The 288,358-nt window shown below is 44.6% G+C and overlaps 2 protein-coding genes across 2 annotated transcripts; both read left to right on the forward strand.

Annotated features, from left to right (window-relative positions):
• The first annotated feature begins 28,075 nt into the window (after nt 1-28,075).
• Nucleotides 28,076-118,577, forward strand: LOC8035500 (neprilysin-1-like). The gene is made up of 20 exons (XM_040214774.1): nt 28,076-28,151; nt 31,314-31,376; nt 41,326-41,487; nt 49,442-49,528; nt 49,972-50,186; nt 52,388-52,582; nt 62,160-62,246; nt 63,041-63,171; nt 67,804-68,038; nt 79,538-79,636; nt 81,496-81,573; nt 82,215-82,327; nt 95,994-96,052; nt 96,919-96,970; nt 97,911-97,978; nt 101,584-101,714; nt 104,686-104,751; nt 110,683-110,784; nt 116,650-116,726; nt 118,478-118,577. Exons 1-20 carry the CDS (start codon nt 28,076-28,078, stop codon nt 118,575-118,577), a joined length of 2,196 nt encoding a protein of 731 aa, XP_040070708.1.
• A 1,083-nt stretch (nt 118,578-119,660) lies between these two features.
• Nucleotides 119,661-201,603, forward strand: LOC120848061. Its single transcript, XM_040219992.3, has 16 exons — nt 119,661-120,268; nt 122,159-122,237; nt 126,926-127,042; nt 130,990-131,160; nt 151,300-151,353; nt 156,009-156,062; nt 156,477-156,542; nt 162,253-162,408; nt 165,844-165,972; nt 171,850-172,137; nt 181,722-181,778; nt 181,844-181,924; nt 182,824-182,910; nt 192,164-192,500; nt 195,956-196,112; nt 201,099-201,603. The coding sequence occupies exons 1-16, from the start codon at nt 119,885-119,887 to the stop codon at nt 201,435-201,437; spliced, it is 2,556 nt and encodes an 851-aa protein (XP_040075926.3). The 5' UTR covers nt 119,661-119,884; the 3' UTR covers nt 201,438-201,603.
• The last annotated feature ends 86,755 nt before the right edge of the window (nt 201,604-288,358 follow it).

Consider the following 288,358-nt stretch of genomic DNA (forward strand, 5'->3'; position numbering starts at 1 on the left):
ATCCATTTGACCCGGAGAGCAGGCCCAGGATCAGAGGTGGTCGCAAGGGCAGCTGCTTACAGTCTGTAAAATGCTCCAGCCGTTTCGACCCTCGTTTGCGGTAGACCCTGGCAGACGTCCAGTTCGAGACTCGGGAGCAACGGGATGGCCGTGTGTCTCAACTCTACCGCGCTTCGTCTCTAACGTTGTCGAGTGTCATTCCAAAGAGTTTACTTGTGATTGCGCTGTGCGACGCCTGCATTTGGAGTTCGCTGTTTTCATTGCAAGTACACCGTAGAGCTCTATTTTAGCATCGCGGTCGTCCGTGTGCTGCATGATCAAGTTTCGTGCGATGTGTCGCGCCTCGAATTGACTTCTAGAAATTGTATTGATTTCTTAGTTTTGGATGCTGGTTGCAGTGGTCGTTGCATATAAAAAAGATTTCTCTGATATTTTGCCGTTTTGTTTGCCTTACTGCACTATGTCTGCATGCGTGGATGCTTCTCTGCTACGCTGTGTTTAAGAGGAATTTTCGACATTCGCAATATTATCTGAAGTGGATCATTACAGTCGGAAGGCAAATACAAGTTCTATGTTCATGTCCCTGCTAGCACTTCCTTGACATTAGTTTTTTGTTTTAACATTTCACCTAACAACGTTTCTTCATTTTCGAAACGTTAAAGAAAGAGTAATTCTATACGCACGACGTTGTTCACCTAGACTGGAAGAATCTGTGTTCTTCCAGCATTAACCGGGCGATGGTACCACTCGTTGCATGCCAGCGCCATCTCTGGCCAGTGTTTTTGACAACGTGGCCGTTCAGGCACGTTGAAGAGTGCAGAAATGTGCAGGCCTCTTAAGTTTGCCTAAGTTTTTCTATAATATTTTTTTCGTAAAAGAAGACTAGCGAATAGAGAAATCTGAAACGAATACATTTATAAACCGGTCGCAAGCCAGGCCTGATTTGCTGCGGAGTCTTATCCAAGCTAGCCGCGATCCGCACCGACGCGGGGTCGCGGGTCCGTAGTCTTTGTGCGGTCGCCTTGACGATCGCGATATTTCGGGCGCTCTTGATGAAGCGTGATCAAGGTGTGCAATTATTCAGATGGACTTTCGCTACTCATAGATTCTGATTACCAAATCCAGAGTGAGCAGAATTCATTTCCGTTTGATTAAAGTGTACAAAGGGATTATTTCCTCTTGCATTTCGTAGCCGCTAATCGGTCAATCCTTGATTGCTGGTCTCTGTCCCAGTTCGTCATTTGACTCTTCCATTTAATCGACAATTTAATATAAACTCAATTATTTAGTTTCTTTTTGAAAGGCCATAAAAATTGTTTCTAATGAACTCATACGCACAGCGTCCGAGATGTATTTACATGTGGGTGCGCCTTTCGGAAGACAGCAGCTGACGTCTCGTTTGCTATGTTCGCACTCTACTAAAAAAAAAAAAAAAAAAAAAAAACCTTGTTTAAGAATAATTTATTTTAAAGGTTTACATAAAGCAACTAACTTGAAACGCCAATAATTTATTGGAAATGCTCTAATGTGGCTGAGGCTGGAGGCTGCCCTTGGTTACGTTGGGATGTTCAACTGATCGGTTATCGAGCAATGTACATCTACACAAACGCCCTGATAAAGGTTACTCATACGGTACATAACCGTGAGACTCAAGAAAAGAATACACCAACATGTGAAACAGATGTAGAATGTATTGAAAATAAAATAAAAAAAAAACAAAAAACCTAAGAAGAGCAATCAGTCACGGGATCGGCTGGGATGTCTTCTTCGAACGGGCCAGTGATCGGTGAGTCAAAATGCCACCTTGTATTTGGACCGGTAGCTGCATAAATGGCAGGAAAAAAAACAAACACATTTTGTCAATGCACGTTCTGACGCAAACCTGCTGGTTCGCAGGCTCGCAGGTTCGCTGGAGTGCCACTGCCACTGATAAAAAAACTCAATATTTAAGAAGGGTAAACATAACACGATTTTAATCGGAAGAACCGCAACTGATTTGATAGATTACAACCTCTTGCTGGAGGCTCATCAGCCAGTAGCAACCATCTTTTAAAACTAAATGACGATCGCTACACGCTCACAGATTCCCCGTTTCCGTTAATGCGGACAAGTGGTACACCTACCATATAGCACAGATGTAAGGTTGCCCGTTTAAACGTCCTGCACCAACTTGCCAATAATAAAATTGCACTTCATCCTAGCATGCATCTAGCCAGCTTTCAACGATGTCATCCATACATAGCGCTTATAACTCCTTAACTCGGTATTTTGCGCGTACCACTATATTTAAATTTTTTTGCTTTCCATGAACTATAAGTGAGTTGAATCATTACATCTTTAGTTATTTTCTTTTCCCGATTTCTCATCATCATTACAGCACTTCATTTAGTTTTTTTTTCACAACGAGCATCTTGCATGTTTTTCAGTATGCGTGTATAGATTAGCGCCTATATAATACTGTAGTACAAGAGGAATTCGTATTACTGTTCATGCTTACGAACTGGAAAATATTGTTAGATATTCAACATTTTACATCACTATGCATGTCACGTGTTTGTGCTTGAGCGTAGCGTTAAAGTTTGCTGTCATTCTTATATGACCAGTGTTCAGGGGGCATTGACTTGTGCTTCCGTGTGACTTGCGTTGACTCTGTTTTATTGACGTGTGTCTTCCGCTGACTTCTGTTTTGTGAACTCCCTTGAATTGCAGTAGGTTTAGAATGGTTTTTCATGATAAAAACTGTTTATGTAGCATCATTCGTAATGTTTCCGCCATCCTGCTTGGACATGTAAAAATTTGAGTATAAAATAAATAAATAAATAAAAAAACATAGTCATTTCAAAACAAATTCAATTAAAAAACAACTCACTTGATTTGACGGATTGTTGCGACCCACGCGCTTTCTTCCCATTCTCGTAAGGTATTCCCGAGAATTTATAAAATTGTACAAGTCTCCTCGTGCTTCTTGTGTTCATTGGGCTATTGTAGTATCAGACAACAGAGCAATCGTGATTGGAAATCATTTTCGATACAGATTTGAAGGCGGTGAACCACACAAAAAAAATGATCGCAGCACCGCTTGGCTGGATACCTACCGCCTCAAATGCTTCCAGAAGTCACCGCAGCGCGGAGCCCCCTGTCTCACAAAACTTCAGTGCTGGAGGCTTATACGCACGACGCGAAACTACTTGTGTCTCATATAAAACGAATTGTCAAAACGGATTGGTGTAGCTATTGCGTAGCCTTGTGGTAAGGTGGTCGCTTTACACGCAGCGAGCCGAGAGTCGAATCCGGAAGTAGCGGGCATACTTTTTTATCAAACATTAGACGGTATAAAGAAATTTATTTGTCACAATTACAATAGTAAAAAAAGTCTACTAGGAGCGCACTTCCAGCCTAAGAAATGTACAAACTCCCTGTGACGCCGAATGGGAGCGCAGCTCTTGAGGAGGAGGAGGGAAGGGTATTGAGAAGAGGGTGGGCCCCTCCTCCCTCTCCTTCTCCTCCTCCTCCCCTCATTATTCAATATCCTCCGAGGGGGGGTCACGTGACCCTGGGGTGAGGGGTCGCGTGAACCTCGGGGGTCACGTGACTTCAAGGGGTCACGTGACCTTGGGGGGTCACGTCACCTCGGCGGTCACGTGGTCTGGGGGTCACGTGACCTCGGAGGATCACGTGACCTCGGGGGATCAAGTGATCTGGGGGTCACGCGACCTTGGAGGGTCACGTGACCTTGCGGTTACGCCGACGGCGACGGCGGCGGCGACGCCGCTCAGACCGGAAATGGGCCCCTAAGAGCTGCGCTCTAAAAAAAAATGCCGACGAAACGTCGATGCACGAAATTGCATCCGGCTCCCTTTTCGGAGGTGCAATGGATGATAGCGGGGCTTGGGCCGCCGGCAGGGCGGCGCGAAGGCGGCGCGTACGGGTGCACTAGGTGAGTTAATATCTTTTAATAGGCCATCCGCAGACTGTCACCGCGAATCGGTGTAAACGAGGGGGGGCAGTGTGGGTCAACACACGCCCCAGTAATACACCCGCCGTCCCCCACTGCGCCTCCGAAAAGGGCGACCCAAATGGCATGAGCTTTCCGGGTCGTGTGTATAGCCATTTCCGGTCGAGGTGCACGACGCCGTTCGTATAGCATCACTCTTAAAGAGATGTACGCTTCAAGAGCGCTCGAAAGGCACCGTTGCCAAGATGATCTTAGAAATACAGGGTATGACTGTAGGGACTAACACATGCGGCACGCGTTGCAAAATTTGAATTTCAAACGTAGATCCTTAAAATTGGGCACGCGAACGTAGTTTAGCCAGAAGTTTTATGCATATTTTTAAAGCTCAATTCTGAGGTAGTGAGGTATTCGAATGGAAGCATAATTGTAGGCCGTGTACTTCCTGTCCTATACCAGCCTGTTTGTCGCCTGCACACTGGTTTGTAAGCTTGTTTGCGATGGCTTGCGCAATGGGAAGCTAGTAGCAGAGGCCGGCCGTCAGCAGGTTAGTCCCAATAATTACTTTCAACAATATATATTAACAATCACCACCTGGAGCAAGCTCATCAATCAGTTTGCAAACGATGATCAACCGGCATAGGGAGTATTAAATGTACAGCCGCCGTTTTCGCTTCATTATTAATAATTTATCACCTATGACGTCGGACATTCATTCTATCAATTTTCTAAAGATACGTCGGATTGTTCCGCCGCATCTCTTTGCAGTATTTTGAACACAACTTTTTCAACCCGGGATAGCCTTGACAATTTCAAGGAAACGCCGACACAGCCGATTGGGTCACTGGAGAGTTGATCTTTTGGCGGCATCTGATGGGCGACGTAACGCAAAGCAAATGGCGCCATAGGTCCTCAATTGACCTGGTTTTCTTCGATTGTCATACAAATTGTCAAAGGCGTTGATGTAAGTCCTTATTGGAATGCATCTGTCTTATGCAAACGACGCCACGGGTTCTACTAAATCGATCCGGTTGACAGGAATTGTCATCCAAATTGTCAAAAGAACTGCGGTAACTTTTCATGGGAATGCATCTGTCTTGATATTTAACGTATAATTTGTCACAACTAAAGACCTTTGGTGAACGTTCAAGCATATTACAGGTAGGCATCAATTTTTCCAGCCAATGTTAGAGCGAACCCCTTCATTCGTGAAGACCTATGAATAATAATAATAGTACACTGAATGTATCCTTCCAGTCTACATAATGTGTGCTCATGGCCTACTAGGAGCGCACGGACAACATGTAATCACGGCAGCCACCAGAGATGAGCAGAAATCGCATGAGGACCTGCTCCAGCTAGTTCAGTGCCGGCTTTGCTGAAGTCGCGACCATGAACTGAAAAGCCGCAGCCGTTTATTTATGCTTGCTTTCGTCGAAGGCTCCTTGACCCCACTCACAGCTTGCCTCACCCGGCTGTTCGGACAACGCGAAAGCTCACGACGAACAGGTACTTGTATCCGGCATCAAGGCAGAGGTCCGAGACTTTGCACGCTGCTACATTCCCTGTCAGCTGGCGTAGGTACATCGAAACCCTGTACCTCCGACCAGCATCTTCCTTCCGCCTGATGTGCGATTCGACAAAGTACACCTGAACCTGATCTGCCCCGCTCCGTCATCGCAGGGACACCGGCACCTCCCCACCTGCATTAGGAGATTCACTGAATGGCCAGGAGTGACAAAACTTCCTAAATCGCTGATTCCACTTTCGCCGCAACCTTCACCTCAACCTGGTATCCAGATCCGGATGCTCTTCTGAGATTGTCAAAAAACGTTTAGGACAATTTAGTGCGTCGCTCTTTACAAAACTCAACCGGATTCTCGGAACGACCAGGTTGAGGACTACAACTTGCCATTCGGAGTTCATCGGTATTGCGGAACGTTATCACCGCCATCTAAAATTGACGGCAACAGCACACGGAAAGCGGAAAGAGGGGGTCTTTCAAGTACCCTTTGTTCTCCTTGGCATTCGCGTGCCCCCCAAAAAACACCTTGGATGTTCCACCGCCTAGCTCGTTTATGGATCTAAACTCGAATAAAAAATGCGCTCCTCTGAGGCCGACGTAGCTTCAATAAGACCTGGCGATTACGCTGAAACTGTGCGGCAGGTCTTTGAGAACCTTCGGCCCATACCAACTTGAAAACGTCTGAGCACTTATTAGACCACCAAGACCATCACATTAAACTTCTACGTCCAGAATATCAAAAGCTATTCCTTGTGATAAACTGAAGGGCGGACCTATTTGTCCTTCGCGTCAATAGGAAAGGTACCACAGTTTTCATACAGCACCTCAAACCTGCGCATCTGGAAGCCTCAACCGTCGACGAAGTCTACTGAAGAAAGAAAGTGTGGACGTTAATCGAAATTCATATAACTCCTTTCAAAGTGTGTGTGCGGGGGGGGGGGGGGGGGGGGTGCATATTGACAGCACGACCGATCGATTAAAATTAAGGGACGGTCCGCCACCTCTTGCCGGTGGGCATTGGCAAAGGCGAGATTATTCTGCTTATACTACTGGACGCGTTGGCGCTATACTAGGGGTCAACTTTCTGTGGCAATGAAGAGAAAGTTAGACGGGCAGAGGTAACGATTCCGGGATATTGCGCTAAGTAGTTCCCAACGAATCGGCTTTAGTTTTTTTGTTTGCTTTTTTTCGTCGTGAGAGGCACGTATTTGCTACAGTTCATTTTTCCGCATGAGGTTCGCGGTTGAGGGCGCTGTACCGCGGTCGCTTAGAATGCAGGCCCATCGACGTCTCCTTCCCTACGCTTCACTTGTCTCTAAACGCAAGCCAGTGCTTTAACTGAAGCACTGAGCGACTCACAAGGTTAACTATATCGTGGACGATATCGTCGCACTCTATTTGTCTTGCAAACGAGGCAAATTTAAGGCGTCAAGTTAGGATAGGCCATGAACTTCAACAGCGCTGTAGTTTTGAGGGCAGTGATATGTAAATTCTTCTGGTGCCGAAAACAGCAGCATCACAGACATGTGTAGCGTGCTGGCATGGCACGGGCGCGGTACCGAAATACGAGCACGCACACACTACGGCGCGAAGTCAAATTCCATTTGAATCACGTTCAGTCACCGGCGGCCCTAAAGTGTATAGGTGGTCTAGTGTCCTAGCGCTCCGCAGCTCGTAAGACGGTTAGCGATGCCGCACTGCATAACCCAGGGGTCCTACGCTCAATCCCCACCTCTGCCCGTTTCAGTATCCATTAGCCTCGCACGGCGTGCGGTCGTGTCTCACTATACTGCGAAGCGTAGGTTAAATATATCAGTCTAACAGTCGTACTGCACTCGCTAAATTAGTCATCTACAACATAGATATGTCTCCACCTCCAAATTGCTGACAAACGTCACGCTGTCTAAATACCGGTATCTGCACAATTACCGCTGGACCTAATGTTTAAAAATAAATGCTCGGAATCTTTCTGAAAGTTCTGTTGCATGACAGCATGCCTTTACCGTTTTTGGTGTTCGACTTCATATCCCGGGACCTCGGGCAAGGATTGAATTGATTAATTTTACAAAAACTAGGGCTGGTAGCAGGCACATATTAAGCTTTTCGAAATTTGAAAGTGAAAAACTTGCGATGCGCATTGCTTCTCCCCATTTACCAGGCCTAAATATTGCATTTTAAAAACAATTATTTAAGTCCTCCATGGACGTTTACGTATGCAATCTACCATTTGAAAGATTGAATACGTACAATTGCAATACAAACATAAACAAAACTTGAGCAAGTGTGTACAGCTGATTATTTTATGTCCAACCTAGTAATACATGTAATGTAGTACTAGGTTTCGTAGAATTACACGAGGTGTTTTGTTACTTCTCTCCTACATTCGTTTCGCGAAAGGCTGCAGCGCGGAGCTCAACCTCTGACGGAACGATACTGTTCGTTCAACAAAATAATTAAATCAGGGCGGTTGTCGGAAGCTGCGACGACGAAACTCTGGTAGTGGCCACATTGCTGAAGATGAGTTTATGAAAAGCGGGAAAATCGGATACGCGTGGAGCAAATCGTAAGTAAATCTATTCTGCCGCTGTTCACTGAAGTTCGCTTCAAAACTTTCTCGCGTCCATCCGACGCTTAGTACTGTGAGCAGTATTACAAAGTATTCATAATCAAATCTTTTATCGTTTTAGTCGAGAAGCCGAGTACACGGTTATTCCAAAAGGATTCGACCGTAGCGAGACTGTCTCGAATAATCAAAGCACTCCTGCAGTGTCGAATTATACGCGTTCACCGTGAATCGCTGACAAAATTACAGCCTAGCGTTTGATCTTCACAACCCAGCACGTGTATTTTTGTCTATTCTAAGCGAGAGCAGTGTACGCGGCATAGGCACGAACGCTGAAAAGGGCACCGACCATGATCCTTTTTCTCAATGTTTATGAGTATTGCTTAATGCAGGTACGAAATTGTAGTTCCTGCCAAAATTAAACATAAAAAATAATAAATAAAAATCGGTTTGATTTCACGTTTTAAAACAAGTTATCCTAAGGAAAGTGCCGAAGCTCTCACGTCATCTTCAGAATTGAGTGAGAAAATCTGGATCCTTTCTGTTACAAGATTACCCTAATTTTGTTTAAAAAAAAAATGAAAGCCGTTTACAACTCCCTGTAACGCCGAATTAGAGCGCAGCTCTTGAGGAGGAGGAGGGAAGGGTACTGGGGGTGGGTCAAGTGACCTCGGGGGGCGGGGGTCACGTGACCTTGGGGGTCACGTGACCTTGTGGATCACGTGACCTTGTGGGAGTCACGTGACCTTGGGGCGTCACGTGACGTCGGGGGGGTCACGTGACCTGGGGCCACGTGACGATACCGATGACGTCATCAGTAGCGTCACTGATGACGCCATCAGTGATGATGATGACGATGCGGATGCCGGTGACGTCATCAGTGACGTCACTAATGACGTCATCAGTGATGATGACGATGACGATGCGGATGCCGGTGACGTCATCAGTGACGTCACTGACGACGTCATCAGTGCCTATGACGTCAACGGGGGGTCACGTGACCTCGGGGGGTATCCCCAGGTCACGTGACCCCAGGGGGGGTCACGACCTGGGTAACCATCGTGACCCTCGTGAGGGTAACCCTAGTAACCCTTGTGAGGGCAACTCTCGTGACCCTCGTGAGGGTAACTCTCGTGACCCTCGTAAGGGTAACTCTCATAACCCTCGTGACCCTCGTGAGGGTAACTAACCCTCGTAACCCTCGTGAGGGTTACGAGGGTGAGTAACCCTCGTGAGGGTAACTCTCATAACCCTCGTGACCCTCGTGAGGGTAACCCTCGTGAAGGTTACCCTCACGAGGGTTACTAACCCTCGTAACCCTCAAAAGGGTTACCTTCACGAGGGTTACCCTCACGAGGGTTACTAACCCTCGTAACCCTCGTGAGGGTTACAAGGGTAAGTAACCCTCGTGAGGGTAACCCTCGTGAAGGTAACCCTTTTGAGGGTAACTAACCCTCGTGGCCCTCGTGATCCTCGTGAGGGTAACCCTCATGAGATTAACCCTCGTAACCCTCACGAGGGTTACGAGGGTTGCGGTTACGCCGACGCCGACGCCGACGCCGACGGCGACGCCGCTCAAGCCGGGAACGGGCCCCTAAGAGCTGCGCTCTAAAAAATGAAAGCCGCTTACAACTCCCTGTAATGCCGAATAAGAGCGCAGCTCTTGAGGAGGAGGAGGGAAGGGCACTGGGGGGGGTTAAACTAACCAGGGGGGGGTCACGTGACCGTGGGGTCACGTGACCCCCAATGCCGATGATGTCATCACTGACGTCACTGATGACGTCATCAGTGACGATGCGGGTACCGATGACGTCATTAGTGACGTCACTGATAACTTCACCAGTGATGATGACGATGACGATGCGAATGTCGGTGACGTCATCAGTGACGTCGCTGATGACGTCATCAGTGATGATGACGATGACGATGTGGATGCCGGTGACGACATCAGTGACGTCACTGATGACGTCATTAGTGATGATGACGATGACGATGCGGATGTCGGTAACGTCATCAGTGATGATGACGATGACGATGCGGATGCCGGTGACGTCATCAATGATGATGACGATGACGATGTGGATGCCGGTGACGTCATCAGTGATAATGACGATGTGGATGCCGGTGACGTCATCAGTGATGATGACGATGCGGATGCCGGGACGTCATCAGTGATGATGACGATGTGGATGCCGGTGACGTCATCAGTGATGATGACGATGACGATGTGGATGCCGTGACGTCATCAGTGATGATGACGATGACGATGTCGATGCCGGTGACGTCATCAGTGATGATGACGATGACGATGTGGATGCCGGTGACGTCATCAGTGATGATGACGATGACTATGCGGATGCCGGTGACGTCATCAGTGATGATGACGATGACGATGTGGATGCCGGTGACGTCATCAGTGATGATGACGATGTGGATGCCGGTGACGTCATCAGTGACGATGACATCATCGGGGGTCACGCGACATCGGCGGGGGTCACGTGACCTCGAGGAGGGGGTCACGTGACCTCAGGGGAGTCACGTGACTTCGGGGGTCACGTGACCTCGGGGGGGGGGGGGGTGTCACGTGATCCCCCACGAGGTCACGTGACCCCGGTGGGGGGCTCGCGCGGTGCATTATGGGACATTTCCCATGATGCACCGCGCGGTTACGCCGACGGCGACGCCGCTCAAGCCGGAAACGGGCCCCTAAGAGCTGCGCTCTAAAAATGCAGAAATATTCTGTACTGATTTTTTAGAGCGCAGCTCTTAGGGGCCCGTTTCCAGCCTGAGCGGCGTCGGCGTCGCCGTTGGCGTCGCCGTCGGCGTCGCCGTCGGCGTCGGCGTCGGCGTCGGCGTCGGCGTAACCGCGCCCTCCCCCCTCCTCCTCCCCTCCTCCTCCTCTTCCTCCCCCTCCTTCTCCTCCTCCCCTCATTGTGTAGTATGGTCCGGGCGGGTCACGTGACCTCGGGGGGGAGAAACGGGTCACATGACCCGTTTCCAGCCTGCGCGGCGTCGGCGTTGGCGTCGGCGTCGGCGTCGCCCCTCCTCCTCCTCCCCCTCCGCTCCTCCTCCTCCCCCCTCCTCCCCCGCCAAGGTCACGTGACCCCAGGGGGTGACTCCCCTCCCCCCGCCGAAGTCACGTGACGGCCCGCCCAAGGTCATGTGATCCCGTCCCCTCGAGGTCACGTGACCCCCCGGACCTCTGCCCTCCTCCTCCTCCCCCTCCTCCTGCTCCCCTCATTGTCTAGTATGGTTCGGGGGGGGGGAAAGGGTCGCGTAAGAGCACCCTTTACGGCTTGAGCGGCAAGGAGGAAAGCAGTACGAAGGTGGAGGAGGGGGGAGGAGAGACGAGGAGGCAGAGGCGAGGGGAGGGGAGGAGCTTGAAGGACGAGGAGGTGGTAAAGGAGAGGGAGGGGGAGCAGGAGGGGAGGAGGACTAGCAGGCATGATCACGAGGGAGGAGGAGGAATATACCCTCCACTCCTCCTCCTCAAGAGCTGCGCTCCAATTCGGCGTTACAGGAAGTTGTAAACGGCTTTCACTTTTTCTGTTCTTTCAAAAAAAAAACCTATATTCGAAATATGCATTTTTTTTTTCATTAGTCTCTGGCGAGCTATCAGACTATCTCAGTCATTTTCTCGTCCACTTCTTGCGCATGATTAAAAAGCACATGTTTATCAAACCATCAGAATAAAAGTGACCACCTGGATCTTAGGAGTGAGCCGTGTCATCATGTCCAATCTGAGGACACCTCATTGTCTGTTGATATTATAGCCCACTGTCAAGGTGCAAAAATAGTATGTCACGTTTCCGCCGAAGTAGGGCATGCGTTACACGTGGTATCGCAATTGTGTAAAGTTCGCCCAAAACAGGTTAAAGCGATGCGTTCTCTTCTCCAGACTACCAGAGGAGGCTTCAGACATTCAAGATGTCACATGGTAATTTCTACATCCGTTTTTTAGTGTTCACGTTTCTGATACTTATCTCGGAAATTTTCGGCGATGTCCAAGCATCACGGAAAGGTAAGCATACTATTCCCGCCTTTTTATGTTCCACTTATTAAATTCAACGATGCAAGTGCATTGGGGCGCCTGCATATCACACTCTCCACGGTCATAAAAAACTCTTAAATCTTTCACATATGACAATAATGGGCCAAGTTTGAATCTAGCTAGCTTTCGATGTACAATTATTTAATGCATACGAAACATAAGAAAGGAAAGCTTGTACCTAAGTTCATTTAAACATTATTGTATTGTTAATTTCAGTATACTTCATATAAAAGAAACAATACTGTAAACTTGAAAAGAACAGCTAACGATACAAAATTCAACGTAATTTTGAGAAAAATAGGAATTTAAATTTTTTCCCCCAATTTTTATATGAAATCTTTTGCATTAATTTTCATATACGCAATGATATTTTTTTACTTAAGTATATGATTTTGTCATATTAAGCAGTGTGTATGAAAATGAGACATGTTTGTTCTTCCATTCCATGATGCATTTATGTCATTTGCTTTTTTTGCTTAAAGATTAGTTATCTTTGTAACATAATCATAGTTTTTATCGGTTTGGAAACCAAACACAATTCAGTAAAACTGATATATTGAGAGTATTTATAGTACAATATGGTGAGGGGTTTTTCATCCCGTTCAGTTTGCTTACTTACTAAACTATATAATTCGGAACTGTTTTATAAACTGTACAAGCGTTGTCATATGAGATTAACAAACATATACAGGACGTTTGAAAAGTTTTCAGTGAGATAATACAGTTCGTGTAGGGGAAAATATTCCAAGCGACGGCCCGCCGAGCACGTCAATAAGCGTGCGTGCATTTTTTTTTCTTCAAACAACTTCCTGTACACGATAGCTATGCTAGATGTCTTGAGACCTCCCAATCTACGTTTTTACTTTTGACACTTCAATGTTTAAAAACCAAACGTACGTTCCAAGCTTCGTAGAATGATATGGGGTGAAACTATCAGTTATGATAGCATCGCGCCGCTTCGGCGCATGCTTTCGCTTTTCTGCAATGTGCGTGTCTCCCAAAATTTTCATTTTTTATATTTTGTTTTTATTTAAATATAAGTACCTTCAAGCTTCTGATAATGGGTATGGAATATTTGTTTTCGACGGAAAATAAAACGGAAAGGAAATCCACGAGCCGAGCGGGACATAGACATGCAGCCACCCTTTTGAACTCCATGAGGGTTCACACTTTCTTTTTAAATAGCTGTCGAGATTGCTCATTCAACACAGAAAGGGTCACTATAAACATTAGAAACGACCGCCATATCATGAACCATGCACGTGATAGCAAGGAAAAGCCACAGACAACCTGTGATTACCAGGAGGCGCTACCAGAGATAAAGCTCTCGTGCCGCCGCCTTTAAAAGCGGTTTCCCTTCCCTCTCGTTTTGCTTTGCTGGCAGGTTCTATTCTGTCTACATATCTGGTATCTCGTTTCAGTTTATTAGACACATATTAGTAAATCCAAGAGTGGGAGAAACTAACACTTTGCCTGGTAGCAAAATCAGACGTGGGTGGCTAAGTATTCAGCCTCGAAGATACGAGGAGACTTTGCTAGTGTGCTAACGCAACTGAGGAATGCGTTATGTTGACCTGCAAGGTGTGTCAAAAAGAAGATGGTTTAACTCTGGCATCTTTGCCAATCAAGGAGGGCAAATAAATACAGGTAGATTTGGGGAATTTCGGCGAACGACTAAAGAAAGAAATGAGAAGTAACGCATTTTGCAGTGAGCCCAGAAAGTGCGTAAAAAAGTACACCCCCATTATTTCATTCGACATGCTCAGCGGCTTGCTATAAGGTAAGAAAAGTAGCATCTCAAGGCTCCTGCCATTGTATTGCATTTGGATTTTTCGGAAAGCTGGAGCGTCGTTCTTCCGCGAGTGATACAATGCTAAAAGACCCAAATCGTGTCTATCTTCACCTGCGTCCCTACAACGGAGCACAAAATCTACAGTATGGGGGTCGTCAGTGACGATACACTGTGCACGACTCTTACATACCTCATTTAATAGATCCAAAACGGAGCCTGTGCGACAGCGGGTTCACTGGAATGTCTCCAAGATGGCAGTGTCCGAACGCTCTGCTGGTGGCTGGTGGGCGCTCCCTGCTCGTGCCAATGCGCCGGTCACCTCGTACACAACATCCCTCCCTCCTTAGACCCAGTCGCCATAACGATCGGGTGGACGTCTGGTTCTCGGCGGGTAGGCACTGCTAGGCGCTACACCCACATTGCCGGAATTTCTATTCGTTGTGGCTGCTTCAGACGGTATGTTCTGTTCTGTAGGACGACCCGGTGTGCAGTCGTGACCACCAATCGACCAGGCTGCAGGCGGAGTCAACGGATACGAGCATTTTCTTATGTGGTTTAGGTGTCGCCGGATGTTTCCCCCAGCTGTTTGAACAAGCCAAGAGCGACGGCCAGTTTTTTTTATCAACCTGCCGTGTATCCACTTGGGAGTTCCTCTGAAATTAAGGGCACCCACATGTTGTCCCTCCTTAAAAATTCTGGATGCAGGCAACTTTTCATCCACTTGTTTCTTTGCACTCACTGGAGAGGGCATCAGTCGGCTGATGTTTGTAGCGAGTTCTCGTCCAAACATCATAAAAGCGGGGGTCTTCCCGGTCGAGTTAGAAACTGTCGTGTGTTGTTTGTATAGTAGCCTCGCTATTCGCAACGAGAGATGTCCAGTCTTGTCCTTTGCTAGCCCTTGCTTGAGTTCATATACCATCCGCTCGGCTTGGCCATTCGTCGCTGGATGATATGGTGGGCTTGTCACTGAATGTATTTCATTGTCAGGATAAACATCCATCATTTCCTTTGAAACGAAAACTGTCCCGTTGTCAAACACGATCTTTCGAGGTAGTCCGAAAGTCGCAAACAGAGCACTCAGCTCTCTGATAACTCCTGCGGTCGTGGCCGTTGTCATATAGCGCACTTCAAGCCACTTTGCAAAGGCGTCTACGACGACTAAGAACATCTGCCCTTCCAAGGGACCCGCGAAGTTCAGATGAATTGTGTCCCAGGGCTTGGATGGATGATCCCACGTTGGAAGGGAGCCTTGTTGGGAATCGGTCTGGACTCCTGACAGGCAGCGCAGCTTTTTACCGCCTTCTCAATTTCCTTGTCGATGGCTGGCCACCACAGGTGACTACGGGCTGTCATTTTCATGGCTAGAATTCTTTTCTGTCCTGCGTGCAGCAGCTTCATGGCGTCAGCACGTGCAGCCTCTGGTATAACCACCCTTGATCCCCAGATCAAACATCCTCGCTGTGTCGACAGCTCGGTGTGCTTCTTCAGAAAGGGCTTGAACGTTGCCTCCTTTAGCTGATGGAGATTTCCTTGCTGCACAGCTTGAAAGAGACGTGACAGTACTGGATCTGCTTGTGTCATTTCTGTGATCCGCTCGGCTGTGAGTGATGTATCCATCGGTGTCTCCATCATGAGAACGTCTCCTGGAGGACATGGTTCGTCCTCGCTCACAGGCAAAGGTAAGCGGCTTAACGCATCCGCATTTTGGTGCTTTTTTCCTGGTCTGTAGACCAGCTGGTAGTCGTAAGCTGAGAGCTTGACACACCAGCGTCGCATTCTGGGAGACAGAACCTGGGGTACCGGTTTCTGGGAACCTAGGATCCCAAGTAAAGGTTGGTGGTCAGTGGCGATGACCACTTTGCGTCCAGCGATGTATTGATGGAATTGGACCGCTCCAAACACCACTGCCAGCCCTTCTCGGTCCAACTGGGAGTAGTTACTCTCAGCTTCACCAAGTGTTCTCGACGCGAACGCGATTTGAGCTTCTGTGCTGTTTGGGCGAGCACAGCTCCAATGCCATATGGCGAAGCGCCGCATGACAAGAGAAGCGGCTTCGATTCATCGTAGTGGACAAGAGTTGTTTGCGAAGCAAAAGCTCCTTCAGTCTTTTAGAAGCATCGGAGTGCTCTTTCTCCCATCTCCATGGTACGTTTTTCTCTAGCAGCTTGTATAGGTCACAAGCCACTGTTGCCCTGTTCTCCATGAACCGATCGTAGAAAGCCAGCATTCCAAGGAATGACTGGAGAGTGGCCTTGGAGGTTGGCTCTGGTAAATCCTTGATTGCCTTTAGCTTGTCGTCTGTGGCATGAACCCCTGCTGCGTTGATTCTGTGTCCCAAGTAGGTCACCTCTGCAACGCCAAAACGACACTTGGTCTTCTAAACACGTAGGCCAACCTCTTGGAGCCGTGTCAGGACGGCGTCTAGACGTAGCGCGTGTTCTTTCGGTGTGGCGTCGGTGACGATGATATCGTCTAGGTAGGCACTGATTCCAGGTAGTCCCGCCAACGTTGTTTTAATGCACCGCTGAAAAATGGCTGGTGCTGCTGACACCCCAAAAGGTAGGCGTTTAACCCGATAGAGCCCTTTGATAGTATTGATTGTGTGTATATCAGCTGTTCTCTCAGTTACCTTCAGTTGCTGAGAGGCTTGCGCAAGATCCAACTTTGAATATACTTTTCCTCCACGGAGCTTCGGCAGCACCTCTACAACGGTAGGTAGAGGGTACGCCGCCTTGCGTGTGACAGCGTTGATGGTACTGCGGTAGCCTCCGCAAAGTCGTATTCAACAGTCTTTTTTCGTACGAAAGCGACGGGTGTGGCCCACTCCGTGTGTTGTGTCTGCTCTAGGATGCCCTGGTCCGTGAGACGCTGCAACTCGGTTTCAACTGCTGCTTTCAGCGCAAATGGCACCTTTCGTGCTCTCAGGAACTTTGGCGCAGCCATCTCTTGAAGCTCCAGACTGACGGCCGGGCCTTTGAACTGCTTCAGGTCACCATCGAAGGGTGGAGCGTGTTTGCCGATGACATCCAGCAAGCTTTTGTCGAGCCCGATCTGATGAACGCCGTTTAGTCCAATACCAAGAGGTCCAAACCAGTTCCGTCCGAGTAGATTGCAGCCGGAACGCTTCATCACCAGGAGTGGTAACTGCGCTGTGAAGCATTTGAACTGCACCGTAACCTGGATCGTGCCCAGCGATTCTAGATTCACACCTGACCAGGTGTGCAGGGCAATATCTTCTTGCGTGAACTGGGGAGGTTGTGTGGGCCACGCCGATCGAAACGTTTCTTCACTGATAAGTGAAAACGCTGCCCCCGAGTCCACCGCGAAACGAAAAGGAACATTCTCAACTCGTAGGTTCACCATGAGTTTGTCTGTCGACTGCCATCGATTGTTCAGGGAGTTGAGGTCATGAAGTGAGCTTGCATGACTTGGTTCATGAGCAGTCGAATCGCCCGTTTGATTTGTATTGACATCGTGAACCGTGCTGCTGCCAGCAGACTTTTTTTTCTTCGAGCAGGCTTTTGCTATATGTCCCACCTTCTTGCAGTATCTGCACGTCGAACTTTTAAATTTACATGAGTTTGGACTGTGAGGCTCCTCGCAGCGGTAACAAGGCGTTACTGTTGTCACTGGGGTCTCTTCACGCCGTCGATCTGGCAGACGCTTTGTTCACTTCTTTGAAGTCTTCTTTGATTTGACGCTGATGGTCCTTGGCGTTTTCTGCTCGCACGCCTTTGTCGAAAGCCTTAGAAAACGTCAGGTCCCTTTCGGCGAAAAGACGCTGCTGCAGATGGTCGTTTCGAAGTCCGCAGACGAAGCGTTCTCGGAGCATGATGTCCATTGGCAGCATAGTCATGTTGACTATAGATGGTGTTGAACCGCTGCCAAAGGTTCCAACTGATCAATCCGAACCGGAACCGCTGGACGTTCCAACTGATCCATCCGAACCGGGGACACTGGACGTGACAGTCGTAGCGGTGGTGGTCGCGACAGGCTGAGTCGTTTCGAAATTGCAGTCCGCCGCAAGCTTTTTGAGGGCTGCGACGTATGCAGTGACAGTCTCGTCCGGTAGCTGATCTCTGCGTCGAAATCTGCACCGGCTGAAGAGTTCCGAGGGGCGCGGATCGAAATTGGCTTAAGCATGGCGACGATTTCACCGAAAGAAAACTCACTTGGCGTTTTCGGTGTTGCCAGTGCTTTCACTGTTTCGAACGTGGTCGGGCCACACCGCGTCAGCAAAACAGCGCGTTTCCTGGCATCGTCCCCGATGCTGTTGGCTTCGAAGTAATATTGTAGCCGCTCTGCCCATGACGACCAGCCCTTGCCGGAGAACTCCTCCGTGGAGCCGTGAGTAGTCATGTCTACTGAGGTAGAAGGTCCGTTGTCTTACTCGTCGCCAGTTGTTAGATACTTCATTTAATAGATCCAAAACGGAGCCTGTGCGACAGCGGGTTCACTGGAATGTCTCCAAGAGGGCAGAGTCCGAACGCTCTGTTCGTGGCTGGTGCGCGCTCCCTGCTCGTGCCAATGCGCCGGTCACCTCGTACACCACAACGACGCAGCACACGCACTGTTTACTCTGCGCGCAGTTGGAGTGGCTGGAAGGAGACATCCCGATACTTACACAATTCGTCCGCATCTCCAACGGGGTGGCTGGTTATTTTAAAAATAGGTTTCGACTGTACGAAATGGCGGAGACACAAGAGGTGACCATATTGATATTTCAGGTTACAGAACATGGCAAAAGAGCTTGTAATGGCGTGGGGGGATTCCTCAATCACCAAGCCTTTTTGCACAACCTCAGGTGGTCAGTACTTGAAATCATTGGAAAAGCCGATGATGTTGCTCGTGTGGTGGCCTAAAAAGTGCCTCGAATCGTACTCCTCACAAGTGAAGCAGCATGCCTCGCCCATTACCGCGACAAAATGAAACGAGAATGGAATTAGTTTAGCCTCGTGAAAAACTTCAAATTCCACCACTTGTAGATGCAGGCACGAAATATAGCCGGGTCTTTCTTCGCTTATGGCCAGACATCCATTGGGTCAGAACATCCATCGAGTCAAAATATCCAAAAGGTCACGTGACACCAGAGTGAGAACATCCAACGAGTCAAGACATCCATCCGAGTCGAAACAACCATCGAGTCAGAACATCCATCCGCGTCTAAACATCCATCGGGTGTCAGAACATCCATTAGAGTCGAAACATCCATCTGAGACAAAAAATCCATCGAGTCAGAACATCCATCAGAGTCAAAACATCCATCTGATTCAAAACATTATCATTTAAATTGAAAAAAAGAACACAATATTAATGAATTTTTGCCTGCTCGAGGCTGCGAATTTCGCCAAGTGCCGGTTTCGGGGATACACTTGATCAACCACCTTGGTCAGTGTCCTGGATGTAGGGTCCCTCGTTTTCGTGTTTTAATTTTGTCACCGAATATAGACCGTTCCATTAGGGTCATGGCAGAGAGGATAATAGAGAGAAAAAATGCCCTCCCCCTCTCACCCCGTTTGTCGTCTGCTCCGCCGAGTGGGCTGTACTTAGCATCCGGCTGGCGTGCAAACTCTGTTCAAAATCGCGTCATTTTGGAACTTTCAAGCGCAGATGCGTAGATTTTGGTATGTCAGTTATCGTGTAATAGTATGCTAGATAAAACGACTAACAGGGTCCAATTGCGCTGTTACCTGCGTGCAAATAAAAAAACAAATAGTGAAAACTGTGTCAGATTGGCCGGTCTCTCCGGCGAAAAGCAAATCCGGTTGCTGTACCGTTGTTAATATACAAAGTTCGTACTGGTGTAGGCCTTTAGCGACCATGAGTAGAAGTCTGAAATAATAAATAAAACGTGCTCTCCTGCCGCAATACACGCAGTAGTTGAGAGTAGTACTACCGGCTGACTCAATTGCTATTTAAGTAACGGAAAAAAAGATATGCTAGTTGATCATTTACCGAAATAGAACAACAGAGAGCTATAGGCTGATTTTCGAGTAGCCATTACTATTCTAAGAACGCGAACCACTTCACAACGGCAGCCACGAGCTAGAGTTCGATGTTCCGTACAGCCCGCAGGTACAGCCCAAAGATGGAGAATGGCAACCTCCCGGTTTGTAGTCTGCTAGCGGAGTCGGGCGCGTGCCCTCTCTGTCGTCTTACCCCGCCGAACCCGCTGAATTTCCCGGATGTATGGAGAGGGCGCTGCTGTCGAACAAAATGGTGCCGCCCAGAGAGCGCTAAATGGAATGGTCAATATTTGGCCATTCGTGGTCGAAATTCGCATTGCAAAGCAGCGTATTATTTCCTCTCCGTGATGTCAGTCTTGGGGAGTGTTGCCATCTGTGTGTTCGAAGTGCCAAAATCTTGGAAGGGTTTTGCCCGTTTAACCGTTGGTGACACCCGGCTTAACCTTCAGTCGGAGGGGGTTTCCTGAAATCCCTGGAACACTTGTTGAACCCGCTGACCCCAATCTTGAGAATATTGAGAAAAGGAAGCGACAGGGTTAAAGCATGACCTCGGTGACAGAGGAGTGTGTGGAGGACGTGGGTACATCGCTTTATGGCTAATTCGTCTGGGCCCATATAGCACCGTTGCGGTGCGGTTCGTGGTACAGAGAAGGCTAGAGCGGAAATGGGAGCTTTCTCCTCTTCCCGCCAACCTTCCGTCTGCTAAAGTGGAAAGAGTTTACTGCACTGGACGGGAGCAGTGTGCCCCAGACGAATAGGCCATTAGAAACTTATAAAATTTAGAACCGCTAACAAAGGCGAGGACAAAAAATAGAGGCGAACAGGACGAGCCCTTGTCCCTTTCTTTCGGCTTTGTTAGCGTTTCTAAATTTGATTAGTTACGTTTCTAAATTTTATTAGTTACGTTCTAAATTTTATTAAAACAAATTTTTAATCCCTTCTATCTATACTATGTAGCTCCATTTCTCAGAGGTTCTTGATTTCTACCGATACATTCCACGTGTGTAGTGAATATCTTTCTATCGCCAGAACCTGTTTTCAAATTAGCGCTATCAATCTTCAAAACGATATCCGGAATGAAAATTATTATCATACCCGTACTACAGAGTCTTGACGTGGTTTTCTGAAATGAACCTGTCGTACCACTGTGTTTTGTTTTTTCAGAAATAACATCACTCTGTCTGAACAATGTATATTAAAGGAATAAAAAATTTATTTCGCAAGTATGAGCGTATTTATTACATAGACCACTTAAGAGACAAGAAGTCGACGCTGCCGAAGCGGAGGCTTAATACAAAGATGTAATGATATGACCCACACCCCTCAAAAAGTCGTTCAAGGGGCGGAGCCCTTGCACGTAGTGTGTGCACAGAGTTACAAGCCGCTGCTGCATCTTTTTGTAGATTCTTTTTGTCCTCCTCTTTGGTGAATGTCTGACCATTTCCTGGGTCATAACCTTGGGTCATATATATATATATATATATATATATATATATATATATATATTATTGCACGATTTGAGATGAAATCACCCATAAGTAGAAGCCAAGCGGGAACCAACGAAATCGAAACTGATGAAAGGCGCATATTGGATCATATCAGTTATTATGTGATTTTCTGTGTTTTCGTGTTTATCAAACGCATTCATATATAATTTTTGCTCAGTAGAGCATTGTAATCCGCGAACCAGAGCCCGCGATGTTTGGAAAATTATTTGTTTGTTGAGGACTTGGTTTTTCAATTGAACTTTGCTAGGAATAACTGGAGGAGACGTCCCTTTGTAAAAAGCAATGCACTAAATGTATAATTATAATTTGTTGAATAAGGGTGGCGATGTGGGTTAGTTGGTTCATACTGACGAAATACCCCTTTGTTTTGTTTCCATGTGATTAAATTTCAGTTGAGAGTCAGCGCTTGTCCTGGTTGCACTTCCTCTAGTCCCCGTTTACTGCGCGCTGTTTGCCTTTTCGTCATTATAATTTGTTGTGGATTTAATGCATGTACTAAAAATGTACGTTTATCGCACTTTTATGAAGAAAAAATATACTATCCGTATACTGATGTACAAGGACCATAATAGCAGTGCACACTTTAGTATACCCAAAGTACACGTCTTGTAAACTTGAATTATACTAAGATGTATAATTTATGAGTACTTAACGTACCCTAAGAGTGTATTTTCTGTTCAAACCCCTCACCGCCGGTGAGCAGCGGCTCGCAGGCAGGCAGCGGGTAGATAGGAAAGTATACTTTTCATGCCTTTCATGTCTCGCGTGCCGGCAAGCCGCTGCGCGCTCTAAAGGGCAAGATCCCCTTAAACGCAGAACCCTTTCAGCTCAGGTCCGACTCCGGTCGCTTCTTGTCTGCCCATTCAATATGAAATGTTTATAAAGTAACAACTAGCGTGCTTTCTTTTACAGCCCAGCACGTAAGTATTCGTCGTATCGAAAAATGAAAAAAAAAACACACACACACACACACACACACACCCCATACAAAAATGGTCTATGGTTGTCTATGGAAATTTATATGGCTGTTTATCACCCCCTATGGCCCTCTATGGTCGGCCATAGAAATCCATAAAGACAGCTACAGCCAGCTATAGAAAAATCTATGGCCCTGTGTCTAAAGACTGGGAACCAATACATTTTCTTTACCCGCTTATAGACAATTCTATGGACACAAGTCTAAAGACTGAGAACCAATAAATTGTCTTTAACCCTCTATAGAAAATTTTATGGCCCAGAGTCTAAAGACTGGGAACCAATAAAATTGCTTTAGACGCCTATAGAATATTATATGGCCCCATTTCTAAAGACAGCGAACCAAGAAATGTTTTTTACCCGCCTATAAAAAATCCTTTGGCCCCGAGTTTAAATACTGGAAACCAATTATTGGTCTTTACTCGTCTATAGAAAAATTTATGACCCCGAGTCTAAAGGCCAAGAACCAATACATTTTCTTTCCACGCCTATAGAAAATCACTACCGGCGCTTACTTTTTAGTAAAAACACTCCACGTTAGAAAATTAAATCAATACTAAATTTTTGTAATGGAGGTGACAAACCATGACCCAAGATATGTTCTCTGCTGTTGCAACGAGTCGTGAAAATTAATAATATCGTTTGTTTGAAGAAGCCATTAAAATATTTGTGCCACAATTAAAATTATTTATTACCCCCCAAAGTGAAAATAAATTACAATGGCGCCGAACACTGCAACCAAGCAATAGCTTGATTGGAATCTTCAGCACCAGTGTACTGCATGTCATCACTGCATTGTCAACGTGATTCATCAAACTTATTAAAAAGATAATCAATAAATTTTAGTTAATTAGCCTAATGATCTACATTTGCTTTTTTCAGGGTGTCGAATTAAGAGATGGGGGCTATTCCAAGAGACAATTCAAATAATGTATTAAGTACGACTAATATTTGCTCCGCCTCTCTGTGTTTTTGAGACAAATGATGGGTCACCGGGAAAGTCGGATTCAAAAATTAGACTGCTATATATACAGCTAGTGCGAACATAGCATACGTTCGTACTAAATGTATAAATGGCAGTTCGGTGTTGCTGCGTTGTTGCTGTTCTGTGGGGTAGTGTTCTGCTTGTGTTGTGTGTACTCTGTGTGTTCAGATATGTATGTAGCGTTCACAAGTTTGGGGAACTTGAAGTAAATTTTTTTAGAGTTTGCTGGCTAAAGAGAGCCATAGGATAAGCCATAGAGAAGTCTTTAGCCAACCATTAGAAAAGCTAAAGAGCGCTATGGCTGGACAGCGATAAGGCCATAGACAAAGCTAAAGAGCCCCATAAAGGCGACCATAAGAAATGCTAAAGACAGCCATAGAAAATTCTTTAGCTAATTGGGCCAAATAGCTAAAGCCGACCATACAAAGAATTTTCTATAGCCGACCATAGGACATTTTTGTATGGGACACAAAGTACGCCATACACAAGAAGACAAAAAATCAAGCGCGGTCAAAGCTGCGGGCGCCCGACGTTTAATTTATCAGTACGACGCTGATAAAGCTGCTGGTGCGAACGGGTGTATTTATTTATTCTTTCAGATGCACACGCTCAAGTTAGTAGCCTTGACAGCCTTGTACACCAAGTGTGAAACATAGTATAGCTCACTTATACTCTGAATGCAGATCATTATAAGATGCACACATTCAATTCACTTCAAAAATACCGAAGTGCCTGTAACTAGGACTACATAAGGTTCGGGATCACGACTGTTTCGCATTCGTGCAACCAGCTCCCCGAAAATGAAATAAAAGCGATGCGAAGTTACGACGCGTACTAAAAAGAGGTTGCTCGCGCTTGCATCATTTCCGATATGTTAAGGAGAAGAGCTATATGAAAACGCGACGATGACGAAAAACATACAGTAAAACTTTCTGATGTCATAAGTTTGTCGACAACATTCCAGTATTTTGCCGCCGAGCTTTAAAGCTTCCGTTTCTGATACTTGCATCACGTCGCAAGTTCAAAAATCCCATCTAAATGTGCGCATACAATGTGAACTGGCTAGGAGAAAGGGTCACCATGTGAATTAATTCAAACAAAGCAACAAGTTTGACAACTACATTATCTTTACTCAAATATATTTATAATACTGAAGGATAAAAATTAGCAGACAAGCCTAGTCCGTCGTAAACAGTGAACTTTAGGTCGTGTTAACAGAAGTAGAAGGAACGACCCCAAGCGCGCTCGGCTTCTCGCCAAAAACCTCTTGCAAAGTCTGCCTACTCACGATTAAACTTATCGAACTCCAAAAACATAATCCACAAGCCAGTGCACGACACGAGGATGGAAGAAGAAGGGAAAAATTAATCGGGTTAAAAAGTGCCGCTGATAGAATTAGTCGCGACGAAACAAGAGACATACTCTTTTACGAACAAGAAACCAGAGGCTAGAAGGTTGGAGGGAAGGGGAACGCGGCATATCATTGATTGATTTGACGATTGATTTGACCAAATCAATCTTCAAATTATCTTTTTCATTTCGGTTTGTCTTGTCATGTAATGATGCCAAGCACGCACCACAGCTTGCTTGTGCGCGTCGTGAATATCGTTAGTGTACCGATATATGTGTTTACGTTGCGTCCGTGGACTAAAGTTCCTAGATAAGAAGTTCGTACAAGCAGCAACATTCTTTGAAGTGCCGACTACGCGACGGGGCAGATTTTAGGAAGCGAATGGTGGCGCACAACACAAGGGTGAAATTAGTGGCGCCATTTCGTTCCGACGGAATGCGCTTCGTCATTCGTTTGGTTGTCTCTACTTGTAAAATTAGGCATCAAGGGACTTCACCGGGGACTAGTAGCAGAGTATACTAGCATTGGTGCTTTCGCCCTGCAGCTCAAAATCAGAAACCAATACTATTGCGCTCTATACCGACCCCCGCTACTTTCTGCCTAGGTGAGCATCATACAAAATACCAGGCTAGCAGTCGCACTGTACAGAAAAGACGCTCGACGCCCCTTGGGGCAGTGACCTTTCGCCATCTAAACTTGCACACAACAATATACTCGATATTTGTGCGTGAGTTAAAGTATACCACAAGTACTTTCTTGGATAACATTGTGGAACCTGCGAAAATCGTTGTATCGTCAATGTTTAGTTTCCTTCCATTCTCATCACACTCCGCAAAAAAAAAAAAAAGCTGTCCTATGTTAATCCACAGTAGGGTCACACCGCGATAGCTGCTACACGCCACGGCGAAGTTGTTGGCCCGACTGGCTCCGCTCTCACGAGTATGCACGACCTAGTTTTCTCTCCAAGGAACGGCGAGACCCGACAGAGCACCAGAGCGCCTTTCAGCGCCTAACAAGCAAGATCGACGCTAGCAGGCGGCAACGCTGCGCCGTACTGTTGTCGAGCTCCAGCGCGTTTGCCGGTTGGGGCCGCTCAGGGATCCACTAGTGCTCCACTAACAATGACGTAATGCGCAGGCCCTTCTACTAGACGATATTGGATGGATAGATAGGGGTGAACCCTTTCAATCGGGCAGCAGCTTGTGCCACCTACCGGAAGCTTTTCATTTCATTATTTAACTCAGATTAAATTTTGAATTAACTGAGAGTGACGAAGTATTTCCTATCGGGACGTCACTGTATAGCTGTGGACATCTAGCCGGTACTACTCGAGACTCATGCAGGGAGAAATCCAGGGAGAAACAAACACAGGTTTGTTTCCCCCTAAATTTATTGGCATCTTGACAATATCGTTTGGCCTTTGATCATGATAGAGTCCCGCGCTCCTGCCGGTTTATTAAGCATGTTCAGTCATAATTTTCTGTACTAAGTTTATTACTTTAGAAGGATAGGGGAGGAATAGAGGGGACGAGTGTTGTTTAAGGCCAACCGTCCATGTTAATAATTAATTCGCACACTCGAGTTAGCACATATCACTCTTGCAGCTGAGGCGGATTGCTCAGAAAAACACATATCGGTAGAAACTGGGGAGGCGCTGACCTGCACAAGCCACCATGCAGACGGACAGAAGCAAGAGCTTACGAACGAGGCGGTGCAGTCCAGGCAGCCCTGAGCTTTGAAGCGGTCAGTTGTTGTTGCAAGGGGCTCTCGGTTTCATTGCACTCAATAAAAGCATTTTTTTTTAGTTTTAGCCGGACTTAAAACCTTTAGGCCGTCCCTTTCCCGAGTCCCCGCCACTGACGACCTGTCCTCCAGCAACCGGCAACGTTCCACATTGCCACGGCCCCCGACGGTAAACACCGCAAGGTGCCCGTCGAGGTCCGAGGTCGAGGTTCGGTCCGCTTTAAACGAATTTAAATTGAAATTAAAGCGCGCTTAAAGTTCAGTTATAGTAATAGACTAAGTATACTTGCGCACCGTCGAATACCAAAAGGTGCCTAAGTATAATAAAAAAAAGTTTTTGAATGTTGACACTTCAGTTTGCACATGGTGTTTTAAATGGATTTCGAAGATGCAAACAAACCAGCGTGTTTATAATGAAATTGGTTTAAAAATCGAATATTGAACGTAACATCGGTGTCCTGGATTGCTAACCTTGCTTTATTTTTATTTTGCGTGGCAGGATGTCCTTATAATTTCCCTTGCCATTATAAACTTTTCTGCAGTCACTTCTGTTTTGTACCTTCGCATCTTAAGCATCTCTTCTGTTCATTTTTTTTAGATAGCCAACATACTTTTCTTTAGTACGTGCGTGTGTTGTGTTCAAGACACGTAATATCCGTTAAAAAAACCGAAACCTCCTTTATTGAATGCCGCTCAGAAAATGCCCGAGAAGTACATTCTTTAACAATGGGTAATAATTATATATACTTAATTTTACCGTGGTTATCGCAGTCAGCGCTTGGTTGGAGCTTCTCTATGGCAACTGTAATGCTCATGATAACAGGGCAGCAGTAAAATGTGCAGGATACGATTTCGGGAACGCGTCTTTAACTGAAGTGTCATCTCATTTTTATTTTTTGGTTTCTTAATTTTTGGTTGGTTATGTCACAACTCTTTCAGGATACCGTCCTCAGCATTTCTGGTGGCGCCACTGCAGTGTATTTGATCCTCCACCCTCTCCTACATAAAAAAACAAGCAAAAACATATTCGCCCATACGGCACATATAATATGATACTGCGAAAAAAAAAATGAGAACATGTTTTGAAGTTAAGTAGTTTTATCAACAGACTTCATAATGTGAAGGGGTTAAAGACAATCTTTAATATGGCACGGACGGGCTATAGAAATAAGGTATATAGAATTATTGTCGCCCGTATACAACACATCTATTTAGTCAACATAGTGGTCATTGAAAAATATTTAAGAGAGGTTGAAGAACACAATGCCACCAGTGCGCTGTCGTACAGGCAAATTATGCTAGAGAACCTGGCAAAACTTTCAAATTGACTTGTGCGTTCATTACTGAGTAAAGTTCATAGAAATGTGCCATATTGTTAATCAATATGGCATCATCAAATATGAATTCTTGAGGTGTGGGGTCGTCTTCAAAACTGTCCTCCCTATGCTGCCCGGGCGCCTGTAGGCACGAAAATGTGAGCGCGTTATTTTGATATTTAGCTGCAACAAGCAAACGTGCATTTATCGAATGAGTACTATGCAAGGGAGGGTGGGGAGGGGGGGGGGGGGGCAAAGGTGCCATTTTCGATTGGAATATCAGCCTCTGTTGCGCGGTGTTTCGACCAGCATGTGTAATGTGGTTGAGAAGAGACTTGCCGAGCCGCGATGATTGCCATGTTATTAATACTGCGGATACGCAACCGTAACAAATGTTTGGCGCCCAACATAAATCTAGTCAATGGTACAAGGACAGTCAGCATTATTCGGGCTCTCTCTGCAGTGTACAAATTTTGACTGATAGAGCATAATTGTAATAGAAGAATTACGCCACAATTACTAATTCACCCAGAAGAAATGTATAGGCTCAATTAAAACAGAATTAGTTTTGAATGATACGTAAACACCTATACTGTCGGTTAGCAAACATTAAAGCGTTTGCTAACCGGCAGCATTATTTTTTTAATACTGACGGTTATTATTTTTTTAATTTATTACTTTAAATTATTATATTATATTTAATTTTCTAATTAATTAATTTATTTAATGATTTAAATTAATAAAAGTATCGATTTAATAGCGAATATTGAAAGCAACAGTGAATCTTAGCAGATCAGATAATTAGAGTTCGCATTTCAAATTAATTTGGACTCTATATTTGAATTCAAAGAAAGCCTCAGTGCACCGCATGAGTTATATTGGACGCATTGAATCTGCGTTAAAAAAACCTGTTGGCAAAACGAAATGCGGTAGCTGCATTCTTAGCTTAAAGTTGTGTACTATACATTATTAATTTGGCGCCACTCTTCAGTCTCTGCCACTGCGTCACATGCTAATAGAAAGGCCAAGCGCAGACTCGATCTCAACTTTCCGTGCAGGATGACAACATGTCGCCAACACTGTCACATCATTCAACGGACAAATCGCCTGCACGTCCACACTTCTCATGTTTGAAGTTTGAGAGACTCTGATTTTAAGGTGTGCACAGTCAACATTAATGTCTTGTTGAACTATTTTTTGCTCAGACTTATTTGACACGACAATTCAGTCACTGTCGCTGCGTCACACGCCGGTAAACAGGTCAAGCGGAAACTCGAGCTAAACTTTTCATGCGAGGTGGCGACGGGTCGCCAACACAGTCACGTCACTCACCAGAAAAACCGCCTGCGCGTGCACACTACTCAAGTTTGAACTTCAAGAGACACTGATTTCAAACTGTGATTTGCACTGTCAACTATGATGTCCTGAACAGCTCTTTCTTACTCAAACAAATGTGACACGACCTTTCAGTTTGTCGCTGCGTCACATGCTAATAAAAAGGTCAAGCGCTAGCTCTAACTGAAATTTCTGTCTAATATGACAACAGGTCGCCAGCACTCACATCTTTCACCGGACTAACTGCCTGTACGTGCGCACTGCTCAGGTTTGAACTATAAGCGACTTTCATTCCAGGGGGTGATGTGCAGTGTAAACATCATTGTCTTCTGCAACTATTTCTTCCTGAAATCACTTGTTTTTGCATTGAATCTTATCTTTAAATATTTAATTTCCTTAATGTCTGTACCGTGTATCAACAATTTTTTTATTAAGTTTATCTCACTAAGTTAGAGCAATCTTCAAGGTGTTATACTGTATTAATAAAGAGTACAAAGCATTGCGTTCTTCTGATCTTACTTTTCAAAATTTACCTAGCAGTTAGTTTTTTTTTTGTTGTTGCAGTTTAGACACCTTTACGTTAAATGAAACTTGTATGTGTACATTTGGATATTTTTTTTCCTGATGAATATCCTCCCAGCCCCAAACAGAATGTGGTTATTTGTCTCAAATGTACGTTTGTAATTGCTATCTCAGTATTTGTGAATACGCGTTAAACAATTATACCAGGGCAATCCCTTGATACAAAAAAAAGAAGAAAATTGTGCCATCAAATTATTTTCACATTTTTTTTTATGCGCTACTTGAATAGCAGACAAGGTTTTCTTATCCCCAATGAGGATATGCGTGGTCTAACAAGAAAGTTAGCATAGAGTTCACTAGCTCAATGAACAGCGTAAAACAGTGTAGATATATATTTTGAAATTCAAAAATATATTTCAGTTTTTGTCCCATTACCGTAAAGCATGCTGCCATGATTATGCCTGAAAATGACTCATAGGTAGAGCTCTTCCCACAATTTTTCACAAAGTGTCAACAGAATTCCCTGAATTTGACGGCGCCCAACATATTTGGAGGATTCAAGTCAGTGGCGTAACTTTTATGCGTCTTGTTGTTTGTTGCACTTTCCCGGGGGAGGGGGGGGGGGGGGGGGGGGAGGTCACGCCCGAGAACGTATACTGCAAAAATATTTTTACCCATGAGTCGTACAACGTACCTGTGGTTTCATTTCTGTTTTCCGATTTCATGGTTTTAATTTTTTTTTTTAGCATGACGTAAAGTAGAAAAATAAACATATTGGTGTACGGATGGGTGCGATTACGTAGCTCAACCCCTAAAAAGGTTGTGTTGTCTGTCGTCATTGGTTATTATAAGTATGGAATTTCGGCTTTCATAACTGAGCACCAACGATATTATTTCTAAATGACATATTTTGCCTCGCCCTCTAAGTGACCGGTAATAAGAAATGTATTTGTGAAATATATGTTACAAATATTGATAAAATATCAGCCAAATCACTAAAAAGCTGATTTGGGACCGACACATTGCCAATGCGTGCTCCTCTGTATAGGTGTCGTTGGGGCCTCCAGGTCGAACACTATAATTAGCCCAATCCACCGTTTCTTTTAACTCATCTAGGATATACTGTGACAGCGTTAATGCTTGCGAGCCCTTAATTTTCGCGAATTTCGCGAATTGAAAAATTCGCGAAATTCAATGCAGGCTTCAGGAATTCGCGAAATTTAATGGCCGCGATTATGTCCTCTACGACCCGTTTCCGAAAAGTAGGGGACACGAAAATAAAGGGTTTCGCAGTACGGTGAAGACCAGATTTAGAGTGTTCGTGTGTTTGGCGACCCGTACACACGACAACACGAAAGAAGAGAGCAGGAGTTTTTGTGGGGCAGAAAGGAAGAGGGGGCAGGCGAAAGGTACGCTATTGTTTCAGAAAACATATGCCATACGAATACAGTTACCGGCGGCTCAGGAAACAGAGGCGTGACGAGCCGTTGGCATCCGATTGTAACTCGGCTGTCATACGATTGCGCAATCGAGAACTTCATGGTACGATTCATCGTGAAAACAGCGTGAAAATGAGCCACGCCCTGCTCTTCTTAAACTTCTAGTGGCTATAGCTGCCAAGCCCGCATAAAGGATAAAATAAAGTTTTAGATTTATTATGTATATTTTATAGCTTAATACAAAAATATCCATCGTAAATGCCAATTCGTTTGCTTTTTTTTTTTTACAGAGACCGGGATTAATGCAGCTGCAAGTAGTAATGTTTGCAATACAACTGCTTGCCAACACAGGGGTAAGGCCTTTTATTCAACCTTTCCGCAACCCCGGCCCAGCTCTCTTCCTATCTATCTCTTTCTCTTTTGTGCGCTTGCGCCGGAGTCTTGATGCTACACACCTAGTCTAGTACGTGTTTGTAGCAATTTCTGTACAAAATTAAATAAATTACAATCTACCGAAGTTTTAAAGTATCAGAGGGTTACCTCGGCAGTCTTTACAGCAAAAGAAAAAAAAAAAGTCAGAACAACAATATCGGACAGTCTCAGAAAGTCATTTTCTTCGATAGTTCTCTTCGCAATGTATAGGATGTCGCCGAATACGCATAGCGATGTAAACTTTTCGTAAAAGCTGCAATTTGCAGGGGCGTTTTACCTTGTAAAATTACCAGGCGTGGGTCCCTTTCTGTGACCATTGGGGCCAAAAGACTTGCGAATGTCATCGGCGGACGGAGACGCACACGATCGAGTCAAATGGCGGGCAGCTTTCGGCGCACTGTTTGTAGATGGCGCGACCTTCTTGTTTAGGCTAGAGCCCCTTCATGTTTCCAAAGTAGCGCAAGGTGCGTCGATACAGGAGGCACGTGAAACGTACAGCTTTCGAGAAGATCATGGCGGCACAGCGCATCACTGAGCTGGCTTTCAGATGCCATGTTTTTCCCTGAAGCGGCGCGCCGCACGTGTTTCGAGCATTTCCTCTACAAGGAATGGCTCTACTTTTCCCAGAAGAGTGGGGTTTCAGTTCCGGCTAGAATGACTCTTACCGCTCATTCACACTAGAAGCGGATCCGCTTTCGCAAAGCGGTTGCGAACGCGGTTGTATAAAGATCCAGTACGACTGCACGCGCACTCGATGACATCGAGTGCATGCACGTGCAATTGTACTGGATCTTTATACAACCGCGCTCGCAACCGCTTTGCGAACGCGGATCCGCTTCCACTGTGAATGAGCGGTTAGGCTCCACAGGGGAGCCAGAGTTGCGTGACTTTTTCCCACGTGTTGTTGCGCCGCTATATCACCGAGATCGATTACGTGAGAAGCAGAGAATAGGGAGTTCTAGAATAGCACACGCTAAAGCTTTGCGTACGCAAAGAATAGCGTCATTGCCACTGCGCATGCGCCGAACGCTAACCACGTTTTGCGCTCCGCGTGCACTGTTTTAGCGTGCGAAATTTCTCGGAAATTGCGTGCGTACGCAAAGAGTCTGTGCTCTCCTCCAAGGAGAATTCGTGAGGATAAGTTGGCTAAAGCCAAGACGAGCACAGTTTAAAAAATGGCGGCTCCATGACCATGGCTGTGGCAGCTTTGACGGCGTCGTGAGCGCGACGTCGAGGGCGTCCTCGCGACTGCGATCTTCAATACGGGACGACATTGCACTCGGTTCGGAAAACCCAGTAAGGTGGGCAACGATCACCGTGAACTTTAGGCTTGCGACGCGCGAACATTTATCGGCGAAGGTCAGTACACGAGACCTCTCTTGCCGAGGCGACGCATTCGGACACGACCGGTCGACCGCTCGTGTCGAATTCTCCAGTTTAAACAAATCGAAAATTTTACTCCGTTCCAGAAAAAGCTTATTTTTTTCTCAAGTTACAGCATTTCATGTCTGAAATAAAAGTGGTGACCGTATCTTGATGGCGTTGCAAGCGCGAGATGCTTGGGCTTTTGTGTCGCGGCGAAGCGCTATTCTAAGACTCTCATGCGTCGTGTACGCTAACGCAAGAGCAAAATTTAGCTCTAGCGTGCGCTAAAATTACGTACGTTATGCTACAACTCAATAATTTTTTCACCGTGTAGGAAAGCTACTGTTACGGTCGCTTCGCCGGCGTTGCACGCGCCCCGGCGTATGTCCCCCTGCTTGTGCCTCCTTCTCCTCCTTTCCAGTTTTTATTGCGCGGCGGCGCGTGCGGCGCCGCTATTCGCCAAATTCAGTCACGTGACGAACAAAGAATTTCTGGCCGTGCAGGAAATGGGTGCTACGGGCACCCGCCGACGATGAACGCGCAACTTTGGCTCCAGCAGCGAGTCTATAGGGAGTATTCACTGGACGCCATATTTGTGGGTGTTGTTTAGACCGCATGCTCAGAACGAGCTGACATCAATAGGCTGCTAAGACCGGCACTCTTGATGGTGCGGAATGCACGTTGCAAAAAAACTGTGGAAGCTCGCCCTCAGCGCTCGCTCAGCATTTGCGCACACAGCTATGGCCCGCCAGTGAATACTCCCTACATAAAAAAAACTAGTTCCGGCTTGATTTAATATATATATATATATATATATATATATATATATATATATATATGAACAAATATGTGCAGATGAATGAACCGTACTTAATCCAATGAATCAAAGAATCAAAGTTTCCAGGAACCCGCCGAAAGCCAAAAATTGGCGGAGCCAGTTTTTGTTTTTCTCGATATATATATATCGAGTTTTTCTCGATATATATATATATATATCGAGACTGCCCGCGACGACCCTGGTCTCTAAAATAAACACAGTGATTTTGTAAGCTTTGGTTTAAAAACAAATACGGACAATGATAGCAAAACTCGTGGCAAAAATATAGAAGAAAACACGGTTGCACAAAGACGGCGCTCTCGCTGCCGACACATGTTGTTTGCGCGTGGTCTGCTCTTTTTCGCTGGTCGGCTACACAAGTTGCGCCATCTATCAATACATGCGCCAAACGAGACCCGCCTCTGGAGTTTGTCGTCTGCGTCGCCGTCCCCCGTTGACCCTGGGTTTTTTATTTTTGTCTATTATTTTTTGCGCAGCGTGTGTGGCAAATAGCTCGAACGCACCTGTAAAATACAGCTTAGACGAAAAGTTTATATTGCTAAGTGCAGGTGCCCATTTTGACGGCCCGTTTTAGATAGAGCCTCGGCCTTTCAAGTACTCCATATAAGATGCTTAAAATCCCCAAACACCCCATAAAACTGACCGGAAAAATTGGCGCTTACATGTAGTCGTCTCTACATTTTATCAAACTTTAGTGATCCATTCCACCTTGCATAATTTGGAAGGCGTAGCTATTCTTCATAAAAATAAAGTCAACCTCTTTGCCATGATTACCAGAGGACGACAAGGAGGAATGCCGACCTAGCGACAACGTTACTGGAGCAAGCTCAGTTTCGTGGCTCCCTATTCTCGCCTGCAGAGGCGAGTGGCCGAGGTGGCGGTCACGGGAACTAGCGGCGCTGCAGTCAGATCTTGCTTTCCTATCTCGCGCATTGTCTGCTACCACTGCGTTGAGAGCTTCCTTTTCTTTTTCTTTTCTTCCTTTTTTTTACTTCCATCTGTATAATAGCCAAAAAAAAAAAAAAGATGATGAAGATGAAGTGTAATACACCACAAAGATCAGAGTCAGCGCATTGTGAGTGTTCTTTGAGTGTTTGAAATTTTTTTATGTGTGCGTCTTTTGCCTTGCGCTGTGAAGTGTTATTATGCGTCACCAACTCGCCCAAGCTCAAGTATTGCTATTCAAACTTGGCGGGCTAGACAATCCGGAAGGAAGACTCGACTTAGGGACAGAACGAGCGGGTTGGTATGGATACTGCAGCGCTGCTAGTTCTCGTGACCGCCACTGAGCCCACGTCGCAGGCGGAGCTGTGAAACTGAGCTTGCTCGAGTAACATGGCTAGCGAAGGCTGCGCTTGTGGCGCCATTTTTATATTGGCGCAGCAATAAGACGACACTTTCAATCAAGGCGGACTACACAATTATTTGCTTTTTGTACGTTATTCTGGGAGATGGCGCCTCAACCGTAATCCTCGCTAACTCGGTTGTCTGCGTCGTCGTGCAGCGTTGATCCTGACAAGAATATTGATATCAATTCTCACAAGTGCCCTGCTTCCATTGAACAAGGAAATGTCATTGATGTGCCATATGATCAAGGAAGTATTGTAGACGGTCATGCCCAACCAAAATTTACCTCTGTGGCTTTGGCAGTGGTAGTTGTTAGGCCCCTTATAGGAAAAAAAAAAAGCATATGTATGAACGCAAGGCCGCACTCTGCAGCAGAGACACTGTTCTCCCTTTTCCCCTCGTTTCCACTCACTGTTAACCGTAGCACACTTTGCATGGTCTTTTGCATTTGTTTTTATTTAAAAATACGCATAACATTGCCTATGATTATTTCATGTGATATTGTGGGATAAGGGTCATATGGGTGAATATGATTTGCTTCAAAGGGGCCCTAAAAAGACTGCTGCCAGTGTGGACGAAACGGTGTGCACTGGATTCTGATATCTAGCTGTAAGACACCAACATTAGTCATTCCTTCAATCAGAGCTGTTTAAAATGGAACACAACGCGGGTGACGGGTGCGGCAGAATGCATAATTACAGATTGAAATCACAGCCTCCTAATTAACGTGGCACTTCTGCCGGCCTTTGTCATGGGATTGAAAATATACTTACTGGGTCATGATATATAAAGTGTTGTTGAAGCTAGGGTTACACAATAAAAATGCTGAGTCTGATCATCAAATGGTATTAATCGAGGCAATATTCAACCGGGTTAGGTGATGAGCCAAGAAACTGAGGGAGATGAGGCATAGCTAGCGCGGGAACATCAGAAACCTGAGCTCTGGTTCGAACGTTTTGAGTAGACCCTAATGCTAACTGCCTCTATTTCCACTGCCACAGCTGCCTCTATACTTACTAAGCATGGCAGTTCGACGACGGAACCTTAGAGTGCCCCGTCGCAGACTTGGAGCGCGAGGATGTGGTAGCAGAGAGCATTTCTCGGGGAACCTGGACGTCAGCGCACAGCTTTTGCAGCGTGGAGGACACGAAATATGGCATTCAAAACCCGACGAGAAAAAAAGCGGTAGCGCGAGGAACGAGAGGAGCACGGGCGGAGATTCCATCTCTCAGGAGAAGTGTGTTTCGGCGACTCGCCACAGTGGGGCGCCCGTCACGTGGCTCTCTTCTCATCCGTTGTCTGCCGCGCTACCTTTTCAATTTCGGCGGCCGCTTTTCGTGGCGATCTGCCAGGCCTTGTCAGTATATAGAAGTCTATGCCACTACACTGGGAAAACGCATTTGAGTGCGGGTGCCAAACGCAAAACGCCGGCCTTCCGGGTTCTAACGCGCTCGAATGCGAAAGCTGAACGCCGGACGCGGAGTTATGCGCTCTCACATGTTCGACAAGTGCATTAGAGACATTGGTAGCTAGCTTTAGGCTAACGCACTAAGCATTCTGACAGCTCGGCGTTCTGACGTCACTGCGCGCTTTTGCCTCCTTCTCTCTATCTCACTCGTTCAGTTACTTGGCGCATAATAGACTGCATGCTGCAAGGACAGGCATCATTATTTGAGCTCTTTCTGCAGTGCATCAATTTGGGGGTAAGAAAACTTTATAACGTTTAATAGAGCTACTACGCCAATGAAAGGCAGTTCGCTAAAGGAAAATTCGTATCAATATTTGCACCGCATATGCTCAATTAAAACGGCAAAGCTTTTAAATACTATGTTTCATAGCGACTGCGTAACCCTCCTAAAAGAGTAAAATAAATCACATATGATTCTTGGAATAGACATATCAGAACTCATGTAAATTATATAGGCACATAGCATAAGTTTTTATGTAATTTTGTGAGCTTGAATATGCTTAGTGAACCAATTCGTAAAACACTTTCACTAGGGAAACATGCTGAACATTGGAATGTAGTTACTGGTGGTGATGAAATCGGTCTTATTTGTAGCACCGATAAGGCTGAATCAATAACGTTATAAAAGCTACATTTGAATGTAGTCACGACTGTATTTTGCGATTCCAATAAACATTAGGAGCGTCTCACGCCCAATATTTGAAGGTTTTAATTTGTTTCAAAAACCCTACTTATGCTGTCAAAACAAGCTGCTAGCTGCGATTTTACGTTAAGGCTCTGCTTTATGCAGGCACATTTGACGTAATTACGGTCAATGGGAAAGCGAGCTAATATACGTTAACCATGATGATTTTAACCCAAGACTGGGACAGAAGGACGACCTTGTTTTACTATGGAAGAGAAAGTAAGAGGGACAGACGAAGTCTCTAACACAGCTAATAATTTTATTCAGCCAACCTCTTTATATACATAACTAAAAGCGCCGCAAAACCACCTAACAGCCTGTTTTTATAGTCGCGCGCTCAACCTTCAACCACATCACGAAACAAACTGAGTCCCCCTAAACCTCTCGGTTTAGACAAAAACATTCTTGACAGCTAGAGGCCACAAACATATGCAATATTTTTGAGCTAAATACCCCTCCCCCCCCCCCGCCCCCCCCCCCCCCCCACACACACACACACACAGTTATACCTTTGGTTAGTTTAGAGGTAAAGCTTGTGAACTACGTTTTCCGAAGACCCCTCTAAAAAAAAACGTTTTAACCGTGACACACAGCAAAAGTATATAGATGTGTAGATTCAGAGCTGCAGATGCTGCTTTAAGGGTGGAACCTTGGCTGCGTGCCACGGTTAAAAAGGTTCTTATTTTTTGGTAGTGTGGTCTTTTGAGATAGGAGTTTCGAAGCTTTTCGTCTGAACCAACCAAAGGTATCCCTGTGTGTGTATGTGTGTTGTAGTTCAAAAGCATTGCTTACTTTGTTTTGTGACCTTTAGCTGTCTGGAAGCTTTTCGACTAAACTTGACGGTGGTTATGCTTTGTGGGTGGCCTCACATATATTTCTTTTGTGATGTGGGGGAAGGTTATGCGAGCGACCCTAAAAACAGGATATCGATGGTTTTGTGGTGGTGGTAGTTTTCTATATAAGGCGGTTGGTTGAATAAAATATTTGCTGATTTAGAGGCATTGTACATTCCTGTTACTTTCTCTTCCACTATAAAAAGTTTCCTCCTTCTGCCCCAGACTCGGGTTAAAAACATTATGGTCTATTTAACGCGATTCTTAAGCCTACGCCACTGCTTCAGGTCTACTAAAAATGCCCCCCAAAAAACTTGAATTCAACTTCAGTGGAAAATAGCACGTTGAAAACACTCACATCTTCGACAGGACAAGCCCTTGTTAAAACTGTTCACGCAAGTTTTAATATCAAGATACATTGAATGTTTAAGGGCAGTGTGCACAATAAACATTCATGTTTTTTTTTTTAATCTGTTTCTGTTTAAGCAAATTGTCTTCGGCTTGAACGTTAGGTTTAGAAATAAAAATTCATAAATGCTTGTACTATGTAAACTACAGTCTCATAAGTTTATTGCACCCAACAGGAACAGTCCCCAGGGTGTTACCGTTTGGTGAAGAAGCTGTCACACAATACTTTTTCTTGTATTACATATACATCTACCCAGCAGCTCATTAGTTTTTTTTAAAGAACGACATTCATTATTACTATGCGGCAGTCGATTCCATAGCTGAGCACGCAAGCAGAACTCTATGCTGCTTTTTGTTTCTTTCTGCTGAATCTAATCTGAACTAGATCATAATGACGCGCCCCGCATTTTTACGTACTTACTCCTCTGTGAATACGATCTAAACACAAAGTTGAAATGGGTTCACATGAAGCAAAAACACGTTTGCAGTGGCTCGCTCCATATTTATTAGGACGATTTTTAAAGGAAGATAGGATACTAGCGCAGTTCCTAAAATAAATGAAAAATACCACCGTCCAAATGTTCTCATATTTTACCTACACATATGGCGTAGAGGATTACCTAGTTGACAAACATAGCAAGACAATAAATGAATAAATCATTTAGCTTCCCTTGCGACCACTATTGTTAGTAATAGAGAACAAGAGAAAGGCTTCATAAGCGGGGTCCTAACCATCGCTAGTAGACATATGGCAACATGCACAGATGATTATTTGAGATAGCCAGTTGATCTAAGTCTACGAAAAATTAACATCTGTCTGAAGATGTTAGTAGAGACACACGAACGCGGACTTTAAATTAGACAAGAAATATCAATTTACTGCTATGTGTGGACGCTCGAAGAACTCTGATATCTAGCAAAAACGTCCATAATGAGAAAAATTTGTTATAACAGACCGAATTCAAGTTTACAAATAATAAATTAGAGGCGTGGCCACGGCAGCTTATTTAGGAAATATTGTCTTAATTACCTCCGGCTAAGTTTACGATGTAAGTGTCCTGCATTTACTTTTACACATAAAAAGAAGGACATGACCTATGCATACTCTTCACGTTTGTCATCCGCATCCGTAACATTGTAGGAAAAGGTCTAGTAGCTCATTAGGCCTAATATTCCAGCAAAATCAAACAGTTGTGCTCAACCATATGAAATATTGAGACCCTGGGGGCTCTTTGTAGCCCAAGGGCTTCAATAAACTGCCCTTCTTTTACCCGTACCGTCACAGGGTAAGTAGATTTGGCTATTAATAGCCAAACTGGGCTATTTGTATTAGGCGTCGAAATCGTGTGATGACCGTAGCTTATGGGGTTACAGTTAAAACATTTCGAATTATTCCTTCATATCGGCAGCAAGTACACCCTAAATTAATTTAGGATAGTAAGAATATAAGGCGAAATAGTTTTAATATATGCAGATGAGTTACAGCCCCAGCCCTAAAAAACGAAAAGCAGAAAAAAAAAAGCGCGATGATCACACGACGTGATCCTTTTAGACAGCGACCAGTTTGCTGCTTATTCCACGATATGACAATGACGATCAATTGAAATTGCGCCGATCGAGCGTCATACGGTGATCTGATATCGAAATGGCGTTGCGGTGATTTAGCGTCGATACGTTGTTGATGAATAAATGATTTTAAGGTCGCGATGTGTTTCCACGCCAAGTTCAGCGGGGAAACTTAATTCATGCTTAGGTCACGTGACGTAAATTTTTCCGCTAAATGTAGCGGACAACTTAAATTTTTCTGTAGGTGTCTTGACGTGAGGTCACGTGAGATGAGTTATCCCGCGAAATCCAGCGAAGAAACTGAATTGATGCATATCTCACGCGACGTCAATTTTCCCGCTAAATTTAGCAGAAAAACTGAATTGATGCATAGTTAACGTGACGTCAATTTCCCCCCTAAATTTCGTGGATAAACTTTTTGTTCACGCTCACGCCGTCAGAAAACCGGGAAACAAACCACTAACAACTGTCACTGTAAAAAAAAAAGAAAAAAAAAAAAGGTTTAAAACTGTTTTAACAGTTTTGTGAAACCCGATAGAGCACAATCCCTCGAATGCTGCCTTCCTCATTGAGCAGTGACAGCTTAGGTAGCTGTGTCGCCGCACACAATAGCCCTGGAGCTGTCCACAGCGCGCACGTGCACTCTCTTGACGCACGCTCAACTGGCTGCTTGCGCCATGTGTCGCGCGTTCTTTCGTGGGCACTTTCGTTTCGCACGTTCTTCGGTTCTACAGTTAGTGTAGACAATAACATAGCGTCATGAACGTTGAAATTACGAGGCTGTAATTATATAATATTGATCTCTATATTTATTTCTACGACACGTCTCGTGTGTTCATGTGAACTATTTAACGCGTGTGTTTATATAGCGAAGGAATATGTATAAATCAGTATTAAGGCTCAGTAATTTTTATAGTCCATATGTTGTCACCGCGTTCTACATCGAAAAAGTTTGGTCTTTTTTCTGCAGACATATTTCTCTGTTTACATATGTCTAGGTGGATTCAATAATTTCACAATTAATAATAATAATAATAATAATAATAATAATAATAATCGTACTACTACTACTACTACTACTACTACTACTACTACTAAAAATATTAATAATAATCTTTATTTGCTCTTTGCATTTCGCATATAAAAGGAAGACAGTGGAAACTGCAAAAGATGTAGCTTGACTAGGGCTCGCCCGCTTCACACATCATGTCATACAACCGCAAAATAACTTTAACAACACAGTATAACTGTGTAATACGCATACGCAAAATATAAGCATATGACATTCGTCCCCAGACAAATCTCCTGAGTGCATAGTTGGAAAACACGTTCTTTTTCACTTTCACGTGTTTTGTTTCAGCCAAACTAATAACAAAACTCCTAAACGACGACGTTGATCCGTGCACGGATTTTTACGGCTATGTGTGCAATAACTGGATGTTTCACAACCCTATTCCGGATGTAAAGAACGTCATCGGCGGCTTGCATTCTCTCGACGACCAAGTTTTGATTGATTTGAAAGGTATGTAATGTGTAGACTAAGTAGTAACTACCTGGAGCTTTTGCGGAATGCCACAGCGAACCTCGCACAATAAGTTTTTCCCGCCAACTCAAAACGTTCGGCATTCTCCTCCCGAATGCAGGCAAAACTGGCTATTAACGGACGTTGGATTATACAATATTAATGAAAGGTGTTCAAAATATTAATAAAAAATATTAGCACAAAAGACAAAAAACAAGGGAGGACAGAACAGGACAAGCGTTACTTTTAACTGACGTTTAATGAAAAATGAAGGAAGAAAAATACGAAGATAAATCTGCATAAAAAATGAAAAAGAAACGAAAAGTGATTGCGGTAAGAAAAAAAGTTAATAGAAAAAAAATTATGACGAGGGAAAATTATTCAAAAATTAAAAACAAAAGTTATTGAAAAATGTAGGAAATAGCGGAAAGTAAAGTCATTCACACTGAAAATACACGCACACCAGAAAAAAGCGCGACGTGAGTGACCTTTTTTCTGGTGTGCGTGCATTTTCAATGTGAGTGAGTTTACTTTGGGCTATTTCCTACATTATGAATACCGAACTCGCCCAAGCATCCATTCTAGAAGAAAACTAGTTTAGAAATACAAAAGAGGCCATCGTAGTTCCCTGGGTGATACGTTCACTGATGGCGCTCTTATGTAGGATTTGCTTCTTTTTGCGATGACCTGGGCTTCGTATATTCCCCTTGTTCTTTTTGCCGTGGAACCTCCTCAATCCCCTGCGCTAGCGAACAACGGGGTGCACCCACCATCCCTTACATGTAAGGGTAGGTGACCTGACCGGGAGGATTTTAGAGAAAGTTCGCTCTCTCTGAGCCTCATATTGACGCGTTTTCAGGTCTGGCCCACATAAGCATATCCATGTGAAAACGGTATCTCATACCCAACTACGCAGTCACAGTTTACATATTTGTGGGCATGTCTCACGTTGCACCTGTGCGCTTTATCGCGCTGCGAGTTTGTTTTGGGCCAGAGCCTTGTTAGCCTGTCTGCAGCAGATAGCAGCACCCGGACATCATGTTTTGATGCGGCTCTCTTGACGTTGTGTGAGATGCGATGCATGTATGGGACGACCACAGGTTGGCGTCGGTTCTCTCAACTCTCTCCTGTTCGGGTAGTTTCGATCGTGCATTCGCCGACATCTGGTAGGATGGAAGGAGGGTAGCCTTCAGCTTTGAACCTTAATGTTCGCGGATCAAAGCTCTCCGCTGCTGATTGAGGACAGGACTCGTTAGGCCGCGCTAAAACAACTGGAAACAATTGCTCTTTTTATAAATGTTGTATGAGCCGAATCCCACTGGAGTAGACTTTTTTGGGATCTTGGCAAGTACGTCCAGCATATATGATTACCCTTGAAGCTGAACCGAAGATTTAAAAATTGAAGGGTGCTGTTGGTTGAAGCCTTGTGCGTGAACTTGATGTTCACGAACGACGCGTTTATTATGTTTAACCAATTAGGCCACCAACGTATTTCAGTACAATTTCGAGAATAATGTTTCGTGATTCACTTAGCTACGTCGAGTGTACTCATGTTCCAGCGAATTACCCGTGGCAGTTTGTATTTTATAAAGACTGTAGAAAAAGCCTTGTCTGTTCAGTCGTTGTACCGTACCGAGAAGAATCTAAGAACTTGGGCCTTACATCTCAAACCAAAAAGAAAACGACATCTTGCGCCTCCCGTTGAAAAATTGCGGATGAATTTAAGCCCTCTAAAAATCTTAAATGGCTCGCCAAAACCATAAATGTATGTTGCCTCAACAGAAACAACAACAAAAGAAAGTCGCCACTAGGTCTTGAGGGGATCTATAGACCGTGTCACTAGGAAAAGCGGAGAGCGAAAAAATGCCCTCCCTCTCTCACCCAGCGTGTCGTCTGCTCCGCCGAGTGGGCTGTACCTAACATCCGGCTGACGCTGAAACTCGGTTTAAAATCGCGTTATCTTGGAAATTTCGAGCGCAGATGCTCAAAATGTTATATGCAAGTTATCGTGTAATGCTGTAATTAATGTACCAGCGTGCAAATAAAAAAAAAGGAAAAAGAAAAGAAATAGGAAAGGTGTGTTAGAGTGGCCGGTCTCTCCGACGAAAAGTAAATCCGGTTGCTGTAGCTTTTTTACACTTTTTAGTGAGCGCGTTGGTAATGATGTAGGTTTAGAAAGTTATATACGTAAAGACAGGGGACGGGACAACACATCTTTCATAGGTTTAGAAAGAGTTATATACGTAAAGACAGGGGACGGGACAACACATCTTTCATAGGTTTAGAAAGAGTTATATGCCTAAAAGACAGGGGACGGGACAACACATCTTTCATAGGTTTAGAAAGAGTTATATACGTAAAGACAGGGGACGGGACAACACCTCTTTCACATGAAAGATGTGTTGTCCCGTCCCCTGTCTTTACGTCTATAACTCTTTCTAAACCTAGCTTTTTTACTATAAAAAGTTTGTAGTGGTGGAGGCCTTTAGCGACAATGAGTGGAAGTCTGAAATCATAAATAAAAACGTGCCCTTCTGACGCAATATACGCAGTGATTTAGGGTAGTACTGCCGGCTGACCCCACTGCTATTGAAGTAACGGAAAAAGGATACACTAGTTGATCATTTACTAAAATTAAACAACAAAGTGCTATAGGCTAATGTTGGAGCAGCCATGTATATTCTAAGAACGCGAAACACTTCACAACGGCAGCCACGAGCGAGATTTCGATGTTCGGTGCGGCCCGCCAGTACAGCCCAGAGATGTAGAACGGTAAGCTCCCGGTTCGTCATCTGCTAGCGGAATTGGGCGCGTGCCCTCTCTCTCATTTTACCCCGCCGAACCTGCTGAACTTCCCGGATGTGTGGAGAGGGCGCTGCGGTCGAACAAAATGGCTGCGCCTTGAGAGCGCTAAATGGAATAGTCTATAGGGTCTATAGAGAGTGAGATCTTAAAGAACGCAGGGCGTGCTATTCATTAAGGGATATTTATACTCCGAAGTCGACGAACAGAAAGCGCTTGGCGCAGACCGACGTCCGTCGGTCACCGCGCTACGTCACGCGGCTCTCAGAAGCACCCGAACGACCGTGTTGACAGCCCAGCGCGGTCCGGTGCGCCCCAGCGAACTGCCCCACTCTGCGCATGCGCGTCTTCTTTGAAACTGCATCGCCTCTATACCTTATGCCCACTTCCTGGTCGGTACCAAATCATGCCATCTAGCAGTCGGTCGTTCAGAGCACCGAGTTAGGTGTGGTTGTGGTTGGTCCACGATCGTTACTCCCGCCCGTTTCGATCTGGATGAGCACGGTGCCGGCGTGCGGTCTTGTACGTTAAAAACTCCAGGCTAGCAATTGCCTCCGGTGGTTGTGGTGCACTGGCGAAATTGTTCATCTACAGCCAAGAGACAAGTCGCCCGTTAAGGCAGACTAACTTCAGGCTGTATAAACATACCCACAACGCAATATGTTTGGTGGGTCGTCCATGTCGTATAGTTAAGCTTGCAGACAGCGATTCGAGACAGTGGTTAGCCGTTTGAAAGTATGCAAATGATGCGGGATAATGAGTGAGAAGCCTTTATTTCCTTCAAAACATCACACACATATTGACGGAAAACAAAAATATCACAATATTGCGTGCGACAAAGCTAGACGCTTGACAGGTCCGCCGGAGTCGTTCCAAGCGACTCCGATGATTCCGCCGACATGCTTCGACCGAACAAATGGGCTCTATATTCCACAGCGACCTCTTTCCGACAGATTGCCGACGTGTTATTATAGTAGACTTTCATGTCGAGTCAAGAAATTGACATTGAAGAGAGCGGACGATACTTAAGTTACGCATTATACGCGTTGGTAATTGTAGCACACTTCACGGAGCCCTTGCAAACGATACCCAAATAAGTCCCATTTTCATCGCGCACTTCTACATCCTTTACCAGCTGAGACAGCCAGTTGAAAATGCATGGCTGGCTAATTAGTTCAGATATTTTACTGGAACCGCCGTTCCTGTGCATTCGACGGCGCTCTTTCGATCAAAAGCAGCTGCCGATGCATGCGACTAGCACATGATAACATATAGCACAGACATAAGGTCATCGCTAATTATAAGAACTCTACATTTGGCGCGTCGAGGATCTTTCAGTTTTTGCTGGCTCACCACCACAGCGTCCACGGTGACTACTGCCCACCACCACCGGCTCGTTAGGCCTACAGGCTTAACGAGAGTTGGGGTAGCGCATCCTCGGAGCAGCCCACATCCACGCACATACTCGCCCAGTTCAGCGCACTATCGCTAAATACGCACATCGATACGGGAACAAGACAACAGCACACCATACATGACAAAAACGGCAGGCTGAGATCCCAGGAATGAACGTCTCGCACACCCCGATTGGCTGTGAGAACCATATTCCCGAGTGGGGCGCTCGTGCGAGGGCTTCTGGTGTAGTTACCGTCCTCGGCCAACACCACCTAGACAGAAGTCTTCCGCATGGTCTCTTCTTAACTTTGTTAAACGTCATCAGATTTGGATCGCACAAAATCGGCTATTGGACCCGAGCCCGACCTTCGACGTGCTTATTAGACACGAGCCCCACCCAAACACTGGCACAGCACTCGTGCCTAACCTCACGCCTCGATCAATCGAACTGTGATGACGCGTGCGGAGACCTTCTGTCTAGGTGGCGTTGCTTCGTCGACGACGCGAATAGAGCATCCTCTATTCCGTCGTAAGCTGCGCCGAGGCGCGCTGGGCTACGCTGCGCTACGTCACGTTCACTCTTAGAACAAAAGTTTCCCAACAGGGTGAAACAACCAACTTTTACATCATCCATCGGGTAAGCACGGAAGTGCCTTGCTTATTACCTCCTCGAGGGGACAAGTACTAGCGCCGCTTATTTGAAACGCGTTTTTAGACGGTAATGCTAGCCCCCACGTCACTTCCATCGTTCTCCGTTGGGTTTCGTCGGTGGTGGAACGCGTATACTTCTCGCTTTTAGGAACAATGTTTTTGGGAAAAAAACAAACGGAAAAAGCTCTTTATGTATGGCATTTTATTGGAGATGACACAATGACAGTAGCGTGATGTCTGCATACAATTTTAGTTTACAGGGTTTTGCGGCACATTTGCCATTGTTCTTATAAAAGCCTGTTTCACCTGTGACTTTCAGGTAGCGCGTCCCGACGTGGGTTCGTCCTGACTTCGTTGAATAATCGCGGCTCGCCTGCTTGGGAGACAGGGGTCGGCAGTCCTGAACCCCCTTCTGATGTACAGGTTTCGGCGCCGAAGTGGCCGATCAAAGTAAAAAAATGAGCAGTAAGAGGAGACGCTATTGTAGGCGATATCTTTCTACTGCGAGAAGGCGTCACCGGCCGTTTGATCGCAGAAGTTTAACCTTGGAGTTCGCTGGGTGGTCGCTGCAAGATACATGGCGACGATGCAATCACGTTTAGTTTGGTTTTCGAGTACTGATCGGTGCCACTTTTTGTATGCAGGCTCCCATGTAAATTTTCTAATCAGTATTCTTGTACCGTTGAGGTAGCCCCGGAGAAGATGTAAGCTGGCTGACTGTTACAGCCCCTTAGAAGAGGTGAAGTTACGCACATGAAGCATGTGCTGCCACTCCCAAAAAGGGCGAAACATTCAACCCAAAAGTATGCCATATTGCCTCTTAATGGAAGTAAAATGACACCCTCGATATAGAGGCTATTGCTGCCCATGAGAGATAAGGTTGTCTCTTCAAGAGAGCACAGGTGCACCCTGACATAAAGTGTAACAGTTGCTCCCAAGCGGAAAAGGTAACTTTGCTAACCTTTTGAGACGAACTCCAAGGACAAGCAAATTACACCCTAAAAGGTGTGAGAACGGGAACCTTTTTTTAAAGAGTGTTTCGCATGACGACGGAGTGTAGACGGCCCTTCGAAGTCGGTGTTGGTCAACGCGATCGGGCGCGTACTGCTTCTACTATTTATAAATTTTATTGTATATATGCGTTTGTGTACGCTAGCGGATTGGATATTTTTGGACTGTTTGAGTCGTTTGTATCCATTGTTTTTTGTAATTTCCTTTTGTATTGCTTTCCCAATTTTCATCCCATGCTTACTCTTTGTTATTTGCTCTACCACTTCCCTCTATGATGCTTATGCCTTGAGGGTATGAATAAATAAATAAATATACCTTAACCTGGTTCTCACTTTACTTCGCTGCGGTGGCGCTGCTGCAGGCACGGCGCGTGTTCAGACAATTCAAATCATGCGCATCACCTTTCTACATACGCTCAGTGCCCACACCTTCCACGGGTAAACATTTTTCAGCAATGATCGTGCTATGGTCATGTTTTGGGTTCTTTTCGTTCTTCGTTGTCCTTTTACGAGAAAGTGACAGAAAAAAGTACCATCTTCTATCATTTTGTGGGGTCTGAACATCTTGTGGAGTCGATGTCGGTCGATAGAAAAAAGCGGAGGGACCCTTTCGGGGCTGTCCCTGAAGTTCCGGTGAATGTTCAGAAGCGCGACCCCTATACTGCGTTCATCCTTAAGGCCCGTTGACACTCTTGCAACCGAGTAGGAGCGACCGAGACAAGACCGGTCTTGAGCCTCTTGCGTTGGCATAGAACCTGCTCCGCAGCAGCGCATTCGGTCTTACGCCGTCGCTAGAGGCTTCAAAACGGGCCTTGTCTAGGTCGGTACTACTCGGTGGCAAATGTGTGAACTAAGGTGCCTACTTGTGCCCGCCGCTCATCTAGACACCCTGGTGTGAACGGGCCTTTAAAGGCCGACATAGAACCTTGGTTTTCTGCCAAGAAGATTATCCTTTTAGCGTTCCCCCTCTCCTAAGCTGCAAAGGGAGTCAAGTTGGGGCAAGGTAAAAAGTGGAGAGGATAGAACCTCCGTTTGCAAAGTCAGAGTATTGCTATTTTGGAACTTTGTTTTGCTGCCCTAAAACTGTCGTCGAGTCCTTGCAATTCAAAGGGAAGGGGGTCATTTGTCAACCCGCCTGCATTCTCCGAGGCCAGGCCAGCTTCTTTCGAGGTCAGGATTTCGCGGTTTTTGTGACGTCGGGAGCTGAGTCATTCGCATCCGCGAGCCTGGAGCAAGGCTTCGGTTACTAACATGGCTGCGTTTGGCAACAGCTCTTCAGAGAGCCAGAGCGGGACTTGTATTTCTCACACAGTTAACGGTCGAACATCGAATGTTTAATGCATCGAGAAAACGGCAAAGCACACACAAAAAAAAGACTGACATAGGAAAGAGGAGAGCTATAAAATTTCAGGTGGTGTTTCGACCCTTGAACACCCTCCCTGGCTACGCCACTGGTGCCAAGTCCCTTAGCGTCTTAATTCGTAGCCAAAGTGATCGCGCCGTTGGCCAATAACATTGCCGATGAGCGACGAACGAAACGGAGAGCGTGCGGATAATTAGTCACGCACTAGGCTTATTTAGTCTTTTAATTACTATACGGCGAGCGAGCGTTCGAAAACGCATCTCTGGCGCATCGGAAGGCAAGGAAGGGCACGCCAGTCAAATGAAATCCATCGTAGAAAACGCCCAGGGAACGTGCAATAACGAGGCGGGCAAGTGCGCGTTGTCATGAGGCGATGTCGGGTGGGAAACAAAAGCACGTGGCAGCATCTGGCGGGTAAACTGACGCACGAGGTGCGCAAATAGCACAAGAACACGCACGCCGCATGGTTGGGGAAATTTGATATAGGTTGAAATGTGAACCACTAAATGGTAGACAGAAGCTTTGCGTCAGTGCCTCCCAAGTTGCTACTAAGCAGTCGAACGGTGCGCTGTCGCTGCGAAAATGAAATCGCTCCATGGTTGTTCTTAACCTAAAGAACGCAGATTGGCAGGATGTGACTTATTATGCCAAGATTTCTTGCCGCGTGATTTGTTCTTTTTTACTGCGACACTAAAATACTTCTGTACGTTTTGTTCTACTCGTTTCTCTTTAGATATATTGGAAAATGCTACCTACAAAACGAAGGATCAGAATGTCACGGATAAAGTTGCGGTTGCATATCGTAACTGTGTCAATACCTGTAAGTTAGGAATGTTGCTTCGGAATAGGCCTTTATAGTATAAATTGGGTGCTTGATTTGATAGTTCAAAAATTTATTGTGCGACAAAAAGGGAAGTGTCATGCACGAAGTTAACCTTCGCGTTTACATTTGAATGTATCAACTCTAGCCCATGATAAGTTTTCTAATTAACTAAGAAGTATATAGGGCCGTGGCTAGGTCTTGGTTAGAACTTACCTAACGCACCGAAAGGAAAGTGCACCCAACTAAACTTAATACACACAGCATAGCTGTATGGCGGAAAAAACAAGCTAACCAATTCGCTTCACACTAAAACAAAAGGATAACTTGCATTTTAATTATCGGTTTTATGACAAGCGACGTCAACGTATGAAAACCGTGCGAAATCGTTGTCTTCGTGTTGAACAAAATATTTAATGTAACTATGTGTTACTTTCACGCAGCCATTCCTGCAGAGGTTCAATTTCGTGCATTGCAAGATGTACTGAAGAGAGTAGTCGGTGAACACTGGCCCATTTCGCCACTTTTCGAAAATGAAAACACATTTCCCAGCTGGCACGATCTCTACATCCGGATTCACAACGAACTGAATTTATACTATTTGTTTGCGGAGTTCGTCATAAAAGATGTGACGAACACAACAAAGAATATTCTTGTGGTGAGTTTGTTCTGTGTAGCGGATGAGCACAGAAAATGCAGAATTTACTTTTCCAATGCTAGAAACGGATAGTTCTATGCCCCGTTTTACCAATCATTTACGGCGCATTATCTACAGTTGTAAACCCTCACTGGAGAACATCATGGGATACCCTATACATTTCGTTTTGCGTACTGATTATTAGTAATGTTAGTACAGCAATGCTAGTATTACAAGCACCTCATCTAGACCACTGGATTTATTAGCTAAGCAAGGACGTACCGATAGTAAACAAATACAACACTTGCGTGCGTGTGCTCTCTAGACAGAAATTACGTTACGACATCTTGACCATTTGGTTTGTTTGCGAGCTTACTAAATGACGTTTGTCGTGCGAAGTCGTCCCCGTCGAAAATAGGCGGAGAGACTGGTCTTTTTCCGAACTAAGTTTTAAGAAAAATCATATCGTCCATCTTGAGTAAGATATTTCATCTTTGTGGGAGCAAAACAGCAGCAACTTTTGGTTATTCCCCGTTAATTGTTGGAGAGTTTACTTTCGTTTAACATATTTCTAACATTGGTTTTACGCACTTGCTTAGATGTCGCGACCTAAAATTATTTCGAATAAAAAGTGCCGAATAATTTATTTATACTGCTCATTTTATAAAACTTAAATCGAGTTGAGCTTGATTGAATCTTGGGTTTTTGGAGATAGTTATATTTATTCTTAGTATTGATTCTCTTCCATCTAGACCAGGGGCGGCCAAGCTGCGGCTCGCGAGCCGCATGCGGCTCTTCGCGTCTGAAAGTGCGGCTCGCGGCTCCCTCCCCTACCCCCCCCCCCCCCCCCCCCTTCCACGCCTCCCTCCTTGTCACACAAGCACTTCCCCAAATAGAGAAATGGAACGCGTTTTAAATCGAAAGACAGGTTGCGGTTTGGTAGCCTTGTGCTACAGCTACCTTACGTAGAGTTGGGCCGCTTTTGACTCGGATAGATCGAAAGTAGTTCGAGTTTCGTTTATTGCTCTGAACAAAAGTTTGCGCCCCCTCCCCCCTTGCGGCTCTTGGAAGTTTCGTGATTTTGTTCGCGGCTCTGAGGCCGGGTCAGCGTGGCCACCCTTGATCTAGACAGTTGTACAGCTTGTCACTATCACATTATTACAATAATATCTTATTTCGGGTTGGTGTTCACTGACATTCTACTTTGTTCAAGGTAATGAACTCTTCTAGGCATTTTGTTAATAATTTTATTGCCCTGGTCTAAACGTTCATGACGTCACCGATAGCAACACCATGCGATGCAATGTTTCTCAGCTTCCGATACATTTATGTTTATTTTTGTTTTATTGCATCAGATTTTCCTTCACAAGATTTATTATCACAGGATAACGATTAAAGTAAATTGTCGTTTTTAAGTAATATATAATTTTGTAAGCTTGGGACATGACAGTGGCGCCGTGGTGTAAACCTATCAGAAGCAACTCGCTCTGAACACGGCCGGACTGTCATAATCAACCTGTGTGGCAGCCAGCCTCTGTGTCTAATGAATGTCAGGTTACTTGAGCCCAGCGATGCACACAACCTTTAGGGCCACACTTGGCTCTAACCCTTTTTACACGAGACATTTGGGAACACAGATCCCCTTCATCCGCCAACAAAACCGCCTCAATCATATCAATTGTTGTACACCTATTCGTCCCACCGGCGAGCGAAGAATAATCTCATAACAGAGGGGTGAAATATACTTCTTAAGTAAATATTATGAATTACTAGCACTGATGAATGACGTTTTGTTATGATTTCCTTAACGCCGTGCGTACTAACTCTTTGTGGAGGCAGGTTCAAGCGGAGATAAACAAAAACATGGGGGGGGGGGGGGGGACACGATGGAACCCGAGTCCCGAGTCCCGACCAACTCCTGCGGGTAGAATGACGTGCAAACACGTAAAGAAAAACGCTAATCTCAATATTTTTTTTTTAAATTTCGAAGTATTAATTCTTTACTACGGTCTTTCAATAGGGAGTGTCCTTGATGCACAAATGGGTCATTTCAATAAGAAGTATATTAAAGGAATCTCTTTCATTTGGGTAAATAAAGCGAAAAAGGAATTTGCTTATTTTGAAAATTATATTGAATAAGAAGCATGAGATCAGTGTAGTAAGCTGACACGTTTATCTGTGTTTTTTTACTCACGTTTTTACTCTGTTCCTACCGGTCACAGTTGGGTATGCCAGAGCTTGATAACGCGGTCACTCAAACAATGCGAGTTTCCGAAGGCAGTCACCTCACTCCTATGGGCATAGCTACCAAGAGGGTTATGGAGTTCAGCATGAAAATACTCTATCCGGGCATAACAGACGCTCAAACTGAAGCGACTATTCAAGATATCATCTGGTTCAGCGAAAATATTACGAAGGTGAGGATACATGCTACGCTTCATTTCGTGTCCTTGTCAATTTCCTTTAAAATTCAATAAAAAATTAGAACCGAATATATTGAAGATGACATTTTATTTTTTTCAAAAAACCTGGAAGTACTATATAACCCGGTGTTCGTTTAATTTCGAACCGATTAAAAAAGGTTGAGGGGCTGAGAGTTAGAAGAGTGCGGTTTCAACATGTATATTAGGTTCGGCGAACATTAGGGGAGGAGATAATCGTCATGATAAGTTGACTAATTATCTAATACTTCTTCATTAACTTCGTGGTTATAGGTTTTGCAGGTCATGTTGGAATGCAGTACTCATAGTAATTAATATTGAAGGCCATACCATTCTGTATATGTTGCAAAAATAGTCTGGTATTTAAGATAGAAATCACTCATGTTCGTGTTTTTACGCGCAATTGAAAAATTGAGCGCAAAAAGAAAAATAAACCTTGCCCGCAATGGCGCTTGGAAAGTTGGCAGTCGTTGAGGTTACATTGCCCTTTGTTTCGTCGGCGCACCCACCAAGGACGCGCTGGGGGTTAGGTAGAGCGTTATTAAAATGACGACCTCACTCTTCTAAGCGCCATTGTTAGCAGGGCATGCAGCCCACTCTTTGAGTGCTATCTTGAACCGTTAACATCTCGAAAATCATAATCTTCTCTCAAATTATTTCATTAGGCCTATGTTCTAACGTTGATTGCGATTCAAAGTGCTATTCCAACATAACCCCTCAAATCAATCATGTAAAAGTTGACGAAGAGATTTGAGTTCATTAGTGAAATTATCGTGACTGTTATTCTCTCGTCAAATGTCCTCCGTGGTTGATATGTACACGGTGACCACTGAGCTCGTCTACCTCTCACCCCTATTGAAAAAAGATGTTCAAGTGGGAAATCGGGGTCGACAACGCACAAATATCTAAATGTAACAGAACACCAATATTACTCAGCTTCAGACCAACCTCAGTTGTTTGTAATGAAGGAACCTTGTCGTTTTAGAGCGCAGCTCTTAGGGGCCCGTTCCCGGCTTGAGCGGCGTCGCCGTCGCCGTCGGCGTAACCAAGGTCATCCCAATGTTACGGTCTCGACATTGAAAACGGGGGCGGCCGAGAGAAGGTTAGGAAAGGACGTTTAATATACGTCAGGCAGGTATGGCTACCGAGAAAAGAACTCTAAGTCGCGCGGATCGTGGAGCGCTCTTTTGGTCTTTTGGTACTCTTCGTCGTCTTCGAGGACGGCGCTAACATTCGGCCATCCTAGCAATCAAGTGCCCTCACTTGATGTTTCTTTACAACTTTCTTCACTGTCCACATCAAATGTGTTGAGTCGTTTCAGCTTATCGACGGGAGCTGTTGAAGTGTAATAACGTTGAGTCCGCTGGTGGCCAGGTATGTCCTCGATGCGATAGGTGTCGTTTGGAAGTCGCTTCGTGAGTACGTACGGACCTTTGTATTTCTCCTGCAACTTGCGCGATTCTCCTATCGACGTCGGTTCTCGCTGAACCACAACGATATCTCCCGGTTCAAACGTTGGAGCATGTCGTCGCTTCTGGTTGTAGCGACGCTTCTGCCTCTCTTGACCAAGTCGGGTGGCTTGGATAGCTGCCTTCCTTCTATTTGACATCTCCTCGCTAGTTTTAGTAGACAGGTCGCGCAAAGCGTCATCGAGGTGATCGCCATTCAAGCTTCTTGACTCGAAGTTGAACAACAATCTGAACGGTGGGCTGTCTATTGCTTTGTGGTACGTGTTGTTCAGGATCCACTGAACAAGGTGAGCAACCTCATCCCAGATCTTCTCACCTTTGTCCTTTGTCAAAGTGGCAATCGCTGGAGTGATCGTCCTGATGAAACGCTCGACTTGACCATTCGCACGCGGTGTGGCTGTTGAAGTCAAAATGTGAATGATGCCAGAGTTTTCACGGTACTTCTTGAATGTCGTGCTAGTGTACGCCACTCCTCGGTCCGTGATTACTCGCGTCGGCGGTCCAAAAAGTCCAACGATGTGTCGCAGGCATCGTGTAGTCGCTTGGCCTCCTGCGTTCTTAACAGGTGTGAGTATCACAAACTTTGTGAACCCGTCCACAGCTACAATCAGGTACGTATTTTCGTGTCTGGATCTTGGAAACGGTCCCAAGTGGTCCAGATGGAGTGTGTGAAACGGAACACCGACCTTGTCGATGGAATGAAGCATGCCAGGCTTCTTTCCTGTTGGCGTCTTATTATAGAGGCACTCTGCGCATGAGGCGACGTATCTCCGTACATAGCGCTTCATTCCTGCGAACCAGTATTTCTCCTGGATCCGTTTGATCGTCTTTTCCGTCTCCACATGCCCCAGATCATCATGGGAACGTCGCACAACCTGCCAACGCAGTGGTTTCGGAACAAGCCACAGTAGCCTTGATGAGTCTCCATCAATGTTTCGGAAGGCAACATTCCTCTAGAGTTTATACTCGGAGTGGATGCGGCGCTCCTCGGCCGAGGACGCAGGTTTCTCCAGAACCTCTCTGATGTGTTTCACATCGGCGTCCAGTCGTTGCGCGGCAACCAACCAGTCATCCGTTTCTTCCATCGCTGTAGCGTAGATATGGAGTCCTTCGCACGCCTCCATCTCTTCCGCTGGTCCAGTCGGAGACCTACTCAACGCATCAACATGCTGCATAGACGCTGAATCTCTGTGAATAACCGTGAAGGTGAATTCTTGCAACCGGAACCACCAGCGTGCCACTCGGGGTATGAGTTCACGTTTGCTCATCGTTCCCCGTAGGGCGCTGCAGTCCGTGACAATGTTGAAATCGATTCCAAGAAGATAAGTCCTGAGTCGTTCCAACGTCCACACCACGGCGAGTGTTTCCAGCTCGTATGAATGATAACGTCCCTCAGCCTCTGACGTTTGACGACTTACGTAAATCACGGGGTGGAAGTGGCCGTCATTCTGTAGTTGAAGTAGCATGCCCCCCAACCCCTTTTTGCTTGCGTCTGTGTGAACTTCCATCGGGGCTTCATGGTTGTACAGGGCCAACACAGGGCGTTCCTGCAAGTGCAGCTTTAGGACACTGAACGCGGTGTCCTGCTCTGTGGTCCACTCCCAAGGTGCGTCTTTCTTTAGAAGCTTCGTTAATGGCTGTGCGAGAGTTGCCAAATTCTTGACAAACCGTCTGAAGTAACTGACCAGTCCAACAAACTGTCGGACTTCGTGCACTCGGGACGGTGTTGGAAAGTCAATTAGAGCCTTCACTTTGTAGTCGCTGGGTCTGAGTCCAGTCGCTCCGATCTCGAAGCCCAGATACGTGACTTTCTCTGTCATGAAGGTGCATTTGCTTTTACGAAGCGTAAGGTTCGCAGCTCGTAGAACCTGGAAGACCTGCTCGAGATGAGCTAGACCCTCATTAAAGTCGGTGGAAGGGATAAGAACGTCGTCCATGTACGCTAGGGCGACACCATATCGTAACTGTCCCAATACGGCATTCATCATACGTTGAAAGACCGCTGGAGCGTTGGTGAGACCGAACGGCATTTTTAAGAACTCGTAATGTCCGTCAGGCGTCACGAAAGCAGTCTTAGCTCGGGACTCCTCAGCCATTGGAACTTGGTAGTAGCCCGATGCCAGATCAAGCGTCGTAAAGCAGTAGTTTCCCTGGAGTCGGTCCAGCTGATCTTCGATAAGAGGTAGAGGATACTTATCCTTCTTAGTAAATCGCATTCAGCGCTCTGTAGTCAACACAAAGTCGTTCCTCTCCGGTTTTCTTTTTTACGACAAGTAGTGGGCTCGCATACTCGGATTATGAGTCGCGGACAACACCTGCTTCTTTCAGTTCTTCTACGGCCTTGTTTACTCGAGTGCGTTGGTCGTAGGACAGCCGGTATGGACGAAAAGATACTGGTTTTGCCCCAGGAACAGTCTCGATGTTCATCTCTGTCGCACTCGTAGAGCCAAGCTCGAAGACGTTGACGGCAAAGCAGTCACGGTACTCGTTAATGAGCTCTAGCAGCCTGTCAAATTCTTCAGTAGTCACCTGAGGCCCCTTTCGTACATCCTACGCCTTAATCGGTTGCAACTTATCCGTCGTCTTTCGCTGGCACGCAGTCTCAATTGTTCCTGAACACCAGGATCCTCTGGCTGCAACTTCTCCTTTCGAAATATGGAGGTCGGACTTCGATACATTCAAAATAGGCAAAACAGTGTTGCCGCCTTCCGAGACGTCGATTACGCAAGCAGGCAGGCAGTGTTCCCTGCCCTCTTGCGTTCGAAATTGTGCGTCAACGAAGACGTGTCCTGTGGCGGATTCCTTGGTCGTCAGACAAACAATTCCCACGTAGTCTGGTGGAATCACGACAGACTCCTTGGCCCAGAACGTGACAGAACGTGGCGGAAGATCAGGAACTTGAACGAATCGAAGCTGGTCATCTTCATCAGCAAAGCTGCCGTTCTCTTCAAAAATGCGAAGTGTGTTCCTTCTTCGTACGATCGTGACATGTGGTTGCTCAGTAAATGGCTGTCCAACGAGAAGCGGAATCGCTTGCGCTTCACTTGGAACAATGTAGATTGGAACGCGGGCTGTAGCTTGGTCCACTGTGACGCTTGCTTCCGTCATTCCACACGGCAGAACTTGACCGGAACCGTAGCCCGCAATCTTGCATTCCCGGGACGGCTCGTTATAGCTGATTCCCAAATCGTCGGCATCTATCTTGCGCAACGTAACGCACTGACTGCCAAGGTCAACGTAAGCTCGAATGGGCTTCCCGTCTAGCAGAGCATCTTGAAAGTGCTTCTCGTTTCGTGCATTCACTTCCTTATTATCTTCAATGTGATGACTTTTGACGTTCGTACTACCTTTGGCGCTTGCTCTGCAGTCCGCTGTTTTATGTCCTATCCGTTGACATTTGCTGCAGCGTTCTCGCTTCTGTGGTTTACTGCAGTTTGCAGATATATGTCCGTATTCGTCGCAGTTAAAACAGCGCGGCTCACCGCTAGAGTTGAAGGCCGGTTTTCGTTTAACAACACTTTGGGTGGATCGGTGATTCGATGGAACTGTCTTGACAGTCGCTGAAACGGTCGCCACATCTGACCGGTGGGACGCTTCCTCAATGACGGCGAGTCGGTCGTCCAAACATTTTAGACATTTCAGCAGAGCCTCCGGTGTCGGGAATCTGACAACGCTCAAACTTCGAACGAGAGATTCGTCATTGATGCCGGTTATGACATAATCCACGATCTGATCTTTAGGAAGTTGACAGAGTCGAGCTAGGCTGACTTTTTCATGAAAGTACTGCTCGACAGTTTCGTTTGCCAATTTCCGTCTCGCTTCCATCTTTTGGTGCCGGCGCTGTAAGCATATGACGGGTGGAAAAGCTTTCTTCAGCTCCGCCTTCCATTCAAGCCACGAGCGCTGGACACTGACGAGGCCGTCGTACCATGCTTTAGCGATTCCTTCCAGTTTCGTCAGCGCAAAACACGACGTCTGTCGCTCGTTCCATGAGTATATCACAGAGAGTTCGTCCACTTTTCTTATCCAATGTTCGATGGTCTGCGCTGGATTCGTCACGGGGTTGAACACTGGTACCAGCTTACCAGAGTCTGTCGGTGGTCTTGCGTCATTCGTGGGCTGAGCTGTGGAACGTAGCAGGTCAGCCAAGCCCGTGATCGCTCCTCGCACGGCGGCTTGTACGGCCTCCTGTACAAGAGAATTAAGTCCAGGAAGGTCGTCTGTCGGTACATTCAATCCAGTCTTAATTGCCGGAGGGACGATGGATGGGCTCGTCACCGATGTTCCTTGTCCTTGATTAGCGGTGTCGGAGAGTTCAGGATTTCCAGCTGCCACACTACCTTGGCTCGTGGTCGCGCCATTGCTACCGCCAAGGCCTGTGCTCCCTGCTCCAGTAGTAACGGTGACTGGAAGTCGGGGAGGGCCCGCTGCCGCAGTCTGTCGGGTCCGGTTCCGTTCGCTGCGCCGCTGACCTTCCTCGTTCGGTTCAGCCATGTTGAGGTTTCGTTTGGCGCCGCTGTGTCAAGTCGTAGCCGCAGGATTCGATCCGAAGTGGGCCGTGGTCGCTGGCTATCCCACTTCTGAGATGTTACGGTCTCGACATTGAAAACGGGGGCGGCCGAGAGAAGGTTAGGAAAGGACGTTTAATATACGTCAGGCAGATATGGCTACTGAGAAAAGAACTCTAAGTCACGCGGATCGTGGAGCGCTCTTTTGGTACTCTTCGTCGTCATCGAGGACGGCGCTAACACCAAGGTCACTTGACCCCCAAGGTCATCCCAAGGTCACGTGACCCCTCCCCAAGGGTCATCGGGGGTCACGCGACTCCCCAAGGTCACGTGACCCCTTCCCCAGGGTCACGTGACCCCCAAGGTCACGTGACACCCCAACTCACGTGACCCCCGATGACGTCATCAGTGACGTCACTGATAACGTCACCGGCATCCGCATCGTCATCATCACTGATGACGTCACCGGCATCCGCATCGTCATCATCGCTGATGACGTCATCAGTGACGTCACTGATGACGTCACCGGCATCCGCATCGTCATTGTCATCATCACTGATGACGTCACCGGCATCCGCACCGTCATTGTCATCATCACTGATGACGTCATCAGTGACGTCACTGATGACGTCACCGGCATCCGCATCGTCATCGTCATCATCACTGATGACGTCACCGGCATCCGCATCGTCATCGTCATCATCGCTGATGACGTCATCAGTGACGTCACTGATGCCGTCACCGGCATCCGCATCGTCATCGTCATCATCACTGATGACGTCACCGGCATCTGCATCGTCATCGTCATCATCACTGATGACGTTATCAGTGACGTCACTGATGACGTCACCGGCATCCGCATCGTCATCGTCATCATCACTGATGACGTCACCTGCATCCGCATCGTCATCGTCATCATCGCTGATGACGTCATCAGTGACGTCACTGATGACGTCACCGGCATCCTCATCGTCATCGTCATCATCACTGATGACGTCACCGGCATCCGTATCGTCATGCTCATCATCACTGATGACGTCATCGGTATCCGCATCGTCATCGTTACTGATGACGTCATCGGCATCGTCATCGTCACGTGACCCTCCTAGGTCACGTGACCCCCACCCAAGGTCACTTGACCCCCCCAGTACCCTTCCCTCCTCCTCCTCAAGAACTGCGCTCTAATTCGGCGTTACAGGGAGTTGTAAACGGCTTTCACTTTTTTACTTGCAGTTTCTAAAATGATGCGAAATGACGGGCCTAATCGAAATGTCTGTAAGACCATATACATATATATTTTGTTTTACCTTAAGTTCACACAGAGCCGACGCTATAAGCTAATGGGACAGATGAGACTGTCAAAAACGTACCGTTATGGTGTTCATGATTTTTTGCGTGTTCTGTCATCGCTGAACTAATCATAAAATGAAAATGTCGAGTGACTTGAGCTTTTGACGCTGATTGTTTGGTACCATTAGCTGATTGTTTGGTACCACAAGTACCCGTCATGGTTTTCAAGGGAGCTCAGGCGTTGCTTGCGACGTAAGCTTCATTATCATCGTCTTTTTAAAAAATCTGGACTGGATAAGTGGTACGCCAAATTTAGTGAGTGTCGTGCTTTTGCAAAAGGGCTTTTTAAACAAGACGAAAGTATGCATGCGGCTGTACTTGAGAACGATATGCACACGAATCCAAAAAAACTTTCGGAAGTATGTACCATCAAAAAAGAAGCGAAATCATAATGTCGTTCCCATAAGAGATGATTCTGGTTACACATGTGATCCAAGTAAAATTGCCAATAAGTTCGCAGTGCATTTTAAATCCTGTTTTTCGTCTGCGGCAGTCAGTGACGGCAGCACGACGTGCCAAGGCACATTAGATTTTCTTTCTTTTACCCCATTTGACGAACTTGAAATTAAGGAAAGCATTTTTAAAATGAAACCTAAGTTGTCTTGTGGTAAATATTGCATTCCTAGTTCTATTGTGAAAAGGTGTGCGGAGCTTCGGTGTCCTGTCTTATTACACATATTTAATTTATCGCTTCGTTCAGGAATATTTCCGTCTATCTGGAAAAGCGCCGTAGTTGTTCCGATACATGAATCAGGTGATCCTAGTATTGTAAACAACTACCGTCCCGTTTCATTACTGTTTAGTTTTTCCAATATTTTTTAGATGGTAATACACAAACGTCTGTACAGTTACTTCAGCCTAAAAATAAACCCCGAGCAACCCGGATTTTTGAAGGGCAAGTCAGTTCAATCTAATCTGTGCTCTTTTTTAGATTATACTGTTTCATTTGTTCGTGACCATGCACAAGTGGATGCAATTTATTTCGATATGACGAAGGCCTTCGATAAGGTTTATCACAATATTCTTCTTATCAAAATTGATAGTTATGGTTTTTGTCCAACGTACTGACATTGGTTTAAAAGTTATCTCTCATGTCATGAAAATTATGTTCGTGTGTCAGGGCTCATGTCTGATAAATTTTTGTGGCCTTCCGGTGTGCCCCAAGGAGGCAACCTTGGTCCACTCTTATTCTTGATTTTTGTGAACGACATCTCTCATAGCGTGAAAAACTGAGGTATTGCTATTTTCTGATGACATCAAACTTTTTCGCTGTGTTCGCTCGTACTCGGAGTGCAAACTTCTTCAGGACGACGCGTTGGCAATTTCAAGGTGGTGTTCTATGAACCATCTTTTGCTTAATGAGCAAAATACAAAAATAATGTAACTGTCTAGAAAACGTCAGTCACTTGTCTTCCCTTACACAATAGACAGCAGTGTCATCTCCCGAGTGTCCGTCATTCGTGATCTTGGAGTATTTTTTTAATTCATCCTTAAATTTTAATAATCATGTTTCAACTATATGTAATCTCTCTCTTAGTAATCTCGGGTGATATTTTGTTTTACGAGGCAATTTTCTTCTCCTGATTTTCTCACGCGTTCGTTTTGCTGCTTAGTGCGTACAAAGCTGGAGTTTGCTTCAATTGTTCGGAATTGTATCAACCACACTGCATCATGCTCTATTGAGCGTGTTCAAAGACGCTTCATAAGCATAATCTATGACAGGCATTTCGGGCGCAAGTGTTACTACAACTATAATGTACTACTTAAGAAACTAGGGTTGCGCACCTTGCTCGATAGAAGGCGTTTACATGATTTTATGTTTTTCCATAAGGTTGTGAACACAACTGTTGATTCATCGCTGGAATTTAACAGGCTTGACCAATTTGCTATAGACATTTTTAGTGACGTGACAACTTTTCGACGTACGCTGGAGTCAATCATTTGTGTATAAAGTTGAATCTATGTGGCTGTCTGCATTTAATTTGCAATGACGAACTGTTCATAACTATTTAGGCTATGTGCTGTTTAAGGACACAACAAAACAAAGATTATTACTTTATCGTCGGCTGAGTTTGGACTTAATCTGAAGCGTTGAAGCGAAGTATAAATCGTATCGTTGATCGCTAAAGTAACATAACTAAAATGAGAGTTAAGCTGTGTACGTACCGGAATTGAAAAAAAATTCGTATATGGAACTTTCGTACTTACCTATTTTTTATTACGCAGATTCGTGAGCATGCGGAAAGCATGTCTGAACCTGAAATCCCATTTGTCAAAACGACGATAGCACAGCTCACAAGTGTTTCGAAAGAGGTTGGTGGATTAATTATCTGAAACCTGAGAGTGCTAGTCACCTTATTTTAGGCTGTAGAATTTACAGCATTCAGTAAGTTCAATTAATACCTCTGCACTTTGTCATATTGCTTCTTATTCCTGTTGAGTTACAATGCAGTAACAAATTGGATGCTGGATGCGTTAATGATTCAATGACAAAAATAATTGAGTGGTGTACACATTTTGAGAACACCACGGGAGATAAATCTAGCCAGTCGAGATTCAGTTTCAGAACCTCGCCTATCATGGGATTTACTGTTGAATTTTTTTTTAGCCTGAAGGTAATTACCGTCAGAAGTTAGCACCCCCTTGGGTGTAATTGAAGGAAAAGGTGAGGGGGCTGTGTGCAAGATATATGTCTCTTTAACTAGGATCGACCTCCCACTATTTATCTTTGGGACACTGTATTAAGGACACCATTTGATGACTGCGTTCATAAGTGTTTCTAACCATTCTAACAATATTAAACACGCAACGCGTTTTGTAACGTTGTGTGAAAATTCTTCATAATTCTTAAAAGAATCAGTAATCTGGCTCTTACTAGATTTATCAGGCGCAAAGATTTTGATAACCAACGGCTCGTGATATGAAATATTTAATGGAATCAATGCCTTTAATAAACTAAAGTACACGATATATCCGAAAAATACGAAGACTAAATACGGTTGTAGCACTCTTCTTTATCACTTTATACACATTTACAACTTAGTCTTATTTATATAAATTGTTCTTTCAATATTTTCTGACTGAAACCTGATTTATTACTGCCGTAGCTCGACTGGGAGCTTTTCTTCGGGAAGATACTGGAGCCTGTTGGTATTAAGCTCCAACCTGAAGAGCCAATAATCCTTGCCGGCGAACTCTACGTAAGAACAATAATCGAATTCGTGAGTAAATCACGCAGGTAATTATTTCCTCGATATATAATTAGTGCGCGATTTATAATAGACTGTTCGGGTGAAAAAAATCAACGAAGCATAACGAATTTAAATTTGTCGCTGCCTGTGCGTAACCGAAACAAAAATTTCATATTCGTTTTTTTTCTTAAGTTATACAACTTGGTGTCATTAACTAAATTTATTTGTATTACTAGCAGTGGGAGACCATGAGTATGATAACTTGATAGTCGTCCAGAAACTAAAAAAGAAGCGATTCGTACCCCTAACGTATAAAGCAAAATGTGACGTCGTTCTTGGACTATATAAAAAACGAGGGTGGTGTCTATTAAAATTTTGTGCAATTTCTAAATTCTTTGTTTAGCTAAAATATAAGTATATTTTTTTGGACTCAGTGAGCTTACTGCCTGTTTCGTTCTGTATGAAATGTTTAAATGACGCAATCAACAATCAATACAGAGTTAGGTCGGATGTCTGCGTAAATAAAATATGGCACAAAATATACCGCATAAGTATACGCAGAGGATCATTCACAAAATATGAGCCATTTAATTGCACGTAGGCAGATCCTTTGGTCGGCTCCTGTGCTACGATAATCGTCTTCACCTCACGACGACTTCTAGGAATGGCTCCTACATCGCGCGAAGTAGTTCTTACAAGATTTGGTTGTCGGAGGAAGAAGTAACATTTTAGTGCCCAGCTCTTAGGCGCCCGTTTCCGGCTTGAGCGGTGTCGCAGTCGGTGTAACCGCGCGGTGCGCTATGAATAAATTTCCCCGCTAAATCTAGTGGAAAAATTTTCCCGCTAAATCTAGCGGAACAATTTCTTCGCTAAATCTAGCGGAAAAATTTCCCCGCTAAATCCAGCGGAAAAATTTCCCCGCTAAACCTTGCGGGCAAATTTCCCCGGTAAATCTAGTGGAAAAATTTCCCCGCTAAATCTAGCGGAAAAATTTCGCCGCTTAATCTGACGGTAAAATTTCCACGCTAAATTTAGCGGAACAATTTCACCGCTAAATTCAGCGGAAAAATTTCCCGCTAAATCTTGCGGGCAAATTTCCCCGGTAAATCTAGCGGAACGATTCCCCGATAAGTCTTGCGGAAAAATTTTCCAGTAAATCAGCGGAAAAATTTCCCCGCTAAATCTAGCACAAAAATTTGCCAGCTAAATCTAGCGGAAAAATTTCCCTGCTAAATTTAGCGGAAAAATTTCCCCGCTAAATCCAGCGGAAAAATTTCCCCGCTAAATCTAGCGGTAAAATTTCCCCGCTAAGTTTAGCGGAAAAATGTTCCCCTAAATCCAGCGGAAAAATTTTCCCGCTAAATCTTGCGGCCAAATTTCCCCGGTAAATCTAGCGGAAAAATTTCCCCGCTAAATCTAGCGGAAAGATGTCCCCGCTAAATCTTGCGGGCAAATTTTTCCGGTAAATCTGGCAAAAAACTTTCCCTGTTAAATCTAGCGGAAAATTTTCCCGCTAAATCTAACGAAAAATTTTCCCCGCTGAACCTAGCGGAAAAATTTCCCAGCTAAATCTAGCGGAAAAACTTCCCCGCTAAATCTAGCGGAACATTTTCCCCACTAAATCTAGCCGAAAACTTTCCCCGCTAAATCTAGCGGAAAAATTTCCCCACTAAAAATTAGCGAAAAAACTTCCCCGCTAAATCTAGCGGCTTTAGATGTTTCAAGTTTTGTAGACCAGAGTTTGTTTAAAGGGAAGCTACGGAGCTTCTTGGAAAAAATGAGTTAGAAGTGAATTCTAGTGTATTTTTACCCCGTGATCCCGAATACCCAAACCATTTGCTGCGTAAGTATTGTTAAACGCGAGAAAAACGCGAAAGACAGTCGCTGTCCGTGACGTCATCGACGGCTCTTTTGGCTGCCCAAGGCTAGGGAGGCGGGGCTTCAGTGCTATTTTGAAATTGCTCGTATGGCTCTCCGGCGCGTCGCATTGAAATACAATTGTGATATCTGTTAATCTAAAGGCCAAATGAACGCAATTTAAGCGTTTTTTCTCAAATGTAGAAGTGCCCCATCTTCCCTTTAAGTAGGCTTGATGATGCTCGAGCGGTCGCCCCACGCCACAACACGCCTGGTGGTTCTTGCATGTCCTTACACTACTTATTGCCCACTCCTTTGACGCCAAGAAAAATACTCAATGCTGTATATTTAGTCAAGAAGATATGTTCATGCCACTTATGGACGAATGCTGAAAACAAGGACAGATTGCTCAATGTTATATTATAGAAGCACGAAAACGTTGTAAACCGTTTCGGAAGGGTTATTGAAACTAAAGCAAGAGTGCAAAAAGAGCTGGTTCAATCTTGACATGGTAACCCGTCGGTGGAGCAAAAACGGCACAGACAACATCAAACGTTATTTTAGCCTTCTCGTTGTTGTGTTGTCCGTTCTGTCTTTTGTCCGCTCCTGCGTGTCCATGTCAGTATTAAAAAGATACCGCGTTAGAATTCTAGGCCAATTTTATTGTCTAAATTTACTTTATTCATTTATTCAATTTTTTATTGCAAATAATACATCAATATATGTATATTGATCAAGAAACATATCATAGCCAGTAGTTAGTGGCGGATCCATTCAAAATAAATGCAATACGAATAGACAATTCAGTTCATACACAAATTATGCAAAATAAAACACCTCAATATTTAACGGTTGACATTTTATACGCTTCATGTATTACTTACAAACATAATCTACATATTTAATAATCTACAAACATTAATGTTATTTGGTAACACAATCTGTGCTCTGTCATAAAATATATATCGTACAACCCAAACACACAAAACGACATTCTAGTTTAACACCTATACAAATAAATATCCACGTTTCAAAAATTTAACTACGTATTGAATAAGTTTACCCACTTTGAGTTTGCCGATGAAAGAAACACATTCTTAACGCTGGTAACTTTATTATGAGAATGCAAAATAGAGATGAGATTTTCATTCCACATTTTAACACGTGTGCTTTCAGCGACGTTGGCCATGTAGTCACTGTGGGATATAATTATTAAGATTTTTGTGCAAAGGAATTCGAGAGTTAATCTTGGATTTATTGTTTGCGCGGGATTGGGACGGCTCGCACGCTTCTACTTCGCGTAGATCAGGGATACAAAGTCGGGGCTGGAACGTGGAAAATCGTAAGCGCTGACATCTGTAATCGTGAGAGGAAGAACGAGAAAAAGAACGACAGAAAATCCGGAGACAGACGCAAGGTTAGGCCTGTTCATTCTGCAGCCGATGATTGTTTACCTTTTTACACCGCATTCCACCGGCGTTTTCCCGTGCAATAGAGCAAGAACAGATTAAGCAACGACCGTGCAAGTGATGGTTTGTTACCTCTGTGTTCATTAAAGTCGCACCAGAAATCTGATCTCCACCGATGGCGATCGCTATGCGTGCACCACCGCTTCGAGGCGGCCGAAAGGTATGTGACGGTGCCGAACGCGAACGTCTTCTTCGTTATTTTGGGTCCATATCACAATGACGTTATAGCGAACAGTGGCATTTGAGCGAATAACGGAGGCGGGCGTTAACCCGACCCCCGCGCTGCGCTTACGGCGCTTCGCGGCGACGGTCTATGGCGGCTCATTACAAAAAAATGTGAACCCACTTGGCCCTCCAGAAAACAACGCTTCGCCGCGTCCGACTATTCGCTAAAGTGTCATTCGGTGAAACGTGGGCGTTCGCTAAAACGTCATTCGGTCAAGTGAGTGTCTCCCGTTATTTCTGACATGGGCGCCGTGGTACGTATAATTTCGCCCGGCCTGTGTCGCATGTTATTTATGCAGCTAAGCAGTGACAGTTGTCTCTGGTCGTCGTAAAGATCAGTCGGCTGAGGCGTTGGTGGGCTTGTGAAATTCGAGCAGCGGCCATTTTGAACAGCGGAGGGGGAAGCGGGGGAGAGAGTGTGGGGGAGGTCGCTCCGAAAATGCCAGTTTATTTTCCCGTCGTCGATTCGAAGCGGCCCCACGAAGCAGAATTTTGCCTCCCTCACGGATTTTGGAAAGCGCTCCGGATCTATGAGTGGAACTCGTAGATCCGGAGCGTCTGTTGTCTGAGCGTCTGTTGGCATTTGTTTTTTTACGAGCGTCTTTCTAACAGCAATTGAAGATCCACTTTCACTGATAGTTTGATATATATACCCGTGTGCTTCCTAATATATCACTACTTCGTTTTTGGGACTAAAATGTCAAAAATTGGTGAATTTTTACGCATCTCGTTAGCATGAATCAACACTATGAAAATTTGTCACATATTCTTCGAGTCTAGGCATTGCTGTTCGTTTCCCTCCATCTGAAGTGAACCGAAGCGTTATTGTTGAAAGCGGAACAGAACTACGGGTTCGCACTTGAAACATCCCAGGAAAAATGTTCTTCCAGAGGACGACTTAATAAACTAAATTTCACAATTAAACCCTTGACAAAGCATGCAGTTCAGATCTTCTAGAATGAAATGCCTCAAAATGAGGTCCTTTTATTCATAATTGTTTCAAGCTGTGACCCGAAAATCGTATTAAAACAAAATGTGTACGCATTTTTTTTTTCTTTTGCAGTTCCATGTTTGAGGTTATCTCAGTGCTTTGCATAACCGAGTTTCACATTTGTCATTTTGATTCAGGTCTACAGTGTACAACTCCCTTATGTTGGCGGTAATACAAAAATTAGCTCCACTCGCTCTGCCGGAGTTTCAAGAGATGCTTTTTGACGTGCGAAGCATCACAACAGGAGCCAAGGAAGACGATCCTCAGTGGATGCGCTGTATGAACAACATTGTCGGGCTATCTGGCGTTATGGACCACCCCGCCGGAAGGCTTTACATCGAAAAAAAATTCAGCACGTTTGCTAGGAAAGACGTAAGTTGTGTCTAAGAATTGCAATTTTACACGCGATTTATTTAGGGGGTCTTAGTGGGCACAAATAAACATAAGTAGGCTGCCGCGGTACATCAGCAAAGCTCACTCACTCATCTTCCTCGCCATCTCCGATCAGCCGTGATGTGAGGGTGAATGAGTTCGTAAACGTCGAAAACTCATAAGTTTGAGGTTGAGTGAATCGCGTGAGTTTGGTGAGGTGCGCGAGTTTGGTAAGTCCATGATTTCGGTTAGGGGTGTGAATTTATGAGGCTGGTGAGTTCACGGTTTCGGAGAGTTAATAAGCTCAGTGAATGGCGACAGTCCATGAGTTAGGTGCGTTTATGAGTTCGTTGAATGGCGTGAGTTAATAAGGTCGGTGAGTTCATAAGTTTGGCGAGGCATGAGGTCCCTGAGGCGCCATAGGCTGGTGAATTTTAGGAGGAACATCGAGAAAAAGCGGGTCATGTAACTTCTGCAAATAATTTCTTGGAAGTCAAGTCAACGCTCGCTTCACAACAACGTTGTTAGCTGGCACGGCTGGTTTTCTACGAGTGATTGAAAAGGACGAAACGGCGCCAAAGGGTTTAGGCTCGCTTCACGGCGGCTAGCCGTGGCCTTTGCCTTCGGTCGCTGCTTCGCGACGGGGTGATGAGAGGGGATACTGGGCTCTCCTGCTCGACTCGCCTGCTCCTATGTTAAATGAGAGGCACAGACATAGGCGAGGCGTTCCGTAATTTTAAGGTGAATAACGGGGGCCACGTCGGTACGCCCAAGGGTCTAAGTTGTTATTTTGAGTGCACTCGTCTTAATCACGGTCGCTGATTTTGAAGCCCAGATTAAAATAGGAGCCGGGTGCAAACTGTGCCGATTCCCCCGTATACTCAACTCAATACTCAACTCAATTCCAGCCTAGAGCTCTGAAGAAAAAACTACGCATAGATCTTTGTGCGCCCGAAATTCAGGATTTTTTCGGAATTGTGTTTAAAGGCTGCTACGGGTATTTATTAGCATACAGCAGTTTACTTTGTTATTGATCTTTATTAAAAAATTGCAGACTATATGTTCCTATATTTCATTCAGAGAGGTATGAAATGATATTTACTTTTGTCCAATATTGATAATCACAAATCATTGGCATTTTGCCTGCTAAACCCGAATTGGTTTTGTTTTTAATTATTAGCAGTGAGAGATTAACGAAAAGCGCAGCATTCGCGCCCTCAACATGCAGCTATATTCAGTGAAATAACTAGTCCACAGCGATGTCAGAACTAGCGGCAAGAACGTGTGGTTTAATCTAGTGTCTAGTTTGTGGGACAGCACGAGTAATGGAACCGCACGATCAACACACAAGCTCACAGGAGCAGCGTTAATGAAGGTGCAGCGCATTTTATAAACAGAAATGTTTTATGATTGCCACCGATCACGCACTCTATGGTGGGTAATGCTGCCCTTCCCAAATTGGTAGTGCTCGGCTATTGGCATCACCGCAGTGATTGGTTACGAGTCACTTCCCGGAAGTCCACCAAGGCTCGACTGGTGGTCTCCACTGCCACTACATACAGTTCAAAAGGTTTGTCCACAATGTACAGGACGTTTGTCGTACACGACACAATTTCTGCTCACTGCGGTTAGTCGTTTATACGACTTCACTTGTTACATTGGCTTTCATAAAAAAAAAATCTAACTTATGTGGTCGCGCGAAGCTTGCGCGTATGTCGTCAGCCCCCAAGCGACATTTAATGATTTTGTTTCTGCTGAAGTCAACAAACCTCCATATAAACCTGCTCAGGGAACAAGAAACTGTACCATTATATCTTGCCTGCTATCTCAGGCCAGCCCCTCTCTGTGTCTTGAGATATTTCCAGATTGCGAGACATTTTCATAATCTCCTTGGCAGATAACCAATATCGAACCTCATCGTGTGCGTTAACATCCAACTCTGATCCCACCGTTGTACACACAATTAGCGCGAAAGGAGACGAACACACGAAAGAAAGAGAAGACAGGACAGAGCGCTACTTACAACTGGCGTTTTATGAGAGGAATGTTCAACCAACTAGGCCATCAAATTATTTTTTTTTGAGCCCACCCTCTGTGAACAATTTCGTCCCTGTGCATGCAGACTAGAATTCCGATTTTTAAATGGAATATTTAGTAGCTTTAATGGTAAGACAAATTGTTTTCTCTCACATTTGTACACCTGCTTTAACATTAATATTACGTTTATGCCGATGGGTGAACATCTAGGGACTTGTTCGCACACGTACTACGGATAGGCCAGCGGGCATGCCCGCAGACATTTGCGTACACAAAGAGGCATTAAGGAAGAGGTCGGTATTCTGGAGTAGGGTGGCATGAGATCTTCCGTGATCCATTTGTTGGTCATACCATGTCAGCACATTTATACTCCATCATCTAAATGTCTGCAGTAAACGTAAAGGTATGCAAGCCTAGTTTGACACAGTGCTTTTGTTTGTACGAGAACGCGTGCATAGAAGGCACTTTCCAAAGCCACGCGCTTCTGCCCATGCCTTTGTCTCCACTGCAGATGTTTGAAAGCTGGAGTATAGTTGTGTGGGAACGTTCATTTGTATATAAACATGTCATTATATGGCAATCTGAACATGTTCGAGTAGGTTTGGGCATATGTCTTTATGTATGAATATCTAAGCTTATTTATACGTGCATCGGCTCGCAGTATTTGCTCATTGTAATTGTGATTATGTGGTACGTATGTGCAAAAAAACCCCAGGGTAATGAGAACTTTATTCTGTTAGAATAGAAAATCTCCAGGGAGGATTTACTCATGAGGAGCAAAGCTCCGCCCTTATAATTAAGGGCTGCTGTACAAGGGATCCTGTGTTAAGAAACTACCGTTTAGTGGCATGTACTAATGCAATCTGAGAAATCATTATATTTAAAATGCTAAGTGCCACGCAAATTTACTGCGTTATAAAACCCCACGTCCAGTGATGACCCAGTCCGTCATGTCCCATTTAGTAATTTCAAATTCCATGGCGCGAAAAAAAAAAATTATCGGCGAAAGTAGGGGCCGATTTTCTCAATATCTTTTTTTAGCATGGCATTTAACAAAAGTAACAGTCAATGGCAAGAATACCCGACACCCCGATAGCCATTCAAGAGGTGGACGTTGAGAAGAGTCAGAATACTAGCTGCACCCGATAAACGTGTCGTGTGCTGAAAAACAGTTTTCTTACTCGCCAATAGTATTGGCATACCAGTTATTATTCTTATGTAATATTTTTTTATCAACTGACACAGCTTGCACCGGGGCGTTTCTCAGTCATTTACGAGGCGCGTTTTTTAATATTTTTAAAGCGCAGCTTTTAGGCGACCGTTTCCGGCTTGAGCGGCGTCGCCGTCGTCGTCGGCATACCCGCGGCGACGTTTCGGCATGGTGACGTTTCAGTACCGTGTCGAAACGTTCGCACGGGGTCACGTGACCTCCCTGACCCCTCCGAGGGGTGTAACGTGACTCCCCTGATTCCCCTGAAGGGGGTCACGTGACCTTCGTGAGGTCACGTGACCCCGTGACGTCACGTGTCCCCCGTGAAGTCACGTGACCCCCGTAAGGTCACGAGGGTCACGCGACGTCACGAGGGTCACTTCACCTCACGGTTACGCCGACGGCGACGGCGACGCCCACGCCGCTCGGAGGGTGGAGCGGCATGATGGGGAGGTGAGAAGGAAAGAGAGGAGGGGCATACTTTCCCCTGAGTATCCTTCCCTCCTCCTCCTCAAGCGCTGCACTCTACAGAGTGATTCAAGAAGACGCCAGGCTCTTTAAATCGACCGCGAAATTTGGTTTCTTAACCTAGAGCGCAACAACTTTGTGCATCGTTGCCCACAGATGGTCCATTTTTTTTTTGTAAAATTCGCAAAGAGCGAACTTACCTGAGGAAAAAGTAAAGAAAGGAAAAGGCTTAGCTCCTATGGAAACGCAGCGACGCCACCGGTCTTCAAACAACACGGCGCCGTTTCGCACGGGAGACAAGAGATGGCGCAACGAACGCCGCCAACGAACGAGCATACGGCGCCGAGAGCCGGCGTCTTTAGCAGACAATCTTTTCGACTCAAAAGCGGCACGCGTTCCACAGGCGGCTACAGTCGCAGAAACAAAAACAGGCGCGGTAACAACCAGACAAGGGCAGAAACAAAAACAGGGGCGGTAACAACGCCGAGAGCCAGCGTCTTTAGCAGACAAGGAACTACCGTTCCTTGTCTGCTAAAGACGCTGGCTCTCGGCGTCGTATGGTCGTTCGTTGGCGGCAGTTCGCGTCGCGACCGCTTGCGCCATCTCTTGTCTCCCGTGCGAAACGGTGCCGTGTTGTTTGAAGACCGCGCTGGCGTTTCCGTAGGAGCTGAGCTTCTTTCTTTCTTTACTTTTTCCTCGGGTAAGTTCGCTCTTTGCAAATTTTCCAAAAAAACAAAATGCACCATCTGTGGGCAACGCTGCACAAAGTCGTAACGCGATAGGTTAAGGAACCGATTTTTGCGGTCGATTTAAAGAGCCTGGCGTCTCCTTGAATCACCCTGTAATTCGGCGTTACAGGGAGTTGTAAACGGGTTTAATTTTTTTAGCAGCATTATATTTCGACCAGTAAACAAAAGGGGAGGGGGGAGAGTAAGATTCAGTATTTAAATAATTACAAATATATTAGGTGTACGTGCATGCGCGTGTGTGCTCGGAAGCAACCTTTCCCATGCGAGGAGATTAGGCGCCCCAAACGTTTTTGTCTAAAAAATGCAGGAAGAATTGTCTGCCATTTACTAAAGCTCCGTGACCGCTCCCGCCCCCTCATGAAATATTAAGTCAAAATCTTAATTAGGCTATCAGAAGTTAGCAGTGAAGTAATTTGAATGTGGAAAAAAAGAAGAAGGTGCGTTTGCACCACTCTATCGTAGTTTGTTCGTACAAATTCGTGAACACAAATTAAAAACAAGCGTTCATCAAAATCTAATAAACTATATTAATAAGAGAATACAGTTTTTTACACGTAGTTTGTAAATATTTGTATCCAACATATTGATAGTTTTGAACTCAAGAACACCTTGTCTAATCGTCATTAATACCGGAGGCATCCGACATCGATAACGATTTTATGTCAGGATCCATAAAGCAAAACATTTTATGAGGTACACAGTCGGTAGATTAGAACGGTTGAGGTTTGACTTGTATGTGCGGCGAAACAAAACTGAGAGGCGCGATAAAATTATATAAAATTGTCTACTTGGCAACGAATTGCCGAAAAAGCTATACTCTTTTATTAGGGAGAAGTTTTCAATATTATTCTATGCAGACTAAAATACGCACCTATGACGGTTCAAGTTTGCACAAAATAATAAATACCTAAACAAACAACGCAGAGGACGCTCACTCCATACTTTTACGAAGTTGTCACGAATGCATAAAACAAAAAGTACACACAATAAAAACTACTTTTTTACGAGACTCGCAATGATGCGCTTTTGTATCCCCAAAAAAGCGCCTCTTCCTCTATACTCGGCTCACCCTGAAAAGCCGACGACCAGACTCAAGGTTCTGCAAGGCAGAAAATCCTCCTCATCATGGGGTAGGAAGAAGCAGGCAACAGTGGACAGGGTAGAAGGGTTAAAGGAGGAAGCGAGGGAAAAGTGGAACGCGCGAACTGGTCGTAGGTGTTTAAGCTGTGTCTGGAAGCTCTGCCTGCAGTACGAGCTTGATGGCTTCCGGTGTGCTTTGGTTGCGTGTGCCTGCGCGTTCACGTTTGTGTTAGCAAGGCCAAAATGCTCACACTGAAGGCGGACCTTCCAGTCTACGTTTAAGGGGAAACGAAATATAGCGCTCGGAAAGCGCGCGGAATGAGTCGAAGCGAAAAAAAAAAAGTAAACATATTTCTTCACTTGGTGAGCTGACGGCTAGCGCCGGAAAGGCGAAGGACAACAATGACCAAGGCGGATTTCTAAAAGCCGTGCAACCCGTCTGCAACACGAGCGCCGGCGCCGCCACTACGGTGAGGGCGAGAGCTACTTAGTTAATGATGTTGGTGAGTGAGTGAGTTTACGATTTCGACGAGGGCGTGAGTTTGTAAGTTCGGTGAGTTCGTGAGTTTTGTGAGGGGTTTGAGTTCGTGAGTTCGGTGATTTAGGTAAGTTCGGTGGGTTCATGAGTTCAGCGAGTGGCGTGTGTCTCTGAGTTCGGCGAGTTAAATAGTTCAGTGAGGGACGTGAGTTTACGAGTTCGATGGGGGAATGAGTTGGGCGAATTAAATAGTTCGTAAGTGAGGACTTGAACATGAGTGCCATCATGAGGGTGAGGATGAGTGAGGTTTTATTTTGTAATCTGCAGCTAACTCTGAGCGAGTGAGTTAAACCAGAAATTCCGACGTTTTGCTGCCGCAGACGCTTCTTTGTGAAAAAGACAAAACAGGGGTAATATAACTTACACAAAACAAACTGTGGCTCGCCGTTGACGGTCGCCTAGGGCTTAGTATGCTGGTGTAAGTATACCTCTTTACTTTCGCTTGCGGGCTTGGTATGCTGAACGAAGTAGGAGTGGCCTTCGATGGTCACCTGCGTATTAAGTAAGATGGACTAAGTTCTTCTCACCGCGGATAGTTCCGTGCTGCCGGAGGCGCCTGTCGGCAGCAGGTCATAGTTAGTCTAGCTGCTTTCTCTATTAAGGCGAAAGCCTTAGATGTCTCATCGTTCAGTCGACCTTCAAAGTCCTTGAGCGAAAACACGTCGACGGCTTAAGAAGTACAAAAACACGTCGGCGACAGGAAAGGCACGAAAACACGTTGCCGACGCGAAATGCACCGAAACCCACGGTTCGCCACTGGACCACGAGATGGCATTACTTGTGCCAGAAACCAGCGGAGGCGCGCGCGCGGCGCAATCACAGCGGGAGAGGAGGACACTCTCGCTCGGGCTGCGCTGAAGAGCAAGCGTGCGACATGCCGTGGGATTAACGGCGCCAAAAGTGCGTCGTGAGAGAGCGCGCTGTCTTCGGAAGTTCGCTACCACTTGGATCGGCGCTTGGGCTTTCGTCTTCAAGTCGTCTTAGGGATAACATAAGATACCTTGTGAATTTTTCCCCTTCCGCCCTGGGGTGCCTTAAAAAGATAGTAACTGTACCCTATGTGTAGACGAGCAAAGATGACAGACTGTGGATCGCATGGTCCGGGCTTCGATTCCCGCTTAGCCTTTTGGTGACTGTCGCCACTTGCAAATAATTGTGCCTCTATCCGGTGACAGGTTAAGATTTCTAAGGATGATAATCTCATCTGCTTTCACTTTGGTAGAGCGAACGCTGGACGGAAGGCGATCTCTTCTCCAGCAATTGCTGTGCAAAATTGGAAGGAGCTTGGCGGAACTCTCGCCGAACTCTTAATCTGCTTCCGACTATAGTTTTGTTTTTTTAGGAATGATCGGTGTTAAGTATGCCACGTATATGCTTTGTATGCTAATGCATCGCCAGCTATAGGCTATGCATGCTTGATGTTGACATAGCGTGCACGTAGACCTTTTTTGTTACAGTCGAGCGTTGCACTATACGCATAAAATCCAGCCCATAAATATTTGCATGAAAACGGTTTAGTGTAATAGTATTTTGGGATAAAATACGACTCCAAAAGTTTAGCTTCCGAAATATAATCGATAAGATTTAGCTTTTATAACTTCATAAATCTAGATATGCAAACTGAGTGAGAATGGTACATCGCCTGTTCAGTGTTGAACCCCACGCATGTGGCTCGTCATTTACTGTGAATTTCTTTTAATCGGCGGTTACCATAGACCAAATTATTGTTCCTGAATAATCTATTAAAAGGTGATACTCAAAAGTTTTCTACAAAATGCTAGACATTTTCGGTCAGTGTCGTATTCTCCTCTCGCATAGTAAATTTGACATTATATTTATATGCAAATTCTTTAGGAAAAGAAACACACGCTTTAGCTGCTGCGTTTGAGCGCCATGCCGTGATTGTGCTGCTTAAAGTGTACAACTTCAACAAAATATATCCACGTTACAAGGCAATGGCGCCTTATCATATAGCAAACCAATTGAAACTCAACTCGCACTCTAGAACATTTAGATACGTAAGCATTGCCTTAGAGTCAACAAGTATTGACAATCACTGAAACCTAAGGAAACAGTCCAACTAATTGAACTTACGTAACCAAAAAACATAAAAACGAGAAATGGCATTGTGATGGTAATTTTCATACTGGGGTAATAATTAGGGTCACATGGCAAAGTCAATGCTTCGGCGTAGATTTTTATATAACCTCTTCATTCGCAATGCTCGCAATGTAGACACTGTAGTTAATCACTTTTAAAGGTTCTCAGGAATATAAAAGATATCGCTTTATTAAGAAAGTGCTGCTCGCGTCGCACTCGGTGCTAAGGTGAAGCTCTCAGTTTTGTTTTTAACAAATACTTTCTTGTCAATGTTTTGTGATTGCGGCGACTCACTCACAGAGATAATGTGGAGAATTTTATCTATCGCGAGATTTTAATACATGGCACTAATTACTAAAAAGCTTTAAATTTATTTCTAAAATATATGTGATAAGTAGCTATCGACAAAATTACAGGTGAATGTTCAACATATAGTATACTTAAATCATGCCTTGTAAAGGTCCTGTAGCTGCTTGCGTATCGCGTGATCTGCATGGTGCGGCCGTAAGGACTAACACACTTGGCAGGTCTTGCGAATTCCGGATTCAAAATGCAGACACCTGAAGTTGGGCACGCGAACGAAGTTTCGAAGGACGTCTTGAATACTTTTTAGAGCTTAAGTCAAAGGGGGTAAACTAATAAAAATAAAGCGAAAATTGCGGCCGTGCATTCACTATTCCCTCTACCGGATCTTCGTCGTCTGACCCCTAGTTTGTGATCTTGCTCTCGGATGATCACCATTGATGTATTTTGTTTAAAATATTATTTATCGTAACTATCTTGCTCATCGCCTGGCTATGCTATTGGCTTTCATCGTTTTTGCGTTCAGCAAGGCAGCCGGAGCGAGCTCATTAACCAGTGTGCACACGACAAACAGGCCAGTGTAGGACATTGAAAATACATGGCCCCCCGACTTTATTTTTATACCTCACTACCTCAGAACTGTGTTCTAAAAAATAGACAGAAAACTTCTGACGAAACTATTTTAGAATTCCCCTATTTTCAGATATTTGTACAATATCGGGTCAACGCCGACCGTCCGGTAGATCAGCGCCTTATCGCGGCGTGAAACAGCTAGTCAGCGAGGTTAGGCTTGTGCCTTCTGCCACACGCGTGTAACCACGCTGACCTGCCGTTGCACGCCGCAATAAGGCGCTGAGCCACCGGTCGGTCGGCGTTCGCGTGATATTGTCAAAAAAATCTGGAGGTTGTACGTTTTCAATTCCAACTTTGCTAGGAGTGCCAAATACGTTAGTTCTTGCTGTCGCACACATTACATCGTCATTTACTTGTTTGTATTAGTGTTACCAATGTAAAGCGTTTTTACAGTGAAGCTGTAGGTGACTCGTAGGTCGGGTTTTTTCGTGTCCGTCGACAGAACAGTAGTCGAGAGAATGGTCGTCAAAAAACCATCGCGCACGCTTTATCTCTGTTGGCGTGCGCCTGAATTCTTATCACGTGGTTTTGACACTTGTTTCAATAAGAAAACAACAAAACAAGTGACAAAATCACGAGATAAAGGATAAGTACGTAGCACTCCGCGCATGCGTTTCTCGATAAAAAATAGCGGTTGCATAAGCTGCTGTGGCTACGGCAGAGTACAAAGTCTTTCATATAAAAAAAAGTGTTGGTACAGTGCATTTGCTTTTTTTTTTCGTGAACCATTTGGCATAGAGTCCAAGGGTGGTCAAGCTGCGGCTCACGGCTCCCCCCCCCCCCCCACCCCCCCACACACACACAGACTCCCCCGCCTTCCTCCCGGTCACACGAGCACCTCTCCAAAAAGAGAAATGAAGCGTGTTTTAAATTGAAAGACAGGTTGTGGTTTGGTAGTCTTGTGCTACTGCTACCTTACGTACAGCTGGACTGCTTCTGACTCGGGTAGATTGAAAGTAGTTCCGGTTTAGTTTATTGCTCTAAACAAAAATCCCCCCCCCCCCCCCCCCCCCCCGCAGCTCTTGGATGTTTCGTGGTTTTGTTTGCGGCTCTTAGGCCGGGTCAGCCTGGCCGCCCCTGGATAGACCCTTTTCCTGTTAAGAAACATGAACTGCAGCTTGCGTCCCGAGCGACTTCCGGTCGCACCGTCTTTGCAAGTCTGTTTACCTTGCTTATGTCACTAGTGCTACAAAGCAAAAATGCTACATGGACAACACATTTGGAGATTTAACGAGGGTCATCCGTTGTACAATATTACTCCTTGTAGGAGGCAAGTTGGTTTACAACAATACTCAAAACATTTTAACAAATCTCGCACTCCTTCGTTATTTTGGCGTTCACCTGAAAAACTGGTGGTTAAACATTTCATATACATTTTAAGCAGCCGTGTAAGGGTGGCCTTTGTTAATTTTCTTATAAACCGCAAGTTCTGTAGATTGTCAAAGACTGCAGTACCCCCTAGTGGCGTTTTCCACGAAAAAGGTCTATAGTGGAGTAGGCACTCGTTGCAGGTGATCCCAACCGCTGTCATAGCGTAGATTGGAGCTTTTTTTTATTGTGATCTTTAATTGATGCCCGCAAATATCAAAATATAGGTCAATAGCGTTGCATGCCCGCATAAACGCTCTCATAAAGAGCTGAACACGTTGTAGGCTGGTGACCGGTACTGTTGTTTTAAAACAGTAAGGACGTTTCTAAAACCTACAGTGTAGCAGGCCGGGCTCACCATGGGGAGTAAATCAGGCCGTAATAATTTATGTTTATCTATAATCTTCATGACAAAGATGTGCAAAATTATGAATGTCGTGGTCGCAATAACTTATATAGAATAAACCTTTATTTATTTATTTATTTCAAAATACTACGACCTCAATGAGGTCATCGCAGGGGTGGAGAGATAACATACGTATACATTCAAAAAGGCCATCGATTAAAAATGTACACACCCTACGGAACAAAACATAGAAAACCGTGAAAAATGCAATATAAAAAAAGAGGACGAAACGAAACACATACACTTCAATTACAGATTCCAGGCACCATACCAGAACACCTACTGTATTTGTAACACAAACATATCAAAATCGAGACAACGAGCTGATCCATTTATGTTAATCCAATTTTCTATCGTTCGAGGAAAAAAGGATATTTAAAACAGTTAAGGTGGGCTCTGTACGGTACAAGATTAGAAAACAGTGCTAACCCTATTGCGCATGCAGTTTTAAAGTAGATTTCGGTACGTCTTTCGTGTTTTTTAGAGTAATATAATTTTAAACGATCATTTAAAACTAAAATATGAGTACTGAAGCTTTTTTGCCAATTCAAATATATAAAGTTATTAAACATGGCAGCAATACATGTTTGCTTATCTTCACATTTAGGCAAAGGGCTTGGTTACTGAGCTCATCGACTCCTTCAAGGAACGCCTTCTGAAGATAAGATGGATGGATCACAAAACAAAATTAGAGGCTTTAACGAAGGTCGGTGCGGTTTCCCATTTTGAGATCCCACTGATTAGAGGAAGAAATACTTGTATTTTTACTGTTTTAACTATCGGAGCCAAATCGTTTATGCGCGCTGCTGTTTCTCGCTGGGTTTAAGCTTTTACTTTATGCTGATCAATGCGTGCAGAAACTGAGGTAGATGAGGGGATTAGAGCGCGCGGGGGCGTCCGAGCACTGAGCTCTGGTTGGAATGATTAGTGTGTAGACTGCATTCCACTGCACACGTTGAACGCGTTAGAATGCGGAGCGCCGGCGTCCGGCGTTTGGCTGTCGGATTTGAATGCGTTCGACAAGTGCAGTAGAGAAAACGATAGCTAGCTTTCGGTCTACCCCCTAATTATTCCAACCAGAGCTCGGCGTTCGGACGTCTCCGTGCGCTCTGGTTTCATTCTTTCCCTCAGTTTCTTCCTGAATAATCAGCCGCCTAAATAAGTTACATCGCGATTTAAATCTAAGCATGTGCTTGTTAGAAACCTGTGTGATAATAGATAATAATGACATACCGTAGTGTTTACAATGTATCGAAAAGTACAAGGTATCTAGGAAGTTGATCTACAGTGTGTTTTTTTTATCACACAGATAAACTACCCTTCGTCAAAAGCTCAGTTTATACTCAATTGCAGCGTTCGCAGTACTGTCCAGGTGTTAATTTTCGAGGCTTTTTATTATATGAGTCAAATTTTTTACGCAATTTTTTTTACTTTCTCTAGTATGAAACACAACGCGTTCCCTGCACCATACACCACTCATCTCAATGGACGTGTCGGTTTGATCGGCCGCCATTTTATTATTGCAAATTTACGAAAATAGTGTATAAATTTTCGATAAGATAACGGCAAACCATAATTGTGGCACCTGGTGCGAACTGCTAGACATACACTCCAAGAAAAAAAGCTGTGCTCTGACACCGTTTGCCACATAAAGACACCCGAAAACTTCAGTTCGACGTACTGCACACCAACGACGAACTGACGGCCCCAACTTTTACGAGGGGACAGATAAGGGTGCTATATAACATACTAAACATTCAAAGCACGTATCAAAGACTACATAAAAAACACCGACAATTTGCTGTAGAGCCAGGAATATCCGGATTACTTTTATTGCAGTTAATCACACATTTATTAGCTATTTTAATAAGTTGTACAACTAAGCTATCAAGCAGGTCGCGAAAGTTGGTACCGTTGGTTCACGGTCAGTGTGCTGTATACGTTGAACTGCAGTTTTGGGGTGTAATGAATGTTACAAGCGGTGTAAGAATAGACATTTCTTTTTTCGACCAAGACTGGGTGCTTTGGCGTTAAAAAATTTAGTTTTAAAAGTAAAGTGATAAGCTTGCTTCTAAGAGCCTCGCCAGTTTAGGAATGGTCGTGACTGTAAAGATGAACTATTGATCGCAATAAAATATTTTGTCTTCAATACAATATTATTACAAAGAGTACTGGTGTCGAGTGGGCCTAAATAAACTGTAGGTAGAACTACCTGAGCAAACATAAAACTTGAATTGCTTTGCACAGGTATATTGGTTAGGCGTTATACGGAGGAGAACAATATGCTTATCTCGCTTTAAAAATAGCTGACAAGAAGTCTTGCACATCCTCCCTGCAGGACTCTAGGTGGTACAAACGTGCATGGTTGCAAAACAATTCTGTAAAATACCTGTGTTGTTTTTATTGCTTACAGTCTTAGACTTACAATATTTTCCCACCTATCTGCGCAATTGGCGGTGAAATTGTGTTTTGCCATAAGCTAAGAATTTTAGCCATAAGATATATTCTCATATGAGCCTTAAGGAAGGAGTGTTTGTAAAATGCTTGTCCAATTTCATTTAACAGCTGACTCAAATCGTTAAAAAAGTTGGCTATGCTGATTGGCTGATGAACGACACATATCTGAACAACATGTACCGTGAGGTAAGTTATTTGTGATGTTTTCATCCCATAAAATGTGCCCATAACGCATCTTTTCGACTACACATGCAAAATGAATGATACATTGAACTCAGTTGACACGGAATTCAAATTAAACCTCATAATGTTATGATATTTAACGAGGCTACTGTCCAACAGACTTTCTTTGTGTGATTAATAGAAACAATAGGACAAAAAGAAAAATTTCATTTTAATGATTATACACTACTCAGCTTATTTCTCTTTACATCCGAATAGTACTGTTAGTGCCAATTGAATGTTTCTTCCGATAACAAGGGAGAACTCGGCTAGACCATGCTCCCTCTAAAGATTTTTTCTGGCTTTGATAATTTCATCGTCCTTACCAAAGTAACCATTATTAAAACTTGTGGACAATACGTTTCAGCGACCTCTGTATCACCAATAATTACAATTTATAGGATAGTACCGCTAAGGTTAACCTAATGCAGAATATTTTGAAGTCTTCAACACGATTTTATGTGACTTTTATTTACGGCTACACTTAGTCATACACAAGATGTTATATTGAAAAACATTACAAAAACATTTGGCAATATAGTTTTGCTTAAAAAATACAACTTAGGGCAATACCAATAAATTTCCTTTCTTTTTCATTTTGAAAGGTTGAACCCGTTGTTCTAGGTCAACCCTTTATTTTGTCCTACTTGGATTTCCGGAAGAAAAGCGGCCTGGAAATTTTGAGAAAGTTACGTGTGGAGAACAACCGAGCAGAAGTGTGAGTGACTGAGTTAAAGCTTTGCTTTTGAGTGTTGGGCTGTTATGTTACCCTGTTTAAGTATAAATTTGGTTATGCTCGTTTGACCAAATACAATAAATAAATAAAATTGGTGTATTTTTTTCACAAGAAGCGTCTTCCGGTGTGTGAATTGTTGAAAATTAAGATTAAAACGATCCTTCCTCGCGAGCGGGCATGGGGGCGGCTAAGGAGAAAAGGAAGAAGTTGAAGTAAATCGATCACCAGAGCTGGGTCGTCCTGTTCCTTTCCCCTACGAGCGCTCTCACGGAGCAACATTTGGGGCCGAAACCCGGGAGTTGAACAAGGTTGGACGCCACATTCGTGAATATGGATCGACTAAAAAAGAAGCGAGTGGTTCAATGCAGCCGGAACACCAAGCTCATAAATGAGATACTAGCTGAGCTACAGTCGGACCACATGGACTCCATTGTTGCGTGACAGACTGCTTGCTAGCAACGACGAGCTTCGGAAAGTCAATGAGGGGATAGAGCCCCTCATTGACGACAATGACTTGGAAGAGGACTACAACACCGTGGCTGACTTCGAGGACCAGGTCGCAAGGATCGTCAGCGAGGTGCGAGCCCAGGCGACGCCGCCACCGCCACGCTCCGAAGGCGACAGAGACAGCAGCTCCCACATGACTGGAGTGAAACTCTCGAAACTACAACTGCTGCAGTTCCAAGGTGAGCTTACACAATGGCAACCCTTTTGGGAACAATTCGACGTCGCGGAACACCGGTACAAAAGTCTTTCTGAGGCGAAAAATTTCCAATACTTGCGCTCTCTTCTCGTTGTACCAGCAGCCAGTATGATTTCTGGACTACAAGCCACCGCAGCATGTTACCAAGATGCGGTAGAGCTTCTGACCGAGCGTTTCGGGGATAAACAGCGAATCGAACGCGAATATCTGGGAAGACTGCGTAAGCTACCAGCTGTGAAATCTGAGCGCGACGTACAGGGACTACGGAGCGTCTACGATAACGTGCAAATAAATATCCATGGCTTGCTTTCGCTCGGTATTTCGTGTGATACATACGCAGCTATGCTGGTTGATATACGTCTGACCAGATTGCCATCACGCATCGTAGTGGAGTACTACCGGATCAAGATCCATATGTCACAACTGGCTCCTCCTACTCTCACCGAACAGATTGAAGCCACTTCCAGTGGTGCGACACGTTGTGAGGCTATGGTTGATACATTGAGGAATACGGGAGAAGAGCTGGCTAAGATGCTACAATTTCTACGGGTGGAAATCAAGAGCCGCGAGCGATCCTCACGTGACGAGCGCCCATCGGCGAATCTGTCACCATTGGCTTCTAGACCTCGACAGACTATCCAGATTCCTCAACGATTGTTTTGCGAAACTCAAGTCGTCTAGATGACGCTTGCTGCTTCTGTGGAAATGAGGATCATGGTGCCAGCACATGCTCTTCCAAAAGCTCCTTAGATGAGAAGAAAAGGCGGCTTGCACAGAATAGCAGCTGTTTCCAATGCACGAAAAGAGACCATCGCTCTAAGGACTGTCACAGCAAGGCTCGATGTACCACTTGTAGCGGGAGACATGCCGTCTCTATGTGCAACCCAGAGTGGCGGCCACAATCACTTCGTCGTGGAGCTCCGGCCGATAGCGAAGAAACTACCGACGTCTTAACGGCGGGTTCCACATCTTCACCTGGCGGCAACAGCGTTCTCCTGCAGACTTTCAGGCGCTGGATTGTGACTAACAAGAAGTCTGCTTACATTCGCGGCATCGTAGACGGTGGAAGCCAGAAAACGTTCATCCGAGAGGATGTGGCAACAAGGCTTCAACTGGACAGTATAGGCTACCTCGACCTGAAATTTAACACCTTCTCAAGCACAGAAACAAACAATCCCAGCCAACAATTAAAGGTCATGCGTCTGCATTTGCCAAGCCAGTACGCTACGGCGAGCCATACATTGGATGCCGTGGTTGTCCCGTTCATATGTAAGGAGCTTACAGAAGCACCGTTCGATCACTCGTTCATACGAACCATCTCAGGCGAGCTCGCCGACGAGTTGATGTTCCCTTATGGGAAATCAGAAGCTGGTATAAGCCTCCTGATAGGCGCTACCCAGATATGGCGACTTCTCATGGGAGAGATTCGACGCGCTGAAAGTGCCACCGAGCTGGTGGCCATTTTAACTGTTCTGGGATAGACTTTCCAAAGGCCGACCAGCGCTGCGCAGGCGCTATCATATTCCGTGAATGCGGTTGTGGGTGTTCTCAGTGTTAGGAACAGTCACGAAGACGACTCCACCGCTTTGCGAAAAGTTTGGGATTTAGACAGCCTTGGCATCGTGGATGAGCCAACGATTACACTGCTGGATCATAAGAACGCAATGGGACACTTCAACGAAAACATTCCGATGAAAGGAGGGCGCTATCAAGTCAATCTCCCCTGGAAGGACGCCACATCAATCCTGGGGAACAACTGTGATGTAGCGCACACAAGACTACACAGCCTGATCAGACGACTGAAGCGAGATAGCACCGTCGCAGAGTCCGACGAGGGAATCCCACGCTATATAGATGCCGGGCAGGCAGAAAGAGTCAATGAGGACACCCAGAACAGCGTACCGTCTGCTACATGCCTCATCGAGCGGTGGTTGGTGCGGAGTCAGCGATAACGAAGCTCCAAGTCGTCTTCGACGCCTCAGCTTATGGACCAAGCACTGGGCCCCTGAACGACCAGCTTGAAACAGGCCCGAAGATAAACACGGATCTCCTGCCAGCAGGTCTGACTTTAATTATTCCTAAAGCCAGAGTCGATCCTCTCAAGACGCTATCCCTGCTGCGCCTCATATTGAGGTGAGCACGATTGGGAGCACGAATTTATGTATTCTTGCGAACAAACGTATTTGACACTGACATCGAAGTATGGTACTGGGTGGACTCCATGATAACCGTGGGTTAGATCAGGGGATCTGCGACCGATTGGAAACCATTCGTATGCAACCGGGTTATGGAAATTCAAGCCAAGACTGATCCCTCCAGGTGGCACAACTGTCCTGGTTACATGAATCCAGCTGACATGATGACTAGAGGAAAGAACCTTGAGGACAGGCCAGTGCTGACGATGAATGGTGGTTCGGACAAGATGGGTTTATGCGCGACCGGATAGACCGGCCCCCTGCGGCGTCTCCAGCCAATGGTCTGTCCAGCCATATCGAAGCGGAAAGACGAAAAAAAGTGAATGTCTTGGTCAATGATGCAAACGTGCCAACTCCGCTTCTGACTTTGGAGAACTTCGAAAGCTACACGAGGATGCTGTGGGTCACGGCTTGGGGTCTGCGCTTCGTCCAACATTGTTGACCACCGAGAGAGACAACGGAGCTCTGCTTGTCGGCAGCGGAGATCCGAGACGCAGAGCAATTGTGGAAGAGACATGCTCAGCATAAATGCTTTAACGCCGAGATTTGGGCTCTGTCTCGAAGTCAAGACATCTCGGCGAGATCAAAGATAATGAATATGCAACATTTCACTGACGAAGCTGGCTTTATGCGGATCCGTGGCCGACTGCAGCATGCCTTACTTTCGGAGGGTGAGAGGCATCCTGTTATTCTACCGAAAGATTATCACCTGAGCAAGCTGGTTGCCGCCTCGGCCCATCAGTGCACCTTGCATGGAGGCGTTCAAGCAGTGATGACGGAGTTACGTGAGAAGTTTTGGCTACCGAACGCCCCGAGGACGGTAAATGCGGTGATCGAACAGTGTCGACTTTGCCGACGCTTTTCTGCCCAGCCAGCCTGTGCACTAGTTGCACCGCCACCGCAGAACAGAGTACACAAGGTCGAGTACAGAGTACACGACCGTCCAAGTCGTAGGAGTCAATTTTGCGGGTCCTTTGTTTAAGACTGACGATGACGATGTAGATTCTTACATTGCCCTTTTCGCTTGCCCAACCACTTGAGCTGTACACCAAGAGCTCGTCTCTTCCGTAGCCATGACGCCCTTTCTTCTGGCCCTTCGAGGTTTTGTTGCTCGTAGAGGAATCCCGAGCATAATTTACAATGATAATGTTTTTACGTTCAAGATGGCTGCGAGAGACTTGAGGACTCTGTGGAAAATAATGCGCAGTCCACTGTCGCAGGATTACTGCAGCGCTCCAGTAATCACGTGGAAGTTCATCGTAGAGACAGCGGCATGGTGGGAACGACTGGTGCAATCGGTAAATATCTGCCCCCGAAAAATACTTGGACGAGAGAGCCTATCGTTCGAGGAGCTGACGACTGTCTTGATTGATGTTGAGGCTACAGTAAACTCGCGGCCCTTCACATACCCTCACGCAGAGGCTTGCGAGCCAGCAGTCTTGACGCCAGCACAATTTCTCATCGGCAGAAGACTGACCACACTGCCCGAGACGAAGACGTCTCGGGCAGTGTGCTGGAGACGTTGGAAACAAGATCTCCAAGAGCTTCGCTCAGCACATCTCGCCCGACCCGCTGACAGCTGCTTACCGAAAGTTGGAGACGTGGTTTTGCTTCGTGATGACCGCACCCCAAGTTACCTTTGGAGAACCGTCCGCATCACGGAGTTCTTTCTTTGTAGAGACAGGCACGTGCGAGCATGCGCCATCAGGTTGCCCTCAGGTACATCCACACGAAGACCCATGCGGCTGCTCTACCCACTGGAGACCTGGTGATCAAATGAGCGACTTGCTCATTTGGGGGGGGGGGGGGGGGGGGGTAGGGTGTTGAAAAGTAAGATTAAAACGATCCTTCCTCGCGCTCGGGCATGGGGACGGATAGGGAGAAAAGGAAGAAGTTGAAGTAAATCGTTGACCAGAGCTGTGTCGTCCTGTTCCTTTCCCCTACGAGCGCTCTTAAGGCGCAACATGAAGGACGTATTTATATTAGGATTAGGACACATTCAGTTTCCTTATGCACGTCCTTTTAAATGTTCGTTGCAAAGATTTGCTAATATAAATAATCAACTAGAGCAGGTTGTTCACAAATATTGTTGTAAATTTTGTTTTGTATAGTCCTGTCACTTTGTGTAGTGTTTTTTTAATAAACCCAATTCTTCATGCCCGTCTTCCTCTTACCTTGGACAAGCTAGCAAATTAGCATCATAATGCATGTTTAAATTCGTTTTTAAATAAAGCAGGTTTTCATTCAAATTTGTTTACGCTGTTGTGACCACTAAAAGCAAATGGTATTTGAAATAGCAAAATTGAAGAGATATCTATTCTACTAAGTTGTGAACGTTGAGAACGTTGGTGATATTACAAGTTTAATAATTATGTCAACAATTCACAAGAGGCTGGGCGAAAGCCTATTCCGTATTGGCCAGGTTCAAATTACGATCAAATTTTGTTAATGCTATGTTGGAAAGAATAAATAAATTTATTAAAACTTTAATTATGGCAGCACGTACTCGGAAAGTTTCAGTTACGCAAGCGGTAGTGGTGAATTAAAAACTTCATATTTAAAACAGGTTTTTCTATTTGAAAGAAAAAAAATCTCGGTGCCCCAAAATATAATGGTCCGGCAGCTGACGAAACATAGACATAAATATTAGATAACAATTGGTAGCCCAGGCGCTAATTTAATATAAAGAAAACAAAAGAGTCAGCTCTATTCGTATTTTTTAGCCTTGAATGAAGAAATGTTTATATCTGTGCATATTATATTAATAAATAGGCTACAAAAGAGAACACACCCTGTTTTAGGCAAACTTACAAACCTCTGAACTATTGATCCAAACTTTGAAATGACGTCACCCTATTGTCTAAATTGTGCAATGCATATATTTTATGCATTTATGGCTTTCCAATTTCATGCGTCCTCAGAATATATTCCATACATGGCACAAAATAAGTCCCTTGTATGCTTAAAATGTTAAACAAAAAGTATGTTCAAAGTTAGTTCAATTTACAACAATTTGGTTCTTATTTTCTGCTGCCCGGTAATCTAATTTATATAGATAAATATTGTCTTAATATGCTATTGTAATTCATAGGGCCATAATAAATGTTTCGTTTAGAGGGACAATGAAGGCAATTTCAGATATTTTCTTGGCGATTGAACTGGGTTCTAGGCACGTCTCAATCTCAGGCCACGTTGCCCAAATTTCAGCCGAAACCGGCGCTCGTGTGCCGCGCAAATCAATTAAACAGTCGCGGAAATAATCGTACCGGGATCGACTGGGGCGACGCCCCGAGGGTTACGGGAGAAGCCAGGAGAAGCGGAGCTCACGTGACCGTTGCTGGGCCAAGAAGCGCGACATCAGAAGAGACCCGTCAGCGATTGGTCGAAACGAGAGACAGAGAAAACTGGTCTAAGTTTGGCTTGAATAACCATAAAAAAGTATAAATTGGACCGGAAATGATTGCTAAACCGTAAACGAAGCAGCATAATTATTTTTCTCTTTGCTACGCTGGACGGAAAATGGGCAACGGGCAACTAAGAGCAAACAAATAAAATTAAAAAGAAGAACACGCGGGAGTCGTTTGGTTTTGGTTTCAGATGTCGGTGTCATGTTTACTTTGGGTACACGGTACTCGAAGGACTCTGCAAAATGGTAGTCATGCCAAATTTGTGCGCTGTAGATGTCTGTTCTAACGGTCGACTGAAGACCAGTATTCGTTCGCGCGACGCTAGTTTTAACGTGTGGGTTGCTGTTCGTGTTCTTTCACGACGAAAAGAGAGGGCGTCCGACTTTGGTGAAAACCAGAAATGGTGCTGTTTATTTTCCCCTTCTTGGGTAGTGTCCCCCGCGGAAAAACCGGTTCTCGCTGCCGCTTTGCCCTCGGCATCTCCCCCGCATCCCTGTCCTCCGGAAACGCGCCGCTCTCGTCTCGCCTGCGCGAATGTTGCTCACTGCTTCCCTGCTCGGAGCTTGCGGGCCGCTCGTTACCGGCTGGATGGTGTCCGTCGGGTGATGGCGGAGGCCGCCACACACGTACTCCCGTTCCGTTGGAGTCAGGTCACTGAACGGAAGCCCGAACTCGCCCACGAGAACGGCATTGTCGTGCATGTTGACAGATTCGACGAAACGACCGCGCCACCGCGCTGCTACAACCGATCGCGGTAACCAGAGTCTCGATCTCCTAAATACTACCGATACCGACTATTCACACTTGACGTCACTCCCTACGTCACCTCCGTTTTCGGAGACCCAGAAATGAGAATGGAGATAGTTCAGTTTCGGTTTCTTCAGTTCTTTCGTAGACACAGAAATACGCGTCACAAATGTCTACAAAAAATTAGGCAGCGTTCTAGGTTCCCAGGAAGCCTTAAAACATCATTTAAAAAATTAAATAAAATCGTCTTTATTGCCTTTTTAAATTTTTTATACAAAGGGTGTCGTGTAAGCCTAAGCTAAATCGCTCCTGCGAAAACTACACATCACACACACACGAAAAAACAAACAAATATTGATGTAGTGGTCTGTGCCAAAGAACACGTCAAGAATAGTTATTATAGTCGGTGAGAGAGGTCAAGAACGAAGTGGCAGGTCCTGCCACTTCCTTCCAATTTAGCACTGCGAGCGCTGGAGAGAAGACGACCTCCTCTTCAGCGTTCGCTCTGCTAAAGTGGAAAGAGATGGAAGGATGCCACGTCGTTCTTGATCTGTAACCGACTCAGCGTTCAGTATAATAGGTAATTAATTACTTTTTAGTAAATACAATTTCAATTACTATTCTAAAAATATAGTTTCAGTTAGAAGCTTGATGCAAATAAAGGAAACCAAATAAATCCACCCACATTACATTATTACAAGGCACATGTAGCATTTTACGGCCTTCCAAACAAAATGCTCTATGGACCTTTTCCAAAAATTGTTGGGCGCGTGAGCCAACTCTGAGAGAGGGGACCAGAAGGAAAGGCGCCATTTTTGTGGGCTCTCTCGTCCGCTCAATCGCCCAGAGAGTGCTGATTCTGCTTGACTCCCTCCGCTATACTTGCGGCTATGCTTCAGAGCCGTTCCTCAAAACTGCACAGCGATTTAGTTGCCCAAATTGCAACAAAAATGGTTAAATTTTAACGTTTTATAGGGTTGCAGCATCCTTTTGCAGGTGTTGTACGAAAGCACCCGATGTCAAACACCCGGCCCTTTTGGCCCCGCTTTTAAAAGTCCCCCTTCGAGAAGCCTATGACGCAGATCCTCCGTGTCAGGTGGCTGGGTCCTCAACGTGACGGCGGTACATTTTGCTTTTAACTTTCATGCAGTCATTGTGCACGCGAGCTTCTGTAACGTAATGATCCCGTGCCCGGTACTCAAGAATAACTGGATAATACTTTGCGTTCTTCAGCCATGCGCTATACACAATCACGTCTTGCGACATTAAAAGTGAACACAAACAAAATAGATCAGTCACTGGCAAAACATTTGAAGCGTGCGAAATGAATTCAAGCCCTACGGCGACAGAACCTTGATGGAACGCCTTGGCAACCAACCGTAAACTCTCCTGTTTGCAATGCCCACTTCGTTGGAGGTTCGTAAACTTGCTGAATTCAAGGGGATAATGTTTCTAACATGCCGTTTCTAACTTTTCGATGGTGCAGGCGAGTCTTCGCGATATCAAGACCGCCCGGAGTTAACCCCGACCGAGTTTGTTTACACGGCCCCAAATACGGCGACATTCTCGCAATAAGCTCGAGTGAATTAGGCGCTCAAGGAGAGCAAAATCAGCTGTTTGTAGTGGCCGGATCTCATAAATTGGTTAGGTGGTTAGTTGGGTCGGGATTGAAGATGGTTATCATTACTTTCTTTGCATAACACACTGCCTTGGAAGCCGACCTCTTTTTCAGTGACTTGCACGATGTGATACCGACGTGATAATTGATTGACTCCAAATCGACGGTAGAAACGAATGCGGCGTCGGCGGTCTATTCATATTTCAAGGTATAAAGACGAACGATGCCATCCGTATCGTAGACAATGGCTTTCGTTAATCCTCCAAAGTCGACCTTAGCCATTTCGAAGCAAAGAGGTATGCGAAACGACGATAGAGAGACACGTGCAGGATGGCGAAAGACGGAACAACACCACCAGAGAAAACACCTAAACACACGGACTGGGAGACACGAGCGCGCAGACGTGGACGGCGGAGCGACGATTCCGGAGCCCCTAAAAGTGCGTCGAACGACTCCCGCGAGAGCGCGCTACGATCGTGGCCAAACTTTGAAGACCCATTTGAACATGCTTTAGATGTCGGTTCCTTATTGTAGCGCATGTCCACTCTAGCAGTCCCCATGGGCAAAACGGGCAACGCGCGTGCGCCGCCATGCATCGCACGCAGGAGAGGCTAGATAAGCAACCCTCCGAACTGCCTCATAAGGTTTGCCATTTTACATCGGTGACAGTGTTAAAATATCCTTTACGTGCGATGCGTGGCGCAGCACGGACGTCGTCCATTTCGGCAACGTGCGTTCTGGCTAGATTGCTGGCGCGTAGATGCGCTTCGAAAAAAAACAAAAAAACGGAACCTCAAAATGAGTCCTAATTAAGCAATTTTTATTGCCTTTTGAAGACGAATTTTATATGGTCGTAATGAGGGTGGATTTAGTAGTAATGAACGATCCAGACTGAATTTCCAAATTAAACCTACATTTAAAGTCAATAAAAAATTGCAATTACTAAAACAATTGAATCAGCCATTTATAGTTAGCGCTATATATAACAAGATGAACTCGAGTGGCTTCTTGGTTTAACCTCGCATTTCCACGAGACGGCGTGCATATGAGACACTAAATTGAGCGCTCAAACTAGTAGCTTTGACACTGCCGTTTTCTATGCCGTGTGCAATGTTTTGATAGGTGCAAAATGGAAAAAAAAAATAATATTTTTGGGGTTTTTTTTTGTTTCTTTTGGGCGCACGTTTGCTAGTCAAAGGGGCCACTGTAAAATACGCGAGGTTGAATATTTCGTCCTATAATAAACTGAAAGGTTTCAATACATGTTCAACTAGCCACTTTTGGGGGCGTAATGTTGGTGGAGAATTGACACTTGGCCTCAAAATAATGTAGCCATGATGAGAAACTTAGACGATAATATTTGCGGCGGGCTCTACCGGGCGAAAAATATCACCCATGTGCACATCATACCCACACTGAGCATGCAACGGCAGCGGCAAAAAAAAGCAACAACGTCAACACGCCGCTCCCCCATCCCACCCCCACCCCCCCCCCCCCAAAAAAAAAAAAAAGACATATATATATTTTAGTTTAAGATGCCTTTTTAAGCCATTTTCTAAATAAGCTACTCTTGACTGTTACTGTCGTCCCTTACACGTAGGTGTGCTCGCCGGTCGCCCCCGACCATCACACATAAGTTAAAGTTGCAGAAAGAATACTGGGAGCGTGCGACACCTAAAGGGGGGCGTGCCGCTCTCTACCTTGGAAGCTAGTTGGCGGAGCCACCAACGACAGCGTCCGCGTTTCGTCACATAGTGAGGCACTACCCACTCTGACCTCTTCTAATACACCCACAGCGCCTTGAACGCGTCTGCGCCTTCCCGCGGGAACGGTTTTCGATCTCGCTCCAGAGTGAAGATTTGACGCCTTGACACCTCAAAGCCTACCCTCGTCCGGCGTTGGTCTGTATGTGTCTTTACGCTGTTCGAACCAGATGAGTTGCTCGGAGCGCGGGTGTGATCATGTGTCCCGCAGGTGCAGCCAGCATAGAAGGCGAAGCTGTATACGGCTCGTTGGTGAGGTTTTTTCGTGTCCGTCAACAGAATAGTTCACAGAAAACCATCGCACGCGCCTTAACATTGTTCGCGCGCCTCATCATATATCATGTGGTTTTGACACTTGTTTCTGTAAGAAAATAAGAAAACCACAAAACAAGTGTCAAAACCCCATGATGAATGATAAGACGCGCGCGGACAATGCGAAGCACGTAGCGCTCCCCGCATGTGTTTTTCGGTAAAGATTGCGGTTGCATGAGCAGCCGCGGCAACGGCAGAGAAGGGGGGAGTCACTTCACTAGCCCCGCTAAGAGTATGCGTTTCCCTGTAAAGATTGCAGTTGCTTAAGCTGCCGCGGCAACGGCAGCGTACGAAGTCTTTCATATATAAGAACATTTTGGTACAGTGCATTTACGTTTCTTTCGTCAATCATTTGGTATACACCCTTTTGCTCTTTAAAAACATGAGCTGCCGCTTGCGTTCCATGCGACTTCCTGTCGCACCGTCTTTGCAAGTCTGTTTAGCTTGTTTATGTCACCAGTGCTAGAAAGCATAAATCCTACACGGAAAACAAAGTTGGAGATTTAATGAGGGCCTTTGGCTACACAATATTACATCTTAAATGAGGGAAAATGATTTACAAGAATACTCAAAACATTTTAGCAGGTCTCGCACTCCTTGATTCTTTTGGCGTTCGCTTGAATAATTTGTGGTTAAACGTTTTACCTACGTCTGAAACAGCGGTTGTTAGGGTGGCCTTTGTTCATTCTTTTTATCACCCAGAAGTTATCTGGGACGTCAAAGACTGGAGCACCACCAGGTGGTGTTTCCCATAAACAGGGTCTCTACTGCAGTGGGTGATCGTTGCAGGTGATACCACTACTTCACCACCTTCACAGCGTTGATTGGAGCTCCAACTTGTTTCGTTTCCGCGAAAGCATTATATGCTCCATGACGCGAAAATCCGGCGTCGTTGGCGGCGTGACCGAACGATTGTTCCAAAAATGGCAGGCGGCGCAAAAAGTAAAAACACACAAAAATGGCTCGGATTAACGTCAAAGTTCTCAGGGACGTCCCTGTAAACAAAGTCAATTAATGTATTTGAAAAGAAAATTTGGTACATTTCGGTATGGATGGGAATCGAAGCCAGGCCTCCGGGGTGCGAAACGGGCAGGCTTCTCCGACCCCATAGCGGCTCAACGATTCTGGCAGAATAAACGCATGGAACAGTGCGTGCATCATTGGACACGTGACGGAGTAGCCAGTCGGAAGGAGGTGTAGGTACGTCATGGGTGCATAAAATCAGCACGTTGCCTCCCGCGCGTCGCACTCCGAATCAGCAGAAATAGCTTTAACCCGTGTTGAAAACATCAATCGAAAACATTTCACTAAAGGGACTATATTGCTTTCTCATTCCCACACGTCGTATTAAGTGTATCTGGCGAATTTGTGCTTCTGGAATATGCATTTACAAGGGATCTGCGCGCTCCACGGCCAGGAAATCACTATGGGACGACATATATCAGTACCAAAATTGAGCAAATCTACATGAGCGGTGTTGCTTCCTCTTCCTAGCATCAGATTGCTCCCAGCTCGTCAGTAGATGGCGGCGGTTTTAGCCGGCGCATGGAGGGGTCGCTGTTGTAGAGGAGGCCATTCCGGCCATGCTCAGTGCAAAAATTCTGCTAGGAGCTTACGAGCCACACCGTGGCGCCACTGTGTGGACGCAGGTACCATTAGACAGATGGAAATTTATTCAAAACAGGAATAGAGAAATACTTCGGGCGGCTATTGCAGTTGGAACCTAATGATTCCCCAAGCCAGATACTATACTGACCGACGTAAGCAGAGCAGACGCATAGGGGACAGATAATAGCTCTACAAAAAAACCGCGTCATATCACCTCATAAATCGTCTCATCTGACGCGAACCTACGTCCCATGTTACGCCACAGCCATATAAGCGATATTAAATGAGCAAGAACCAGAGCACATCAAATATAAATTGTAACTAAGCGTATGAGGGTGTTCCAAAATTTTCCAGGAATCTTTTCACCGAGCAAGTAAACTAAGCATCGCCATAACTTATCGATAGTGATCCAATCCAGATGCCTAATTTTATTTACTAACTGTTATCTTACCTAGAAGTTTTCACTTATTTTCATAAAATATCAATGGGAAAAGGTATGGTCAATGGGGCTCCCGAGCACACGGAGCTGTATGGCGCCAGTTACCGAAAATGAGCTACATTTTACCCTTGAAAGTTTCAGAAGATCACCTGTATATTTTGAATGAAATAATAACTGTTAAGCAGGGAACACATGAGCACATGAGCGGCAAAAACGGGCGCCGCGCGCTGATTCCTTTAGCAACAGCCCAGGACGCTGTGACGTGGACCTATGCCAAGCCGCCTCATCGCAGCGTGCGCACACCTTGCCATGGAAACTACCGCACTGCTCTCGCTTTTGTCGCTCATGTGTTCCCTGCTTCAATTCTGAAACTTTGGCATCATGTTCGTACAGTTAGCTCTACATTTTGTATAAAAATGAAATTTCGGCTACGCGTGCTTTATTTTTGCGGCAAACCAATTACCGTTTCTTTTTTTTTTTGCTGTTTTTTCGTGGGCTGGGGCGGGAGGGGCATTTTGTATATCTACGTTCCACCCCAGCATTCGAGTTCGTCCAAAATAAATATGCAAAATATTGCTTATTCTGACAAATACAGGACAACATGTTGTGGGCTTCACAGTCCTTGTGAACCTGATGAGGTTTGTTTAAGTTTATTTATTTATTTCGCCATATAGTTGATTGATTTCGCCGCTTTTTGAGTAGTCCCCGTGGCCCCCAACCTAGCGCAGGGCCAACATGCATTATGCTAGTAATCTGTTTTCATTTGGGATGCTACAAGAAAAAAAAAATAACACTCAATAGATATAACGGAGTCAATATTTACAGCAAATATTTCACCTTCCTGCCTGTTTCACAGTTGGGAATCAGGTCCTGCTACCGGGAATGCCTTTTATTCACCGCTGTCAAACTCAGTCAGTAAGTTTCTAACATTTCGTCTTTCCTACATTAGTGTTGATCCTAAAAAAAAGACACGAAACGGTGTTTCTTGTTTCTTCTGACTTGGGAAGACTTTCTGTCAGAAGCTTCGTATTTAAATAAAAAAATGTGCTTCATGTTTCCGTATCGATGACTTGACGTGTAAAAGTATTATATTTTTATATATTTACGGGTGCCAATATGCATACTGTACAAAGCATATTATTAAAAAACGGAACGCCAAAGCGCCTCTTGTTGGGTTAAGATACACCAGCGAAACACCTTGTTTGAACATATGTGATATCGTGATTTTTGCCTGAGTATACTTTGTATAGAAGGATTAAAAAAATATAATATTAAATGACGTACAGCCGTTTTACGAAGGAGGTTGCGAGGAGATGAGATGTATATTCTAACTACATTTGTTTTTGAGGTATCTATAAAATGGTGTGTTTGTATTCGGAATTATGATGATACACGCGAAACATCGGGATTGATCTTCCTATGTTTACATCACCTACGGAGTTTATAGGGCGTTGCAAAACTTGGTTTTTCCGTTCATGCTTTGTTGTTTTATTTTAAGGATCCGCCATTGAACAATATTAACTTGGAGCGTCAAGTCACCAATATCCTAATTCTGACGAGACGAACATGACGAGTCTTGAACATTTATTTTAGTTTTTTTTATACGATTCTTTTTGAAGCGGCGGGAAAAAAGGATTGTTCCTTGCAGCGTATAAAAAATAATTACTCGAATGACCTGAAATTTGTTAACGCAACTTCTTAATACCTGTCAGTTTTTCGTTCCACGGAGAGTTTTTGTTTTCTGTAAATGTACAGAATAAACATATGTTTATTTTTTTCAGTAATTCCTGCGGGAATACTTCAACCACCTTTATTCGAGTACGGCTTACCAATGTGAGTTTATTTGCAAAAGATATCTGCGCAAACATTTGTGCATCACCAACGTAAACGTGACCAGTTTTAGACTATATTGTTATGAGTTCACAAACGAAACGTTAGCACGTTTACTCCTATATCAGAAATAGAAAAAAACATGACTATCAATATTTTCTTTTTAAGACTTTTATACATATACAATATTAGATTATTCAGCTTCTCAATCCGTAGTACATGTGTTTTTTATTGCGTTTTATATGAAAAGAAGGGATTGAGTGCTAAAGTTAAGAGAAAAATATTGACATAGGTACGTTAAGATTTTTAGAGCGCAGCTCTTAGGCGCCCGTTTCCAGCTTGAGCGGCGTCGGCGTCGCCGTCGCCGTCGCCTTAACTGCGCGGTGCATGATGGGAAATGTCCCATAATGCAACGCGCGGGACTCGTGACGCTGCGAGTCTCGTCACAAGGGCCACGTGACACCACAAGGGTCACGTGACGTCACGAGGGTCACGCGTTGCATTATGGGAAGCGTCCCATGATGCAACGCGCGGGGAGGACGAGGAGGAGGGGGAGGGAAAGGAGAAGAGGAGGAAGGAGGAGGAGGTAGGGGGAGGAGTGAAGGAGGGGAAGGAGGATGGCGGAGGGGAGGAGAAAGAAAGAGAGGAGAAGGAGGGATGAGGAGCAGGAAAGAACAGAGGAGGATGACATGAGGAGGGAGGAGCACGGGAGGAGGAGGGGGTATGGATGAGGAAGTGGAGCATACTCTCCCCTCAGTATCTCCCTACCTCCCTCTCCTCAAGAGCTGCGCTCTAATTCGGCGTTACAGGAAGTTGTAAACCTCTTTCATTTTTTTTAAACTGGTCGAAAAAGATCTTGAATTAACCAGAAAATATTGTTCATGATTTTATGATTTTATCGGAATCTGTGAAACATTACATCATAAAAATTATATTTTTACAGGCACATAAATATTGGGGCAGTAGGGACAGTTATTGGCCATGAAGTGACGCATGCCTTTGACGAGACAAGTAAGAACGCATACTATATATAGTACGATGGCTGATTTTTGGAAGAATTGATGATATGGGCATGAAATAAAGTTGGAAAGTTGGAAGCTTTTGCAAATTATTATGCGTGGCACAAGCTTTTGAATGCCATCCTTAAAGGAGGCTAACGGCTGGGTAGTTAGAGCTCCCACACGTGCTCAGCAAGTCCGATAGTCGCCACCGAACGCTCTCCCTTATTATATAATATTTAAAATTACATCATCATCTCCGAAACATTTTCGAGCGCAGCTCTTAGGCGCCCGTTTCCGGCTTGAGCGGCTTCGGCGTCACCGTCGGCGTAACCGCGCGGTGCATTATGGGTAAATTTCCCGCTAGATTTAGCAGAAACATTCCCTGGCTAAATTTAGCGGAAACATTTTCCCGCTAAATTTAGCTGGAAAAACTCTTCGCCAAATTTAGCGGAAAATGTTCCCCTAAATGGGAGGCAAGCAGGAGAGGAGAAGGGGCATAGCCTCCTCTCCGTACCTTCCCCTCCTCCTCCTCAAGAGCTGCGCTCTAATTCGGCGTTACAGGGGATTGTAAACGTCTTTCATTTTTTTTTTTCAGTCGACCGACTGTCGTGTCGGTTTCAACCGACTGTCGTCGCAAACCGACGTTGGCGTCGGTTTTGTTCACACGTTAAAGAGTGATTGAAAATCAAGGCGGCATCCTTCTTTGGGTAGAACATTTAGGACCTTGAACCAAATCACAAGCATTGCCTAAATTTCACGGCGAATAGGCGGAGGAGCAGATATATTATGCATATAAAATTTGTGTATATCAAAACAGTTTTTGAAGGGTGTTTTGAGAAAAAATAGCTCTGGTATCACCGTAAGTGGCATAGCACGACACTTAAGTGTTAACCGGTTTGTGACGAAGGGATGCCAATATGAGCAACAGTTACTGCGTTGCTACTCAGGCGGTCACTAAGAGCAATAGCGTTCCCTACACATTCTGACCGAAACGAGCGTAAAGGAACACTGCTACCAACGCCTAAAACAAAAAAAGTCTTAATTTATTTTATATCATTGACACTAGTACTCTACTTGGTTAAAAAAATAAAAATAACACAAAGGAGTCGCGGCTACGCAGCATGCCAGTAGTTTGGAATAGCTAGTGTATTAAAATTTCCCGGCATGTAAAAAAACAAGACAAGCGACTTCATAATGCGTTTAGTTTTTTTTTTATGGAAGCCAAGCCGACTTATTATCCTCTTTGTTTTGTATATTACGACTAGTCGTGTCATAAAAACAACATTTATTCATATGTCTAGAGAGGGTTTTGACATGCAATTGCTTTTTGTTGGATGTCATCTTTTCAGTAAAAAGGCATGACAGGTTGCTCTCGTTTGAATATGCAAATATTTTTGATAACAGTCTTAAATTTTAAGATTATCATAACTAGTCCTAGACAAAATCAGTAAATTACCACAATTTTTAAGGAATTTGCAATGCACTTTTACAATATACACAGTAACGAAAAATAGCTTGTGGAACCGCCTCTTCTTAATAAAGTTGGCACAACGCGTACGCTAAATGAAGGTGTGATTTATGAAAATAATCGTAACATATTTGAGCATACTAATAATCCAAATATAGCAAATAATAAAAATTTCGATTAGAGAATCATTAGGTACGATATGTAGATAAAAAGTTTGTTGTAACAATATGCGAATTATTTAAATAACAAGAACAAAACAGTTCTGCCCTTATGTTTTATCGGGGAATCATTCAATAAATCTTTTATTGTTGATTGAATTATTGTTACTTAAAACAATACGGACTATATTGAATACCTCATAGATAAGGAAGGTTTCAAGAATTTTGCTGTATTAGTGACTAGTTTGTACTTAAAATTTTGTATTCCTTAAAAAATTAATTGCAATAGAAAATCAGGCAAACACGCAAACAATGGTGCACAAAGTAGCAAGAGAACAATGGTTTTTAAATTTATTTAAACAACTATAACAATATTTTATTGAGCTTTTTGTCCCATTACCACGAAGCGGGCGGGTTATCATAGTTTTAGTTGTAAGCATTATCAAAATCTTTAACAAAATATAATCAAGGCAGCAACAACGAAAACCACAAGCATCAAAAAAGAAGGCAATTATGAATGCTTAACATGTTTCACTTGTCATGGAAAATATCTATGATCACAGATGATCCGTGCTCTTCATGTCACGTTAAAGAGCCGACATGGCCAACTATATGGGACAGTTTGTGTAATAAAATAATTTTAAGGAAATATCGATATTATTATTGGTTTGCGTAGTTTAAACTCAAGAAATTACTGTTCTCGGGACCATTGGAATATATTGTCAAACAAAGCAGAAATTCACAATTTTCTAAATGTGGCCTATAGAATTCAATGCAAAAATAATTGTAGAGACGTGGAATAAAAACTGCATACGTCCAAAACTTGAATTACTGCATAATAATATTTCTGACTGTCATCAAAAATATTTCCGGGGAACATTTCGATGTTTGTTGTTATTAAGCTGAAATTGTTATTTTAGTTCATTCGCCGATGTGTTGATATTGTGGAAAGTTGAGAATGGACACTAAATTGAATTCATAACGACTCCACGTCGTAAATTTACCATTTTATTGTGGCATAGATAGAGCTGCAGCATCATTGAGCCGTTTATCCGAATATATATATATATATATATATATATATATATATATATATATATATATATATATATATATATATATATATATATATATATATAGCGTGTTTTTCTTTTAGTCTCACAGATTTGTTAAAAAAACAAAAAAACATGAAAGCTACACTTATGCGGTTTGTGCGAGTGAGTTATACGCCCGGGGGGGGGGGGGGGGGGGGATTATGTGGGTGGCTAAGCTTTGCGATAAGTCGGCTAATTAATTTAAAAAATAATTAAATATCTAATCAGTTAAAATAGGCATATGGTTTCAATTAGAAACTTGTCGGGCGATATTGAAAACCACAAAATAAGTCATTTTAATAAAGACTATCAGCGCGTGAGAAGCGAGTGCACTAAAGTTACCACTTGTGGAACAGGTACAAGGCTAGCGGTTGCGTTAAAGTGCCCGCGCGATTTTTCCGTCTCTTATCTAGCCCCAGCCTTGTACCTGCTACACGAGTGGTAACTTTAGCGCACTACTGCGCTTCTCACGTGCTCAGACTCTTTCTAGAAATTACTGATTTCAAGGATTTGGACGACGCTCAGCAAATTTCTAATTGGAACCATATAACTATTTTCCCTAATTAAAAGTTAACTGACAAATTTTAATTAGTTAGCCGAGTTATCGGAAAGATTAGCTACCCCTCTAATGTCCTACCGGGCGTATGACTCACTCGCACAAACCACATCAATGTAGCTTTCATGGCTTTTTTTAAACAAATCTGTAAGAATAAAAAAACACACTATATATATATAAAGAGCGGTCCCCGCTCGAAACGTCAGATAAACTTCGAATTAGTAACTCTGACAGTACGCATTTTTGACTTATTAACTTTTCCCGGTATATATATATATATATATATATATATATATATATACCATTCACAGAAAATATGTATAATTCTGTTTTTCACAGGTAGTCTGTTCGATGCAGAAGGTAATATTCGCAACTGGTGGACGAATGCAACCAAAGAAACATTTTTGCAAAAGGTTAAATGTTTTGAAGAACAATATGGTAGCGTTGCAGACAAGAGAGTTCATTTAAAAGTGAGTACAAGGTGATAACTCTATACACCTCTTTGTCGCCTAAGGGGGTATGAGCACCATGAGCTGCATGAGAACCATATAAGCACTGCGGGTTGATCACCACCCCGTGGTGTTTGACTGTGCCCGGCGGTGCCACTGGCTGACAATAAATATGAATGTCTAAACAAAAGTATTTTTTTGTATCAAATCAGATATACCTAAATTAACAAATTTCTAACCAAGTAAACGAAAGTTTCACAGCACCATATTTATGGCAGCTCATGTGATCTGGCTTGTACATACGTGGTACCGATTAAAGCGAATGTTCAACTAAAAGATAAACCTTGAAACAAGTGCATAAAGCTACTATTGCGCTCTCGTGTTTTGTAGAAGAAAGGTGGCAGGCGACAAACGACCTAAAATATCGGGCGCGAACATTCCAAAAACGTGCATTATTAATTGAATCGTGCATGACTAATTATTATCGAACAAATCTGTATTCGATTATAATTATGCGTTTTCAGTACAAGTTTCAGAACTTTATTTTTTTAAATAATTTTTATGAGCTACTTTGACCCAAATAAAAAACCGATTTGTTTTCAAACAATTTTGAAAGAGATAGAATATATCTTGACGATATATAAAAACGACCTTGATCGTTGTGATAGAAGGACCAAACGCTATATGGCAGTAACATATTTCACATTCTGAAGTGCTGTAAATAATTACAGGATTAGAATACGAGATGCAATAGAATACGTTAAACGAACACCCCGAAAAAGGAGGAGATGAAAAATAAGAAATCGACGATCGTTCAAAGTGCGATGTTAAAATGTATAAAAAAATAAAAAGAATCATCATATGGCCAACTACTGTGTGCAAACTTGTTGGCGACATGGGATCGCATACTGCCAACTGAGGACGCGAAAGACCCGAGGTCCACGGTGCTCTTTATTTACCTGGACAATGACATCAATAAAAAATCTATTCGTCACGAAATATATTAATTTTCGATGTGTCTGCAAAAAACCACGACGTCTTTCCTGGTGGCCCGTGCGGCAATTGTTTCTTTGCTTTGCTCATGCGTAGACAGCTCACCTGGCGGGCATAGCTGCTGCATGTTGCGGCGCGCGTGTAACTGAGGTCCGCTTAGCACCATGCTATCAAGCAGCAACTTGCGCCATCTTGTTGAAAGCAGCGGTGGCGGTGAAAGGCGGACCGGCCGCACTCTTCCACCAGTGTCAGCTAGGCGGCGTAAGCTGTCCAACGAAGTGGGGCGTGCAACCAGATGTTCAAGCGCTCACGCAAGGCCGACATGTTTTTATTGCTATCGTAATTTTATAGTTTCTTAGTTAAACGCAATGGTGTGTTGCACATTGACGCCATGGGAACATTAATATTTGTAGAAAAGTAACCTAGATGAAATAGAAAATACGCTTTGCTCATCGTTTCTATAGAGGCTAGAACAATTATAATAGGTTATATTACGCCAAAAGGTAAAACGCGATAGACTTACGCTCTTAGGTCCGTATACTCGTGCCCAGTTTTAAATCCCATATGGCTGCAGCATATTTAGTGAATGCCTGCGTTTCGCACCAAACTTGATGCGAGCGTACAGTTTAAGCACCCTAAAATGTTGTTTTGGCTTTGCAACGTAATGGTGTATTTATTGCGAAGATGTTCCAGTTACGACTTTTATTTAGTCTGTAGACAGAATATATCTATCAGCAACGAGATCTTGAGAAACACCGGGACACTTTTTGTTGACAAATGATTGTGAACCGAACGAAATGCAAGGATGAAACTGAGCTGGCGATTGTTAAACGCTGTGAAACGTTCCTTAGGGAGGGGCTAAGTAGTTGACAAAAATACACAGTACCTATGTGTGTGTCGTCCCGTACGGATTTGGAACTTTTACCTTGTCTAATTTTAAGAGATTTGCTTTGAATTTTATTCATTTGGTCTTATCTTTATATATACAAAAATGGCATATTGTCTGATACCATTAAGCTTAATTGAAAATTTGATTAAGGGTGTCACAACATTGGTTATTATTATTGCTGTGTACGAACGGCCGTATGGCAAATGTGAGTTCGTGTTTTTTTTTAAGTTGTGCTATAGATAAAAAAATTAACTTAAATAATTGCCGTCACCCTTGGAATCAGACCACAAACTTGCTTTAATTTACAAGGAAATATTCATGCCTTGTTTTGTTTAAGGTACACCTGTTCTTGCAAAAACTAGCACGAGGCACCCGGTTAATACCCTATAATATGAGTTGTGCATCTAGTCCAAATATTCGCCACCGCATCGACCAACGTACGCCATTGTAAAGTTTATGAGAACAAAACGTTGCGGAGGATATTTAGGCGCAGTTCAGTAAAACAATAACTTTGCAAGGCAAAGTTATTGTGCGTGCAAATACGCACAACAGTTTGTGTGAAATCCAGTGTTAATTCTAGTATTATTTATTATCTAATGTCCTTGTTCTAATTTCCCCAGGCTACTGTAATGGAATATCATCAACATGCTTTAGAAATTATTAATAAATTTAGAAACCGGACTTTACAGATACTTTGTGCAACGCCAGAATTATCATTTAAAATCGGCAGTGGTGACTTTCTTGTTACAATATTAACAAGAAAAACTAATAAATAGGGAGACTTCTATAAAACATATAAGTTTCCAAGAAATCTGAATATCTGCCATCCCAAAAATAGATTGAAGGTTGTGCCTTATAATTCTGCATCACTAGCTTAACCTAGACTGAGAGTAGCACGTATACTCGTAAGCAGGAAAAAATGAATTGGAACTTTCGAACACAAAATAGTTTGCACTTGATTGGAAAACACATCGACACGCCGATAAATAAAATGCATTCGTTAATGTACGTGACCTCGTTTTGATTCCAGAGGTTCGGAGGTTTCATTTCTTGCTATATTTAACTAAGGAATAATGTGTTTGTTTTTTTTTGCTTTTTTTTTACGATCAGCTCAATGGACTCCTGACAAAAAACGAGAACATCGCGGACAATGGAGGACTTCTTCTAGCCTACCGTGTGAGTTAGAACGAGAAGAATATTTGCTTTATATAACGCCTTTCTTTCTGGGAAGATGCTGTCGCAGGAAATTGAACTATAACTACACGCATGTATTGGTGTAATACTTCTGTTACTTCTACTTGAAGAAGGCAACAATATAACAATGCTTGCTGCCAGTTTCATTAATTTAATTTTGTCTGAAGATAGTTTTTTGCTGTGGTTATAAAAATAGCTCTCAAAACAAATGTAAATAGATCAGCTTCAACCTTAGAACTATACAGGAACACTAATAAAGATGATCAGCGAAGGAATTGATTGCATCGCAATGCAAAGAAGCCCAGGAACAGCAAGTATGAGCTTATGTTCGAAGGCACATAAGCTAAGTAGCAAAGAACTTAGTCTATGAGTTTCTGAGAAGGGAGGCATGCATGTTGTCCTAGATCGAGACAGATGGAGAAAAAAAGCTTCTGCCGCCACTTGAAAAAACTTAATTCATGTGGACGAAAGAACAACAAGAAGAAAACTGAACAATCAGTCTTAAGCCTCCATGACAATAATGACCTAAGCAGCCTATGCAGAAAAAAGAGAAAGACGAAGAACAGGCCCTTCTGGGTCATTGTGTCGGAAAGAGGAACATGGGACATCGATTTCTTTACGTTCATGGCCAATCGCCGGATCGTGGCACAATGCGATGATCCATACAAAATCAAGAATTGGGAGCAACTGATTACAGATCTTCAGAATAATTGAGCTGGTGTCGCATCTGAATTTTTAATAGATGTTCAAGATGTGTACTATTCGATGCCACGAACAAGCCTTAATGAAATCCTCCGATCTACCATTGAGAAGCAGGGCACCACATCATTTCCGAACGCAGCTGGGCTAAATGTTGACACCTTTTTAGGTCTATTAGGTGTATATTTAACCGCGACTCTGTAGAACATCAAGCTCAACGATTTTTACAGAGGAGCTAAGTGTGCATTGAATCTCGGGTGGCGCCGCAGTTACGGGATTTGTACGTGGCGGCATGTGCTGAAAATATTAAAAACAATCTGAAAGATACAACGGTCACGGACATCTTCCGATATGTGACCAATTTCTTAATACTTTTTGCCACAGGGGAGGATGGCAGAGGTAACGAATGCATATATACAGTTCTGCTATGTTTAAGAAAAAGTTACCGTGACCTGGTTCTCACGCATCAATAATCTGTGGACTAGCATATAAAATCCTAAGACCTCGTGCTAATTTTTAATCAAGGTCACTTATGTTGGAGGCAAAAACCGAGGTCAGCAGAAGGGTTTTATTCATGAGCATCTGACCACTCAATAACTTTGTAAAGAAGTGTCGCCAGCACTGCTCAAGACTCTGCCTTGTTTAAGCCGTGTAAACATCAAATAGGGCAGAGCTTTGAAAGAAAGATGCAATAACTACGAGAATTCGGATATCCCACAAGCCTCATGGTGAAAACATCTGCAAAAACTTGAAGCGTACAACGTCGAACAGTGAAAACGCAGATAAATCTCGAAGGAAGGTCGGGCGCTACGCTACATTCACGGGTTTACGCACAAGTTCAAAACGAATGCGCAAGAAATTTCGTTCAGGTGGTATGATCTGCACCCAGCAAATTGTACTTCGTGTGCAGACAAGTTAACAGAAGAACAAAAGAGGAAAAAACCATGACACTGCCCAAAGAACATACTATGTCCCATGCACAACAGGAGTGGTGTGTACCACACTCCCCTTTTATGCGGGGAGTGCTACATCGCGAAACGGGCCGATTCATCAAGGTCAGAGCCCGCCAGCATGTAGCGTCTTTTAAGGCAACAGCGGCAGGACATCTGGTCACCCATTTCAGGAAATGTCAGTGCACTGTATCCTTCATCAGCACAATCATCATTGAGTGTAATAGCAATCCTCGTGTCCGGGAAATGCTCGCGGGGCTCGCTATCGAGGAACCCGCGAAAGAATGCGTGAGCACCCCGTTTCTCACCATTCACAAGAAATGAAAGATAATATCTGCGGAGTGTCATGCCCCGAACAAGAGCAGCACGAGCTTGTGGCGGGTCAGTTGCGCTACAATAACACAATAAACAATAACACAACAAACAATAACTTTAGGTATTTATGCATAATGTTTCTGTATACTTTTTATAAGTCTAATTATCAGTAAAACGTTTTATTAGTGAAATAGGTTTATTTATATAATATGTTTCTCGTTCTATATTATGGCCTTTCAATGAAAAGAAACCGCGCAAGGAAGAACTAGTTTACACTGAACACCTTTGGTAGTCGCCTGTCTGTCCTCGTCTGTCCTCTTTTTCTCTCCGTGTTCAAGTATAGTTCTAAAGTTCAAGCTAATTTGCTTAAAAGTACGTAAAAACAAGCTCGACAGTTAACCATTTTTGAGATAAACCTTGCGTAGTATGCGAAACGTTTCAAAGAAAAGTTTATTTCGACCATATATTTACACGTTTTATAAATAGGCTATTCACTTTGCAAAGAGGAGTTTATCAAGAGGCCTGTAAATTACAACTTATAAATGTTCTCTTTCCAACTTATCAATATTTGTATTTCCTCTGCTCATATCAAACTTGCACTTGTGGCATGCTACAGGCCACCCAACAGTGATGGTAATTTCACCACCAAACTGCACTTTACGTTGCTAGGAATAATACATCAGTTCTCGCATGCCGATATTTGATGTTTGGTGACTTCAACTTCCCGGATACATGATGGTCGAGTCTCTCGTGAATCGCGAAAATTTCTTGAATTATGTTTAACGTTCAAGCTATCACAAATGGCTGACTCACCGACTCTACTAAACAATATCCTGGATCTTGTTTTCTCCACGTCAACCTTTTTTGTTTCCTGTATCGATTATAGTAATGGTTTCAGTGATCACATATTATTGCAAGTCACCCTAGTGCAGAATACAAATGCGAAAACCCCTGTCTCGATAATGGCACATGATTTTAACAGGGCCGATCACGCTGCAATCAATCGAGAATTGATAACGCATTATGAGGCATTCCTTGTAACACACACTTCAAGAACAGGTGAATGTAATTGGCTCCTGTTTGAGAATGACCTGCAGGATATTGTTCAACGATTTGTGCCATTGATACGGATTTGCAGCGATGGCCGCCGTCCCCGGTATAACAATTGTATCAAGTCTCTGGGAAACAAGAAAAAAATATTTCTTCAGAAAAGCAAAACTAAACCGCTCTGCTCTAGCACGGGACTCATACTATAATGGTCTTCAGGAATACACCCGCCTGGTAAAAGTGGTAAAGCAAAAATACTTCGAGCCAGACCTACTCATTCTCATGCAATGTAATCCAAACAAATTTTGGACCCTGGTTTCTCTGATTGACGGCTCTAGGTCTGTCCGGTTCATAGATGACCACAGCTGCCCTATCCTCAAAACTTCCCGCCTTTCAGTAATGAACGAGTACTTCCCTTTTTTTCACTTGCGAGAGCCCTTGGAACATTGCAACAGTACTCCCTGCGTGTTATAATACGATGGCCCTATAGATATCTCCACTGTCGGTATTGCTGGCATTATCTATCGTCTCCAAGTTTGGTCGTCCTCTGAACCCGATAACATTTCATTCAAAATCCTCAAGAAAACGAAGGACATATCTAGTAATTTTCTCAGATTATTATTCAAACAGTAAGGGCGCAAACGAGCTTTTTATATTATAATTTATATTAATTTTTTATTTATAATTATTCACCCAATTGTTTGTACACGTATGTCTTCCATCTGACTTAGAGGTAGAAAAAGTTATCCGGTATAAAAGGACGGTGATCGTTCGCTGTCCTCGAACTACAGACCCATATAGCTAACTTGTATTCCGTCAAACCTTTTTGAACATATAATTTCTACTCATGTCATGCCTCATCAGAATGAAAACCCCTCTTTTGACCGTGAACATGGGTTCAGAAGAGGGATTTCTTGCGAGACCCAGTTACTAAAATTTACCCTCGAAATACATGGAAACTTCGAAGTTGATCTTTAGACCGATGCGATATTTTCAGATCTCTCGATGGCCTTTTTTAGGTCCCGCACTCAAAAAAGGCCTACGAGATCCGCACCCCCCCCCCCCCCCCCCAAAAAAAAAAAAAAAAGAAAAGAAAGGGCTTTGAGATATCTTGAAGGCCTTTTTTGGGTTCACAGTTTTCTTTCTTTCAAGATACAGTTTTCAGTCGTAAACAATCTAGAAGCTGGCTTATGCAACGTTACGTCTGGAGATCCCCAAGGCTCCGTTCTCGGCCCTCTACTTTTCTTAATTTTTATCAACGATCTCCCACGCTCCCTTTCTTCTGAAGTGCGTCTTTTAGCAGATGATTGTGTGTTTACCGCAAATCAATTCACCTGATGACCATCTACTCTTACATAACTACTCAGCTGCCATTATGAATTGGTGCTTCGACTGACTTATGCGTCTGAACTACTCAAAAATGCAAGATCGTCCATTTCACCTGCAATCGCTCCATTTCATCATGCACATATTTTCTTGGCGCTCAACCCACTGAAGCTCTCTCGTCATTTAGGTATCATAATGTGCACCTCGCATCTGATTTATCAATGACCGCACGCATCGAATAAATTCAACTCGCCGCTTCAAAAACGCTGGATTGCATCAGGGGTTACCTTCACTCTGCTCCTGTGAATTTTCGCCAGCTAGCATATGAAACATTCGAGCAACTAAAACTTAAATACGCCGCTGCCAATTGAAGCCCCCGTCAAGATTACCTTCTCATCGAGCTTGAAGCCCTTCAAAATCGTGCAACCTGCTACATCCTCTCTAGATACGATCGCACCGACAGTGTGAAAACTATAAAGTCCCATTTAAGCCTAGCTTCATTAGCCACTCGCCGTCAATGCTCACGATTCTGCCTTTTTAATAAAATATACCACTATCATCCGGACAATATAGCAAATCTCTAGCAACCTCCTCTCCGGTCTTCACGCAGACTATCAAACTCTTTGTGCAACGGATCTCTGGATCTACTAACGAATTTAATAACTTTTTTTTTTTTTACTGGCGATTTTTGAATATGTGTTTGGCGTAAAACTTTGCTTCTATCATGGGCCCGTACGCATTACGCGCTTGTTTAGTCTTGCATCTCGGAGAGTAGTTATTTGCTTGTGTGTGTTTTTCCTTTTCCTATGTATACTTCATGTTTGCACTAATTGATTGTTCATGAGTGCGTGTTATTGATCAATTGTGTTTATAGTTGCTTTGTTCTAACCTCTTGTGTGTATTTTTGATTCTTTTTTTTTTGGTTCAGTGTTTTTTTTTATTTACTCAGATGTGAACGATCCACCCCTTTTCTGTAATGTCCTGGAACTTAAAGGGTAAATACATTACATGAAATGAAATGAAATTAAACTGCCAGTAAGAAACCTTTGCTTGTATTTGGTGGCCCAGGCCCTCTAGACTTAAGAATATTTCAAATACACTGACGACGTGTTACCTCAAGACGATTCGTCTCCTGGTTGTAGGACAATTGGTCTTACTTGAGCGTTCAATTTAAATATGAGTATAGTAAAGGTAAACCGTTAAGTCATGAAAGTGGTAATTGTGGATCAAAGCTCAGAGCCTCAATAGTGTAAAAACACAACTCTCCTCTAAACAGGTTAATAAAACTCCATAGCTAAAAAAACTGATACCAAAGATGTGAGATTTCAGTCTATCTCCTGGATAAGCAGTCTGCACAGCGAAAATGATTACCTAAATTCCTTGAATTCTGTCTTGTGTAGCTTTTTGATCTATTGGTCTCGGTAGCACGTTGATTGCAAACTTCGTAGCATGAGGCTTATTCTGAATGAACTCCACACATTGTATGAATCCTTAAAGCATTCATAGCAAAAATATTCTCAAGGGCTGGAAGACCATCTTATTAATGACATTTAATGTTGTTTTTTGTTGTTGTTAGGCCTACCGCCGCTGGGCTAGCAAAACAAAATATGAAAAAGTGCCTTCCTTGCCAGGACTGAACCTCACCAGTGATCAGCTTTTCTTTACATCCTACGCAATGGTAAGTACCTTGCCAAATAAACATACTAGTTCTATCGCTGGAATTCATAACAATGCTTGATATTAAAGGGGTGCGGAAACGAAATATGAGCCCTCAAAATTTTTTCCTAGATATGGGCATTGTTCTGTGCGTACACACAAATTATTAATCATAAATTTTTAGACCACAAAAAAAAAATGGTTTAAAAAAATCGCGATATAGCACTTTGTAGGGGAAAGCAAAACCTATTCGAATTTCAAGATGTTGCTTTCCTGACACGACCGCCACACCTCGAGAGTTTGGTTCACTCGTTCAAGCGGTGTGGGCTTGAACGCAATCAGTAAGCTTTGAAGGCAAAAGTCAACGCAGAGTTGACCACGTTAGGGTGCCGCAATGTCCTTATGTTTAGCATGATGACATCCTTTGCACTACATAATGTCGACAGTATGCGCTTACAAAAGAAAATGCAAATAAATCGTTGAAAACAAATTCTCGCCGTGGCACACACCGTCGTCGTAACAAACATCGTCATTGGCAGCTCCAAGAGTACGTGCAGGGAAACGCCTTTTCACAAGCTTCAGAACAATAAAGAAAAGAAACCATTCGGAACAAAATTATCATGTCATCACCCTAAAAAAAGCGCACGTGAAGGCACCCTAGACCACGTTGGATCGGTTGGTAATAACGACGACGAAGCAGACAGATAAAACAAGTATTGTCCTAGGCCCAACCGCCTGTAAGGCGTCATCAATGTCGCTCGGTGTCTTCGTCATCGCTGATGTTTTGCTCGTCATTAGTACAATCCCAATCTACGTCACTTTCGTGGGGATAAGTCAACGCGAAAAATTCGACAGGCGATCAAAGTAAATGCCGAGACGGAGGCTCTGATGCCGCCACAAATTACCAACTGTACAGCACTTGAGTACTTCAGCAGGCGAGGCTAAAACTGCGTTGATGCTACCAAATGGCAAAGCTGCTAACCACGGCAGCCTTGGCTGCGAAGAGACAGGCGACTGTAATGACTGGGCAAAGCATGTTATTTTTATGTGTTTATGTGTTCATGACGCACGTAAGGCACGTGACTGAACAGCGCCATAATTCAAGGCATATAAGATAATGCGAATAAACTTTTATCAGTTGTGTCCCGGTTTTGGCTCGGCTCTACTCGGTATCGGGGCAGCAACTATACTTCGGAAAGCTGGCGACAACTTTCCAAAGTAGAAAACCTGTTTTCTGTTCGAGAATTTGAGGAACAAAAAACGTTCCTAGTCACTGTTCTGTACAAGGGAGCAGCCTTCTTGGCAGAAGCTGGTTTAAAGCTTTGAGCAGTACTATTCAAGAAATCAAGAACCTAACAAAGCTTCACGGGCGTTCTTGAACGATTTTCACAAGTGTTTGCAAAGGATTTGCCAGGCTGCAATCACAATCCAGTGCACATAGATCTCAAAGAAGACGCCCAGCTAGTCTTTCTGAAAAGCAGGCTGGTGCCGTTCGCGCTGGAAGATGACGTGGCAAAAGAAATTGACAGCCCAGTGCAGCAAGGTGTGTAGAGCCAGTACAGTCTTCGACGTGGGCAATGCCTATTGTGGTCGCAAGAAAAAGAATGGATCCTTACGCTTGTGCTGCGATTACCGCAACACAGTTAACGAATCTGTTAAAAGCAGCGTTTATTCGTTGCCTACAACAAATGAGGTGCTTTCCACGTTGGGCTCCAGCAGTTTCTTCACAAAGCTCGACCTTGCTCAGGCGTATCAGCAGCTCGTGATCAATGACGCGTCAGCAGAAGTCCTAACCGTGAACACCATGAAAAGCTTCTACAAAGTGCGCAGACTTCCCTTCGACTTTTCTGTTGCACTGTGGCTGTTTCAGCGAGTTATCAACACGCTGCTGTCAGGCATCGCGGGGGTCAAAGTTTGTCTAGACGATATCTTGATTTCGGGGTACACGGAAGAGCAGGTCGAATGGCCAGAAGCAGTTTTGACTCGCCTGCAAAATGCCCGCTTTCGGGCTAACGAAAAAAAAAAAAAAGAAGCGAATTCAGCTAAACGAGCATAGAATTTTTGGGCCACTTAATTAATGCCAGGAGTTTATCCTAGTCCGAGCAAGACCGCAGCGATTCACGAAGCGCCGGCGCCCTCACCAAAGGAGGTGATTCGGTCTTTTCTAGGGCTGATATATTTCTACAGCCGTTTAGCCGTTTTCTTAAGGGCAAAGCACAAGTGGCGGAACCCCTACATTGTCTACTTGATAAAGACAGCTCCTGGTCATGGAATCGTGAACACTAAAAAGCCTTTTGTGTTTTCAAGCAACTGTTATCTTCGGACGCAGTTCTCGTTCCGTATGACCCGCAGCGACCGGTCGTATTGTCGTGCGACGCATCACCAGTCTGAGTTAGTGGGTTCTGGCACACACGGAACCAGATGAAACTGAGCGACCGATAGCCTACGCCTCGAAAACATTGGAACCACGTGAGCGGAACTACGCTCAAATAGGCAGAAAGGATTTAGCCATTGTCTATAGCGTAAAAACGTTCTATCAGTACCTGGCTGGACGTTCGTTCACCATACTAACTGATCGCCAGCCACTTCTCAGACTGTTCAATGTGTACAAGCGCATACCAGAAGTTATGCCTCCCAGAATGCTACGCTGGATTCTGCTGCTGGCTGCATACGACGACACAATTGAGTATTGTCCAGGGCCTCGCAACGGCAACGCAGACGCGTTAAGCCGGCTTCTAGCACCAGGTGAAGGTGACGAGTCACAACCACCAAGGGACGTGTTGCTTCTAGAAGCCGTGGAAATCGCACCTCTATGGGGAACGGACATCGCGGACCTGACTAAGAAGGATGCTGTGCTATCCAGAGTCGAAGTCTGGTTCCTCTCCGGTTAGCCTTCAACAAAAGTGGACAACTATGCTGCGTACGAGGTGAGAAAGACGGAATTGTCTTTACACCGTGATTGTATCCTGTGGGGTAACAGAGTAGTAATACCTCAAGTAGGAAGGAAATTCGTTCTGAGGCCATTGCACGCAGATCACCCTGACATGACAGCTATGAAGGCATCTGCAAGATCTCTAATGTGGTGGTTGAAAATGGATCAGGAAATCGAAGATTTCGTACGTCACTGCGACAGATGTCGAAGGAACCGGCAGAGTGATGCTAGGCACCTGCTCATTTTTCGCTAAAACCAGATTATTCGTGGAGTCGATTGCATATCCACTTTGCGGGGCCAGTTAAAGGAGAAGTTTGTCTTGTCGTAGTCGACGCATATTATAACTGGGCCGAAGTAGAAATCATGCCTTCCATGAAGACAACAGCAGTAATCGCGGTGTTGCGCAAACCTTTTTGCAACCCATGGTGTTCCGGACGTTACCATCTCCGATAACGGAACAGCGTTCACGATCGAGCAGATACAGAGGTTTCTGAAGATGAACAGGGTACGGTCAGTGTTCACAGCGCCGTATCATCCCTCCAGCAAAGGTAGAGCCGAACGAATCATGAGGAAAGGAACAGATCATTGAAGAAGCAGCCAGGAAGCGATACCCAGAGGAAGATATTGCCGTTTTTATGGATGCAACCTACGACTCGGCATGCTAGCTCGGGGAAAAGTCCGGCAGAGTTGATGATGGGTTGAAGATTGCGCTCTGCGCTCGACATGCTGCACCTATACCGTCTCCGAGAGCATGAGTCACCTATCCTGGTAGTTAAAAGGTTCAGAGAAGGCGATTCTGTCTATGCACGAAGTTTCGTTCCAGGACCTCGTTGGAAAGTAGCCAAGTTCACCGCAGTCAAGGAACCAGTCTCCTACTTCATGCGAATGGCAAGCGGCTAGGTGCACCACAGACAGCGCAATCAGCTGAGACGTTCGGGAAAACCGAGAAAGTCATTCGAAAGTGTTCCTGACTACAACGTCAGGCTTCCTCCGGCATCCGCCTTCCAGGACGCAGAGTCCAGACCACTCACTGCGAGTGGACCACCAGAACTTCCAAGTACGAGTCGGACGGAAGACTCGACGCCAGAAGTACTCCAGCAACAAAGATCGACGCGGACTCGACGACCAGTCGTTCGCTACGATACTAGCTCTAACCAATTCGAAACTGGTGTTAGGTTAAACTAGAAGGGTTAAGTTAAACTAGTTAAATTAGAAGTTAAATTAATGGCTCGGCAAAGCATGCCATTTTTATATATTCATGACGCACGTAAGCCACGTGACTAAACCGCACCATATTTTAATGTATATAAGATAACTTGGAATGAACTTTTATCAGTTGCTGTCCCGATTCCGGCTCGAGTCACATTTATAACGCAACGTAATGAGCACGGCGGATATCCCAAGAAGCACTTGCTTTCCTGGATGTCGGATTTGAGTCGCTCTCCAAAATTGATCATTTGGAATAGAAAATATAGCCATCCGCTAAAATACAGGCATGAGATTATCATTTATGAATATTATGCATAACATTAAAAATATTTAAATTATTTTATGCCAATGTTCTAAGTTTCCATTGTGTACCCCTTTAAGAACGTGAAAACTAATAGGTTAAGGAACTTGTAGCAAAATATATGCGCTTTATTATTATTTCGTTTCAATGTTTTACTACTTATGTATGCAGGGTGTTTGTATTCAATCGGAACTTTTTTCCTTAAATAAGACTAACGTGGCTGCTGTCTTCATCATGCAATTATGACTTTATTAAGAATTGTCAATTATATTTTTTTGGCCATTGGTTTTCTTTGTCTTGGAGCTATTGCGTGTTTAATTATTACAACTACGAAAATGCACATGTATTTAAAAATTGGCAAAGTGCCAATGAAGTGTATCGCATTCATCAATAAGTTTTCGTGTTTTTGTTGGCTTACTACATAACTGGGCGCAGAACGTGCGGAGGAAATCACGTTCAATAGATGTTTTTACTTACTATTTTATCATTTCGCCATTATCTCGTCAGCGTGTCATTCACATACAATAAGGTGACAGTATACAGATTGATTAACTGGAACCCGACACACTGCTAAGGAATAAGAGGTGTGTCGGCGAAAGTCACTAAGGCGTGTCCGATCAGATCCTAATAATGTAATAGGCTTAAAGATGAAAATATTTGATTTTTGGTCCTTTATAATTATGTGAGAGGGTGAAACGGGGAAGCTGATCCGGTGTTAGGTAGAGAAGGGAGCAGTGTACATACTGCGGACATTCGTTGCTCTGAACTGCCATAGACGCAGTTCCGGGCAACCCCAAGTGATATGCCAAGAAATACTGTTCCGTTAGCTTTAGAGATATGACTGCTGAGCACGTTGTTTAAAATGCCTGTTTCATATGCATGTGAAACATTTTCGAGGTTTTAACTCTGTTTCATAAATGCATTCACTCGTAGGAAACAATAATGTTGTGGTTTGTTGTGTTCGTCCATTTTTTTATCGTTCCCCATCTCAGGGTTTAGAAGATGTCGAAGAATAATTGCTTGTTCAACGCAATGACCTCGCTAAATAGTAATATATGCCCAAACTAGGACCATAAATGATCAATTTGCCGATGCTAAGCTCTCGCTCCAGACTGAAGGACGGGTGTTATTGACAAATGTTTTAAATTAGTTCCAGAGGTCAGAAAAAAAAAAATTCCAGAATGCGATATAAAAAAAAAAGTTGGCATATATGAGTTTATGCACATAAGTAAGTATACGCAGTGCTAAGGACTCATATGAGCGAAATAGTACCTGGGCATTATAAAAATCATTATTTGAATGCGGAGACTGCAACCCCCCCGTAGTGTTATTTTCTGTTCAAATTGTAGAAAGGACGTTTTAAGCCGAATAACTAGAACTGGACTACAGCAGGTTAACCACAGAGAAGCAAATGAATTGCCGCATGTATTTTCCTTTTTCTTCAGATATGGTGCACGAATATTCGACCAGAGTCGCTCATGATACAGATCCACACTGATTCGCACTCCCCTGAGCGACACAGGTAATCGTATCTGTTTTTACTTAAATTTGTTTCGAGTGCAATGTATGCCCAAAGAAGCCGGCCATTCTGTGCAAAATAAAGCCGTTTTGTTGGTTTGTTAGGACAAGTAATATGAAGACGTTTTAAACTGGATCATGCTCACCACCCGCTGATATAAGTTGAAAACTATTAGCCTTGTTGTACATATTATACAAAAAGTACCCAATATTGAAATCAATAGAGGAAAAACAGAAATTTAAAAACTTTTGAGACACGACTGAATGTTATGAACCAAACAAATCCTAAATAAAAATTGAACACAACGTTTAGGAAAGCAGAAACATCAAGTATTCTTCTACTTCCAAGAACGGAGTAAAACGCGAGACACTACATGGATCTTACGAACACCGAGGTTAAGATGTCAAGAGTAAAAAAGAGAAAATCAAAGCAAACTATTTCATACAAAAAACATGAACGTTCAAAATTTAGAAAGCACCGAGATAATCTAAGCCTTGAGATACGGAGAAAAAGAGAAACTTAGAAGACGTCATAATTAAAGTTTCGAACGCAGACATGCATTTTTAATCCTACGCAAATAAATTGAATCAAAGACAAACCTTATTAAAAAAAAAAACTAAAACTCAAGAGTATTCTAGGGTGTAAAACAAAGAGAAGGTATATTTTTTATGTTTAAGTGATTTCGTGCATTAATTGGATTATCATTATAAAAGTTGCGGTCTTTTTTAGTTGTTATTGAAGTGCACTACTTTTGGTCAATAGTACTCAATTAGAGTCACATAGCGATACATAATTGTAACATTAAGCTAAGTGCTTTGAACTATTACGCTGCCCCGATAGAATAAATATAATGGCCCTTAGCTTGGTCATTGCTGTAGTGTGTCGTATTTTTAATGTAGCATAAACCACAAAAACCATTTTCACAAGGTATACTTAAAGGACGCGTTGCAATTTCCCCTGGTATGCTTTAGAATACACTTCAGAATTAAAGTGAACCTTGCTTAACCTTGACAGGATTACTTATAACGCATATAAATTTCTGCTCTTAATGCATGTCTCTTGCATACGAGTCCATAGGTTTATCCAGATGGAGGTCTGTTTTTTAGTTAAATATTACATAAGATAAGTTTAGCTATTTAAACTTTAACCGATCGTCGCTTTACATGCTGCTGCGTTTTGCTGACTTGTTATTATTTTGATACGATAGCAACAGACTCCAAGATTCATAGATAAAATACTTCTGGGTCATAAATGCAAGTTGAGGATTAGTTTCAAAACTTCCACAAAAGCTATGGCAGACATTGTTTTGTTTTATTGTTATTTTTATGTATATACTTCATGGTGAAATGAGACGGTAAAGAACTCACGACAGTCATTAAAGTGATATATTAAGAGAAAAATTGAAATGGAAATTTTAATTTCGTTTTGCAAAATTGTAAGCATAGTAATAAATATATATAGTACATATATATTGTGGGTTAACGTTACATCCTCCTCATTGGTCTTAAAAAGCAGACTAATTGCTTGATAACTAATACGTACATGGAAGTGTCTATGCACAATCAGCATATTAGTGATATTTTTTTATCCTGGAGAATGGGGAAACATAAGGATTGGAAAACACGCCTTTATCTTTACTTACCTTTGTTTGGGGCCGCCAGAAGCACTCATTAGATTGTAATTTTGTGAGGATAATTAACTACATAGAAATGCCTCGTTACTTGTATGTGATTCTCGACTTTTACTTGTTACAGAGTGAACGAAGTTCTAAAGAACACGAAAGAATTTTCAGAGGCATTCTCGTGCTCTGAAACGTCACGCATGAATAACAAAGACAAGTGCATCGTCTGGTGATGAGAAAAGTGTAAACCTTCAAATATCTTTCTAAACAGAAATAAAAAAAATATATACATGCACGCAGCTGAAATTAAGAATAAATACTTGAACAATTATGCACCTACACGGTGTCAGGCGCCTTTCTCAATCGATAACTTTTTACGGAAATAAAACAAAAGCCGCAATCATAATTTAGATAAAATTTAATCGAAATTTGCTCTGCGATTTTAGCGAACACCATTACAATAGATTTTATTCTTTTTGGGGTTGTTATTCCTTAGTAAACTTCCTTTAAAATAGGTAAAACTGGACTCTTGTTTTACTGATACCTAAAACATCCTTAAGAGAAATTTCCAGGCAAAAACCCAGTAACGTTTCTAAACTTTTATTTTTAATGAAGCAACCGCTTAAATCAGCAATTCGTAAAAGACGCGAGATGAGCGATAAGAGAAAGACAGGATATGTTCCACATATAGAATGACAAAACACCTCTGCCCAAGACGTCGCTTTTTTGCTCAACCAACGGAGCGCCTTTCTCCTTACTACACCTTTGTAATATTTCTGGCGCTGTGGTATATTCACCCCTCCGGAGCATCTAGAAAACGGCGAAAATTCAAATTCTTCCGTTCTTTAGAAGCTCAGCTTCCGAAAAAGAAAAAAAAACAAGAAAAAACTAAATATTCTGGTCACGATACGGAGAGATATTCGTGGGGCATTCTCAGTTCATGTTTTTAACAGCGAGCTCCAACAGTACTCGTTTATGCCAGAAAAAAGCACTGCACGCTCTAAGGTAGCGGCTGCAGAGGTTTCTACCCCAAGCATCCACTGGCTTCCAGATTACATGAAAATTTATATTTCTGAAACTGACAGCATAAAACTCACGAGGGACACATCATATGATTTGCAAAATGGTATGTATAAAAGAATTATGCACACCAGGTGTACCATTCTAGTTTGGATTAGCCTCCTAACCAAGCTTTAAAATCTTGCAGCACACGTTTTTTCTTTATACTTTTCCCCACTGAGAGGCTGAATGGTCGAGACATGCTTACCGGAAACGTCACTGTCTTATAACTGGAAGACCCCTCCTTTATCGCATCCAGTTTCACGTGTTGACACACTCCAGTCTCACTAATCGCAGCTCACGCTGTCCCACTCATTTTTTTAAATTATTTTGTTTCGGTATCTCGGTCTCTCGCCGACGAGCTTTCTTTCCAACGCTGCGTTCCAACGATTTCTCGTGAGTGCAGAGCTCTAAGGAAAAGGCCCAATTAACAAAGTAAACCACTTGCAGACGCCATCAACCGTCCCTCCGAAGAAAGGCTATGAGCACCGCAGAAGGCTTCGCGTCGAAATCGTCCCACCTCATCGTCATCTACAGCTCAATCGCTGTGCTCTATGTCTTGATGGGAACGAACTTTTACTTGCAGTTGCGTTGCAAATATTGCGACACCTGTTCGACGCCTAGCCATATAGTGTCGCCCAGTGGTAGCAATTTCGCGCCTGCCGAAATGGGTCGGACAATAAGGTCGAGCAGGAGCTTGGAGGATCCCAAGAGGCCTAAGCTGTGGAAGAGATCGGCTGACGGTTCGGGCCACACGAGGGTTTCTTCCAAGGCGGCCGTGCCCAACGTGGAGTTCTTTCCCAGGAACGACATGACCGGTCCCGACGGGAACACGATGCTGGTCAGCTCGTACGCCCGGATTCCGGTGAGAGGAAAAGGGTGCTCTTCTAACAAGGACATTTTAGATAGTTACAATTTGTTTACGTGTTTACACATGAAACGAATGCGCAACAGAAAGTGGTGGGTGGGCTGCGTGGCCAACTGTCAGAATCCGTCGATCTCGTGCGAGAGTATGCTCTTGCTCCTCTTTGAGCTAGAATCACTTCGCTGTCGTGCTAGCTGGATCAAGCAGACGGTTGGTACAGTAATTCCGTGCCCTGATTCAGATTCCAGAGCTAGAAGCACACTTAGTCTTAGCGTCCATGTGCCAATTCCTCCCAATTACACTTGTTATAGCTCATAGCCTCGTTTGACAGGCATCGCCATGCATTTTTTAATAAATAACAAATGTTCATGTACATTAGGTTGATTCTGACATTGTGATTTGTAGATAACATAATGTCTTGCACTTGAAGCTCCATGAAAAGTCGTCACATGTATACGTGCCTACACTTTATTGCAAGTGACACATTATTTAAAGGTACTCATGCCGCACTGGCAGCTCCATCTTTTAGTTGCACTATTCGTGTAATGCCAGTACCCGCCGTGTATATAAACTTACAAGTACGGAAGTGCATTTTATCGTCTTACGTGGTCCTGCAAATGTACAAAATAAAATATTATACGAATGAATTGCAGGGCTCGAATAGAATCAGTGCTTTGAAGCGTCAAAGCTTTTGTCTTAGCGGAGCTTCATAAAAATTATTCCATTCGACCCGTATGGATTAGAAATGAGCATATTTTCTAAACCTTAGCAGTACAGCGTGTCGATAAAAAAGTACAGGTTTTTTAGTGCATAAATATTTCACGCTTTGTGGAACGATAACTCCCCCCCCCCCCCCCAAAAAAAAAAGGTACCGCTAGCGGATCGAACTAGCTTGCCAAAGTATCAGCGCTAGCGGTTATTTCATTCCAAATTTATCAGTGACTTTCTGAAATGTTCAATAGAAAAATCACAGCCGAAATATCTCTCTAATTCAAGCAGCTCTATGGCGACTGTTACTGAAGACGGGCGGAAATGGGCCAATTTTCCTATTGAATTGTTCAGAAAAAATCACATTACTTTTGAATAACATAACGGTACTTGCTGAAACTTTGGCGTCTGGTTGGAGCCCCTCGCACTACATTTGGCCGGAGAAAGAGCATTGGGCGATGCGCAGTTTATTTTTATTGTGAAAAGAAAAGACCCTGTATGTGTGTTTTCGTCACGATGTATATATATATATATATATATATATATATATATATATATATATATATAAATATATATATATATATATATATATATATAAGGTTTATAACAAGTTGGTAATGTCTTATGTATATTTGCTATGACAACGTGTTTATCTTTTTCCCATTTGATTTCTATAAACATTAACATACACATAAGTGACTAAACCTGCAACATTCCAACCGTCGACTGTAGCAATAGAATTAGAGTAAAACCAGTAAATAGGCACGTAATTGCAGTTACTGACAGTACGTGTAACATCAGAAGCTTTAGTATATATAGATGCATGCATTTCTTTTTCGCGCTCTGTCGAACTATATCTATATTACTCGATATATTTCCCCCAGATTCAAAAACCAAAATTAATTTTATTCAATCCCTAACCTATTATGTGACAAAAGTTGAGAAGCCATCTTGATTTTAAAACACAGAAAAATAATGAAACATTTTGATTCTCCTTAAGTACACAACCATAAATATTAAACAGATTACTGTTCCACAGGAGGGGAGATAAACGTCTTCTTGCGTGTTAGACTACTGAAACACTGAAAAAAAGTATTAACGCTGTTTTGGGGGCGATGAATTCCGAATGTCCTATTTCTAATTTCATTTAACAATTTTAGGGACGTTATTATTTGTCCACAGGTGCCGGTCTTGGAAGAATTCTGCTTCACCTCCAAGGAATATTGCGGGCCTGGAGATCCTGGTCATCCTGGAAAACCAGGTGCCCTTTGTGCAAATACTGCAACCGTCGTGAGATTTAATTGGAATTCAATTTGACAATAAACTATACAACTTGCCGACTAACACTGGGGTACCGTTAGTGACTGCACCCTAAATTTATACTGCGCGCATTAATTAATTTTGTTTTATATTTATTTAATGGCCCAGGGCCTGAGCGCAATTCAGCGGGGACGGCGTTAGAACTTAAAAATAACACACGCATAAACGTGTTACTAGGAAAGTAACTATAAAGCAAATCAGTATGACTCAGAACCTAAAATATAAAAATAAGATATGTTTAATGAGAACACGAAACATAAAAAAACCCTCGCCAATCAGAACACAACATACGGTACATCAAACGCAGCATATTAATATGCACGCTTTAAAAAGCACTAAAAGCAACAGAACAGTATTTATTTAAAGTGTGAATTATTTACATGAAAACAAAACTCTGATAGCAATCAGACAACATATTACCAAAATCAAATAAACTCATACAATCCAGAACATTTTGTATCAGAACACGAGGCAAGATCATAAACGGCTCCTTTAAGTTCAACGCTAACTGATATATCAACAAAGAGATAGGAAAGTGATCCCGCAGCGATGTCATACGTATAAATGAAAGGTTAAAGCTTGATACCTGATAATGGGGGATGCCTACTTTATTACTCTAATTGACACGTGTTAAGATGTAATGTCAGGTTGTGAGGGTAGATTAAAAATGTAAATAAATTAATAAACGAAGGCCAGATATTTTTAGCGGACGAGAGGTAAGGAAACCCTGACCTCGTTTTTTATTGCTGTTACGCTAGACGTATGTTAGCAGGTAGTATATAATGAACTTAACTGTTTTCATCTGGCTCTTATCGTGCCTAGAATGGTCTTCCCGAGGCCGTTGTTTCCGTTTCCAATGCAATACTTTTTCGTTCAGAGTTAACCACATATATTTTAGCTAAATAAAAATGTGTAACGATGTTCTTTCCTTGTGAACTGGGCACTTTATCAATATTTTGCATTACTCCAGATGTTAACGGATATGTGTGTCACTATTTTTTTTGTGTCATTGTGTGCTTTATGTCACCCAGCTGTGCAAATGTTTTGTTTATTTTGATGCGCGCAGTTGTGTATTATTGTTTGTAAGGAGTCGGCGTGCTCACTGCCATTCCTTATCAATGCTAGTCAGACGGTGTAGTCCCCCCTCATGTAATGCCGACGAGCCGTTGAGGTACTTTGATTAAATGAATAAATAAATAAATAACCGATTTCCGTTAACTCAGGAGAATATATTATCAAATGTTTGGGTTCAAGAACGCATTTACGGCATATGGAAGATTGATCATCCTGATCTTTAAAGAATATGGAAGTGATGACCCGGCGTATGTCATCTTAAGATTACGTTTGCACCATAAACAGCAAATAGCCCGAAGTTTTGAATGTTAAATTTCGTAACTTCAATTGGTTTTACACTTATATCCACCGCATACTTTGGGGTAAGTGCTGAATTATCTTTTTTTTTTTCATTTTTATACAAGTTATATTTGAGTTTATATAAATATATAGAGTTAATTTTAATTTTAATCGGAAGAAAGAAACGTACAATTGAATCTTTAGGTGTTAATTATATTTATATACATATATTACCTCGCACGTGCCCATCCCCGTCCTCCATGCCTCTCCTCCTCCCCTCCTCCTCCCATTATCGTCTCCTGCTCCTCCTCCTCCACCTCCTGCTCTTTTCTCCTGTGCCAATTCAGTTCTACCTTAAATTTAGCGGGGAAAATGACGTCACATGACCTGGGGTCATGTAACCTATAAAAAAATTCAGTTTCTCTGCTAGATTTAGCGGGAAAATTTACATCGCGTGGCCTCTACACCAAATAATATCCCCGCTAAGCCCTCCTCCGTTACCTCTCCTCCTCTCTTCCTCTCTCCGTTTTTCTCTCCTGCTCCTCCCCTTCCTCCATCCCCTCCTCTCCCCTCCTGCTCCAATTCAGTTTCACCGCTAAATTTAGCGGGGAAAACGACGACACATGACTTGGTGTCACGTCACTTATGGACTAATACAGTTTCTCCTCTAGATTCAGCGGGAAAATTGACGTCACGTGACCTTAACGCTAATTCAATGCCCCGCTAAATCTAGCCGAGAAACTGAATTTGTTCGCTAAATCAAGCGGAGAAACTGAATCTCCCAGCAAAATTTAGCTGGGAATTGAATTGGTGTCGAGGCCACAGGATGTCAATTTTCCTGCTAAATCCAGCGGAAAAACTAGATTTGCCCTCTAAATCTAGCGGAGAAACTGAATTTCCCTGCTTAATTTAGCGGAGAATTGAATTGGTGTTGAGGTCACGGGACATTAATTTTTCCGCTAAATTTAGCGCGGTTCCACAATGCCGACGGCGACGCCGACGCCGATGCCGACGCCGGGATACACGGAAACGGGTGCCTAAGAGCTGCGCTCTAAAAGTTATCGCGATACGTATCAGAAATGCATTTGTGACTTATAAAAAGTACATAAATTCATTTTGCACAAACAGAGGTAGTTAAATACATCTTGTAAAGAAAAAAAAACAATTTGAGATGCTTTCATACTTGTAGGACTGGTTGAGAGAACACGACAGTGTGAATGAGGAAGAAAGCAGAAAGCTTGATCTCCATTAATGTGCAATACAGTCATAACTTGTTAATATAAACCTCGTGAACATGGATACCCCGCTATGTGGACACCCATCGGGGGGTTAAACTGGAAAATATACATGCATTTTTGTTCCGTTATTTTGGACAACTCACATTATGGATGATATGTGGGGGGAACGGAGGTGTCTATAATAACGAGACATCAGTGTATTTGTTAAACAACAAAAAAGTACTCAATGTAGAATTTTAACGTTCATGTTCTCGCCTCCGAAACAAGTAAACGAATTCTTGAGAAATGTAACGAGGCGCATCCGCCCCCGCGAGCAGTGTGAAATCAGGAATACCCCCCAAAATCTATTTCGATGACACAAAGTACAGTTTAGAAGTTGTATCGCGAGGCAAAAATATAAATACTATTCGGATTTCTAAAATGCTATACCGATTCATTTTCGCCGCGATACTGTCCGATTTTTGGCCATACACCAGGTGCATCAACGCCTCTGTAATGCCTAGGTACTTGTTAATAACATATTATGACATGTTACACCAAAGCACTGTACAGTATTTCTGTTAGCTTAAAATAATCCTTGTTTAATGTTCCCCGATTATCACTACAGAGCAGTCCTAATTGAACTCTGGTTATGTAAACGTTCCAACACGCGCATCGTCTCGGTAACGACACATGGAACATGAACATTTTGCCGAAAACCGGTGCGACACGGCGCTTTGTGTAATGCTGGTTGTTGGAATAATACAAACAATAAAGATTCGGTCATGCGTAAAACGACTCTATAAAACGAGGCTTCAGAATACCAAATTCCCTTATCCGCTTTGCCTAACATATTGTCACGAATGAACAAACGAAACAAAAAATAACTGGGGAAACTGAAACGTTTAATAGGGCAAACTTGTGCCCAAAAATAATTAAAAAAAGGAACAGAAGAAAGCAGAGCGCCGAGGGCGTCGAGGTCGGCGTGACAGCAGAGTCGGGCGCTGGGACGAACAGACTGCAGATCGCCGCGCGGTGCCCCTTATGTACGCGCGTTGGCTTCTGGAACACTCGGCATAGAATGTTCGGCGACTTTAACATTCAGACCTCGATCAGACGAGAATGTTCTCGAACTCACGAGAACGCAATGTTGAAAGAATAAATAAAAAAGCATACCACTGACTGCAATCGAACCTAGACATTCCGCGCGACAGTCAAGCGCGGTAACCACTCGGCCACGCACGCGGTCGCCCGCCGAGGAGCGTGGCAATATGTATTATCCTGACGTACTTCATCTGTGCTATCGTCAACATGATTTATGAAATTTTGAGGATCCATACGGGGTAAAGAAATGCATTGGCGGTAAGGAGATGCATTGCAGGACATCATTATACAAAAGAAAGAAAAAAGAGCACTAAGAAGTTCTTACTCGAAACATCAAACTGCATGTTATACAAATCACAAGCTGGTAGTTATATCACTTTCATGGGTGGAGGTGAAAAAGGTATAGCGATTGCTTAACGACATTCCAGGCGACATGACGTCTTCCGATGAGATATCTCAAACTGACGACCTGGTTGCAATTGGGGACGAGTTCCCTTCTTAACAGGCAAGGTAGGAGAGGTGCAGAAGGAACACCTGTCATGCCTGTGCTTTGATGCGGGAAAGCGAAAGGAAGAAGAAAGGGGGTTTATCAAATAATTTACTAAACAATAAGTCGCACTCTGCGAAAATCCAACGGCCTCGGCACCGTCAACTTTTGCAGAGTTAGGACGGCTGGACGCGCTCAGCTTCAAGGTTTCCTCCTTTGAATTGAGAGGGATGACTGCCGCCATCGGTCGTCGTAGTAACCTGTCAAGACAGCCGAGACAGCCGCGACTACTTTCTTAAGCGAATTCTGTATTTCGATATTTTGGTGGCAGTCTTCTTCATCTATGTAGTACCAGAGGGGACACGGTGGACAGCGTCATACGCATGCGTTTTTCAAACGCGGAGTTCTCACTCCGATAGGGGAAGATCGGCGCTGTGAGATAGATGTTAACCTGGAGGTTTGATGCAGGGGTTCCAGGTTATCCCGGCCAAAAGGGAGACATGGGATTCAGGGGCCTGCCTGGAATACCCGGTTCTCCCGGACCCGAAGGACCAATAGGCCCAAAAGGGCAGAAAGGAGACACTGGTAAGCCGGAACTTCATGTGGAACCGAGAATTACTGTATGTTAGTGTGCTAACCTCGGTAAGGCAACAGCGTAGCTAAATTTGCTTGCAATGTTTTCAGCGTAGAATACGTTTTCTGACTCCGTGGTGCTTTTGAGATAAGGTTTAACGTCGCGGACAAATGTAATGTTGCGCACAAGTGTATCGTCATGGGCAGATGTACGTTATGGACGAAGGTAAGGTCATGGACACGTGTAATGTTACGGACAGATGTAACGTCAGGATCCTCAGTGGCGTTGCGGACAAATGCAAAGTCATGGTGAGGCAGACGTGAAAAGTACTCATTACAAGTCATCAAATTACTTGTAATCGAATACATTTTGGGAAAACTTTCTAATCAATTCATTACATTTATTAGGAAGCAATCACAACACTAATTTGATTAATTCTGAAAGCACTAAAATTATCTGTAACCGTGACTTTTTTTTACGTTTCTGATGCTGTTCTTTGTTCACACAAGTTTCCTAAAACAAAATCCTCGAACGAAACCTCCGACAGGCGGTTGGTTTACCAAAATTAGTGGATTAAGAAGATAGGTAATTCATAATTCGCTGATTCTAGTCTAATCATGAATTGTAAAATATTCGTTTCTGAATGGACAGAAAACTCCGTCGTCCGGAATATTTGATTCAATAGCAAAAGTAATGGTTACATTTTCAAGTAACGGCCACATAGTTGTCGTCTCAAGTAATTTAGTAATACATGATTTTAAGCAAAGGTAGTCTATATTAAAATCGATTACCTTTTTACAAGCAAGTTTTGCGCTGCGCACAGACTTAACACCGGAAATACAGTAACGTTTCAGAGAAATGTAACGTCGTAGACAAGCGTAACGTCATAGACAAGCGTAACGTTAAGAAATGATGTAGCGTTATCGGCATGTGTAACGTTACGGACAAATATAACGGGTAATAGTACGGACGTAGCGCCACAACCAGATGTAACTTCACGGACAAAGGTAACGTCACGGAGAGGTGCAACGTTACGGGCAGGCTTCCCCACCCGTAAGGTCAAGAACCCAAATAACGTTACGGAAGATCGTAAAGAGACGGACAGCTGTAAAACTAGCGAAATATATAAATCCATAGACACTAGTAGTGTTACGGAAATCGTAGCGTCATGGGCAGATGTAACAACATGGGGAGATGTAACGTCACGAACCGATGTAAAGTTACGAACGGGTGTTACGTTATGGAGTAACATTAGTAACATAAGTAACATTACGGTCAAATGCAACGTAATTCACATGGGTAACGTTATGGACAGATGTAACACCAAGAACATGAGTAACGTTACACAAATTTTAATGTAAGGTGCAGTGTTACAAAAAAAGTAACGCCAGGAACATATTGAACGTTACGGGCAAATGTAATCTCATTAACAGCTGTAACTTTACAAAGAGATGTAACTCCATGAACAGATCTGACATTACATACAAATGTAACGTCATGGATATATGTAACGCCACGAAAGGATGTAGCGCCAACAATAGAGCATAAGTCCTTTTCTTGCTAAATTAGCAGGTGCAATTTCGCTGGAAAGTGACGTCACCACATGATATGACGCCTGCGCCACTTAGCACCTGCGAACGTATTCTACGCTAGCAGGAGTTTCGCGAGAGCCTAAGTTTTATGATCTAGCAAAGTTCCGGAGAGAGTTTTGTGAGCTGCTTATTTCACGTTGTAGTTTTTCAATCGCAAGGTAAAACTTCGCTTTCAATTGCGTCTTTCGCCTTCTTGTCCTCCTTAAAAGACGTGGCTTCTGTATAAATGATTTTGGGTCGGCTCCGAAACACTGCCATTATTGTCTACGTGGAAAGAGGGAGACAAGCGTATGGGTGCTTTTCTTTTTCGCCTTAACCTCCTCCTGGCCCACACGTGGAATACAAAACTTGCAATGTGCAATTCTAGACAGCCGTAGGGGGAAAGTGCTCTCGCCGGATAGCGAGAACGTGACACCAAAGCAAGAGGTTTGCGAACCTGGCCATTCCGCCTACAGATAAGAAACCTCGCTCCGACTGCTAATAGAAAAAAGAAAAAAGAATAGCGTTGTATGTCATACTGGCACGAAAAGTCAGTGTTTGTACGAAACCGTCTGTTAGTAAGGCGCTCTGCTTTTGGATTTCGAAAGGTTATTGTTTCAATAATATACGTGTAAAATGGGCAGGAACTTTTAATGGGAAAGCGCATTTCGACGTGTCCCTTATTTAGAGTTTTTTTCGTTCGTCACTGGGACATTGCCTTTCGTGTAGTGAATCTGTATTATTATTGTGCTTGCATGGAATTCTGTTTTTGGATGTACCGTTCAGGTACGTTCGACTGTGGTAATAAGGGTTTTAGAGCGCAGCTCTCAGGCGCCCGTTTCCTGCTTGAGCGACGTCGCCGTCGCCGTCGCCGTCGCCGCCGGCGTAACCGCGCGGTGTAGAATGGGTAAATTTCCCCGCTAAAAATCTAGCGGAAAAATTTCCCCGGCAGATTTAGCGGAAAAATTTCTCGGCTAAGTCTGGCGGAAACATTTTTCTGGGGGTCACGTGACCTCGGCGGGGGGTCACGTGATCTCCCACGTGACCCTCCTCTCGAGGTCACTTGACCCCACCAAGGTCACGTAACCCCGGGGGGCGGATCACGTGACCCTGACCCCCCCCCCCCCCGAGAACACGTGACCCTCAGTACCCTTCCCTCCTTCTCCTCAAGAGCTGCGCCCTAATTCGGCGTTACAGGGAGCTGCAAGTGGCTTTCATTTTTTAAAACATTGCCAATGTCGAGCTGATTATCTTCACGAGCATCCGTTTTAATGAGGTGCTGGTGATATGCCTCATATTTGTGGTATAAATAAATATTATATTGTTTTATGTAATTAAATATTGTATTTATCTAAGGCTCCAAGTTTTCAAAGTTTATTTTAAGAAAACTTTGGATCGCGCTGTTTACAACTTGCTTTGTGCCAAACATCCGAATTTCAAGTGTGTTCGATCTTGTGCTGACCTGACATTCAGAGTTTCCGAAAGTTGATTTCCGAAACTCACACAAGCTTTCAAATCTTAGTAACTTTTTGTTAAGCATTGCTTGAAGTACCTCGAAGGTATAGACTCTTTATCGCGGAAAATAATACGACGAAGAATGTTCCTGCGTCCACCCCATCGTTATCTAAGTGAAACTGTTCGATTACCCCGGCAGCCAAGGCGCGGCCACGCTCGCCCCATGCGGTATTTTTCCTGCTCCGGTCGGCGCTCCTCTGTAATAGCTCTTTTTTCTGGAGACTGCACTACGTTGAGCGTGCGTAATCGTGCCTTCCTTCCCATCAAGATATTCGTTCTTAACAGTAGGTGAATGAGAACTAGTTACCTGCATGTGCTGCGAACAACAACCGCTTATATGGCGAGCCCTGAATTAAACACTTGGGTGTTCTTAGGAAACGAGTTAGCAGATGCAAATATTATTGTTTAAATCATTATGTTAACCTAAGTTGTTCACAAATATATCGTTAAATAATTTATTTTACATAAAATTCATAAGTCAACAAAGGAACACGGTTGGCAGTTGTGCATCACAGCCAAAATGTTCCTAAAAAGTTTCATTCAACGTTTTAGAGCAAGTCAAATTCAAACTTTGGCGATTTACGTTCGGAACCATAGAAGAGCATCTGGCACGCCACAGCAGCGGGCTGTGGATTTATTTGGCCCACTTCGGGACATTCTAACGTCCAACCGAAATGAGTGTCACACGGCGCCCTCTCCACGAAATGCCTCCGTCGGATTGTGGGCTGGAATTCGATTCCACCAACTGGGGATACGTAGGCCGGCGCTTTGTTCCGGAGCTACCGAGGCGACAAATGATTTAGAGCAGCCGAGCAGTTTCCCGAAATGTATCTAAATTCGGACGTTCCTTCCCGATGACCGCCTGCTTTCAGGCGGCCCTGGGGAACCCGGAGCACCGGGTCTGGACGGCCGAGACGGACTGCCCGGTCCGCCAGGCCTGGACGGCATCCCGGGACCACAGGGCCCCGACGGACCCCAAGGAAAGGACGGCGTGGACGGTACCAACGGACTCCCCGGAGTCAACGGCACCGATGGAGTGAACGGTGCGTCTTGTTGTTCGTCTATCCCCCCCCCCCCCCTTCCCCGCCCAGTGTACTTGAAGCTTTGGTTCACAATGATGTAAAAGCTGAAGGTTTCTTGGAATACTGAAGACCTCAGAAAGTTTGAATGCAGGCAGCTTAATAGTTATGTATGTAAAGTTCACTTTAAATATTATCAAATGGTGAGTCATAATCTCCAGTTCAAATTTCCATGTAGCCCTGCCCCATTGCCACGCGCCGAAAGAGTCTAGAGGAAAAACTAGGGAAAGTGATGCCATCGGCGGGGTCAAACGACTCGCCCCTCAGCTGCCTTGTAGATTCCAATGATGACGTGACGACGGCTTGGGCAGATAAAGGGCTGTCCAACCTATTCCGCAAAACGCCTCCCGGAAAAATCAGGGATATAGGAGTGACGTCAACGCTGACGTTCACGGAGACGTTCTCCGGGTCCCGCATTCCGGCTACAAAGTTGAATATATAGAAAAAATCAGGAGAGCGTGTTGTTTGAAAATGTTTGCAAAGCTTCTTTTCTTGTTTGTGCGTTGCCCACTTGTTAGCGTCCTCAAAACCAAGAAAATGTGAATGTATTGATCCTGGAACCGCACACGTACGAGGCCGGTGAGACCCTCGGCTAATTTTATTTTATTTTTTTTTTTTATTTAGAAAATACTGCAGATGGTTTTTCACCACCCAAGCAGGAAAGGGTTGCATACGGTTTCAAACAGAGCAGTCAGAACAGTCAACATTTGGGTCGTGCACACAATCGGTTACATAAGGTTTCGAACACAACAGTCAAAACAGTCAATATTTGGGGCATGCACACAATCGGAGGGCAGTGAATTCCAGTCATTAATCGTACGTACAAAAAAGGAGTATTTAAACGTGTTATTTTTAGGAGCATATGGTCTCACATTTTTTGCGTGATTCAATCTTGCAGAGCGCTGGGGAGGTGGCAAAAGGTATAAGGTTTTGTCCAGGCCGGACTCATTATTGTAGACTTCATAAAAAAAACCCAGCCTAGCAATCTTCCGCCTAGACTCGAGCGATTCGAGTCCGCAATTACGTATCATGTCCGACACTGATGATAGGCGCCTAAAATCGGAAGAAATAAATCGTGCACTGAGGCGCTGGATTCTCTCGACTTTTCCAATATCTTTTATTAAGTACGGGTCCCACACAATGGACGCGTATTCTAGCACTGGCCGAATCAAACTTTTATATGCCGAAAGTTTTACCGACGAGTCACATGGTCCCAGCTTCCGTCTTAAGTAACACAACTTTTTGTAAGCCTTTGCGGTTGTACTATCTATATGGGTTTCCCAATTTAATTTTGAATTAAGATGTAGGCCCAGATACTTTACCTCGTTTACAGTTTTTATGCATTTGTCTTTAACGTGGTATGCAAAGCTAAGAGGGTATTTCTTGTGCGTTACTGTGAGAGCGCACGTTTTAGAGTAATTAATAACCATTCGCCACCTCTCACACCATTCGGCAATTTTGCAAAAGTTTTCGTTAAGCGATACTTGATCGCACGTGTTTCTGACAGTTCTATAAACAACGCAGTCGTCAGCAAACATTTTCACGGTCACACTTGTATCAATGTTGTCGGCTATGTCGTTGACATAAACTAAAAATAAGAGAGGTCCTAAGACCGACCCCTGTGGAACGCCAGATAGCACGTCAAGATGTACTGATTGACATCCGTTGATTTCAACAAATTGTACCCTATTTTTTAAGTAAGCAGCGATCCATGTCACAAGGCGAGGAGCAATGCCAACCTGTTGCAATTTTATTAGTAGTAGGTGATGCGGTACCCTGTCAAAGGCCTTGGATAGGTCTAAAAATATTGCATCAATTTGTTCTCTGTTATTAATCGCATGGCCGAAATCGTGTACTACTGAGAGCAGTTGAGTAGTAGTAGACAATCTTTTTCTGAACCCGTGCTGAAAGTTGGCTAATATGTTATGGCTTTCTAGAAAAAAACTTATGCGACTGGCGATGACATGTTCTAGCAATTTACAGCAGGTGCTAATTAATGATATCGGTCTGTAATTTTCAGCAAGCAGTTTGCTCCCATCCTTATGTACGGGTACAACTTTTCCACAAAGCCAGTCAGGTGGAAGACATCCCTGATCCAAAGACGTTTTGAAAATGACATATAAATATTGTGAAATCATCTCTGCGTAACGTTTCAAAAAAGCATTTGGGATGCCATCAGGACCACATGATTTTTTTACATCTAGGTTTAAAAGTAGATGACGTATACCGTGGATGTTCAAGTCTATATCTCGCATTATTGGGAAAAGAGGTACTGAGTCAATAGTTTCTTCAGAAGTGCATCTTGAACTAAAAACACCATGAAAGGTGCGGTTAAACTCGTTCGCAATTTGGTAGGAGTCAGTAACAGCATTTCCATCCACATGAAGCTGTTCAATAGATTTCTTATTGCCCGACAGGTACCCCCAAAACTTTTGAGGCGCTTCTTTCATAAAGTTTACTAACGTTGTTCCAAAAAAATGATCACGCGCCGTCTTTATTTTTTGTTTCAACGTCTCTGCGAGGGAAGATATGACATCAGCATTTTTACGATTTCCTCTCCGTTTCCTAGATAATGTCCTTTTAAGATGTATTATCTCTCTTGTTATCCAGGGGTTCTGATGTTTCTTTTTTACTATTTTTGGTACGTATTTATGAAGGCACTTTCCAGTAATATGTTTAAAGGCATTCCATAATGTTGTAATGTCACCCTCCGTCTCAAAGTCGCTGAAGTTCAAATCAAGAGTATCAATAATAGCTTCGTCATCTGCAGCCGCGAAGTTAAAGACAAGTTTACCATCGTGACTCTTTTTTACTGGGCAAAAATTAGTCGTAAGGAAAACAAGCTTGTGGTCAGATATTCCATCGTAAACGTTAACCTCAGTGTCCTCTGGAAAGTTTCCAACAAAAATTAGGTCCAGTGTGTTATTGCTATTTTGGGAGATACGAGTACCTTCAGTAACAAGCTGACTTAGATTAAAATTGAGCATTAATTCGAGTAGCAAGTGGCAGCTTTTTTCTTCAGTTGAGCCAGGCTGGAAAGTCGACCAGTTAATTGACGGTAGATTAAAATCACCCGCCAGTATGATTTTTTGAATGGGTTTGTATATTTGTTCCATATGAAGTTGAATGTTCTCTAGAAATGACTCGGGAGAAGATGGGGGCCTATAGACAACACCTACGAGAGTCGAAAACCCATAATAGTCGATTTGACACCATACACTTTCATTGTCGGTTATTTCGCTTAAGATGACGCATGAGATTTCCTTTTTTACTATCAAGGCAACTCCCCCTCCTCGAGAGCCACGATCACGTCTGATTATTTTGTGAGTGGGGGGAGTAACTTCGGCATCAAGTATATCTGCTGATAACCATGTTTCCGTGATTGCAATTATCTGCGGATTATATGTCAGTATAATTTCTTCGAGCTGGTGGACTTTATTGACGATACTTCTGGCATTTAGTAGTACAAAACGTAACTGTTTCGATTCAAGTCAGTCGACGTCATTCCGTCGCTCCTGAGAGCGGATGCACTTCAGGCAGTCATTCTGCTCGTCCCATTCATATAGGTCGTCATCAACCCGTAGTTTATCATAGTCCAGCACTACCTTACGTCCTCTGGCTTTGAAGTCCCCAGATTTGGACCAAAGTTTGCTTCTTTTGGCAAGTGTACCCTTACAAAAGTCGTGGTTGATTGAGATTGTAGTTCCTTTTAATTTATTACAATTTTTTAGTACTTTCAGTTTTTCGTTATAGTCAAAGAAGTTTATTATCACAGGCCGCGGTTTGTCTGGTTGTTTTTTCCCTATCCTGTGGACTCTTTCCACCGAGCTAACAGTTACTCCAAGCTTCTGTCCTATTAAGTCCTGGATTATTTGGCTTCTTAATGCTTCGGTGTTTTCACGGTCGGGCTCAGGAAACCCGAAAATGACAAGGTTGCGGCGTCTACTCCTATTTTCTAAGTCGTCGAGGCGCTTTTGTTGGAGCTGGAGGTCATTTCTAAAGGATGTGACTTCCCCCTGCAGTACACGAATCTCTCCCTTGTGCTCCTGTAAAGCTGTCATAACTTCGTTCATCCTAGCGTTCACTGTTGATTCTAGCTTTTCCTGGGAAGCCGCCAGGTTAACAATTCGCGTTTTAAGGTCGTTCTGCGAAGTAAGCATGGCGTTCATCATCACCTTCAGTTCCTCTATCCCTTGAGGCCCAGGGTTTTGCTCGACATCTCCAGATAGAAGGATCAAAATGACACTCCATGCATCCACAATAAGACACTCAATTGTGGCCGGGCACGGCAGGACAACAATACATCTATAATTGCTTCGAAAGCAAGAAGCATGTTTGTCACAAACCTGAACAAAGAAGATAGACGGGCTTAGCGTTGTTGCCATTGCGGTCCCGCCGTGCCCTCTGAGGAATTCCATGGCGCGATCCTCTTTATATGCCTCCACTGGCGGCGCCGTCTTCAAACCGTGATGTGTTGGTGACGTTTCATGGTGCGCTCCGGGGTGTGCGCAGTTGATGCTCACTGCCGGCGGGTTCAAGATGCTGACTTCATTCTTGGGTGGGGTCGGCACGTGGTGAGTCAGAACACACAGCGTGACCTGAACAAAGAAGATAGACGGGCTTAGCGTTGTTGCCATTGCGGTCCCGCCGTGCCCTCTGAGGAATTCCATGGCGCGATCCTCTTTATATGCCTCCACTGGCGGCGCCGTCTTCAAACCGTGATGTGTTGGTGACGTTTCATGGTGCGCTCCGGGGTGTGCGCAGTTGATGCTCACTGCCGGCGGGTTCAAGATGCTGACTTCATTCTTGGGTGGGGTCGGCACGTGTCGGGGGAAGATGGTCCTACAGCCTCGCCTTCCTCGCAGACCGTGTGCACGTGGTCTTTGTTTGCGAGGTCAGGGCCACCGCAACGAGCAACCACTAGCCCGTCCCCACCGGCTCCCATCTTTCACTTCGCGTTTGGTTATGGCAGAACACACATTTTGATTGGTCGGCTGAAGGAGAACCGCCGTGACGTCACTTCATCGGCAGCTCCCGCCGCTCCGGACATCGCTGCGCGTTCAAACACTACCGCACGCTTGCGGGCTAAAACACCGACCGAAAGTAATAAAAAAAAGGGTTCCGTATTTTTAATTATTCTGGGCGACATTTTGCGGGTTAGTTTGGACCGCCCTTAACAGGGGTCCGGGAGGCTCACCGCCTGCCCGGCTGGGTGAATCGCTTCGCGTATTTCCAAAATAAATGCAACATACATTTGTTTTTGTTTTTTGTTAAATTTAGGTGTGACACTCGAAATCACGAGAGATATAGCAATGAAGGTTCGCTCCTCATTCAGTCTCTTTGAAAAACTGCTCCAGCTGCCAGTAAAGAAAATGCGCGGACAACTGCTATGGACACTGACAGTTTCAAAAGGCTGAGCGCGTCGAGTCGCGATATTCTCATCATGGCTCCGCAGGCGATGGGATTGCGGTATCAGCCGATAAAGTCGCAGAAGTTCGAATCATGAAGCCTGACCAAGATGAGCCACGACCTGCGCTTCTTAACCTACCAGTGAGTATGCGAGCCTTTCAAACAGATTCGCACAGACTACACTCTAACAACGTAGGCTCACGGCGCAGTCTATGCGCGTGATTGGTTTTAATAAAACGTTTTAGTATTGCGCTTACGAGCGAATTCAAGCACTGTTCGTTCGCGCTAGCGTTCCGTGTTCCACACTGCGCGTGCGCGGACTCCAAACTGCAGTCTTGAGTTGGTGCATGAAGACTAATGTGCACGCGGCGAGTGAAGCACACAATGCGAACGCACGGCGCTCGCGTTTGCTCCATTACGCAATACTAAAGCTCTCTATTAAGGCCGTGGTCACACAGCTTATGCATTGTACGAAAGACAGACCGCGTAGATTTGAACGCGAAGTCCAATGAAAAGTCCAAGGAGAAAATTAAGTCCAAGGAAAAACTTGGAACGCGGCATTTTGAACCACGGACATTGCGGTGACTCGTCTTTGCACACTGTCCTTCGTATGATGTGTGAGCAGTGTGACTCCGGCTCTGGTAGGAGCAAATGCGCAGAAAGACGACGAAGCCCACGGCGTTGGGCTTTTTTTCTATGCTCAATTGACCTCACTGGCTCGTAGCGTCGGGAATGTTCGAAACGAATGATTTAATTAAATTTTTTAAATAAAAAAAATGATGTTCTTGTTTTATTATTTGAAAGAAAAGACCAGAGTGAACATCCAAGGTGAACCAGTTTCCTTTGCATCACTCAAAAGCGCTCGAAGAAATGAGAACTTAGCGAACGAATAAGAAAAAAAGAAATAGGCTGAAAAAAAAATATTTGGACAAGTCATTCGAATTCATCGACCGTCCTGTTTGTACAGAACCGTTCGATTCCTCTTGTTCCACCGATCTTGGAAAGACGCCACCGCCACGCGCGCATTGTGTTGAAAGAGGCCGTTACTGCGCGATGTACCGTAAAAGCGTCAGGGCTGATCGACCCTAGGGAAATCGATTGTTGCGAACGCTCTCTCCATAGTCCGTTTCACCTTACGCGGACCGCAGTAGGCACTACGAGCCATCGAAGCCAATCCCATGCCGCGTAAGTGTAACGTGACTTTCGGAAGAGTCGCAGTGTCGAGTGGGACGAACAGTCACGGGATATATATATATGCACTTTCATAGTGCTGGATCGGCTTAGGTGGCTAGCAGCGCCGGCTGTGGTCGATTGTGAGGTGAAACGCAGTATAGCAGTCGGCATTAGCAAGCACTGCACATTTCTCCTGTATATGTTTTCGAGAAAAAAAAATGAAGCGTTGTACAAAACGTTAGACAATTTCCCGAATATGCATCTGAATTGAGTGTTGTACGGAGGCCGCTTCTTGTAAGACAGTTGTGTGTTCCTTGACTGACACGCCGTAAATCTTCGTGTGGGGAGCGACGATCTGTCAAAACAAGGAAACGATCCGTCTTCGAGGCCCGATTCGGACAGGAGAGCTGCACGTTCGGCCCGTAGAAAGCAGAGCGGAAAATACGCCCTCAGTTCATTGCTCCTAAGTCTTCACTCGTCTCGTACATTTGCGAAACTATGGGTGTTGTGACAAGAAGAGCTATTCTTGGCGCCTGACTACGCTTTGTGTATTCTACATTGTTTTTCTCATGGCAGTCTAAGTAAGTGGACTGGTGCGCGATCGTGGCCTAAGATCATCCAAAACACTGTTTTTTTCAAACGTGAAAAAGTTGTTTTTATTTTTTAGAGTAGTGTGGCTTTCCTTATTTTATTGAGCATCGTTGTGTGACATCAGTTCATACCGGGTAGAAACGTTTTTGATCGCATATTGTTTGTTTGTTTGGAGAACAAAAGCAAAGCAATACCGCGTGCAGTCGAATGACATTGACCATAGGGACCTATCCATTCTTTCCTGGAGAGGTTGGTGGTTTTGTTGACATAATATATAGGCCCATGGCGCGAGCAACCACAGCTATTGGAGGTACAGGGAAATATGTAGAGCGTATAAAATCGAAAGCTGTGTCGTCTGTTTTGTCCTCTTGTGTGTTTCTTTAGTTTTAAGTCAATCGAAAGTTCGTACACCTCTTTCGAAAGAAAAATCTGGAAACAAAATTTTTTCGTATGATTGTGAACTCTCAAATGTTGTCCACTTTATGTGTAAAATTTACGACCATTTTTTGTAAGATGAATTTCGTAAGTACGTTATATTATCATATTCGCTAAAACGAATAGCACTTGACGGTGCCATATGTTGCTCAACGACAGTGTTGTTACTACACTCAAGGACTATCATCTGTCGTTGATTCATGGTGCACACTTGTGATTTTGGAAGTCTAATATTTTGCAAACTTCATTTCTATAAGGAAGTCCTCACGTGATTATACATTTTTGACCGAATGCTCATCCTTGATTTGAATATAACTATTTTTTACTAACTTTTTTTTAGCTTATTTATCTATTTTTATGCGCCTGAAATGCAACTATGTGCATTTAATATGCTTTACTCGTAGTGTGACTATTATATTGTTGAATGTTTTCCTCTTTGTATGGTATCAATATTAGTATTTGTTTTCGTGATTTTTTGGATTGTTGTCCTGTGTGTCTCATGTCTATATCCTGAATCTTTGCATTCTTGAGCACCTAGCATTTATTAACGTTCTGCATGAGCCTGAAAGGGTCCCACGAGGATCAGTGCAAATGAAGATATATTTCCTCTAAATTTTATTAGATAAAACTATAACCTTTTTTTAAGAAAACCAATTACCGCGAAGACATTTCCAAGCTGAACGCTAGATAAAAAGTAACTAAGCTGATTCGTGAGGGTATATTAGAAAACCCCCAGAATGTATATTTCAGCGTATACAATAACTCTTGTCAAATCTCATAACTAATGGTAGATTTGTTTTTGTAATATCATCTCTAGGTATATTTTTGAGAAACTCTATTTAATTTTCAGTGCCATGCGGTTATTTTATTTATATGTATGCTAAACAAATAGCGTTTTACTCTTCAGGCATGATGAACAAATAAATCTACAACGAAAGAGCTTCTCTACGTCTTCTGTTAGAAGACGTAGAAAAGCCATCCAAAAACGAGTTCACTAGGGTCTGTAGAAGTACTGTTTGAATTGGCTCCAAATAATGATGATGATAGTTAAACTGTGTTAAAGTTTCTGAAAATCACAAACTTCCCGTTTAGTACCGAGTTGTATATCTTTCTTTCCCCACCGTTTTTAACACAACAATGTGAATTCTTCTATTGATGTCCTTTTGTGCGCAAAAGTAAGACATAGGTATTTTCTCTGTGAACCAGAGGGAAGTCCCGTGTGATTGTTTTTTAGCACATCAAATATAAATTAATATTATATTTAATATGTATCTACACTGGACTCTGCAAGAGCAGCCACCTCATCAAAGTGTTCTTTGTATAACCACTAGACGGCTTTGATGACCACGCGTCGGTACCTGGCTCTATCTGGTCCAGCAATAACCATTATTATTATTATTATTATTATTATTATTATTATTATTATCATCATCATCATCATCATCATCATCACAAGTCGAATGCAGGAAGCGCGGGAGCAAATTCGCAGAGTGAATCTGCGTCTTTTTCCTCGCAGTTAGCAGAGGTTAACAACAAATTAGACCTGCTTCTTTCTCTCAAGAGCAGTGTCGACACGCTACTTCAGCTTCCTGCAAAAGTCGAGGAGCTCCTGGCCGTCAAATCCGCTGTAGACACCATGGAAAGGTCCATAGCTGAGGTGTTGGAATCCATTGTTTTTCACTCAGCTCAGTATGACTCTCTTTTAAAGAAAGTGTCTGAGAATGAGGCCACTGTGGCTGAGCTGCAAACGGAGGTTGGGTCTTTAAAATCCACTTTGTCGGCCCAGTCACAGGAGATTCAGCTCCTTCGTGCTGAGCTCAATAACTCCGAGCAATTTAGTCGGCAGTCTAATTTAGAGATTCATGGGTTTCCATGCAGCCCTAAAGAAGACCTTCCATCCATATTAGGTGGCATAGCCCGGAAGATCGGCATACAAGATTTTCAGACCTCGGAAATTGATACCGTCCATCGCCTGCCCTCTACTCGAGGAGCTACCCCGCTTATTCTGGTGAGGTTTCGGGCAGTGCAGACCAGAGAACGCTGGTTAAGCTCTCGTCGTTTACTGGGTCCTCTTGCACGTGAGAAAGAACTGCCAAGACTATTCTTTAACGAGAACCTCACTCATGCGAACAGGGAGCTTTTCTGGAGGGCAAGGTCGAGGGGAAACGAAAAGCAATATAAATACGTCTGGGTGAAAAATGCAAAGATTTATGCAAAAAAGACACAAAGTTCTACAGTCATTCGCATTAATTCTGTGGGTGATTTGGAACTGATTGTCTAGCGGATATGACCTCATCGTTTTCTAATTTCCAAGACTTTAACTCGCTTCTTGCGGATTTCAACTTGTCTTCAGTTAATGCACTTACCCTTGTTCACATTAATATTCGAAGTGCTCGGAAATACTGGGACCAGTTTTGTGTTACTGTGAATTTTTTGAAATCCCTAGTGGATGTTTGGGTCTTAACGGAGACAAATTTACCAAAAGATTTAATTAGTCAATTTTCACTGCCTGGTTACAGAGAATTTATTTTCGTCCGTCCTTGCAGGACAGGAGGTGGTATTTCAATATTCGTCAAAGATTCGTGGGAAGCTTTGAAACTGAATTTTACATTTAATCATGCGGAATGCTTAGCCCTGAATATTTTTAACTCAAGATATTCCTTAACGATGGTCGCCTGCTACCGTCCCCCATCTGAACGCGTCTCCTTATTCCTGGAAGAATTGAGAGCATGTCTGACTGGCTTGCAGGCCACGGAACATATATGTCTGCTTGGAGACTTTAATATTGACACTCTAAATCCTACAAAGGCTGTTGTGTGCGACTATCTCAATATACTTGCTGAATTTGGCCTTGTAAATTCTATCCAAGCCCCTACCAGGGAGGAACATTTCAATGGTAGCTTTGTCACTTCCTGTCTAGATCACATTAATGTACGTGCCCACGGCGTTTCAGTTAAATCTGCGGTTGTCTCACAAAAGCTCGCGGACCACTACTTCACGGCTTGTCAACTGCTCTCAAAGGATTCTGTCAAAACCACCTGTTCTAAAAAGAGACAAGTAAAAATTTTTGATCGCAAAGCGTTTGACAAATTAATCGCATCATATGACTGGGACAATTTCTTGCGGTATTTTAGTCAACAGGAGATTTATTCAAAGTTCATTCAGTTATGGAGAACTTTTACTGACTGCAGTACAAAAGTAATTATCGTTAAAAAGCGTCGACCTGAACTCGCGTGGCTGAATGATGACATTATTGCCGCAATCAAATATAAAGAACTTTTGTGGACGCGCAGTCGACAGTCACCGAAGAACGAGGAATTGCGAATTAAATTTAAAATTGAACGCAATAGAGTAACCGCAATGATTAAATCAGCTAAGCGTATCTATGTCAAAGCAAAGTTGGTTGAATCCCGCTTTGACACCCGGGTAACTTGGTCTCTTGTCAACGAACTCCGTGATGGTCCCCGTGCTAGACGTTCAGTTGACGAAGCCGTGGAAAAGTATTTCCCGTGTAGTCCTCTCTCTGCAGCCAATGTTTTCAACACCTATTTCGGAAAGACGTCAACCATATCGCGCGATAATGAAGTAGATCTTTCGCTCTCAATCATTCCAAATTTATCGTCCGCTTTCCTTCCTGAAATAACTGAGCAAGCGCTACAAACTATGTTGCTCAGCTTTAAACCTCGTTTGTCTCCTGGAATTGATGGTGTACGAATGTCCGATCTGTGTAGAAATTACAACTCACTAAAAGATATACTTCTACGGATGTTGAACGCTTTTATAGCTTCAGGCATAATTCCAGACGACCTTAAAATAGCCATTGTAAAGCCTTTATTTAAAAGTGGAGATCACGGTAAGGTCGAATGCTATCGCCCTATCTCGATCTTGCCTTCAATAGCGAAGATTTTGGAGAAACATATTTTTATAACAATGACTGATTTTATGGATAAATTTAATCTTTTTTCCCCACAACAGTATGGTTTCGTTATTGGAAAAGGCACACAACCTCTTCTTGAGGACTTCTCGGATCTGTTGAACACTGCCTTCGAAAATAATCTTGTTACGTGTGCGCTTTTCTTAGATGTTTCAAAAGCTTTCGACTCTGTGTCACACAAATTTCTTTTGAAAAAACTCCTTAGCTTAGGATTCAGGGGTCCATTTTATTCCCTGCTTAAAAACCTTCTGTCAAACCGAACACAACTAGTTTCGATATCTGGACAATACAGTGCTAAAATATCTTTGAAATCTGGCGTACCTCAGGGGTCTGTGCTCTCGCCTCTTCTTTTTAATATTTATGTCAACGACCTTTCACAGGTAGTGAAATACAGTAAGATATTTCAATATGCAGACGATACCGTTCTAGTATCAAGTCATTTACATTATAGTAAGGCAGTAGAATTACTGCAGTTTGATTCAATTAAGATCATGGATTGGTTGTCGAGAAATGTCATTAGCGTCAACACAAAAAAACGCAACTAATGTGCTTTTCTAGTCTGCTTAAAAGAGTCATTTTAAACAAGCCAATACTTCTGCACGCTTCAGACTGTGCTTCTTGTGAATGTGTGCCAGTAGATTACGTGAACACTACAAAATACTTAGGAATTTATTTTGACTCTGATTTATCGTGGAACTCCCATCTTTTCTACATCATGAAGAAGCTGCGAGCGGCATCCTGCACCCTCTACAATATAAGAACATTTATCCCCATGTCAACCCGAAGACTCATTGTGCGCGCACTCGTTTATAGTGTGCTTCGATATGGAATTACCTTGTTCGGGCAATGCACAAGCCTATTAGAAACTAAAGTAAATTCTCTCCTAAAGGGCATCTTGCGTAGCGTGGCATATGGCTCCAATATTGAAACATCCGACAACATCTTTGATGATCTCTCTTTACCATCCTTTCGAGCCCTATTTCTGCATACCGTTATACTCCGACATTACTGGGATAATACCTTTAAGGTTCCCAACGTGGTTTGTCGTGACCTTCGGAAAGTGGCACCATATGCCACGCCGCGAATTAGTACTCATTTTGGGACATGCATTCGGAATTATTATGTTCCAAACACCTTCAACAAACTCCCACCTGTGCTGAGTGGCATTACTTCTCGTGGAAACTTAAAAAGAAAACTGAAGACTATGTGTTCGCCCATAGGAAAATAGCGTCAACCTTCAAGACTTTTTGTAATGAGTTTGTTCTGTGCAATTCGTCTTTAACGATATTTACCTTGTCGCGTCTCTGAATCTCTGTAACTTCTTTGTTCTGTGTTTTTTGGTTTTCTTTGTGTGTGTGTGTGTGTGGTTTTTTTTTTTTTTCATTGTTATGCGTGCTTTTGTTGATATTTTGTTGGGATCAGTCCTACAAGTCTTTAGGACTTTGACGGTCCCGAAATTATACTCTGAAGACGTTTAAGCACCTGCAATAAATTTATTATTATTATTATTATTATTATCATCATTATTATTATTATTATTATTATTATTATTATTATTATTATTATTATTAATTTTATTACTAATATTGTTGTTATATTTATTTAGTATACCTTCAGTTCACAGTAACAATAGATTCTGCTCGTTGTATGTAGAACGACAATGTTGATTGATCTATAATAGTTCAGTTTTCAGTTCAGTTTTATATCTTCAATATACTCAACGGTGAGCGCTTTACATAAGGGAATAGTTTTGATGCAGCATGCATTTAACGGAAGCGAAGTTAGTATATCTCGAACTGTCGCGTCGCCGTGTCCGTACCGTGCCGTTGTCACTAAATTTATGCAGATAACGCCCTGGCAAATTTAGCCAGGGGCCACTATGGGCCACCTGGTCACGTATTGGTGAAACTATGGGATGCGAAGTCACTTAAATGCATGGTGCCAATGCAGGTCACTTGGTCACGTGATTACCCGATGTGATTCAGGCTGTACCACCTCATGTGACATCACTGTTTCACGTCACGGTGCTACCTGACGTCACAGTGCCATTAACGTTATTGAATTTAGTAATGCTAGGTGTCATGCCGTAGTCACATGATGTCAACTTACATCACAACTTGAGAACGTAATATCACGCGAAAGCGTGATGACATACGACACCGCGACTTTCTGCCACCATGTCAAGTGACGCCACCCTTGCAAGCTGCCAAGATCTGCGTGCACAGGATATATTTTTAGAGGGTTTATCATTTTTAACGAATGGAATCTTGTGGTGGAGCTACCTTGCAGCCATCAGGGCCGCTAGAAAGGAGGCGAAATCGGGTTTGAAAGAATCTAATTAACTAAGAAGCTTTAGTGAATTGTTCGATTTTTATTTTCGGAGGTTTAATGTAGTTCGAGATTTAAAGGGATTGTCCGGTCGAAACCGGAAGAACGTAAGTTTTTGCGCGTAGACAAACAACATTTGTATTTTAATATATCATCTCCCGTTATTAATTAAACCTTTCTTGAGCATATGTACGAAACTCCACCCCGAATTTCACCAGTGTCAATGGCTGACATCCGTAGCTGCTGTGTGACGTCACAAAACGCAAAAGTTTGTCGGATGGTCGGAATAACAAGGGTTGGTCAATGGACGTCTTGTATGTTGTTTCGAATTATATAGTCTCCTAGGCCAGTGGTTCTCAAATGGGGGTCCGCGAAGGCATTCTAGGGGTCCGCGACGCCATGCCTCATCAGTCAAGCCCGGCAATAAAAGATGTCTTTTTTTTTTTTTAGGTCAAAAAGAAATGTTTCAGTTTTTGGGTGAGTTTTTTCGTGTGAACGTCAATGAGAGAGGTCTACTTCACACTAGCCCTAAGTTATATTCATTTATTAAGTAATTATTATATTTAACCTATACCTTTCCTCTCCTCTCACCACGAACGGGGTCCTTCATCATCTCCGCCGATCCACAAGGGGTACGCGAAACATCGATGGTTGAGAACCACTGTCCTAGGCTGCACCCTACTGAAATACGGTTCTTTTATTGCAGTTCCCAAGCTTGTGCAAAAAAGTCACGCAGCAGGATATTAGTCGAAAACAGCCATAAGCTTTGAGCAAACGTATGCCGTTTCGCGCAAACACAACTGCGGCGGCCACCGATCGAATTAGGAGCGCTAGCAAAGCAAAGGATGCAGATTTCACCTCTGAAGCGGCATCTAGGTACACAAAGCGGTATCTGGGTACACATATCGTTGGATCCACTGGATCGGTGATGAGGCTGCGGGTCTTTCCCTCAGAGGCGATGACTGCGGGTCGAAGGCAACCGGCGAATCGTTCAAATGCATGTCGTCACTTGACTTGGACGAGCTTGGTCAATCGTAGCCACACTCTATTTTCACATGCGGTTCAAACAAAATTTGGCTGCACGCGTGATAAATACAACTTCTGGTATCATTTCCAGGCGGTTTAGCCGTTGGTTTGGTTTTGTTGCATAAACAAATTGATTCATCCGATTCGGGCGAGGAGTGGATGGACGTAGTTTAATATCGTTGGCACAGTATCACACCTCAGCTTTCGAGCCTTCTCTCCGCTTAGAGCTCAGCTCGTAGCTCTCTCCTGTGAGATGATTGCTGCATAAGCGGGATCTCGATCTTGACGGGAACCCAGTCCCTACGCATGGGGACGATCCATTTTGCTCGTCACTGCACGTCTCGCGGAAAAGCGTGGAACGTCATGTCTTGGGCTCGAATGTTCTGCCCGGTGATTGTGGCACCCAACCGCGCAACAAAAATCTCACCCAACTACGAAACAAATCGAGCACAAGAACAAAAACGAAGCACGCTGAGGCGGTCACTCGCAGGTAAACGACGAGACAGAAATGCTCGCTTTGTGTTGTGTGACGTCAGAGCTCCCATGTTGCCACCGAAAACAGCGCTTACGCTAGAGTGTAATTGGAGCAGTATAAATTCAATTACTCATGCAGAGGGGCATATAAAATTCAGATATTTCACGTACGAAGCGTCTCGAGGCAATATCAATGATATTTAATTGTTTTCTTGAATACAAAATTTGACCGGGCAGTCCCTTTAATGCTGTACCTTAGCATGGGTCAAGCATGACGGAAACGTTTTTCAAAAAATTATGCACTTCCTTTCCCCGCCATGACGATTCTTTCCCCAATACGAAGACACAAATGCCATCGTTGTTCAAGACTTCCAGCGGAAACGTCGATTACTTTTTCTGCACTTTCGTCGCATTGGTGACTTCATATGCAGCGCGATCGGGTGGCTTGAGAAGCCGGCGCAGAGCAGACAGATCCCAGTCGCGAAGGCTTTTTGCTTGGCGTCCTGGTTTGAAGCCAAGTGGAACGGGAACGATTTTCGCCCCATATCGCCTGCTACTAATTATTTATTCACATTTTTATAACTCATCTAGACAATAATGGGGTTAAGCGGCAGTTCAACCAACTACATTATGTCCCGAAAAAGGGTAATAAGAAAATAATTTAACCTTTTTAGTTATTTAGCTACTTAATGAACTTATGTGGCCTATTTTCAAGTGACCGCAATGACCGTAAATATAACTGAAACGTAAGAAAAAAACAAAGAGACAAGTGACGCAAGATTTTTATGGTGAAACATTTTGGAGCCCCTAAAGCAGGGTCTTAAACACGCTGCCCAAGAGTCGCTGGGACGCGGCCCGCAGGCAGCCGACTGCGAGCGCCTGTTCTTATGTCTCGAGCCCTAGAAAGGGCTCTAGATATAATATCCTGTCGCTTCTAGATTTCTGCTCGAAACGGAGCTCTGCTCTAATAATAGTATCACATACCTTCTACTGATGTTTTTATTAGCCTTAGGCTTCGTTTTAATTTTTACTTCTCAGCTTTTCGTCATGCTTATCAATTGTACAAAGATTCTACCAGGCTGCAAGCATAAAGCTCTTCGCAAAAAGATGCACCTCGGCTGCATGAACACTCCTTCAGCAGGAGCAACTGTCAAGAATAAAAATATGAGCTCCGGACTCACACCTCCAGAAAATATCAGAATTGAAATACTAGTATTTTCACAGCCTTCTGCCATAGAAATCACCAGGAAAGCAAAACCTCTCGTGTGCAAGTTGGTAGGGCGGTGTTGCCGTCTGACTGACTTTCTCTCTCTTTTTACCCGGCCTCAGGTGTTTTTTACAAAATGGCAAACTTACACCAGCAGGGATGCACCCTAACTCAGTTTTGTGTGAAGATATTAATTTTAGACATGTTGAGCTGGATTATTTTTTAAGTGAGTTGAGCAATAAGAGCGGCACTTTGCTTTGTTTCTTGTTCTAGGGAAAATGCCACCACGTTAGTGGGGCGGTGCAATTTAATTACGTTTATCAGATAAGGTAAAGTTAAAAAAATAGTCCTATCAACAAACCATGGCTAAAAATGTCATTGGCAGAACTGCGAGTTTAGAAAAATAACTGGGAATATTAATATCAAGTCACTTCTCTGTAAATCATCTTAACCCCCCCCCCCCCCCCCCCGCCCTTAGGTTGGCCCCCGACTATTCGGGAGTGGACTACATGCCCCCCCCCCCCCCCCCCTTCCCCCCACTCAGTCAAACGAGTGCGAGACCGCTGCCCGAAGAAATACTAATGCCATCTGTATACGGGATTTTTGGTCGGTCGATCAAAGAAACGCTTTAGTTTTTGCTCAGGATCATTGCAACCCGAGGGCCGAAACCATTAATTGAGGGGGTCTAAAGAAGATATCGTGCATTTGCGTACGCTACTGCGCAACCTGTGTAAAAGCGACAGCAGCTCGGATCTTGCGTAATTCTTTATACTTCTAGTGCCGTTGTCGTTTCGGCGCCGCATCCTGAGCACGGATCTGAGGATATGTCACGCCCTTTTTGTTTCCGCTCTCGATTTCCCTCCCGTGTTTGCCTCATCCGTACCTCGTCTACGACGGGCCTCCTCAGCGCGCAGTACCTGAAATTCGAACCGGTTACGAAGATTCCGAGGCCTAGCAATACGGCGTTCTTCCGTTCGGATGATCGTGCGCACGAATCGGCACAACGGGGTGCCCGGCAGGGCGTCTACTTCAAATGGCCGTGCATGCTCGAGACGCACCAGACGCCGAAGCAATATCGAAAGTAGAACGGAACAAAACCTGGGCAGAGCGCAGTTTGTCTGCTCCTTGAGCAGGGGTTACGGTGACGTCAAAACGCCAAATTCTGATTGGTTCCTACTGGAAGGACAGTGGGTAGACCTCAAAACAGCTAGCATTGAGGTCTACCCACTATCCCTCCATCAAAGCCAATCAAAGCTTTGCGTTCTGAGGTCTCCGCAACCCCTGCTCAAGAAGCAGACGAACTTGCGCTCAGCATATTTAGACGGTTGCACTCAAGGCGTTTGGCCGCCGCCATGTTTCTGATCGCATCACGGAGCATGTGGAATCGCGCGCCTGCCAAAGCCACCTTCACGTGTTTTCTGCACGTGCTTCAACGCAAAGAGCAAGGTCGCGAACCATGCTTGCAAACCTATCCACCGCTTTTGATTCATTGAAACGCGTCCTGTCGCAACTCAGTCGGTAGAGCAGTAGGCCATACAGAAAAAAATTGCTGTCATTCATGGGTCGCTGCTTCGAACCCGTCTCAACGGGGGAAAATAATGATTTTCTTACAAACTCGGGGAGAGAGGGGGGGGAGGGGGGGGTGGCGATCATGTGCTTGAAGACATCTCCGGAAGTTTTCGCAAAAGACGACCATGAAATTTTCCTTGCTGAACCCCCACTAACTGCTGGAGCTGCAAAAAAGATGCGCGTCCCACTTTCAAAATTTGCTCGAGGTTGTAAACAAAACAGTTTTTTCTTTCCTTCGATACAATATTTATTATTGAGTTAAGAACGTCTCGTTCAGTTTTTGAAGTTATTCTGCGCTGTATTTACGACACCCTTATGTTAAACGAAATATGAATATAGTCGGCTGAAGAAATGACAAATACAAAAGGAACAAGACACAAAAAGTTTCTCGATACTGAGGAGCTGGTTATTCCTTTCTTTCTATTCAGACTCCTGCTAGTCACCAAGGTTTAGTAAGTACATCGCATTTCGACTTCCTGAACTTGATAAATGGTTGTGTAAGCAGCACCCTTTGTATCGAACGGAAACGATCTAAATCTGCAACGGGGCGCCCAGACCCATCTCTCTTCCCAACGATATGTATCCTTTGTAATCACTCAAGTTTGATGGATCGCCTTAACTTCGCAAAGCTTGTTTTTTTTTTATTGTTTTGCTTCCTCTGTTATTTGTGCTGACATCTCCTATCAAGCGTCTTCCTTCATTATCATTCTGAAGCTATTCGGTTGCCCTGTTTTTATAGATTAATGGTGACAGTGACTAAACGCCGTTGTATTGCTGGAGCGTTCATATTTTATTCCCCCTAACATCCAATAGCAATATAAATTCGAATGCCTTTATTGTAAGACTAATCATATATATATATATATATATATATATATATATATATATATATATATATCAACTAAAACATCCCTTACTTTATATAAAGCTTATGGCATTATTCGCGGCTACATGTCATAAAAAACCTACGTAAACATGTATGAGGGACGGTTCCAAGAAACCGTGTAAGCATCGATGGGGTATTGCGCACTTCCTCTGTGGTTTAAAATTTACTATTTCGTCATCAGCGACTGAGCCCGTGAGTGCTTCGACACAAAATGTATCAGTATCTAGCAATGTTAAGTTTATTGTTTTAGTTAGTTTTAATGCCGACGAAATCAATTATTCCAGTAAAATATTTTTTGACGAATTTGTGGAAGAGGATCACAAACGAATAATTTTAAAATATCTACTGATGAAGGTTACCTTTGCGAGAAGTAATAACAAAGGGTCGTAGTATTCTATAAACAATGCCGTCTGATGAAAAAAAAAAAAAAAACACGGTGTGATGAAATTTGTCGCGATGGATAAAAATAAAGTGTACTTGTGAATCAGATAAATTAATTTGTTTTAGTAATTCTAGTAATTCTCAAAAATGAGGTAGTGACTCAAAATACTGTTCTCCTAGTTCCTTGAAAAAAAAAAAGCTATTATATTGCGGACCATCTCGTCACACAAAAAAGACTGCAGTTGTTCTTCAATCGATCGGATAATGTTATTTAAACCGAAAAAAAACAAGAAAAAAAAAACACCGTTCAAGGCAAACCATTGCACTTTTATTAGCTGGCAACACGGTAAAATAAATTATTTTCCTCTCGTTTACATAGTGAACTATGGGCGCTTCGTTAGCGCGCATCACTCTGTTATTTTTACACGTTTGTATATTTGTTTCACTACCCATATACTATTCATTTATGATATTATGTTTTCATTCATGCCTTGGTAAATTTATTTTTGGTTATTCTTTCACGTGACTTCTTGCTACACAAAAGAATAAATTTTTCAAAACGACGCTTTTGTGCTACGGTACGAATGATGGCACCATTGTCGAAATAATTCCTTCCATTATTTTCACGCAGTACTCTACCGAAAACTTGTGTCCCTTAAAATGAACCTTTTTTGTTCGTTTTCATCTCAGGTACAGACGGAATACCAGGGCCTCAAGGACCACCGGGGATGAAAGGACTGCCGGGTAAGATAAAGGATCACTTAACTCGAGTTAATTAGTCCGAATTAATATTTATTCTTAAATATTTAATGCTAAAGTTTTCAACAATTAATGTTTCTCTGTTAACCCTTCGTGTGGACGAATCGAAGGGGACTTCTGAGGCAGATTAATAAGCCCCGTGAGAGGAATACGAAACGTTAACACCTCTATTAAAACGCTGGCGTTTGGTCAATACGAGCACCTAGGGATATCCTTGTGCTTTGGCACATGAAAAAAAATCGTTTCGGTGAAAGTTTTACGTATAACATTATTCTATGCTTCGGAACGCGTGATTCTCACAGCTATCTTCCTTCAAAATATGACTAAACCTGATGTGATCGTTGACAGCTTACGCAGGGTGCGGCAGACCCTGAACATTCTAACTAGTGTCTCTCCTCGGTCGATGAGAGTTCGGAATTAACCAGTAAGAACGCCGGAAATTGAATCACGAAGGGACGCGCGTGTACATGCTAAGCCACACCCTGTTTTTAGGCTGTCAGAGAATACAAGCGTCATCATGGACAAATAAAATGCCTGGTATGGTCGCTAACGGCTTAAGGGTGTTTCCACGTCAAAAATTTGCAATGATGGACTTGTTATATTTTTATATTTATTATAAAACGAAGTATGCTCATTTCCGCCACGTTTTTGGGCTATTTGCGAACTCCGTATAGCGAATTTTTTTCCGGAGATTTAAACGTTTGCAGCTCGGGGCGCGGAGATTCCCAAATCTTCGCTATGGTATTTCGCACGGCCGCCAATTTTACACCTAAACGTACACATCAAAACAATAATATTTCTTACTTCATGAAAGGCTCAGGACACGTACATTTTAGGTTAAACATTTTAGTAATATATTTCTATAGAAAATTAAAAAAAAAAACGCATTTCATGAAATAAACAGGTCTCGAAGACACGTTCAGAAATTATTTACCATCGGACTACTTTATATAAAGCGATTCAAAGTTCATATAAACAATCGTCTTAGAATGCATTTCTTGAATTTCCATGAAAGCAATTACTAGCTATTATTGTAGTTCTGTTAATGATGCAAAAACGCAGCTTATTTCTCTAAATGTGGCAAACTTGTACGTACATATAAAAAATATATTTTATTATATCTTATTTTTTTTCTTAGCCGTTTACAGTGACTTGAACCAGGGCTGGACAGTATCTTAGAGGTTATTTCAAGTATCTTTATCTCTGTTTCAAGATACGTCTGAAAAATGTATTTGTATCTCAGTAGTGCAATAGATTTAGAATAAATTGCTTGTATCGCGTTATTTTACCAGACATAGGTATATCGTTACATTTGTTGTCTTTTTTAAGATAAATTTAAGAGATAAAAAAACTCTTATTTGGTGCAAGTAGCTTCCTCATTTATAATAGAAACCCGCCCTATAACGTAACTGTGGTTTAAAAAAAGGTTACAGGCAAGAATAACAAAATCACTGCAACGAAACACGAATATAAATCTAATTGACCTGTGGACAGCATGACTATCTGTATTCTGCGATAGAGCAGCGCCGATGTACAGACTTCTTTGGTTGTTAAAAAGTTTCTTTGGAGTCGACGTCGTGTGGTAAATCCTCTATAACGAAGATAAGCTAGCCCCATCCTAGTAAAGGTTTGTTGTCGATTTTTTTTTATAACGACGTCACATGTTACGCAATATTTTACCATCACAAGCTTGTTCAAGTCCATGTAAACGGTAACGAGTGTTCAAAGAAACTAATAAATATATTTTTTTCCTATTATTTACGTGCAAGTTTTTCACATTGAGAAAAATGAGCTGCCTCTCTGCATTAATAACATTACTGAAATACTGCATACGCATGCTCTTTATATAATCGTAAAATCAGTTTAAAGAAGATTATTTTGATATATTTTGCGTCGTTTTATATAAAATAGCTTATTGCTAAATAATTTGTGAATGCGTCTGTAAAACGTGTTCATTTGGCGAGTTTTGTAAATTTGCACAAACTGCGTAAAAAGTTTCTTGGACCTTTTGGTGTGAAATGGACGGCTGTGCAATGTACCCTAGCGAACCCCGGGCAATATCTGCGCCTCGAGGTTCGAAACTTATACATCTCGAGAAGAAAATGAGCTACGACGTTCCCGTACAACTGAATGCTGCCCCCCCCCCCCTCCCCCAACCAAAGAACATGGCTTTAACACACAAGTTTCGCATAAATAAAAAACAATTATAACTCCGACCGTAATTGCATGATGTGACGGGAGAAATTCCCTGAAGGAACAAAGAGTGCAATCTCAGTGACTGCGGAGATACATTAAGGCGCTCGGCACTCATTCCGCCCCGCGTTCAATGTTAAGCTCTCAGTGACCATAGGTCCTCGTATTGGCGGTTTCAGGCATCTCTAGGTCTATTCCAATTGTGTTAACAAAAATAAGAAGAAAAAAGAAAACCGGAAAATTACACAGATTCTTATACGTGTTCCCCTCTATTGATTTAAATAACGTAGACTACTTCATCGTTTTTTTTGTTGTTATTTTGTCACTGCGGTCTCGCATAATTTCCTGTGCTTGTGACTTAAACGTTTACGGGTAGTATAAGATGTATACAACCGCGGACAACATAAGCTGGAAACAGTGCTTTGTGATTCTTTAATGTATCTGCTTTGAAAGAGCTGTGGTTCGAAATGGTCTTGGAATGCGAAGTTGAGATATCGACACTTCCGACTATTTGACAATTTGAGATGTAACGTACGGAGCTCGAGGGGACCGCTGACGCACAAAATGCTGAATAGGGTGTATTAGCTTATAGTCAGAGCCGTATATGTAGAGAGTTTGGTCAATGGGAGGCGCGGGCAGAGTCAGGGCGTGCGGCAGACTCGGAAAGAGGGCTCGGCATGCTCTCTTGACCAACTAGAAGCCGAAAACAGTCCTCTAGCGGTGGTAGCGAGAAACAGTTCTGATCAAAGGTCTATGTTCGTATATGGTTTTAATGTGTGCGTAAGAGTGAAGTGTAGTAACTCTTCGTGGTTGAAAATAGGGTGCACGTGTTGTTTTCATCATGATCACGCAGAAAGATGTAAGAAATGAATGCGCCGCTCAACTCCGTTTTGCGCGGAGAGAATATGACCACTCGGACGGCAGATTCCCGGCCCTCGGCGTTTGGCGTACGGATTATGTCGATCGTTCCGCTAGACGCACTCTTCTACTATCATTTTGAATGAGCGTGATTGAAACATCACGTGTACCATATTTTCAGCCATCGAGAGTTACTCCAATGCAGTTATGAGGTTTGTTTCTCGCGACATCCGCAAGGGTATTATTTCCGGCTCCTGGTTGGTCACATTCGAATTTCTGAAGACGCCCTGGAACACGCCCAGCCCGCTTTTGGCCAATGGCGCCTCCTCATTTGTCTTTTATACTTCCCAACGAATGGCCAAACTCTCTACATATACGGCTCTGCTTATAGTGTATGCCGGGGTTACAAATTTTTTAAAAAAGTATTTAAAGAAAATGGAAAAACACTTGCGCTTTCGTGTATTATGGATTCAGAGCGCAGCTCTTGAGCTATCTTGATTTTCCCCACATACTGGTTCTTGAACTACAAGTCCTCTCCCAGACCTTGATTTTTATGAAGAAAGGAGTGCATGATAGTAAATTTGTGTGTCTCGGGACTTAAATTTTCCCGCTAAATTTAACCGGGAAACTGAAGGAATAGGGAGTTTTCGTAGATAGTGTTGGCCGTCCCGTAACGCTCTCCGCAACCCGATACGATACCCGGAACTATACAATCAAGGTCAACGGAGCGCAGGCGTGGTAGTGTCTTCTTCGTCGTGGAGGGCTCATGGGAGGGGGAAACGCGGTCTGCGAAAACTCCCCATTGTATTGTCAGGTGACGTCGATTTCCCAAAGTGAAGTTAGCGGGGGAAACTGGATTGGTGTCAAGGTCATAAGACGTCAATTTTCCGCTAAATTTAGCGGGAAAATTAAATTGATGTTTTGGCTACAAGATGTGAATGTTCCCACTAAATTTACCTGTGAAATCATGTTCACCTATAGGTCACGTGCCGTCTATTTCCCAAGGTGTATATGTCACATGACGCCACTTTCCCGCCAAATGTAGGGGGAAAACTGAATCGGGATATAGGTGACGTGACGTTAATTTTTTCGCTAAATTTAGCAAGGAAACAGAATTGTTTTCTATGTCCCGTGACGTCACGTAACGTGACATCAATTTTCCCCCTAAATTTAGCTGAGAAGCTGAATTCGTGTATATGTCTTCTGATATCTGCACGTCAAAGACCCCAGGTTAGCGGTTGCACTGCACTGGCTTAATTTCTCATCTACAACTGGGAGACAAGTCGCCCGTTGAGGTAGACTAAGTTCTAGGTTGTATAAACATACAAACACCCCAATCTTTTTCCCTCGTGAAATCAATTTCTCTGCTACATTTCGCGGGAAATGCGCAGTTACGCCGACGGCAACGCGGGCACCGCCATTTGCGGGTGTGGGCGCCTAAGAGCTGCGTTTTTAAAAAAGTCAACACTGTTAAGGCGTTTTGAACTACCAAGTATTTATTGCTATTATCATTTTGTCGCCTTCTTGGTGATATAGTTGATGAGTATAGTTATACATGTTTCGGCAACATCCGCGTGTGTGTTTTGCAGGCCTTCCTGGATCTCGGGGGAAAAGAGGGCTTCCAGGCATCCCCGGCACCCCAGGTACGTAAACCAAATAATATGAGACTACAGTAAAGACACACACGAAGGCATTATTGTTTGCTTCCGTCTTTGCACTTCGGACACTAAATCAAGGTAGTTTCTGTGTTTGATCAGCTTGGGTTTACCTTACTATGGCCACAGAGATTTTCAGAACCGACGGGCGGGCCTCATTGCGTAGATTCTAGAGCGTGTTAATTTCTAATTTACGATTGCGTTCACGGTTGTTTTTTGTCGTTATGCCTTCTTCAACATATTCATCGTTCAAAACCGCAACATCACTGGCAGTGGAGGAATATAAGGACTCACAGAACTCGCAATGTCCCGACTTTATTAAGATGTCAGCGAGTATACAGACCAAAAACCGACGGTTCGATATTGGTACGTATATCGTTTGCCACTTTCTTTTCTTTACAGGAATTCCTGGAATAAACGCTTGGACTGTTGAGAGCAAGATTCCGACAGACACCGAACAACTACTTAGTAAGCTGCGTACCATAAATGATTAAGATGGCAGTGTGTTGCTTGAACCGCATTCTTTATTGTGGCTTTGAAAATTATCCCAAAACATTTAGCGGCGTGTTTTATGCACAAGACGGCCACAGTAGCGTGATGCATATGCGTGTAGGTTCCGACCTAAAAGGGCAAACACCAAATTCAAACCCCGTTTTTCGTCTTTGTATCATGCTATTCGAGTACCGGCACCTAGCTAACTGCTTTCAGTTGGCGCGATATTATGATAGAAAATACGATGGTTCAGTTGTATTGCATGTGTAGGCGCCATAACAACATGGGCGGCTTTAGATTATTTCGGGGAATAGTTCCAAATAATTCATTATATCTGGCGCCATACCTTAGTGCATACCTGAGCCAGCATCCTAACGCATAACTTAGCCACTGAATTCACTCAAAAATTTAATCAAGAAATTTAAGAATTTTTTAAAATTATAATAGAGTCTTTAATCTGCCGACATTTCGGAGAGTATTTTCTTTCCGAGACGCACAAATGGGTTAACAGAAATGGCTGACAGGAAGGAAAGACTCTTTCCAAAACGGCTGTGCAATAAAGTCGCCATTTTTGATGAAAATAATCCCTGGAGAAGGGGAACAAGAGGGACAAAGGACAAACACAAATCTCCAAACACAGCTAGGTGATTGGTGCGCGACCGAAAAAATCCGCCTGGTCCGGGTATCTGACCCGGGACCTCTCCATTACAGGTGGAGCGCTCTACCAACTGAGCTAACCAGGGGTTAGACATCAGTAGAGCAAACGGGTTTTATCAGCCGCCACCAGCCTAACACCATCAAGTGGGAAGCTTGCAATTTTAAGGTTATGATTATAATGCAATTAAATGCAAAGGTGCAAGCGAGCTGGACAGTAATGATGAAAATAATCCCTGGAGAAGGGGAACAAGGGGGGCAAAGGACAAGGTTTGGAGATTTGTGTTTGTCCTTTGTCCCTCTTGTTCCCCTTCTCCAGGGATTATTTTCATCATTACTGTCCAGCTCGCTTGCACCTTTGCATTTAATTGCATTATAATCAAAGTCTCCATTGTTACTCAAATTGTTTTTACGCCAGTGTGACATCTAAGATAAGCAAAAATGAGAACACGGCAAATAAATCAATAAGTAATATTCAGTCTCCTCTGGCTAAATTGTATTGTCTTCCGCTTGTCTTTCGGGAATAATTCTGGCGACATAAAAGTCATTTTATAATACGGATTCATTAGCGCTCTGCGACCCTGGTACACCTGTGCAAATTTTCTTCGTATGTAGCCTGTTTGAAGTATCAGTAATTTAGTTGCAACGAGGAAACATTTATATGAAAATGGTGTGTTAAATTTTACTTCCGTAGTTTTCGTCTATATACTTAATAAAAAAGGAAGACATTATTTATTCTGCTGATTAATAAAAGCCATGTTTGCTGAAGTAATTTCTTAATCTTAACTGTTAATTACGTTTTGACTTCTTTTATTTTGACTTTTGAGAATGACTATGTCACCAAAAGGAAGCGGAGCAAATTTCTGGTCAACAATGCATTACGCAGATCTAAAACAAAAGAAGCGATATTTCACTTAGTGTTTGTTCTTCGACAATATATATTCCAATGAAAGTGTATTGCGCTAATCTAGACTGTACACGGTAGAATATTCACGTTATTGATATACGTATTTAGTAAGGATGCCCTCTTTGGATGCTTCTTCGAGTGACTTCGCGCGGTTAATGGAAAAATAAAATATGGTAAGGAAGTTGCAGAAAGCAAGAATGGAATTTTACGAAGTTGCTTGGGAGCAACATACATCTTGAGGTTCATCCGTGTCGCAACAAGTATAAGGCAGTGAAGACACGGCGGCCTCACGGCATCCATTCTCAAGATACAAAAAAGAATAAAACGGGATGAAAAAAAAAAAAGAATTTTACTGCACTGCCCTTTTCTTGATATCTTTAGCATTAATGAAAAGTCGGAACTTAATGTCATAAAACTGACAAAAAATCTTAAAATTGCAAACACCTTCAGGGTTATATTTGTTAATGATGAACTGGTGAGGTAAACACATTTGATTAGAGCATACTTGATGTGACGACAAAGATTTTTTTAACGTTTTCAGATTTTAGATTTTCGGAACGTGTAAGTAAAGATACAGTTTTCAAAAGTATTGTTAACCGGGACAAAATTCAGCAAGCAGAAAAGCGTCACTTACAGCATTGAGTCGTGGCAGTAACTATATTGAACAAAACACTGGGAGTCGTCCAGTCATTATTAGCCTAAGCCACCTGTGAGTGGTTTTATTTTCTTTCCTTGATACTGTTCATTTGAATCTAAGCATTTATAAGAATGTTCCCAAGTGCGTGCAAAGAGATCGTATGTTGGCAAAACGTTTGTATGCCAATTTTATTAAAATAACAATATTTGTACAATTTTTATGACGACTATGATACCTCAGACTTAACAGGTGTGCATATATTGAATTCACTGCATGGTACTGAATCATTCAGTGCCTTATCAGAACAATAATAGAACTGTATGGTTTTATATATGCATGGCGTTTATAAACGCGCATTATGTTTTTGCGTCGAAACAATAACAGTTCATAAAAAATGAAGAAAAACGAGTTCAGATCTTCACCTCAACTCAAAAACGAAACAGGTGCTCATAATATGTCATCAATTTTATGTCCTTAATATTCTTCATAGCCACGAATTTGGATGTCACAGAGCACGTGCTGTGCTTCGGAAATTAGTAGCGCTCGGTAATTATTATAAGCGCAGCGATTGAGCTTGAGGCACAATCAGAATTCATATCAATACCTTAATTACAGCCGAGGCGAGTGATCACGCGATGCTTGTGTCCAATAAATTAGCCTAATTTAAGTTTTTTTTCTCCGGAGTGGTCTACGCCGACGGCATCACTATATAACTACTCGTAGGGCTATACGCTAGGCTAATGGTACGAAATAAATAATGAAAAAAAATCGACCTCCTTTCTTTTTGAAATTACATCTTTACAAAAGACGTTACTCACTGGCGTTACGTGTGGGTATACTTGTGTCATACTTCTGCAGGAATATACATCTGTGAAATGAATAACGTTCAAACTAAATGTCGGTAGTGCCCTTTGAAACACCTATTGACACGCTTCATGTCGTACTACATTGCCGAAAATTAAAAAAAAAAAATAAACACGGAGAGATTTTTTTATCGCCACGTCGAAAAATAATACAAAATTGTAAGTGTAAGAAAGGCTTGCAATATGTAGGACGCTGCACGTTATAATGAGCCAGAAAATGTTTAAAGGGGTGTATAAATACAGTTTTTTTTCCTCTAGGTTGTTTATTTTTGTGAATAAGGCTGGATAACTGATGCCTTTTGTTTACCATATGAACAAAAGGTTACGTGGGCAGCTCATCATTATTACTCTGCACTATGCGATTCCTGAACATAGTGAGTGATTCGTCGCCCATGAGTCAGATGGCATTTTGAAATGCTCATCGTTGAACTGTGTTAAACTGCAATTTTTTTTCTTTACTTTCTTTCCTTTTGGCGTTTCCAGTACTATAAGCACAAAACGGCCGCATCATCAAGTACCACAAGACAAAAAAGGAGACATGAAACAGCGATGCACCGGTTGCGATACCACTAGATAATAAACTCTAGTATAGTTAACGCTTTTTTTTTTCATTTCCAAGCTCCACTTCTTCTCTACACCTTACATTACGTCTAGGGCTGAAACAAGTCATTAAGTAGAAAGGTTCACTTCGATAGTTGAAGATAGCGCTAAAAGTAAAATAAAAGAACTGCGTACGACGCTATTAAATTTATATAAGAAAGAATGAGTGTTAACATGAAAAAATTGCACGTCAAGTTCGGCAGGATCCGGTGCAGGACTTACATAAGATGAAAACGTGAATTACGGCTTCATAAAAAGTCATGTTTCCGTGCCATAAACACTATGGTTCGACATGTTTATGGTACGAATAAACTTGCAGTGCGATCTTACATTGTATACGCCGAAGAGAACCTTTGAGCTAAGCACTAGCAGATCTCTAAGGCTATTGGTTCACGATAGAAGATTTGGTCGTTTGGTTACTTTATTTTTTATTGAGTTAGCGTGGATTGTATCCTCTAGCAAACTTCTCGAGCTTTGATTACTTATGAACTTTGTGGATGAGTATCTGCTTCTAAGAGCATGACCACGCTACGCCGCCCTCTTGCAATGGTACGAGGTTCGCCCGCTGCACACAGATGAAGCATCGTGGTGGTAACTTTTTTTACTTGAAGTCTGGGAACACAAGAAAAACAAAAACATACTGTCCTCCATTTTATGCCTATCAGTATAACACCTTTCGCGCCATAAAACTGCCGCCTTTTGACGGCCAAGTTTTAGGGTGTCGTAAAAGCCGAACACCGTTGTCACGCGTGGCGTTGCTGAACAACCCAGGCGATTAATCATGCTCGTGTTTCAAAATGTTGCAGTCGATAAGTTGTTATTATTGCAAAAATGTATAAAGTAAAGCACTTCACTTTTCTGGCAAGACCTGGTCGGCGTTTCACGGTGACTGCTTTTTTGTTCGTCGTCTGCAATTTAGTATCTATTATGCAGGTCTCTAATTAGTCAATACCGAACCTCCAGCGCGAAACTCTTCTTTTAGAGAGTGGTCTGGCTAAACGTACCTGATCAAAGCTCTCAGTGTAGAGCTGCACTAAATATTTCGAATTCGCTAGTTATGATAATATCTTAAGAATGAAAGTATAGAAACATTAAGAACGTACACCGACGACAACACTTTTTCTAAAAGCAACGATGGTTTCATTGCTATTTCAAAACGTCGTTGCAATTTGAAAGAGTGTGGCCGTCCGTGAACGTATTTAATGTTTTTATTCTTTCGTTTTAAATTATTCATTAAAACAATGTGCACGAAATAACTGATGTTAATATCTCGGTGACATTCTCGTCCATGTTATGTTACAACTATGTCAGCAGACTCAAGAAGCAATTCCGAATGAGTAAAGTCACTCATCTTGCTAGAGTTGTGCGATCGTCTGACTACATTTTATTCGCTCTGTGACGGAAATGAATACGAAGATTTGAACAGAAGATTGTCATATTGCGAAATAAGACAGTCCGTGTACATTGATTAATCAATTAATTAGCCATTAAAACTTTGTAGCGCTGTAGTGGTTGCCATGTAAGCTGCTGCCTATGACATCCCCACAAACTATAATGCTATTTTTCATTTTCTACGCAATTATTTTGGCCATTATTCGGTGCAACATAAGGTTAACAATCTGTATATAGGACCTAATCGTTGTCTTTTATAATGTTTGGCCGTGCATGTGCCGAAGTGTAATTGAAGATAGAATGCTGGCACTAATGTAGCTAATCTTTTACATAAAACAAAATTAAACAAAATATACATGCATATTTTCACCTAGCCTACCAAGCCCCGAGTTGGATCAGCGCAAGCTCGCTTTTTTCACCACGCTACTTCTTTTATTAACTTATACTAAAATAATAACGCACTGATTTGACTAACTTTAGCAGGAGCAAAGAAACGTTAGGCAGAGAAGAGCTCAAACTCTGCTGATTTGGTCGCGCTCAAAAGTAGGAAGGAGTAGTGCTCTGAATGGGGAAGAGAGGGATAGTTTGTGAAGTGTAAAAATTACAAAGAGTTTCGATCTTGTTTAAATGCAGTTCCACCGTCCATTGTGGGCTCGGACACCGTGCAAACGTTTCACGTGGAAGAAGGAAAGAATTTCCAGCTCACGTGCAGCGCCACCGGACAACCACGGCCAGTGGTCACATGGAGAAGGACGGACGGGGCGGCTATTTACGGAAACAGGTGGCACGGTAAGTTTCCCTTATTCTGCGTCAATTCAAATACAATTCAAACCAGTATCTTTGCAGGTGGTGCACAACGTCCCACTTGGCTTCTGAAGAGTGCACTTGCGACAAATAGATATTGCATAAAATGACTTCCGCTATTTTAGAGTGCAGCTCTTAGGCGCCCGTTTCCGGCTTGAGCGACGTCGCCGTCGGCGTAACCGCGCGTTGTATTATAGGACGTTTTACATAATGACATCACATGCGACTTCACGTGTGACGTCACAAGGGTCTCGAGGGAGGAGGAGGAGAAGGAGTGAATTTCTTTCGCTAATTTTAGCGGAAAAAGTTCCCCGCTAGATTTAGTGGAAAAATTTCCCCGCTAAATTTAGCGGGAAGTTTTCCTAGAAATTTAGCGGAAAATTTCCCCGCTAAATTTAGCGGAAAAATTTCCCTGTTAAATTTAGTAAAAATATATTCCCAGAAATTTAGCGGAAAACTTTCCTCGCTATATTTAGCCAAAATTTTCCCGCAAAATTTAGCGGAAACATTTTCCTAGAAATTAAGCGGAAAACGTTCCCGCTAAATTTAGCAAGAAAATTTCCCCCTAAATTTAGCGGGAAATTTTTCTAGAAATAGCGGGAAAATTGCCCCCCTAATTTTAGCAGAAAAATTTCCCCGCTACATTTATCGGGGAATTTTTACCGCTGAATTTACCGTGAAATGTAGAGAAAATTTCTCGCTAAATGGGAGGGGAGAGGAGGACGGGAAAGAGGGGCATACCCTACCCTCCGTAAACTCCTCTCCTCCTCCTCAAGAGCTGCGCTCTAATTCAGCATCACAGGGAGTTGTAAACGTCTCTAATTTTTTTCACTCGCGAATTTACGCTGTGCTAGAAAAGAGTGTGATTACGAGTCTCCTGAGCCTGTCCGAGCGTGCTGCCTAGCACGCCCCCCCCCCCCCCCCCAAAAAAAAAAAAAAAAAGAAATGGAATCCCCTTACAACACCGACTTCGTGAATCGAAGGTCACGAACTGCTCAAGAAAACTTTATTACTTATTCTGTAATTACGAGTAGTTACACTCGACGAAAAAAAACAGCGATCAGTTACTTTATAACTCTACATATACTGGAGCCACTGTCCTCCTGATTCCTTAGGCCCTAAAGGAATACGGAAAAAGCCTACAGCTCGTTCTGTTCATCCGTGGAAACCGTTTTTTGTGTAAAATATGTTATAAAGTCTTCGTATGCCCGAGTCCTGCTAGAACTAAAAACAGAAACGACCGATACCGAACAAGCCCCAGGCACGTGAAGCATGCACGCGAATGTCTTGCAGTCTCCCGGTGCTCGTGAATAAGCACGACTGATTTCAAGCCTGCCAAATCTAACTTCGCGTGCCTGCAGCACGTGTTTGAGGGTTGTCGGTGTTGGTTGTCTCTGCTCGGTCGCCCTATACTCCGTTCACCTAGGGTGCCTACATGTCTGTCTGTCTGAAAGTTAAGACATCCATTGTTGCCCTCAATGCACCAGCGCGTGACGCTCTCGCGCACTCAGTGCGTGACTTGAGCGGTAAAATGGAGTCATGCTACTTGCATCAGCAATCGAGTAATACTAATACCTTGGGTGTCGAACGTGATGAATATTTTTCTTCTTTTACTGTAGACATCGAAGATAGAATCGAAGCAATAGATCAAATGAAACCAAAATTTTCTAAGGGTATTGATGTCTTACCCACTTTTATTATCAAAGGTTCCTGTGCTATATTTTCCCCTGTTCTGTCATATTTTCAACTTATCACTTAAACAAGGACTTTTTCCTGGGCTGTGGAAGTTCGTCATTGTTGTTCCTGTATTAAAAGGCGGCGATTCTTCTTTAGCTAGTAATTATCGTACAGTGTCATTATTATGTGGATTTGCCAAGGTTTTTGAGAAAGTAGTTTATAAGCGTGTTTATATTTACCTGAAGACGGTAATATCTGATGAACAACTTGGCTTTTGAAGAGGTAGGTCTGTAGAGTCCAATTTGTGTTCGTTATTAAGTTACACCGCACCAATAGTTAGTCGTAGAGGTCAAGTTGACCCCATCTATCTAGACATGTCTTAAGCATTTGACTGCGTTAGGCACGTTTTATTGTTGATCAATCTGGCCTCAGATGGTTTCAGCCCCCATTTGTGTAGATGGTTTCATAGCTTCTTGTGTGATCGTCACAATTCTGTTCGTGTCGATGCCATCTTATCCGAACAGTTTATTTCAAAGTCTGGCGTGCCGCAGGACTCAATTCCTGGCCCGCTTTTGTTCCTGTTGTTTGTAAATGACATTGTTTATTGTGTTAGCAATGCTAACATTCTTCTCTTTGCTGACAACGTTAAGTTATTTCTAAGTGTGAAGTCACTATCCGACTGTTCTCTTCTCCAAGCTGATCTCAGTCGCGTTTCGAGATGGTGTTTAGAAAACAGCTTGTTGCTTAACCCCTTGAAATCCAAATCAATGGTGTTATGCAGAAAGCGTGATGTTGTTTGTTCTGTATATTACCTGGATGGCGTATTAGTTACTCCAGTCTCCATTTTAGGGACCTTGGAGTGCTTATTGACTGCTCAATTTCTATCAACAATTATGTCTTCGCTACAGTAAATGCAGCGTTGAGGACATTAGGAATGATTTCAAGAATTTGTCGTCAATTTTCATCTCCCTGTTGCTTGCTACTCTTATTTAAGCGTCTAGTTCAATCGCGACTTGAATTTGCCTCAGTCATTTGGAATCCATTGACGCTGTCGCAAGAGCTAGCTATTGAAAGTGTAAAAAAACGAATGGTAAGAATTTTATATAACCTCTACATTGGAATGAGATGTTCTTTTCACTCCGAAACATTGCTTCGTGAATTTTCGCTGCATAAATTGGCCTTGAAAAGGCAGAACAGAGATTTTTTATTCCTTCAAAAATGTGTTCATGCAGGGTGAATTGGGCGGCTTTATTACAAACTATTGAGTTTCATGTTCCCTCTCGCCCGAGTCGAAACATTTCGAGTTTTTAACCATCTTGCTTGTCCGCTGTAATCCCATTGTCAAGGATGCAAATTGCTTATGATTAAAAAAAAATTAACCTTGACATCTTTTTATCCACTCAGGAGTTTATGTTAAATCTACGCGACTGGATGTCTGTGAACTAATCAATAATCAATGTTTGCATTATGATAATGTTGCATGACTTTTATTGATTCAACTTTGTTGTTTCCTGTATTTTTAGGTTTTACTCCATGTATGTTTAGAGCACCACACTGTAAATCGAGAGGTTGTTTGTGGCACGAGAAATATAAAACAATTTATTAATTTATTATTATTATTATGTCTCGTGGCAGCAGCTTTGACTGTGTGACTTCTCACATTGTCAAAGAAACAATAGAGAGTTAAAGAATGTTTTATGTGCAATCTTAATAGTTTAACATGTGTTCCATTTTTCTCGACAGAATCCTACGTGGAAGACCGCGTGCTCAACCTCACCCGAATCTCCCGAGAAGAGATGGGAGGTTACGTGTGCATAGCTTCCAACGGCATCCCGCCCACCGCAAGAATGGACGTCTCGCTCGAAGTCAGGTGTAAGAGAAGACGGCTTTGCTTTTTACTATGATGTTCCAGGCCGTAAATTTATCATTGTGGAAAAGGGAACTGCACATAAAATATTCTATATATTTCACACAAATACTCAGCTTGTAATATTCCCGATGTTTGTCAGATGGGCGAAATTCCTGATCATGATAGCGAATTTCTAGTAAAAAAGTTAATGCAAGCATCATTATCTCGCACGAGCATTAAATGTAAACAACTTGATTCAATCAATATATTTTTTTAAATATTTAGTCATCGTACTGTATTTGTTACTTTACTTCTTAAATTTGATGATTTGTTACTTTACTTGTTAAATTAGATCATCACACATATTTGTTGATTCTGTCCCTGCATGAAAGAGAACCAGTAAGTTTTAAATTCGATTGCACTACCCACAAGAAACTGAAATTGAACACTCTGGGACTTCTAGACACAGAGCATGCATTTCTACCGATCATAATTATTGTTTTTGATCAGTTATATCAATTAGGACCATGTATCAATTACAGGTTGTAATTGTCTATATATTTATCAATAAACTGGATTATCTGTCTAATGTAGTTCAATAAAATGCTAATCTGTTGCGGAACAACGATATAACAACATGCGTACACAATAGATAATTACCGGGATTCCTACTCTTTCAGCTATTCAAGAAGAGTATTTTTGTTTACTGAAAGAAAATCTATTTAATTTAACTACAAATGTTTTTGCATTTATGGAAATGCAACAGGTAAATGGCTGAAGTAGAGGAGAGGGCCGAAAAAAAATGTATGCACTCTTTTACTGACATCCTGTTGCCAGCCAGTACGTACTACTTAATTAATTAAGAAACGTGAGATATGTTAAAGACACGTAGAAATATTTACTTTCTTAAAATATGAGACAGCGGACAAAATAAAAAAAAAGTGCGACGGTTTTCTGATTTTAGATATGCCGCTTACAGCAGGCAATAGGAATACGGAAAGCAAAACTCAATGATAGAAATTGGTATGGCTCCTGTAGGACCTTGGATTGTGATAGCTACTCTATATTGTTCTCAAATTTAGGTGTAAAACATTAGCTGTTGGGAATTTAGATAACATGGCGTCCCGCGGGTCCGAAATTCTTGCCAGTCACTACAATCTTAACGTTTAGTATAAAGCAAAATGACGTTTTGGTCTACTTTTGACTAATTATTGAGTGAAGAAATTACTCAGTAACTAAGGCAATAATGTTCCAGTTAATCGAATAATTTTATATCATGGTTATTTAATATTTTCTCACATGAGGTATTCAGGCGATTTTAGTAGTGTCACACGTTTTCGAGTGACTCAAGTGAAAGGTATACTGTCCGTCGTTAACTTTCTTTTCGTACGACTGATAGAGATCACACGAAGGAGGAAGATGCGCTCAAGACATAAGTAAATGGAGTGCCACAAACCATCGCAAGATAATCAACGAGTTGTAGTAATTGCATTGCTGACAAGGAGGGAATTGAAAATTCGTCTGCACCAGTAACTCCCACGCTATAAACATTCCCCTGTGCCCACGACAGGTCTAATAATAAACAGCGCACAAAACGTCGGCAAAAGAAAAAAGGACGTTGGCCAACGCCTATGCGCAGTAACGTTGGCCGGCCAAGGGTTAAAGTACCATTTTCTAATTTTTCGATTTATTTCTTATTTTTTTTTTGTTTTATTTTTTATTTTTCGATTGTTTTTCTTTGTTTTTTTTAATTTATCGATCTAGCTTGTACATATTTTCTTCCTTTTCATTTTCTTCTTTATTTCCTATACCTTGTCTTCAAGTGGCGTTCGATTTTCGTGGCTTTTTTTTCCTTCTTTTCTCTTCTGTCTAAATAAATCAGTTGGGAGTCAGCGCTCTATGGTTCTACTGTCCTTTTCTCTTTTGCCGACGTTTTGTGCGCTGTTTAATATTTGCGATGTACCAACTAGCTCAAATTACCACTTTACCACGACAGGTCAGTCATAACGTGCCTTGATTTGAGAGCGTTTCCAGCTGAATGATCCTGGTCACGTGGTTTATTGCCCGCGTTTGAAATACGCATACGAGGAGGAGGCGAGTAGTATCTATCGTTTCCACGCGTCTCCCAGCTTCGCCCATCCTCTCTGTTCGATATCATCTTCGCCACGTCGGCGACGAAAGGATGCCTTTTAGCAAACTGCGCTGGAGGCTTCCGTCATTAAAATTGCAAACACTCTTTAGATATTTAGAGCTAGGTTATTTAGGGAGGGGCTACTCTATAAGGAAGATTGTCCCTGATTAGCTCGCCAAGTACGCTGCGGGAAAGTATAGTTTCGCGTCTTTTACACGTCGGTGTAGTTTTTGTTATTCGTATCCACAAAAAAACAAATGACAGGAAAATGTACAAATAGTTTGCACATTTTTTAAAGACCTTTTTGCACCTATTAACCTATCTTTTTCAATTCAAGTATGTTCTTGAAGTGTCAAAGTATTCATGGAAACGTTAGCATAGGTCGCTGAACGCTGTATGCTGTCCTTGTTAGGCAAACGAATATAGTCCTACTTTTCATTTTCATTTGTTGTCGAGCAGCGATGTCTATTTCATTATATATTTCTTCTTGCATTGCGTTGGAGCTGCAAGAACAACGGAATATGGGAATAAACTCCAATTCTATATTGCAACGATGATGATATCATTAGCAGAGAGGGCAATAGAGAATATGACGGATCACGCAAAGGATTTATGGAGGCCGGTCCAGCACGTGCTCCCTGGCGCGAGATAGTCGTTCGCGCCAGTGCCCTATCGCCGTCGCCGCCTCCCTCACAGTGCTCTCCACAAGGAAAGCGGCCTACCCAGTCGCTGCACTTGAAGACTCGAAGAACACACACTGAGGAAGACACAATGAAGAACAACGGACAGCTGCCCACAATATTATTGCCTAGATCCACTTGAATGCGCCATGTCGCGTTAAAAATAAACGGCTAGGATTAAAATTAGTTTCGCTAACTTCCTATTTGAAATAATTTTCTACTCGCGTATCGACCATTCAAATATCTGTACGTTGCATCTATGTCCACTGGGCTGTGGGATGCGCTCTGAGCTCGCGCCGTAAGTCTCTTCTCCAAAACATCGAACGGCGCGTAGGCATATACAGCCCTTTCACGCGTCATTTCTCGCCCAGAAAACGAGCTTTCGAAAGTTCTGTGCTCGCCAATGTAAGAGTTACGAAAATCAAATATATTCTCAAGATAATACCTCCCACTCCGCTTAATTTCAGTAGGCAGCGTGCCTACAGCAGAAAATTAATCGCTAGCGGCATGGGCACTTCGCGTCCGAGAGAACGCACGCGGACCACGCCTTGCACGCAGTCCCGCGTTCACACGGCGCTGAGAGAGAAAGCCGCACACGGCGTACCGAGATACCGGATTCGCCGAGGCAGCAGAGACGGCTGTCTACGCTGTCTTGACGAGTGCCCACGACGATAGATGCGGCAGCCAGTCCCTTTTATTCAAAGGAGAATACCCCGGAGGCTGCCTGCCTCCAGCCGTTCCAACTACGCAAAGTTGTCGGCACCAAGGTCATTAGTTGGGTTCTAGAGGAGTGGTGGTATATGAATTTGCCCGTATAATTACTGTTAGCTTGTAAAGATGAGGGCGTGTCAAGTCTTGGGCGCCTTATTACCGCTTCGCAGCTGATGCTCATTAGCCGATAACAACGTCGAAGAATGGATCACGAACCCACGCCCTGCCTTCGTCAAGCTATCACTGACTGTAGTCATTTAAAGCTCAAAAGGGGTACGGGACAAAATGTTGGTGATTCTTTTTTTTTTTTCTAAATATGGCCTATCAAATACAAATACCTCAGAAACGTTACCTGTCGTTGCATGAAAAAAGGTGAGAAAATGTGTTTGAAAAGCAAATTAAATAAACAAATTTGACCTAGCGGATGCTCCTGACGCTTGGTTAGAGGGACCTGTCGTCATTGGACTAAATAACCCAGATTGAAGAAAAGGTCCAAGTCAAACCATGGGGGGTGCTTGCAATTTAACGGCGGATGCCTCCTGTGGCGAATAGTCGCAAGTGCGCATGCGCTGCGCTTATGCGTGGCGAGGACGAAAGAAGGAGGAAGGGCGGAGAAGATTGCAGACGATCAACGCTTTCGGCACCTCGTCGCAGGATAGTATTTCAAATACGGCTAATGAACCAGATGACCCCCGGTTGAGCAGTTAGAACACTCTATAATCCAGGCCCTCTACGTTGGACCCTTAAGAGCAGTGCTGCGCCAAGAGAGTACGGTGCGTACTAGTGTATACAAATCAGGCCTGTACGCGAGTACGATAGATTGGAAGGTCGCCACCGCCGATGAGTGGGATAGGCTGTGTTGCGTCGGTAAGCTTTACAGAGCCGTTCCCGGGTTGACGAAGATGACGGCCGGGCGGTCGTCGCCTTCAAAACAGATTGTTTGCTTCGGTGGACAGATCAAATGTTCTGTAGCAATCAATGCGTCATTCATCGCAAACCAGAAAGATGTCGACGCTACCCGTTGTATAAGAGCCCGACGGCACATGGATCAAACAGAACGTTTTCGCCTAAGCTCGGGATGGGTCGCACCATCTCTTCCGTCCTCAACGAGCATTGCGCTGCATTCCTGTTTACTTTGTGCGCTTACTACGAGACGGTGTACTATTGTGCGGCTTAAGGCTTAGGCAGCAGCGTGGTGTATCGAGTATCATAAGACGCCGGTGCTCTGGACTTCCAGCTTTCGAACGACGACGAACTACCGCAGCTGCCCGCAGCACTCGTCCATCCCACTCGTGTCGTATCCCACGCTTGTTCGGCAATCATTTTCGTAGTAAGGACATTATACTTCGAAAGAAGCTCAAAGGTGCTAAGTAGTACGTGAACCAAACAACGGCATGGCTCTACCGAATAACCGCGTCGTTTGACAGCAATCTCTCTACAAGCAGGTCGGTGCCGACGTAGCTGACTGACACAGTTATCATCGTAATTATCTTCGTGTTGAATTTGCATAAACCCCATTTCGAAAGTGTGCCCTCTGTTGGACGTTGCGGAAGCCCTGCACAAGGGCTGAAAGAAGTACCGGCTTTTTGGGTTTGATTGCGCCCCGGCTGCTCGAGCCCTTGTGCTATGAAAGCACAAGTCGAAGCTATCGTTCGCGCCAGTTGCACGTTCCGTGGTGTCAGATGATCCACCAGTAAAGGTAGGTCAGATTTGTTTTCATTCGGCAGCTGACTTCCGAAAGGGCTCATTCCACAAATCCTACCGCTGGTAGCCTGCAGCGTGAGCCCTCCGCGAAGGCGGTGGCGGCGGTGGAGATGGTTCGGTAGTGCGGTCATTCAGTCCTCGGGTACCTCAACAAAGTGAGGTTGTAAAGCGTTGACAAAACTAAGAAAACAAAGCACATAGCTACGATACGCTTGGCCCCGAGAAAACTGATGACGTGACTGGTGCAACCTGGAGCGAGAGATATCCCGACAGGTATTACGCACTCCGATGATTGATATTGAAGCGCCCGCCAAAGTCCGGCATTAAACAAAAATAAATATAGCCATCGCCTAAAAAACAAGTGTTCGTTTACCATTTACAGGTACTATAGATCCTGTTCGACTTCTGTCTGAACGTATTCCTGATCTTACAAGCCTTAATTAAGTGTGCCTTTAATTAACGCAGGACGCGTGGCGACTTTCGAACATCTCATCATCGTTCTGCATGCAGACAATGAAGAGTGCAATAATAAACGTCAAGAAGGCTTAAAAACGAATCAGAAGGCAATGTGCACGAGCATAGTAAACGACGGCCTGAGTTTCCCAAGCTGTCATTGTCAATAATAAAGTGTAGTCGGATATGTGCGTTCGATCATTCGCTGTCGCCATCTGCAGTCGCGCCCTTCATTCGCATCAAGCAATGGGCCGTCGGCACGGAGATCGGCGGCTGGGCGTTGCTCGAGTGCGTGGTGGAGGCTTTCCCACCGGCCGTGAACACCTGGATGACCGGCACGGGGCGCCTCATCGAGCACAGCCCCAAACACGAGATCAAGGAAGTGGAGGAGGGCTACAAGGCGCTCATGACACTCAACATCAGCAACATCGAGTCCGAGGACCTGGGATACTACAGCTGCGTGAGCCGCAACTTGCGCGGTCAAGCCTCGGGGCAGCTGTCTGTGTACGGTGAGTGCGAGGGAACGACATTTCCCGCTCGAATGGCAAAATAAAGTTGTTAAACAGTAAAAAAAGATAATCCTTATCCTGCATATAAGCAGATTCACGTAGGGTGCAGGCTGAGGCTCCGTTATAAGGTGATATGTGATACGTTCCGCTAAATACAGTGGGCGTGGTCCACGTGACGTCATTAGCGTTACATGATCACGCATAACCAATTCCATTACCACGTCACGTGGTAACGTACAGTCTTGTGTAAGTTACTTTTAAAAATTAATTCGTTACAGTTACAGTTACTTTTAGAAAAAAGTAGCGAAGTTACCGCTACAGGTACCGAAACAAAAAAAAGTAACTCGTTACAGTTACAGTAACTTTTAAAAAGTAACGACGTTACTTTTCAGTTACTTTTCTATAACACACAAAAAAATAGGAAAAACTGGAAAACGCTTTTCACCAAGTTTATTTGCATAAAATTAAGAAGTGTGCTTTTTTTACTTGATATTGTAACTTAGCAGCAGTTGCTTCTCGAAATTAGTGTCTGAAAGTTTCCCTTGTTTGCTAATGAACACGTCCCTGCCCTTGCTGAACAGGCGCTTGTCTAACGCACTGGATTGGATTGCTCTGTTGTTTCGCCGGAATAGGTTTTTGATTGCCGGGTAGGCGTTGAGGCAACAGAGTGCCGTTTTCTGCGGTCAAGTTGTTAGTAACCCCCTCCACCACAGCAAAATACTCTCTGTACGCCGGCCATGGTAGTTCTTTGTTCTTATCAACATTCATATCCTTGGTAGCACTAGCACATTGCTAACTCGTTGACGGTTGCGCTGGGTTCATAGAGTCCCTGGACATATTTCAGTTCGTACCCGGCAAGCCAGAAACAAGCCCCGCACAAACAGCAGTAAATTTTGCCTCGACTGTTGACACTACCCCGGAGTAGTGGCGCAAATCAAAACACGAAACGTGCACAGTGCGGAGTAGTGGCGCTAATCAAAATACGAAACATTCGCAGTGCCCTCAGTGTGTATTGTTATTTAACGTTTGATTCACCCGATTAAAAGCGTTTGCCCAGAAAAAAGAAAAAGCGCAAAAGAGATAGTTCTTGAAGATACTAAGATGGAAGTGTTCAGTCACAAAGTACAAGCGCGGGCTAAAGATAACTACTTTTTTTCAGCAAATCTACACGTGGCTATATTCGGGTCGTGACTGGCGAGAAAGAACTCATTCACAAGTTTGTGCAAAAAATAACTTCACACTCGAAATGTCGGAACAGACAATTTGGAAAGCGCAAAGAATGACTAAATTGTACTCGTTCAGTGATAAATTATTCATGAAAAACTGGAAAGTAACGACAAAAGTAACGTCGTTACTTTCCTCGTTACCTCAGAAAAAGTAATAAAACTACAGTTACAAGTTACATTTTAAAAAGCAACTCGTTACAGTTACAAGTTTCCAAAATGTAACAAAATTACGGTAACGCGTTACTATCAGGGAGTTGTAGTAGATCGTTTTTCTCCTCCGCTACGGTATCCCCGAAGAAAACGCCGCAGCTGCGCATGCGCGCCGCCAGCCTTCTCTGCATAATTCAAGGTCTCTTGGCGGATTACGGAGCGCTATCCGGGTGCTAAGCGGGCTGCGAGAACGGTCTACTACAATTCCCTAGTAACGCGTTACTACCCAAGACTGGTAACGTGACACTTCGACCCAGCAATGATGTCACGTGGTCGTGTGGTCAACGCAGAAATAGTGGCACCAACCGCGTTATCATCGCACGCTGCTGTTATCAAGTTTTCGTAAGAACTTTTCGTGACTCTCTAGACTTGGAAATCATCCCACAAAAGCAGTCTGCTTCAATATGCTGACATTGATGAGAAAAGAAACAAATACATGTCTGTACTTTTACTGCACTCGTATAAAAGTTAACTGTTTTCCAAGTAAACACCACCCGCTTCCCTGAGTGCCCCCACAAAAGACAGATGGCATGTGGCGGTTAGTTCTATTAATTCGAAAAAAACTTCAATTTGATTTGCATGCACATTATGAAAAGAAAACTAAACATTGAATCGAATCGCGTCTCGGAAAGGAAGTATATTCCTAGGCATTGCTATTAGTGCAAATGCTTGAGCATAAACCTCTCTGCGCTGCAGTTCAAGAACAATGGTCTAAGTCTCTGGAAAAAAGAACAAAACATAATATCTAAAATGCGCTGCAACAACTCCTCAAGATATTGCGGGCTTGTTTACCCACAGTGTGACTTTTATTTGCGATATAAACTTTTATTTGGTTAGCGTGTAAACTTCAACGTAAGTATTGTCTCTAAACGCCGAAGTTCGGTGCAGTGTTAACTCATGAATTCCATTTCTTTTTTTTTTTTATTTCCAAAGAGCCTGTTTTCCAATAGTTTCAGTCAAAAATGGTAAAAGTAGACATAGTAGACAGACCTGATATTAAAAAGCGTTTGTTTTAAGATAATTGTAAAAAAAAAGTGACTTCTTTTACAATTCTATCAGAAATTGAACATAACATTCAAGATATTTTTTTTCTTTGGCTACGAACCATTTTCGCGTTTACTAATATATGCTGGTTCAGGTATTTGTCTCGGTAGCGTTCGCAATAACCAAAACGACAGTAACGACGAAGTCTCTGGGACAAGTGTTCGCTGTACACAAGGTTGCAAGCGATTCAAAAGGAAGCTTCGCGAAGAAACCTTGTGTCGCGACTTTACCGGAGTTCTGTTCATTTCCGTCGTTTTCTTTGTTGCGAACGCAACCTTCGCAATACGTGAACCAGCCTTATAGCTGTAGTAAGAATAGATGGATTTCACTAAGCATTCCACGCACGCGCGACGAAAATAAATGTAGCCCAGGAAGGAGGTGAGTGTACGAGACAGCACGTGCCGTCTCCTACTCCGCTCACTAACACAGACCCGCAGCGGGATTGTCATGCGTGTAGAAAACTCACAGTTTCCACGATGCACAGCGACAGCCGTTGTGTGACAAAACAGGCTGGTGCGACTGGTCTACCGTTATGCTCGACCAAAGATGGCCCACGACATGGAGGCATACTGCCAGAAGAAGACGTGGGGCCCTAAACTCCACAAACAAAAAGTTGGAGGCGAACGTTCGTGGAGCACACCGATTGAACGCCGGCGAAAAAAACACGAAGTCGTCGTTGAGATAGTCTAATCGCTACACTCTGTGAACTTGGGGGACGACGACGACGAAGGGAGGGGGCTCTCGGGCTCGACATGGGCTCCCGCAATTTGCGGCAATTATTGCGGATTTATGCGAAGTTCTTCCAAAATTATGGTACGAGCGAACTCTTCAAGAGAAGCAGAATCGAGGGATACCTCATTTATTCCTGTGAGTAGATTTTCAAAGCCAAATTTTTCTTCTTGAAGTCGCACCACTGGGAAGAAAAGCTAAGCCTCGTGAAACGAACAGGCGTCAACACCTGTGTGGCCGAGAGCAGCTAACGTTGAACCTAACCTTAGGTCTGACCGGGAGAACACCCGTTAGGCGCGGTGCGTATAAACAAAGATGACGCAAATTGCGGCGGAAAGGATATCTAATGAAATCGACAAGCGGGACGAAAAAGACAAAAACGCGGAGGAAGTGACCGCGGAGTTCGATGAGGACAGCGGCAGGACCCTGGACCAAAACGGTCGGTGGGTTACAATCCTCAACGACCGCAGAGACGTTGAAAAAGAGAAGAAGAGAGGCGACGGGGCGGGATCAATGGGGCAAGCTACCAATAACCAACGATCGAGGGGTGGTGCTGGAGTTTCCCAGAGATGGAGGAGGCTTCCCCCACTCCCGGAGGACGAGTACAAGGTCGTCTTGAGGCCGAGGGCAGGGATGAAGGTGGCATCGTGGACAGACCGAGCCATATCGCAAGGCCTGGCGATGGCAAGCGTAATACCAACCAAGGAGTTGTACGCACACGTGACAATCGAGACGCAGTGGGCACAAAATCTAATCGTGGCAAGCACGGCGAGCGAAGACTTTGCATTGAAACTCCATGAGGTTACAAAGGTCCAGCTGGGGACTGTAACTTACGACCTTCTACCATACCTCAAACCAATACCCGGAACAGTGAGAGGAGTGGTACACGGAATCGAGGCCGAGACGTCTGAACGGGAGCTGATGGAACTACTGTCCGCGAAAGGACACAACATAATGCACGCAAGAATGCTAGGGAAGTCCAACTCGGCGCTGCTAACCTTTCAGGGGCCCCACGTGCCGCTGTATGTAAAGGTGGGCAGTGCATACACACGGTGCAGACCGCACAGGAGGTTTGTGCAGTACTGCAAGGCCTGCGGCGAAGTAGGCCACCGACAGGACGTCTGCCCACACCCGGACACAAACCAGTGTCCAAGATGCGGGGAAAAGGTGAACCCAGAGGGCCATGAATGTCAACCCAGATGCAAGATATGTGACCAGCCACATGAGACGGCGAGCAAGGAGTGTAAAAGAAGGCTTGAGCCGGGGCCACTACCTCTACACGTGAGAGAGAAGAACGCCAGTGGAAACCAACAAGTGACGTGGAACGCCGACACCAGGCAAAAGGCGCAGCATACGCAGCAGGAAGCATCAACGGTGGAAAGCGGTCGAGGCAGCCGGCCTCGATGGGTTGACCACACAGCCCCGCCAAGCGTCACAGGTTCGCCGCACTCTTCCGGGCGACCCGACCCTGGAGATCGCAAAGCAACAGGCCCTCGTGGTGGTCGGCGACTTCAACGCGCCGCACCCGGACTGGGGGTACCTGACGGAGACCGTGAAAGGCAGGAACCTCTGGCATGTCGCCCATGACAGAGGACTGACTCTGATTACTGACCCGGATCAACCCACTAGGAGGGGAGATGCAAGGCACAGGGACACCACGCCGGATTTAGCATTCGTCCGGAACGTGAAAGGAGCGGAGTGGATCAACACCTGGGAAGATCTGGGCAGCGACCATTTCGTGGTGGCGGCGACGGTCACAGCCGGCCCGGGGAAATCGAAGGGCAGAAGGATTAGGATTACAGAGTGGGACGCCTTCAGATGATTTTTAGAAGAGTTTGAGGAAGATGACATTGAGAACATCGAGGAGGGGACGGAAAAGCTGAGGGCCTGCGCCGAGCACGCGACCAAGACCGTGCCAGAAGAGGCGAACATGCTGACTGCAGACAGTAAGCTCCTGCACATGTGGGAGGCCAAGTCCAGCATGCAGAGGAGGTTGAGGATCCAGAGACACAACCGCAACCTTCGGCGTAAGATCGCCAAGTTAAGTAAGGAGATTGAAGCACATGCCAGCAAGATCACGCGACAGCAGTGGCAAGACTCCTGCGACGGCTTCGACCACCAGCTTGGCGCTCCGAAGACCTGGAACATCCTTCGGCATCTGCTCGATCCAGACGGCACCAAGACGGCCCAGAAGAACAAGATGAGCGAGATCCTGCGTCGCCATGAGGGGAGTGAGAACGACCTCATGAAGGAGATCCGCAAGAGGTACCTAGGGGACGGCCCACCCCGAGCTCCTACGGAGTACGACGGCGAGAGGAACGATGCGTTGGACGTGCCCATCACCGAAGCGGAAGTGAGGGAGGTCCTGCTCAGACTCAAGACCAAGTCGGCCCCGGGTCCCGACGGAGTAACGAACAAGATGCTACGCAATCTGGGGGACGGAGCCGTTACCGGCATAACGCGATACATGAACGCGTGCTGGGAGGGGGACTTTATCCCCCAGCAGTGGAAGACCGCCAAGGTGGTAATGATCCCCAAGCCGGGCAAGAGGCCGCAGCTGGACTCCCTTAGACCCATTTCGTTAACCTCCTGCGCGGGCAAGCTCATGGAGCACGTCGTCCTAGGGAGGCTGAACAGGTACATGGAGGAGCACACCATGGTCGGCTTCAGGCCGCATCTGTCCACTCATGACGTGATGCTGCGCCTTAAGCATCAGATAGTGGATGGAACGGGGAGCTCCCCTCTCGACACCAAAGCGATCCTGGGCCTGGACTTGACGAAGGCTTTCGAACATTATACACGACGCAGTCCTCGACAACCTCAGGGCGCTGGCCGTGGGCAAGCGAACATATGAATACATCCAGAACTTCCTGAGCAGGAGGAAGGCGAGATTGGCGGTCGGCGGGGTCGAGTCCGAAGACATCTGCCTTGGGGGAAAAGGAACGCCACAGGGATCGGTGCTGTCCTTGTACCTCTTCAGCGTGGCGATGATCTGCCTGCCCGCGAAACTTGAGAAGATAGCCGGACTGCAGCATAGAATCTACGCTGATGACATCACGCTGTGGGTGACTGGCGGCAGCGACGGTTACATAGAGGAAGTACTGCAGGAGGCAATCCGGGTGGTAGAAGAGTACGTAGCTCCCAGGGGACTGGCGTGCTCTCCGCAGAAGTCCGAGCTTTTGCTGCTGAGACCCAAACGCGGCGGGAAGGAGAAATCGACCATCGAACTCTTCGCGCAAGGGCACCGCATCCCCCAGGTCGAGAGTATCAGGGTGCTAGGCCTGCGCATACAGGCAGATGGAAAGAACAGGGAGATGATACAGGCCCTAAAAGGGACGGCCTATCAGGTCGCCCGGCTCATCGCCAGGATCTCCAACAGAAACTATGGGATGAAGGAAAGCAACCTCATGCGCCTGGTACAAGCTTTTGTGATGAGTCGGCTGGCGTACGTGGTTCCTTTCATGAGACTCGGAGTGGCCGAAAAGTCCAAGCTGGAATGTATAGTGCGGAAAGCATACAAGCGAGCCCTAGGGCTGCCGGACTCGACGTCAAACAAGAAGTTGGCGGCCCTCGGGGTACACAATACCATCGACGAGCTCATCGAGGCTCAAAGAACCGCCCAGTTGGAACGGCTCACGAGGAGCGCAACTGGCAGGCACATTCTCAAGAGCCTCGGCCTCCGGTATGAGACACAGAGAGGCGAGAAAGTGGACGTTCCCCTACACATCAGGGAGATGCTGCAGATTTCCCCCATCCCAAAGCACATGCATTCTGTACACGACGCCAAGAGAAGGGAGGCGAGGGCCAAAGCCTTGGGAAGAACGCTAAAACAAGAGGAGGGGGTCGCGTATGTCGACGCGGCCGAGTACAAGGGAAGAGGAGCCATGGCAGCGGCGGTGGTGAACGGTGACGGACACCTCGTCGCGAGCTGCAGCGTGAAGACCGACGACCCGGAGGCGGCGCAAGAGGTGGCGGTGGCGCTCGCGCTAAGCATGCCCGGCGTCAGGACAATCGTGTGTGACTCGCAGAGCGCGGTTCGCAACTTCGCCAAAGGGAGAGTGTCGCCGAAGACTCTGGGGGTCCTCAGGGGTGCGACGTGCTTCGGTGGGAGAGAAAGAGTGAGACTCGTGTGGACACCAGCACACGCGTCGCTTCCTGACAACGAGGAGGCTCATGACGCGGCCCGAGGACTTACCGTCCGGGCCGGCACAACGTCTGGGGCCCCCGTCGCGTCGTCCGGGAGAGACAGGCTGGTGACATTTAGAGAAATTCTCGACCACTACACGGACGGGAGGAGGAGCTTTCCCCCCGCGCACCACTCGCTGAACAAGAGACAGTCCACGGTGTGGAGACGTCTGCAAACGAACACCTATCCGTGTCCGGCTTTACTAAATCGGTGGTACCCGGACAGGTACACGGGCGCGTGCAAACTCTGTGGGCAGAGGACGAACTTGAAACACATGGTGTGGGAGTGCAGTAACATAGACAGGGGCGCTTGCGCGAATAAATTATTCACGCAGCTCAGAGATGAAGAGAGCTGGGAGACCACTCTGCTCAGCTCGAACCCTCGGGTCCAAGAAGACTTAGTCCGACTGGCCGAAGACGCCGCCAGGGTCCAGAAGATCCTGGCCGTCGTCTGAGGGGAGGGGGGGGGGGGGGGCCTTAGTGGGCTCCTCACCACTTCCTAATTCCTTTTTCGGGCACCAATAAAGTTGTACTGACTGACTGACTGACTGTGAACTTCGGCTCCTACTTTGTATTTGACGAGTTTAGAGCACGCGAGGCCTTAAATTCGTCAGACAAAAAGTTCGAGCCTAAAGTTCGTGGAGCGCGCCAATCAGACGTTGGCGACAAAATCGCGAAGTCAACGCCATGATCGTCCAATCGGTGCGCTCCGTGAACTTCGGCTCAAACTTTGTGCTTGACGCGTTTAGGGCCCCGGGACACTTTGCAAAAAAGTCGGCGAGAAATCCGGCGGCTCTGATCGGCCAATAGCAAGGACAAGTGCGGCGTCGGCCTATCACGGCTGCCTGATTTCGCGCCGACTTGTTCGCCAAATATTCAGATTAAGGGCTCCGGTCCACGCACCGTTTCACTGAAAGCCCGACCGAAGCAGATGCTACGATTCGACGGTGTGAATCGCACCAAAAAGTGCATCGTCACCGCACCCGCCATTTTTGTACATATGCTATTCCTGGCTAAACCAATCACGCGAACTAAATGTCACGTGTTCCTGCGACTTTTCTTCGGCGTGATCCATAGTAAACGCTCAAAGACGACGAGCGCTGTGACAATGCACTTCTTTGGCGCTGTTTGCTTCGCTCCATCGGATGGCGGTCGGACTTAATACGCACTAGCCGAAGACAGGCGTGGTGATTATACTTCCTTTCACCTTCAGTCCAGACACAGCCGACGCTACGAGCTGATGGGAGAAATCATACTGTGTTTAAAGGGCACCATCATGGTGTTAGTTATTTTCTCTACGTGCTGTTGAGTCGCTGAACCAATCATAAACATAAAAGGCCCAGTTAATTGCGCTTTTGACGCTGTTTGATTGTTCCCATTAGCTCGTAGCTTCGGCTGCGTCTGGACTTAAACTAAAACAAGGTATAGATTCACATGTCGCTTACATAAAAGCGGACGAATTGCCTGTTCCACCTAAAAAAAAACGCTTCAGTTTGTATCAACGTGGGCTAAGCGCTATTATTTAAAATCCGAGTTAATTATAAAAAGGAATTATTGAAGTTTTTTTTTCACATAGTAACTGAGGTTATGAGCGACGCTTCAAAGACTCTTGCATGGAGAAAGGACCTCCCTGGGTTTGAACTTTTCATTTGGAGCTCCTTGAGGCGAAACAGGCCTTCAGCACTACGGACGCGGCCATAGTTAGTAACGCCGCATCTTCTAATTAACACTGCGATTTTTCGTTTCTTGCCTTCGTTCTTGACATTTTATGCTTATTTGCTTAGAGTTGTCTTCACTTATAACTAAAACAGCAAAAATAAAAACAACTTGCTTATCTTTGTTTCACGCGAACGTACAATGGAGTGGTGTCGGACACCACTATTTAAACGTCCGTAAAGAACGCGTGGAATCCTACTTGCCCATGACTAAGCGTGGGGAGGGTATTTTAATTCGATGATTTAGTAAGCTCAAGGTTGGTCATCTGTGAAGATTAGGATTGCCTTTCCTGTTGCGTTTTGTATAAACATTTGCGTGACAATATAGTTCAAAATAAGTCAGTATAATGTCAACATATATTATTACCTCAGGAATTCGGCACTGCTATTATAGTCAAGATAAACGTATGGTTCACGAGAGCACTGAAAATTACCTAAAACCATGAAAGCGTATTGCCATACTTTTTTATTACAGAAAAGGATCTAGCCACGGGCGAAGACGTGGATGATGGAGAGCGAATCGCTGGTCATTGTAAGACTACAACCATAGCATGTAACTCACGCTCCAATGACTCACTTCACGTCTTTGTTTCGCAGTACCTCCCACAAAGGAGACACTTAGCGATTGCAAACGCTGCCCTGAGTGCCCCACCAGGAGGCAGATGGCATGTGGTCCCGGTGAGTTCTTCTGCCAGCCAGTTCGAGAAAATTTGAATTTGGCTTGCCTATAAATATGAAGGCGGACTAAGACAATTTTATTTAAAGTGGTGTACTTGATAGGGAATGCAATTGATAGAAAAGGGTGGGATAACAAGGCTGTTTTTTTTTTCTAGATTCTAGTTTTTAATCATGCTATTTTTGGTCTGTTTAAGCAAGCTCTGTGGCCAGTGTTCTTGGCGAATTCAATACAAGGGGATTTACAATAGATATTCAATGTTTGTAGGTATTGTTCGGTCGCTAAATTTAGACAAAACAATTATGGCGTCGGCAATGCAAGGCATTGCAAATGCGCGTAGATTACAGACTGCTAACCCAGATATCATAATCCTTGCGTGGTGGAGACCTAAGTCGTGAAGAAACTGCGCCACTTTAGAAAGAGCGCCATTGCGATTTTGTAACGTCCCCTTCTTTCTGTTTATTTACACAGATTGTTGTTCCAATGATATATTTCTCCAGATTTGCTATGGCCACAATAAATAATTTATTATGATGAATGTACTTCTGTTTGGCTTGCATGGTATTGGTACTTCTTTGGACCCTTTATACTTTGCTATAATTATTGTTTGCGTTTTTATTTCTCAGCTGCTGTGTCTCTGCACCACTCGAAACACGAAACCGCCAATCCTGCTGGAAGTTTGACAGTGCGAATATTTCGTCTATGCAAACAGCTCTGGTTCTCCTTAATTCATATGGGAGACCCGTGCTAGGAAATCTAGTTAGCAAACATTTCAATACACTTCGAGGAGTCAGAAAATTCAAGCCGTAGGAAAATCTGCGCATGAGAAAGCAATACATTTAAAAACCTCTAGCAACTCACAGTGTGCTTGTATAACATTTACTATTTCGCGATTTTCTAGGATCTTTGACGGATATAATCAACGTTCAGAAGGTCGACAGCTCCGTCAACAAAACTAATTGGGTCAAGAGGGCACCCCGAAATCAAGGTAGGAAAGCGCTAAAATCAATCGTGAAAAAAACAGTTCTGTCTTAAATTGCAAATACGTTTTAGGCGTAATTGTTCTGAAAATCTAAAAATATGCTCTATTGCCGCGCGCAGGGTCACGGACTTGTAGAAAATTCTCGTTCATTCTTGCTGCGGACATAACTATCGTTCATCCTTGTTTTTGTTGTTCTAGAAAGTGCTTGTTCATTCTCGCCCCGAGCGCGCTACGCTCGAACCTTCTCCGCCGAATCTTCGAGATACTGACTCACTCTAGATAAGAGGCCGCCCGCGACCCGGTCGAGTCAGTCTCGCCCCAGCGCTCGATTCTGCTGACACGCCGACTTCGACGCCCGCGACGCTCTGCTTTCTTCTGTTTCCTTCTTTATTTTTGGCACAAGTTCACCACATTAAACGTTTATTTATTTCTGTTTATTTCTTGTTTATTGGTCACGACTCACCACCCGTGACATTCTGGTGGAGGTGCGGGGTACCGCATGCCCGTGCAGCGTTCCCCTCCCAGGACCCGCAGTGCAAGCCCGACTCCAAGCTCGCTGAGAAGACCACTCAGCGCGGAACCTGAAACTCGGACCAGCCGCCGCACCAAGGGAGGGGATCCGGAGTACGGTTTGCTCCTGGATAAACCCAAGCCGAAGAAGACGACGATGGACAACCAGTCGCAGGCCCCCGCCGCTCCTGCCGTCGTCTACCTACCCGTCGCTCCTCGGACACCGGCTCCGTTCCACGGCGAACTCCACGAAGACGTTGAAGATTGGATCGACCAATTCGAACGCGTCGCCCGCCACAATAGCTGGACCAACGAGCAACGGCTGCAAAACGTGTATTTCTCGCTCGAGGGGACTGCAAGAAGCTGGTACGAAAATCACGAGTCTTCATTGACATCCTGGGACCTTTTCAAGAGCCAGCTGAAGGCGACATTTGTCAACCAGCACCGCCGAGAGAGAGCCGAAGACTTACTGCGTACCAGGACTCAAGGCCCCAACGAGAGCATCACAGGCTTCGTGGAGGATGTTCTCCGCCTAAGCGCCCGCGCCGATCCTCAGGCTACCGAGGAGAAGAAGCTGCACCACCTGATGAGGGGTGTGAAAAGCGAGATTTTCGGCGGTCTCATCCGGAATCCCCCAACAACAGTCGACGAGTTCATCACGGAGGCGACAAATATGGAACGGGCCTTGCTAGCCCGCGCCAGACACTACCAACGACACCCTGGCGTAACTACTCTAGCGACATCTGGATCCGACCTGGGCACCACCCTCCCCGACATCCGTGACCTTATCCGTGAAGCCGTCCGGGAGGAGTTGAAGAAGTTGCTACCTGCTGCCACAAGCCTGGATACGCCCTCAGTCGCCGAGATTGTCCGGGAAGAACTTCAGCAGGCGCTGCAGCCAGAAGTTCTCGCCAGCGCCGCTCCTGAACCACCGAAGCTGAGCTACGCCGCAGCTACCCGACGACCACCGCCCCCTGCTCACCCGTATACGGCGCCACCTCGACATGAACCTCTAGCGCCGCAGTATTCACGACGCCATGAAGATCGGGCGTACGTCCGCCCAGAACAAGCTGCTCCACGAAAGACCGACGTGTGGAGGACGGCCGATCGACGCCCGTTGTGCTACCACTGCGGGGAGGCCGACCATATCTACCGTCATTGTCCCTACCGGCAAATGGGCCTGCGTGGGTTCCACCCGAACGACCCACGCCCGAGGTACGGCGAACGCCCTCACGACATCGAGGAGTACCTCCGACGTTCCCCCACCCCAGTGTCGTCTCTCCGCCGTGAAGCCCGCTCCCCATCGCCACGACGTTCAGCCTCCCCAGCGCCACGATCCCGCCGAGAGAGCCTGTCTCCTCTGCGTCGTCGGGAAAACTGAGTGCGGCAACGCCTGGAGGTGACGTTGCCGAAAACGACGGAAGCAAACAGCCTCCAAGAACGCCGGAGCGCTCCCACTCTCTCGACGCCCCGCATTGCACCGACGCGCCTGCAACGGTGTCCAACAACCTAAACGTTGTTATCGATGGCCAAAACGCATCGGCACTCCTTGACACCGGGGCAGACTACTCAGTATTGAGTGGGAGGCTCTCTCGCCACCTTCGAAAAGTCACGACGCCGTGGGATGGACCGCAGATACGAACCGCCGGAGGACACCTCATCACGCCTGTCGGAAGGTGCACCGCTCGCGTCGAAATTCACGGCGAGACGTGTCCTGTGAAATTCGTCATTCTACAAGACTGTTCCAGAGACGTCATTCTCGGCATGGACTTTTTGTGTGAATACGGCGCCGTCATCGACCTTGGAGAAAACAGATTGACGCTGCGGACACCTGTTCCGCCTTCAGAGAAACTCCAAACTGCGTCAGCCGCCGTCCGAGTCGCTGCCGACCACGTGAATCTGCCGCCGCGATCAAGTGTTGTCGTACCTGTCGTGACCGATGCAGCTACCCGTAGCGAAGTTCTTCTGGAAGGTAACCTCCAGTTGCTCCTGGGAAGAGGAATAGGCATCGCACGAGGAGTAGCTGAACTTCAGGATGGCCGCACTGTGGTCCTCGTTACGAACTTCCGGAATGAAACTCAACACCTCACGAAAGGTGCAGCCGTTGGCCACGTCGAGGATCTCCGAAACTCCGCCGAAATCGCCGCCATTACTGATGAATCCTCGCCACCTCAGCAAGACGGTACGTCGCCAGCGCAACTCGACATCGACCCTAAGCTTCCGGACCCAAAACGACGGCAGCTGATGAACCTACTCGCCGAATACCGTGACTGCTTTGCGACGTCGTCGAAGGTACGCCAAACAGCTGTTGCGAAGCACCGCATCATTACCGAGGACGACGCGCGCCCTGTGCATCGATCAGCGTACAGAGTCTCCGTTAAAGAAAGGGAGGTGATCCAGGAGCAAGTTCAAGAGATGCTGAACGACGACATAATCCAGCCATCAAGCAGTCCGTGGGCCTCTCCAGTCGTACTGGTTAAGAAGAAGGACGGAACGCTTCGGTTCTGCGTGGACTACCGGCAGCTGAACGCGGTGACGAAGAAAGACGTCTACCCACTCCCCCGAATCGACGACACGTTAGACCGGCTGCGCCACTCTCGATACTTCTCATCGATGGACCTGAAGAGCGGCTACTGGCAGATCGAAGTCGACGAACGGGACCGAGAGAAGACAGCTTTCGTCACGCCGGATGGGCTGTACGAGTTCAAGGTAATGCCCTTCGGACTATGTACGGCGCCAGCAACTTTCCAGCGTGTTATGGACACCGTACTGGCAGGACTGAAGTGGCAGAGCTGTCTGGTCTACCTCGATGACGTCGTGGTGTTTTCCAGCGACTTCGACGAGCACTTGCGACGACTCCGAGCTGTTCTTCAAGCCATACGGACCGCTGGACTCACCCTCAAGCCGTCAAAGTGTCGGTTCGCCTATGACGAACTGAAGTTTCTAGGTCACGTGGTTAGCAACGAAGGCGTGCGCCCAGACCCTGAGAAGACTCGCGCCGTCGCGTCATTTCCAGTGCCGACAGACAAAAAGGCCGTGCGAAGATTCTTTGGACTTTGCGCCTACTATCGTCGCTTCGTTCGGGATTTCGCACGGATTTCCGCACCGCTCACAAACCTCACGAAGGACGCCGAGAGGTTCGAATGGGCCGAGGAACAGCAGCAGGCATTCGACGAGCTGAAGCGACGACTCCAGACGCCTCCGGTTCTTGGACATTTCGATCAGGATGCGGACACCGAGATTCACACTGACGCAAGTAACGCAGGACTTGGCGCGGTACTAGTTCAAGTACAAGAAGGCACCGAACGAGTCATCGCCTACGCAAGTCGGACACTGTCCAAGGCAGAGAGAAATTACTCCACGACTGAGAAAGAATGCCTTGCGGTCGTCTGGGCAATCACGAAGTTTCGTCCGTACTTGTACGGAAGCCCGTTCCGCGTAGTCACGGACCACCACTCGCTCTGCTGGCTTGCGAACCTCAAGGACCCGTCAGGACGCCTCGCTCGATGGAGCCTCCGGCTACAAGAGTTCAACATGACTGTGGTTTACAAGTCAGGACACAAGCACAGCGACGCTGACTGCCTGTCCAGGGCCCCTGTCGAAACACCTTCCGGCAGCAGCGACGACGATGATGACGAGTGCTTTCTAGGCGCAGTGAACACCGATGACATGGCACGACGTCAACGAGACGATCCGGAGCTGCGAGCCTTAATCGAGCACCTGGAAGGGCGCGGCGGTACCGTACCCCGTGTTTTCTTACGAGCCGTGCCGACCTTCACCATTCGGCAAGGTGTACTCTACAAAGAGAACTTCGGGAACAACAACTCGCCGTGGCTGCTGGTAATACCGACCGACCTTCGAGGGGAGATCTTTCAAGCATGTCACGACGACCCGACGTCCGGACACCTTGGATACAGCCGGACACTGGCCCGTATTCGTGAAAAGTATTACTGGCCCAAGCTCCCCAAGACCGTCCACCTGTACACACGATCATGCCACGAGTGCCAGCGACGCAAGAAACCTCCGACGATGTCGGCCGGACTCCTGCAGCCCATTTCTCCTCCAACTGCACCCTTCCAGCAGATCGGAATGGATCTACTTGGTCCTTTTCCGCCTTCGACGTCGGGGAACCGCTGGATCATCGTCGCCACAGATTATCTCACGCGGTACGCCGAAACGAAAGCTCTTCCTTCGGGGACTGCTGTGGAAGTTGCCAAGTTTTTCATTGAGTCCATCGTCCTCCAGCACGGCGCTCCAGAAGTTCTGATTACAGATCGCGGATCATCGTTCATGGCACAACTGACCCAAGAAATCCTCCGACTCAGTCACACCAGCCATCGTCGTACAACTGCGTACCACCCGCAGACCAACGGGCTGACGGAGCGACTCAATAAGACAATCGCCGATATGATCTCTATGTACGTCGACGTAGAGCACAAGACGTGGGACGAGGTGCTGCCCTACGTCACGTTCGCCTACAATACGGCGGTTCAAGAGACCACTGGATTCACCCCTTTCCAGCTGGTACATGGTCGGAAGGTAACGACCATGCTGGACGCCATGCTGCCCCATGAGCCATCTGACAACGAGAGCGACGACGCCCAGGCGGTTGCTCAACGCGCCGAAGAAGTTCGCCAGCTCGCCCGACTCCTGATTCAAGACCAACAGCGAGTCGACGCACGCCGGTGTAACCTTCGTCGCCGGGACGTCCACTTTCAACCCGGAGACCGGGTATGGGTTTGGACACCAATACGTCGTCGCGGTCTCAGCGAAAAACTCCTGAAACGCTATTTTGGACCCTACAAGATCATCCGACGCCTCGGCGATCTGAACTACGAAGTGCTACCCGACGGAACGCGCCCATCTGCAAGACGTCAGCCGCGACCCGAGGTGGTGCACGTCGTCCGGCTGAAGCCGTATTACGAACGATAGAACTTTCCACTCTCGTCGACGGGTGAACTGTGAACTGTGAACTGCGACTCACGATTCTGCTGCCTTTTTGTTTTGGATTTGTTTTTGTTTGTTGTTCTTCGCTTTGTGCTGCATCGGGACGGTGCACTTTTTAAAGGGGGAGATAATACCGCGCGCAGGGTCACGGACTTGTAGAAAATTCTCGTTCATTCTTGCTGCGGACATAACTATCGTTCATCCTTGTTTTTGTTGTTCTAGAAAGTGCTTGTTCATTCTCGCCCCGAGCGCGCTACGCTCGAACCTTCTCCGCCGAATCTTCGAGATACTGACTCACTCTAGATAAGAGGCCGCCCGCGACCCTGTCGAGTCAGTCTCGCCCCAGCGCTCGATTCTGCTGACACGCCGACTTCGACGCCCGCGACGCTCTGCTTTCTTCTGTTTCCTTCTTTATTTTTGGCACAAGTTCGCCACATTAAACGTTTATTTATTTCTGTTTATTTCTTATTTATTGGTCACGACTCACCACCCGTGACAATATTAGGGGTGGCCAAACTGACATCGCCCAAGAGCCGCAAGCAAAAGTGTTACTTTTTAGGGAGTCAAAGAAGGGGGTGTGAGGTGTGAACACCGCTTTCTCCCTGTGCTTTCGGCTTTATGCCAGTGGTTGTATTTTGCCATAGCTCACCTTCAATTCCCGTTAACAAAACGCTTTCACCAAGCAGAGAAACCAACCGAGGAATGCCAAGAGATAAGATTTAATAGGTTTAAAGTTGCATGCGGGCATAGAACAGTGAGATAAGTATTTGTTCATTAGGCAGATGGCTTTCCCTTGTTCGGAAATAAAAAAAAAGTATCAGGCTCAAGTAGTTTACAGACGAATTTTAGGCAAACATTTTTCGACTAAACTTACTTTGCTTGGACCTTAGCACGGGGAAAGATCGCGAAGAATTTGCCGAATTTAAAAATTGATAATACGTTGTAGAAGGGTGTGTACTTGGGCTAGTTGGTTATTCATGAATAGGAGGTAAAAGCGCTAAAAAACGACGGACAAGTTGAAGAATGACGAACACCACAGAGCGCTAACTTGCAACTGAAGTTTATTACTGAAAACACGTACACATATATACACCGTGACATCAAAAAAACACAAGTGGCAATAATGCCGCTTCATCTATCTAAGGTTAATCTATGAATTGTTTACTCTTTCGAATGATTTCAAATATGCCACCTCAGAGCTATACAGGTTTACTGAGGGAGCGCTGACACACATGCCCTGATCGTACTTCAAAATAAAAAACGCCTCCGATATCTCTCTCGTTTTTTTGTCTCTATTCCGAGTTAAGATAACGGTGTTGTCAAGCCGTGGGACACACCCACATCTGTTACAGTGTACAGCCAGATTGCCCGAGGGTGATGATCTAACTGACAGGGCATGTTCCCTGAGTCTGTCGTTTATGCACCGACCCGATTGCCCGATGTACACCTTTCCGCATGATAAAGGAATTTTATACACCACTTGTTCCTTACACTCTACGTATCTTGTTTTATGATTCTTATGGCATACGCCTACGCGCTCATCACCACGTGCCACCCTTCCACATAGCTTACTCAATTTTTGAGGGGCTGATAAGAGTACAGGGACCCCATGCTTTTCCCCCACTTTCTTTATTCTATGGCTCACCTTATGCACATAAGGTATCACCGCTGGTCTAGACTTTGGCTTGTCTCTCACGCCACATTCCCCTCCCCCCCGAAGTTTCTTTAGTAAGCCTTCCGCCACCCCCGCAAGGAGCGGAGGTGGAAAACCCCCCTCCTCCAGTTTCGTCACCTGAAGCATAAAGCTAACTGCTAGCTTATGTGGGCAGGACTTCTGTAAAGATGACCTTAAGCACGTCGAGGCAATGCCCCTCTTGATTACCTTTGAGTGACTTGAATCAAAGGGTAACACTCCTTTCTTTGCCCTTGGGCAATAAAACCAACAGACATGCGAAGGCTGTAGTAAAAGCTTAAGATCTAGAAACTGTAAGGTACCCGCTACGGGATTTTCACTAGTGAAAGTGAGCCCCGAAGCACTAGTTTTAAAAATATCAAACATTTTTGTAATAAAACCCGCTCTTTCTGAACTTGCCTGTGAACGAAACAACACCAGATAATCGTCCACATACCTAAAAACCCGAAGGACGCCTTCGTCTAACCTACTTTTGATATCCCTATCACACTTTGCCAAAAATAAATCGCTTAGCACAGGCGCCACGCTCGTCCCAATACACACACCGTCCTTCTGTAACAGCTTCACCCCTTCAAAAACAACATAAGTAGAGCTCAGATAGAAGCGTAACAGTTCCAAGAAACCACCTTCATCAACGCCACATTCATTCTGGAACTTCACAACTCCAAAAACATCAATAGCCTCTTTAACAGATTCAAACAGACCCCCCTGTGGGATTGAATAAAAAAGGTCTTGAATGTCGAACGACACTGCATCACATGGCCCCGGATTAGATTCTTTCAGATATTCTACCACGCATTCCGAGTTATTAACTCTAAAAGGATCATGTAAATGTAGCCGTGACAGATGTCGTTGAAGGTATGACGACATCTGTAACTGCCACGACCCCTTCTGTGTTACTATCGGAAAGGTGTACATCGGGCAATCGGGTCGGTGCATAAACGACAGACTCAGGGAACATGCCCTGTCAGTTAGATCATCACCCTCGGGCAATCTGGCTGTACACTGTAACAGATGTGGGTGTGTCCCACGGCTTGACAACACCGTTATCTTAACTCGGAATAGAGACAAAAAAACGAGAGAGATATCGGAGGCGTTTTTTATTTTGAAGTACGATCAGGGCATGTGTGTCAGCGCTCCCTCAGTAAACCTGTATAGCTCTGAGGTGGCATATTTGAAATCATTCGAAAGAGTAAACAATTCATAGATTAACCTTAGATAGATGAAGCGGCATTATTGCCACTTGTGTTTTTTTGATGTCACGGTGTATATATGTGTACGTGTTTTCAGTAATAAACTTCAGTTGCAAGTTAGCGCTCTGTGGTGTTCGTCATTCTTCAACTTGTCCGTCGTTTTTTAGCGCTTTTACCTCCTATTCATGATAATACGTTTCCACTTGCTTCACTTGTTTCTGACCATTACATTTTGTTGGGAAGTGATTATTCGTGTTGAACATCACATCCTTCAATACAGTAATTTTATATGTTGTGTTATTTTTAGCGGTGTCTTTGTCTAATGTTTTCAAGAGCTAGCTTAGTGTTTGGTCCCAAAAATTGAAATTAAAAAAAGTACTCTCATAACGCGAGCCGCACTTTGACCCTCGAAGAGCCGCATGCAAATCGTGAGTCGCAGTTTGGCCACCACTGTGATATATATATATATATATATATGAAATACCCATTCTCTCCTAGATGTAACACACCACTAAAATAAGAAGGCCTATTTTCGCGAGTATATTCAGAAATGTCACTTCACTGTATTAAAAAAAAGTATTATTATTTGAATATAATTGCATGCTAGCAACTGGTATATCTTGTAATATTAGGTGATAAATTTATATCTATAGAGATACATTGATTCTTGTGTCTGTTGTAGATATTCGCATCCTTAAAATAAAATAAACTTGCAATTTCATGAAATGCACGCTTAAACCATATGAATTGGCCATCTAAGTTCAACCCATCACCTAACTGTATACTTGCGGACATTGGCTTCGAAGCAGTGGTGTTAATTTCTATTTAGTCGCTAAATGGCATATGCATATTTGTATTTATAACGTATCGTGTTGCTGTAAACCTTTAAGAAAAAAATATGCCGCCGACATTGCAGAATGCCTTATGACTCGGCGGACCATTCAGCGCGTGGGAAAGCCCGTGCTGTACCGACAGTCGACGTCGCGGTGGACCAACTGGATGCGAGACAGCGAGTCCTTGGGGCCCGACGTCTTCTACGTCGCCAACGGCGAAGACCGGACGGCCCTCCTCGAGTTTCCGTCCAAGGCGGCCTTCCGCAACGGCTCAGACCCTCGGATCCTGAAGCTGCCGACGCCTGCGCACGGGAACGCGCAGGTCGTCTACAACGGCTCTTTCTACTACCACCAGAACGATACGAACCAGATTGTCCGCGTTGCCCTGAGCGGACCGGGTCGAGGTGGAGATACCCTCAAGTGAGTGAACCGGCGTTAGACATATTGGACGAAATAACGCACACAGACAAAACAAACAAACCAAAACACGCAAGACACATACAGCTAGTTTCGACAACCTGAAAAAGGCGTGCGAATTTGCTTTCGTCAAGAAATGAAGACAATGAAGCAGGGCAGGCATTACCGGGATCCAAACAAAAGCTCTAGTTCGGAATGCGAATCGACAACAAATAAGTGATGGTGATTTTACTTCAAGTCATGCCGGAGAAACGGGTCACGTCTCATAAAGTTTCGAAAAACTATACTTATAGGCAAATATTTCACTAGGACAATACTAAAAACCGTTTTTGATTTCGGGTTTTAGGTGATAATAACCTATGTGAAAATCAATTCTACGGCATAAATAATATATTATACGAAAGCTTACAGATATACCTATTGAACAAGTACACTATCGTTTATCAATATAAAGCTATTTTGGCAGAATATGCCTTTAAAAACAAGAGGAATATTAAAAGTACAAAAAGTAGCATTAGAGCGCTCGTTTTGACGAAAACTCAGCTGTGTCTATTGTCTGTCAGTATTCGTGTGTGGGGCTGCCATTGGCCCGAACCGCTGACGTGAGCACGGGTGTTTTCGTCAAAACGAGTCCTTTTGTTTTGGGCAATGTCACGCCTACAGCTGGGGCGGAGACAGAGAAGTGGAGGCGCCACACCCGCTAGGCAACAAGGCCGAAGTGCTGAATGAGATGGCGTCATTAGAGAAGGCCAGCTTTGGACACAGATTGCAAACAAGTGCTGTGTCAGCGCTGGGCTTTAAGTCAAGTTTCAGCCGAACGTTCACGCATTCGTCGTGCTGAATCTCTGCCCAGCGTTGGCATTCTCTGATGACGCCATCTAATTCAGCACTACGGCTTTGTCATCTAGGAGGTGTTGCGCCGCGGCACAGTAAAATGCGTGTGTGCTCAGTTGTCACCCTGCTGTCTACTGTCGCTCTTCGGTTTGGGTTTTGGTTGCAGCGGTGCGAGGGCTGTGATGTGTGTGTGTAGTTAAAACGATGGATGCGGTTCACCTCACGAGTGATAAGGATGCGGTTCCTTCCACGAGCGGCATGGATGTGGTTTATTCCAACTAGTGATACGGATGACCGTATCCGATTGCGTCGACGTACTGTCACAAGGAGAGTACAATAAAGGGGTAAAAAATATTACAGGAAGATCCATTGGTGAATCCTTGGGGAATCCGTTAGCATGACCCTTGGCAAACGCCACCCACGTCCCCCTTTGGGGAACGCTAACACTGACCCCGCAACGAGACCGAAAAGAGGCAGCAAAAAATAGAGGAAGCAAAAGAGAATGCCAAAATAAAAAGTGAAGGGAACAGCCTCAGCGTTTCCCAAAAGGGGGCGTGTGTGACCTTTCTAAGGGTCATGCTAGCGCATTCCCCAGGAATCCACCAATAGACCATCCCCTTCTCCGATGTTTGTTTGCAGACAAGCTCGCTAGCTCCTCCTATCGGCGGACCCATGAGCGCTTCCGGCTTTCATCTTTTTTCCTTTTGTTTCACATACTTTTGTTATTTACACTACGTTCTACAATACGCGCAGGTTCTTACCAACGCATTGCAGGTACTTCTCTAAACGAAAATCCTACTCGATCACAGTGCGTTGTTGAATAACAAATAAATACACTAGCGAAAGTCCGATGGTTCGCCAAATACAGTGGCGTCCTTCTGTTACCAACTGCCACCGAATGAGGTGAATGATCTATTTTTTTTTTTCAGGGTGTAGCGACTCGCCCAGTTTCAATCTCGTAATTCTATAAAATATCCGACACGTCTGTTTTCCCGTTTCGACAGCGAACATGAAACAAGCACGTGAAACGCCATGCTCAATTTCAAAGAACATGCAGACTGTTTTTTTTTTTTTTTTAATTTAGCTTAAACTTTTTTTAGCCTTGTTATTTGCTGAGCTTTCTAAACCGATTTCATCGATCGCCTCTCCGAGTTGTTTTGCGAGAAAGTAGACGCTCTAGGTTTTAAGGAGCATTTCACTGGCACGTTATTATTATTAGTTGTTAACAAGGCACACGTACACACGTTTAAACACCGTGCGCCCTTCAAGCGCTTATGCACCGGGCGAAAAGATGCAAAGTCACGTGGATGTGGACGCACGCGCGGTGGCTACAATTCAGCACAAGATAGCTACTATACCCATTTTCACCTCAAGAAAAAAGCAAGTATTGCGCATTGTTCATACGCGGCGCAAAGTAGTTCTTGCGAGATTTGGTTGTCGGAGTAAAAAGCGATGTTTTTTGCGTTTGGAAAGTGTATGTCTTGAGAAGATAACATATATCTAGTCTAAGATTCACCTACATATATCTTCATTCTCTACATAAAAGGGGAAATCAGTAATACTCCGCGAGAAGCCGGACTTTTTTTACTACGGTTCTTGAGGTGAAAACGGGTATAGTCATGCCCCAGACCGTGGCACGTTCCACATCCCAGTAAACACTGGGATGTGGAGCGTGCGCGACAGCGCGCGGAATTGAGAAACGCACGGTTTGGCTTAAATTCGAGCTTCGTGCTTCCTGATTTGTGTTTCGGGGCTCTTATCGGCCATTGCCTCCCTCCCATTGGCTGGAGAGCAATGAGAAGATCTGCTCAAGATTCGCCATGGCTCACATTTCTGAAGGGGTCGGTGATTAGAGTCACCGACAGCTTCAGAAACGGAGGGCGGGGCGTATGATGGTGAGGCTTCTTGCTTGGTGATTCATCTATGGCTTTGTCTTCGGCTAGTACAGTACGCTTCTGAATAAGTACTAAGTGACTATAAAGATAAGCACCAGACGGCATTACTTTTTCGGCGGTTGCTAGTTGCTGACCAAGTTCTGAGAACGCGAAGCAGTCAAAAGGAATGTGACGTCGTTTTCGCCGTTAAATTTAGCGGGAAAACTGAATCTGCGTATGGGTCACGTGACATGAAGCTATGAGACGCCATTTTCCCTGCCAGATTTAGCGGGTAAACTGTATTAGGGATGAGTTCACGTGACTTCTATCTTTACGTTAAAACAAGAGGGAAGGAATAACGTTTATATAGATCGCATGACACGAAGTCCTGTGACATCATTGTTTCCAATAAAATTTTTGTGGAAACTGAATTTCGGTTAATGTAACGTGATTTAAATTTTAACGCTAAATCTGGCGTGGAAAGCTAATTTGGGCGTAGGTCGGGTGACCGTTTCACGTGACGTCAGTTCTTCCCATAAATTTAGCGGGGAAACTGGATTTGTGCGGAGGTCACGTGACATGAACTCATGTGACGCTATTATCACAGCTTAATTTAGCGGGGAAGTTTGAGGTAACGTTTTCGTGGCTTCGCTTCACCTGAAAACCGAGCCCCTTAACGTTTCGCGTAAAAAAGAAAACAAAAAAAACGATCGGTGTTTGTTTTAGTTTGTTTGCTTCTTTTTTCTTAAGGCTAACAGGTCGCCTTGGACTCGAAGATGTGGCCTTCCGAAACGACAGTTACCTGTACACAAACCAGGCCGGAAATTACGTCAATATTCTGGCCGACGAAAATGGACTCTGGATTATATACTCCAGCAGGAGGTCGAACAATACCATGGTGCTTAAGGTAAGAAATTTATTGAAAATTGCAAGCAATTGGTTTCATTTTTTATTTAGCAAAAAAGTAAAGCAAATTGTAGAATGCCAGAGGAACGGACCAGCTTAGATATTAAAGTTACGAAAGCTTCAAGAAAGAACACAAATAACTATATCTTGGGTGCTATACGTTTCGAACGCAGACAAGGGCCGCAATCAGATTTGCGGCAGGCCTTCTGTGAAATGAGTGTGTAGCATATTTGTTTTCCTTTATATGCTTATCCACACAATTTCTAAAGTAAGAAAAGTTGGGGGCCTGGTTGTATATTGAGCTATCACATTATACTGCTAACAATTCTAACTGCTTGCGTTTTGAAAATAAGCTTATTTGCGATTGTATAATACACCTTTCAGAATGGTCAGGCGAGTTATTTTCCGCAACAAATTTTAGTTATTCTTGAGAAATAGGCGACACAATACAGACGTTAAAACCACTCTTCATTATTTTTACTCTCATAACCCAACCTCTTAAGAAAACAGTATTCCGTGATACACTTCTTTCTAACAAGGGTAAGCAAAAGAAAATTGTCAGCTTGAACGAGAGGGACAAAACGCAGACAGGTAGAAATAGAGACATACACACCGCTGACTATCAACTGAGACTTTATACTTCTTCATCACTTTAACCCAAAGATTAAGACCTAAAGTAATGCCAATAAATCAACCTAAAAACTAACATTACTAAATTAATTTAAATTCCCTAAATTATTACATTTGGTAAATTATACCTCCCTGACCCAACCCACAAAGCCCACAGACACATATCACTCTTATTCCCTTTCAAGGGGTAAGCAGTAGTCGACGAATACGAGCTGATGCAGGCGATCTACGATCCTTCAAAACATCAGTGAAGCAGTAAAATATCTGCCACAGGCAAATTTACTATTTCTTCAAAACGTATGGTGATATATTTAGCGTCAAGGATGGTATATACCTGAAGGAAACAAAAATATGTAAAATTAAACTTCAAGGGACCCTCTAACTATATTCTAACTTCTGCGCTTTTAATTATATTGATACAAAGAGGAGAAAAAAGTTTGAGCTCGGCTGTTGGGAAAAGAAGAGGAAGCAGCAGCGTTTCTGGGATTTCGCAGGACTGCCATCTTTCAACCTCTCGTTCATTGTAAAATATAATATACCATAATCACCGTAACACTTTTGGTGGAGGTGCGAGGTACCGTTGGCGTACCTTCGGGCGGTGTACCGGTATCGGGCATTTCGCCCCGTGGAGGAAGGCGGCGGCGGGTTCGGGTGTCCAGGGGTGCTATGTTGCGCTTTTTGGACTCCCAGGAGACTAGGAAGAGGGAAGTGACGTCAAGGACACAGCAAACGCAGATTGGATGTTGACAGAAGAAAACGAAATAAACACCCAATCTGCGTTTGCTGTGTCGTTGACGTCACTTCCCTCTTCCAAGTCTCCTGGGAGTGCAAAAAGCGCAACATAGCCCTCCAGGATGGGTGAGGCGTAAAGGTAGGGGAAAGTATCCACCTCCACCAAAAGTACAGGATTATCCGCCAAACGTCCGACGTCAATTATATTGTCGAGCCTTCTGGCCCTCATCGCAATCAGCACACTCACCACCCCCAGACAGTGCATGTCCTGTGACTCAAGCCATACAAAACTCCTGAAAACGGCGCGACGCCGTTTCCTCCGGCGGGCGAGTAGTGATCCGAAAAGGAGAAAGAAGTTTGAGCTCGGCTGTTGGGAAAAGAAGAGGAAGCAGCAGCGTTTCTGGGATTTCGCAGGACTGCCATCTTTCAACCTCTCGTTCATTGTAAAATAGAATATACCATAATCACCGTAACAATATTACCTCATTAGTCGGTTGTGCTGCTCAAGAAACAAGTAGTGACCACGAAATATTGAGGCATGATATTTTAATTCGATCATCTAAAAATAGCGCAAAATCTGGTGGCACTCCGGTGTGTCTGAAGTACGCAGTTGATAACGTTTAACGGTAAACATTTTGATCGGCAGCGTCGGCAATATCCGTCAGAGTTTTTTTTACGTAGGCTAAATAAAGTGTACCACTCCGTAAAGTAACGTCATTCCCTAAAAAAATTAAAATTAAATTTTAAGGAAAGGTGAAGAGAAAAAAAAAGTTTCAACGCGGTTTTCTGACCCACGCGCGAGCTCCCCATCAGCCCCATTCAGGAATCGCCGTTCGGGATGTCGAAACAACGAAACTAGTGTGCGTTTATGTTTGCGATTTGAATCTGCTGCTCTTGCCGTACGCCATGTGATAGCTGTTCTCACCAGTCGGTTTGGTGTCCTCGGGTTTTTTGTGTTGGTTTCAACATCATTGCACTCCACTGGACGAATCAGTGCATATTTCTAGCCTTAACGCGACAAGCCTCATAGGCATAACGAGCGGGACGCTCTTGCCCTCACAGCCGGCAACCATTTGAAGCTGGATGACGTGCCAAAAATAGAATTAGTTAGAATTCAGGACAACCTCATCTTTTTGCTTGATATGATCATGTACCAGTTGTACGCGCCGGCAGTCGTCCCCAATCAGAAAAATAGATGCCACGTGTCAATTCGTCCAAACAAAATCCGGCCGGCAGGTTTGTGCCGAGCGAATTCGACGGGCCCGGTATAATTGCCTTTTTTCTCCTACATTGATATAAAAATCGGAAGAAAAGAAATGCTTATTTATAGTCCTTATCTACTTGATTTTCTTCTTTTTTGAACCTATAGCTGTGCAGCTAAGCCCTGACCCGAATCGCTGCTTTGATAACACCGATCACATTAATACCAATCATCAGAAGCGGAAAAAAAAATATGTGGAGCAGAGCACGCTAGGCCGCGCAGGACTCGGTTTCGTCGGGCTCTTCTCAGCGCGGTGGGGTCTGCCGCCAGCGGGGTGTCGCGTAGTTGACGACGTCGGCACGATCGCCTTTGGATCCTGAATCATGGACGATGCAAGGGGCAAGGGCGACGATGCGTACGGGTCCTCTTCCCGTCTGCCATGAACCTAAGCCTTAGCTAATTGGCCAGCCGCTTCGCTCCAACACTTTAAGCAATGAATTTTTCATGATACGCCAGGGAACTAAAGTGTTTTTCTTCTTTTTGTAATCTTACTTTGCTTATAGCTCCCAAAAACAACTCCCATTTTCAAAAACTCGATGGTTTTTCCTCCGTGTTCTTTCGTCGGAAGAAATGCACAAAGAAAGCGTTTGTGCAGCCTCTCCATATCCCTATGCCAAACCCATGCACCGTCAACTTTTTATCGTGTCGGCCACACCCCCGGGCACCTACCCTGGCTATAGGCAAAGCGCCACCATTGTTGGCTGAAGGCGCATCTCACGCGCATTCCCTAGAATCAGTCGTCATATTCTACTGGTCTGCCGTGGTTGTGCCTCCACCTGTACGCCCGCCCCAATTGGTCGGCAAGTGGCAACGCGGCACCCTTTGCGGCAACACTCCACCCTTTGCAAGCGTCATATTGCGCCAACGAGGTAGAGGTTCTTAGAGCGATAAACTGGCAGCTGAAAGTGTCCCCAATTGGCCGCCGTCATGTTGCACATTTTTTTACCAGTAAACACGTGACCTTATAGTTTTACGTCTAGATTTTAACCAAGTACCGTGCACAAATAATTGCTCATTGATCTTTACTAACAGTACCGACAAGATAAGTTGTGTTTCGTTTGTTTTATGTACAAATTGTGCTTTTATGACAAACACTTGGGCAGCTTCGCAATGCGTCCGCTTGATGCCGTCGACCGCGGTGCTGTATTTTGGATTTGAATCAGAAATAGATACCGATCTCTGGTGCTAACAGTATCGAAAAAATAGATTATCATGCTTTTTACAGCGATCGCAATGCAAATCTCTGCTCAGTTTTGCGTAAAGGCCTCAGGATATGATATGGTCATATCTTTAGTGGTCAAAATTGTACAAGATGGCGGCAGCCAAGGGGGGTAACTTTTGCTTGGTGAACGGGATACCAGTTAGTCGCTCTAATCACATCTACCTCGTTTCCTTTTGCACTGGAAGTCAAGGCCTGCTCTTTCAACCCTCCAAAAGCCTTCACTAGTAAAAATCCACGCAGCGCCACCTAGCTTGCGTCGGCATTTCCGCCAGTGAGTTTTGCAGCGTCTCACAAGAAGAGCGACGCTAGCACGCGGCCACGCCATGCGGACGCACAAGTCAACCGCTCTCCGGCATTGTTTCGTCGAGCTTCAATGTGTTTGCCGCTTGGGGGCGGTTCCGAAATCCACTAACAATGACGTAATGAGCGGGCTTCGTCTTCCAGGTCATGTTGGCTGTACTTGTGTGTAGAAGAATATTTATACAGCGGTTAATGAAAGTTACGAAGGGAGCGCTAGAGGTGGCTGGACCGCGCACATATGTGTCGCCGTTTTTCTGAAACTATAAACTACATGATGTAATCATAAATAGTCTGTAGCCTAGTGCAAAAACAATGTATAGAATAAGACACTGAATCCCGTAGCTTTCGTCATTTGCTTTTCTGTTTTATACGATACTGCGATGCCTGGAGCGTTTCCGTGCTGTCCACACATTAAAGTTCGTCCCGAAGGGATAAAAAAAAATCCCTTTATTCTAGCTGGCGTCCCGTACTCCAGGACGTTGAAATCCTGGCGATTTGTCGTTGAGCACCCGACAATAGAGTGAACGATCGCAAGTGTCGCGGTCGTCGCAGTGTCCCGACTGCTGAAACTTCCGTAAACTCGAGGCTGGAAGAGCGACCTGCAGCCGAACACGCGTGTTTCGCATGCACCTCCGCTGCTACGCCACGGCCAGGATTGAGGCAGGCAAGCATAAGGCGTGATCGATCGAACGTGATCGATCGAAAATGGAGGAGCCACATTTGAGGCCGCACTAAAAACACATGCACCAGTTGGAAACGTGTTCCAGGCACTGTGGTAGGATGTTCATACTGGGCGAGGCCCCGTGAGAGACAAAATTTGCCGCCGTTACTCTCCATCGCAGGTTGACGAGCAAAGTTTCCGGCCCGAGTTCATCTGGAACCTGACCCTGGACCACCGCAAAGTGGGGAAGCTCTTCGTCGTATGCGGCGTTCTCTATGGCATAAACAGCTTGACCGAGCACCGCACCGAGCTCGGCTTCGCGTACGATCTCTACACGGAGTCGCTGCTCGAGGGGGTCAGACTCAACTTCAGCAACCCTTTCGGAAACACCACCTTCCTCAGCTACAACCCCGGTGACGGGTCACTTTATAGCACGGACGACCAACATCAGCTCCTCTATCCGCTGCTTTTTAACACTACGGATGCGACGGCGTCTGGCGGTGGAGACGTGACTACGTAACGCCACTTTGGTCTTGGTCTTTGGTTATTTCGTGCCTTCAGAGCTTTCAGGGTCACCTGGCTTTCTGGTGTAACTTGATATTGCGCAGGTTCAGCTGACTATTTATCACAGTAGACCGAATAATGTCATTCACTGTGACGTTGATGAAATAAAATGTTACGAGTAACGCACTTCCTCGTTTTTGAACTCCGGCATGTGGTACTGCAACGAAAGCTTTGTTGTAATGCAAATTCCGAAGAAGAAGTTCTAGCAAAAGTATTATGGTAAAATCTACCGGGGATTTTGGAGCTGTTCAGATGAGGTCCTCTCTGGCAGTGGTAATGCAGCCAATACCAGCTCGCGTTGATGGCGCACTAAAGTGGCAAGAAACAAGCGCTCCAAAGGAAGTCAGAATTTAGTTTTGGAGTTTTTGCTTGGAGCGGTTAGTTAATTAGCCCAGTAAAAAAATCCAGGCTGATCTCTAACATTTTTTTTTGTTGTGTGTTCTGCTTTCAGAAACAGAGTAAATTAACCTATTCCTTTACAAAACCCCGAAAAGTACAATGTTTAAAAAAATGAAAAAACTCAGAATTTTCTGGGCTTGTAAAAACAAAAGAAAGAAAAGTGAATGGTATGACGCATGTGACATTCAAAGGGATCTGCATCACAGGCAGGATTGCCTTAAAAACAGTGCGTTTGGCAGGCTTTGCCATATTACATTTTTAAAACATAAATATTTGAAATTGTTCTCACGAACGATTGATCGCCATACGTTTGGCGTCAATTTTTTAGATGTCATCTCACAGGTAGTAATGTCTAGGGAAGAAATGCGGCCGTTAATCACTTATGTCCTAGACAGGCTTGTCGCCGTCTTCACACTGGTTGGCGATCTCCATTCAGATAGTGTGCTATACTTTGTTGCACCTTGTGTTGTACCGTGGGAAAGGCTACAAGCGCGAGCTCCTTGCTCTACGGCACATCTCGGCGGCACAAGCTCACGTGCACCAAGGGCAGCTGCCAACGCTATGAGCTCGCGCTTCTAGCCTTTGCTGCGGTACGACATCAGGTGAAACGGAGTATAATGGCAAAACCCCCGAAAGCGCCATGGCGAGCAACAGGCAAAAAATTTTTATAAATAGCTCCTAAAATATTTAGGATTGCGTATTTTGTTTTGGGGATTTAGAAACAAAGCGGACTTATTTTGTTTAAAAAATATATTTAGTAAGCCGACGACAAAATAAAACAATATTTTATTGGAGTTAAACGGGCCATGAAACAAATTTTGGGTTGGGATGAATGATTTTAAATTGGGACTTTACTAATCACATATCGTTTAGTCGGCCAAAAGAAAGAGGCTAGAAAGTCGAAAGCCAGCTTTTCGGTACGAACATTTGAAAATATAGCGGACTATTTTGTACCTTCTTGCCTTCAAAAGCTCTCCGACTTTTCACTATGATACATCCGCGGTTCCAAAAGCGCGTCACCGGCACCAAACTGACGTCAGCAGAGCCCAGCTCACGCATTGGACACGAGAACTGCGTCACTCGGACATATGCGCTCGTCAACAATCAATCCGTCGACGAATATTTGGATTCGCGTTCGTGGCCAATGAGTGCCAAGACGGAACTTATTGTCACTGGGGAATGACAAGTTCTATGGTGTGCATAAAAAGCACGGTGGAAGCTAGGAGTCATCGCACCGGTGCCGAAGGAATGTCACGACCACGTGATTTCAGAATTCGCATTTGAGTGGAGGATTAAAGCTAAGGAGGAAGAAGTAGGAAAATCGCTTCATGACCCCTTTAAAGCACACATTTCTTTACAAAGCGAACCTGTTTGTGTCTAAACACTGTGGGTCGCTGAATAATTGTGCCACCCAATCTGGCTCCGCCTGGTTCGCTCTCCCAAGAAGTCACACGTTACAGGAGATGTGAATAAACATTTTACTGTTATCTGCTCCTTGATCATTGTTGCTGAGGACGACTCGGCGATTGTCCCGGGTGCCTGGTGTTTGACCGAGTTCCCGGAGCTGGCTTGGTCTAGTGCTCGGCCGAGTCGTTGGAGCTTCCTCGGTTGCGGCCGTTCTTAATCGCTCCAGTTCTCGCACACCTCGCGCGCCAATCTCGAGCGCCGCTCGGCCTCCCATCGTTTTTCTACCCCGCGCCGTCTTTCTCCTCGGCTTCGCAGAATACAAACAAAGAAATCTACAATACGCTATATTTTTTTTTTACGAAAATAGCTACTTATCACGATAATCTTATTTGTCGCCAACCTGTGCTACTGCGTTTCGTACTTTTTTTTTGCATTTGCATTTGCATTTGCATTTGCATTTGCATTTGCATTTGCATTTGCATTTGCATTTTAATTTGCATCTGCACGTTTTTTGGGAGCGAGCTCACGTCCAGCCCGCAAATGGCAAACAAGCCGTTATAGAACGCAAGTTATGCAGGCCTGCCATTTACACGTAAATTGCGGTTTTGGTGGGAGCAGCCTGGTAAAAGCGACAGTCGCAGAAGCAAGACGAAAACGTGTTAATGCCTTGAGAACAATATAGTGTCATGGCCGCAGCAGACGTCCCCTGCGGGTTGACCTTCACTTTAATTTAGCTGGCGTAAGCAATCTTGATACCATGCGTCCACAACCAATGGCCTTCTCGACTGAATTCCTGGTACGAGTCGCAGTGCATAAATCATTGCACCGACATTGACCGACCCAAACACATACAGTGCTCACCAACTCATCCAGGGCACGTGAGCGGTGTCTTATTTGATGGCGGCGCTACCCTGGTGCCAGCCGAAGAACTGGTCTAAGAAGCAGAGCTTAATGAAACAGTGAGAACAGGAGAGGCCGCTCACTCGAGGTCGAAGCTGCTGCTGTAACCGGGACAGCAACGCAATTTAAGCCTGCGAAGCGTTCTACACTTCTTGCCTTATCAATATAAACATAAATGCTCACTGGTTGAATCATACAAACACTGACTGTGTTGGCAGCCACGTTGCATCCTCGTGCAAGAAGGTGGAGATAAGTATAAATTCACCGGCCGGCACACTTGCTGCATATTCACGGTTCAGCGAGCGGTCTCCCTTTCTCGGGCTGCTCCAGTGAGCGGTACGTCATGAAGCAGTTCTTCAGCCATCACCAGGATAGCGCTCCCACGAGATAAGATAACTTCCGTGTATTCCGGATGCCTTTAATGACTATCGTACATATGATGACATGGTCGGGCATGAAAATATAATTGCCAGAAATTCTTGGTTTTTTAGATTTTAACATTTCTGAGCGAACATTTGCAACAGAAATTGCGCAACAATTTTAGTGTGCTTACTAATATGAATGTAGGTTTGAAATATTAGCTGGCAAGGCGTGCCAAATACATTTGTTCTTAAGGCAGCACCCTGCATTACTAATTCTATAGGCTCAACATATTTGGTTAGATGGGCAAAACAATCGACCGATTTAACCAAACGGTCGGCGCATGCGTGAAGCCTGCAGGAGGAAGGCGGCAGAGCACGCTCACGCGTGAGGTAGGAGAGAGATTGCGACAACGTGCAGAAATACTGGAAGAACCCCGCGATGATTTGTGACAGTGGCGGCTTAGCTAGAGTTTTTGGCATAATTGCTTAAGCATTTACTTGGAAAATGTTGTCCCGTAAAGGTGGAGTTTCCTGTCTTATAGCAGCACACCTGCCAAGCTGAAACTAAACACTCGGTTTCTAGTTTCTGTTATGTTTAAGCCTAGAATGTTTTTGAACATAACTTCCAGATCCCATGAGTTTTTCCGCCCCTCCGTCCGTTCGTCCGAATATTTTCACGCTAAATTTAGCGAGAAAACGAGCGCCACGTGACTTATCGTTATGTAACAAAACCAATTCAGTTTTGGCGCTAATTTTAGCGAGAAAATTGACTTCACGTGACCTATATACTCACCCAGCTTCTCCGCTAAATTATGCTGGAAAATGAATATCCCGTGACATGCATCAGTTTAATTCCCTCACTAAATTTAGCGGAGAGATTGATGTCAGGTGACATATACTCTAATTTTGTTGCCACGCTAAATGCATAGGGAATGCTAAATTGGTGCATATCACGTGATTTACCTATCAACGCTAAATTTAGCGAAGAAATTATTAAACAAAACATTCTATTTCAACATCTAAAACGATCGACTGTGTAATTTCTTTTGAATACATTCAAACGATCGCCTGCATTTTATGCATTTGAGTACTTAGGAGAAAAAATTAATTCGTGATTCAGCGTTTCTATAGAAATTACTCAATGCTCTTATATATTTTTTTTTGGTTTTGATAAGATTTTATGACATGTACCATGACAACGAAATTGGCACAATATACATTTATAGTCACGCTCCTCATAATCTCAAACTACCTTGATTCGGATGCAACGTCTCTATGATAAGTCAAATAACAATAGCGTTTTACGTCCTTTGATATGTTTAAAAAACGTCTACCATCATTAATTTCTCATTAGGTTGTGACCATATTTGTTTATTTTCTTTTTATTGCCTTATAATGTGTGTACGTGCAACTCTATTTAGGCCTTCAAGCTGTTTAAGAGTACCATAAATAAATCTAGGTCTAAATATTTCTTTCCAAGTTCCTTGGGCAGGTGGCGTACACCATGCAGGCAATTACATCTACCAGGCACCAAGTAAGTCTCTACATGTAAATGATTGACAGTAAGAAATCAAGAAACAAGTCAGCAGCAGTGCAAATTAGGCCTTCTAAAACTCTGGTTTCTAGCTTTTCCTGTTTTTATTGCAGTGATCTTCCGGGGTATAGAATTATATATACGGTGTACTTAGATAAAGTCCCGAGAACGCGTTTGGAGCCGAGAATCAACGAATGCTTGATGTGAATAGTGCTTGGTATCTCTAACGCTAAAATGCAAAAAAAAAAAAAAAAAAAAAAAACTGTAGCGGTATCAATGTTTCCTAGGGAGTAATGACAAAAATGTAACTAACGTAGCAATGCATAAAAAAATTATCGTCTGGTCCTCTCTGGGTTACGTGAAATAACTACTCGTCAGTAACCTGCTCATTAATTCAGTTTTTAACCCAAGTTAGTGTACAGGATATATCTGTGGTCACTAAAAATTCTACATTGAAAATGACTAGAGATGTACTTTATATTTTTTATAGTAGGTATTAATGTCGCATTTAACGCTCTCATAACCCCGCTACTCCGCCTGGTTCAACGCAATAGGTGAGCGCTGGAGGCCCTTCTACGATGAGGAAACACGGTGGCGACAACAACCAAACATGTTCCTAAAGCTGAAGCTTGGGCGAGTATGTACATACTTCAGAATTAAAACCGCACAAGGGACGAGAGGCCGGACGATGAAACAGTCAAATGACGGGAGACCGGAGACCAGTGCTTTCTCCTTGTATTGCTTCATCCTGGCCCTCCTCCTTTGCACTGTAGTAATTCCCACTATGTTCATCAACATTACTTCAACCTCTTGGTCTTTTCCTCAGTTGCCCGACAATCCTTAAACTCTGTGAGAAGGGCAGTACAACACAGAGCCTTATATACCGGGAGAGCTCGGCGAATGAGCCTGGTCCAGTGCCCCTTGCCAATGCGACGTCATTACCGACGTCACGGACCGCTGAAGAGACCGCCTCTGCAGAGCCATGTTGACAACTGCTCTGCAGCCCGCCAACACCGAGCGATGAACGCTGTCGTAATGGCGGAGCGCCAAACTGCCTCACGTCCGGTTTCACCTTAACCCAAATGCATACGTCAACCCCCCCCCCCCCCCCCCCCCCCCCCCCCGCCATGGGCGCATCGCTGGCGACGGGCGTGCGGCAGAATAAAAGAATCGCCGAACTTTCCTAGTATATGTGGCTTTGGTACAACATAAAAGACAGGGACAATGCTTCTTTGGTGTAACAAGCTTTGGCCACCGAAACCAGCAACGAAATTGGGCAACGCTTGTAACTCAGCTTGGTGGCTGAATTAATATTGTTTTGTTGGCAACACGACAATATAGATAAGTGCAATAGTGAAGTCTCCACTCAGTAACGCGCTCTTTATATTATTTTACCAGGATAAAGGCACGGAACACGCACTTTAATTATACTCAATCCTGCAGTGCAGCTAAGTTTCATTTTGATATATTGATTTCATTAAGTAATTTGCTTAAAATGCCTGTCAAAAAAAAAAACAATTTTACGCGCGGATTTTAATGGTCATATCGTCGCCGATAATATATTTGCCGACCATAATCGACCCACATTATGGCAGTGGAAATAAATGAACGCTACCACTAACTGAATGAAACATATAGTGATCTTTTTTTCCTTGAAGGCGAGCGATACACGATGAATTTTAATGCCCGGAACGTGAGAACGACCGTATCGGTCGTAATTTTTAATGCTCAAAGAGTAAAAATAGCCCCTATTGAACATCAAAAAAGGTTTCGACACCTCAAGTGAGTTTAGCGAGGAATGTGTTCTAAAGAAATGCAAACAAAAAGTCAAATAGACGGGGCTGCATATATGGGATGTTTGGGATAAAATAAAGCCATGATTTTCACAGCGAATTTGGCTGGCATCCTAGTGCAAACTTAGTGGTTACGCTTTACCTTTGAACTGAGGCTTTTACTGACTCAACATTTATGAAATATGTACAAAACTTTTTCAGACCGTCCATCGCAATTTCTAACCAATGTCAGCTGAATCGAGCGCTATTCTATACTTCAGTACACCGTGAGTAAAATCGTAGCCAACACTACGAGCCTCTATGGCCAATCAGGCAGTACCAAAACTACAACGCCACGGCGCTGGCAGTATTCCTCTGCGTGCGTTATTATCGACTAAACTATTCAAGCAAAATGAGTGCGCGGTGTTTTTGTAGTTAAAGCAAGTAGGAAGGGCGAGCTGGATAAGGATAGACGTGATAGCCCTAGAACGAGGGGACAAAAAAGGACAAACAGACACGAAACTCCGAACGCAGCTGCAGCGTTCGGAGTTTCGTGTCTGTCCTCTTTTTTCCCTTCGCTGCAGGGTTGTCATGTCTATTTGATCTTGCGCTCTTAATGTGTGTTCGTATTTGTTTAGTTTCTATAGTATTTTATTACACTCCCTTGCTCTCTGGACTCTTCCACTCTCTCACCCACAAAACACTCAAGTGAATAGTCGGTTTTCATACCTTTTACACTATAAGGGGAACTGAAAACGCACAATCACTCTATACGGTGACTAACATTTTAAAACTATCAGTAATCCACTCTCTCTCCAGCACCAGGGACAAGCATATCGTTTAAAAAAAAAATGCTTCTCGTGCTGAAATTTTTAAGCACTCTCAAATGTGTATATACACTCTCAAAGTTTAAAAAAAATCACAAATTTTGCGGTTTCGTTCTATCATCATTTGATGCTTTTTTTCGAAAGATCTTGTGTCACGTGAAGGGGCTGTGAAAATATTTACTAGGAAGTGTATTGAGGGTGCTCACAATTTACCGATTAAAGAGATTGAGTGCTTCTTTAGTCAAACATTGTGAGAAGGTTTCGTCAATATTATTTGTGCCATTAAATGTCCACTTGAAACAAGAAAATAGTAACGTGTTTTTTTTAATGATTATCTTTGTAATAATGTTAAAGCTGAAAACGTCAAGGTATCATTGCTGGAGATTTTAATCTCCATTTAATAGATTGAACATATATGCGGGAGGGCACTACGCGGCGACATTGTAGCGTCTAGAGCCCTCCTTCATATAGTCTTTAACCACAACCTCAAACAGGTTATCCGAGAGAATATTGGAAGAAGGAATAACTCAGTATCGATGATTGACTTAGTTTTGTGAGCAAATATTTAGCTCAATGGATATATTTATGCAAAGCAGAAAATGGCGTCTCAGCCCATGATGTGGTAATCCCTCAGAGCCCAGTACACGTTCAGAGGTCGCGACCACCAGCCAAAACAACATTCACAGATTTCACGAGGGCTAATGATGAGGGCCTTCTCGACATTTTGGATTTATTTCACATAGACTTCGAGGAATTGGTTTGTGAGAAACCACAACTGTAGAACAAGCATGGGGTGGTTTTAAAATGCTAACACAGACTGCAACAAGGCGCTTTGCCCCGCTTAGACAAACACAACAAAAATCCAGAACACATGGATTATCAGAAATATAGGGTCGTTCAAGTCACCAGGATTGATCTAAGATGAACCGTAAAAATCGACGCCTGCATGTAACAATCTAAACTTTTCGTCAAAGGTGGAATTCACAGGTCGGTTTTCTCTTGTAAAATTAAAAAGCGTAGCTCCCTTTCTGTAAAAAATAAGGCCCAGAAACTTGCCAGGGCCTACTGCGGGCAGCAACACAGACGACAGGGGTCCAGTAGCGGGGTGTGTTTGGCGTTGGTATCGATAGATGGCGTTACCTCCTTACCGCGACGGCTCGCGACCGCCGTGTTTTATTAAAATGAATATAGTGTTTTTGAAATGTACCTTTAGTTTAAAAAAAATGCGAACAATAAAAGCAAAACTTAAAGTTAAAAAAAAGCGTCTGCATTACGGCGGCGCTTTTGCTGCCAACGGATTTTGTCTGTGTGTTGTCTGCTATCTTTCGCTGGTCGGCTGCACCTTCAGACGCTGCTCCCGACGCCATCTATCAATACGAGCGCCAATCACACCCCACTACTGGACCCTGTCGTCTGGGTCGCCACCCGCTGTAGACCCTGGCAAGTTTCTTGGCCCTATTTTTTACTAAAAAAGATCTACGCTTTGTAATTTTACAAGAAGAAACCGACCTGTGAAATACACCCTTGACGAAAAGTTTAGATGGTATACGTGCAGGCGTCGATTTTCACGGTCCATTTTAGATCCAGCCTGGTGACTTGAACCACCCTATATTACACAACTGAAACACCGTATAAAGCAACGAAAAAAGCGACTCGGTTACAGAAAGACTCCTCAGCAACACGCTGAAATAAGTCCGCTGTGTCAACAGCTTAAAAACGACTTACTGAACGCAAAAAAGACTACTTCAGTGTAAATGTTCACAACTTTATTAAATCATCCCCTGAAAGGTATTGGAGATACCTGTCGACAAAAGTGCGTATCTCCAGCCTGATTCTTGAAGAAATTTTAAAAGGGTGAAAACAACGCAAAAACGACGCGGACAGAGTAAGAGATGTACACATACGGAGCGCTGGCTTTCAGCTGTTTAATTTCTGGAAAGAACCCACCGTCGTGACTACATATATCCCATCACATCACATCACCTACGTCATATGATATCAACTGTCCATTTCGTTGAAAACTGCTGATCAAGGCGAGCTCGCAGTCATATGAACAAATCGAGGGAGAGCTGACACACCTATCTTTGTACTTTGAAATAAAGAATGCTTCCGTTATCTCTCAAGTAGTTTCTTGACGATGCTTTGCAAGAATCTCAGGAAATAAAAACAGCGCTAAAAGACGAGGGCCAGACGAAGAAGTAACACGGACGCAGCGCTGCGTCCGTGTTACCTTTTCGTCTGGTCCTCGTCTTTTTGCGCTGTTTTTATTTCCGAAGTATGTACCGACTCGCCCAAGCCTCAACTCAAGAATCTCAGTATCGATTGAAGCAGGAGTGCACCCTCATCTATCACAGTGCACTACCAAGTTTCCTGACGGTGACGGCCTCATCGAACACGCATGTTCCCGCAATCTGTCGTTCACACAACGGCCTGTTTGGCCGATGTATGTCGTCTTACACGTCAGCGGAATACAATAAGCAACTTCACCCACGCAAGGCAAAAAATTGTTCTTATGATGCTTAACACAACCAGGGATAGGGGTCCGACCTCTGTCCACTCTCGCACATAACGACCCAGCTTACCAGGAGCCAAAAAAAGCACAGGAATGTAGTGCCGTTTTGCCACTTTGTTTAACCTGTGCGCAACCTTGCAAATATAGGTTACCAGAACGGGTCTCTGCCTAGACTTCTTACCCATGACAGCCTGCGGATTGCGCACTTTCTTCAAGCGGATCTGGGCCACCCGTACTAGAAGGCCGGTAGGGTATCCACTTTCCAAAAAAAATTATTACCCTGCCCGCAAAAACTCGTGATCATCTTGTGCGGACACGACCTCGTAAGAGACCCCCACAAACTACTATTTATAATGAACAAAAAGTAAGGGCGCAAACGAGCTGGTGTACATTGCACATGGTTGAAAAAACCCCGAGACTGCGGGTAAACGACACAACACTAAAAAGTCTCTAACACAGCTGAAATTTTTATTTTCCAAACCTGGTTATATAGGCACTTCGATACAAAAGAAAAAAGGGGGGAGAGGGTGAGAACCTCAAAGAATGCCACTTTCCACCAACGTAACCTCTTGACTAAACAACAAGGACAACAGACTCTGCGTCACGCACTTCACTTATCTTTGACCCCTCGCTTCCCGACCGTCAAACACACTGGTAACCCCAAGCCCAGTAACACATATACAAAAAAGAAAAAAAGTAAAAGAAAAAGGAAAGAACGACCCATCGTCCCTTCTACCCGAAAACCGACAGACATAAACCTTGAAGGTCAGAACTTTTCACAGCCTAAGAAAACGCCGTAGTTCATTGTCCAACCCAAACGACGGCTTATTAACTGCATTCCCGTGACCTAATATCGTTAATGACTCTTTTATCAACCGCTTATGATCATCTTTTTCCCGCAACTCTACTGAAGTTAGATGCCACAACGGTACACAGTTTCTACATTCGATAACATGTTTTGACACCTCGGAGTACGGGTCTTGTTTCATTATACAACGTTTGTGTTCCATCATGCGCTCATTTATACAACGTTTAGTCTGTCCAATATAACAGAGGCCACAATCAAATGGTATCTTGTAAACGACACCCGACGAACATTCTACATCCTTTTCTCTGTGTTTTATCGTGCAACCTGAAACAGTTGAGGCAAAAGGGGTCAAACGGCTCAATCTATAATCTGTAGAAAAGGCAGTGCCAATATTAAACCTGCTGGCTAACGCTTTGATGTTGTGCGAAATTTTATGAAAATATGGAAGGACTACTCGCTTTGAAGGCCTAGGACTTTTCCGAATTGACTTCTTTGGACATATCATATACATCAACTGCCTTAAAATATGTTCCTGTGGATATCCAGCAACCTCGAAACGTTCTGTCAGTCGACGAAGAGAAGAGCCAATAAAATGTGAGCATGACTTCTGTAGTGTTGAATTGACGAGATTCCGAATTATTCCCAGTTTGACATGTTCAGAATGGCAGCTATTGAAAGGAAGAAGAGGTTTTGCGGCGAACTTTCCGTACTCCCAACAAAGGCCTGAACTATTCCTAAGTTGAATATCGAGATACTGTAAACGGTCGTCATTCGGTCTCTCTAGCGAAAACTTTAATTCGGGCGCTGCTTCGAACACTACTTTTTCCAAAGAATCCGCCAAGGAGCCATCTGTCGAACAAACCAAGATATCGTCTACGTACCTCCTCACCAGAATTTCCTTAGGGGATCTATGTCTAAAAGACTCTAGAAGACGCAGATCAAGGTCTCTTAGATAAATATCCGAGAGAGTTGGGGCTACCGCCGAACCAATACACACACCCTGTTGCTGAATGTAACTTTGACCATTATGTTGCACAACCGTAGAAGCTAGATACACTTCTAAAATCTTGAGAACATCCTGAACAGATACCCCCGATTGCGACTGGAAACTGACCAAATGTTCTTCCAAAAAGCTGCTGACCCTAGCCAATAACGTCTTAGGTTCTAAAGAATAGTACAGATCTTTTATGTCAAGTGAAAAGATCGTGCACCTCTTTCCGTGGAAAGGTTGCAATTCAGCTACTAAATCATCAGAACAACGCAGTGACAACGGGGATCTAGTATCCAAGATCGTGAGAGTTTTCTGAAGAAATGAGGACACTATTTTCTGCCATGTGCCATTCTCGTTTATGACTACTCTTAGAGGAAGATCTACCTTATGATCTTTAAGGAAAAATTTTATGCCAAACGTGTCTTTAGAAACATTATTAATTCTGGTGGTCAAAGCTGTTAGATCGGCGTCCTTACAAACCCTCACAATTTCTCTTTTGGACTTTTTCAAACAACCGTCAAAAGGTCTAAACAACCCCGCCATGGCTTCGTCCGATTTCCTTCGAAACTCCAACACTGGTAACACTGAAAACAAACCCGACTTATCGGTTTCTAAGAGTACTACATCTTTCTCATCTAATTCCCTCTTGACCGATACGATCTTGCTGAAGTCCCGACGGTCGCTTTTGTACGAATCGTCAACCAAATCCGACATCTTTTTTAAAGAAGACGTTATCAATGCAGTTTTTACCGCCGGGTCAGAGACGGCACTTGACACAGTATGAATCGCAGATACAATATCCATCCTGGACGGTTTTATATTTACACAAAATTTAGGGCCGTTAGCAAGAATGCGTTCCGTCGGTTTTGATAGTTGAACATCACATGGGTTGACGAACCTCTTTAGCACAGACAAAGCGGAAGACAGAACCGGATTCGACCTCCTCCGGGAATATATCCTAAGTCTTAAAGTTCTAAAAGCTACGTCATAGTCCATCTTCTTTAGCGCAAGCCACTGAGTGAACATGTTCACTCATGTTCACTCAGTGGCTTGCGCTAAAGAAGATGGACTATGACGTAGCTTTTAGAACTTTAAGACTTAGGATATATTCCCGGAGGAGGTCGAATCCGGTTCTGTCTTCCGCTTTGTCTGTGCTAAAGAGGTTCGTCAACCCATGTGATGTTCAACTATCAAAACCGACGGAACGCATTCTTGCTAACGGCCCTAAATTTTGTGTAAATATAAAATCGTCCAGGATGGATATTGTATCTGCGATTCATACTGTGTCAAGTGCCGTCTCTGACCCGGCGGTAAAAACTGCATTGATAACGTCTTCTTTAAAAAAGATGTCGGATTTGGTTGACGATTCGTACAAAAGCGACCGTCGGGACTTCAGCAAGATCGTATCGGTCAAGAGGGAATTAGATGAGAAAGATGTAGTACTCTTAGAAACCGATAAGTCGGGTTTGTTTTCAGTGTTACCAGTGTTGGAGTTTCGAAGGAAATCGGACGAAGCCATGGCGGGGTTGTTTAGACCTTTTGACGGTTGTTTGAAAAAGTCCAAAAGAGAAATTGTGAGGGTTTGTAAGGACGCCGATCTAACAGCTTTGACCACCAGAATTAATAATGTTTCTAAAGACACGTTTGGCATAAAATTTTTCCTTAAAGATCATAAGGTAGATCTTCCTCTAAGAGTAGTCATAAACGAGAATGGCACATGGCAGAAAATAGTGTCCTCATTTCTTCAGAAAACTCTCACGATCTTGGATACTAGATCCCCGTTGTCACTGCGTTGTTCTGATGATTTAGTAGCTGAATTGCAACCTTTCCACGGAAAGAGGTGCACGATCTTTTCACTTGACATAAAAGATCTGTACTATTCTTTAGAACCTAAGACGTTATTGGCTAGGGTCAGCAGCTTTTTGGAAGAACATTTGGTCAGTTTCCAGTCGCAATCGGGGGTGTCTGTTCAGGATGTTCTCAAGATTTTAGAAGTGTATCTAGCTTCTACGGTTGTGCAACATAATGGTCAAAGTTACATTCAGTAACAGGGTGTGTGTATTGGTTCGGCGGTAGCCCCAACTCTCTCGGATATTTATCTAAGAGACCTTGATCTGCGTCTTCTAGAGTCTTTTAGACATAGATCCCCTAAGGAAATTCTGGTGAGGAGGTACGTAGACGATATCTTGGTTTGTTCGACAGATGGCTCCTTGGCGGATTCTTTGGAAAAAGTAGTGTTCGAAGCAGCGCCCGAATTAAAGTTTTCGCTAGAGAGACCGAATGACGACCGTTTACAGTATCTCGATATTCAACTTAGGAATAGTTCAGGCCTTTGTTGGGAGTACGGAAAGTTCGCCGCAAAAACTCTTCTTCCTTTCAATAGCTGCCATTCTAAACATGTCAAACTGGGAATAATTCGGAATCTCGTCAATTCAACAGTACAGAAGTCATGCTCACATTTTATTGGCTCTTCTCTTCGTCGACTGACAGAACGTTTCGAGGTTGCTGGATATCCACAGGAACATATTTTAAGGCAGTTGATGTATATGATATGTCCAAAGAAGTCAATTCGGAAAAATCCTAGGCCTTCAAAGCGAGTAGTCCTTCCATATTTTCATAAAATTTCGCACAACATCAAAGCGTTAGCCAGCAGGTTTAATATCGGCACTGCCTTTTCTACAGATTATAGATTGAGCCGTTTGACCCCTTTTGCCTCAACTGTTTCAGGTTGCACGATAAAACACAGAGAAAAGGATGTAGAATGTTCGTCGGGTGTCGTTTACAAGATACCATTTGATTGTGGCCTCTGTTATATTGGACAGACTAAACGTTGTATAAATGAGCGCATGATGGAACACAAACGTTGTATAATGAAACAAGACCCGTACTCCGAGGTGTCAAAATATGTTATCGAATGTAGAAACTATGTACCGTTGTGGCATCTAACTTCAGTAGAGTTGCGGGAAAAAGATGATCATAAGCGGTTGATAAAAGAGTCATTAACGATATTAGGTCACGGGAATGCAGTTAATAAGCCGTCGTTTGGGTTGGACAATGAACTACGGCGTTTTCTTAGGCTGTGAAAAGTTCTGACCTTCAAGGTTTATGTCTGTCGGTTTTCGGGTAGAAGGGACGATGGGTCGTTCTTTCCTTTTTCTTTTTCTTTTTTTCTTTTTTGTATATGTGTTACTGGGCTTGGGGTTACCAGTGTGTTTGGCGGTCGGGAAGCGAGGGGTCAAAGATAAGCGAAGTGCGTGACGCACAGTCTGTTGTCCTTGTTGTTTAGTCAAGAGGTTACGTTGGTGGAAAGTGGCATTCTTTGAGGTTCTCACCCTCTCCCCCCTTTTTTCTTTTGTATCGAAGTGCCTATATAACCAGGTTTGGAAAATAAAAATTTCAGCTGTGTTAGAGACTTTTTAGTGTTGTGTCGTTTACCCGCAGTCTCGGGGTTTTTTCAACCATGTGCAATGTACACCAGCTCGTTTGCGCCCTTACTTTTTGTTCATTAATCCTACAAGATGCAAACTTCGCCCCCCATTCGATTATTTCTATGGATTCAGCCCACTTTCCACAAGTGTTTTCCCACTCTTTGTGGGTTCTCTGCAAACTCGGACAACGGATGGCCCAGATGGAAGCGGAGGTGTCGTACATTGGAATGTGCCTCCGACACAAGTACGTCGACCCAACACGATTCGGTCATCTGGCATCCATGCAAGTCGGATGGCATCGAAAGAAGAGGATCCTCAACGACTACCGGGACGGCACAAGAGATCAACTTCGAACTGTGAGTCTTCTATGTGACCGGCTATGGACTGCCCTTCTAGATGGGAACTTTCGCACTTCTTCCATGTTCACTCAGTGGCTTGCGCTAAAGAAGATGGACTATGACGTAGCTTTTAGAACTTTAAGACTTAGGATATATTCCCGGAGGAGGTCGAATCCGGTTCTGTCTTCCGCTTTGTCTGTGCTAAAGAGGTTCGTTAACCCATGTGATGTTCAACTATCAAAACCGACGGAACGCATTCTTGCTAACGGCCCTAAATTTTGTGTAAATATAAAACCGTCCAGGATGGATATTGTATCTGCGATTCATACTGTGTCAAGTGCCGTCTCTGACCCGGAGGTAAAAACTGCATTGATAACGTCTTCTTTAAAAAAGATGTCGGATTTGGTTGACGATTCGTACAAAAGCGACCGTCGGGACTTCAGCAAGATCGTATCGGTCAAGAGGGAATTAGATGAGAAAGATGTAGTACTCTTAGAAACCGATAAGTCGGGTTTGTTTTCAGTGTTACCAGTGTTGGAGTTTCGAAGGAAATCGGACGAAGCCATGGCGGGGTTGTTTAGACCTTTTGACGGTTGTTTGAAAAAGTCCAAAAGAGAAATTGTGAGGGTTTGTAAGGACGCCGATCTAACAGCTTTGACCACCAGAATTAATAATGTTTCTAAAGACACGTTTGGCATAAAATTTTTCCTTAAAGATCATAAGGTAGATCTTCCTCTAAGAGTAGTCATAAACGAGAATGGCACATGGCAGAAAATAGTGTCCTCATTTCTTCAGAAAACTCTCACGATCTTGGATACTAGATCCCCGTTGTCACTGCGTTGTTCTGATGATTTAGTAGCTGAATTGCAACCTTTCCACGGAAAGAGGTGCACGATCTTTTCACTTGACATAAAAGATCTGTACTATTCTTTAGAACCTAAGACGTTATTGGCTAGGGTCAGCAGCTTTTTGGAAGAACATTTGGTCAGTTTCCAGTCGCAATCGGGGGTATCTGTTCAGGATGTTCTCAAGATTTTAGAAGTGTATCTAGCTTCTACGGTTGTGCAACATAATGGTCAAAGTTACATTCAGCAACAGGGTGTGTGTATTGGTTCGGCGGTAGCCCCAACTCTATCGGATATTTATATAAGAGACCTTGATCTGCGTCTTCTAGAGTCTTTTAGACATAGATCCCCTAAGGAAATTCTGGTGAGGAGGTACGTAGACGATATCTTGGTTTGTTCGACAGATGGCTCCTTGGCGGATTCTTTGGAAAAAGTAGTGTTCGAAGCAGCGCCCGAATTAAAGTTTTCGCTAGAGAGACCGAATGACGACCGTTTACAGTATCTCGATATTCAACTTAGGAATAGTTCAGGCCTTTGTTGGGAGTACGGAAAGTTCGCCGCAAAACCTCTTCTTCCTTTCAATAGCTGCCATTCTAAACATGTCAAACTGGGAATAATTCGGAATCTCGTCAATTCAACAGTACAGAAGTCATGCTCACATTTTATTGGCTCTTCTCTTCGTCGACTGACAGAACGTTTCGAGGTTGCTGGATATCCACAGGAACATATTTTAAGGCAGTTGATGTATATGATATGTCCAAAGAAGTCAATTCGGAAAAATCCTAGGCCTTCAAAGCGAGTAGTCCTTCCATATTTTCATAAAATTTCGCACAACATCAAAGCGTTAGCCAGCAGGTTTAATATTGGCACTGCCTTTTCTACAGATTATAGATTGAGCCGTTTGACCCCTTTTGCCTCCACTGTTTCAGGTTGCACGATAAAACACAGAGAAAAGGATGTAGAATGTTCGTCGGGTGTCGTTTACAAGATACCATTTGATTGTGGCCTCTGTTATATTGGACAGACTAAACGTTGTATAAATGAGCGCATGATGGAACACAAACGTTGTATAATGAAACAAGACCCGTACTCCGAGGTGTCAAAACGTGTTATCGAATGTAGAAACTGTGTACCGTTGTGGCATCTAACTTCAGTAGAGTTGCGGGAAAAAGATGATCATAAGCGGTTGATAAAAGAGTCATTAACGATATTAGGTCACGGGAATGCAGTTAATAAGCCGTCGTTTGGGTTGGACAATGAACTACGGCGTTTTCTTAGGCTGTGAAAAGTTCTGACCTTCAAGGTTTATGTCTGTCGGTTTTCGGGAAGAAGGGACGATGGGTCGTTCTTTCCTTTTTCTTTTTCTTTTTTTCTTTTTTGTATATGTGTTACTGGGCTTGGGGTTACCAGTGTGTTTGGCGGTCGGGAAGCGAGGGGTCAAAGATAAGTGAAGTGCGTGACGCAGAGTCTGTTGTCCTTGTTGTTTAGTCAAGAGGTTACGTTGGTGGAAAGTGGCATTCTTTGAGGTTCTCACCCTCTCCCCCCTTTTTTCTTTTGTATCGAAGTGCCTATATAACCAGGTTTGGAAAATAAAAATTTCAGCTGTGTTAGAGACTTTTTAGTGTTGTGTCGTTTACCCGCAGTCTCGGGGTTTTTTCAACCATGTACTATTTATAATCCCCATTTTTATTACTTTAGAGTGGTCTGAATCGTACAGATTAACAGCCTTCTTAGACCTAGGTGTGTGGCTCCAGCACACATGAGAGTCAGAGAAGGGAAGCTCAATGTCTTAAAACTGCAACACTGCTTCCTTTGGACCCTCCCTGATGAACTTCAATCCATTATAATGCTCTTCTCTGTGGCTAATGTTTCCTGGAGCTACTCACCTAGGTCGAAGAAGGCTGTTCTTTCGTACGATTCAAACCATTCTAAAGGAATAAAAAGGGAGATTATAACTAGTAGTTTTGGAGGGTCTCTAATGAAGTCGTGTCCGTAGAAGATGATCGCGAGTTTTTTCGGGCAGGCTAATAAATGTTTGGAGGGTGGATAACCCCGCAGACTTCTGGTTGGTGTGGCCGAGAGCCTCTTGAAGAAAGTGCGCAATCCGGAGGTTGGCATGGGTAAGAAGCCTACGCAGAGACTTGTTGTGGTACCTTCTATTTTGAAGGTTACGCACAGGTTAAAAAAAGTGGCACAACGGCAAGGCATTCCTGTGTTTTTTTCAGCTCCTGGTAAGCTGTGTTTTTTATGTGCGAGAAACGGACCAAGGTAAGACCCCTATCCCCGGTTGAGTTAAGCAGCATATGAACAAGTTCGTTCCTTGCATGGGTGGAGTGGTTTATTATATTCCGCTGACGTCTTAGAAGGTATACATTGGCCAAACAGGCCGTTGTCTAAACGACATATTGCAGGAACATGCGCGCTCGATGAGGTCTTCACCGCCAGAAAACTTGGCAGTGCACTGTGATAGGTGAGGGTGGACTCTTTTAATCGATACTGAGATTCTTCCAAATCATCGTCAATGGGGCGACTAGAGAAATAGCGGAAGCAACTTTATTTCAAAGTACAAAGATAATGGTGTCACTACTTCCTAGATTTGTTTATATGACTGCGAGCTTGCGTTTATCAGCAGTTTTCGACGCAATGATCAGTTGATATGATATGGCGTACGTGGTGTGATGTGATCGGACGTATGTAAGCACGACGGTATGCGTCTTTTTAAAATTTTAAGCAGTTGAAAGTAAGCGGTCTGTGTGTGCGCACCTCTTTCTGTACAGTACGTGTCGTTTTTGCGTTGTTTTCACCCTTTTAAAATGCAACACCTACTAGCCCAACTCACCAATATGCAACGAAGAAGAAATTGTTACCGCTGTAAGAAAAATGTGTACTTTTCAAGATATTATTTCTAGTCGGTGTTTAGGCCGGATGACGAAATTATTCCCCACTACGAATTTAATAGTCTCCACAAACACCGTAACTTAACCAGCACGCTCCATTTCCACGAGAATTTAATAAATCATCTCTTCTTGTTTTTGACGATGTAGGAATTGATTGAAGAGCTATATTTTATCTGAGTATAAATTTGAATGAGAAACACTCACCCGGACCTAAAAGAGTGCCAAACATTAACAACAACAAAAATACAGATATGCATCTTTACTAATTGTGACAGCTTTGATTGAAAGGAAGGGTAAAATTCACTCTCTCCTTTAACAAGACGAGTTGGTACATGGAATTTTAACGATGACGCTTCTTCACTATCTATACGGCCGTGTACAACTTTATATAAAAAAAACAGAACGTCACGAGCTATTCTCCTATTTAACAAGTTCTGCAACAATAATTCTTAAAAAATGTACTCGTTATCATAAATACATCCCATCCCAAAGTACCTGTCATATAGAATGCACTATTTCAATTTGAGCCACATCAGCTCCAGGGCATAAATTGGCATGGAATTTAAATATTTTGTAGTCCTTTTAAAACCAAACCCGTACTAGAATTCACACGTAGAAAACAGTTTTCAGTAAGCATTAGGTAAAATTTGGACATATGAAGGAAATTAGCGTTCGCTACTCCAGAGCCAAAGTGAGCTGTATATAGAGCACTAAATTTACCAACGCTCGAAATGGCAAACCCAGTATAAAAACCATTCACACACGCACACACACAAAAAAAAGTCGATACGCGTGAAGGCCTTTACTGTAAAGCGGTACGCCTAATTTTTAGTCACTACATATCTACAGAGTCCGTCTCCCAACTGAAATCCGCTAGAAACCTCCTTCCTATTAGCCCTCAAAGTATGTTCAACCAGATGAAATTCTTATTCAACTTACTCCATTGTGAATATGTTGTGGATGTTCACAAAAATGTAACTTATTAAAACCTTGACTGTGCGACTAGAACTAAACGCACCAAGTACATTAGCCCGTATCGATTTAACCGAGACTATTTTAAGTACTCATTCTTTGTTAAATTCATTGGAACTGCCTGCCAACGAACGTTGTAAATAGTTGGAATATCTCGGATTTTAGAGATTCTTTGTGATGCCATGCCAACTTGTGTAATTGTAAGTGCTTGAGTATGTCATTTTACTCTGCTGTTTACCCTCCTGCTTTGGCCTCATGGCGGGTGCTCTTTTAAATAAATAAAGAAATGAAAAATATCGCCCCTAGTAGATTTGAGTTCGTTTCACGCAGAAGCACTTGCCGGTGCACATTCAACCGATGTCGCATCGCTCACAAAGAAAACAAACAGACATGGCGGAGCGTTCCCTCTTTTCTCGCTCAGCCGGCGCTCTTAGCAAGACGACGTACTCCGATTATCGGAGAACTGGTTGACGAAGACGACTTCCAGAAGACAATACAAATTCAAGCAGTTGCTTTTGCTGCAATGCGACAAGTTTACTCGAAAGATGCGACCGTTATGTTAGTGAACAAAGTTGCCCAACTGTTTCCCAACGTGACCGAGCCTTAACTAGCACTGTTCATCCTTTGAACTAGTAACTGTCAAAACTCCACGTTAAAAAAGGCTTAGCGCGGAGCCCCCCCTCCCCCCGGCCATTCGGCCGGAGCTTTACCTCTTCATTTCCTATGAATGTCTTATTAGAGACAGGTCCAGAGGCTATAATTATGCAACTCATTTTCAGTTTTAATCGTTCTTATAACCCTCGACGTTGGATGTACGTTGTGAAAAACTTTTCTTGTAATGTCGGACAAATAAAGCTCCAGGCAGCATGTAACGCTTTTTTTCTTAAATCTGGGATCCTGGTCAGACGACGCTCACTTCTCATCTCGAGTCAGTTCAGAACCGCGGCGCTCGTTTCATACTTAACAATTATCACCGTACAGCTAGTGTATCATCCATGAAATCTCTTCTCTCCTTGCCACTGCTTTCTTTGCGCCGTAAGTGTTCTCGTCTATGTCTTTTCTATAAAATATATAATTCTAACCCCATTCTTAAAGAAAAGCTCTTCCTCGTCCCACCTTACGTTTCTCCACGCATTGATCATCAGTACAAAGTCGGCATTCCTCATTCTCGAACCTCAGCCTATCACGAATCTTTCATTCCTAGGACATCACCAGAGTGGAACCACCTTCCGGCGTCATTAATATTATTACCCTCGTTAGATATGTTTAAAAGTGCTGTTACTAATTATTTTTGCGAAAGTGACCCGTGACCTATTCCATGTCTTCTATTACTGTTTGTTGTTGTTTTTTCACTCACTCCCCTCTGTAACGCCCCCAGGGCCTTGAGGGTATGTAAATAAATAAATAAATAAAATAAATAAATTTAATTTTCGTGAAAAGCTTGTTCAGGAACACGGAATTATTTTAAAAATCGTACAAGCGACAGCCGAATCTTAATCTAAAGTGAAAGTCTTAACTGCCATTTATATAGGGTAAGAAACAAAAAAAAAAAACAAAAAAGAAACAAAAAAACTATGCCTTATTCTGGAAAATTTGACAAAGCTAGGCTTCACCAAGTAGGCATGCCTTCCTATAGCCGGTGGCAGGTTACGGGCGCAGAGCAAGCTCCCCGCACAAAGCCCCCTCTCTTTCCACTTTTGTAGAGCGAACGCTGGAGAGAAGGCGAGGTGGGACTTGCCTCTTCTTCAGTGTTCACTCTGTTAAAGTGGAAGGAGAGGCTTTTAAGTTGTCACAGGCTATAGGTATTTTTAATGACTCAGCAAACTATAGGGACTAGAAGTGCCGTATATGTTGTTCTAAACAAGACAAGTGAATTATTGATAATTATTAAAATTAATTAATTTCCTGACTAATTACATTCAGGAGTGTTTTATAAGGCTTGGGTGCACACCGTCTTTACTGCGTTCATTGGTCTAGGCTGACACTAGATGGGGTATAGTTGCTGCTATCTATTAAATGATTATCTAAAATATGTCATTTGATATTTTAAATTGTGAGGTTAATGGGTCCTGATGTAATATCGATATAAAAGACGATCAACAAAAGAGGCTGAGTCAGTTGATACGGTATCGCAAAAGACAACCAGGCTTCAAAAATTCATGAATTACTCTTCACGTTTTTAACGCAGGACTCGGAAACTAGATAGAGGAGAAGCTCGAGTAAACCCCAACAATGTTATAAAAAATGGCATGCTTGGAACAGTCGCATCATTGTTGTCGAGCTATACCACTCTGTCATGACTGGTTAATAAAACTTGATAAGTGTCATCGTAACTTCGGAAGCCCGTCGCTAGCACTCCAGCAATGGCAAGCTATTGAGATTAATCCGAGTATAGTATTAATGTAGGAAATTTCGGGCAGCTCCACGGAAGGCTCCGCAAGCGCTCCGAAACCGTATGCGAGTAGTAAAGTCCTTAATGTAAACACAACAGCATTGTTGGAAGCCTTTCCTGCCTACCTAATGATTCAAAAAAGTTTTTAGGGCTTGCCGACCAATGACGATGTCATAAAAATACAATTTTTTTGTATGTATGTTGCATTTGGTAAAAAAACTTTCAACTTGATTATTGTGTTTCTAAAAAAACTATTTTCTAATGATCACCGACTAAAACGAATGAAAGACGCTACATTTTATAGTAGTAATGGAAAAAGATAAAGTAGGGTGATATTCACCAGAAATAGCTGCTAAATATTTAATCATATAAATAATGGAACACATAAAGGCTATTCCTTAAGAAGCGTTGTCACTGTAAACTTCCGTTCCGTCTGTGCCGCTCTGTGCAACCAGTTTCTTATTTTTGTTTTTTTATATCGATGCGTAATAGCCCCTTTAGATGTAGTTGTCGCCACCGGAGCTGTCACTTGATGTGTCACTGGCCACTAAATTTGGTAAAATCCAAAAATGTTTGTGTTATAAAGTTCGTCACCATAATACGTGATTTTAGTAACGTCTATATGTATGGTCCCCATGTAAGTGTTAGCCCAAATATGAACTTTTTAGCCGTTTACTGAAATTTAAAAGGCTCGTTAATAACGCGACAACACAGACAAATCAAATATGTGGTGTAATTATATATAAATTGCATCGTGTGATGTGAAGTCATTTTTTATGCTGTCTGTTCCGCTCCTCATCAAAATTAGCTTAGTGAACCGCAGTACCCGTAGAAAAACACAAAGCTCGCGCCAACACTTTCTGACAAAAGTTTACATTAGCGTATTGCTTAATTGGAAATTAAAATAGGAGGTTAAAAGCAAATACATAAAATTGAATGAATAAAACACACAGGACAAGCACAGGACAACCACTTTCTTTCATTTAGCAACGACGTTTATTTTGGGCAAAGACATTGCATCCTGAGCGAGACCCCGACAAGATAGGTTGATAAGGGGGAAGGCTAACCGGGAGATGGACAGGGTGATATCGGGGACGGAAAGGAAACTTGAGAGATGCAAAGGCAATAAAGGGGAAGGGAAACTGGGAGATGGAAGGGGTGATAGGAGAAGGAAAGGGGGAACCACGATGCACGGGCAGAACTACCGGGATGTTGTGTATTTACGGGGAGTTGCAATATTTTCCAAGTTCAAGCTGGAGGAATTTTAATTCCCGTCTTGATAAGGTTACTGAGGCCGATGGAACGTTGTTTCCTGCGTTGTGGATGAGAAAAGATTCGATGATTTCACGTCCGTGGCGATTGCGGTGTCCCCCTCTTGTCTTGGTTCCTGCGAAGTCAGGCGCGCATCTAATGCATTCGTTCGCGTGAACCGCGATCGGATGAATGGGGTTGTCGGTTCTTGAAGTGGCCTCGATTTCGTGCTCTCTCATGCGGTCATTGATACATCGGCCAGTTTGTCCTATGTACTGGGCACCGCATTTGAGAGGGATGGAGTAAACTTTTTCTGTGCAGCAGGTCCGGAAAGGGGTGGCGTGCTTTTTTTCGCAAGCCGGCTTGGCTTCTTATCGGTTGATCATGTTGCACATGCTTGCCAATCTGAATCTACTGGAAAAGACAACTTTCGTGTCATAGCGTGATGCAATGGATCGGATACGATGGGAAGCATTATGAATGTAAGGTATGCTGGCTATCCTTCGATTGAAAGGCATTTTTGTAGTTGCTTTTGAGTTAATAAGTTGGTGGAAAACGGGCACGAGGCGTTCCACCGGATATCCGGAACTCAGGAGTCGTCGAGTTTGGCTCTTTATGCTATCTGTTGCCGAATGTTGACAGGATTTCGTTTTAGCTGATGTGAGTAGCGTCTTGATGATACCTATCTTAACAGTCTTTGAATGAGCACTCTCAAAAGGGAGCACCGGCTTTTCTGAACGCTGACTGAACGCTCAGCAAACGCCTTCGTTGGTTTTTTTCAATCGCAGGTCTAGAAATTGTAGCCATTCTGAGGAAGGATGTTCCTTTTTGAATTTTGGTTTGCCTCCTGCGCTTTCGATCGAGGCCACGATCACCTCGCAGTTTCCCTTCCCCTTTACCGCCTTTCCATCTCCCAAGTTTCCTTTCCGTCCCCGATATCACCCTTTCCATCTCCATGTTAGCCTTCCCCTTATCAACCTATCTTGTCGGGGTCTCGCTCAGGGTGCAATGTCTTTGCTCAAAATAAACGTCGTTGCTAAATGAAAGAAAGTGGTTGTCCTGTGCTTGTCCTCTGTGTTTTATTCTTTCAATTTTATGTATTCATGTTCAACCCGCTCGCCTTCACCAGTCATTAAAAGCAAACCTCGTGTTTTTGTAAAAAAATACTGTGATAAAACATGTTTTAATAAAGCTGGCACGCTTTTAGGAGCTTATATTATTTGAGGAAAATAAAACAACGTTATAAATAAACGGCAAACGCCAACCAATCCCCAAAAGATCGTAGGGTCCCAACGTTTCGGTGCCGGCTCGGCGCCTTCTACAGGCGGCTATTAAAAAAAAACAAAAAAACTTCTTTTTTCTGCGGTGATTGAAGGGCAGTATCTTCGTTTTTTTTACGGCGGTTAGTTTTCAAACCAGGTGCAATACCTTTGTTTTCTTCAGAGTCGGTTATTTAAAAACGAGGATCAGCATCTTCGTTTTCTTCAGAGTCGGTTATTTACAAACGAGGATCAGCATCTTCGTTTTGTTCTATGGTAGGGGCCTGTTTCTTTGGTTTGTCTTCCAAGTGTCGTAGTTCACTGACGTATGCCGAGGGCACGGTAGCGGTGAATAGGTTAATATTTCCTGGTATGGTCTGTATGCGCCATGACTTAATAAAGAGCCGTTGGCGGCAGTTAGTTCTTCTCCCAGATTAACGAAACCGCAATGGGTGCTTCTATTTCGGTTACTACGGCAAACCTGACGATGAAAGCAATCGAAAAAATTGCGCTGCAGTCATTTTTGGCTAGTCCCAAAGTGTTCCTTTGCTACGTCGATGATTGCTTTTGTATCCTCAAAACATCAGAGGTGGACAACTTTCTAGCACACCTAAATTCCATCGAGCCGGTCATCCAGTTTACATTAGAATGTGAGAAAGACGGCACCTTTTTGTTTCTGGACGTGCTTGTCAAACGAGTAGGTGAAGGCATGAAGTTTACTCTATGCTGGAATCCAAAGTCCACTGAACATTACCTTCGGTTTGACTCATACCACCCTACGAATCACAAGGCGTCGGTGGTTGCGACCGTGCTGTCCAGAGCTCGGAACATCTGCTCCTCAAAGAAAGATAAAGAAAGTGTAAAACAGACTGCCATCGCCGGCCTCAAAAAGAATGGCTATCACAACAGCTTCATCAGCCGTGTGGCCCGTCGTCTTGGTCGTCGTGTTGAGCAACCACAGAATAGTGTGCAGTCTCGCCCTAGCATCTGCGTCTGTGTACCTTATGTACAAGGAACTAGCGAAATTCTGGCCCGTACGCTGGCCAAAGAAGGTATTCAGGTGGCTAACAAACCTGTTACTTGGGCCGTGTTCCAAAATTTACTCGGTCTTACTCCAGGGTAAGGGTTTTGTACCTTGGCGTTTCAAAACCTACCCTCGTCCAGCGTTTTTCGATCTGTGTTGTCAAGTGACACGACCCGCCGGAGTAACCCGGATTCATTTAAGTAAGATTTGGAACACAGCCTTGGGCGCCTAATGCCCCGTCCGAACCACCATCCACCAAGCACAAGGCGTTGTGTACCAAATTCCATCTAAAGAGTGTTCCGCTTCATACGTTGGCAAAATTAAAAACCTCAAGGAAAGAGTCCATCAACATAAGAATGACTTACTCAGATTTGACCGAGATCGTAGCGCTGTTGCGAAACACTGCAATGACAATGACCTTTGAAAATACCTGAATCCTGGATGTAGAAACTAACTGGCGCCAACGGTTCCTTAGTGACTCATGGCGCATACAGACCACGCCAGGAAATATTAACCGATCCACCGGCACCTTGCACTCGGCCTACGTCAGTGGACTACGACAAAGTAGAAGACAAACCAAAGATACATGCCACTACCATAGAAGAAAACGAAGATGCTGATCCTCGTTTGTAAATAAACTCTAAAGAAAACGAAGGTACCGCACCTGGTTTGAAAACTAACCGCCATAAAAATGAAGATACTGGACTACATTCACCGCAGAAGAAAAGAAAGAAGCTGCTTCTCTTTAAAATAGCCCTCCTGAAGAAGGTGCCTAACCGGCACCGAAACGTTGGGACCCTACGATAATTTAGGGATTTTGTTGGCGTTCGCCCTTTATCTATAACGTTTAACCCAGCCAGGCAGACGTCTGCCGAAATGTTTACCTTCAAGTTTAAAACAGCGTTGTAAGGGTCCTCGAATAATATTATTTTACGAATAATTTTAGAAATGCTCATGCCGCTCGATACGTGTGGGAGACAGGGGCTCGCAATAGCCGAACTAATACATGACTGCAAGAAAAACAAGTTTAGCACAATGCGATTTTAGGAGCAATCGTTGCTCTAGGCGGATCCTCAAGTAGAGATTTTGAGACTCTCTTGTGGTATATAGCCAAAGAAGCACACATTCACATTCGCATTTACGTGAACGTAAACATGACAGCAATAGCTTCAAATTGTATAACTAAAAAAATCCAGGGTAATGTTGCGTGCGGGTTTTGTACTGCCGCGCGCGCAGCTGGCCAAGTAGGCAGCGCGGCCGTGGCCTAATAGTTATTGTGCTTGCTCCCTACGCGAAGAGCCATGGTTCGATTCCTGTAAGCGACGCGTCTTTTATTTACTCGTGCAATTTAGTGTTCTGGTACATTCGAGAACTCTGTTGTTTGTTGCTTGTTGAGGTACGAATGTTCTAGTCGCCGAACCTTCTAGGTCGATTGTTTCAGAAGCCAGCGCGTGTACGTACATAAGGGGCTCCGCGTAACAATGCGGAGTTAGTCTCGCCCCAGCTTTGGATCCTGCTGCTACGGCGACTTCGACGCCCGCGACGCTCTAATGTTATGTTCTGTTTCCTTTTTAGTTTTGAGCACAAGTTCGCCCCAATAAACGTTTCGGTTTCCTCAGTTATTACTTGGTTGACAACCGTTGTCATTCGTGACATTTTGGCGGAGGTGCTGGATAACGCATGTCCGTTCAGCGCACCCCTACGAGGTCGCGCAGTGCAAGTCCGACCTCAAGCTCCCGAGGACCGAACGAAGAGAGGACCGAGACCTGATCAAGTCGCCGTAACCTAGGCCTACCCCCGGGACTCGGACCAGTGCCGGACAGGACAAAGAAGCTGCTGAAGCCGACGATGAACACCACGTCGCAGCAAGACGGAACACCACTGACATCCATCGTCTACGTGCAGGCCCCACCAAGAACACCGCCGAATTTCAGGGGCAATCTTCATGAAGATGTGTACGACTGGTTGAGCCACTACGAACGCGTCGCCCGATTCAATGGACGGGGTCCTGAGCAGACCCTGCGAAATGTCTACTTCGCTCTGGAAGGCATGCACGCACCTGGTTCGAGAACCACAAAGCGTCGATTTCGTCGTGGGAAGGCTTCCAGGTCGAGCTTCGATGCACCTTCGCCAGCCAGCAGCGACGTCAAAGTGCCGAAGAACTTCTTCAAGCAAGAAGCGAAGGGCCAAACAAGAGCGTCACAAGTTTCGTCGAAGACGTTCTCCGCCTCATGAACCGCGCCGACCCAAACGCTCCCGAAGAGAAGAAGATGCGGGTCCTGATGCGGGGAGTGAAATAAATCATCTTGAGAGGTTTTGTGCCAAACCCGCTTACCACTGTTTGAGACTTCATCACTGAGGCAACGAACATCGAACATGCCCTTCAAGCACGGGCCTCACACTACCAGAAATATTCTGGCTTCGCTGCCCTCTCGCCGTACAGCAGCAACATACGCGAGATCATCCGGGATGTTGTTTGGGAACAAATCAAGAAGCTCCCGCCTGCTACCCACCAGCCTGCTTTAATGTCAATAGCCAAAATTGTTCGCAAGGAACTTCAGCGGGCATTCCAACCCGAGGCTCCTGCCAGCGTAGCAGCACTCGAGGAGCCCACTCTGACCTACGCCGCGGTAGCTCGGAGACTGGCGCCAGCTGCCCGCAGAATTCGACGCCACCTCGACGTGTCCTATCAGAGTCACAGACTTTCCGACGTCGGGAAGGGCAACCCCAGCCTCGTCCGCACTGAACAACCGACGTCAAGAAAGACGGATGTGTGGCGCACGGCCGATCGACGACCGCTTAAATGGGCCTGCGAAGCTTTGCGCCGAGCGACCCGCTACCCCGCCTTGAGAGCGACGAAGGGACATCGAGGAGTACCTCCGACGACCCCTGTACCCAATGCCGACTCCACTCCGAGGTTCCCGTTCACCTTCGCCTCGACGTGCGCTTTCGCCCTTCCGCCGCTCTCGTCGGAGCAGCCTCTCGCACCTACCTCGTCGGGAAGACTTAGTGCGGCAACGCCTGGAGGTGGCGTTGCCGAAGACGACCGATGCAAAGAGCCTCCAAGAACGACCGGAGCGCTCCAACTCTCCCGACGCTACGCACTACAGCGACGCGCCTGCATCGGTGTCCAACAACCTAAACGTTGTTATCGACGGCCTCGACGCATCGGCACTGGTGGGTTCCGGAGCAGTCTACTGTGTGTTGAGTGGGAGGCTCTCTCGCCGCCTTCGAAAAGCGACGACGCCGGGGAAGGGGCCGCAGCTACGAACTGCTAGAGGACACCTCATTACGCCTGTCGGGAGGTGCACTGCTCGAGTCGAAATCCACGGTGAGACGTGCCCTGTCAAGTTCGCCGTTCTGAAAGGCTGTGCGACAGACATTATCCTCGGAATGAACTTCTATGTGAGTATGGCGCCGTCATCGGCCTCGGAACAAACCGGCTGACGCTACGAAAACCTGCTCCACCACCGGAGGAACCCAAAGCGACGTCATTCGCGGCCCGAATCCTCGCAAACCACGTAAATTTACCACCGCGGTCGAGTGTTTTCGTACTTGACCGCGGTGGGGTTCTCCTGCGGCGAAGTTCTTCTTGAGGGTAGCCTCCAATATCTGCTGGGAAGAGGAATAGGCGTTGCATGAGGAGTACTTGAACTTCAGGATGGCCGGACCGTGGTCCTTGGGACGAACTTCCCAAATAAAACGCAAATCCTCACGAAAAGAGCAGCCGAGGGCCACGTCAAGAAACTCCGAAACGCCGCCGAAATCGCCGCGATTACTGACGAATCCTCGCCACCTCAGTAATACAATACGTCGCCGGCGCAGCTCGACATTGACCCTTAGCTTCCAGGCCCGAAACGACGGCAGCTGATTAACCTCCTTGCCGAATACCGCAACTGCTTTGCGACGCGTCGAAGGTGCGCCAAACCGCCGTTGCGAAGCACCGCATCGTTACAGAGGGCGACGCCCGCCCTGTGCATCGATCACCGTACAGATCTCTCCGTCAAAGAAAGTGAGGTGATCCAGGAGCGAGTTCAAGAGATGCTGACAGACGACATAATCCAACGTTCAAGTAGTCCGTGGGCCTCTCCAGTCGTCCTGTTTAAGAAGAAGGATGGAACGCTTAGGTTGTGTGTGGACTACAGGCAGCTGAACGCGGTGACGAAGAAAGAAGTCTGCCTACTCCCCCGCATTGAAGACACTCTAGACCGGCTGCGCCACTCTCGATATTTCTCATCGATGCACTTGAAGAGCGGCTACTGGCAGACCTAAGTCGACGAACAGGACCGAAAAAAGACAGCCTTCGTCACGCCGGATAAGCTGTACGAGTTCAAGGTGATGCCCTTCGGACTATGCACGGCGCCAGCAACTTTCCAGCGTGTCATGGACACCGTACTGGCAGGGCTCAAGTGGCAGAGCTGTCTCGTCTACCTTAATGACGTCGTAGTGCTTTCAACTGACTTCAACCAGCATTTGGGACGACCCCGAGCTGTTCTCCAAGTCATACAGACCGCCGGGCTCACCCTCAAGGCGTCGAAGTGCCGTTTCGCCTATGACGAACAGAGGTTCCTAGGCCACGTGGTTAGTAACGAAGGCGTCCGCCTAGACCCCGAGAAGACTCGCGCCGTCGCGGCATTTCCAGTGACAATAGACAGGATGGCCGTGCGAAGATTTCTTGGACTTTGTGCCTACTATCGACGCTTCGTTCAGGATTTCGGAAGGATTTCCGCGCCGCTCACAAACCTCACGAAGGCCGCCGAGAGGTTCAAATGGGCCGAGGAGCACCAGCAGGCATTCGACGAGCTGAAGCGAAGACGCCACACTCCTCCTGTCCTTCGACACTCCGATCAGGATACGGAAACCGAGATTCACATGGTCGTTAGTAATGCAGGGCTTTGAGCGGTAGTCGTTCAAATGCTCAAGAGCACCAAGCGAATCATCGCCTACGCAAGTCGGACGGTGTCCGAATCGGAGAGAAATTACTCGACGACTAAAAAAGAATGTCTTGCGGTCGTCTGGGCAATCACGAAGTTCCGCCCGTACTTGTACGGGAACCCGTTCGTGTAGTCACAGACCATCACTCGCTCTGCTGGCTTGCGAACCTCAAGGACCCTTCAGCACGCCTCGCTCGATGGAGTCTTCGAATACAAGAGTTCAACATTACTGTAGTATACAAGTCAGGTCACAAGCACAGCGACGCCGACTGCCTCTCCAGGGTCCCAGTCAAAACACCTTCCGGCAGCAGCGACGACAATGACGACGAGTGCTTCCTAGTGTCGTGTTACCAAGTGCTATGTAGAGAAGAGCCAAGACAAGAGGAACTAGAACACCGTCCGATTTATCCCTCGCTCCTGCACACAACTCGTCGTCTTCTTTTTCTCCCCACACGGATCCCAGACCGCGAGGCGCTTTATCTGGCGCCCCCCCCCCCCCTTTTCGAAGCATTATTGTCCGTAGAGGTCTGATGGGCGTGATACCCTGCCGCTCCTTGTTAGAGTTGCGGAGGTTTCGTTGCTTTGTTGCCCGACTCTCCGGTTATGTACAGTCGGCCGCAAAATTTTGCGGGACATGGGAGCGCCAGCCAAACTGCCTTGCCGCGCCGTCTCGTGGCCTGCTGCCTGGTGTCAAGACCAGCGCATTGCGCATGCGTGGCCTTTCATACTAGGAGGATTGTCCTGTTCACTGGCTTCCGTCCGACGCGCTCCCGATTACTGCGACCGGCGCAAGATGCCGCTTCGCAACCGCTGTGCAGCGAGTCTGCTTCAGCCGGCGCGACGGGCAGCCAAGCTCGCTTGAACCCTCTTCGCGTCGCGGTGCACTTTCTAAGGGCCCTAAACTCGTCAAACACAAAGTATGAGCCCAAAGTTCGCGGAGCGCGTCTATTGGACGTCGGCGCAAAAAGCGCCAAGTCATCGTCGTGATGAGCCCATCGGTGCGCTCCGTCAACTTCGGCCCCAACTTTGTGCATGACGAGTCTAGAAGCCCAGATAACATTTCGCTGGAATGCTACCGTAGGTAGCATATACAGGAACTCTATGCATAGCGGTTACGAAGCGGCACCTTGCGCCGGTCGCAGTAATCGGGAGCGCGTCGGACGGAAGCCAGGGAACAGGACAAGCCTCCTAGTATGAAAGACCGCGCATGCGCAATGCGCGGGTCTTGACACCAGGCAGCGGGCCACGAGACGGCGCGGCAATGCAGTTTGGCTGGCGCTCCCATGTCCCGCAAAATTTTGCGGCCGACTGTACATCCGAAGTCGCGGGCTGCTGTTGCCCGAACGTCTGGTTGTCCACTTCCAAAGACGCGGGCTGCAGATGACGGCTTGTGCGTCTCACTGTGCCTTCACTTGTTTCCACCACGTATGACTGCGGCATTCCCGCCTGGTGGTGTATCCTTCCTTGAAAAGCTGAGCTTTCGCGTATCCACACCGCTGAGCGAGGAGGTATCGTACTGCGATCTCTTGTGCGATGGCGTCGATTCTAGTGCGAGGCTTCTTTTGTTTTTCGTTTGCCATACTGTCGCCTATACTTGCGTACATGGTGCCACCGAGGCGTAAGTGTATTTGGCGCAGTTGGAACAGTTGAACGTAACTACACCCCCCCCCCCCCCCCCCCCCCCCATGAGGAGTTCCGCTGGAGAGGGACCTTCAGGGCCTGGAGTTGCTCTGTGGACTAGAAGAGCATGTGCTACATTGTGTGATTTGCTCAGAAGATTTTTGGCTGCTTGTACAGCTGGCTCAGCCTCTCCATTACTTTGAGCGTAGTAAGGGCTTGCAGTCACCAATTTTACTCCCAATTCGTTCGCAAACCACCGAAAGTCGTTCGATCGAAACGGAGGGCCATTATCTGAGTGTAGTACTTCTAGACATCCATGTCTCGCGAATATCTGGCTGAACACTTTTGTTATGTGTCCTGTGTTTGTTCATGAAAGTTCTTGCAGCTCTTTGACCTTCGAGTAGTATTCGATGACTACTATGTACTTCTTTCCACTGAGCTCGAAAATGTCTGTTCCGAGTTCCTGCCACGGGCGATCGGGTAAAGGAGTCTGAAGCAGAGGGTCTGTGGGTGGTCGTCGATGCTGAATGCATGTTTTACACCGGCTGACGTAGTCCTGTATCTGTTTGCTGATTCCGGGGCACCACGCAGAATCTCTTGCTCGTGCTCTGCACCGAACGACCCCCTGATGTCCAGAGTGAAGTCACTCTAGTACTTCTTTTTGGAGGCTCCGTGGGATAACAAGCTATCATTGCGCATTAGTAGGCCTTGCGTAGTGCTCAGCTCTGCAGAAAGGCTAGCAAATCCCTTCATATCCTTAGGAAGCGTTTCTTTCCTTGGCCACTCTTTTTCGCAGTACGTCCTTACCCTTGCCGTGCATGGGTCTTTCTTTAGTTTGGACCTCAATCTGTCCAAAAATGAAACCGACGCCGGGAGTAGGTCGACCGTGAGCATTTCATACTATCGGACTAGCGCTTCCGTAGAGACTATCGGGTGTTCCATCATTCGTCGAGGTTTCCGGGACAGCACATCTGCTGTGTACATATGATTGCCCGGGACGTGTGATATCGTCAAGTCGTATTCAAAAATGCGCATTCCCAACCGCTTTAATCTTGGCGTCATCTCGTCTAGGCGTTTTGTTGACAACAACGGTACCAATGGCTTGTGGTCCGTCTCAACATAAAACCCCTGACCTACCAAGTAGGAGCGAAAATGTTCGGAAGCCCAAACGATCGCCAAGGCTTCTTTTTCAACTTGCGCGTACTTCTGCTCCATCGGAGCCAGTGCTCTCGAAGCGTACGCTACTCGACGCCTAATGCCGTCCTCATCCTCCTGGTGGAGCACCGCTTCAAGTCCATACGATTAAGCATCAGCTGATAGTGTCCGGTGCGCGTTTGGGTCGTAGAACGTGAGGATTGGAGTCTTGCCCAACAAGTATTTGATCCTTTGAAATGCTTGTTCTTGGGCTTCACCCCAGAGCCAACTTGAATCTCCTTTGAGAAGATCTCGGAGTGGCTTGAATTCCTCCGCTATGTTCGGCAGAAATTTACCGAGGTGGTTCGCCATCCCCAGGAATGCCCGTAGCTCAACCAAGTTTGCGGGAGCTTCTATCCTGGCCATGGCTTCAGTTTTCTTGGGGTCAGGCGCAATACCTCTTATGTCTATTATGTGCCCTAGAAACTTGATGCTGCTTTTGCCGAACTCGCACTTGTTCGTGTGTAAGGTCTTCCCAGCTTCAAGGAGGCGGTGGAGTGTAAGTTCAAGATTTTGATCATGTTCAGGCTTGTTTCGTCCAAAAATTAAAATGTCATCCATGTGACACACTTGACCCTAGATTCCTTCGAGGATCTACAGCATTTCGCGCTGAAAGAATTCTGGCGCTGTTGCTATCCCGAACGGGAGTCGGTTGAACTGGAACCGTCCCACTGGTGCAATAAATGTCGTTAGCTCTCTTGACTCTGGAGCCAGTGGTGCCTGCCAATATCCTGCATTCGCATCCAGCTTGCTGAAGACAGTCGCTCCTGCGAGTTTGGCTAGGTTTTCCTCCACCGACGGCATGATGATTCGTTCCCGCACAATCTGTTGGTTTAACTGCGTATAGTCCACACAGATCCGAAGAGCTCCATCTTGCTTCTTGGCCACCACCATGGGTGAGCACCAGACTGTGGCATGTTCCACTTTCTCGATGACGTCCATCTCTTGCATTCTTTTCAATTCCAGCTCTACACTGGGCAGAAGTGCGATGGGCACTCGTCGTGGGTACGGGATGGCCAAAGGCTTCGCATCTGGGTGAAGGGAGATCGTATAGAGTACCTTCATCTTCCCCAGTCCCTGAAATAGAGACGGGTACTTGGTAAGTACGCGATCATGCTCCAGATGGTTGTCAGCCTTGATTTTGTTCAGGCTTGGCTGCACTTGCAGAGCTTGAATTGCCGGGAGACCGAGTAAAGGATGTTGGAGTCTTTCCAATACGTAGACAGTTTCTCTCGTCGTTCTGCCGTTCCAAGTTATCGTCGCCTGGAACTTCACGAGTGTTTTCAACGGCGAGTCTCCTGCCCCCCGAAGATCTTCTCCGGCTGGCTCTAGCTTCGACATCTCTCCGACCTTGCACTCGGTATGAGGAATGGCGGTAACATCCGCCCCAGTGTCCACCTTGAATGTGATCTCCTGGTTGTTGACTTTCGCCTTGATGTACCAGGGATCTCCGCTATTTGCGCGTACCAGTGCACCCAGGAACACTTCGTTGAAGCCTGGTTTGCGCACTTGTGACCTGTGAGACCCTGATACAAGCTTGGAGAAGCATAAGCTCTCAAAGTGTCCTACCTTCTTGCAAGCGTTGCATTTCTTGCCTCTTGCGGCGCATTGTGTTTTTTCATGTTTGCACAAACTGCCACACCGTCGGCATTTCCACGCCGCACTGTTAGAATCTCCTTGACGATTAGATGTACCCCGAGCGTGTGTGTCTTTTTTCTTGCCATTATTTTTTAAGCATCTGTTTTGGAGCTCCTCGATCTCCCTGGACTCTGTAATATCGCAGCGAAGCGCCGCTTGCTGTCGTTTCACTGTCTCAAAATATCGTGCTGACGTTGTCACACTTTGAAGCGTGAGCTTGACGTCGAGCTGGAGCTTTTCGCTCAGCTTCCTGTCCTGGAGACCTACGACGATGCGATCACGAATCAGCTCCTCGCGAAGTAGTCCATGGTGGCAGGAGTCCGCTAAGCTGTGTAAGGCCGTGATGAAGGCCTCCACTGTCTCGTGTGGTTCTTGCTTCCTTATGTTAAATTTCGCTCTTTCAAAGATAACGTTTACGCGCGAAATGAAGTGGAGTTCAAACTTGCTCTTTACTACGCCGTAGTCATTTAGCTCTCCCTCTGACAGATGGAGTGACGTGAGAACGTCTTCCGCTTCTCTCCCCATGGTGTACAGGAATGTGTTTACCTGTGTCGCGGCGTCCCGTTGATGGAGTTCGGAAATGATGCGGTATTTTTTCCAGTGGGTGCTCCATCTTTTCCAATCGTGGGGATCCCTGAAATCCAACTTTTCATGGAGCTCGACCGCGAAGGGGTTGAAGAAAGAAGGACCGCTGCTCGCTTGGGATCTGTTCGCCTGGGAGGTAGAAGTGCCGGAGCTGTCACTGTTCTCGTTCATGGAGCTGGCCAGGTGGAAGATTTCGCTGTTCTCGTTAGGTCTCCTCCTACTGTGGTGCTTCTAGCTTCCTCGGAGACGATATTTACCGTTTGCCGAATCCCACCGCTGCCACCATGTCGTGTTACCAAGTGCTATGTAAAGAAGAGCCATGACAAGAGGAACTAGAACACCGTCTGATTTATCCCCCGCTCCTGCACACAACTCGTCTTCTACTTTTTCTCCCCACACGCCTCCCAGACCGCGATGCGCTTTATATGACACCTAGGAGCAGTGACCACCGGCGACATGGCACGACGTCAACAAGACGATCCTGAGCTGCGCGCATTGTTTGAGCACCTGGAAGGGCGCGGGGCTACCGTGCCTCGTATTTTCTCAAGAACCCTGCCGACCTTTGCCAGTCGACAAGGTGTGCACTACAAAAAGAACTTCGGGGACAACAACTCGCCGTGGCTGCTGCTAATCCCAGCCGACCTTCGAGAGGAGATCGTTCAAGCATGTCAAGACGACCCGATGTCCAGATACCTTGGTTACAGCCGGACACTGGCCCGTATTCGTGAAAGGTATTACTGGACCAAGGTCCTCAAAACCGTCCACCTCTACCCCCGATCCTGCCATGAGTGCCAGCGACGCAAGAAACCGCCGGCGGAGCCGGCAGGTCTCCTGCTGTCAATTCCTCCACCAACTGCACCGTTCTAGCAAATTGGAATGAGCCAACTTGGTCCTTTTCCGCCGTCGACCCTGGGAAACCGGTGGATAATCGTCACCACAGATTATCTCACGCGGTACGCAGAAACGAAAGCCCTTCCTTCAGGGACTGCTGTTGAAGTCGTCAAGTTTTAGAGCGCAGCTCTTAGGCGCCCGTTCCCGGCTTGAGCGGCGTCGGCGTCGCCGTCGGCGTCGGCGTAACCGCGCGGTGCATTATGGGTAAATTTCCCCGCTAAATCTAGCGGAAAAATTTCCCCGCTATTTAGCGGAAAATTTTCCCCGCTAGATCTAGCGGAAAAACTTCCCCGCCAAATCTAGCGGAAAAATTTCTCCGCTACTAGCGGAAAAACTTCCCCGCTAAATCTAGCGGAAAAATTTCTCCGCTAAATTTAGCTGAAAAATTGCCCCGCTAAATCTAGCGGAAAATTTCCCCGCTAAATTTAGCGGAAAAATTTCCCCGCTAAATTTAGCGGAAAAAATTTCCCCGCTATTTCTAGCGGAAAAAATTTCCCCGCTAAATTTAGCGGAAAAAATTTCCCCGCTAAATTTAGCGGAAAACATTTCCCCGCTAAATCTAGCGGAAAAAGTTTCCCCGCTAAATCTAGCGGAAATTTTTTTTCTGGGGGTCACGTGACCCCCGTGGTCACGTGACACCCCCAGGTCACGTGACACCCCCAGGTCACGTGACCCTCACGTGACCTTGGGGAGGGGATGTGACCCACCAAGGTCACGTGACCACCCCCCCTCGAAGTCACTTGACCCCCCCCCTGAAAACACGTGAACCTCAGTACCCTTCCCTCCTCCTCCTCAAGAGCTGCGCTCTAATTCGGCGTTACAGAGAGTTGTAAACGGCTTTCATTTTAGAGCGCAGCTCTTAGGGGCCCGTTTCCGGCTTGAGCGGCGTCGCCGTCGGCGTCGCCGTCGGCGTCGGCGTCGCCGTCGCCGTCGGCGTCGGCGTAACCGCGCGGTGCATCATGGGAAATGTCCCATAATGCACCGCGCGAGCCCCCCACGAAGGTCACGTGACCTCGTGGGGGGTCACGTGACCCCCCGAAGTCACGTGACTCCCCTAAGGTCACGTGGCCCCCTCCTCGAGGTCACGTGACCCCCGCCGATGTCGCGTGACCTCCCGATGACGTCATCGTCACTGATGACGTCACCGGCATCCACATCGTCATCGTCATCATCACTGATGACGTCACCGGCATCCACATCGTCATCGTCATCATCACTGATGACGTCACCGGCATCCACATCGTCATCGTCATCACTGATGACGTCACCGGCATCCGCATCGTCATCGTCATCATCACTGATGACGTCACCGGCATCCACATCGTCATCGTCATCATCACTGATGACGTCACCGGCATCCACATCGTCATCGTCATCATCACTGATGACGTCACCGGCATCCGCATCGTCATCGTCATCATAACTGATGACGTCACCGGCATCCACATCGTCATCGTCATCATCACTGATGACGTCACCGGCAACCACATCGTCATCGTCATCATCACTGATGACGTCACCGGCATCCACATCGTCATCGTCATCATCACTGATGACGTCACCGACATCCGCATTGTCATCGTCATCATCACTGATGACGTCATCAGTGACGTCACTGATGTCGTCACCGGCATCCGCATCGTCATCGTCATCATCACTGATGACGTCATCAGCGACGTCACTGATGACGTCACCGACATTCGAATCGTCATCGTCATCATCACTGGTGAAGTCATCAGTGACGTCACTAATGACGTCATCGGTACCCGCATCGTCATCGTCACTGATGACGTCATCAGTGACGTCAGTGATGACATCATCGGCATTGGGGGTCACGTGACCCCCAAGGTAACGTGACCCCCCCCCCCTGGTTAGTTTAACCCCCCCCCCCAGTGCCCTTCCCTCCTCCTCCTCAAGAGCTGCGCTCTAATTCGGCGTTACAGGGAGTTGTAAGCGGCCTTCATTTTTTTTAGAGCGCAGCTCTTAGGGGCCCGTTTCCGGCTTGAGCGGCGTCGCCGTCGCCGTCGCCGTCGCCGTCGGCGTAAGCGCGCGGTGCATTATGGGTAAATTTCCCGCTAAATCTAGCGGAAAAATTTCCCCGCTAGATTTAGCGGAAAAATTTCTCCGCTAAACCTAGCGTAAAAATTTTCCCCGCTATATTTAACGGAAAAAATTCCCCGCTAAATCTAGCGGAAAAATTTCCCCGCTAAATCTAGCGGAAAAATTTCCCCGCTAAATCTAGCGGAAAATTTCCCCGCTAAACCTAGCGGAAAAAATTTCCCCGCTAAATCTAGCGGAAAAATTTCCCCGCTAAATCTAGCGGAAAATTTCCCCGCTAAATCTAGCGGAAAAATTTCCCCGCTAAATCTAGCGGAAAATTTCCCCGCTAAATCTAGCGGTAAATTTCCCCGCTAAACCTAGCGGAAAAAATTTCCCCGCTAAATCTAGCGGAAAAATTTCCCCGCTAAATCTAGCGGAAAATTTCCGCGCTAAATCTAGCGGAAAATTTCTCCGCTAAACCTAGCGGAAAAAATTTCTCCGCCAAATCTAGCGGAAAAATTTCCCCGCTAGATTTAGCGGAAAAATTTCTCAGCTAAACCTAGCGGAAAATTTCCCCGCTGAATCTAGCGGAAAAATTTCCCCGCTAAATCTAGTGGAAAATTTCCCCGCTAAATCTAGCAAAAAAATTTCCCCGCTAAATCTAGCGGAAAAAATTTCCCCGCTAAATCTAGCGGAAAAATTTTAGTCACGTGACCCGGGGGTCACGTGACCTGGAGAGTCACACCCCGAGGTCACGTGACCCCCTCCCGAGGTCACGTGACCTCTGAGGGGGCACGTGTTTGCCCCCATGTGCCCCCACCAAGGTCACGTGCCCTCGGGGGGGGGGGGGGGGTCACGTGACCCCCCCCCCCCGAGAACACGTGGCCCCCAGTACCCTCCCCTCCTCCTCCTCAAGAGCTGCGCTCCAATTCGGCGTTACAGGGAGTGGTAAACGGCTTTCACTTTTTTTAATTGAGTACATCGTCCTCCGGCATGGCGCTCCCGAAGTTCTGATTACAGATCGCGGATCATCGTTCATGGCGCAGCTGGCCCAAGAAATGCTCCGGCTCAGTCACACCAGTCATCGTCGTACCACTGCGTACCACCCACAGACCAACGGGTTGATGGAGCGACTCAACAAGACAATGGCCGACATGATTTCTATGTACGTTGACGTAGAGCACTATACGTGGGAAGAGGTGTTGCACTACGTCGCGTTCGCCTGCAATACGGCGGTGCAAAAGACCACCGGATTCACACCTTTCCAGCTGGCACATGGTCGGAAGGTAACAATCATGCTGGACGCGATGCTGTCCATGAGCCAACTGACAATGAAAGCGACTACGCCCAGGTGGTTGCTCATCGGGTCGGAGAAGACCGCCAGCTCGCCCGACTCCTGATCCAAGACCAGTAATGCATCGACGCGGGCCGCTGCAACCTTCGTCGCAAGGACGTCCACTTCCAGCCCGTAGGGAGGGTGTGGGTGTGGACGCCTCCGTCGCAGCGGCCTCAGTTAGAAACTGCTGAAACGGTACTTTGGACCATACAAGGCACTTCGTCGCCTCGGGGAACTGAACTACGAGATGATGCCCGACGGAGCAAGAACAACATCACGCCGTCCACTACGACCTGAAGTCGTCCACGGCGTGCGTCTGAAGCCGCACTACGCTTGATAGGACTGCGGACCTTATGTGTACCAAATGACTCCTTAGTTGGCTGTTCTGTTTATATGTTTCGTTTTCTTTTGTTCTGCATCGGGGCGATGCACGTCTTAAACGGGTGAGTAATGCCGCGCGCGCAGCTGGTCAAGTAGGCCGTGGCCTCGCGATTATCGTGCTTGCTTCCCACGCGAAAAGCCAGGGTTCGGTTCCTGGGAGTGACGCGCCTTTTATTTATTTTTGCAGTTTAGTGTTCTGCTACATTCGAGAACTCTGTTGCTTGTTCTAGATACGAATGTTCAAGTCGCCGAACCTTCCAGGTCAATTGTTCCAGAAGCCAGCGCATGAACATGAGGGGCTCCACATGGCAATGCGAAGTCAGTCTCGCCCCAGGGTCGGATCCTCCTATTACGCAGGCTTCGACGCCCGAGACGCTCGGTTGTTATCTTCTGTTTCCTTTTTGTTTTGGGCACAATATCGTTCCATTAAAAGTTTCGGCTTCCTCAGTTATTCCTTGGTTGTCACATTGTCGTTCGTGACAATATGTTGCGCAGCTCACTTATCGGTTAAATCTCTAAAAAAAATGGGGGCTTCTGTCGAGCACAATAAGCTTGAACCCGAAATCGCAAAAGATATATGAATCTGCTACAGTGAAAAAAGAAGTGGATGGGAAGGAACACAACGTTTCGGCCGGATTCCCTATTTCGAGTGATAGACACGAAAAACGAGAAAGAACAAGGTTCATACACGTCACATATTATATGGTCTAACAAGCCCAGCCGGTTGTTTAAATGTTCGCGCTTTTTGATTTGCGATTTGTTCATCATTGTGTTCTTATCGGAAATTGCCACCTAATTGGCTGGGGATTGACGAAAAGATACACAGAACTCGCCACGCTACTCCTTTCATGAGATGTCACTGAACATAGTAGAATAACAAGTATTACAACATGAGCTGATTGCGATTGCGCTTAGTCCGAACGAGATACAAAATCGTGGCGTCACTCCCCACAACTGATCGCAGGCAGGCATTAGCTCAGTAACATCAAGGAACACGTAGAAACAACGGCGCAGAAGATAGTCCTCGATGCCTACTCGCCATTGTTAAACCCTCAAGAGGCTTGCATTTGATTTTATGGAGGATACGCGCGATTTTACGTCCGCTTACTACTCGACGTGTTAGTAGAAGATACACGATAAGTGCAACAATCTAAAAAGACATAAAATGAAAGCTGCTTCTTCTTCTCCTGAGGCGAACAAATCTTAAAGCATTGGAGTTACGATTAGGTCTAAACCATGGGCGAACCAACCGGGGGGGCAAGGGGGGCGCTTGCCCCCCCCCCCCCAGTTCTCAAAGTGGGGGGCAAGGCATGTGTTTTGCCCCCCTGAAAAATCCGCCACTGGGCACGGCAAACACTAGCCGGCGGTGCCACAGGTATAATAAGGGACCGTCCCGGCCATGGGGGGGGGGGGGGGTTTCTGGTTTGCCCCCCCCCCCCCCACTGAAAAACAAGTTGGTACGAAAACGCTAGCGTCGTTCCAGGAACGTCACTTATATATAACCCGTGTTCCCCGAGTACTGCCAGAAGCTATATCCGTTGCCACGGTGATTACTTGACAAGATACTGACACTTTTTGATATTAAACCTTCCCCGCCTCCCCCCCCCCTTCCAGAAAAAAAGGAACCTTTTTTTGGAAATAGATTTTACGTTGCGATTTATTTTTATTTTTATTCAGTCCTCATTTATATTCCTATGATCAGACTTGTACACGTTACTGAAAAATGGTAATTAATTATATTTACAATTACTCAAGGCTAAATTGTAATTTATTACAATTGCAATTACCCTCCCATAAAAGTAACTGGCCGTTAACCCAAAAAGTAATCCGTTACTTTCGTGGCGTTACTTTCAACATAATTGTCCTCAAGTAAGAAACAAAGGGAAGGGGTTATTCAAGTTCTTATTGTTACAAGCTGTTCCATTTAATGACCCTGAGTATTTTGAGCAACAGCTGGCTCTCGAAAGTCTCGCCAGACATTTTGGGTTATTTCTTACTCAATATATATCGACTGCTACGCTGAACACCCACTGAACTGAGGCACTGGATGGGACTGCCATATTGTTCCTAACAAATGCTTTATGCTCTGCATGGAGCTTCTTCAGCGAAGCAATGGAAGTACTATTTAGCTCGAAGATAGAACAAAGCTTCGTCGTTGCAGCCGTTGCTTGATATAAGAGAGGTTTAGTAGATCGTTCCGATACCTCCGATGCCCCCGATAATGATATGATGCATGCGCAAAGGTGGCGGTGGGGTATCTGGTATCGTTATCGGAGTCGTCGGACCGATCTACTAAAATTCTCCATTGTCTAAATCGCGAAGCTGTGGAAGTCATTATACATGTAGCCAAAACTAGAATAAGAGCTGATTTATGTCCATCTTACTATACCTCCATAAATTGCTAGACAATAGCAAAACATAGTTGTAACAGTAAGGTGATAATTAAATAATAAATAAGGTTTGGCTCGATATTCTTCTTCCTTTGGTTCTGAACAGGTCGAGCCTCGGTTGAGACGTTGGAAATAAAAACAAAGTTTCCAGTATATAGATAGAAGTACTAAAAAAAGGACACTCATAACAACAATTAATTAGAACGTTGGTTAAAACAAGGAATTGTAAAGGCACGTTTGCCGTGTGTACCTTTCTTGGTGCCGTTCAAAAACGCATGGAGCACGAACCCACTGCAGTTTAGTCCGGTGTTCTCCAGATAGACGTCCGCTGATGCCACGGGCAGCGAAGGGTAAGCCGCGCTATGGCCCCACTCACGAGTTTCACTCACTCCTCAAGCGGAGAATATCAAGTCTACGTCAGCCACCATTACATTTTGTTTGTAAAAATATCTGCTTGAGATGAGATGCGTCCTGCTGGGGCAAAACAGGAAAAGGAGAAAGGAAGACTATTACAATTTTCCAAGTGCTCGCAAAAAGCTGACTCATAAAAAGGATGACTGAGATGCAGATAACCTGGCTGGAATGCACAAATAAAGAGAGCCAACCCTAGAGGTTGGACTACGAAAATGTAAGTAGCTTTTAAAACAGGGTCAAATAATGTGAAAGATGCAGAAAAAAATACATCCTGCTTTCTAAGAGAAGATGATAGGTGTGCAGCAACGAACGAGGATGCTTGTGGCAATAACACCTTTACATGTTATCACATCTCGTTTAGTGGATTTTAGGGCAGACGAACCGTTGTCTCGTGTTGTGATGTTATGAAAATGGTCGTATTCACTATAACCGAGATTGACATTGTTAATTATTTTCTGTGCACTTACCACCTCGAGCTTCTCGAAGAGGCGCAGGCGCACAATCACTTCGTGTCCTCCTCTCCCCATCTTCGATCGCAAAGAAAAAAACAAAGGGACTAAAAAACCGGATATAACCTGCCCCCGTCCCCTTCCCCCCCCCCCTCTTTTTGTAGAAATGTTTACTTGGATTTTTTTTACATTGTTTTTAGGGTCTAAAAAAATAGATTCAGAAGCTTGGTGTTCCAAAGGAAGAAAAAAAAAAAGGCTTTGCGGAATTGAAGAGTGCGAAGCCTCCCTTTGCACTGGTCAATTCGCGTGACAGTGTCACTGCGCTCAACTTTACCAAAATAAAAACAACCCTTTCTTTAGAAAGGAAGGGGGGGAGGCTGGTCTTGAAAAAAAGTAACAAATTACAAGGAATCCGTTACGAAAAATAGTAACGGAATTACATTAAAATTACCCTAGAAAATATATAATTATTCCGTTACTAAATTACTGATAAATGTAAGGGATTACAAGCAGTATCGTTACTTGTAACGGATTACGTAGAAGTCTGCCTATGATGCTCCGAAGACACCATTCCGTAAGCTGGACTGTCGTAAATCCGGAATGTAGCCGTTCACTTTGAGGCAATAGCAGAAGGACAGCGACGTCATCATCCTTCCTGCTTGCTTTCGAAAATTGGTGTCACATCAAGCTTTGCTGGCGTCTTTGCGGAATCATGCAACCACGAGATATCGAACCCCAAACTAATACTCTTAACCAAAATAAACTGAATAGAAGATCAGTCTCAGCATATAAATATCGAATTTATAAAACATTTTGTTGTAATAGATTACTTAATTAGGCACTCGCGTCTTGCTTTTTACCACCATGGTTCTTACACCGCGCTACCGCCGTTTTCTATGGTCGACTGGAATCCTCTGAAAAGACTTTTACGATTGAGACTTCCCCAAAATATTGTCTCAAGTCCAGCATAAGCAGTGGGGAGTGCAAATGTTTTGCCAGTTGCTGACCTTGCTACACCTGCGGCCATCCAAGCTCCCGTTAAAGATCACTTTTTTTCCCTGTCTTTTACAGTTAGTTGTGTTGCCTTAGTGTGGCACCAACCACCGTGAATATGAGCTCAAGTGAGCTGTAACTTTCACGTCTCTTCGCAAACCTCCCAAGAAACGTCCCTAACGAAGACAAAACGATTAGGAGCACTTCAAGTGCTACATAAGATGCCAAAAAGAAAAGCATTACGACGCGCGAGCTTTTTTCACAGTGAATTTGACTCCTCTGAGGAAAATCTAAGCGATATGAACCAGACAGGGCAAAGACTTTTAAAGGTATAAACCGAACCGTGCAATTTAAACGAGGGTGCAGGGCTAGCCGAAAAGAGAAAAGACACAGACACCCACACACACGTACACCAAAAAACAAGTATTACAGAAACGCTCTCTTTCAAACACATTACTTTCTGTTGGAAGGAAAAGGCGAATCTCTGATTTCGTTTCATGTTTGCGCTCGAGTGGGCAACGGCTCCCGACTGCTTCTCATGACCGATCGGCCTCTTTAACCGCGGGAAAGACGGCGCCGGCGCTTGAAGGTGTATTTTTTTAAACAATGCAGGCTTTTAACATTAAAACTGTTTCCCAGATATTCACGTTATTTCCTAGTCATTTTTTTTATCGTTGCTGAACAAATTCTCGATATTTTTTCGCAATAAATTACTATTGAACAGAAAGAGTTTTTTTTTTTTTCGTTTGCTAATTGATTTATATATCTTCAATCACTTCTTTTCGGTGTAAAATCCTCCTCCACTTAAGCAACACACGTTTTGCTTCAAATAGTTTTAGGCCTAGAAAATTGATAATAAATAAAACAAGATGGCATGGTGTGAGCTTTACCAGACGTCTCCTTAATCTCGGATCATTTGTGGTTCTCCGTTCATACGCTCAGGCGCCATGTTCACTCCTATGAAATGACGCGCTGCCTGACAGCATCCCGCCGGAGCGGCATTCGTGCCGCCGTCAGAGCCTCATAGTCACCTCGTCCCTGTGGTGCGAACTATTACAAATCTAGAATAATTTTACTAAAACTAGGACACCAATGCAACGAGACATCATGGCATTAGACTCGGAGATGTTCGCATTGTTTGGTATACCCAAACAAACCTCTGCAATGACGTCCACTACAGCCTCGTACGGATTTCAAATCGATGCTCCTGTTTCCAAAGGCAATGTCGAACACAATATGATAATTGTTTTCAGAGGGTATGAGTCAATTACTTCTTTACCGGTGACCCTATCACAAAAAATGAATTTCACTTGATCCTACTTAGGACCCCCTGGTAAAATTAAGGAAAATCTTGATCGTTCTGATAAACAAAGCACAAAAATTGATGTGCGTGCGTTGTGCGTGCGTTATGCGTCCGTTATGTTTACGTATTCTTTGATTACAAGAATCTTTATGTCGTTTTGTATGCTTTGTATACACAACATACTTATGGGCTCACCGGGTTTTTTCAAATAGTAAAGACAAATCTAAATTTATTCTCGATTCGATCGCGTGAGGAGTATATTTTAATGCTTTGTACGGGTTCTGAAAATACTTTACTAGAGAATCTATTTTACTTCGTAGAAGCCAATAGCCATGGTGTCGACAACGCTAGCGTAGCTGGGAGGGCCGGACGCGTACAGCCCCGGGCTATTCCCCTTTGAATTGGGAGGGGTTGCTGCCGCTATCTATCGTGGTGTAAACCCGCCGAGATACGGGAGAGAGAGCCGACTGCGCATGCTTTTACCCAGAATGAGGGTTTGTCGCTCGTAAAGGATTTGGCGCCGAAGGCGCCCTGTTTAATGCAAACGAGCGAACCAGAATGAATTCTCACAATAAAGTATTTGGCTTCTGCTTCTTCCGAATATGAGTGTAGTGCCTAAAGTCCTTAGTGTTTTTGGATTGCGAAGAATCAGTCGATGAATGGAAAGTGCCGAATAAACAATGACGAAGAAGGGGACAGAGACGAAGCGCTAGACAAAAAAGGGCCCGTTGCAGAAGAAATGAACTGTAGTAGAATAGATAAATGGGCTTGTTGGTATATCACTACAGTGAAACTCGTTTAGAACAAACCCACTTATAGCGAATTATTGTTGTTATCAAACTATCGAAAAGTTTAAATGAAATTGCATGTAAAAAGTAATTTTTGTAACTATCAAGATATTGGCTATATTAAAATACCCCCCCCCCCCCCCCCCCCCGGGAAGGCTTCCAAAAACGCGCAAACAATAGTCTTCCAGCCTGCCCATTCCTCCCCCCCCCCCCCCGAAAAAAAAAGTAGGAAAGAAAGAAAATTCTAAAAGCTGAAGTTGCGAACAAAATTGAGCGAAGAGAAACGATTCAAAAAAAAGAAAAGGAAAAAAAAAAAAAAGAAAAAAACTTTGCACGCACGTACAGAAAAAAAAAATATTTACGTTCCAAAACGGTTCCCTACGAAGAGGAGCGATTCAGAAGGGTAGATAAGCTAAAAGAACAAACTATGCACCCATGAAAAAAAAAATCTTTCCAGCGCGGTTTTACAAGGCGGAGGCGAAGAAATGGGAAAGAAAGAGAAACTCTCGCCTTACAACGAATGCATCGTAGAAGTTCGTGGTAAACGAATTTTGGGATATCGAATTACTTGATATATCGACCTGATCGTAGCGTTTCCTGCTGTTCGTTATAAACGGGTTTGACTGTAGTTGGTACATCACAGGAGCTTTCCATTCAGTGATGTACCAACTAGCCCATTTATCTATTCCACTACAGTCAATCCATATAAGTGAAGTAATCGCGAGGGGAAGAGGTTGATCACATCCGCTAATTTATCTATTCGCTGCTGTGCTTATTTGTAACGTCATACAACCGCTGCGCTTTCCTTTGGTGCGTCATGGTGTGCCCCGTGACGTTGCGGGATCATGTGAGGAGCTACGCTTCGTCATTCGGTAGTCAGCTGCGCACTCCGACGGTATGTGTAGGCTATGTGCGCCACGAAGTAAATCTCTACGTGGAAAAACCAACACAATGCCGTACTTTAGGTTGCCGCGGACACGTAGCTGCATCATGTGCATCTTCGCCTATTTGTACAAAATGCGGAAAAACACACGACTCGACATCCTGTCCAGATGGACCAAACAAATGCGTCCATTCCGGACGTGACCATCCCTCTACTTCTAGAAGCTGTCAAAGATGGCAGGAAGAAATGGAAGTAGTTCGTTACCGCGTCCTTCACAGAAGTGACTATCCAACAGCGAAGGCGGCAGTGAAAGCTGATGCCTCTGAACACAATACCGATGACACATCTGGTCTCGGACACAGTCAAAAGCCAGCAGCACGCATGCCAGTGACTAACAAGCCACATAAACAACCAATTCAAGAGCCCCCCCCCCCCCCCCCTCGCCCCCAGCATCGCAGCCTTCCGAAAAAAAGAACAAAAGGCCAGACGATAAACCAGGAAGTACAGAACTTAATACAGAAGAATCCTTTCCGCATCTCCCAAACACAGTACCTACGACACAAGCACACCTCGCTCACAACCAACCTTCTACACGGAAGGTTGCAGGTAACATTGCCACCAACCTCGTCAAGAGTGCCTGCACTCCACAACAAAATGCTGCAGCTGAACCACCACCACCTGCGCTGGGCATCGGAGGCATCTTTTGTGCTGCGATAAAGGCCTTACGCGGACTGCTTCAACCCGTGTCTTCACCCATTGCCATCTCCATTGTACAACTCATTGACATATTTACACCACTCCTGCAACAATGGTTGAGTTAACTCAACTGTTACTATTGAAATACCATTTATTATAATTATGACAGCAATAACTATGGATGACAGATACAACAATGCGACTATATTCCAGTGGAACGCGAGAGGCCTAAGAAGGCGTGTATCCGATCTCACGCAGTTTTCAGGCCTACGGATCCCCAGGTGGCGGGTTCGAATCCCGACCGAGGTGCCCGTAATATGACGGAGGCTTATTGCGGAGAAGGCGCCGTGTAACCGAGCTTTCAGTTGCACGTCAAAAGATCCCCAGGTGGTCCAAATTAATCCTCAGTCCTCCGCTGGGGCGTGCCAGATGCCCGTCGTAGGTTTGGCACGTAAAACCCCCAAATTTCACTTTGACGCAGTTTTCACAGAAGCATAAATTTCCTGTCATAGCCATATGTGTGTCAAGGCTTCTAAATAATTTTCCTTCTTCTGGGTGTGAATATATTTCTTCAACCCGAACTACAGGACCAATCAGAGTCATCCTTCTCCTGTGCACATACCTCAGTTACGCGCATCATGCTATTCCACCATATCAAGATAGTGAGTGAATTGCGGCTACAATCACTGACGGCTAGTGCAACCTCACCGTCATTGCTAGATGCATCCCACCGAGAGCTATAATTGACGAAGATTACCTCACTGACACTCTCAGCAAGTACCCGTCGCCATCTGTTTTAACATGTGATTTTAACGCCCATAATCTACATGGGGCAGGATACAGACCAACCTTCGAGGTAGAAGGTTGGCATATATTGCTGCATCGCACCATCTCTGCCTAATGAATAACGGTAGACCTACGTACATACAAAACCTTAAGAGTAGCAGCTGCCTAGATCTCACATTCATTCCGCCATCGCTAGCATATCAAGCAACATGGTTTACAGAAATTAAATCCAGAGGTAGTGATCACGTGCCCACCTATACGGACCTGGGGAATTTAAGAAAAAAATATTAAAGCTTATCATAAGATTTGCCATATCAATTGGGCAAACTTTCAAGAAAAAATGACCGAGGAATGCAACAAAGAGATGGACTTGCCATCATTCACAGAAGCCATCACTCGTTCGTTAAACCAATCGAGGGAGAAAACAACCTTACCGATTAATCAGACTACATTCGATGCCGAATATGAGCGACTTTGGGCTATTCGCCGGTGTCCTGAGAGGCGAGTTAGAAAGCGTAAAAGGCTCGAGGATTTACGTGAGTTCTGACAAGTAACTAAAAAAAAAAAAAAAAACGTTGTTTGGACAAACTTGCAAAACGTCGTTGGCGGAAAATGTGCTCAGAACTTGATCCAAGGAAGCGTGCTACAAGAATATGGCAAATATCAAGAGGTCTCCGAGCCAAACCGCAGCAACGCTATCCATTTTGGGTACTATCTCTATCGATGGAGTGTTCGGATATAGAGGCCGCGAATCAGTTCTGTATACGAATTACGCAGACGCAGCCTACACGCACGAGCACACTGAAAACGCCACGGCCAACACCACCGTAAACTCTCTCAGGCATGGACATTGATTTCTCTCTGAACAAACTCAAATCTGCTCTTGCATCATGTAGGCAATCAAGCTCACCCGGACCAGATACTGTTACCTACTCGGCAATTGCACGACTCGGACCAAGCAAAATCAAACGCCTTCTTCGTCTATTAACCAATCCTGGAGCCAAGGCGAGGTACCTACAGCATGGAAAGTCTCTCCAGTTTTACCGTTACTAAAGCCAGGTAAATCACCCCTTACCATGACTTCATATCGACCCATTGCGCTTTCAAGTTGCATAGGCAAACTCATGGAACGTATGATCTTGGCGCGAATGGAATGGTATTTCGAACATCATGGTTTATATTCAGATGAGTCGTCAGGCTTTCGCCGCGGCTCGTTCTCAATAGACGGGGTGATTGATTTAATTACATCGGTTGAACAGGAAAGCTCTCAACGACGAATGATCACAGCCGTATTCTTGGACATCAAGAGCGCATTTGATTCTGTGACGCATGATGCTATACATGACGCACGAGAAGAACAAGAAATAAGAGGGCGACTCTACAAGTGGATCTCCAGTTACTTAACTAACAGGGCAATGTTTGTTGCTACGGGAGAAGAAAAAACTACCCTTTATAATGTCACAATTGGTGTCCCACAGGTTGGCGTGCCAAGTCCGACATTCTTTATAATATCCCTTAATGCTCTCAGAGTGGAACTTCCAGAAACGATCATCGGTATGTGTAGATGACATCTGCATATGGACCTCCGGAGTTACCAGAGTACAAGTTAGAGTACGTCTTCAAAAAGCATTAGGCACGATTGATGGATATCTTCATCGCGGACTGACCATCTCTCCTTCGAAATCAGCCGCCATAGCTTTTACTAGACGTTGCATGTATAAATACCACATCAAGGTATCCGGCCAAGCCATTCCATATGTAAAACACCACATATTTTTAGGCATATCGATCGATCGAGGACTGACATAAACACCTTGCTTTATGCACCTTAGAAAAAAAAATGGACCAGCTTTATACACCTCAAACGTTTTATATGTGGGACAGCTTGGGGTGCGAAAGTGACATCCGTACTGCGTCTTTACAAAGCTCTATTTGAGGGTTTATTTAGATACAGCCTGCCAGTCCTTCATGGGATGTACGCCAGGAATTTGAAGCGACTACAAACTGTACGGGGCTCTGCTCTTCGTGCTTGTTTAGGTGTTCCGCACTCAACGTCTACTTTAGGTGTTATGGCAGAAGCTGGGTGCCTATCCATTGAAGCACTTCGTGGAAAAGAAACACTAAATGTACACTTACGACACCTGACGAGACATGAATCCCATCACCTTGCCCGGATACAATCATCCAGGAAAGATTCAAGCTGTGCTAAATTATTGATACAACAGGAGCCAGATATTCCAAAGCAGCTTGAAACACCAAAGTTGGCGGATGTTCCACCTTGGACACTTAAATGCCCTGCAATATCACTCAATATTGATGGCATACAGAACAAAGCGTCAACTGCACAAACGGTATTAAGGCCCTCTCTGACCCTCTGATTAATTCATGTCAACCATCGGTTCAAAACTCACATTTACACTGACGGGTCAACAATTCATAAAAACTCAGCTGCAGGACTAGTTATACCCATGGAACAGGTCGTGCTTAAATTCAGACTAGACCACCGCACCTCATCACCTGTCTCAGAGCTGGTGGCCATTAGGGAAAGCATCAAATATATAATACGCATCAAACCTCGAGCAAGGTCCGTTTTCACTGACTCCAAAGCTGCACTGCAGAGCATGCAGCACTATTAACGACGTGGAGCAAATGAACAGTGGGCATTCACCGTAGTCAGCCTCTGCCAACAGACCCAAAAGGCTGGCCACCAGATTCACTTCAAATGGATCCCGAGCCATTGTGGCGTCCCTGGTAATGAGGCCGCTGACCGAGCAACAAAGAGTGGGCACGACAACATATCTAGCATTTCTGTTCCATATTCAAGAGCGGTCGCTGGTGCAACGGTTTTCTGGGTCGGAAAAAAATTATGTGTGGCCCTCTGGGCAAGCCCTTCTAACCACTATCCACAACTTTATAATCTAGATCCTGAACTGAAGTTCAGACCCCCCAAAATCTTTACAAGAAAGACTGAATCAGTACTTCTCCGAATCAGGCTGGGTGTTGCATTTACATACAAATATATCCACTATATTGGGAAAAGACCTTCTGCAAACTGCTTGATATGTGAAGAAGTGGAGTCAAGTGACCACCTTTTATGCAATTGCTCAATTTATGACGTGGAAAGAAAGGTGCTAATTGGAGAACTCTCCCAGCTGGACTCTCGACCGTTATTTCTCCAGAAGATCTTAGGAGAGGGGGAGAGCCCAGAAAAGCTGGCTGATGCGACCAAATACCTACAAAGTTTCTTACGTGATACCTAACTTTTTTTAGTGTTTAAGGAGCAGATATGGAGCTCCACGTTATTTTGAAGTGTTTTTATTAATTTCATCTTTTTGCCCCTTCTTTGGCATCCCCTATTGCCCTTCCCCAGCACAGAGAAACTGGCTAATACAAACTGCATGGAGCGACCTCTCTGTCTTTCTGACTAAACCTCTTCTTCGTCTCTTCTGCTATAGACTGTTTCCTTGACCTGTGTATAACGCTTTTTGGAGCGCAGCTCTTAAGAGCTGTTTTCGGGTTGAGCGACGTCGGCGTCGGCGCCGGCCTAACCGCGCGCGTTGCATTATGGTACTTTTCCCTGCTAAAGTTAGCGGGAAACTTTTTCCGCTAAATTTAGCGGGAACATTTTCCCGCTAAGTTTAGTGGGTTTAAGTTTCTCCGCTAAATATAGCGGCTAAATTGGCGTCACGTGACCTCAAAACAAATTCAGTTTCCCCGCTAAATTTAGCGGGGAAACTTTCGCCACAACTCCGTGTCAAGTCACCCATGAATATATTCAGCGGCAGGAGGAGAGGAAGATGAAAGAAGGAGAAGGACGAAAGGAGGAGGAGGTTGAGGGGAAGTATGAGGAGGAGGAGGAGGAAAGAGGAGGAGGAGGAGAGGGTTCCAAGCAGGAGTAGGGGCATACTCTCCCCTCCGTACCGTCCGCTCCTCCTCCTCAAGAGCTGCGCTTTAGCTATGTATTACAGAGATTGATAAACGCCTTTAATTTTTGCCCCATTCTCAGGCTGATAGATATGGAATGAAATCCGGTCCATAAACATGTCTTGAGTTTTACAAACAAAACATTGATTGTGTTCATGTTGAAAAAGATCCCAGAATGTGGTAAAAGGTGTTAAACTTAGTAGAAGAAAAGGAACTCAAGAAAAAAAAGTCTCCAGACGTTTCTTCTTCTGTGTCATTTTTCTTCCTCAGTTTTCTTATCTTTTTTTACCACAGTCGAGGGTAATTTTCAACATGATCAACATCCACCAGCTTGCCTGCAAACTCACCGCATTTTCCTTACTGATTCTCGTTTGGTGTAGAATTAGTACGCTTGCACATCCACGCCATGTTCAGCCCAAAACGCTTCTCCACTTTCGCTTCGACAGCATCGAAACTTTCTTCAGGGAGTGTCTCCTGCGTCAATGACACGTTCACCCAATGTTTCCCTTTACTCTTTTTGTATAATTATCAGCGTCCACGAGTGCTTGCGCAAGTCGCCGTCGCGACAGACGTCTCTGTCCCGGGAACGGTCAAATAAAATATCCTTCTTGCGCCTTATATTAAACCGTATGTCGTACGCAGATAAGACATACACGAACGTTGCACTTCCAGCCGCAGTCATTCATTTAATGTTGTGCTTAAAGTATGAATAGAAAATTCACGCGTAATATATCCCACCATGTTTTTCAGTCAACAACAACGGGGACTGGCGCGTTTCTAGCTGATGATTATTCGCCGCGCTCTTCAATGAAGCCGCCGAGGCATCTCCGTCGAGGCCCCCGCAGGCTAAAGTAAAAAAAAATGAACGGAGAAGACGATTACGCTGAAAAGGACGATGCAGCTTCTTTTTTCTTTTCCCAGACGTGCATCTATCCTGGGGTCGTAAGGGAACAAGGACGCGCGGAGCGCATCCTAAGTGCAGCGGCGCGTGAGCCTGCACATTGGCAGACTACCCCGGACGTGATGGGTTGCATGGCTGCATTAGTGATGTGTTATTTAGGCTGCGAACCCCAACACATCCTTTGCTGCCGCTCGAAGGCGGGTCGCCCTCTTTGTGAGCGTACAGACGAGTCATTTGGCGAGCACGTTCCAGGGGCAGCTGCAAAATACCACACAATGCGCTCAAGTCGTAATAACTTCTTACATTAACCTTCTTTTTTTTCTTATTGTGATGATTTCCATTTTTTCGCATCGTATCTAACAACTCTTCATATTGTATTGTTACTTTTACTTGCTTATTCGTTCTTGTAAGGAATAAATACTGAAGTAATAAAAATCAAAAACAATATTAGCTATATAAAGTTTGGAGATTTTTGTCTTTACGTTGAAGCGTATCTGTCTCCTATAAACCTGAAGTGGAAAAGAAAATGTCTATCTGTTCATCTTTAAAAAAATAAAAATTTTCCTTACTTTAATATTTCTTACACAAAAAAAGAACGTCTGCGAGCATTGACTAACTAAAACGAACAAAATGTTTGCATTCACATTTTATATACGCAGACGTTCCATCCAAGGTTTTGCGAGAATCCGCAGCAGACAGCGATATGCGTTGATTATTCATGAAGTTTATAGGGGCACCCGAATTTCATGATTATTCATGAAGTTTATGGGGGTAACGCGTTCGTTAAAGTTTTAAATCCTTCAATTTTATAAATGTTACTTACGCCTGGACATGGAAATAGCGCACAGTATGACAGATTATAATTTCGTGCCTTTTTTATTAATGCGTTCACTCTATCACTTTTCTTAAATACCACAGGAACACCACTTCATAAAGATTTTATTTTGAACTTACGTGAATCACAGTTGGGTGACGCGGCAGGCAAATAATGATTTTGTTGAATAATTTAAGATTTGTTTTATAATGCACCTTATATACTTCATTTGCATCCATACATTATACCCTTTTTTTTTTCATCGGAAAAGATGTACACACTGAATATTGAAAATCTACAGGCATAAAATCTATAGTAAATGCAAAGTGAGCGCACCACGACGGTGCTGCCTGATATTCAGAGCAATATTCCAGACCGATTTTGCATTAATAAGAAAACATATTATTAATATTTGCCTTTGTCTCTGCATTCAAAGTAGTTTGAATCAATGCGGAATGATAAGGTTGTTCCGTAGATTAATTAATTTAGATAACTTATACAACATTAATTTGTTTTTAATTCTTTTCTCGAATGCAATCTGCAGGGTGTTTCAGAGCACAAGTTGTAAATATTTCGCATAAATAAAGAAAATTAGCTGACTGCATGGAAACGTTTTCAGAATATGTCTCTAGCTGGTGTTTTCATTCTACCCATGTTGCATGAGTGTTGAAATAGCATTAACAATTATAGGCCTAAAAAGTTGTTGCCAAATGGCAAACACCGCCTGGTTCACACTTCTCCGTGAATATGGCAGCGCACAAGCTCGCGTCTGCGGAATAAACTTTTAGGTGATCATCTCAAAGAAGCTTTCACGTTTTACAGCGAAGCTGTTATGAGGCCACCACTGGAAGTGGCGTCCGTTGTTGACGTAGCTGTTGACATTGCGCAATTGTAGTTGTTGCTGTTGAAGTTGGCGTGGAAAGGAGCAGGGTGTCCGTCGTCGATGTTGACAAATCCTTGTGAAAGACCGCCCGCCGGCTCCTTGGTATCCAACCTTGGCCTGCTGCTTGTGAAGCGAAGGCGTTAGCAGTGTGACGCCATCCGTGAGAAGCTGCGCCAACCAGACGCGTCAAACTACACTTATAAAATGTGAATCTGATTAATGCACCACCTAATGACACTGTTGTGAAACGTTCGTTTGCGCTCGGTACCTTGGTTTCTTTATAAAAATATTTCTACGACCGGATAGTGTTTGGAGACTCCCTTAGTTATTTATATCACACAAATTAAGTTTAGCCAGATACAACGATTACACAGGTGGAACAATACTGCCATCTTACAGTTTGGTTATATTTGATTCCTACTGCTAAAACAATGACGCGAAATTTCCACCTTGATTTATAGTTTCAAATGTCATGTTGCAATACTGTCTTAAGTTTAGTCATTTTTGGAAGCTAAACTAATCTAGACATCTAGAAAAGTAGCAACGGGCTTACATATGATAATTAATTTCTTTTTGTGCTTGTTTTTGACTGTTTACTGCAAAAGTGGATGCAAAAAAAGCTCCGTGGGCCCAGCCCACTGTCGTGCAAAGAAGAGGGACGTATTCGGTTCCGTTGGTTCGTCTTTACCCCAACGACGTATCTCTAGCAGATGTTTCGACGGCACGCTCCGGAAAAAATGATCAGGAGACCAGTACTCTTATTTATTTATTTACACTGCTCGCCTTTTTAAAAGCTTTGGGAGGAGTGGGACAACATACATTCAAAATTCAATGCTCGGTTACATAAAATCAGCAGCGCTGGCAGTGCCCCACAGCACTGCAGCACTTAATACAAGCCTCAATTAACACCAAAAGAAACACAAGCGCGCGAAGATAAAAGTGAAACGCAGTTGATTTCAAAAATAGAACACAATCGGAGTCACACAACTGAAGGAACAGCAAGGCAAACGTGCAACAAGGTTTTCACAAAATCAAATTTACTGGGTTCGCGAGAAAAACCGTAACAACGAACCCCCTCGACCACGTCGGCTAAGAATGACTCGCAAGACGAAAAAAAAAAACGACAAAGAAAGCACACAGCAAGCTACAAATCAGGATTGTCTATTCAATTCGTGATAGAAACTGTGATAAAGAAACGTTCTCGACCACGTTAACTGGCAAGTAATTCCACTCGGGGGTAGTGCGTGGGAACAACGAGTGAAGAGAGGCATTGTTTTTAACAGAAAATTCTTTGATTGACAGTCGGTGTGATCTCCTCGTTGCCCGTGGTTGGAAGAAATATAATTGCTTTTTTTATTTTTAGGCAATCGTTAACAGTAAGGTACAAACATTTTAAAACTGCCAATCTCAGAAGGAGATTCTGGCAATTTGGTTTAAAACATCAAAATAGAATAAATTGAACTAAAAACTATGCCAGACAAAAGCAAATTTTAAGCGAGACTTAAATAAACATGCCAAGAGACTGCTGCTCAATCACCATGTGACGGAGAGTACCGTTCCACTTTATTGCCGTCCGTGAAAAGAAAAATACTAAAAACAATTCGTTCGGTACTTAGACAAGAATACGGAGAATCTACTTTGTCTTGCAGAATCTCTTGCAGTAAATGTTATAAATTCGTAAGAATTCAATTTAATGGCCGGGAATTAATTGTTTGAAAACATTTGAGGCTGCATACTTTATGTCATTGCGCCTGTAATGAAAGGTCAGCTCTATGGACTAGATCCGTAACTGATGTTGGCAGGGTTTTCATTGTTCCTTTTGCATTCAGTTTCGGAACCAACAGAGCAAGATAAATTAGATTAAATTCTCAAAACCACTCAATTTGATAATTAAAAAAAAGACTGCCTTCTATTAGCGACAGTCTTTACCAGTGCAACTGCAGTGTGACCCACGTAAAACCATTGTACAGATCCATAGCAGCATCTGTTTTCTTCTTTTTCTTCCATTATAAAGAAAAATAAAGATATCAGCCAACATGCCGTCATAGCTACACCCGGCTGATTTCTTCCGGGTTCAATAAATGCAGAGTGAAAAAGCAATTCGCGTAACTGACGTACGAAATATTTTCGACGATCTGTATGAATTGGAAAAGAAACACACTGTAAATTGATGAGCCGCGAGAGAATAGTGCGGTATAAAATGTTAGATAAAGCGACTGTTCTCATGTAAGATTAAAGACGCCGAAGGTGACAGGTCCCACTCTGTTTACTAAGGGGCGCGGCGATCAGAGTCAAAGGGTTTACCTCACTTGAAACTCAACGTCTTTGCTGCATTTTGCCTGCCAATGTGTAAGCACATCGGGCGGGGAAGCAAATTCTTTTTTATTGCGTTGAAGGACACTATTCAGCTTGTCGCAAGCAGGTACACTTTATTATGCAGTCGCCATCGAAAAAAAAGAAGGTCTGGGGACGTGGCGACAAAGGAAAATAAGGCACACTAATAAAGCTTGTGCAAAGCTTGACTTTTTGTCGACGCGCCAACGTCACATATCCGAGAGCCCTTGAGGGGATCAAGAGCGATATCCCGGGTTCAGCAGCAAAGTGATCTCCGAAGACCTTTTAAAAATATTTTTCATATGCGGGATATTGTAGCAGCAAAAATTATATTCCTATATAACGGTCACGAGGAATTTACATTTAATTTTTTTTTTACGACAGCTTTTTTGTTGTTTCCTTTCGCAGCAGCTTAGAGCCTTTTGTGCTACGCAATTTAAATGAATAGTTTATTCACCCGGAATTTTCTCGGCACGTTTTTTGTTATTAGGGAATATATGTAATTTTTTTTTGCGGTAATATGAGAACTACACACAAGAGGAAAACAGCCCATTAATTATAACTCATATGCTTGCCTGCCACGCTGAAGAGCGACCTCTAAGCTTAAGCAATAAACATTCAGTTCGTCAATTCATTTATTTGTGTTTCTGATGCTCGGCTGACGTAGCTTGCCTTCGAATTCGGGCTGGAATTCAATCAGTGGAGCAGCACACGAACCTCATATGGACGACAACTTTGCACTTTGATTCAATCTGAACCCCCTGCTCGACTGAGCTCGGTGATGTAATTAACTAAACGAACAGGTCTATGATGAATAAACACCGATCTCTGTGGTAAACAAGCTGGACTAAAATCCTCCTATATTTCTATATGCTTCTCAGCATAACGTCGGCGTTAATTTTTGAGGAGAGGTAAATTTGTGATTTCAACAATGTGCATTCGCATTTTTCGCTGACCGGTAATGGTAAGCTCATTTAACCAAAGCATGCATATCGTCTGCCGTCTTAGCGTATAAGTGGAAAAGAAGGTAAGCAGCCGCAGGTGGCTCCTTTGGCTTACCGTTTCGGTATATCCAGCAAAAGAGAAAAGAAATTCCAAAGTTTACTACGGAAAACAGCGTCAAACAGATCCTCACGCAATTATGTGCCATCTCTCCCCACTCGCTTCGCGTAATCATTTTTTATCTTCAGGAATAGAGTACAAGCTAGGCAGCCAAAAACAATGTGGCCTCAGCTGTTAAAGAAACGTCACAAAATAAAAAAAAATAAAAAACAAAAAAAAAACGGGTGCTTTGCCCCGATATTGACTATACCTTTGTATGCTCTCAAATTGTCACTATTTCGGCTCTGCAATGAAAGTGAAACACGCTCGATTCAAAAGGAAAAAAGAAGAAAAGAAAATGGTTCTAGGTTCTCACGACTCAATCATAAATGACGACTCTAACGTCGCACAATTAAACCCCCTTTTTGTAGTACGCATTTCGACCGCCTGGAAGCGCCATTTTTCGCTGCAGACTTTTGCAGCACTGGAAACCATTACCGGCACCTTTTTATAAGGAACTTGATCAAAACACAAGTGAAGAAGGAATGACTGAGTACAACACACATATGCTAATAACGGTTTATATATCAAAATATGAACCTTTAGTGCCGAGCAGGAAAAAGAATGCTAGGAGGATATTGTCCATCGTAAGTTATTTAAATTCATTGTTTTCAGGAACCATGGTTGGCTACTTGATTGCGGTTTTAGGCAGAGTATTTTATTATCTTGCTTCCGCTTCTAAGCAGTCTGCTTATTCAACATGTTTTATACTATCCCGACCAATAATAAAGATATAATCCCACTGCTGCCTCGGGTGAGTAAACAAGAGAGTATTGGGGGTTACTTGAGGAACTACACTCTCAAGAAAACTCTGTATTCTTACGCCCATTGTCCCATTTACGACACCCCAAAGCTTCAGTCCGACGTACAGCGCACTGACGTCGATCCGACGGTATTAACTTACAAGAGAGGCTTGATAGCCGTGTGGTACAACTTTTTAAAATAGCTAATGTTTCTGTTACTGCCTACCAAAAAAAAATAATCGGGGTTTTCTTGGCCCTACTGCACAACCTCAGTGTTTTCTTTCTATGGTATATGATACGTAGTTTATTTATTTAATAAGTGATATCGCACCGTTATCAAGCCCCTCGTAAAATGTGGGGCCGCCTGTTCGACTATAGTGCGCTGTACGTCGAACTGAAAGATTCGGGGTGCATTATCTGGGACAAGAGGGTGTAAGGTGATGCCCTTTTTGTGTAGAGTGTACAAAGACCTTAACAGCCGTAGACGCAATAGCATTAACAAGTATTGTCTTCATATTTGTATAAAGATGCCATGATGCGCGCTTTCCATGCGCATCATGGACGTTCTCGTCTCTATGCATCAGTACGCGGCTGACGAGATTAAGCGCAACCAACCCTATGACGATCGCTACGTATTGTCACCATGTCGACTAGGCCTAAAATATCGGACAACTACCCGGTTGCAGTGTATCGGTGCTGCATAAGGTAAGAGATTTAGAGCTTTTACACTTTTCGTTTCAATTTCAAATTCAGGATAATAAAGCCATCTCACTCAGCGTTCGACGCATACGTGACGCGGCATTAACTGTAAATCATAGGTGGCATACGCCAGTTCATAACACAACTCGTGCAGCTTCGTTTTTCGTTCGCGCAGACCCACAGCGGAGCTATCGCTCGAGCAGAAAGACTCCAGTTCCCAAGGGGCATGGTGGCAGCGTTGGCGTAATCATACAGGCTGTGAGATCGGTCTATTGACTGCTAATCCCAAAACAGTAGTACTATATTCCTCGCAGCATCTGCTGTACGGAGATGGACTTGATGTTCCAGAGGGTGTACCAGGCCTCACTTCCGTCCCGCCTGACTTTGATTGGTATCTGCCTGACACGCCACTTCCGGCATCGACGTCAAGATCTGGCCGAGACAGACACCGGCGCCACGAGCGCGTCGCATTGTTGCGGGAGATTTAACGCGACGCAGCCGGACCCATAGAGTCGCCAGTGCAGACGAGACGTCCCATGGTTCGGGTCTAAGGACAAACAGGACTCGAAAAAGACAATGTCCCCCCACCCAAAGTGAGGTTATCTACAAACGTAATATACTTGCAGCAGTGTTTTAAGATGGGCGAGTTGGTATGATGACATAGTGAACAGAACAGCCCAAAAAAAGAAAAGGACAGAGAGAAGGAACAACACTTGTGTGTTGTGCGTGTTCCTTCTCTCTGCCCTTGTCTTTTTGTGCGCTCTTCTGTTCACTACGTAACATATTCGGTTAAATTGTTGAAAGCTTGGATATGCTGGTTAAGTCTTGGGTAGATTAAAGCAATTTGATGACGGTTTTGGATATTAGCACATCTGTGCTCTGAAGTGAAGGATGCGGATAGTCTACACGGTTAAAAAAAATAATTTGAAGGTTTAAATACATATTAGAATAGCCAGGCCACAAGGAAGTGAAGAGGAGGCGCCGCGGCTGTCTGGTAGTCAATACGGCCAGTGGACAATAAGGGAAGGAATATCTTTGAGTTGGGCATGCCACCGAACGGTTGGGCACGAGCTCTGCTTCGGAATTCGGCAGGGCACTTGGATATTAGAGCTCAAATTTGGGTCCGATATTTTCAGCCGCAGAGTGCCTCAGAGTTGCGAAACTTTCGCTTAAAGGGGCACTGACACATGAAAATCATATTTCTTTTTATTATCCGAAACGATTGAAAACGATGCCGGGACATTACCCTCAAAATTTGAAATTTTGGAATTCAGTACTTGTGAAGTAAAAAAACAATTTACAAATGCCGAATTCGAAGTTCCCGCGCTGTCCGCGCCGGTGCGTTGACGTCAAATATTGCGGTGTCCTGAGAGTCCACTTTCTTTCACAACTCCCTGCTGTTGCCATGGCGACCCAAAGCGAGGAAGAAAGGAGCGAGCGCCCGGCGGACCGGTTTTGAGCGGTGTCGCCTGTTTTCTGTGGGAGGATACAAATCCAGGAGACGGCACCACAACGAACTTCCGATTTTTGGCATTTCAAAAAGAAGGGCCGTAATGCGTTCGCAATTGCGTTAAAAAACATGTTTTAGGATTGCCGTTGTTAAATGTTATAGAGATGCCGCCTACAAAGCTTCTAAATTTCATGATTCTTGACGTTACGAATCAAAAGAAGCGAGGAGGCGAAGGCGGCACACTCCATTATAGGCACACTCCGAAAGACCGTGCATACCATGCCCACCATGTGCGGCGAAATTAGTGTTCCATGTTACAATCACACTCCCTCGTTGCAGACTGCTAGGCGCAAAGGAGACGTCACCCCAACACCTTGTGGAACTTGCTTTACAGGCTCTTGTGGTTGCCTCTTTCGGTAGGATGTTCCCTTGACTCACGAAAACGAGTCAGCCAAACAACTAACAAAGGGTACTTATAGAGCTAAGCCTTGTCGTTGCCGTTGATTACACACATACCCGGGTTGAGTACTTTTGTTAATCGGACAAACGCCTATTCATGTTTTTTTTTGTTTTTTGTCAGAATTGCTGTGCTAAATATGCTTAACAAAAAAGACCGTGAAACATACATCGGCAAGTGCTGTGGTGACGTCTGCTTTTCGCCTAGGAGACAACGGGGAAGGGGAGTGGGGAGTTAAAGATAGTTTTTTTCAACCGGAAAGAGCGATTCCGCCGCACATGGTATGTAAGATCGGCGTAGGGTTTCAAGGCGCATATGATATGTGGTGGTGGGGGTACGGAACGGCCGCGGCTCCCGTGTTATAGTTAACATTTTGCGTAATAGTATGGTCCCTTTTTGTGTGAATTAAATGCACAAGTTTGCCTCATTACATCTCTGTTTACATATTTACATGCATCTCTCATTTCTATTCGGGATAATATCACGCGCACCAAAAGAGAAAACTTTTTTTTTCTTAGTTTTTTTTTCTTTTTTTAGACTTGACTGGGCATTGTTCTATTAAACGAAAGGAGAATATCGAAGATGTGGGAAGACGTGTAGGGCACTCATTACGAGTAATTAAATTACTTGTGATGGATTACTTTTAAGAGCTATTTTATAATTATTTAGATAAATTCATCGGGTAGTAACAATAAGATTACTGCATAAAATAATAAAATTAATCGTAACTGTTAATATTATCCACTCCCCTTCCCAACGACGCCCTTTGTTTCCACAAATTTTCTATCAAGGAATCCTCGAACCAAGACTCCCACAGGGGGAAGGAGTACCAAAAGCGCTGAATTTAAAATATTGGCGGTTTGTAATACGGTTCTTCGCATTCCATAACGGACAATATGAAAGGCCCGCTTTCACACCAGTAGGAAGATATGCCGTTTTGAAAATCTGAAGTTATGGGAATGTAATGGAAACTTTTCCGAGTAAATTCCAATTACTCTGTCTCTCAAGTAATATCAATGAATATATTCTAACCAAGAGTAATAGTAATAGTAATCAATTACGTTAGATTACAAGACTAAATTTAGGCGGCGAGAGCGTTGACCTTAACCGTGGGAACACAAAGTGTGTGTTGATCGACTTTAGATGGCTTGCTCCGCGTTTTCATTTCCGTGTCGCGTTATTATCCACCTTAACTAACCCAATGAGCCATTTGAGCACTTCCTTAAAGGGCGACTCCGCTCAATTCCAAGAAGTTTGGGCTTATGCGCGATTCCATTTTCCAAAGCACTACTAAACAGCTGTATTTCTTCGGATTCGCGAAATGTGGAATATTATTTGTGTAATCTTAATTGAAAAATCAGCAGATACCGAAACCGAAATTTCGGCTGCGTCAGCCAACATTGGTCTCGTGTCGTCAGAGTCATGGCCACGTCACGTCGAACCACGTTGTCTTGTGACGTTCCTGGGGGCAAGGTACAGGACACGTGACGCGGGCGGGCCGCTTCGAATGGCGCAAAAAGTGACGGCCCGGGGCAGAGGGGGAAGGGGAGAAGACGAAAGAGGAGAGGGGGAGCGGAGAAACCGGACATGGGGAACAAGTTGGGACAGGTCGGGGGAAGCGAGTCCGAGCGGGAAGACGCGCCGGGAAAAGAGCCAGGGAGTGCGCTGAAGGGAGCGCGAGAAACAACGCACCAGAGAAGCACAACGGAAAGGCTTCCGGCTGGCGTCAGCGCCCAAACCCCCGAACCCTCCGAGCCCTGTGAAGCCCGGATCGCCTGAATCGCAAGGCCACCCGCTGGCGTCAGCGCTCCAAGCCCCTGAACCCTGGAGCCCCGGAGGCAACTCGCCCGCGCAGCAGCACAGTGACGGACAGTCCGGAACACCACCCCATGAGAACGCCGCGACGGTCGGTGATCTGCGGGCGGCACCAGCACCGACTCCTATTATTATTAAACAGTAAATATCGTTTTTGCCTCGTCTCTCCTCACCTTAACGTGGGCCCGCCACAGCGCGTCTGTGCCTTCCCTACGGGGGTCGTCACAGTCTCCTTTATGCGACGACGGGCGAACGTAGAGCAAAGCGCAAGTGTCGTCTACTCCTCAATTTTCGCCAATGTAGTTCGCTACAACATCGTGTGGAAACTTGTGAAAGACACCTCCCGAGCTGGGCAACTGGTAATTCGAGCAGGATGCAACGCAACATCGTGAGCTTATGGATCTTTCGACATTCATCGCAGCTGGGCATCGGAGATGCGGCCGGCGCTCGTATCAAACAAAACGTCTTTCTCAAGCTAGAGCAGCGGCGAGACAAAACGGACTGCTCCCAGCTCTCAGCTCCGAGAAGCGCGCAGGGCAGCGCAAACTAGCGCATCCGTGTTACGGTGATCACGTGAACGCCCGGTCAGCCAACACCGGGAGGAGAAACTCATGACGTCATCGTTCAATTTCGCTCTCAGAAGTAAAAGCAAACAAAACGTGAGAATGACGTAGTCATGCCTCTGACGTAGTGGCTCAATGTTGGCTGCCCCAACTCCGTGGCATTGATTGCGCCTCGCGTCGCACGCCAGAGTTGGTAGATTTCGGCGACTTGGCTCATTTGAAAGTTTGCTGGCCAGTTTATTGAATATATAGACGGAATTAGATCGCAATATTTTACATGTGGTCTTCCAATATGATACTGAAGAGGATTGCATAGTTTTCTAAATGTCAAAAATGAAGCGGAGTTGCCCTTTAAAGTAAGAGTGTTATTGTATTTGATAAGTTCGTAATTGCGTCAGCATGTAGTCATCGAAAGCCTGCATCATCATAGTCAGAAAACAAGACCGAAGCATAGACGGGAAAGGTGTGCTCTCTTGAGAGGTATGCCTGGCCACATAAATCATTCTGGCGATGGCGCTTTCAGATGGCTAAAAAAACCTTTCCTTTAAACTTTTCTCCAAATTTGTAACGGTACAAACCGCTCAGGGGTAAGTGGAAGTCGCGTATTTCTTTGTGTATTGTTTTTCTAATCTATGGTTGTTGTTTTTTTCAGCTTATTAGTTCTGCTGATTCACAGTTACTCGTTTACTATCACTCGCGTGCCATACTGAATTCCTTTCGATATGTTCTATTATTGCTCCGCCGAAAGCGACGGTGTTCATAAATTGCAGTGGCTGAAGGCTCCAGGAGCACTTTCCCATTTACAAAACACATCCTATATAAGAATGAAATTAACATAATTATAAGTGCAGCCTGAATACAATGGCCTTAAAGTAAGATATAAGACCTTACTAGACTCGAGTTTGATATGTGTGCGAATAATAATAACGTGAAACGTCAGCCTACGTTTCACGGTTTTCATATATTAAAAATTCAGAAGTTATTTTTTGTTTTGTTTGGCTTGTTGAAGCGTAACCTCAATGACCATTGTTTTTATGTGATGTATTTAAATTCACAGCTTCGTATCTCAGATTCCTGAACACTACGTGCAATGTTTGATTATGCAAAGTTCAAAGCCTTTGAATGAGCCGATTTCTATTCCCCTTGGATATAAAAAAAAGGGCAACGCTAGTAATTTAACCAGCAAACCACAGAATTTATATCCCTGTTAGTTGTTGACTACATTTTACGGTAAATAAACATGTATTGAACTACTGACTGTATTCATAGGTATATGCTTGTTGGTATTACTCGTCTCCGCAGTTTGTTTCTAGACTTTTATTAGAAACACTATGGTATCGTTAGAAAAAACTGCCCGACCCCATGATCTCCTTCGAAACTAATAATTTATTCAGTTTTATACGTTCACCGCCAAGAATACTTCCCACCAAATGACTTACTTCTAACTATGGTAATAGTTAAATATAAATGTAGCATGCAAAAACGCATTGCGTACAGGTGAAACCTTTGACATTGATGAATGAACTAGTATTAGTTTGCCATTTAAAATCTGTTTCTGCATCTTTCCTCTCTAACCTGGAGTGCACGGACGTTGTGCCAAAGGGCAGTATGATATACCAGCAAAGCAAATAGATAAACTAGTAAATATCAAACGTTTCGTCAACTTAATTGTGAGGAATATTGCCGCGCGCGAAGTAGGCAGCGCGGCCGTAGCCTAACGGTTATCGCGCTTGCCTCCCACGCGAAGGGCCAGGGTTCGATTCCTGGCCGCGGCTATGCATTTTCGTTAACACTGTAATGTGATGTTCTGGTGAAATCGAGAACCGTCTAGCTGATTCGAGGTCAGAATGTTCTACGCGTCGAACCTTCTACTTCGAATGCTCCAGAAGCCAACGTGTGTACAAAAGCGGCTCCGCGGGCAAGCCGGAGTCAGTCTCGCCCCAGCGTTCGACTCTGCTGCCACGCCGACTTCTACGCGCGCGACGCTCTATTATTATCTTTTGTAATCTTTTATTTTTGGCACAAGTTCGCCACATTAAACGTTTATTTCTTCCTGTTTATTTATTGTTTTTTTAGTCACCACCCGTGACATTTTGGTGGAGGTGCTGGGTACCGCATGCCCGTACAGCGTTCCCCTCCCACGGCCCGCAGTGCAAGCCCGATTCCAAGCCCTGTGACAAGACCACTCAACGCGGAACCTGAAACTCGGACCAGTCGCCGCACCCAAGGTCTACACCCGGAATACGGACTTCTGCCACCCAGGACCAGGCAGCCTACGAGGCCGACGATGGACGACCAGCAATCGCAGTCCCCGACCGCCGCCGCCGTCGTCTACCTGCCTGTTGCCCAGCGAACCCCGACGACCTTCCATGGCGAGACCCACGAAGACGTAGAGGACTGGCTCCTGCACTACGAACGTGTAGCACGCCATAATGGATGGACCACTGAGCAGCACCTCCAAAACCTCTACTTCTCCTTGGAGGGTACCGCGAGGCAGTGGTTCGAGAACCACGAGGCGTCGCTTACGTCGTGGGAAACCTGTATCGCTGGCCTGAAGGAGACATTCACGAACCAGACACGACGACAGCGAGCGGAAGACCTCCTTCAAGTACGAACTGAAGGGCCCAACGAAACGGTAACCAGCTTCGTTGAAGACGTCCTCCGCCTGAGAAGCCGCGCCGACCCTCAGTCCACCGAGGAAAATAAGCTGCGTATCCTGATGCGCGGCGTGAAGGACGACATTTTCGGTGGCCTCGTACGCAACCCACCGACGACGATTCAAGAATTTGTAACCGAGGCGACGAACATTGAGCGTGCACTGCAAGCCCGAGCCAGCCACTACCAGAGGCTACCCGGCGTCAGCGCGGTTCCGCCGTCCGCTTGCGACCTTGGCTCCAGCATCTCCAGCATTCGCGAGATCATCCGGGACGTCGTCCGGGAGGAAATTAAGAAGCTCCTGCCTGCTACCCACCAGCCGGCTTCGGTGTCAATATCCGAAGTTGTCCGCGACGAGGTTCAGCGGGCAATTCAACTGGAGGCTCCTGCCAACGTAGCTGCACCCGAGGAGCCCACCATGACCTACGCCCAGACTTGTACCGAACGCATTACAAGTAATCAAATTACTTGTAATCGATTACTTTTTGGAGTAATTTTGTAATCAGTTGATTACTTTTATTAGGCAGTAATCACAAGAGTAATTTGATTACTTTTTGGAGTAATAAAATTACTTGTAACCGTTACAATTTGTCCACGGGACCCCCCCCCCCCCCCCCCCCGGTACACGCCTTTTTTTTAATGAAATGACAAAAATAAAATTTGCTTTTTTTTTTCGAATGGAAAAAAATAAAGATTTTTGCGGAGGTCAATCTCTTTCTATGTACAGTTTCTGTAGAATGTCCGTTTTTTTGTTGTTTTTTTTCCAGCTGGGATTGGGAGTGGGGAGCCCCAGGGAAGCCACACTGCATGACAAAGGCCTTTCAGGGCGAAGTTTGAGGAAGCAGAATGTAGCTTTGTGAGTCCTTCGTTCAAACTAGCCCCCTCACGCACACACACACAGAAATAAAAAAATCCTGCTTAGGGTACCTACTCGCAGCCCGTAGGAGAACCAGAACCGAAGAATGCCTAAAGCGGATGCGAAATATAACAAAGGCAGTTGAAATATTTCCCCATTTCCCCTACGTGGTCTTTGTGACAAGCAATGTTTGGAGTTGAGAAGTGGTCGGGGTGGTCTCTTCCGATAATGGATACTACACATGATCCGTTTCAAATCCTGGAACTGCTGCTCTTTTGTATAACATGCAAGCTCATCCACATGTGAATAATGAAATGAGCGACGCAAACTTTGAGCGACACCCCTTGCTCAAGCTTAACAAGATCTAGAACCCCCTCCGCCGCCCCCCCTCCCCCCCCCTCCCCCCCCCCCTCCCCCCCCCCCCCACACGCACACACTGGCGAGCGCCCAAATCATTAAACGTCTTCAAACGAATTCTATGCTTGTGTCCGCATTGTGAAGGTGCAACGACCACGAAGAGGGAGCCAGTTTTTCTTCTCAATACTTGTGCAAATATGAAATATAAGTTGGAAGTAGTTCATTGTTATGAGCGCTAAAGATGTGTCTTCACAAAATGAAGTAATCGGGAAAGTAACGATTACTTCTTTAAGTAATGGCCAATTACTTTTGCCGTCGAGTAATCAAGTAATCTAATCGAATACTTTTTAGCCGAGGGTAATAGTAATTGTAGTCGATTACTTTTTTTTAGTAACGTGTACAAGAGGCTACGCCGCAGTGGCCCGACGGCCACCGCCTCCTCCTCGCGCCTATGTCGCGCCGCCCCGACGCCAGTCTCCTGCGGCGCAGCACGACCGACGCCGCGACGACCAGCCCCAGTACGCCAGCCAGGAGCCTCGTGTACCCCGGAAGACCGATGTGTGGCGAACGGCCGACCGACGCCCGCTCTGCTACCACTGCGGGGAAGCCGACCATGTGTACCGCCGATGCCCATACCGACGACTCGGGCTGCGCGGATTCCACCCAAACGACCCGCGCCCCCGGAATGGTCAACGCCCTCGGGAGATCGACGAGTACCTGCGACGACCCCAGTCCCCCGAGCCTGCGTCCCGCCGAGAGTTTCGGTCGCCATCGCCCCGACGTCCAGCTTCGCCGATGTACCGACCCCGACGTGAAAGCCTGTCACCCCTCGCTCCTCACCGGGGAAACTAGGCGCGGCAACCCCTGGAGGTGGAGTTGCCGAAGACAACCGACGTAAAGAGCCTCCAAGAACGCCGGAGCGCTCCCACTCTCCCGACGCCACGCATCGCTACGACGCCCCTGCAACGGTGTCCAACAACCTAAACGTCGTCATCGACGGCCACGACGCATCGGCACTCGTGGACACCGGAGCAGACTACTCAGTCTTGAGTGGGAGGCTCTCCCGCCGCCTTCGAAAAGTCATGACGCCATGGGAAGGACCCCAAATACGAACCGCCGGAGGACATCTCATCACACCAGTCGGGAGATGCACTGCTCGCGTCGAGATCCACGGTGAAACGTGCCCTGTCAAGTTCGTCGTTCTGCAAGACTGTTCGAGGGACGTTATCCTCGGAATGGACTTTCTCTGCGAGTATGGCGCCGTCATCGACCTCGGAACAAACCGGCTGACGCTACGAAAACCAGCTCCACCAGCGGAGGAACCCCAAGCGACGTCACCCACGGTCCGAGTCCTCGCAAACCACGTAAACCTACCACCGCGGTCGAGTGTTTTCGTACTTGTCGGGATCGATGAAGCTTCCTGTGGCGAAGTTCTTCTCGAGGGAAGCCTCCAATTGCTCCTGGGAAGAGGCATAGGCGTCGCAAGGGGAGTAGCTGAACTTCAGGGTGGGCGGACTGTGGCCCTCGTGACGAACTTCCGAAACGAAACGCAACACCTCACGAAAGGTGCAGCCGTGGGCCACGTCGAGAAACTCCGAAACCCCGCCGAAATCGCCGCGTTACTGACGAATCCTCGCCGCCCCAGCAAGACAGTACGTCGCCAGCGCAGCTCGACATTGACCCTAAGCTTCCGGACCCCAAACGGCGTCAGCTGATTAACCTCCTCGCCGAATACCGCGACTGCTTTTCGACGTCGTCGAAGGTGCGCCAGACCGCGATTGCCAAGCACCGCATCGTTACCGAGGACGACGCGCGCCCTGTACATCGATCGCCGTACAGAGTCTCCGCTAAGGAAAGAGAGGTGATCCATCAGCAAGTTCAAGAGATGCTGAATGACGACATAATACAACCTTCAAGCAGTCCATGTGCCTCTCCAGTCGTGCTGGTTAAGAAGAAGGACGGAACTCTTCGGTTCTGCGTGGACTACCGGCAGCTCAACACGGTTACGAAGAAAGACGTCTACCCACTCCCCCGCATCGACGACACTCTAGACCGGCTGCGCCACTCTCGATACTTTTCATCGATGGACCTGAAGAGAAAAGCGGCTACTGACAAATCGAGGTCGACGAACGGGACCGAGAGAAGACAGCCTTCGTCACGCCGGATGGACTGTACGAGTTCAAGGTGATGCCCTTCGGACTATGCACGGCGCCAGCAACTTTCCAGCGTGTCATGGACACCGTACTGGCAGGGCTGAAGTGGCAGAGTTGTCTCGTCTACCTTGACGACGTCGTGGTATTTTCAGCTGACTCCGACGAGCACTTGAGACGACTCCGAGCTGCCCTTCAAGCCATTCAGACCGCCGGACTCACACTCAAGCCGTCAAAGTGCCGGTTCGCCTATGACGAACTGAAGTTCCTTGGCCACGTGGTTAGTAACGAAGGCGTCCGCCCAGACCCCGAGAAGACTCGCGCCGTCGCGGCATTTCCAGCGCCGACAGATAAGAAGGCCGTGCGAAGATTCCTTGGACTTTGTGCCTATTATCGACGCTTCGTTCGGGATTTCGCAAGGATTTCCGCACCACTTACGAATCTCACGAAGGACGCCGAGAAGTTCGAATGGCCGAGGAGCAACAGCAGGCATTCGACGAACTGAAACAACGACTCCAGACTCCTCCTGTGCTTGGACATTTCGACCAGGATGCGGAAACAGAAATTCACACGGACGCAAGTAACGCGGGAGTGGGCGCAGTACTAGTCCAAGTGCAAGAAGGCATCGAGCGAGTCATCGCCTACGCAAGTCGGAGATTGTCCAAGGCGGAGAAAAATTACTCCACGACTGAGAAAGAATGCCTTGCGGTCGTCTGGGCAATAACGAAGTTTCGTCTGTACTTGTACGGGAGCCCGTTCCGTGTAGTCACGGACCACCACTCGCTCTGCTGGCTTGCCAACCTGAAGGACCCGTCAGGACGCCTCGCTCGATGGAGTCTTCGACTACAAGAGTTCAACATGACAGTGGTCTATAAGTCAGGCCGCAAGCACAGCGACGCCGACTGCCTGTCCAGAGCCCCCGTCGAAACCCCTTCCGGCTGCAGCGACGAGTGCTTCCTAGGAGCAGTGAACACCGACGATATGGCACGACGTCAACGGGACGATCCTGAGCTGCGCGCATTAATCGAGCACCTGGAAGGGGGCAGGAGTACCGTGCCACGTGTCTTCTCACGAGTACTGCCGACCTTCGCCATCCGACAAGGTGTACTCTACAGAGAGAACTTCGGCGACAACAACACATCGTGGTTGCTGGTAATCCCTAGTGACCTTCGAGAACAGATCTTCCAAGCCTGCCACGACGACCCGACATCCGGACACCTTGGTTACAGCCGGACACTGGCCCGTATTCGTGAAAAGTATTACTGGCCGAAGCTCCCCAAGACCGTCCACCTATACACACGATCATGCCACGAGTGCCAGCGACGCAAGAAACCGCCGACGAGGCCGGCCGGACTTCTGCAGCCCATTTCTCCTCCAACTACACCCTTCCAACAGACCGGAATGGATATACTTGGTCCTTTTCCGCCTTCGACGTCGGGGAACCGCTGGATCATCGTCGCCACAGATTATCTCACGCGGTACGCTGAAACGAAAGCTCTTCCTTCAGGGACTGCTGTGGAAGTCGCCAAGTTTTTCATCGAGTCCATCGTCCTCCGGCACGGCGCTCCCGAAGTTCTGATTACAGATCGCGGATCTTCGTTCATGGCCCAGCTGACGCAAGAGATCCTTCGTCTCAGTGGCACCGGCCATCGTCGAACCAGTGCATACCACCCGCAGACCAACGGACTGACCGAGCGACTCAACAAGACAATCGCCGATATGATCTCTATGTACGTCGACGTAGAGCACAAGACATGGGACGAGGTGTTGCCCTACGTCACGTTTGCCTACAATACGGCGGTTCAGGAGACCACTGGATTCACCCCTTTCCAGCTGGTACATGGTCGGAAGGTAACGACCATGCTGGACGCAATGCTGCCCCATGAGCCATCTGACAATCAGAGCGACGACGCCCAGGTGGTTGCTCAACGCGCCGAAGAAGTCCGCCAGCTCGCCCGACTCATGATTCAAGACCAGCAACGCGTCGACGCTGGCCGCTACAACCTTCGTCGCAGGGACGTTCACTTCCAGCCCGGAGACAGGGTGTGGGTGTGGACGCCCATCCGTCGCCGCGGCCTCAGTGAGAAACTGCTGAAACGGTACTTTGGACCATACAAGGTACTTCGTCGCCTCGGCGAGCTGAACTACAAGGTGATGCCCGACGGAACAAGAACATCATCACGCCGTCCACCACAACCTGAAGTCGTCCACGTCGTGCGCCTGAAGCCGTACTACGCTCGATAGGACTGTGGATCTTATGTGTTTCAAGTGACTCTTTAGTTTGCCGTTCTTTTTATGTGCTTTGTTTTGTTTTGGGATGCATCGGGGCGATGCACTTTTTAAGGGGGGAGTAATGCCGCACGCCAAGTAGGCAGCGCGGCCGTAGCCTAACGGTTATCGCGCTTGCCTCCCACGTGAAGGGCCAGGGTTCGATTCCTGGCCGCGGCTATGCATTTTTGTTAACACTGTAATGTGATGTTCTGGTGAAATCGAGAACCGTCTAGCTGATTCGAGGTCAGAATGTTCTACGCGTCGAACCTTCTACGTCGAAAGCTCCAGAAGCCAACGTGTGTACAAAAGCGGCTCCGCGGGCAAGCCGGAGTCAGTCTCGCCCCAGCGTTCGACTCTGCTGCCACGCCGACTTCGACGCCCGCGACGCTCTATTATTATCTTTTGTACTCTTTTATTTTTGGCACAAGTTCGCCACATTAAACGTTTATTTCTTCCTGTTTATTTATTGCTTTTTAGTCACCACCCGTGACAATATGTAAAATTCAAGATTACCTACAAAGCTCCTGATGATTTGAAGAAAGTGTAAATATTCTTTAGTTTTATCGTATTTTATACTGTACTTTCGTACTTTCATTGAGCTGTACTTTGGCTTTGCCACGACTTCGGCGGCTAAACCTTCAGTTTTTCCAGATTTGTTTTCGTCATCCCCTGTCATTTGTGAAATTCGACAGAACATTTTAATGAATAATGAATTCTGGTAGAATAATTTCTATCACTATGTAGTTTTCCGTGGAAATAAACCATGGTTAACGGGTGTATTTACGCGCGACAGATCAGAGCGACCTTGTTTCCGCTTACTAGTGATGAACCAGCAGTACTAACAGTACAAAAAACACACCGCGTGGCTCATTGTGATGGCGCTTCTTGATTGTGATTGGCTGTTTGGGTCTCTTACTGGCTAATGCAAGAGTTTCATAGGCTGCGTAGTAATAATTACATCCTATGGACTTGCTTCGTCTTTTGTTTGTAGGGCTGTTAGTAACTACAATTAACACCACCAAAAATTGTCGGCTGTCTCATTAGAGTTTCTTATTGAATTCCTTTATTTGAGGGACAAATGCTTCGTAGATTTACCCACGATTGGTTCAATGCTTTACATTCAAACGAAGTTCTTAGCAGTCTTATAAATTTTAGTTTATGGTCATCAACTCCTTTGTAGGGCCCTTTTTTCAGCTGCGTTTAGTCGATAACTTATTCGAAGACTCGTCCCATGTCAGGCTTGTAGCGACAATATATATGCGAAATCATTCAGGTGTTTCATCGATCTTTCTTAAGACAGTCCCGGATGCCTTGTACAAAACTGAATTTAAAAATACCGAAAAAGGGGCTAAGACTGTTCGTTGCAAGAGCACGAATTTCGTGTCATTTGAAACTGTGACAAAGTCTAAAACCAGAACTTCTCTTATGACAGTATGTCAATCCGGGCTAAGAAGAGTCGAAACGAGAGAAATATTAAACTTTAAAAAAATAGGTAGAACAACATGATTGGAACATATGTGGCTCACAGTTCATGGGTTTTTAGTATTCTTTTTAAAACGCAAGAGACAATAGCAACACTTTTGATTTTGTTTAAATAAGGGTTCGCACATTTTTTTTTCATGAAAGATTAGAAAAACCGCTCACATGTGGTTCGTTCATGTCGTCGTCAAAAAAAAATCAAAATAAAACACGAATTATTATATATTGGATTCTTTCCGAAATTCAGCCTGGCTTCCTTAGTAACTATCATCACAAGAGTGTAGATTTTCTGTGCATGCTAGTGGCTGCCTTTGGATAGCTGACGAAGGAAGAATATGAAGACAGGGACCGATGCGGAGCAAGTACAATCCATACTTTAATCTACTGCAGTTGTTGATGTCAAAGTGACGGGACTTAATAAGCTTCCGTGCCCTACGCACTAAGGGTGTCATGGAAATCCTTGAAACGTTCGACTTCGGCATGCCCTAAACAGCTCATGATGAATAAAATGTAGTGAATATTTTCAAAAGGTTTATTCAAGTAAGCGCCTCGTACAGAGTTATAGTTTCTTAACACCATTAAAAATGAAAAAAAATGAAAAAAAAATGGAAAAAGAAAGGGCGGTACAGTGAAAAACAGCGTAACTTTCGTGCGTCTGCAGTTGATGAATAGATACTAGATTTTACCCGCCCTTAGCATACAAAGGTCAGCACTGATATTTGAGCCATTGAATGAAACCGAATTTCTGACAGGGTCGATAGAACGCTTAGTCAAGTGGTGCAGGCACGTAGGCGGGGCGGGGGGGGGGGGGGGGGCATAGGGCCCGGCCCCCCCCCCCCCCCCCCTCGAAATTTTTCATTTTACTGGGACCTCCTCTCCCCTCTCCCCCTCATGCAGCATTTTGCCATGGGCGGGCACCCCCCCCCCCCCCCCCCCCCCCGAAACAAAATCCTGGCTACGTGCCTGTAGTGGTGCCTCAGTTTAATGCATCTAGCAGTTATGAAATAAGTTCAGGACGTGGATATAACCGCAACAGTTTGTTGTAGAATGAATCGTAACGATTTTTTTAAATAGTTTGTCTAGTACATAGGAGGTTATTTCTTCTTAGAATTTTTTCTTTTAATGCGGAAGCATAAACTGCCCCAGGTGTGAGCCGACGTTATCAGCCGTACCAAACGGCATATAAATTGGTGAAGCCGCGATCTGAGGCATCCCAGCTTTGAAGCCCCGCAAAAAAAGTCACGGAAAACGGCAAGTAAATAAAGCCGAAGGAGGCCGCTGTCTGTCAGTTTCAATCGGCGCCACTCCATACGGCGCTGTGTGAACGTGCGCCGGCAAAAAGAATAAATAGGCTGGCGCGCTCGGGCGGCTGCACGGCCGCCCGAGCGGGCCAGCCGATTCCTGCAGCCGATTCCGTGCCGATGTGAGCGAGGCGCTGCAGCTTCACGAGGACGCTCAAAAGAAGGACATTCATGTTTTCTCATTCACAAGTCGTAATAAGTGCTTAGGTGTACCTCGAGACTTTTTGTCAATTATTCGGCTATGAACCGCAGTAAAACTCTGGTTTTAGGACTTTCAAGTGCATTTCTCTCCACGTCGGAAATATTAATTTGTTGAAAAGTCCGTAGGCTTAAATTTATTTCTGTTTATGTGCGTAAGTTTGGACACTTATTTGCAGTAAAATTTCAGATCTTACATTTTCTCCGATGGTGTCGTCATTACACTTAACTTCGGTTTTGAAATAATCTTTTCGAAGGTCAGTTAGTTGATGGCGGCTGCTATCAGCCGACATCAAAGTAAGAGCATTGATATCTCGCCCAGAGACAGTATTACACTATTAAAGAACACGAGAACACAATAGCTCTTTCCGCCTTTTATTGCTCTGTTTTGTTTTGCTTTGATGGCATATTGCGTTTCCTCTTTAATTGATACGGGGATATCTTACCGCAAAATGGTAATGTGAGCTTTTCGGAAAGGTATGCAAAGCACCGCTGTTCATCCGGCTAATGCATTTTTCGGGTAAAAGTCATGTTCTGACGGGACATTTAGCGTACAAATCTGGCTATAACAAACCCAATCCATTTAGAAAAGGATTCTACCTTTTCTAGTTGCCTTTTTGTTTATTATGAAATACCTATTATCTGCTGCATACCAAATTATAGAAATATTATAATGAACCTTTATACATTAGCTGCAAGTTTTTAAGCATTTGTGCATTATGGACATAAGCCTTAACAAAACAAAAAAGGCAAAATACTTACAATTTTTCTAGGTATTAGGGTGTCACTGACACCAAGTTAAGATTGATCTTGAATTAGTAGGTTAACCAATTTAATTTAGGGATTGAGTACATTTAAAGAATTGGTTTACTCTTTTTTCGTTGAACTTTAGGTAAACGAATTGATGGATGCTGAATTTGGACTGCAAAAACGGCCATCTCTGTCAACTAGAACCCAAAATTTTCGACAAGTATTTCCTAAGATTATATTTTTTAATCATGTGACAATTCAAATATTTCCATAATAATTTAAAACAGCAAATTTGTCGCAGCATGCTGTTAATTATTCGTAGTTATGGTGTTATCTGTTAGAGGAGAAAGGCAGATTACAAAGTGGTACAGTGGAATTATTTTGGTAATGTTTATTTTTCATGCCAACAAACAGCAAGATATGGCTTCCCTGTAAAACATAGCAGCAAAAACGGAAAACAAAGCCGCGCACAAATTAAACGCTGTTTATTTTTGCTCATTTGCAGAAATATAACCTTCTAACTAAAATGTTCTAAGTAGAACTCAACTTAATAAACTTATCTTAAAATTATTCTCACTTTAAATATTTAACTTAGTTTAATTAAAAAGACTGATTCGTGCGTAATGTAGGATAGAAACATTTCAATAATATGTTATAACTGCGTCATGCAGAAATAAACAAAAAAGAGGTTAACACATCAAATACTGTGCCATTTAAGTGACGTTTTTTGTTCTGTTTTTGCCAATTTCTGAAAACTCAAGAAACAAAACTTGCCTGGACCCCCGCGCATGTCGCTCGAAACACGACGATTATGAAAGTTAAAAAAAAATAACGAGAAAGCAAGAGAGTCTCGTCTTTAACTTGTAAGGTTTTGCCGAAATTAGAGTCCAATGTTTAGGAGACATAAACAAATAATAGTAGTTTATACATATTATGAACCAAACACTTGTCAAAAACAGTACTGATTCGTGGCTAAAGATCGGAATTTGTTTCGTTTAACGCATCTCGATGGTAATTGTAATGTGCAAGATGAGCAACCCGAGCTGCGCCTTTTAATAAATTTATAAATCATGTCAACGTAATATAACTGATCTTCTTAGATCTTTGTACATTTACGCACACACCAACTAATTTCTCTTACGTTATTCGGCATGGCGTTACGTCAGGTGCAATCCCAGTCTAGTGGTGTGGGCCAAGATGCCAAGCGATCCGCTGCCTAAATGTATTGATAGAAGCTAGTAGAAACATGTTTTCCCATCAAAACGTCGCAGACTTGCGTAAGCGGGTGCTGCAACAAAATATCTATGAAAGGCGTCAATATCAGTTCTAGCGTAATCCCCTGCCTGTCTAATCCACCTGAGGAAGTACTGACAAGGTTAAAAGCAAAAACTCGACGCCGTCGAATCACGATCGCCTGAGCAAAAGACACATTTCTACGAGTTAATTCAATGATAATTTGAGTGGTTATAATTATTTGTCATTTACTCATGCTATCGCCGTTCACGATCCTGCCGGCGCGCCCCAACAGCTGCGGTGCATGTGGCAGACGCCTGATCTGCAGCGAGTCGCTCTCCAGTTTGGCATTTCACGGTAGCTTCGGCAGCAAGAAGTTGGGACGCCGCGAGGACAGCGACACTCGCGTTCACTCGTGATTTTCGCCAGCATTTCTACGACCGATTACCTTCGCGACATTCGACAGCATGACACTCGTGTTTCTATGACGTCATTTGTTGCCACTTCGGGACCACTTATAATCGGAGTGTCGAACAGAAATGTTTATGGGTTCGGTTCGGGTTCATGGCTTTCGGTTCAGTCCTGGTTTAGTTCCGAAGAGCGAAAATGTCGGTTCGAACCGGTTCGAACCGGTTTGAACCGCTATATTGAGAGCATATCTTCCGCGTTGCTTTGGCACCCGGCACTATTTCAACCGTGAAAATAGAAACTGTGTAGCGTTTTATCATTCGTACAATGCACTTTTATTTTCATGTACCAAAAATTGGAATGTATGTTATTTAATTTCAACGAAACAATGAAAGAAAGGCTAGATTAACATACAAAATGTCGCGTTTATGCGACTTAACATTTACCTGTTTACCTCAGTCGCGTGTATTGTATCTGCATGGAAGGTTATCAGCCTGGTAGGTCGCCTAATATACCCCTGATTGCTACAACTTTCCGTTGCAGTATTAGAAGTTGAATCCTAGTTGTGCTCTAGAACTAAGGAATCAATTATAGCGCAGAAAATTATAGGATGGGCACCTCCTCGCTATATATATTCTGAAATCTAGTTTACAAAATACGTTTTACAAGATACATATGATCACGACGCAACTGAGCTAAACGCAATAATATATTCGAAATATCCGGAAAGTTTTAGGACACGCCCTTCCAGTTTACCTTGGATAGGAACGCTGAGTGGCAATCATAATGCTTGTTTTCCTGACCAACATTTGTTTACACTCAGCACCTTGATGCAGACATATAATTATGCAGAAAAGAGTGATTTACAAATTTTACTCTTATTTATACGCACCTACATACTCAGACCAAATCTGGCCTAAAATAGCGCGTACCCAAGTGAACATTTTAGACATAACTTGGCGTTTGAGGTATGTTCTTGAGAAAATGCCCGTCGATTGAATTTGCAAATAAGCATCACCCTTTCTAATTGGTGGTTTGTTGTTAAAAAAAGTAGTATTTCAAACCCTACTTGCCATTGCAGTTGCGTACTTGGCCACTTTTTGATGGTTGGCGTGCGCAATGGTCATAATTCCGTTACGCGCCCCTGTATACTGCTTCTAGGCACCATAGTGATGCTAAAGGAATCCTTCGTTGGCAAGTATTCAGAGAAGAAATTGAGGTTTGCCGTCCACCAACGGGGCAAACCACAATACATCACGTGTTTTCACAGAAACTGACAACCATAAAAAATGAAAACAGGATTTAGACCAGTGTTATTTTTTACCTTCAAGTATATGACGTGTGCCTTTTCTAAATTAAAAAAAAAAAAACTTAAATTTGGTGCAGGGCCGTGCAGATTATCCCCAGGCTTTGTAAATATTGAAAGGGTGTACAGTCGTGTCTAGTTAACAAGAACCCCGTTTATAGGGGCATCCTACTACAAAGAAAATTATTTCGGGGTACAAATAAATACATAGATTTTAAGGGGCTTTTTATTCCCATCATTAATTTGTGCAAAATGAGGAAGCCGGGACAAAAAGCGGCTGTTCGAGCTTGAAGAAATAACCCTGACACACAATATATAAAAACGACAACATAAGAAAGCAAAAAAGCAAGCAAAAAAAAACAACATCTAAGATGAAAACTTAGACACGTACACAACTGCTCACATTATTGCGCTAACAGACACTTGCGGAAACTAAACCAGGGACACAAGCGCTAATGATACCATTGCACTAATAAACACTTCCAGCTTGAAAAAAAAAACTATTTAAAATTTATACACAACCCTGCTGCTTATAGCAGGCAACTCGAGACGTATTGGGGTGTTTGCAATACACAGTTGTTTAACATTCTATTTGATTTTCTTAATATATTCACGACATATACATTATTTCGCGATAGAAAATCGTCTGCAATTAAGAAAAATCACAATTGGTACATAGTATCAATACTCTCCACAAGTCGTCATGACGTGTGACATATTTTGATATAATTTTAACATGCATGCCAAGTAAAGAAGGAATACTAATATTGTTATTCCTTAATGCCATATTACACGCCGCCAAAAACTGGAAGTTATACAACTGGTCAGTATATCGAATGACATTGTGTTTTATTTCCTCTATTCCTTAGAAGTGTGCAATAGTAATAGTAATGGTGTTGTATGTATATTTATACAGACGGAAGTTAGTCAGCGTTAATGGGCGTCTTTTTTGTGTCAGCTGTAGATGAAAAATTTAGCCAGTGCAATAGAAACGCTTGCTTCTAGTCTTTAGCGTTCATCTCCTATGATCTTATCCAGACGGACACGGGCAGAAATGTGTATTGAACCTTAGATTCCTGGGATTTGCAGCGCGAAATCTCACTCCACGTGCGCTGAGCTGGTGTGCTCTAGCACACTTGTCCACCGATCCCCCTTAGTAGAGTGCACGATTGGAATGGATATTTGAAACAATTTGAAGAGCCCCCTTAAGGCGTTTGTAGTAGTTTTGTTAAGTTTTGTTTCGTTGTCTGCCATCCGAGTAGATTGTAACGCACGATACGAGTGTAAATCAAACAATAATATAAAATCAATGTTATACATCTTGGAAAGATATAATAGAAATTTTTAGAGTTGGTAAATAAATTATCAAGCCGAAGAAAAACTTGAAGGTAGTTTCATACTTGTTGAAAACATGTAGGGATTTTACTTGCATAATTTTGTATGCATTTTGCCAATGTGCACACTCCATGACAATGAATACGTGAAAAACACGCCAAGTATTATGACCGACTTTACCCCCTGATATGTGGAGGCAATTCCTAGCGTTATTTGAAACGAATCAAGTTTTAGTTCATATAGTTGTCTAAATAGCACACGCTTTGCCTTATATGCGTTTATCGTTAGCGCCTTTAACTTTGACCAGAGGTCAGTGTTCAAGATACTTATTTGTCTCGCCCTGCATTTCGGACAGCGCAGCCTTTAATAAACACAGTTGTATCACCAGTATCAGAAGGGTTGCATTTTATGCGCATCTTTTGGTGTTATTATTGTTAATAATTAATGCTAATAAACTCTGTACAGTACATGTAAAACTGAAACAGATTATAGCGGTTTTATGAATACAATAGCGCTCTTACGTTTCATACAGCATTTTCTGACTAATTAGGTCGAACGTTTTAACAAAATCGATATATTAACTCAGGATAAGTTCCTGATTTCGGGTATACCAGCTGCTCAGCACGAATAGTTTCGATTGGCTTAACAATATTTTCACGAGCCGTGCAAACTATCAGAGATTACAGAATATCTTTCAAGGTAAAATTAAAGTATCGGGTTAACTATTTTGGGCAAGAGCATTAGAAAATATGAATATCATAAAATATATAAATAATTTTGACGTGTTTTGGCCAACACCTCTGAACAAAGGTTTTGAGCAACACCTCTGAATAATGTTAATATTCATGCCCCTTCTTGATCCACTAGGACCCGCAGTACTTTCAGCATTCAAGCCACCGATAAACCATCTTCTCTTTCACGGATATAGTTTCTGTTTATCAATATCAAAAATGCCGAACTTGGTATATATACAGTCAAGTTAAGGTTTTCAGGAACCAAGTGAAAGTGCTTGTTGCCGAACTTTATATATGGCGAACGTGCGTCCGATTTTAGAATATGCTTGCGCCGCGTGGTATCTTTACACTAAGACAAGTATAGATGAGCTCGAACGCATACAAGAACGTGCAGCGGGGTTTGTGACTGGCGATTATGATTTCTCTTAAAGCTCATATGCTATATGTACCAAATTAGGGTGGCCTTCGCTTGCTGACCGCCGAAAATATCTTAGACTGTCCTAATTTTATGACACATTTAATAACAGAAATGGCATTAATAAAGAACAATACATAAAAGAACCAACTTATGTGTCTCCCCGTACAGATCACCCTATCAAAGTCCACGAATACATGTGCAGAATAAACATATTAAAGCATAGTTTCTTTCCCGTACAGTACATGATTGGAACAACTTACCAGCTGAAATTGTCTCTGCTCCACATTTCTTATTTTTTTCAACGCTACAAAATTTTCTGTTAAATTAGTTATCTCTGTTTTGCTGTCAATATCTTATCATATTTTCCTTGGTGTTTCCGTGGTAAAGTTGCTGTGGTGTTATCATCTACATATTTTGCTATTGCTGTCATTGTCAATGTTCCCGCGTCACACAGCCTGCTGTTTATTATGTACTATGCAATTGTGTATATCTTTGTACTGTCTTCCCCCTACAACAATGCCCTAGCAAGGGCGCTGTAGGTAACCGAATAAATAAATATATAAATGAATAAATAAACTTTAACTTTTGTGTGTTTGTTGCTTTGTGATTGAAACCTGCAAGTGTGTTTTTCTTTTTCTGTTCATATTTATATATTTGTGCGCCAAAGTGGATACCTGTATGGTTGTTTTTGGGCATATAAAATAAAATAAATAAATAAAATAAATAAAGTGACAAATTTAGCACACGGTTGCCTCGGGGAAAAGCCAAACAAAGGAAGAACATGATAGAATAAATATGTGCGCTAATACGGGTGTCACAAAATTGAGGACACACTTGATTGAATAAGTATTAAAATCGCTCAAGTCTACACTTGTGCCGTTTTTTTTTCAGTTTTCTAAAAAAAAGGAACACTTTATCATCATATCCGTTGGACATATGGACAAAACGTTTTAGTTATTCTCATCTCGGTATTATGAACAACTCACAATATGTACCAGCTGTTTGGGGGAACAGAGGTGTTCATATTAATAAGACTAAATGTTGCGAAAGCAATTCTGAAATCTGCATAGTCATGGCTGTGAATTCGACTGAAATGCGTCGACCCATTTTTTTTCGCGTTTGAACGTTTACCTTGTCGGTGCGAACATTCCTATACTCCATCTCCAATTACAGTGAACCGCAATGGAGGCTATGCCATTCGAGGGTTGTAGGCACATCACGTGAATTCGCCATACCACCTTCCCGGCGTCGCTTCGCCGATCCGGGATATCACCTGACACTCAGACCGTCACACCAGAGCCGTAGCCAGGGGAGGGGCTTGTAAAATGTCCAAAAAATACTGACCACGCCACTGCGTCACACGGCATTGGTTCAAAGTCCCTTGGCCTTCGCTGCGGCCCCATCGTAAAGTGAAGCACGGTAGCCTCACTGTCGATTGTTAAAGAGCGTAGTCACCAGAGTGTCGAACCGAAATTTTTATCGGTGTGGTTTCGGTTCGGGTTCACGGCTTTCGGTTCGGTTCCGGTTCAGTTCCGAGGAGCAAAAAATAACGGTTAAAACCGGTTTGAACCGGTTCGAACCGGTTTGAACCGCTAAACTGAGAATATATTTTCCGCGTTCTTCTGCCCATATACACTATTTACCCCGTGAAACGATTAACTATATAGTTTCTTCAATCGTCCGTCCAATTTACTTTTGTTTTTAGGTACCAAAATATGAAATTCAGTTTTATTTTGACGCAAGGGTAGAAGAAAATCTTTATATACATAACGTCGTGTTCATGCGACTCAACATCCCTTTATTTACCAGTAACATATATTTTACCTGATTCAAAATGTTTAAGTACAAGAGTGAAGAGTAGAGCTTGTTGGTAAATACCTGTAAATAGATCAGCTTGAAATTTAGAAATATACTTTATTGTCTTGTCCTTTCTTCGTGTTTAAGTAAAATTCTTAAGTTCAGGCTGATTTATTTACACGGTATGAAATATTGTCGCGAATTGTGATAGGTCGCCCAAAATACTCGTGATTGGTACAACTTTTGTCGCAGTATTAAAAGTAAAATCGTGATTCTGTCCTTGAACCATGAATTGATTACATCACATAAAATTATGAAAGGAGTGTCTTGTGGCCATATATATCACAAAATATGGTTTACGAAATATGCTTCACAATATATATGTATACGATGACGAAACAACTGAGCTTAAAGCAATGAAATTTTCAAAATGTCACAAAAGTTTTAGGATAATTCCTTTCAGTCAATTTTTTTATAGAAACACCAAGCGGCAATCAAAATGCTTGTTGTTTTGACCAAACATTGTTTACACTCCGCACCGCATGTATGCGACTAATCATGCAGCAAGGTGTAATCACAATCGTTCACTCTAATCTATACACACCTTCGCACTCAGATCGAATCTGGCCCAAAATAACGCTTGCCCAAGTGATCATTTTCTTATACAGGAGAAGCTGGCATAGCCTGGCTGTTGAGGTTTGTTCTTGACCAGATGCCGGTCAACTTAATTTGCAAATGAGCATCACCTTTGCTAATTGATGATTTTAACGCGAGAGCGTTAAGGAGCTCATGTCGCAGAAAAGCCGAAGTCGGCGGCGTGACTGGAAAATCTTGATTGGTCGATAAGTTGATGACGTCGAAACTACATGCCCTTGCGCAAGACTTTCTAACAACCCACAATGCTCAGGTGAAACGTGACATCACGCGTGGAGTGAGAGTGATGAAAACATGACATGTAATGCGAATTAAAGGTCGACGTATGCTTTGGCTTAAAGAAAACGAATCAGAATTTTAGGCGGGATTTGAACCCACGACCCTTCGGTTGCGAGTCAGACGCTTTTGACTAGGCCACGCGAGGCACGCTTGCACGGCAAATGAGAATGCGATGCAAACGAGGCCCGTTAAGGCTATCGCGTTCCACTTTTAAAGGCGAAACTTAAGCGTCCTCCAAGATTATTTTTTGTTAAGTAAACCGAAGTAGTATTTCACGTTCTACTTGACATGGCAGCAATTAATTGGACACTTTCTGACGGTTTGCGTGCGTAATCATCATACTTCCGCCGCGCGCCGTTGTTCACTTTGTTTTTGTCCAGCCCACAGACACATAAAAGTAATGTTTATCACATACAAGAGGCACTAACAGACTTCTATATGTTTGAGAAGTTATATGAGTGAGGAACACATAGTTATTTAAATTAGCTTCAAAATTAGAAATGTGTGTAAGGCTGTCCCATATCACTTACTACGAGCCTGTAGAGGATAAAAACGCCAGAAAGGATTGGCAGAACACCTTTCAGACAATTTGGGGGGCATTGCGTTAGGGTGGTCGGCCCTATTTATGTTGTCAAATATTCAGTTAGTTATTAAATATATTTTTCTAACGATCAATAAATTTTACTTTAAAAAGTTCTCATAACCACTTGAGACCGACGCGGAAGGACGACACTCGAAACTACGCGAGCTGTGGAGTGTGCGTAAAAGTGTTTTTCTGTTTGCTGATTGGCAGTGTGGAACATAGGGTTGCAGGGTACGCTAAAAACGGCTCTGTGCTCATATGATACATTGGAAGTCAAATACGTGAATTGTAATAAAGAGAGAGATAATTAATGGTTATTTTTCTAAATAATCCCTCACAGAACCCCTTACTGCAAAAAGAGATACGTAAAGATGCACGCAATGAAATTCATAAATTTACATGAATAGGGCGAAGGACAGGCAAATATTCTTGAAATCTTACTATAAATCACATTTCATCAGCTTGCATGAGCTCGAAAATTCGCGAAATACTGCCCCGAGAGGCTAATGTTATATTCGATTTTACCTGCATTTTTTTCGGGCCTTCACATTAGAACACTAGTCATGCGCTCTAACCTTTCTCTAGGCTGCCATATATCATTGCGAGATTGCTATATATACTGCACAACTTTACAATTAGGACATCTATTGCTAGTGTGACGACCATCCGATTTCACCAGAAAGCTGAACTTTTTAACATGGTATGCACGTGACGCCATCACACTATAGGCTGGTGGTCATTCTGATTTCTTCTTACTGAGAAACTCGAATTCGATGGTGCAAAATGCACGCTGCAGGAGGTTCAAGCTTAGTGAAAGCCTAGTATTTTAAAGGCACGTGTTATTATCCTGAGTGCATCGTCGTGATGAACGGCACGAGCGTCTGGCACGACAAAAACGTGTTTTTTGGCCAGAGCATTTTTGCACACAAAGTAGTTTCCGGTGTCACGCTTTTTGGTCTGCGCCAAAGATGAGGGGAAGAGAAACCTTTCCCACACAGTAAATTTTTCAAATTAACCCCCCGCCACACACACACACGCACGCACACACACACACTTCTTTTTACAGCGGAGCTGTTAAGAACTAGTTTCTCCAGTGTCGTGTCCGTCAGCAAACAAATGATGACACTAAACTCTGGACAACTACCGCCATCTATAAGTGACAACGGCAACCGGACAATCGGCTTGCCGGT

The sequence above is a fragment of the Ixodes scapularis genome, unplaced genomic scaffold (genome assembly GCF_016920785.2).
Source record: "Ixodes scapularis isolate PalLabHiFi unplaced genomic scaffold, ASM1692078v2 PGA_scaffold1__304_contigs__length_218370807, whole genome shotgun sequence".
Lineage (NCBI taxonomy): Eukaryota > Metazoa > Arthropoda > Arachnida > Ixodida > Ixodidae > Ixodes > Ixodes scapularis.

Coding starts and splice junctions, on each gene's coding strand:
- LOC8035500 (XM_040214774.1), top strand. CDS start 28,076: ATGATTGCCATGTTATTAATACTGCGGATACGCAACCGTAACAAATGT. Junction 79,637..81,495: donor AATTAGAGGCTTTAACGAAG/GTCGGTGCGGTT, acceptor TTCATTTAACAG/CTGACTCAAATCGTTAAAAA. Junction 96,053..96,918: donor ACCGCTGTCAAACTCAGTCA/GTAAGTTTCTAA, acceptor TATTTTTTTCAG/TAATTCCTGCGGGAATACTT.
- LOC120848061 (XM_040219992.3), top strand. CDS start 119,885: ATGAGCACCGCAGAAGGCTTCGCGTCGAAATCGTCCCACCTCATCGTC. Junction 122,238..126,925: donor TGGTCATCCTGGAAAACCAG/GTGCCCTTTGTG, acceptor GGTTTGATGCAG/GGGTTCCAGGTTATCCCGGC. Junction 196,113..201,098: donor ACAATACCATGGTGCTTAAG/GTAAGAAATTTA, acceptor TCTCCATCGCAG/GTTGACGAGCAAAGTTTCCG.